The sequence below is a fragment of the Esox lucius genome, chromosome 3 (assembly GCF_011004845.1).
Source record: "Esox lucius isolate fEsoLuc1 chromosome 3, fEsoLuc1.pri, whole genome shotgun sequence".
Classification (NCBI taxonomy): Eukaryota; Metazoa; Chordata; class Actinopteri; order Esociformes; family Esocidae; genus Esox; species Esox lucius.
In genome coordinates this window covers 11,301,766-11,590,123 of record NC_047571.1, presented here as the reverse complement: position 1 = coordinate 11,590,123, position 288,358 = coordinate 11,301,766, and the positions used below count along the sequence as shown (strand labels likewise).

The 288,358-nt window shown below is 41.7% G+C and overlaps 6 protein-coding genes across 12 annotated transcripts; 3 read left to right on the top strand and 3 right to left on the bottom strand.

Annotated features, from left to right (window-relative positions):
• The first annotated feature begins 60,300 nt into the window (after nucleotides 1-60,300).
• On the top strand, nucleotides 60,301-62,579 carry klf17 (Kruppel-like factor 17). The gene is made up of 3 exons (XM_010891355.4): nucleotides 60,301-60,505; nucleotides 60,656-61,691; nucleotides 61,822-62,579. The coding sequence occupies exons 1-3, from the start codon at nucleotides 60,419-60,421 to the stop codon at nucleotides 61,995-61,997; spliced, it is 1,299 nt and encodes a 432-aa protein (XP_010889657.2). The 5' UTR covers nucleotides 60,301-60,418; the 3' UTR covers nucleotides 61,998-62,579.
• Nucleotides 62,580-67,843: 5,264 nt separating this feature from the next.
• slc6a9 (solute carrier family 6 member 9) lies at nucleotides 67,844-132,874 on the top strand. 6 transcript variants are annotated; one of them, XM_020045343.2, is made up of 15 exons: nucleotides 67,844-68,216; nucleotides 85,767-85,835; nucleotides 87,121-87,390; nucleotides 116,900-117,056; nucleotides 119,304-119,435; nucleotides 119,605-119,890; nucleotides 121,126-121,258; nucleotides 121,703-121,837; nucleotides 122,134-122,237; nucleotides 123,541-123,778; nucleotides 124,040-124,174; nucleotides 125,771-125,870; nucleotides 125,984-126,084; nucleotides 126,432-126,602; nucleotides 127,620-132,874. In XM_020045343.2, exons 3-15 carry the CDS (start codon nucleotides 87,361-87,363, stop codon nucleotides 127,836-127,838), a joined length of 1,941 nt encoding a protein of 646 aa, XP_019900902.1. In that variant the 5' UTR covers nucleotides 67,844-68,216; nucleotides 85,767-85,835; nucleotides 87,121-87,360; the 3' UTR covers nucleotides 127,839-132,874. The 6 variants fall into 6 exon arrangements, with proteins under 6 accessions (XP_019900902.1, XP_034145854.1, XP_019900905.1 ...); XM_034289963.1 differs by lacking the exon at nucleotides 85,767-85,835; XM_020045346.2 differs by lacking the exons at nucleotides 85,767-85,835; nucleotides 87,121-87,390.
• On the bottom strand, nucleotides 132,746-152,221 carry ccdc24 (coiled-coil domain containing 24). 2 transcript variants are annotated; one of them, XM_010891349.3, is made up of 9 exons: nucleotides 152,133-152,221; nucleotides 151,742-151,903; nucleotides 147,065-147,234; nucleotides 142,196-142,312; nucleotides 141,960-142,058; nucleotides 141,040-141,094; nucleotides 137,661-137,727; nucleotides 134,224-134,332; nucleotides 132,746-133,956 (listed from the first exon to the last, which is right to left on the bottom strand). In XM_010891349.3, exons 1-9 carry the CDS (start codon nucleotides 152,160-152,162, stop codon nucleotides 133,326-133,328), a joined length of 1,440 nt encoding a protein of 479 aa, XP_010889651.2. In that variant the 5' UTR covers nucleotides 152,163-152,221; the 3' UTR covers nucleotides 132,746-133,325. The 2 variants fall into 2 exon arrangements, with proteins under 2 accessions (XP_010889651.2, XP_010889652.2); XM_010891350.3 differs by having other exon boundaries at nucleotides 151,742-151,888; nucleotides 152,133-152,153.
• A 458-nt stretch (nucleotides 152,222-152,679) lies between these two features.
• zgc:113531 (VWC domain-containing protein) lies at nucleotides 152,680-158,127 on the top strand. Its single transcript, XM_010891348.3, has 3 exons — nucleotides 152,680-153,252; nucleotides 154,969-155,098; nucleotides 156,658-158,127. The coding sequence occupies exons 1-3, from the start codon at nucleotides 152,905-152,907 to the stop codon at nucleotides 156,843-156,845; spliced, it is 666 nt and encodes a 221-aa protein (XP_010889650.2). The 5' UTR covers nucleotides 152,680-152,904; the 3' UTR covers nucleotides 156,846-158,127.
• Nucleotides 158,128-159,600: 1,473 nt separating this feature from the next.
• b4galt2 (UDP-Gal:betaGlcNAc beta 1,4- galactosyltransferase, polypeptide 2) lies at nucleotides 159,601-247,419 on the bottom strand. Its single transcript, XM_010891346.4, has 7 exons — nucleotides 247,017-247,419; nucleotides 236,788-237,222; nucleotides 198,759-198,994; nucleotides 177,059-177,246; nucleotides 174,526-174,648; nucleotides 166,888-166,992; nucleotides 159,601-163,164 (listed from the first exon to the last, which is right to left on the bottom strand). Exons 1-7 carry the CDS (start codon nucleotides 247,090-247,092, stop codon nucleotides 163,014-163,016), a joined length of 1,314 nt encoding a protein of 437 aa, XP_010889648.1. The 5' UTR covers nucleotides 247,093-247,419; the 3' UTR covers nucleotides 159,601-163,013.
• A 543-nt stretch (nucleotides 247,420-247,962) lies between these two features.
• On the bottom strand, nucleotides 247,963-256,949 carry atp6v0b (ATPase H+ transporting V0 subunit b). The gene is made up of 8 exons (XM_010891345.3): nucleotides 256,665-256,949; nucleotides 255,798-255,846; nucleotides 255,538-255,621; nucleotides 255,133-255,210; nucleotides 250,737-250,806; nucleotides 250,553-250,604; nucleotides 250,227-250,417; nucleotides 247,963-250,080 (listed from the first exon to the last, which is right to left on the bottom strand). The coding sequence occupies exons 1-8, from the start codon at nucleotides 256,729-256,731 to the stop codon at nucleotides 250,054-250,056; spliced, it is 618 nt and encodes a 205-aa protein (XP_010889647.1). The 5' UTR covers nucleotides 256,732-256,949; the 3' UTR covers nucleotides 247,963-250,053.
• Nucleotides 256,950-288,358: the final 31,409 nt, after the last annotated feature.

Here is a 288,358-nt window from a genome sequence, read left to right as displayed (position 1 = left end):
TGTATATAATCTGTTTAATCTACATACAGCTTTAAAAAAATATTCCCCATAGACACTTATTGTCAATCAATATTTATCATAAACACCATTTGCATGTCTTTACAACAAATCCCCTTTTTTTGTATAAACTGAAATGCCTTATACCCCAACCTATATGTTTTTTACTATTTTTTTTACTTCCTGTCTGTACCTATCTGTCTGTTAGTGTGTCTGTCTCCATGGCTGAATGTGTTTTCCCTTGTCTTTCTCCCTGCCTGCTGGCATGCTGTAGCTCAGTCTGCTGTCGGGGGATAAATGGGGGGCGGGGGTGTCTTTCCTGTCTCTTCTTCCTGCTCTTTCTCACATTAAAAAGGACCGAGCTGGTTGCCTGGGGCACACCTGGATAGTACTGTGTTCACCTGTGCAAACAGTATGGAGAGACCGGTTTTAAATCCGCCATGGACGGTATCCCTCATCAGTTACACTTGATCATGTCTGATCTGACTCATCTGCACCAAGAAATAGGGATGGACGTTTAGCCTCCCAAAAATATTGTAGCTTTCCTTTTTTTAAAAGCTTAAAAACTCCCATTCTTGCTTTTGATTAATGAACTTCGGTTCTAAAATCACATTTTGGTGGTTGTAGTGTCACACATTTTTGTAGAGAGAAGCCCAAAAGCTAACAATATGAGAGAGGGATATAGGATGTGTGTTTTGTTCCCAATGCTATACAATGTATGTTTAAGGGTTTATTGTACACTGGGGTTTATTGACATGTAACAAACATAACATTAAAACTCATTATGCGGTCACAGAAAATCAACAAAAGTATGGTGTGTAAATAGTATGACAAGACAAACTTTGAGAATCTTTAACATGGTTTTTGTTTGCTTTTTGAGATGATTTTCCTTTTATTTTCCTTGACTCCAGGATGTGGCTCTCAATTCTCCCATGACAGTTACGGTCAAACTAATAGGCAGGTGTACAGGACATGTAAGAACAGACAAGCAACTAAACAAAAGTTTTTATTACATTTCTTTAGAGACAATTTTTACTCATATATCCACTTTCAAGGTGGCTTAAAGATGCATTGTGAAATGTTCAATACCTTATGGTTTGGATTATTAATATGTTATATAAACTGCAAAATAAGAAACGTCATACAAAATAGGTGACAAAGAAAACGACTGGATACAAAGAAATGGGACCTGTTTGGACTAATGAGCACCACTTTAACCACTACTAGCTGAAGTTATACAAGAACCCATAAAACTTAATATTTTTTTCACATGACATTGAAAATGCTGCGCAAGATTGATTTCAATGAATAGATTTAAAGCCTCCAAATCTTCATCCTAAAGGATAATGTTCCACAAAGTCAGTCTAATTTTAGTGTCTCTATCGTCTTCCCTTCCCCCAGCTCTTTCTTGTCATGGTGAAAAAGGGATTTGATGTAGCCGGACAATGACGATATAGAGATTTCCTGTTTGAGAGTGTCATATGATTTGTCCGGAGGCAATGCTGTTTCAGAAGCTTTTGTGTCACGGTTGGAAGAGTGAAAACCAGACTTCCCAAAGGTTCTTTATGTCACCTGTTGAATACAGGGATGCAAAGCCATTGTGGTTTGATTTATACAGGTACTGTTGGCTCCTATGACCTCTGCCTGACGTGTGCAATGTGAATAATCTATTTGATATGGCTCCCCCATTCTTCCACGCAAGATCTCTGGAAGGAAAAGTGCACATTGAAGCAGACAATAGCTTTTGTTGGGTTTGATAATGGTGAGGTTTTCAAAACAGCTATTCATGTTTCCACCGATATTTTAGACAACTTAATGTTAAGTTTCATCTGGCTGATATTTACCCTAAATCTTGCTTAAATGTCTTGTGCTGGAAATGGAACGTTTTGTTTGTTTGTGAAAAGTGGCGCCACAGAAACTAAGCTATTGAAAATGGAATGAAACATGAACCGCTGACATGTTCTGTGAAGTTTTCCTCTTTCACACAGTTTGCATGGAGGAAGAGTACATTGCTGATAGATTGCCTTTCCGGTGGCCCTAGCGTTATAATATTGAACTCAGGCATTCTGTTGACTTCCTCCCTGTCAAACCAGAGACTTCAGCTTGAGGAGTTCTGACATGGCAGCAGTTAAACATAGGTGACAGACAGTAGAGGATCCCTACCAGGAAATGTCACTGATAAATCCTGGGCTGCTATCTGTCCAATCATGCCTGTAAACAGGTATGATTTTACACCTGGGATATTAAACCGTACATTATGCTGTGCGTTGGAATGCATTCTTGCTGATCGAGTCTGTGTGTGTGCATGTGCCAGCCATTAACCGCCAAACCACAAATCCCATTAGATCTCTAAATATCTTTAAAGACCACTGTATTGTATCTTCAGGCGTGGTATGCACAGAGATGAAAGGTCTGTCAATCGGTGGACTTCATCAATTTGCATCCTTCACATCTTTACACAGCCATTCAGGCAGGGTGCAGTGGAACGAGAATGCCTGTTATTAGAGAAACATCAAAAAGGAACGAACAAGGCCAGTGTGACAACCATCCTGTTTGACTGGTTCAGCCAGCCTAACACTTCACCTGACTTAGGCTGAACACCAGGTTACAGGTGTTAGTCTGTCACAGTGTCCCGTGCATGGAGCTTTTTTCTGTTTTGTCTAAGTTTCCCCAGTTTGCCATTCTGTTCTTATCGAGGGGACAACAGCAACAGCCTTATAAGCACAAGACGTTGAAAAGGCGTTGAAAAGACGTCTGCTGAATGATTCTGCTCATTTGGGGATAACATGGTTTCTTAGAGAAACCTACAATGGAAACCTAACATATGGAAATCCCGACCGAACTGTGAAAGGCACGGCTTTGTTCCTGGCTTTGTCTTCCAGCTTGGCCCTGTTCTTTGGATCAGTGTTGTCCAAATCTTGTCTACAAGGCCCTGATGGGGAGGGGGACTCCCCTGGAAGACTGAGCTATCTGCAGGTCGTCTACAAATGATCTTGTTTCGCAGGGCAGCACAAGGAGTTTTACCTGCCTCTCTGAGCCGCCATCTGCCAGATGTGTTGGACGGAAATCTTCCGGTTATGATACAGCTGATCGGGAAATAATGGACATTTGATGTTAAAAGTGCAAACAGCAATATCAGATCAAGTTCTGGGTAAAGGAACCAAGTGTAATCAGAGCTCAAACGGTTAAATACTTTTAGTTCTGTAGCCTACTTCACTGTGTTCACTGACACAATGATGTGACACCACCCAAACACCAGTCCCCTAATGCCAGTTAACCCTTGGTCAGATTGAATTAAGGCCACTTGATTGTCCTATTGTGTGCTGTCTCTAGCTTCTACGAAAGCGAATGCAAGCAGCGACAGATGGATGAAAAAGAACTGGCCTATACAGCATTTAGTCAGAGGGTCACAGGTAGGCAACCCCTCTGGTTTTTCACCCTCTCCTGCTATTCAGGGGACTCCATGACCAGACAGCTAACTAGCTGTTAGAATAAAAAAAAACATTTTTGGCCCTGCAGGAGTGAAGTTTCCTTACTCTGTCATGGGGATTAAGAGAAATCCCTTGGTTTAATATATGTAAATACAGTATTAGCTGGAGGGAACACTTGGAAAATGCCATCACAGACATGAGCCTCCTCTCTCAATGACTCTGGCATGTAGAAGAACAGTAATGTCTCCAGGCCCTACTTGGACACTGTTTTTTCCTTAGAAGTAGAGTGTATTTACAATATTTATTTGGTTCTGGCAATCTAATTATCTTGACTGACCTCCATAGTTTTAAGAATCTACAGATCAACTTGACACGTTTTATGCAGTGACCGTCAATGACAATAGATTGAAGATGAGCGTGATGCTGTTATGGTGTATAAATGCAAACAGTAACATATAATAATTGTTCTAGGAAATATGTCACTTCAGTGATCTACTAAAGCAAATTTGATTGGTCTGGAGGCTTGCCTATGAACGATGAGTTACATAACTGTTTCCAAAAATCTTTCTGGGTTAAATATTAGTCTATATATTTCAGAGGAGGCAACTGCTCAGTAAGTATGACATTTTGTAACACCTAGTTTCAGAAGACATTCTCCTCTTACCCCGGACAACTTATGCAACATCACCCCCAAAATAGTAGCACCTATCAACTGGCATCATCTTTTATTGCTTTTACATAATCAGAGTTCTGACCTTAATGAAGACTTGAGGTTTCTCAGCACAGGATGAAGGCTTTTTATTTCAAATAATCTATGATGTAATAGGAAAGCCTGTTCTGCTTGCATGTTGCTAAGACTTTCAAATACAGGTGCCTTTACACTGTTAAACTATTAAAACTATTCAGTCCATTATTATTTTGTTTATTCCAAATGGCCATTTATTCTGTCCAGCCTACAAAGCAGCCATGCATGCCCCGATGGCTTCTACAACACTGAGATGAGTGAGCCGTTATAGGGCGAACAGGTTCAACTGTTGACAGGGAGAGGGACAGGCGAAGAGCTGGATGTTAAGGACCCTATAGCAGAGCTTGTGCCAGAATGACCCATCCATGCAGTTCTCTGAGGAACACCACAACCTTATAAGGAGCATCATCAATGTCAAAGAGACATGTGAACTTACTCCGGGAAAGTTGAAATTCTACTGTACAACTATACGTGGCCACACCTCTACCGCCACTTCATTTCCATGTCTAATGATGCAAGAGGTTTGACATGAAACAGAATTTAGTATGTTCCTAGCAGGTTGTAGTAATTTGGTTTAGAGGTGCGTCAAGGCAAGCATGACTGGCAGCGTGTTGGACTGGTGACTGTGAGAAGAATGATAAAAAAAACAAAGCTGATGTTTACTTAAAGGGATAGTTACTCGAATTACAAAGTAATGGATATCGGTTCCCTTACCTTACAATCGTATGCCGTGAAAAATGCTAACATCCTTATCAAGAACATTTTAAACGTAAGCATTTGGAAACTAAACTAAAGCATGGATTGCTGTGTCAAATCCATTCCATAGACTGCTTACAGGCTAAGGATACCAATGTCATGTTTAATAATTGAGGGGAACTTTCCCTTTAACTGCTACAGGCTCAGATCAAACAGTGCAACGAATTTGAGACAATCGTAGCTGGTACAATGTCCCATCCTATAAGGCCAAACCACTCAAACATCTGTCCTCTGTGCAAAAACGTAGGACACATTCTGGTAGGTAGGACAGGAACTTTTTCCTGACTGGTGACCTGAGTGTGAATGGTTTCATATGTGAAATCATTCCCATTATCTTTCAAACTCATCCACCTGTCAAAGGGATATGGAACAATTACCCTCAGAAAGAAAATGTTGACATAGAATGCTATTGGGAAATCCATGCAAGCAACGGGCCTTCCGTTATTTTGTTCAGTTACCCGTGAATGTCAGTCATATTTGCTTGCCACATGGAGTAATGTCATCCTATCATAACCAAACAGCCATGGTAAGATCCTGGTGAAACATATCAGAACAAAAATGGATTTGGAGGTGTGTGATGCTGAACAGGACACCAGTAAACCAGTTGGTGTGTCAGGTTATGTTCATACAGTATAATTTACTAACAGTTGTATTACTGTCTCTGGAGCATTTTGTGTCCTTTTGGGGTTATTTGGTGTACTTTTTGGGACATTCTGGGAGTAACCAGCAACTTGAGAAAAATGTTCTACTGAAAAATTCCACTGGGAGGCAGTATTATTCACATTCTTTCAAGCAAAACGTAGGCCATAATAGACCTTATCTGGCCTTAGTCAACAATATAATCCATGGTACAATTAACACATTTAACGAGAAAATGTATTTTTGACATTGGCATGCTGTTATGCACCAACTGAATACAAATGCCAAACAGTAATATTGTTGTACTTTATAGTATCATTGCTCCGTTATCATAAGACACCTTGTTTGCATAAGTGTCTCCCATCTGTTGACTATAGGACTGTTGGAATAAAACAGCCGGCCGGATGTCTGACACAAAATCAGGTTGTCAAACTATCCTTAGACATTAGAGCATGAGTCATAAAATAAATAAGCACTTTCCCAGGTTTCCAATAACTTCGTGTCACTCTAAAGTCAACTTGAGCTTTTGTTATTTTTGTTACATTTTGCTATGCCAAACCAAACAGATGGTGGATGGTGGTTACTGTCCACAATATAGGACCTGCAATGGAAATTAATGCTGTAAATTGCACAAGGGTAAATTGTTATTTTTAATGAAAGATTATCTCCCATCTCCTTTCTCACTATGTTTCCTGATCATTCTTCCTAAATGTCCTGATCACATGTTGCCTGGCATTTGCAGTTATTAATCATTCCGAAATGAAATGACAGTGACAGCAAGAGGCAAGAGGACAGTTTGTTTGGAACCCAGTGTTGTTTATTATGTTTATTATGTTGTGACATTTCCTCTGTGTGTGTGTGTGTGTGTGTGTGTGTGTGTCTGTCTGTGTATGTGTGTGTGTGTGTGTGTGTTTGTGGTGTGTTTGCATGCATGCAAGTGTACGTGTGTGTGAGTGCGCATGTGTATGTGTGTGTGTGTGTGTGTGTGTGTGTGTGTGTTTGTTTGTGGTATGTGTGCATGCGTGCGTGTGAGTGTGTGTGTGTGTGTGATACCACTCCCTGGGGACGCGTTGTCACGTCTACAGGTCCTTATCACATCATGTTGTTTATGAGCTATTGGATCAGTCACTGGCAATAATGAGATTATGGTATCCGCTTCAGTCGCCACGGAGACTCCGCCTGATGGAATCCAACACTCACACACACACAGGCACACTCCTTCAACTGTGCTTAGACAGAAAGAGAGGGAGAGATAGGAAGGAAAAGACATGAAAAAGACAGAAAAAGAAGCTGAGATCAGAATCTCACATTTGTAAAATCTATTTTCATGTTCGTGTGTCATTTTACTTTCATGAGTCATTTGACAGGCATGTTCGGATGGTGTAGCATAATTTTCCCAGCTGAACACAACTTTGAAAGATCTGCGATGACAGAAATGGTACAGAAATTTAAATACATGGCAGAGAGAGACTGGGATAAAAAATAAAAAAAAGTATCCCATGCAAATTGCCGTTCCATCTCGGAGCTTTGAAGTTGTTCAGTAGCGAAACCCTGAATTTCCTCTTTTCATTTTGGTGGTAGTGTCCCTGGGGGGGCGTCCGATACGTGCTGTGGCCCATGCCGGAGCAACCCTGGAGAGATGCCATATAGCTCCATGGTTCCTGGGTTTAGAGGCCCCTTTCTCCTTCGTTCTTACTGCGCACAGACGTGCACACTAACAGATACACACACTTAAGCAAACACAAACACACAAACACACACGCAAGCAGATGCAAGCATACACGTCCGATGTAAAAAAAAATCAGTGTCCTTCCAATCACGTGTTCTATCGTGCATTAAATGTAGCTTGACTTGTTTGTCCAACCTGATAAGGGAGTCAACTTAATGAGTAACATGGTGAGAACACATCATTAACATTCCTGATAATTCAGAGTTAATTTGACTCACAAAGCATATCGGGATAGTCTTAACATGACAGTATAATATAGGGAAAGAGAATGGATCTGCCACCATTCCGTGTACAGAAAACAGATATATCACACATGCTACATCAGGTCCAATTTTGGCAAACATTGGGTAAATGGTGGTCATGACATTCAGAACATACGTCCTTCTTCCCACTGGGAACACATTTGAATTTAGGCCACCAATCAAAATTACCAACAGCTCAATTTGACCCTGCCAGAAAAGAATGAAAATACCAGGACCCTTGACCTACAAATAAACATTATTGTGGGCTGACACATCTCTGCAAACAAATCAGTTGTGGATATTCGTATGGTAACAACAAGTTGAATGCAATTTGGGACATTCGATCAGGAATATGACTCTAGTTAATCCATGCAATATCTCAGACACCACAGGGCCACTTTTCACCAAAAAAAGGTGAATAAATGGTATGTTGACATAAAGTTGGGTTTATGGTTATGGCTAGGGGTTTGGGTGAGTCATTGTGTGGACCTGAAGCTAGGGTTATGGGTTAGGTTAAGTTAACCCAAGGGTTGATGTTATCAAAACCCCTATCACCTTTGCAAGTCACTTTTCTTATGCCAGTCCTATAGGTTCTAGCTCCTTGCAGTGTCTTAGCTAGTTTGATTGTGCAAACTTTTGTCAGGATTACAACATATCCATCTTGTGCTACTGTTTTTTGTATTTTAGTTATGGTTGATAATGATCAGGTTTCACCTACATGAGAAATAAAGTGTACAGTAGGCTGCTGTAGAATCTTAGCTCCAACAAAATTCAACATGCAATTATCTATCGATCAATTCTGGTCTTCTTTACTGCAGATTACATCACAAATTGCATGATAAATGCATTCTGAACCCATTTTATATGACTTAATTGGATATTCCTCTGGTTTCACTACCATAAGTTATAACAGTGGTAGCAAGAATTTGCTGCATTGTCACATTTCAGTCACATTAGAATTAACTCTCAATGTGCTCCGCCCTCCTTCGCCAAGTTAGAGAATTTAAAAGGATGAGTTTTGAGCAACTCTGCTCTTGTCCTATCCATGTTCACTAGTGTGTCACAATGCCTTGGTTATTAGTAGCTGTCTATCACTGTCATACATATATGTCTGAGAGGAAAGAGGAACCAATAACTGCTGTATTATAATTAAACATACTGTCACGTCCTCCATCGCTTGAGGTGCCTTGTTGTGCTCCTCCCGGTTGTCGGGGCAACGTCTTAGGGGGCGTGGCGTCACTCCTTGGAGTAGAGCTGGCACCAGCTGGCACCCAATCGGCTGTCACTCACCTGTTCCTTCTTGGCTCATCACCGGCTGTATTTCTGAGGAGCCTTGACGACCCGTCCCTGCCGGATCACTGGTCCACAGGACACCAGAATGACCACCGCCAGCTTGTGTACTGACCTCCTGCCTGTCTACGACTACTCTGCCTGCTCCCTACCTGTACCTCTGCCGCCAGCTTGTGTACCGACCTCCTCGTCTGGTCTGCGTTTGGGTTCCTACCAGTGCTGACACGTACCGTGAATTCCAAATTACCGATTTGTTAAGTGACATGTATTCTAGTACTTTAAATTATACTAATTGGTTTATGAGGTAAAAAAAAGTTTGGATTCATATTAGATTAACTATTTGGAAATAACAGCCCCGTTTGTGCATTATGCCCCCTTTTAAGTGTTTAGGCGGGTGGCTTTACAGGTGATTTTAGGACCAGTTTGTGATTCTTTTTTTGACTAGGACTGCTTGAACAGGATTTAACGTTTATTTCTTCATTTTAGGCTTTGCATTTGCATTTGCGGTTTGTTGCTGGAATCTGTCAACATGATGCCCAAGGAAATGTCAAGTTGGCCATTATGAGGCAGATAAATCTGAATAAATCAATCAGGGACATAGCAATAAACATTAGGCGTTCCAAAGCAACTATATATAACATTCAGATGAAAACAACCTCATCATTTGCAAATGAGCTGGCGAGCCAAGGAAGACCTCTGCAGTGGCAATTAACAACCGGCAGACCAGACAAAGCTTTAAGATACCTGACGTCACGTGGTGTCTATAGGTTGCAGATGCCATGCAGTCATGGCATGCAAAAGATATGCAACCAAGTGCTGAACATGATGTTAAACATGATGTTAAACATGATGTTATTCTGTCCGTAAACTCAGAAAACATGTTGCTAGTTGCATGTGGTTATTCTCAAATTCACTGTACGTTATGATACTCATCTAATCTCAGACAGCCCAACCCCAAATGTTGTCTGTATGTTATATATGGCATGCATCCAGTATTAGCCAGGGATAATGTGTCTTCTCAGTCAACATTTAATAGATTTAATTGTGATAATCAGAAGTAATAGATACATTCTAAATGTTCTCCATTTCTCCGTAGCAAAGTCAGATAAAGACTGAGTTATAACTTGAAGTGTTTTGGCATAAAACCTTTGATCTCACCTCAGTAAGACCTTCTGGGGCCCATGTGACAAATGTAGTAACTGAAATAGCACCGGAATCTGCCCCAATCAAATGGAAATGCTGTTTTAGGGTGATTGATACTCTGATGTGTGAATAAGTGTTTTGTTTCTTAATCCTCTGTTTACAGTCAAAGTTCACTTTGCTTAGGGGGAATGGAGTGATGATTCAGAGGCTGATTGTGACAGGTTTGCACAGCTGTGAACATGTACATGTAGCTGTTGGAGGCTCCAGCATGCTGGTTGAGTAAGGTTGGGCTCACGACATGCCCTGCTCAGGCTACTCGATTGCTTCGCTTTACTATTTTAAAAAATTTACTAATTAGTAAGTTATAAAAACAAGAGTTTCATCATGCCAACAAGAACTGTAGGTCGAATGCTATTTGGAGATATTGTGTTGGTTTGGGGAAACCAAATGCACTCCCTTTGTCCAACAAGACAAGCAAGGCATGTGATTACCACAGCATGACTCAGACTTGTAATGATTAAAGGAAGTGGAACCAAGCACTTTATTAATCATAGCCATCCACTCCTAGAAAAAGCAATGAGTTATTCGCACACGTCTTTCAACATATAACCAATGAGTCGACAGAAATGCCTTGACAGAAATCGACAGAAATCTCTGGTAGAATTAAATATTATTTCAAAGCTCTGACAAGAGAAAGCATCAAGGAAGACAATGAACAACACGCTGGACGATGGGGGCCTGATAAATACCCAGTGAGATCGTTACAGATTTTGGAGGGGATTGTCAATGTTATTCCACTCTGTGCTGAATAGGCTCATGACTGGGCCACTTGGTCCCTTTTAAAAGCAAGACATTTGATTCAAGAATGTTCCATTGGCGTCACTGACCTATCAAACCATGGTGCTCTCTATTTATCTGGAGAGAACAAGTGCATTGCCTAAGGGAATCACTAGAGCATGATAAGATCAGGAAATCCCTACTGACGATGCCTCCGCGCTCCCTGAGTGATGCTAGACAATTTGCATTTTCCCTGGGGCTGACCAGTCACTTGTCAGGCTAGCAGCACAGTCAAGTCCCGAACCTAGACAGTGGTGGTCAGCTTAGTGCTACAAACAGCACTTTTAGACCGCTGCGCCACCTGGAAGGTCTGGACATTTTTATGTAAGTGAACATGAACTCAGGCCCTTTAACTGCCCATTCCTTTTCAGTGTGCGCCAATATTTGTCTACTTAGCTGCACCTTGTACAAAAGGTCAAAGTAGAGGCCTGCACACAATGAAGTGTCAATCTGTCATCCGTGAAACAACCGACTCGGAGCTAGAGGAGGAAACCTGTGGGCTTGTACGGAGTGGCGTGGGGGTCATGACTCACGGAGAGCTCCACCTAGGGCGGCCGACGTGCGCTTTTCAGATCCTGACCCGCCGCGTAGCCACGTAGTTGGCCTCAGCCACGCTAAGCCCCGCTCTCCTATCCAATCTCTGCCCTGCACTTTTCTTCCATCCGACCAGCCTATGACAGGACACTATTGTACAAGTACGTGTGAGCGATGAACAATGAGGTTTGAAAACCTTTTCGAATGGTCCTTGTCCATAACACTGGGTTGAGACTGAGAAATGCACCACCCTGTTAGACTTTACCAAGTGACGTAACGGAATGCAGTGTTTTATTGCAGGGCTTCTCATTCTGGGGAATCTGAGCGCTGCTCGTTTTCTATTCGCCTGGTGTCTGGCGATAAATTAAGCTAGGAGATGACCATCCTATAGGCAGACGGTGGTGAGGTACCAGGCTGCTCAGCTTACAATTCAACACATGGGTTAATGGTGCCACATCTATTAAAAGGAGAACTGTCATACTCAACAACATTCCGTCTTTCAGGTTATGCCTTGCAATCATACACACATATCAGTACAACTAACTATTAAGTGACTAATAGTACAGCACATGCATAGAGTGCCATTGTCAGACATCCAAGAGAACCCCACCTCGGCACAGTGCCAAAGAAGGAACTCCCACAAAGCTGGCTCGACTCCAAGCTTAAAGGTGTACTCTGCTAACTCCAATTTCTTCTCCGTTCTCATTCAGCGAATTCATGCAAAAGGCATGCATCTGATGGCCAGAAGACATGGTCCTGCATTGGCACTCGGGGCAAATCTGGAACCCGATCTCCATACCAGCTCAATTGAATAATTTACGACCACTCTGTGTTTGACTTGGTTCCTTTATCCAAATACCATCATCAAATATGAACCCAACAATTACTTAACTGCATGTTATTTAGGAGAACTGAGTCGGAAGTGCAGACAGAGACGTTTTCCATACAGTTACCGGTATATAGAGGGCAGTTACCGGTATATATAGGGCTGTTACCGGTATATAGAGGGCTGTTACCGGTATATAGAGGGCCGTCACCGGTATATAGAGGGCAGTTACCGGTATATAGAGGGCAGTCACCGGTATATAGAGGGCAGTCATCGGTATATAGAGGGCAGTCACCGGTATATAGAGGGCAGTCACCGGTATATAGAGGGCAGTCACCGGTATATAGAGGGTTGTTACCGGTATATAGAGGGTTGTTACCGGTATATAGAGGGCTGTTACAGGCATATAGAGGGCAGTTACAGGTATATAGAGGGCCGTTACCGATATATAGAGGGCCATTACAGGTATATAGAGGGCCGTTACTGGTATATAGAGGGCCATCACAGGTATATAGAGGGCCGTTACCGGTATATAGAGGGCTGTTACAGGTATGGAGGGTAGTTCGGGTAACATGTCTGGATGGATCTGTCATTTCCTACATGCTGTACTTTCAGCTCCAGTCACTTAGCTTCGCAAACCAGCCTGCTCCCCTCATCTGACACTAATGCTTCACAGCGCGCGTACCCAACGGATGGCCATAGACATTCTAGTATGATACGGAGCGGTCTGTGTGAGGACAGACGAGGTGGCGGAAGTGGTGGATCATCACGTTCCCGGCTGTAGTTCATGCAGTCCTAATGGGCCACCAGCTAATGGGCTCCAGAACAGAGGCATTTCCTTTCATGCCTGCCTGCCGCTAGGGGACTTGTTTTCTTTCTGTTAGCCTGCATGTCTCCATCAGTTAACTTCAGATCTTTAACTGAGTGAAGCAGGGCAACAGGGGGCTACTTAGTGGTCGTTTCTGCTCGACCTCTGCATCAAGCGTTTATAAGCCACCCAAAGGGAACAGGAAACAAGGGGTTTCCCCATTTTTCGACCTCCCCTTGTTGAGGTTGAAAAGGGTTGTGAAATCCCATGACAATTAATAGCCATATTTCCTCCTGCTTGTAAATTAATTTGAGTTACTATAGCAACTAATATTAACTGTGCTGGTAATAGACAGAAGTTGACATGTCATAATCCCCTTAAAACAATATGTGATACTGGTTCTTTTCAAATTTCACCATTCAATTATCTCATAAGGAATTTTAGAATGAATTCAAAGAAGGTGGGTGTTTCGTTTAGGCTCACCCCGTCTCGTCTTCTTGATAGCAATGTAACCCTCGTCAGGAAAAGCTAGTGTTTGTCAACATAATTGCTTCAAATAGCTCTACAAAAAATATCTACACTTACAATTAAGCATTTTTTGTTAGTTTGTCATAGATATTTACATATTTATCAAACCACATGGTTTTATGGGGATTTTGACTCATCCCATTTCAGTCAGTGTGGAAGTAATCAACACGGAATCAACACGGAATCAACACAGAATCAACACAGAATCCGTGTTTTTATCAGTTTTTGCCAGTACATTCCCCTGGTGAAAGTCGCTCCACATGTTACACTCATTTCTGTATGTAACTCATAAATACATATTTGACAGTCATCTGGGATTTAGAAGAAGAGGTATACTAATTGTGCAGCAGTACAGAACTTCACATCATCATGAAATGGGTGAGGCTCTTTCTGGCATAGTGCGGAACGATTCACTACATGGAAACACAAGTCCCTTTTCCGTCTCAGCAGCGACCTTTGGACCCGATTAACTCTTTAACAACGAACTGGTCCTCCAGCTGATGTCCATGCAGCCAAACCCCACTTGCCCACTTCCACCTTATCCTGTCCACAGTGAACTGTCCAAGCTGAGTGTCAGGCTGTCAGCTTGGCTGACCAACAGACATCCAGGCCTTTTAATAACATCAAAGGGGAATTTTTGTCTTGGTGATCATTCAAGAAAATAATTTAGCTGAGCTGTGATATTTTTGTGAATATAGTTCTGGCTAATGGACAGGTCCATGCAGTTGCGAATGATTGATTTACATGTGAGTACATTTGCTTTCATGAGTAAACTGACAGATGGCTTTCCAGAATGGGTAATGTGGCTGTGGCAAGTGGCAATATGAAAGGGGCAACATGTAAGACTTTGACTGGATGTCCACCATAAAAACCAACAAGAAATTACACAAGAAAATAAGCCAAAAATATTTTTCTACAAAACGAATCAGGGTGACTGACGTATTCCTGTAATGTTTGATGTGGCAGGAGGGAGAACAGAGGACATTTAATAAAAGAACTTAACCAAAACAAAAGAAACACTACACAACTAGACAAAACAACCGAAACATAGGGTTGGCACCAAACAAAGACTTACAAGATTCACTAGGAAAGGAGGAACTTGAATAGGGACAGTAATCAGGAACACAGGTGAGGGCAATAACAACAAACAGGTGTCCATGATCCAAATGAAGGAGAAAGGATGTTGGATCACGAGACATTATCCCATTTACACTTTCTTGTTTGGTAAGGGAAGACAAGGAGGAGACACAATGCTCCTTTAATGCACTGTGGTTTTCTTAAAGAGGTTATGTCACTTTTGGCACATACCATGAAGTCATAGTCATATCTGTTTAAAATAGACCAACTACTTTTCTTCTTGGTAAGGTGGTGGGCTATTTCAAACAGTCAGGGAAGTCTATTGCAGGGATGAAAGGCTGTATGGTCTAGTACGGCATCCCAGGAAACGAAATAGTCAGGGTACATCATACCGGTACATCATCCAGGTACATCATACCGGTACATCATCCAGGTACATCATACCGGTACATCATACCGGTACATCATCCAGGTACATCATACCGGTACATCATCCAGGTACATCATACCGGTACATCATCCAGGTACATCATACCGGTACATCATACCGGTACATCATACCATTACATCATACCGGTACATCATCCAGGTACATCATACCGGTACATCATACCATTACATCATACCGGTACATCATACAGGTACATCATACGTTACATCATACCGATACATCAAACCGATACATCACACAGGTACATCATACCGATACATCATACAGGTACATCATACCATTACATCATACCGGTACATAATACCGGTACATCATCCAGGTACATCATACCGGTACATCATCCAGGTACATCATACCGATACATCATACAGGTACATCATACCGGTACATCATACCATTACATCATACCGGTACATCATACAGGTACATCATACGTTACATCATACCGATACATCAAACCGATACATCATACAGGTACATCATACCGGTACATCATACCATTACATCATACCGGTACATCATACAGGTACATCATACGTTACATCATACCGATACATCAAACCGATACATCATACAGGTACATCATACCATTACATCATACAGGTACATCATCCAGGTACATCATACCGATACATCATACAGGTACATCATACCATTACATCATACCGGTACATCATACCGGTACATCATACAGGTACATCATACCGGTACATCATACAGGTACATCATACCGGTACATCATACGGATACATCACACAGGTACATCATACCGATACATCATACAGGTACATCATACCATTACATCATACTGGTACATCATACCATTAAATCATACCGGTACATCATCCAGGTACATCATACCGGTACATCATACCATTACATCATACCGGTACATCATACAGGTACATCATACCGGTACATCATACAGGTACATCATACCGGTACATCATACGGATACATCACACAGGTACATCATACCGATACATCATACAGGTACATCATACCATTACATCATACTGGTACATCATACCATTAAATCATACCGGTACATCATCCAGGTACATCATACCGGTACATCATACCATTACATCATACCGGTACATCATACAGGTACATCATACCATTACATCATACAGGTACATCATCCAGGTACATCATACAGGTACATCATACCGGTACATCATACAGGTACATCATACCGGTACATCATACGGATACATCACACAGGTACATCATACCGATACATCATACCGGTACATCATACCATTACATCATACCGGTACATCATCCAGGTACATCATACCGATACATCATACAGGTACATCATGCAGGTACATCATACGTTACATCATACCGATACATCATACAGGTACATCATACCGTTACATCATACCGGTACATCATACCGGTACATCATACCGTTACATCATACCGGTACATCATACCGGTACATCATACCGGTACATCATACCGGTACATCATAGAGGTACATCATAGAGGTACATCATACCGGTACATCATACCGGTAAAACACAAGTCATTAATAATGGTTCATTTGAGCCATATCTTGCCAGAACAGGATCCGGCACGTCTCAGGTTTGATTAAAATTGTTCTGGCACCTATATCCCATGGATCAGGTTTCTGTCGTGATTTGTCTTTTCCCATCTCTGTGTGCTCTTTGTTCTGTAAACATTAGGATGAAAGCAATTAGAGCTCATGAAGTAGTCTATTTCTAAAGCCTTTGTTGTTGCTTCAGCACCTGACAAGATTGTGAATGTTTTTTTTTGCTAGCTGTGTGCTTCATTAGCGCTGATTTGCTCCACTCGCAAGCTACCAGAGCAGGTGTACACCCCCACCTGCCTTCCAGTACCTCTATGGCCACTGGATCAGTCTCTCTCTCATCCCCCAATGTGTTCTGGGACCTCCCAATTTACAAATTAGGCACTAGTCATTCATAATAATTTAAACGTAATGCCAAAGAAACACTTGGGAATTTTGCCTTTTTTTATATGGTCACATATCAGCTAGATGGAAAGGAGCAACATGTCCTAACACCAGACTGAACACTGTGCACTTGGAAATAAATGACACAAAATATAGGTCAGAATGATCTTTATTTGACACTGAATATTTGAATGTAAACCTATAAAGACTGCATTGGGCCCTAAAGCGGTATGTGGTAGCTGAGGAGTGTTAAATAGGGGTCAGACAGATTGACAGACAGGGCACAGAGGTCAGGCTTCACTCCCTCTGAAGTGTTGACACCAAAGCTACCCTGCTCAACTCACCCGCTTGCCTGCTTCATCCCTCTCTACTGTATAATTACTACTGTCACTACTGCATGACAGACCCTGAGTGTCTCAGAAAGGGAAGAGATGAGAGAGCAGATGAGAACCATAACTCCCCTTGGAGGAGGTTGACCATTACTGTATCTGAAGGTATTCTGCTGTAGGAATCCATGTAAACTGACACATTACAGAAGAACAAAGACCATAATGAATCCTTATAACTGTGTACTACTACCAAACAAGTGATTCTGTCCTAATACTTTAAAAAGGTGATGGGATACATTTACTTATTTTGTCCCATTTCTGTTGTTGTTGTTGTTGGATGGTTACAGGTGCAACATTTAATTTTATAGAGTTTCATAAAAGTGTATTTACTTCATATCACATTCCATTAAATCATTTTCCATGTATCTATTTATGTTTTATTTGTGGGCTGTTACTCACAAGTAAAAGAGTAAAGAAAAGAATGTAATGTAATGTTCATTTTGCTCATATTACAGAAGTTACAGTGCATTTAGTATGCAAAAACTAAATGTGCTTTATTTCAAATTATTTTACATATGGATAAACAGCGCCCTTCAGAATTATTGATACCCTATAGAAATATAAAAAGAAAAGGCTTTAAAAAAATTGCATTGCTGTTTATCAGCTTAATCTTAGACTCAAACAATCTTATAAATCTAACCTTTAATTAAGTGGACATTCAAAAAAATATTATTTTTAGAACTTTGTGCACCCTCCCAAGGTAAAGATACCAACTCTGAGTCTCCTGTAATGTTTGATGAGGTGGGAGAACACATAGCAATGGATTTAAGTCCATTCCTGGGGTGTCAGCTCATATTTAAACCTCAGTGAATCAGCATCTTATGGATTACCACTTAAGAGTTCCCAACAACTCAGATGCACTTCAAAATATGTAAAATCTTAATTTCTGCGTGCATGTTTCTTTTTAGTTTAGGTTGAAAATGCTAGAGTTACAGAGCCAAATGTAAAATTGTAGCATCACTGTCTAAATCAATAGACTGGAATGTATTTTGGAGGGTACATAAACTATTACTCTATTACTCTAAGCTACACCAAATCTCCACCTCAATGCTACAGCCATTTTTCACCATGAACAAACACAGAGGTACTGTTGCCCAATTTCAGAGTTTATGAAGACTTTACTGTAACAAGGTAGTTTTACCAGACTCCCAACCAGTTTAAGGTTGAGGTGTTTTTCCTCCACCATGGCAGCCCCAGGCCCTGATTGTCTGTTACTGGCTACCCTGCAGCTGAGGTATCCAGACTGAGTTTGATCCTGTCCTGATTTATTTACCTCACCGGGCCGCACCGCAGAAGCCTGCGGGGATCCCTGGAACTGTCTGCATCCTCCGTCTCCACACAGCACCTTTTACTGGCCACACGGGCTGCCCTGGGACATAAAAACCTCCACGTCTACCTGTGTCTATTTGAAAAGTGCTTGTGTTAACACTGTGTTAACATTTGATCATGTAAGTCCGATGACATTACTTCAAAAGGGCATTATCAAACAGCTGACTGTCGGCAGTCGTTAATGCCTGTCCTACAGTGTGGAAGCCTGGGCTGGGCTGTTCCAGCCAGTAGTTTTTCTGGTGTTGATGGAGAAAGTGTTCTCGGTCTTTATTGCTAGCCAGTTTCCTTGCCAGAACCAAATCCAGGTACTGTTAGCCTAGTAGGGACTGCCCAGTACCTCTCTCTGGGGGGCCTGATCTAGTCAGTTCGTGACGTGGAAACGGGGCAGGCAGGGCATCCCGTCTTCCCCATCCAGGATGACGACGGTACACCTCGGCCTGAAGCAACCACCGTCAGTCAACCAGCTGTGAAAACACCGGGAAGAGCCAACAGAGGAAAACAAGTTCAAACTTTAGATCACCTTTGATAGTTTATATCACTGACTAGTGAAGCCTTGTTAGTGAAGCCTTTAAAAAAACATACAATTTGAATAGAATGTATAGAATGTCAAATGTATTTCACCATTAGATCATCTGAATGTAAAGCATGTTCTTTAATTTTGTTATTATATCCACCACATTACACGCTAAAATGTGCATGTTCGTGCTATGAAAGTCTTGAAGAAATGTGCACTGTTAAATTCATGAAAATGCAGTTGTATAAGATATAGGTATATTAAAAAGTATTTCTTATGTGTTATGTGTGTGTTGAGATTTATTTAAGAACAGCTCTTAGTCAAGGTATAACTGTCCATAATCCATGTGCTCTCAAGGTGCCTTATTGGTATTATAGACCGGTTACCAGTAGGAGCACTAAAAATAAATGTCTTGTCATACCCAGGGTTCAAACCACCTGGTTTAGAAAACAAAACACAACAAATTGACTGTGATAAACAGGTTTCTACCAGCCTGCCAGTCCTCCACTCGTTCAGACACGTTTGTGCAAACTTAACTAAGCTATAGATGTTTGCATATCTTGAATTATAAAAAAATATATCATTAAATCATTAAAAAAATATATATTGAATACTTCCTGGCTACCCAAACACCTTGCTCCAACTAAACGCTATTCTACTCCCATGGATGTCTGTTTTTACTCTGCATGACCCTCTGAATACGTTCCAGGTGATTTCTAGATCACAAAAACAATCTAACTGTTTTGATTGGTCCCAGACACTGATTGATCACTGAAAACAGAGCCGGAACACACAAAGCTGAGGTAATAATTTGAACATTCCTCACTGGTTTTGATATTACGATTGGTTAGCTAGCAATCACTGATTGTCAGTTTTAGAATATCTTAAAGGACAAAAATGGAAAGAGTCTCAGACTGAAATATGTCAAAACAAGAATGAAGTTTCAGTCATCAGGCAATAAATTCTAGGTTTTTGTTACATGACCAGCAGTGCATCACCTCTTTACTTCTTTCTCAAGCCTGTGTCAAATGGCTCGTGATAGACATTTGAGATGTTCACTGTCCGTCTGCTAAGCTAAGCTCTTAACATCGGGGACCCAACCCTTTTATGTATACAGTGCAGAACTCTTAGACCCTCTGTCTGTCATTTTAGCACATCCTTTATTCGCAGTGGGATTATTCAGAGTTGTTGCAGTTGCTTTTTGCTGTTTTGGTTACTGCTGAAGAGATGACATTTCACCTCCTTGTTGTCACTGGTGGTGAGGAGATGCGTTTTTGTTCCTCTTAAGAGAAGGGTTGTCAAAGTTTGTAAAAGTCTTTCCTTGGGTTACAGTTAGAGGTTACTCTCCTGACTTTCAGATAAACTCTACCTAACACATTATTCAAATATAAGCATATTTTATGTGTGTAATGTTAATGCTTTCTGAACATCTCAAAAGGAGAACCATTGAAATTGACAAGGAATTTATTTGGTAAGAACTGCTTTTCAGGCTCCTATTGTCAGGTAATTTCATTGTGCAGGAACGTATAATGAGTCATTATGACTCATTTCGTCATCTTGTCTGGTTCTTAGTCTCACTTGCTGACACGACTGGTTCGCAAAACTCTATTCACCCCCAGTGTACAGTAAAATTAACAAAACCCCACAATATAATATGAAGAGGCAGTTTATTTTGATCGAATGTCTTTTCACCAGACCGCAAAGCCATTTAGTGCAATGTACAAGACCAAACAAGCATAGAGTACTTGGAATCCAGAGATGTGTGTTTGGGGATGGAGCAAGGCCACAGTTGTGTTTGATAGGCTCCCCTGCTGTGCCCTCTTTAGCTCCCGGCAGAGCAGGCCAAAGGCTAGGGCTGGCCTGTGATTGTAGCCCCCTGTGGAGACCGAATGAGGGCCTGCCTTCCTTCAATTACCTGCCCAGCCCCATGAAACACAAGGGTTTACAGCTCCAATCCAATTGAATCCCCGGGCAATAGAAGCCGGTGAGAAAGGCAGCTAGCAGGTAGTAATGGCCGCTTAAATGGCAACAACATTCCTCAGTGTGCAGCCTCTCCCGACTCCTGTTCCAGGGGGGAGATCTAGGAAGACATGCTGGCACACTGCTGGGAAGGAGACAGAGCAGACAAGTGGCATCAGTCCCCAACCCAGTGGCCATCAATCATTAGGATTCAATCAGCCTCCTGGTCAGAAACAGCTTGATAGCTATCATGTAGTTCTGCTACTGTAAGTCCATGTATGCTCCATAATGGTAATATAAACCTACTTCTACTGTGTAGTAAAATATGGTACATGTTCTACATTAGCCATGTTACCTGAAACAACTATGTGCGTCCACCTTATTCATAAAGGCGAAGCTGGAACAGATCACTGGGACAGGGAAAGTATCCAAAACCAGACAAAATCAAAAGTTATGGGAAATCCAGCAAGAAGCTTGGAAGGAATACCACAAGACTAGTTGAAAGAATTACACAACAGTGTACCAAAGCAAACTGCTTCAGGGAACGCATTCTTATAATACTGACTTGTTTTTAAAAAAGAGGTTTTTTTTCTCTTCATTGTATTAATGTTGCTTTGTTTTTACCTTCATGTAATCTAGGTTCTTAGACCTCTGAGCCACCCGGGATGCCCAGATTGTCCTAAAATGAATGTGACATAAAAAAAAAACTACTGGCTGAAAATATAGAAAAACTCGACACTTTAAATTACTAATAAGGTACACATTCATCCATGGATTTGTCAATGGCAAAGTGGTTGAGTGGTTGATCATCAAACACCTTTTATTCTGTTTTTCTGGGCTTAACCTCTATGATTCAGTCATCAACTAGCTCATGTAGAGTCAATAACCAGCTGGCCGCACCCAGATGTCAAGGCCTCAGACAGGGTACAGTCTATACAGCAAATCTTGAAACTCTTCCTCAGCTGGCATATGACAGAGAAACTTGTTCAAACCAGACACCACTTTGCACCATGGTTCTCTCCTCCCTGTACAACAGGATCTCAAATCCCTTTCATAAATCTGCAGACAGTCCTGTACAAGCAGCATAAGGATGAATTAAAACTAGAAAGGCTCAAAACTCCACGATCCTGTAATAAAACCATGAGAATTAGTGCACCTAACATGACATCTGGTTTTTGGAAGGTGTTTGAATGTAAAAGTGCTACGATACATAGAAATGGAGGGACACCGAGACGTATTGGTGCGGCCAGCTGGTTATTGACTCAAATCCTTTTAGACAGATTAGGAAAAGCAAGTGAAAATGTGAAAATGGCAGAAGTAGGAATTATACACCTAACAGTTTCTTCTTTTTGCTCTCTATTTTTTTTTTTAAAGGAAACAATTACTGTGATGATAAAGTATGGATCTCAGCTTTTTAAAGTTTTGCGTACACAGTAGTTTTCCTATTTAGAAATGACAACACTTTATTACACTCCCTATGTTTCAGTTTTTCAGGCATGCCAACAACAATGTCCAGTTTTTGGTCTGATATCATTAGCATTTCCAGACGCTTGTTGCGGTCCCTGTTGATGCTCTGATAGGCCTGGAATAAAGGTAAGATCAGTGGTTGTTTGCGCTGTTGTTATATTGCTTAGCAACCTCTGTAGTTCTGCTGATGAAGTCTTCTGCTGATAGTAGTGCCTGACACATCCATGCCTACCTCCTGTACAGTCTTTCTGAGCTGTTGAATTGCTCTTCATTCATTATGGACCACATTGTTCAATCATCCTCTGTAAAGATCTTCCTTGTTCTTCTTAGTGACTGCTGAGCTGACCAATTATTTCCTTTTTAATGATGGTCAAACTGTTGTTTTTGATAAGCCTAAGGTTTTGGCTTACTTTCAGTCTCATAATGAGTACTTGATTTTACTTGACGTCTTTTAAGTACTCATGTTAAAATACAGCAGTTCTCCCAATTGAAATACCAGTTTAGAAACAAGACTAGACATTGACGGTTTTCTTATAGCTGCACAAATTATGTGACAGAGAGCAGCTGGCTAACCAGAAACACCTGTCAATCCAATTATCCCAATGCTTTTAATATTGGGACAATTAAATAGAGGGGATAGTGTTGCCATTTCTAAATGGTAAAACAAATATGTACAAAAATACACTCAAATAAAATTGACATATAAAAAAACACAAAATGTATATAAAGGTAAAAAAAAATATATTGTGTGAATAGTTGTAATAGATCAAGATGAACTGAAATATCAAAACTGTCAGGCATATTGATGTTCAATGTTAAGAGACATTCCAACATATTCACATTTTAATGCAAAAGGCAAAAGGCAATATCATGTATTTCTGCTAAACAGAAACACCAAAATGGTGGTTTTAAATGTTGTCCAGTAGTGCTCCTAGTTCCTGGTTTAAAGGTGTTAAAACAAACTATGGGATGTTCAAAAAATTCAACAGTTTAGGTTTTGTATGCTTACATTTGGTGGCAGCTCAGTAGTAGTTCTGGTATATCAAAGGACTTAATTTTTCACTGTGTGTTGTTAATACATAGTTACATTGCATCCTATTTCCAAACATGTACATAGTATTAGTAAAATCTTAGTAGACTGCATTGAATTCTTAACTACCCAATCTATATTTGGCATTTGCGTATGTTTATGTCGCTACCTGTTTCCCTTTTAGTTTAGTGGTAGTAACATCAAAGAAACGTTCCTGCAGCCCTTTTGGTTGTAAAACTCCCTGTTGTTTTTGGCTTCAACTTTTCCATCTGATCAACTGGAACATTGACCGTTCCGTTATTTCGGTACTTTCAACACGTTAGGTTACATTTGAAGCTCAGTCATGGAAACATTTTCTCCCTACCAGGAATGCTGCCGGAACCTGGGACAACTGTAATTAACTGATTTATTTTTCTTTGAACTCTTATCACAAAAGCAAAGCGTTAACTGTGTCTGCATGTCACTGTTGACAGCATGTTATTTATTTAAAAGGAAAATACGTTATTTTAGCTGCCCACAAAGAACATCTGAGATCTGTACGATTACGCAGCAATTAAAAACAGAAACTAAAAAAGGCTTAACAGTTAACATTGAGCAGTAATACAACACCAGTTTGCTTTTCTAACACATTCCATGCTGTAATGGCAAAACGGGTAGTGGTAATAACAACATGTTGTTAAACACATTTTAAATCAACAAAACCGATTCAGGCATGTTTAATTTAATTGAAAAGGAAACATTATAATAGCTGTCTTAATTGACATATTTCTGGAAATCAAAACAGTGTCACATTTAATAACACTCGGCTTAACTTTATTTTCTCAAGCCCTTTCTCAGGATTTGATATTAAAAATGTGTGTGCTGAATTTCGGTGAGCTTCAGTTTCCCTTTTAGATGGGTATTAATGAGTGCTTTTGGCTGTGGTGATAAGCACCTGGAGAGACTCACCTGCGTGCGTTTGCTGAGGCATCCAGGCTGGTCTGAGGGTCTGCAGGGGGTCGCCACGCTAGCAAGGGACCCTGCAGAGAGGGGAGGGGGGCTCCTTATGACCCCCAGCGGGGCTGCTCCCCTCCCGGCCCTGCCTCTCCTGAGCCCCGGGCCGGAGCTCACGCCGCCGCACGCCCCATCTGGTGTGACCGGTACGCCCGACCTGTGGACAGACAGCAGGCCCTCGCGGCCTTCAGCCACGTCAAATGCCCCGGCTTTCCTATTTACTCAGACCCCCGAATTACCCAAGATGACCGGGGCTGCCACAAGCGACGGGGATCACTCAAGTTAGACGACTGTACATCCGATTCCTGTTTGATTCAACACAAAATGTGGTAACACGTGTGAGTGTGATCCGTACGGTATAGCTCTTTGGTCAGACGTTTACGACAGTAGTTTCACATTAAAAGCTCGGTTTGCCTTGTCAATTGGAAATACTGTAAGTTGATGTATGGACACAATCAACTGGGGTTGTACCAACTCAGACAGTTTATTGGTGCTATAATGTGGTGTATAAACAGCTGTATTCTTTTTTTTTTTTTTTACCAGATTCCAGTGGGGGCATTAGGTTAGAGAACCATAAACTGTTTCAACAGAGAGAGGGAAAGACCTGGGCATGTCCCTGTGAGCTCCACAGGAGGTCCATGGATTGCAGCAGGCTGGACAGACCAGGCAAAGGAAGAGGAAGGTTCACCTTTGAAGAGAGGGCAGGGACTGTAGAAGAAGGCCACACCAAGGAAGAAACCTATCATTTTCCTGCAGCTCAGATGAGACTCCTACTGGTATTTCTGCCTTCCTGGGAAGAACTGAAGATGCTTTAGGGTGTATTTGGGCGTTTTCTTTCAGTTAAGAATTTGACAATAGATGTACACTCGTATACATGCTTAAAATGTCATAAATGTTGTTTTGTTTCACCAGTAGATGGTTTGTCCGTCCTCATTGAAACTAACCATGGTAAACGATTTAGATTTTCTGAAAGGCTGAGGAATGTTCATCATTCTGACACGCCTAAGGTAAAAAAAAGTAACACAAAAAGCACATCCCAGAACATTAGTTATACTTCAGCATGACTCACACATCTGCCTTTTAATCTGGGCAAGCCCACACACTGTACCAGAGGTTCTAGCCATAACAATCAACTTAGTATTCAATATAATGATTCTAGAAATTCAGGAAGGTCCTGCCACACCATATAACAGATAGGGCCCAACAAATTCCCTGAGTTGGATCTGGCAGATCTGAATATAAAGTCAAGTGCGTTTTGTGGGGTTAAAAAAAACAATCCAGCACACTCTAAATGTCATGTTTTATTAACTGCCCTTTTCTGGCCTGCACATATATTTAGAAAAACAAAAAAGAAATCATGCCCCATGTCATAATAGATTCTGTTTTGACCTGTCAATAAAAACACTGGAAATATGACTGTTATGGCTTGTTCCTGAATAGGTGCTTTATCACAGAAGAACATGTTGAATGTCTATTCTGCTTTTGCGTCTATTCTGGGATGCAGTGTGCATGTGCATTCTGACCTATGACAGGTGTAATAACCACAGTTCACTGGTAGGCCCTTAACCACATGGAAAGGTTAGATGACCCCTTCCATAGGGGCAAGGCGAGGGGGGGCTTCCTGTTTCCATCGGGCAGAAGAGAAGCCTGTTTGATTTGAAGGTGCTAGACATCAAGTTCCATTGCTCCCTCAAACTTATGGAAATATTAAATTGGCTGTTATAGGGATTTTTTTATGTTATGCGGTGCATGTACAATTTTAGACAGAATATATATAGATAACTCCAGAAGTATTTGGATAGTACATGTGTTCTTCTTCTCTGTATTCCAGCACCTGACAATATAATATAACTATGGGGTTACAGTGGTGACTTCAGTTTCTCCATGTTCAAGTGCAGGCAAAGCTCCATAGCATTTGAGACAGTAAAATTCCAGTTCTTATCTACTACCGTGTGTTTATTTGTATTTATTGTGTTTATTTAAACTAGCACGGTAGTTCGCCTAGTTGCGTTGCTTAGTTTTGCTTACAAACAGTTCCTTCGGAAAGTATTCAGTCCCCTTCACTTTGTCCACATATTGTTGTGTTATAGATTTAATATTTTTTCCATGAATGTATACTAAATTCCCCATAATAAGAAACTTTTAATAATGTTTAAAAAACTTTTAATAATGTTTGTGCCAATTTATTAAAAATGTAAAATGGAAATATCTCTTGCACATAAGTAATGAGACCCAGTTTTATGACAATCAAATTGAGATCAGAAACATCATGTGTTTTCATCATCTTTAGATGTTTTTAGAACTTAATTGGAGTCCACCCATGGTATAGTTAATTGACTGGACATGACTATCAGAGCAAATCCAAGTCCAAGGAATATCTTGACCTCTGAGATAGAATAGTGTTGAGGCATAGATCTGGGGAAGCTCATTAAGAAATTATTATAGAATTGAAAGTTCCCAGGAACACACTTGGCTTCATCATTGTGAAATAGAAGGAGTCTGGAACCACAAAGAATCTTACTAGAGCTGGCCTTTCAGCAAAACTAAGTAAATGGTCAAGAAGGACCTTGGTCAGGGAGGTGACCAAGAATTGAATGGCCACTCTAACAGAGCTTCAGAGTTTCTCTGCAAAAGGGAGAACCTGCCAGAAGGGCAATCATCTCTACAACCCTCTTATCAATCAGGCCTTTAATGGTAGAGTGGGTAGACAGAAGCCACTTCTGAGTAAAAGGCATTTGACCGCCTGAAGGACTCTGAAAGCATGAGGACAAAGATTATTTTGGGTCTGATGAGACCAAAATCGAACTATTAGGCTTGAATGCCAACGCTTCATCTGGCAGAAACAAGGTACAGCCAATCCCCTGGCTAGTACCACCCCTACAATGCAGCAAGGTGATGCAAGCATCATGAAATGGACATCCTTCTCCACTGCAGGGATGGGAGACTGGTCAGGATTGAGGGAAAGATGAATGGCGTAAAATAGAAATAGGTGCTTTTGCAAACAGGACTTTTGACTGGGCTGAAGATTCATCTTTTAGCACAACTCAAAGCACATAGCCAAGACAATGGTAAATTGCTTTGGGACAAATCTGTGAATGCCCTTGAGTGGCCAAGCCCAGGCATGAACCTCACTGAACATCTGTGGGGAGACTTGAAAATTTCAGTTCACAGATGCTCCACATCCAATCTGACAGAGCTTGAGAGGATATACAAAGAATGGGAGAAACTGCCAAATCAATATCAGAATAAGGGTTAATTGAAAAGCTTGTCTTGAACGTAGCATTGTTTTAAAATAGAAATGGACCCATTTACCAGTGTTTTTAGAATTAATCTCATTTTTTTTACAAGTCCAAAGTGGGGGATAAAGCCGTATAGCCTCTGGGATGCTGTTTTTATACATTTTACACTGCAAACATTTAATATAATTTTTCAGTTCTGGCAAATACACTGCTCATAAAACATCGGTTCTCGATGAAGGAAATATACTAAAGATTAAAATCTTTACTGTACATTGTGTAATTAGTTGAGAACAAAATGATGTCGCAACGGTCAGTAGAAATCAAAATCACCAACCGATTGAGGGCTGGATTCAAACTCACACCAAAAATCAAAGGAAACAATTAAAATCACAGGCTGTTCCAACTTGTGTGAATTTCATCACGGCAACTCCTAATGTGACTCAGTAGTGTGTATGGCCCCACGTGCCAGTATGCACTCTCAACAACGTCTGGGCATGCTCCGGATGAGACGGTGGATGGTGTCCTGGGGGTTCTCTTCTCAGACCTGGATCAGGGCATCAGTGAGCTCCTGGACAGTCTGTGGCGCTACTTGGCGGTGTTGGATGCACCAATACATAACATCGCAGAGGTTTTCAAATGGATTCAGGTCTGGGGAACAAGAGGGCCAGTCAATGGCATCAACGCCTTCGTCATCCAGGAACTGGATGACAATGCCTACACACTGTGGCCACATGAGGCCGGGCATTGTTTTGCACCAGGAGGAACCCAGGGCCTACTGCACCAGAGGAATTTGGCACGGTACCTTCCAGCAGTCAGGGTTCTGTTGGCTAGCACATGGACGTCTGTGTGACCCTCCAAGGATGTGCCTCCTCTGGCCATCACTGATGATGTTGCAGGCAGCATAACATTCACCACAGCGTTTCCAGACTCTTTCACATCTGTCACATGTGCTCAGCGCTAATCTTCTCTCAGAGAAGAGAACGGGGCACCAATGGCAGACCTGCCAATTGAGCTGCATTGTCAGTTTGGTCAGAAACGCCAGTAGCCCGCTGGAGGTCATTTTGTAGGGCTCTGGCAGTGCTCCTCCTGTTCCTCCTTGCACATAGTAGCATACACTGGTCCTGCTGTTGGGTTGATGCCCGTCTACGGCTCTGTCCAACTCTCCTCATGTAACGGCCTGTCTCCTGGTATCTCCTCCATGCTCTTGAGACTGTACTGGGAGACACAGCAAACCTTTTTGCAACGGCACATATGGATGTGCCGTCCTGGAGGAGCTGGACTACGTGTGCAACCTGAATGGGCTGCGGGTAAGGCTTTGTGCTTACAGTAGTGACAAGGTCACTCGCAAAACTAGAGGAGAATCAGTCAGGAAGGATAAGGAGAAAGCAATTGTCTGTGGTCACCGCATGCAAAACCATTCACTTTTTGGGGGTTGTCTTGCTTTTGCCTCTCCAGGGTACCTGTTGATACTTTCATTTGCACCAAACAGGTGACATTGATTCACAATCGCTTATGCTTCCTAACTGGACAGACTGATATCCCTGAAGTTAAATACTGGGATGATTACATGGTCCCTTAATTTTGAGCAGTGTATATATATATATATATAGAGAGAGAGAGAGCGAGAGAGAGCGAGAGAGAGCGAGAGAGAGCGCGAGAGAGAGCGAGAGAGAGCGAGAGAGAGCGAGAGAGAGAGAGAGATCAGCCATAACATTATGACCACTAGCAGATGACGTAACTAACATTGATAATCTCGTTATCATGGCACCTGTCAGTGGGTGGGATATATTAGGCAGCAAGGGAACATTCTGTCCTCAAAGTTGATGTGTTAGAAGCAGGAAAAATGGGCAAACATAAGGATCTGAGCGACTTTGACAAGGGCCAAATTGTGATGGCTAGACGATTGGGTCAGAGCATCTCCAAAACTGCAGCCCTTGTGGGGTGTTCCTGCTCTGTAGTGGTCAATAACTATCAAAAGTGGTCCAAGGAAGGAAAAGCAGTGAATCGGCAAAAAGGCCCACTGATGCACTTGGGGAGCAAAGGCTGGCCTGTGTGGTCCGATCCAACAGACGAGCTACTGTAACTCAAATTGCTGAAAAAGTTAATGATGGTACCAATCGAAAGGTGTCAGAGCGTTTCTTTTTACATGACATGGATGGCCAGGCGCGTGTTCATCGCATACCTGGAGAATACATGCAAGCAAGTATATTTATATAGCAGAATTCATACATTCAATGTGCTTTACAAAGAAAAAGAAAACATTTAACAATACAAGAGCATAAAAACAAATACTCAAATGAAAACATCAAAACAACATTATAATAACAAAACATAGAATAAGAAAATAGAAGTAAAATAAAAACATAGGAAGCTATGAAAGCTGTAAGGCTAAACTTAAATTTAAGTGCTCAGTGTGTGAAAAAGTGTTTTTAATCTGGATTAAAACATTTATACATTTGGGACACGTCTAAGATTTTCTGGTAGTTTATTCCAGTTGTGTGCAGCATAACTGCTAAACGCAGCTTCTCCATATTTGGTTTGGACTCTGGGCTCTACTAGCAGATCTAAGAGCCCTGCTTGGTTTATATTCTTCAAACATATCAGAAATGCTTAAACCATTCTGTGATTTATGAACTAAAAGCACCACTTTAAAATCTATTCTGTAACTGACTGGAAGCTAGTGCAATTAAGAACCGGAGTGATGTGCTCTGTTCTTTTGCTCCTGTTTAACATTCTAGCAGCAGGATTCTGAATGAGCTACAGCTGTTTTACAGTTTTTTGGGGAGTCCAGTTGAGAGAACATTATAGTAGTCAACCCTACTAGAGATAAAAGCATGGATGAGCTTCTCTTGGTCTTTTTCGGACACCAAGCCCTTGATTCTGGCTTTATTTTTAAGATGGTAGAATGCTGTTTTGGTGACCGCTTTGATATGACTGTTAAATGAGAGGTCGGAGTCTATCAGAACACCAAGATTACGTACTCGGTCCCTGGTTTTTAGGGCCAGAGAATCCAGCTCTTTATTAATACTAGTTCTTATTTTTGTTGCCAGACACAATAATCTCTGTTTAATTTGGTTTCATTGTAGACAATTCTGGTTCATCCAGGTATTTATGTGCTTTATACAGTGACACAGAGAGTCTATTGAGCTGCTGTCATACAGTTCGAGAGCCAAATATATTTGAGTATCGTGGGCATTGCTATGGCAGTTAATGTTGTTGTTCTGTAGAAGCTGGCCCAGAGGTAGCATATAGAGATTGAACAGAAGCGGTCCAAGAACTGATCCCTGTGGAACTCTGCATGTCATAGCCACCATCAGATTCATGATCACCAATGGTGACAATGGCACCAGGATGCACTATGGGAAAGAGGCAAGCCGGCGGAGGCGGTGTGATGCTTTGGGCAATGTTCTGCTGGGAAACCTTGGGTCCTGCCATTCAAGGGGATGTTACTTTGACACGTACCACCTACCTAAGCATTGTTGCAGACCATGTGCACCCTTTCATGGCAACGGTATTCCCTGATGGCATTGGCCTCTTTCAGCAGTATCCCAGTCATTTCTGATTTCAGTCATGTGAGGTAAACTAAACAAAATAGCAAGTAAAAATGTGTGTGCGATATAAATATTTTGACATTCCTGTAGCCTAATAATTCTAGCACACAAAGTACTGTTTTGCTGTTAATCTCCCACAAGCACACACATACCAAAATCCTCAACAACCTAATTAATATGAGGGGAAAAAACACACAGAAAATAATAAATAGAGCAAATGATGGTGGTTGTGACGACTCCCCCTTCCTCTGCACCCCTCCCTGGGGTGTGGTGCTTCGGCAGGTCGACGTCACCGGCCCTACTAGCTGCCACTGCCCTGTGTACTCCATGTCTGGTCTTAGTTTTCTCCTTTGGATCATGCGGCACACACCTGTCCCATTATTCGTTACCTGTATATATACTCCTTCAGTTCTGGGTTCGGTGTCCTTTGTTAAATTACTGTACGTTTCGTATCACAGCAGAAGAGACTCATTTTGAGGCATTTCGGTGTGTTCCCTTTTGGTCAAAGAGCGGTGCTCATTAAAACCCTCCGGTTTCTCTCCACCTGCGTTTTTGGGTCTCTTCCTTTTCGGAACGTTACAGTGGTATGACATTTTCTCTGGAATAAACATTGGATCTCATTCAAATATTAAGTTGTAAACTGTGATATAGTTATAAAAATGTTTCACTAACCTTGAAATGTTTGTCAGTTTCATATATACAATCAACATCCAGATTGCTACCTACAATATAATATACTTACAGTGAAACATGTTAAACACAAGAATAGTTCATATAGTGTATTTGAATAGAACATTTTGAATGCATGTTCATAATGAGTGATAATGACAGCTTGTAAAGGAGGGCGCTGTGGGTTTTGTCATGCTGTTATTGGGGTCCATTATAACTGGGATTCAGGTATAATGGAGCAATCTCGCATAGTCATTTCCCTGAAGGCCACTGATGAGTGCTTGTGTGTTGTGCGTCTATCTGATTCAAACCAATATATTCAGGCTTGTACTTGGCTTTACAATTATTTAGAAATAGTACAAACCTTTGGGTTTTGTCCCTGAAAAACAATAATAACCCATCTTTATCAAGTGGGTTTATTAATGTTTAAAATGAAAGCCGCCTTTAAAAAAAAATGTTTTATTGTTTGTCTGGTATTGTAATACAATACTGAATAAACCTTCTTTGTAGTAGTGGCAGAACTAGACACACTGTGCCTAGCTGTGTCAATATTACAGTAGGAACCCTACACAGTATTACAAGATAAACATGATTTTTTTAAATCATGATAAAGCAATGTAGGAATCTTGTAATTTGGGGATTTTTAATTACAATAATTTGTTTGTCACAAAGCCCCTGGTTTTAAATCAGATAAAATGTGACCAGAACAGCATGTATCATCAGTCTTGACTCACAGGCCCATGAAACATCTCCAGCCTCTTCAAAGACCAATCCAGGCCGCCCAATGCTTTAGAATTTCACCACTTCCTAACAAAACATAAACTAGAGACGTTGCTGTTTGATCTGCTCCTCCCCTGGGAACCGTGCTGCTTTAAAGACGATGCCTCTGACGGGGAGACAGGGCTAGACAGAAAGAGAGGGAGGGAAGTAGAGGTAGAATTTCTGAAGAACCTACAATTTCACAGAATACAATGTGTCAAGAACCCAAAAGAAAAGAACCAACATTTTTGGAGCAGTGTCACTCTAGAAAAGTGACAGTTGAGAGAGGTTATAGTCAGAAGCCATGTACACATGTTAGGAGAAGGCAACACCTCTGAAAGGCACCGTAACAAATTGCTGTATGTCTTCGGGGCACTTATGTTGTTCTAAGGTCAAAGATCAAAGCTATTTGTCAAGGGTTTGTGAAGCCAATTGCATCAGGGGTATATTCTTTGTGTTATTTGACTATGATTCCCAAGTGTCTCAAGTACTTTTAAACAATCTATCTTTAAGCTGCAGATTCTTGGTGTAGAGTTAATTGAAATGTTTGTATTCAAATTATGTATTTAACCTGTGTCCAGTTTAATACATGGTAAGGTAAGCAAAGACTGTTCAGAACCAGAAAATAGTTGTTGTTGAAGTCCAAGAGTGTTTCTATGATACTGTAGCTGGAGGAAATGTCTCTAAACATCTTTAAAATAGACATTAAGTACAAACAAAGAGTTATGCGGTGACATTGTTGAATTCTCGTTTCTGATTGGCTAAAAGGTATTTATACAAGAGAATGGCTGTTAATAGCAAACGTGAGACAGATGGGAAGGATGGATAAATCTCAAGTGCAGCAGTTTCAACAATAGGCACATTTCCATCCTTCTAAAACACTACACCTCTGCTGTTTTCCTCCGCTATTGTCCAATCAAATCTTACTATAGCTTCCGGCCCCTACTGGACTGTAATGAACAGGAATTACCAGGGTTTGTGTGTGGAGAGGTTAGTACCAGTATTTACCCTAGAAGGAATGGACCCTAGCTGACTATCTCAAAACTGACTACCCAGGGTTTTTAAACACACATTGTCAACAAACAAGGATATGGTAATAGTATCCTAGGATTCTTAATGCGGTCCCATACTCCCATTCACTCAAAAGGAGATTCATAGCCTGTGAAAAAAGCCATGGGCCATGGAAGTAAGGCAACCGTCCTCAGAGGGAATAAGACCCTGTGAAGAGACACGTTGTAATGTGAGGGACACTTTCTCACAGCCGCAGAAACCAGCCATACCTGGTTATCCCGCCCCAAGGGCCATGTGGAAGCCTCTAAAACCTCCCCACAGCATGGTCAGACAACCTCAGTGTCAGGTTACCATTGGACTGAAGTAACCAAACAACAATAGAGGATAGAAAGGAAAGGACTTGCGTTACAGTTTGCGTGTCCATGTGTTTGCTGTTAATTACCGTTTGTTTTTAAGGGCCTATATGGTTTCAGGCATCAGGGAACAGGCTGCTGTTCTCATTGAAAACGTCTATTTTTCTTTTTCTTTTCCAGTGCCCTGGGCTGGTGGTCACAATGAACCAGCGCTTGAGCAGTGCCCTGGATACCTGGGCCCCCAGGGACCCTACACCAGGTCGGACTACAGTAGCCCCCAGCAGGCATCTCTGCTTCCCGGTATTAGATATGCTGCTCTGAAAAGAGAGGCCGGTTTGGGATCGGAGTAGATTGTCATGACATATCACGGCACACGGAAACCCAAGAATGGCGGCGGAGACATTGCCCTGCGTCCCATTTGTCACCCTATTCTGCCCACACTCTCCTATATGGGACCCCATTTGGGATGCAGACATTGTCATGAGAGAACATGGTTATCTGATGAGATATTGCTGGTTGCAGATCATTCTTACAGAGCAAAACAAATAGGATATGTTTCAGCATGCTAACTATTGTTGGTTTCAAATTAGTGTTTAGCTAAATGCTACATTTGGTTCAACAACACTGTATGGACTGAGTCCTAGACTGGCCCAGCGGTAGTTCTGGCCGAATGCTATTCAACACTGTATGGACTGAGTCCTAGACTGGCCCAGCGGTAGTTCTGGCCGAATGCTATTCAACACTGTATGGACTGAGTCCTAGACTGGCCCAGCGGTAGTTCTGGCCGAATGCTATTCAACACTGTATGGACTGAGTCCTAGACTGGCCCAGTGGTGGTTCTGGCCCAGTGCTATTCAACACTGTATGGACTGAGTCCTAGACTGGCCCAGTGGTGGTTCTGGCCCAGTGCTATTCAACACTGTATGGACTGAGTCCTAGACTGGCCCAGTTGTGGTTCTGGCCCAGTGCTATTCAACCAAGGGAATTGTTGATCTATTGTGACTAGTTTTATTCTAACAAGCTCAAATAAATAGACAGAAATATGGGCATAGCCATTGATAGCTTTTCCAGAGCCCTAGTTGAGATTTGCTTGGGATGGCTCCAACCACATGGCAAATATTTTACATGCTCCCCACTCTTGACTTCTGACATTTTTCCTGGAATTCTACATATTTTGCCATGGGACTAAGATAAATGTAAATGTTTTAAAACAAGTGTTTTGCAATTGTATATATTTTGGCATGGGTTATGGCATGTTTATAACATATCTTAGCTATAATTACTAACAAACACATAACAAAAGAAAAGCATCCAATGCATATTTTACACTGCTATATTATTGTGCCAGGAGAGTAAGTTAGTATGGTTTCTAACTTTCCTTGTGTCCGTTTAAACTTAGGATATAAGCCCATGGACCACCCCTCTGGACTACAAGGCCCAAATGACTCATAGCTGTCCCTGTCCAACATCCTCCTGGTTGTTTTGCAGATCAGGTAGCTGATGATACCTGACAATTCCAGCTGTCACTCCACTGACCATTCCTCCACCTGGATTGTCCCTGTCCTTGTCCATCTGGTCATTCTTCTGACCTGAATTGTGTTTTATAGACTCTAGACACAGCCCACATACATTTATTAATTATTACAATTTGTACTCTACTGTTCAGCCGGCACAGCTGGAAGAGGACTGCTTTAAAATGTTTTTAAAAGCAGTTTCACCTTAAACAAAACAAAATGCCATGTACCACAGATATTACAGTTTTTAACAATCGCTATGACAGTTTTTTCAATACATTTAACAAGTTTCCTAAACTCTTAACACGGCTAGCACAACATCCATCTTTGTAGGCTATACATTTAACACATTTCTTGTTGCTTTGACACAAAATGCATACAGTTAACACAAATTTAAAATGCTTGAACTTATTTTACACACAAGCTCAACCAAAACCAAAACAATGTAATTTTACAGTCAAATTTACAAATGCTTTCACACTGTATGTCAGAACAGATAACACCATGTTCTAAACCTAACCTTACAGGCTAAAGTCAAGGTAAACAGCTGTGTATATTGTGAATTGAAACACAAATATATTCCCTGTATCTAATTCCATTGCTAATGAGAAACAGCTTATTGAAGTTATGCAAATATATAAATCACAGCTGATTCCCATCTAGGAAGCACACTCAGGTGTTGAGGTACCTTCAATCGCATGATCATATGTTCTAAAAGAGTACTCTTTGGGCTGATATTGTGTGGAAAAGGAACAATATGGAGCAACACAAAGAAAGAAAGAAAGAAAGAAAGAAAGAAAGAAAAAAATGCCTGCACGACGGAGAGGAAGACGAGTACCAGGACAAGGGAGAGGAGTGGGACAAGGACAAGGGAGAGGAGTGGGACAAGGACAAGGACAAGGGAGAGGAGTGGGACAAGGACAAGGGAGAGGAGTGGGACAAGGACAAGGGAGAGGAGTGGGACAAGGACAAGGACAAGGGAGAGGAGTGGGACAAGGACAAGGGAGAGGAGTGGGACAAGGACAAGGACAAGGGAGAGGAGTGGGGCAAGGACAAGGGAGAGGAGTGGGGCAAGGACAAGGGAGAGGAGTGGGGCAAGGACAAGGGAGAGGAGTGGGGCAAGGACAAGGGAGAGGAGTGGGGCAAGGACAAGGGAGAGGAGTGGGGCAAGGACAAGGACAAGGGAGAGGAGTGGGGCAAGGACAAGGGAGAGGAGTGGGGCAAGGACAAGGGAGAGGAGTGGGGCAAGGACAAGGGAGAGGAGTGGGGCAAGGACAAGGACAAGGGAGAGGAGTGGGGCAAGGACAAGGGAGAGGAGTGGGGCAAGGACAAGGGAGAGGAGTGGGGCAAGGACAAGGGAGAGGAGTGGGGCAAGGACAAGGGAGAGGAGTGGGGCAAGGACAAGGGAGAGGAGTGGGGCAAGGACAAGGACAAGGGAGAGGAGTGGGGCAAGGACAAGGACAAGGGAGAGGAGTGGGGCAAGGACAAGGGAGAGGAGTGGGGCAAGGACAAGGACAAGGGAGAGGAGTGGGGCAAGGACAAGGGAGAGGAGTGGGGCAAGGTAGAGGATGAGAACATGTGGCCAAATGCAGAAGACCGGGCAGATTAGAAGATTACTTTGTTTTTGTTATTATTATTCCAGTGCTTTTTCTGTTTGTATATCTTGCAGCAATGTCCTTTTACAAATAAAGTCTTTACTGCAGCAATTCTGTCTCTGTCTTTTTTTTTTTCATAAACTGTACATTCTATAAAGCTACTCTAAGATGGTCATTCATTTTTTGTATTGAATTTCTGCAGCAAAAGAAACAAAATGCATGCATTTACTAAACCCAACAAAACAAAAATGTAGAGGCATCAAAAGAAACTGCATTGCAAAACACAATCTATGATCAATACAATATACTGTCTATTGTATAAGGGCAGACCTGATACATAAAATAATGCAGTTTCTGTAATTTCAGCTGATGATAGTGTTTTTTTTGTCATTGTGTTATGATTAACTAAATGTTCCTGTTGGAAGAGAACATGTGTTAGTGTTTTGAATAATTATTTGATTTTGAAACATGTTTGCAGTGTTTTGTTAGACATAGTGTATTGTGTTAGTGTATTAATGTATTTTGTAAATTAGTTTTGGAGTTTAGTTTACAATGTGTGATTTTGAGCATGAAATTAACAGTTTTGCCAATTGTGTGTTTTAGGTGTGTTGGTGCGTTAAGAGTTTAGGAAACTTGTTAAATGTATTGAAAAAACTGTCATATCGATTGTAAAAAACTGTAATACTCCCAGGGTTTATGTATACCTGCTTCCATTTATCAATGTCAGTAGGACAACTGAACTGTCTCTTGGGATACATGAACAATGGATTTTTAAACCTGTTCAAGAATGTCATGAAAACATGTAACAATCTTTACTCTTACACACAAAGGTGTACACTCTTGCACTCCCTTTGTCACAGACATCCTCTCACACTAACACACACACGCGCACACACACACACACACACACACACACATCTTGCATATGCAGCCACCTTGGATATTTCTTTGATTAGCCAAGATACCCCTTTTTCAATTATGTTTATTTAACGCAAATGTGTATCAAATAGTAAGTGTTCAGCTTTTTTACTAAAATGACCTAATCAGCATTATTAGCAAAATATTGTTGTTTGAAATAAATATTTAACTTGCATCTAGTTTAAAATGGACAATATGAAATGTCCACAAATCCACAAGAGAAAGGAAAAGCATAGCCTTTGAATGGTTTTGAATAGGCACATGTAGTAACCCAAAAAGTTTGAAACAAACCAAAATACATTTATATTTTTCAAATTAGCAACCCTTTGCATTAATAACAGCTTTGCACACTCTTGGCATTCTCTCAATCAGCTTCATGAGGTTATCAACTGGAATGCTTTTCCAACAGTTATGGAGGAGTTCCCATATGCTGAGCACTTGTTGGCTGCTTTTCCTTCACACTAGGGTCCAAATCAACCCAAACCATTTGAACTGGGTTGATGTCAGGTGATTGTGGAGGCCAGGTCATCTGATGCTGCACCATCACCCTCCTTCTTGGTGAAATAGCCCTTATATTAAACAGCCTGGGGGTGTGTTTTGGGTCATTGTCCTGTTGAAAACAATTGATAGTCCCACTGAGCGCAAACCAGATGTGATGGTGCAGAATGCTGTGGTAGACAAGCCCGTTGTGTGTACCTTGAATTCCAAAGATATCATAGACAGCGTCACCAGCATAGCAACTTTGTGAAGCATTTATTTGGGATTCAATCTGAGGTGCAGTTAATTCCGATTTGTTTTGATGGTCTTTGGGACATTCAGAAATAAATTTTGGTTCTGAAAATGTTACAGATTAAGTTAAAGATTAATTAAGGATAGACTGATTTCTATTTGCTTGTTTGAGCTGTTCCAGATCCATGTATAAAAAGTCGCTGGGAAGCAACTAAAAATATCTCACCATCAACAGCACCTGTTGGATGGAGAGCACCATATTTGTCACCAGGTGAACAAAATAGTCAGTGAGTGCAGATCAGAGGTCTGGCCAAAAGGCTGCAGCATGTGTCACACATTACACCGTACTTCTGGTGCCGCAGGAGTTCACGTTGCTAGTGTGAATAGAAACATTCATTCAAAAATTATGTTAATGTTATTTATATAAAATTGTTGTCACGACAATTGTTATGGTCTAAATAGGCTCTTACTCTTCTTCATTGCTTTTCAACGTGAATCTCAAAGAAACAACTTCACAGGATGTGGGCCCCTCAAGTCAGAACCTTAATCTCCAGTGTTTGCCCGATAAAATACACCATGTTTGGCCAGTGGCTGTGAACATTTACATTCGTTACATTATCTCGCCCCCTGTCCCCTTCAGCCTAAATTGGATAATTAGATGTTGTGTTTTTCTCTTCATGTGGTTATGGTACAATCTTATCATAGGCGCCATTTCTAGATGAGGAACTCATTGATTATGCTGCCAAATTGTGTGGTCTGTGGTGCACTATGGGAACTGGCATGGGGGTGCTGGGTCTGTGTTGTTGTAAGGGCTTAGTTAAGGTCCCAGTTGTGCCATAAGTCTGTCACATCTCATTTCCACATCACCGGGGACAGCAAGAAGCCTCAGATCTGGATTTGAACAAGGCAGAGACGGGGTAAAGGGCTGGTTACTGTGCAAGGCTGAGACTGGTTACCGTTTTCCCCCAAAACAACAACATGCTTTAGCAGGAAATATGGACCTTTAGTTTGGCATGGTCTGCAGATTAGTAGGGGGGAATTTCTTTGCTCTATAATCTTTGAAGGTGCCTGGGGGAAACATTTAGGTTTCTATCACCACAAAAGTTCCCCTCTAAAAAGGGTCTCAGAGAAAACCCTGTGTAAAAGTTCAAACCTGAACCAATTATTATGTATTTTTATCTAAATATATCTTAGACATTTTATTTGTAGCCATTTCTATCTACCGTTATGCTTATGGCCAAAAACTCCACAAACATTATGGAGAGTTGGAGAGTCCTGCAAGCTGTCCTTCCCAACTTATTCTGCTCATCAAACTGCTCTTTCAAGCATAAAGTCACATCTGTGGATGGCATGTAACTTGAATTAGGTCCTAGACACCTGAGGGAGTCGCTAAAGTTTAACAAGATCAATAAATGCCTGTTGACAATGCCTACCCACTCACTGGATGATGCAGGTCAATTTGTCACATCCATGAGTCTTCCCAGCCTCAGATTACCTACCGTTTGCCACTATTGGCACCACAAGGATCCAACCTAGATTGTAGTGGTCAGCTTGGTGTTGAGAAAGAGGACCTTGCGTATTGGCTTTAGGGGAGCTCATTCACCTTTGTGACAGTAACTCACTGAAATGACTAGAATATCAGTGATCAACTTTTACAGGGACTAAACAGCAAAAAAGATAAAGGGGAATGATACAGAAGTTCTACTTGATAACTGCTCCCCTACAAAGACATTACTCTGGTATATGTGTGTGTTTGTCTGTGTTTGTTTGTGTGCACATGTAGATATCCATGTATGTAAATCTGGATATTGGTGTATATGTACAGTACCCGTGAAAAGTTTGGACACACCTACTTATTCAAGATTATTTTTCAATTTTTTCTATTTTCCACATAGTACAATAATAGTGAAGACATCTAAACTAAGAAATAAAACATTTGGAATCATGTAGTAGCCAAAAAAGTGTTAAATAAATCAAAATTAATTTATATTTTAGATTCTTCAATGTACCCACACTTTGCCTTGATGGCACTTGCCATTCTCTCGACCAGCTTCATGAGGTAGACACCCGGAACGCTTTTCGTCATTCAAGCAGTATCATCTGAATGGTTGATGTCAAGATGTGTCTGCTACTTGAACTCTTTGAAGCATTTATTTGGGCTGCCGTCTGAGGTACAGTTAATTGCCCATTCCGGAGGATGGTAACTCTAAGATATCATCTGCAGCAGAGGTTACTCTGGGGCTTCCGTTCCTGTGGCGGTCCTCATGAGTGACAGTTTTATCACTGTGCTTGGTTTTAGCGACACCACTGGAAGAAACCTTTGAAGCTCTTGTCCGGATAGATTGCCTTTCATGTCTAAGGTTAATGATGTACTGTCATTTCTCTTTTCTTATATCAGCTGATCTTGCCAGAAATTCCACATGTGTTTAACAAGGCTCACCTGTTAATTTAAATGTATTCCAAGTAACTACCTCATGAAGCTGGTTGAGAGAAAGCAAAGAGTGTGCAAAGCTGTCATCAAGTCAGAGGGTGGCTCCTTTGAAGAATCTACAATATGAAATGTATTTTGATTTGTTCAACACTTTATTGGTACAGGTTTATTTATGTAGACGTATGTAGACCTTTAGCCTGGCATGTCACCAATTTGCAGCCTAATATTTGTCCATGGTTGTGGGTCCTATTAGCTACTGTGGATTGCAGTGCAGTGGTCGGCGCTGGCCCTGATTGTTTGTGGGTATGTTTCTGTGGTATGTGTGTGTGTGGAGGGGTGTAGGCATAAAAATTATATGAAAAATAAATAAACAGAGTTGGAATTATGCTAATACAGATTGGTTTGAAAATTGATAATGTCTGCTCAGTTGTGGCTGATCTATTCCATTACTCTGGTCCAAATTGGCAGATCGAAAGCCATTCCTCTGGTCCAGTGTTCCACCAAGAACCCTTTGCTAAATTGAAACTTTGAAAGGGGTAATTTAAGTTAGCCCAGTTTGGAATGGCGATGGCATAGTAAGTAAATGCACAAAAACAGTGAGAAAGGAGTGTCCATCTGAAATCAAACAGTAATCCGCATTGATCAGAATTATACTGCCTTCTGTATGAATAATTGTCACTGTTGGTGTACGATGATCAGGATTTTAAAAAATTCAGATTTTTTTTGTTGGAAAGGCAGATTTTTTTTATTATAAGCAGACGCTTTTGCATTCATGCAAATGCTTCATTAAATGAGTTTCATTTTGAGCTGACTATGCCTTGGGCTTTGAACAGGTCACATGGCTCAGATCACTGGGGTTCAAATAAAGGGGTTGAGGTCAAATACTGTTTTGCCAGAGTGATGCAGATGGGAAGCCAGGCCAATACTTTTCCATTAATTACTATCACTACCAGCCACAGATAACATTTTTCAATGGTTAGTGAGTCTTATCAAGAAGAACTGAAATGTGCACAAATCCAAAAGAGAAAGGATAAGCATAGCCTTTGAATGGTTTTGAATAGGCACATGTAGTAACCCAAAAAGTTTGAAACAAACCAAAATACATTTATATTTTTCAAATTAGCAACCCTTTGCATTAATAACAGCTTTGCACACTCTTGGCATTCTCTCAATCAGCTTCATGAGGTTATCAACTGGAATGCTTTTCCAACAGTTATGGAGGAGTTCCCATATGCTGAGCACTTGTTGGCTGCTTTTCCTTCACACTAGGGTCCAAATCAACCCAAACCATTTAAACTAGGTTGATGTTGGGTGATTGTGGAGGCCAGGTCATCTGATGCTGCACCATCACCCTCCTTCTTGGTGAAATAGCCCTTATATTAAACAGCCTGGGGGTGTGTTTTGGGTCATTGTCCTGTTGAAAACAATTGATAGTCTCACTGAGCGCAAACCAGATGGGATGGTGCAGAATGCTGTGGTAGACATGCTCGTTGTGTGTACCTTGAATTCCAAAGATATCATAGACAGCGTCACCAGCATAGCAACTTTGTGAAGCATTTATTTGGGATGCAATCTGAGGTGCAGTTAATTCCAATTTGTTTTGATGGTCTTTGGGACATTCAGAAATAAATTTTGGTTCTGAAAATGTTACAGATTAAGTTAAAGATTAATTAAGGATAAGTTAAATTAAGGATAGACTGTCATTTCTATTTGCTTGTTTGAGCTGTTCCAGATCCATGTATAAAAATATCTCACCATCAACAGCACTTGTTGGATGGAGAGCGCCATATTAGGCAGATCTTTTTTATTATAAGCAGACGCTTTTGCATTTCTGCAAATGCTTCATTAAATGAGTTTCATTTTGAGCTGACTATGCCTTGGGCTTTGAACAGGTCACATGGCTCAGATCACTGGGGTTCAAATAAAGGGGTTGAGGTCAAATCCTGTTTTGCCAGAGTAATGCAGATGGGAAGCCAGGCCAATACTTTTCTATTAATTACTATCACTACCAGCCACAGATAAAATTTGGCAATGGTTAGTGAGTCTTATCTAGAAGAACTGTCAAAAAATAAAAAAAAGGCAATAAATGACCAAGTGAACAAATTCAAGTCAACATTCAAACTAAATTGGTTAAATGTACACAATGTTATTCATGGGTTACATGAAGTAATACAATATTGACAGTATAATAGTCATCATCATCAGGCCAGAGGTCTTGGAGAGGATTTATTTACATTAGTTAAATAGTTTAAAGTAACCATTTATGATATTGCATTTCTCAATCTCAAGTCTCCAAATTACGTTTCTCGCCATCAAAAAGCACATGCCATCTAATTTCACTCCCATGTATAGTCCTAACCTTGCATGACTTAGTAAAGAACAGACATGTGCCAGCCTGATATTATGTAAGTTGGACATGATTTTCATCCCCAGGCATTAGTTTTTGGACAAGTCTTCACATGTTAAATCTTCAAATTCTCTTTCTCACCATCAACAAGTATTCCGCATCAACTTTTGCTCACAAAAATAGTCCTGCATGGCTTTTGGAATTAAGTTCACATGTTGCCAAGAGATAATTTTTTCAATACGTGCTACTCGTCACTATATATTTTGTCTCTGCTCTACCTTTAATAACATCACAGTTATGGAAATATCCACTGCATTCCTCTCTATCGTGGCAATGAGCCATTTTATACATCAACAGCTGTGCTCCCTTTTGACCCCATCTCTACCTCCCATATCTGCAAAGAGGATCTATGCTCAGTGCACATATTCCTGACACAGACAAAGTTGAAGAAGTTAAGCCAGGATTTGAGTCTTTTTTCTGTCGAGACTAACAATCTACTCTCTGATCGCTTGTGCTGCTCAATTGTTTTGTATTATCTAGTCATCTATCCAATTGTTGTACGACTACAGAGATGTCTGGCATTCTGATGGGCCTAAGGCATCTTTTGAATGGCATCCAGTAATCCGTGCAGGTGAAGGAATTTGTCACCTGACCATACTCAAGTCGGTCTTGTCTCTTGAGAAGTTGTTTTGGTGAGCTCAATCATTTGGTATGCGACCACATGAAGATGCATGAGCTATGATAAACAGGATGTCCATGTTAGTGGGTGATGTTGTTACTGATAGTTATTTCTGTCCGGGAGTCAGCTGGTCAGTTGAAAGCCGATTTACAATCCAAACTGTCCCAACCGAAAGCCGACGAGATAAAGAGTGGAACACTTTAAAAACAGATTTTTTCTAGGAGATTGTTCCACTGCGGTAAAAACCGTTGGAACCAACGAGCTGGAACTGACCAGCCTGACTAGGTTTTACCACTGCCACTGTGTTGGATCCTATGATATCAAAAGAGGTCATCTGCGTGGTCAACAAACTGCTTATCTGCTTTCAGTAGACATCTTCGTATGTTTTAAAAGCTTTTCCGAAATAAATGGCATAAACAGATGTCTGAAATATCAATTGTCAATGGCTGGGGAGGAGAAAGCAGCACCCTCAGCATTGGCCAAACTCTCTTCTAAGTCTGAAATGACTTATTGACCCTCTCTTCTCAGTGCTGCCTTTCTAGGAAGCACAGCAGGCCTCGTTGATGGGAGACTGACTTCAGAAGAACACCTTGTGTCTAACCGGACGGCGTGGCTCCTCCTGGTAAACGACAGTAAAGTAATCACTCATTCACAGGCCAGTCAGTCCTAAAGCAGGTGGAGATAGCACACCAACACCAACGGAAACGCAAGAGGGACTTGGCGATAAGGGACTAGGAGTCCTCTCCTTACGCTTTAAGCCCATGTGACAGGCAAAAGAAATTCTCAGAATGAATGACACTGCACACAGTAGCGCTTTGGGCCAAAACCTATTTCACTTGCCCTTTATAGACTAATGCAAAACCAACTATGGTGGAGATACAACATATACCAGGGAGGTTTGATAATTGGTGTATCTAGCACTCCAGAAATACTGAGGTCATGAGTGGCAGCACTAAAAGAGCAAAAACTGAGTATTATAATCAATTTGAATGTATGTAAGTTGAATACATGATCTTTCGTTGAAACATGATCTGTAATTGCTTTTAAGACTTTATTATTGAAAAGTTATTATTATTATAGAAAATTTAAAGCCAGAGAAAAACGCTGTCTGCTATTTGTTCACTTGAATTAATACAAAAACTCCCAAGGTCAAAAGTTCATCACAATAGGTTGATGTACTGGTAGGCCTAAAATAAATTACATATAAACAAGATTTGAGATTGTAATACTTTCTAAACTTAGAAATGTGTCAAGAGGAGCATCTACATTTATGTAATTAACATATGTCCTATAAAACTATAAGCATTTTCAAAATGCCTAAAAGCTGTGAACACACAAGTATACTGATATTTCACACCTATGGCACACTTCGTCAATTAAGTCCTTTCCCACAAATTCCCACACTATCTAACCTCTTAATTAATACATAAACACAGTGTCTACAAAACAAGATAATTGTATTGGCTAAACGTAGTCGTCCTTTAGGTTTCTACTGATCTTCTTTGACAATATCTGCTATTTCTCTGTCCTCCGTCACCTTACCTTTTTTTCTGTCTCTCTCCTGTGTCTGTTGATTTCCCAAGGTTTAGGTGTATCTTCCAATATTCTTCTGTGTCAGGAAAGGAAATTGAGGAGCTGTAATCATTGTAATGATATACAGGAAATTATTTCGTATCATTCTACCATTGTAATTTATTGTCACTTCACAACCCACAATCATCACGATGGCAAGCAGGCTGTGATCTTGAATTCTACAAAATATTAGCTTTCGATGTTTTTTTATTCAGTGTGTAAAAACATGCATACATGATCACGTTGTCCTCAATGGTCGATACGGGCCTGGAGGAGATTCACTGGATTTGATGAAGAAACGAATTCACTAACAATATGCTACTTTTCCCTCTTCCCCAAGGAACTCTCTCCAAACTGACAGGTTTTGGGGGAGGGGGGAGTGAAACTCCAGCCATCAGAAACTCCCACCTCCAGATGGCCTTTACACTTGTATGTCTGTATTTGTATTTTGGAATAAATAATGTTGCTACGGATTTCATAATACTTGAAAAAAATAGATAATGTTGTCCACATCAATCCAGCATGTCTGAACTTCGGAAATTTTCAAGCAAATCTGGAAGGACTGGAGATGTTTTGCAGACTGTTTAAAGGAGGCTGGAGACAGAGAGACCAGGGGAAATATCTTCTGATTCCCTTGTGCTCAGGCTGCTGATATTCCTTTCTGTACTACTCCCAATCACATCAAGGCTTTTCGCGTCAGATATCTTTCAGAGCTCATTGGTAAAAAAAAAAGTGAATTTACGGGCCGATAATGACATAGAAGCAAAGGAAGGATATTTTTTTTAAACAGGAAGCTACATTCAAATAATTTTTATATTAATCCTTTTTAATTCATTAAATCATGTTGTCACTAAGAATCTATAGCCTATCAGTGGGTTTATGTCACATTGTTAAATGGCTTTGCCACATTTGTCTTACCTTAGGTGACAAGCTTTCGTCTTTAAATTTGCGTAGAATCTGGGAGATGCCATTTATATTGTATGGAGATAAAGATAGCTGCGAGTTGCACTGTAATTCTGTTAATCTACCCCTGGGCCAGACCTGTTCTGTTCATCATTCCAATCAAGGGTTTCATTAACTGCTTCTAATGATAGACTGGTGACCTCTGTGTTCACGTGAAACTAGATTCGGCAATTGGAAAGCTATTTCCCTGGAATCCTAGTTGCTCTTGGTTATATTGCTTTGCCCCACCAAACACATTCTAATGTAAAAGGCTTGTACTAGCCTTACCACTTGTGTCAAGTGTTGGTCTGTTGTCTATTAATTGCATAATATAGGAGTAACATGCCGCGCAATGGAAATTCCTTTTTACATTACATGCGAGGTAATGTAAAAAGCTCCTTGTTAATCAAACGCAAATTGACTTGTCAAATATAATCAGTTAACTTTCATTACAATTTTAGCATTATCTCAAACACCTTATTTGCAGCTTCAATGCACAGCTCAGGGACTTAATTCTGTTCGACAAAAATGAATCTAAATATCTTTTTTTATAAAGGCTGCTTTTTATGGGATACTCTGTAAAGCAGCAAAAAGTGAATAAATGAAAGGATATTACTGATATAAATTACCAACAACAATAATGTCTAACCAATTCCAGCTCTAATTCCTGGATTGAATGTGAGGGAGGAACTTGTGTGTGACAGGTAACCCTAAGCACTTGCACTTTCAAAGGCCTTCAGGCATTCAGGTCTAAATCGGATAATGGGTTATATAACAGCCTCATCTTCCTGTCAGAATTTCAAAGGCCAACACATTGAGTGTACAGTAGACCTGGTGAAAAGGGGAGGCATCATGTATTAACATAATGGAACCTTTTACCTTAGCATTGCTATGCACAACTTTCAAACAATGCTTCAAAAACATCCAAAAACGTGTGACAGACGAACACATTCATGATTGAAGAATGCCAACCCTTCAATGTACATGTTTGTTGAGCATGTAGAATTGGTATACAAAGTCTCGGCTTTACAACATGGATATAATCAATCAATAAAAACGGTCCACCATTTCCCTCCTATTTAACCAACCACCACGTAGCCACTCAAGTGTGTGTATGTTTTCTACTGATAAGCACTCAACATACCAATTCACGGGGGAGTGTTGATAACTGTCATTCCCCTTCAGCAGGTTAAATGACTCATGTGCATTCCAGGGGCCTGGATAACTTGGCCCGTATCAGTGTTGTATTCACCTGAGTTGGCTCTTGGAGCTGGTTCTTCTCCTCACAGCTGCTCAGCCCTGTCACATTCACAAGTAAACACGCCAGAGTACGGGCATTCACACGCTCTTTTACAAATACAACGTGGATAGGACTTGTTTTATTCTTAGGTAAAAATACTGCGGTAAAACGTAAACCCCTATAGGCAAAGCCTGGCACTGTTCATACTCTCTTGTGGCTTTTGATTTGTCAGGAGTCCTATCCACGTTGTATTTGTAAAAGAGCGTGTGAATGCCCGTACTCTGGCGTGTTTACTTGTGAATGTGTAGCTGTGAGGAGAAGAACCAGCTCCAAGAGCCAACTCAGGTGAACACAGAGGCTTTTTTTTCAGTTTGTTCCTTTGACAATGACACTGGTCCCCATACCATACACACAAAATAACGTTCCTCAAGTGTTCTCTACGAATGGTGGTGGTTGTATGTGGAAGCATAATGAATCAAAGAACCCTTTCAGTTCTTCCAGGGTTCTTCTTCCATGCAGTTCTCATAAGGGACCCTTTCCTCTTTAATTAAAATGCTCAATGGTGAGCTGGTTGATTAGAATATTTTGGTTAGTTAGTCGCTTATCTAATGCTTTCAGTTGTGCCTTTATTTATTACACAGCTATGGGCTGGGATTTTATCTTGTAAGTCTCTCGTGTACGACTCTGAGTCAATTGAGAATGGTTGACTGAATCAGTCAGTGGGTCTTAATTCTGTCCTCAGGGAGTCAGCTGTTCCAGAGGTAGCTCACTTGATTCAACTTGTCAGTTAACAAAATAACACCTGTGGCATTTTTTAAGTTGAATATGGCTGACCAGTATATAAAAAAAACATTTTAATTAATGAAGGGAACTATTGTCAGAAAGGTTTTTTATAGAAGCATTCTAAAAAAAGATCCAATAAAGATTCACACATGGGGGTTCTACTGTATACAGCCCCAACAAGGGTTGTAACCATAGACGTTTTTTAATGGAGCTGTTAAGACTGGTTGGAAAGCGTTAATTTATATCAACATCATGGACTTGCATAACCGCAGCTCTTTTTTTAACTTTCAAAACAGGTTCTATATGGCACCATAAAAAGGTTCCGCTATGTTTACAAGCTAAAAAACCTGTCTGGTCTGATTTCCATTTTTTTTGTGTTTGCAGAGTAGCAAAACTCTGCAACCACGATGATCATTTGAGTATCTAAACCAAAATGTGCTATTAACAATTGTGATGTTAAAAGGCTCTTTTCACCGAATGGTCACTCTCTCGAGATTGTTAGGAATAATGGTAAGGCAATGACACACACATTTGATAAAATAGACATCCCACTTTGAGGTTAGAGCCTGTTCTGTGGATAAGGACCTTGCTTTGTCCTGTGACACTTAACATGACAATGGCAACCCCAGCAACAACTAAGTATACACATTGGTTTCACTGGGAACCATATCAAATAAGTGAGATGTTTTGTCGACAAGGGGAGGTAGAGCACTTCAACTTACACCTGGTAATAATTAGAAGAGTCATGAGTATCACTGCAATTAACCACACAGACACTGCAAACATATTGGACAAAATAAACAACTGTCAATATATTGATAACACTGGAAATGGAATAGGAATTATGAAAAAATAAAAGATTTGGGGTCAGAATGTCAGAATATCCTTGCATTAGCATGTGCTATACTATCAAGAGATTTCAGCTCAGTCAATTCATGTGTAAATGGTAAAGAGTTTACTACTGCAGAGAACCAAACCGTCAGCTATCCCAGAAATTATGGGCGTCTGCCTATCAGCAGCCCAAAGGGCTCCATGGCAACCTATAGGATTGAAGGATGGACCTGTTCCACCAGTTTGGTTCAGGAGCTCTGATGATCTTCTCAGGATACCTAGGGCCAACCGTCAACTGGTTTTTCCCAGCTAAAGACAGCAAGGATATTCCATAATGTTTAGACATCAATCGACTTTATCCAACAGACCGGGGGAAACTTTAGTAGTAAAGTGTAGTTTATTTGAAAATGCCAACACGTTTTGACAAAAGAAATTGATTGTGTTTACATCCGCAAGTAAATTGAAAATACATTTATATTCTATATTTCAATGCCAGGAAAGTCAATCCAAGGATCTTTCTCAACAGACTGTTGAGTGTCCCATATATTTAATAGTATATAATTATGTTTTCAGTAAAGAATATGGCGACTTCACTATAATTCCAACACTGCCCTAAATGATTATTATCATGTGGTTTGGAGGTCTATCAGAGAGTCTAATATACAGTCTATAACTACTGTAGATATGTGGAGTAGAGGGTATCATAACAGTATTACAGTAGACCACCTTTGCAGTTTCAAATAGATTTACCAATAATCAATTGGTTACTCATTACACATAATGAGTAAGTCAAGGTAATAGAGATACAGTTGACTTATGTTCTCAAACATGTGTACTGACTGATAGCAACATTGTTGTTTGCTTTATAATGGCAAAATAACAGTGTAATGAGTACATGAGTGGAATAAAAGAGTAATTCAGCTTGTGCACAGTGCTAACAAATACATTTAGCTCATTGCAATGGAATGAAAATGTAATAAAAAAAGTATTATGAAACAACAGTTTTCTCAATCACGTATAAGCTTTTGTCTTGTGTTCTGTGTATACAGCAGAGCAATACAAAACGTATATATAATACATTTTTAGATTGTCTGATGATTTGTTGGCTGGATTGCTCATTTAGACCCACTTTACCATAGCACTATTTTACATACAGTCATTACCAAGAAAAATTAAAAAAACCTTATCTCACTAAAATCTTCACTAAAAACTGGCATGCCAGCACACCGTTCCAAGTGATAAAGTTATGTCTAAGAACCCCTCTCAAAACAATGTATATATAAATATTGATCTGTATTTATATAGGTTTATAGTCCAAACTCAAACCATGTTGTGATGGGTGGGGTAATACTATATTTGGTACAGTAGGTACTTTTTCACAGTATGATTTATTGGACGTGTGGCTTTCAGAAATACATTTATGGCCACCTTTTAGTGAACACTTATGCCTTTTTCTGTTAAGCTTATTAAAGGGGCACTGTGTAGAATCCTGCCTCTAAACAACAACACGACTTGTCTCCTCCTTGTCTTCCCTTACTGAACGAGACAGGTGTAGTACTAGCTAGTCCAGGGTGGGAAAGCATTGCAAGTGTTTACAACGAGTAAAATGAGATTACAAGTCAATGAAAACGGATAGATGGACCGACAAGAAAGTTTAAATGGGGATACGTAAATCACTCCGATTACATTTGTAGAAAAATATTTTTTGAAACATTAACTTGAAACATTAACTGCAGATGTTCATTGATGTTGTTGCTTATTTGTATGCTTGGAGTACACAGAAAGTCTTACATGTCTTTAAGTTGGTAAATGACACATTCTTTAATATATTGACACTGTTGATGATTGTGATAATGATGTAATAATCTGGTAACTATTCCAACTTCGGTATAAGCATAGGCGCTTGAGCTACACAGACTCCAAACTACAAAACTTTCATCTTTAACATATAAAATGTAAATATATTGAAACAGAATATATGTCAAAAAACATACAAAGCAGCTCTACTTAAGGATGTATTTTTATTCCAAGGTTCCTCTATGAATCTGTAGCTACATGAACTAATAAAGGCACTACAAAAAAAATAGAAAAAAGCTGCAAATATGAACCACTGCCTAGCAATGATCTCCAGTGTCCCCAGAGTCTTTGAGCAGACCACGTGTTTCATCCAATTTTCTTTTGGATAAGGAATATTTGATTTGTTGAGTAAATTGAAATTCTTTGGTAAAATATTTCTAAAGAAGAATCATTCCCCATAATTCTGCATATTTTCTAGTTATGTTAATTATTTCATAGACAGACTTACTTTGTTTTTTTCTTGCTTGCATTCAAGACATTTAAGTCTTTGCCAATTTCTTTGCACACAGTCAGTGTTTGTAAAAGATTGAGAACAACCTTTAATTACATTTTGCTCCAAAATACATCTGTGTCTTTACAGAGGCCCATTAACAGTTGTTTCAAAGAATAATATTAGTAACAAAATGTTGCAACAACTAATACATTAGAAAGAAACTTAATTCACACGACAATGACCATCATACTATTTTGACCATCATACTATAATTGTTTTACCAGAAAGCAATCCCTTTAAAGAGGATACAGTGTGTGTATGAAATATCTTTTTTTTTGTGTCTTTTAAAATGTCCAGAAATAGGTAACAGAAATGTATTTGGAGTTTGGTCATGCTTTTACACTTTCAGTTTAGTTCTTCAAATGTAGTCAGTCCTGCGAACGTTAGCAAATCAGAACAAAGGCAAATGTAGCCTACACAGAGCAGCTGGCCAGATAAAAACAAATGCACCAAATAAATTCCAGTAATGACTAAAACCGACCTTTCTGGTTCAGTCCAAGTGAATATTTTAACAAACGGACTATGCACAGCATTCATGGCCGCTGAGCTGGTTAATAAGGCTGTCGTGGGATTTCCCAACTAGACTGGTGTTTAAAAAAAAAAAAAAGGAATTCCAGTAGCTGAACATTGAGGCTACGGTGACACTTTGGAATGCTAGAACCAAAGGTTCAGTGTGCTAGAACCAGAACAGTGCTGGAATCAGAACTTCTGTCATTAAGAGATCAGGGTACAAATCCAACATGTGGTTGAGCCCAGGGGTCCTGTGAAGGGTGGTAGAACTGGTCATCGCAATCTTTTTTTGGGGTCAGTTGCCTTTCCTTATTACAATAGACCTGTTGTCCAGAGTTATAGCAGACAGATGTAAATAAAATGACTAAAAAGCTGCCAAAATTAACACTGGATAGCATTCACATTAAAGTAAAAGAGTTTAAAACATAAACAAAGTGTATGAAATCGAGAGCATGATGACATGAAACACGTAAAAGGTGCTTTTGTAGCTCGGACCTTTTTATGAAAACAAAAACAGTTCAAAGTTCTCATTTCTTTAACAAAGTGGTCACATTTGTCATTCAACATAATCCGTTAAATGACAAATGTGACCACGCTGATCTTGGCAGTTCTAGGCTACATAATTACATTACTATGGATGAGAACACTAATGTAAAGTGCCTTCAAAAACATTCAGACTTCATCACATCCTCCACATTTGTTGTGTTATGGACTTCATTTAGAATTGGTTAAATTAAGTAAAAATACCATAAAATACCAACAATCTGCACACAATACCTCAAAACAACATTTCTGTCAATTTAATGAAAAGAAAAATGAAATCTACATATGTATTCAGACTATATTCAATACATTGTAGAAGCTCCTTTGGCAGCAATTGAGTTTTTGAGAGACCTAGATTTGGACTGTTTCTCCCATTCTTCTTTGCAGATCCTCTCAATCTCTGTCAGACTTGATGGAGAGTGTTGGTTGACTGGGATCTTCAGGTCTCACTACAGTTGTTCAATGTCCAGGCAGAAGCTGAGCCACTCAAGGACATTCACAGACTTGTCCAGAAGCCACTCCAGCATTGTCTTGGCTGTGTGCTTCGGGTCGAAAGATTAAACTTCGCCTCTGTCAGATGTCCTGTGAAATCTGGATCAGGTTTTCTTCACGGACCTCCCTATCCTTTGCTCTGTTCACCCTTCTCTCAATCCTGACCAGTCTCCCAGTCCTTGCCGCTGAGAAGCATCTCCATAGCATCATGCTCCCACCACCATGCTTTACCATAGTGATTATATTAGCCAGTTGATAGGGTTATCTTGTTCTTGGTATTCAGGCCAAATAGTTCTCCTCAGACCATATCATCCTTTTCCTCATACTCTCAGGGTCAATTGCATGCTGTTTGGGTAGCTCCAGTCAGCTTGTCATATGCTTTTTACTCAGAAGTGGCTTACACCTAGCCACTACAATAAAGCCTTGATTAATGGAGCACTGCAGAGATGGTTGACCTTCTGGCAAGTTCTTCCATGTTTGCAGAGAAATTCTGAAGTTCTGTTAGAGTAGCCGTTACCTCAATGACTATGGCCAGTTAGTTTGGTCAGACAGCCAGCTCTAAGAAGAGTCTTGTGGTATTCAATGCTTTAGAAATTTGTTATACTGTATTTCAAGCACCATTATAATTTTCAATTACCCAAGACAATGACAAAATGTTGTTGTGTTGCTGTCTAAGGAATGAAAACTTGGCTGTTATGACATAAACATTATTTTAAAAAGATTTAATGATGTCAGATGGTGCAATTTTTAGAATGATGTAATTGATGACTATCCTCACTTCTCTGTGAACCTGTGTTGAAAAGGTCATGGAATGATGCACTGCAAGTTCCTAAAACTGAATCTGACATGTTGTCAGTGGGTGTAGAAGGAGAAATGACAATAACTTTGACTTGGAAATGTTCTTGAAAAGAAAAATAAGCAGCTAGTTTCAAAGAGACAGCCCAGGTCTGTTTTTCACTTCCTTCACTGAAGAACCCAGCCCCAATGACATGAAACCCAACACCAACTCTGCGGCTGGAGAAATAAGCCAACCAGGTATTATATGAAGTGTCATACGTGTTTTTATCCAGGTGTATGTTAAATGGACAAATCTAACAGGAAACAGTCAGGCCTTTTCATGGAGCTAAGAGACCGACTCCAATCCAAAAGCAAATACTCTGAGGCTTTCAAAGACCCATGGGGCCGCATTGTGTGATTTTCACAGCGCTTATTACATTTTGTGGTGTCTTTGTTGCTGTCCACACGATGCACTTCCATGCATCCTTTGTTAAAACAACATTATGCTATCTAGCCACTTGTCTGTGTTAAGACCCACATACAACTTGTAATGCAAAGAAAGCAATTCATGGTGTCAATATGCAGGTGGGCAGATGTTGTGGAATTGACTATTATTTACATTTATTGTCAGGACATTAGGGCTTCACACACAAATTAGTATTAAACCTGTTTCCTTGTATATTCTACATTTAAGTGACTGAAGTTTTAGAAAGTCTCTTGTATAATGGCATTTAAACAGGCACATAACCGTACATTTCCCATAAGTGACACAGTCTTTGGATAAACTAAATTCTGACTGCAGCAGTAGAATATGAAAGGCTGCAGAACAGTTAGGAGAGCAAATAATTGCTTTTCCCAGGTATTTTTGCCATTGTTAGTCTGCAGGAGAGTGAGGAGGGCTGAAACAGCTCCTCTTGGCCTGTCCTTTTGACCCCAGACAGATGCAGACACACAGAGAGACGGTTTTGTGTCCCCAGACAAGGGTTCCTCCTGAGTCGGCAAGGGCAATTACATCCCAGGACAAAGGGCCCAAGAGGGGGATGAGTGACTGAGAACAGGACCCAAGCTGGGTCAGGGGCCACCAGGAGCCAGTGAGCCAGCAGACTGTTTAAGTCTGTGGAAAGAGAAGGACATCCCTGCAAAATCCCCATGCAAAGAGAGGGAGAGACATCTCAGCTATAGTAGAATCAGATATCATCATGGTGCCATTAAACCCCCGTACCAACCAGCCCCATCCACCTCACAAACAATCTCAGGGTGAAACTACCAGCCAAGAGAGCAAACACCACTACTTCTCACCCTGCTCTGCATCAGTCGAGCAGTGTTCCTGTTTCTCATCATATTCCGTGGTCATTGTTATATTGGTAAACAGCTGGAAGCTGTTAAGTAGCTGTGATCCTGATCTCATTAAGTGTGAAGTAGAAGTTAATTAGAGAAGAATGCTACAAAACCGCTTTTCACAAGTTGGGTAGTAAATTCAAGTTACAACCTTGTTGCTGAAACAACATATTTAGAAATAAATATTTAGCAGTGCAAAACAAAGAATCATAGCAGATATGTCCTGCATCCAAAATATGCTACCCCTTTAAAAAAGAGAAATTCCTCATGTCACTTTCAAAAGTTAGAAAGTGCATCTCTGGGATTAGAAAAAAACCAAAAAGAATTATATACAGGCGAACAGGTTCCCTCACAGACCTCCAGACAGCAGACCATTTAATATAGCAGGCGTGCTCTCAGGAAGAGCTGAATTACTGATTACTAAACCAGCCAGCCACTACCCAGCAAGTGTTGTGGCTTTTATTTTCCCATGATTATCCCAAGACTGTGTATTTGTTCCTACTTCCTGGCTCTTTGACCAATGGCATAATCTCCTTTGATATATTAGAAAAGGTACGGCTTCTGTGTTTCTTTTTCATGTCATGCAAGGCAGCGTATTTATACTAGATAGCGGTGGGTTTCCCCTCCAGTTCTGTGATGGAGGATAATTACTAGTGACTGGAGTCACCAGATTAGATTGGAATTGATTTGTTGAAGTGCCGGAGTGAAACTCCAGTCGGACAGGAAGACAAACAGATCACTGGGAAAAGTGGGGGAAGAATAATTACGGACTGCAGCATGTCCAAACCACGTCTGGTTATTATTTTTGTGAAAAGAGAACGATGTAGGATGGACAAATGACCAACACAACACACGATAAACCTCATTCATTCATATTTTTTGTGAACAATCAGTGAAAATCTTGCCTTGTCCTGAGACAGTTTTGGTTTGGGATATCTAAGCAGGCTACTCTGCTTTGTTTACACACACACACACACACACACACACACACACACACACACACACACACACACACACACACACACACACACACACACACACACACACACACACACACACACACACACACACACACACACACACACACACAGACACTCTCAACCTGTGTCTGTTCGTCTCATTCAAGCAGGTCTGCTGGCTCCTGGCAGGGACATTCAACTAGTCATGTGGTGATTGAGGTCTTGTCTCCAGCCTCTTCTCTCCTCTGGGCTTTGTTGTTATCCAGCCTTTTTCAAGAGACAGAGAAAAGCCTTCTAGACTTGTTCAGACAGATAACATGGTCAGCAGACTAGAAGAAGTTTGAAATGGAATGAGGCAGTCATGGTGGCCACAAATATTTACTTGGTCACACTAACATAATTTGGTCTTAATAGATAGGTGTCTATCTATGAACCAAGTAACAGACACCCGATGTATCCCAAATGGAGAGGAGTGATCAGGCCTGCCTTGGAAAATAACCTAAATTACTGATTTACAAAGGAATTATCATGTGATTTATCCTTTGGAGAGGACATGATCCACCTGTCTTAGTTTGTGATGCAGCATGATGAATGATCAGTGGAGAATCTGGTAGAGTCAAGACCAAACTACAACATATATTTAATAAAGCCGTGATATTTAGTCTCGACATCCAGACAGTTCTCTTTGGGTATTCCATTAATGCTGTGAGCTGCCTATTCTTAATTGTCCCTTGTGAAACACATTAATCTGTAACAGGTAATGTAGGATTAAAGAATATTTTCATATAGAACCTAGTAACATTACATCTGTAGTTGAAAAGGTCCATAAGCCCATTGAAACAGACCTTTTTAAATTGTCTGCATAAACTATTCTTATTTGGTAAACACGTTATCATGCAAGTATACACGGCAAGGGAGGGAACCACCGCAGTGTCTAAAAAATGAATCACACTTTTCAGCCACCTGGGCTGGACTGGCAATCTGGTATTTCTGGTAATTGTCAGATGCCTACTCCATTTTTTGCCAAGTGCGGCTGTCTAACCTGATCAGAATATATATATATTTATATATTTTCTGAATATTAAGAAGGGTGTCAAGGGATAAAAAGGTGTCATAAATGATTGAGCTATTTTCTGGACCCAGTTCAGTCCTGCTGTTACCTCTGTTCTTTTCTTTTGCAAATTATGCTACAGCACCAACTTCGTTTGGAAGATATTTGCATGTTAAATATGCAAGCTTAAATGTATGCTAGTAATATTAAATAATTGTAATAAAGTTCAGGTGTGGGGTATTAAAAAGAAACTCATAGTCCAGCTACTGTAGAAGGAAAGGTTTTTTGATTAAGCTAGCAAAATCATTAATCAAATCTTGACATTGGTTACTGTAGATTTGCTTGTATACAGGCAGGAAGATAGAGCATGGCAGTATCTGCCAAAATGCAAACTTCTTAATTGTGTTTAGAAAACAAGAGCACTTCCTCTCTTTCAACATAGAGAAATACAAAAGGGGAAACGTGACCCAACCAGCTATCCCTCTGTACTTGTCATAAAGGTCTTGGCCAGATAGCAATTAGCTTTCTTTTTACGTACTAGCCTACTCGTTCCATGTCTTTCTCGACTTAGAGCATGTAAGCTAGCCTGCGCTGTAATTTTAATGGTGACGGTTTTATTTTCGTTGAAAAAAATATATACTGACTATTAGTGAAAATTATATAATTCCATATGTGCTTTCGTTTTGAGCAACACTGCGCCAAAATCGAAGAACAAAACAGGAAGCTAGGATGAAGTGGACACAGCCAAATAGTCTGGTTGAGTGTGTATGACACTAAAAGACGCGTGCGAGCATGTGTAGTAGGCCTGTGCAGCAGAGGAGTGAAAGTGGAAGAAAAAGTCCTCAGGAAAACTAACTCCTCGCCCTCAGGAAACTACCTCCATTTCCATTTACAAAACCAACGGAATCTACGTAGTAGGTTTAAAAATAACGTGGTATAAAGCTATGGACACATTAAGTGAATTTCCTTTTGCAGTGCAGTCCACTCAGCATTATGAGCTCTATGGGCTAGGATCTCTAAGTTTATAGTAACGTCGACTATAGAGATGATTCAGTAATATAAATTATCATGTTTTCTTGAAATTAGTAAGGCATTACTATACTGTCTACCAAAGTTTAAAAAAAGCAAATGGTCATATTATGTTGAACTTAAAATAATAATAATTTCATTTAAATGTAAAAATGTACTATTCTTAACCCAGCAAATATATAGGCCTAGTTATATATATATATATATATACACACACACACACACACACACACACACACACACACACACACACACACACACACACAAATACACACAAATATATTAGTCCAACAACATAAACTCTTAACTCATCTTTAATCAGATGAATTGCAACAAACTACCCAATGCCGTACGCGCAGATGACCTTCATTTGCATAGGCGAATAATCTGTTGACTAATGGGTTTGTTTAGGCTACGTAAAGATCATTAACGAACATGTCTTCAACTGCTGTGTGTACCGTCTAGATTAACACGTGGTTTCGATGGCCATGAGAATGGCACAAGTTCGCACATTTATATTTGTTTAAATGTTAAATAACTAGAGGATCACGTTGAGACAAATTAATGAAATTGCCGATTGCGATTAGGCTCATTTACAGATTGTCAAATCGTCCAAGAAAACAATTGGCAGTTAAAAGGTGTGAAACGAAACTGTAGAAGTAGATATTTGAATTCACGGATATATTGAACTTGCAAAGTAAGGCATTTATCTGTTACACGTAATTTATTAGTAGGTATTAGGCCGTGGCTTGCTAGGATTGCTAAAGCCACGGAAGAGATACATATACATATAGGATATATATACATATAGGATATAAGTACTCTAATTTAAAGGTAATTACTGTCACAACAATTTAAAGCTATGATATTATTTCCGATAAAATACATTTTTACAATTGTTTAACTAATTGCAGACTTTGCGCAAGGTGAGTGTCGCCCCCTTCGGTCATATACGTAGGCCTATAATGAAGGCATCTGATTAAGGCAGTCGTGTTCCTTTCAACAGGGTCCTAAATCCTTGGTTTTGAGTGCGATGCAAAAGGGACAAGGATTCAATAAATTACATGATTTGCAATTTTACAATAGCTACAACTCTATAACTGATGACCACATAAAACATAATGCCATATTCAAATGGGATAATTAAATAAAATATCATGGAAGCTCAAAAAGCAGAGTAGGAGTTGTACATCTTATTTTTTTTTACATTGAAGGTAAACATCAATTACATTTTCTAATATATGATTAAGACATTTTGCTAGAATGAAACCAGCCTAATTATTTTCACGTATATTGGCTTTTGTGGACGTTTAAGGACATGTAAAATAGTAATAGCCCATACATCAACACTTCACCCTATTGGTTGACAGGTATGCCACGCCTCCAGAAACTCTCAGTACAGGGCTATAACAAGCTGCAACGACAGTCGTCCGTCATAAGAGTTTGACTGGGACCTGCACGTCTTATCGTTCTATGGTTAATCTGTCAGTTTGTGTCCAGTATTGAATTGAACAGGTGAAAAGGGTTAAATATAATAACTTTTTGCAATGGCTCTCGCTGATGCGATGCTGCCATCAATTACTACCTTTTCCACCAGCCAGACTATGGAAGAGAGACAGTCTGCAATTGTCCATGTAAGTGAACTTTTTAATGTCATTTCCTCTTTAACTACAATTAGTGGATAATACAGTGTTGATAATTGCATGTTTTTTTCTGATGCTAGCGTTTTTGGAAAGTAATTTTGTTAAAAAAAAAAAAACTAATTTCGTTGTATTTACATATAGGACTGGAAAGTTGCTGGCTGCAATACAAGCGCAACAGGTGACAACCTGAGAGCCCAGATCGAAGTGGAGTTCAGTATCGTTGAATCACCTGCGGTGACCAGAGATGAAGACCTGGGGGAATTCTTGGATTTAGAGTTCATTTTATCCAACACCATTGGATCTGAAAGTGGAGCCACCACTAACAACAACGTATCATCTCAACAGTTGTGTTCCTTCTCACTGCCTGAGTCGCCGGAAAGCTGCAGCACAGGGCATGATAGTGACGGCTGTCAACTCACACCCAACGCTTATGCCAGCTATAACTTCAACACAAGTCCTGGACATAGTCTTGTAGCCGAGTTGCTGACCCCCGAGATGAACTATCAGAGCGACACACTGTCAGACTACAGCCTGAAGCAGCCTTCCACGGACAGGCGGGAGTATACGGAACTGCGAGCCTTGAACACAACCACTACAGCCCACTTACAGGTGACCAACTCTCATCCCACCGGATATAAAATAAAGACCGAAACCACTGAACAGTCTTGCATGATGGCAGGTGACTTCATGGGAAACATGTACGAACAGAAACACATGCGTTCCATGCACACAGCGTATGCGCACCATCAACCTCCTGTTCAGGGGTTTGTACCGCACTGCATGCAACAGAATGGTTCCCGAAACGGAATGGGGCGCAAGGACTGTCACTTGGCGGACATAAACTCTCATCACCAGCATTCTAATTCGGCACACCCGCAACATTACGTGCAATATCCACCGCAGTACGTGCATCACCAGGGCGGCCAGCAATACCATGGACAGTACGGGATGTTCAGGGAACCCATGCGGGTGCACCACCCGTCCATGCCCGGGGTGATACTGACCCCACCATCATCGCCACTTTTGGAGTTCTACGCACCAGAAGACAGCAAACCAAAACGGGGACGACGATCTTGGGCGAGAAAGCGCACAGCAACACACAGCTGTGAATTTCCTGGATGTGGGAAGACTTACACGAAGAGTTCCCATCTTAAGGCTCATATGCGAACACACACAGGTAATACCCATTTTATTATGTAGCCTGTACATATTTATACTATGACATTCCAGTTTTGTGAAGTTTTATAGACATGCACTAGTCCATTTTAAGCACGAAGATATAATTGTTTTTTCCTTTTAATCCACAGGTGAGAAACCATATCATTGCAATTGGGAAGGCTGCGGTTGGAAATTCGCGAGGTCTGACGAGCTGACCCGTCATTATAGGAAGCACACTGGTCACAGGCCTTTCCAGTGCCACCTGTGCGAGAGGGCCTTCTCGCGTTCCGATCACCTCGCGCTGCATATGAAGAGGCACATGTAAACAGTCTTTCAACGTTCTATTTTTGTATCATAGCGTTGGACACATGTAAATACTTGTACATACATATGATAATTTTCTTCTAAATTATGGTTGTGCAGTATTTAAGGAAAAGGATAGCCTTTCTCGCTTACTCTTCCATTTAAATTATTGAGTGTTGGTGATTGGTTGTTATTTTGGCTTTTGAAATAAAACACTGAACAAGGGCAGGACCCATTATTTTTGTACATAGGCCTACCTTTTAATGGTCATTGGTTTTCTATCACTTATAATGATGGCATGCATCATGTTGAAACTTTAGCATCAGGTCAGGGTTTTTTATATTTTGCTGCTGTTTATGACATCAGACTTTTTACAATAAAATGCTGTATATTTGGAAATTGATATTTTTGTCTTAACATTGTTTAGATGGCTCATTATGCTTCTTAAAGTGCTCTTAATTAAATCAGGTACTAAACTCTGCCTTTCAATGTTTCATATGTTTTGTTTCAATAATGATGCTAAAGGAAATGTTCTCCCAAAACTGTACTTGAAGCTCTGGAAAAATTATTTAGAGTATAAGGGCAAGGTATTTTCATTCTTGGACAGCAACACATTGAATTTCATCCTGTAAGTGCAATAAGTCCATGAATTCTGAACTGCATCAAAGCAAATATAGTTAATGTAATATCACCAGGACAAAGTGTTAAATGAGCTCTGTGTATTATGAAAATAAAATTGTATGGAAATGCATTATTTTACTTCAATATTCATCAATATTCAAATTAGCCTCCAATATAAGGCATGAAATACAATACAAATTATCCCTTAATCGGCCCCATACTGTGGATACAAAAAAAAAAACATTTACACCTGTACAGACAGAAGTATACTTGTGGCATACATAATGGCCCAAGGCATTTTATGTATCCCTCCTTTTGATTTGAAAGAGATATAAATCAATGGCCATGTATGTCTCCTGTTGACTAATATCACTCCGAGCCATGCTGATTCAGGCTTGTCTTTCTGTCAAATGTTAGAAAAAAAGGACACCAGAATGTGTGGCTCCATTGTCTTTACATGGGTATCCTATCAGCTTACTATAAGTTTAAGTCAGGTGCACATATTCTCAGAGCAATAATCATAATATTAAAACATGTTTATACTACATATGAGAAAGTTAAAGTTAAACTTCAATTAATTAACATACCACCAAAGTGTTATGTTGCCTCACAAGAATGACCAAAACATTACACACTGTAAAATTTATCATCTGTTTATTTAAATGCCCTCCCCATAAGCTAGGCAACTAAACATCACTCTACACAGCAAAAGTTCTGAGCAGTGGTAACACAATAATTAGGTTTAAAAAAATACCTCTCTAAGTCCTTTCATTGTATTTCAAAACCAACTACAAAAGATGCCATGGCAATAGGCATGGCATGGCTTTTACTGTCTTATAAATTGTGATTGGTTGAACAAAGGCAAATGTTGCCCTCTCCTGTGCATTTGACTAAATGGCATTCGTCAGACTACATGTTAAATTCTACGATCTACCTCCTGAGGGCAGACTTGCACCAGTGCACAGATGTAACAAAGTTCACCTGCTTGTTGGAATGACTCTTTTTAAAACCAAGCATATCACACCATAAGGCATTAGTAGTCATAAGGAGACTAAAACGTTCAATTTGCAGTGGTCTCTTAATTTTAACCCTTCTGTTCCTCACTCAAAATATTCCTTGAAAAATGTTTTGGATAGGAAAGTAAAAGGTAAGGTTACACAAAAGGTTACACATTAAGAAATATTTAACTCTTATTAATAATATTCTATGTATAATCAATGTTTATATTAGTTTCATTTTCTTCACATCTGCTATCAACAAGTTTGGAGCAAGCATTCTCTACACAGCTGCATTGGACAATCTAACCACCTGAAAGGTTTGGCATGTCAAGAAATATATTAAACAGCATGAAAATCACACAGGTGCCCCTTGCGCTGTTTTGACAAACAACACTGTCACAGATTTCAGAGCTTTTGTCATATCTCAACCATTCTGCTACATTGTTTTAGAGAAATGTCCAAGCGGCCTGACAGCTGCAGGCAACGTTTAACTACACCAGCCCAAACGTACACATCTGGCTTCTTCTCCTTCGGGATCAACTAGGACCCTCTACCCAGCCAATGAAAGTGTGGGTTTCCACAACCAAAGTATATCTGCCCAAACTGTCAGAAACCATCTCAGGGAAGCTCATCTATGTGCTCCTCATCCTCACCAGGATCTAGACCTGAATGTAGTTCAATGTTTTCACAAACATCAGTGGGCAAATGCTCACCTTCGATGACCACTGACCAGGCTTGGAATTTCATCATCTTAGGGGAAAGTGGCCATCGCTGTCACAAAAATGTTTGGGGCACAACAGCCACATGCCAGGGCATACTGGCATGAGTGAATTAATAGGCCAATGAGTGAAATAATAGGATTTGTAGTTTACAAATAACTTGAATTGCTGATAAGAAAAAACAAGCATGAAATAAAAACACACATTACGGTATTCACTTTTTTAATATCATACTTTGAATAATAACTGATATGTTTTTTCCACACAAAAAGTTCAATTATCATGTATTAATCCTTGAAATAACATCTACTCCTCCCTAAAAATGTATAGATTCTGGAATGTGTTTCATTTCAGAAGTTTTAGTTGGAAGCGTTCACATTACGACAACAAACAGTTAAGTAAGGTTAAGGCTAGCTAGCCAGAAGGCTAACATTACCTCAGTTACACAAAAGTAAACCGCGAAGTATCCCTGAACATCACAATCACCTGCACTACTGAGTACGACCTAAATAAACAAAGATAGTGACTCATTTTGTAATCTTTCACCACAAACGCTGCCATGTCGAGTGATATCAAACCTAACGTTACTTTAAAAAAGCTTTCATATATATTCTCCCACTCGGAGGTCGGAACTTACCCATCTCCCAGTCGCTCATGAACGCACCTTCCAAAACAGAGGTTTGATTCAGGTAAGCACTAAATAAGTCAGCTATCTACCGATCGATAACTAGCTAGCTTGTTTAAAACCTTGGAAACTGTTGCATGTTGTGGCTAAGGGTGATGCAGTGGTCTGAGTTGCTGCCTCACTTACACGTGTACTGATACAGCATGGGTTTGAATCTGACTTATTACATCAGTAAAAATACTATCCTCTCTTTTTACCACACTCATAATCCATCAAGCAAGAAAATGCCTGGATATATATTTTTGAAATGTCATGCATTTTGCATTTATATTTTCAGAACCATAAAGCAGGTCTAATCAACTTGTGTCCTGAAGGGTTGAAACACTTCTGGGTTTCATCTTCTCTGTTCTCTTTTTCGCTTTGTTGAGAGACTGATTCAGATCTGGAATGAACTTCTACTGTTGGTATAATCAAAAGGTTTCGCCCCTCTAGAACTGTAGTCAAATAGCCCTACCATACAGGTATACACAATTTTATTGAGCGGAATTTTGCTCTGGCGATAAAACACAGCAATTTGGCTACTCTCTCATTTCTCCTTCTTTACAATAAATAGTTTAGTGTCACAACTTGCCAATGGAGGTGTCCCAATTTGGCAGTATCAATAAAAAAACATTGTCTCAGGTCAAATTGTGCTAGAAGAAATCAAGCATCCTCTGTTTAGTATTTCTACCTTATTTGTTTTTGATGATGTTGCAGAGGTCTTAAGGTATTTAGAATAGAATCATTTTGGTGGTGAATACAATGGAATGCTTTTGTAAGGCACATTTGTAGATAGTCACATTTTCACTATACTTATTGTACAGAATAACAATGCATCATTTTGAAGCCAAATGACCATATCCAAGCGCATGGCAGATTTTAAAACATTTAAGTACACTTTGGGATTTTGGCTTGTACCTCCAGATTTATAGGGGTTACATTTTGCTTCCACAAATCTAGAGCTCTGTAAATTGAGCAAAACTCAAAAAGTGGGCCTACACTCAAAAGTGATAAAACAACAGGCCATCTAATGAGATTCCAAATTCATTTTGAAATACTTCATATCATATGTTTTTATTACGCACAGAGTTGAATATGTATGGATAATGGTTGTTATTCTACTCTCAGTGGTGAGTGTGCTACTGTAACTGAGGAATACTTTGGATATAGCAGAGTAGTGTGGCTATGTTCTATAAATACACTGCTCAATAAAAAATTAAGGGAACACTGAAATCACAAATCAGGTCTCGATGAAGGAAATATATTAAAGATAAAAATCTTTACTGCACATTGTGTAATTCGTTGAGAACAAAATGATGTAACAATGGTCAATGTAAACCAACATCATCCAATTGAGGGCTGGATTCAAACTCACACTGAAAAGTAAACAATTAAAGTAAACAATTACAATCACAGGTTGTTCCAACTTTTACGGCAACTCATAATGTGACTATGTGTCCCCACGTGCCTGTATGCACTCCCAACAACGTCTGGGCATGCTCCTGATGAGACGGCAGATGGTGTCCTTGGGGATCTCCTCCCAGACCTGGATCAGGCATTAGTGAGCTTCTGGACAGACTGCGTCGCTACTTGGCAGCGCTGGAAGGACCCGATACATAATGTCCCAGAGGTTCTCAGTTGGATTCAGATCTGGGGAATGTGAGGACCAGTCAATGGCATCAATGCCTTCGTCATCCAGGAAGTGCCTATGCACTCTAGCCACATAAGGCCGGCCATTGTCCAGCACCAAGAGGAACCCAGGGCCCACTGCAACAGCGTAAGGTCTGAGGATTTCATCCCGGTACCCAACAGCAGTCAGGGTACCGTTGGCTAGCACATTGAGGTCTGTGCAACCCTCCAAGGAAATGCCTCCCCAGACCATCACTCACCTACCGCTAAACCGGTCATGCTGGATGATGTTGCAGGCGGCATTACATTCACCAGTGTCTCCAGACTCTTTCACCTCTGGAACATGTGCTCAGTGTGAACCTGCTCTCATCTGCAAACAGAACGGGTCGCCAATGGCAGACCTGTCAATTCTGGTGTTCACTGGCAAAGGCCAATCGAGCTGCATGGTTCTGGGCTGTGAGCACAATTCCCACTAGAGGACGTTAGGCCCTCATGTCACCCTCATTGAGTCTGTTTCTGACAGTTTGGTAGCCCGCTAGAGGTCATTTTGTAGGGCTCTGGCAGTGCTCCTCCAGTTCCTCCTCGCACAAAGGAGCAGATACCCATCCTGCTGCTGGGTTGATAAACTGGCCGTAAACCAGGCCATAAACTGAAAACAGAGAAGGAATCAAGCAAGGATCATGCGTTTGAGGATTCACCTGTAATCTCGTAACTGCCCACTACGTGTCGCACTGCCGCCTCAAAGATTCTTGCCGGTCTTAGAAATTAGGTAAAAGCATTATCCCTCTCTCGCACTGAGCTGTGACATTTCATCCTCTCTTTTGTCATGTCATTCTTTTGAACTTTTTTCGGAATCAGATATCTGCCGTTTAATGACATGGGATGACATCTTCATTTCAAAAACACACGTCTCTTCCCAATCACTGACATCGGCAGCCTGCTACTCGTGTGAATGACACCACATCGTTGAATGAGATTGCATTTTAAATTATCCTAATAATATACTATTTTATCCTGTCTACATCATTCTACGATATATAGTAGTTTAGGTAGACTATTACGTAGACTAAATTGCATAGAAAATGTATCCATTTATATATAATTTCATCGTCCTAGAGCACATGCACGCATGCCGGTAGAATAGCTTGCTCCATAACCTAAATATTGAGTGTGCCCATCATCAAAGATATCTCACTCATTCAGTCTCATCTTCATGATTAATCATCGTTGTTATTAACGTGTTGGGGGGACAACGTGTCGCAATGAATATACTTTCCCACGTTTCATATCAGCGGTCAAGCCTATGTTATTGCAGTACATTATAGAAAAAGACATCGCATTCTAACAGGTCGAAGGAGAACGCGGTACCTTACTGGATGCGGAGACTTGGATGGAACTAGGATCAAACAGGTTGTCACGGCTGGATTAGTACACGCCGCATATTACAGACAACGCCAAAACTCGGTGACCACGCTTAGTAAAAAGGGGCGGGGCATGTTTTGAGAAAGGAGGTGCAGAGGCTTCGCGAAAAGGAAGGCTCAAGAAAAGGTGATGCAAGTTCGAGAATTGATAGAAAACCTGCCAGCAGATGTAAACCCCATCACCTTATGGTAAGCAACACATGCAATAAAACAGTAAAATAAGATGTTTCAATATTGCATTGCTAGTTTACTTGTCCGGTTCAGCTTGAATAGGCATCAGTGAACAGCATTACTCTCTCAAAGGACAAGGCTGGCAATGACTGCCAAGTAGGCTAGCCAGAGCCATGCAGGGGCCATGTACTTAAGCCATGACTGGATGCTGAACTGTTCATGTTTCTGTGTTGGCTTTACTAAGCTACTTGAAATGTGGTTAATATATAGTAAATTGTTTACTCCGACAATAATAGATGTTATGTTAAAATTTATTAAATGGGCTCAACCATGTCAACGCTAAGCCGTTACATTGTTTAAATGTTTATAATAGCTTTAATTAGCTAGCCAGCTAACTTTAGCTAAAACAACCAGTCATTTGTCTCTCACTATTAACATACTAGTTCTCTATTTTTTTGCCCATCACTTTGTGTAACAGTAACCGGCAGTAGTGCAGTTTGTTACGGAATACAACACCAATTCCAACATTACGCTTCACCACGTGGCGGTGTCAGCTTTGTAGCCACTTCCTCAGTTGTTGCGCTTCTGTTTTGTGAGTTCTGAAAAACATTCCATGATGCTTTGTTTCACTATTATTACTACCATGGACATTCCACAAAGTTTGTCTACAAACATTAAAGGCGTTTACATTGGTCAGCTGAGGGATGGGACTGAGTCAGTCCCAGCATAGTGCAGGTCACTTATCATCTCACTGCTTTAGAGCTGCTGTGGATACCTTAGTTTTATTATACTTACGTAGAACCTTGTTTAAAAGAAAAAGACAGGGAAGTCATTAAACATGTATTAATATTTAATTAGATCTAGGGTTATTACGGTTAAAACAGCCGATATAAGCATCATGGATAATTAATAATAAAATTTAAACAATCTAGTTAATTTATAATGAATGCATATGCATTTTTTAAATGGGCACTGGACAGCAGGCAATTTTGGAGGCGGTTGCATTAAATTGTTACACATGGATTAGCATGATAATATTTTAGTATTATTTTTTTTTAGTTGTGTAAAAGTTATGAAATGTCAATTTCATAAAGTCAATTTCATATATTAATTACATGCCGCCTCACCCTCCTTCACATCAGGGCATCTTTTTCTCCCAATCTGCTGTTTGCTTGTTTACAAACCGTTAGTGGGACCACTATAATGTCCTATGTGAGAATGTTGAGATGGCAAAAATATTTTTGTATTCTAGTTCAACTTTTATTGTAATCTGGTGGCAGTGGAATTTTCCAGTAGCCTAGGACTGTTTCTGCACTGCTGCTGTGAAATGACACTACCCCCAGAGCTCAATGCTGCCATTGTAAACGTGGGGTCAAATGTTCTTCAGAACTTTGTTAATGATTCACAGCAATTTCTTATACCAAAACCATCAGATGTTTTGATATCTCTAATGGATAGGTTGGAAAAATGAGATGTGTTAGAAATGCACTTTTGTAAATGAAGTCAATAACTCCCTAGATAGAAACCATCATGAAACCTAGGGAGGAGCCTGAGTTGCAGGGCTGCCGGTTGCAGATAAGAGTTCACAATCTAATTCCAGAAATATCTGTAAAAATGTCCATTTACTGGTACCATGGGCCAATTGAAAATTTAGTACATCTTCTGAAACTTATCCAATATCACAAAATACCTAATAATACTACAAAAGTTGAGACAGTCAATGTCGAGATGTGTTCTCTAAAGTATATCCAATGCTGTTCTGGTTTCGATCACGCTGCTCACTTAAACAATAAATCTAGACAGTAACCTAATTCTTAAGCACCAGGAGAAACACATTCGCCAGCCTTCACCCTCGATTGAGGTCTAAGGCACCCAAGCCGGAAGAGGATGTGAATCTTGGTCTCCAAATTATGCACATAAGTGAGAGGCAGTGTTGATGCAATTTCAAGTGGAAGCAAGAGGAGTGAGGGCAAGAAAGGGGTGATATGGGAGAACCTAGGAAGGTAGGACACCAAATGGGCCACAGCATTCTTGGATTTGGTGTTACAGACGGGTTTGGTTTTACAGGCAGGGAACCTTACTGAACAGTGGACTCCTAGGGGGAAAACCGGGATGGAGAGGTCTTGTAATGGACAGGCCTTCCCCTGGAGGAAGAGCAGCTCCGTTTTGTCCAGGTTGAGCTTGAATAGGTGGGCCAACAACCAAACGGAGCTCTCGGCTAGGCACGCGGAAATGTGTCACCATCTGGTTGTCAGAATGTGGAGAAGGCAAAAAATACACAGATCCTCTCCATATCGCTTAGGAGTGGCCTGCAAGGAAGGATGCAATCAAAGAGTTGGGTTAGCCTGAGAAGCCCAGCTCTGAGAGGGTGGATGGGAGGATCTGTCGGTTCAGTGTTGAAGGCAGTGGACAGACAAAGGAGGATGAGAGGAGAATCAGCTTGTGTGGTGCAAAGTGTCTGTGACACGGTGGCGAACAGTCTCTGTTGGCTGGTCTGTCTTGAATTCTGAGAGACAATGGTGTCTATTTAAAAACAACATTGACATCACTGTGGTGCATTGCGAATAGCAGCAACATCTGAAACTGAATTCACTTCACTTCAGGGTAAAAAAGGTACTTTTTTGACAGAGACCAAGGGTTATATTCCTGCCTTTTAGAGAACATTTTGTCTGTTTTGAAAATACTGGCTTTTGAATGTTGTCAAGACCCCTGGCCTGTTATTTTTTTCAAATTAGAGTGACATTTGCACAGACTGATGATTTATAGGCTACTTGTGTCATCACTTGCAGTAGGAACTCCAGTAGCTGCCCACACGACTTGAATTATGAAGTCAATCAATAAAAGATCTGTAACACAGATCTGTATCTAAGTGTTTGTTTTATGTATGCCTGTACAGTCCTTTCCAAAGCCTTTACTAATAACAGTCTTCCGTTGATTCCGGTTGATTGGAACATGCAGGCCTATACTATGTGTGTCCCAGGCAACTCATGTCCACTTGCTACTATTTAGCTAAGAGTTAGGCCTAGCTTTTACTGCATTAATATGTCCTTACATTAGACTCAGCAAAATGACATTACCACAAGCATCATTGCATGTATTGGTCATGCATCTTGCGCAACGCGATCTCTTGCACGGTATCTTGCACATCTGTAATGGTTTATGCCTCACATTGTCACAACATGATACAAGACCCAAACAGCTGAGAAGTTCACCTTCTTATCAACGCGTCTAGTTAATGCGTAAATGTACCCGCCAGGCTGTTGACTCTGCGGGTCAGTGTGATATCCATGAGCTGCTTGTTGTTCTCAGTGGATTGGAACCCGCGTGGTTGAGTGCTACAGTAGCCCATCTGGCGACATGTGCCTTCCAGGAGGCTGTTCTTTTCACTGCTGTTGTTGTAGTAATGTGCTGTTCTTTTGGTTCATTTGTTGTTGACTGGGTGGTTTTGGATTGTTTCACCATTCTCTCTAAATCCTGAACAATTAACTGCATCATGCACGAAGAGCTCAGGAGCATGGCCGTTTCTGAGGTACCGGAACCAGCACGTTTGTTACTGCTGTTTTGACCACACTCAAAGTCACTCATTTAACCAATTTTAACTAATCAGTCGAACAAATTAATGCCTCGATGCCGGTCTGTAGGAGCGATCCATTTTTATGAACAGGGTGGTGTACTTATTTAACTGGCCACTAAGTGTCGGCTATTGCATCGCCAAGACCTATACAGTGTATTTTCAGCAACAGTTTTCTAATGACTTGTCATGAATCTGAATGTCAATTGACCCTGGCCAAAAAGCCAGGTGGCAGTACTCATCTTTTTGCTTAATGCTAGTCCATAAGATGAATTTGGCGTAATATTTGGGCATTGAAAAATAAATGTAGGTTAGAACTATGGATTGAAATACCATTTCATTGAATGTTAATGTTTGAATAACAACAAATTTTTGTACAGGTGAAATCAAGCAGGAGCTTTCATTAAAATTGTAAATTTAAAACCACTAAAAGTATTGAAAAGGGAGAACACAGATTAACAGACCTTGATGTGATGCAAACTTTTTTTTGCTGTTTTATTTGCTCCAATCCAAACGGGAAAGGGACACTCAAGCTTTTATTTTTGTCTTCAGTGGGTATATTCATAAGTAAAGGTTATTTGACCAAAAGTTTATATACACAACTCAAAAGAACCCTTTTTTCTAAGAGTGTACTAGGATGTAGGCCTTAGGTCAGTGCCTAGACATCCCAGTTGTGAATAAGGTCTTGACCAGGTTCATAGAGTGTGAGCTGATACCTTTGGCCGGCTGCCGCCTGGCTCTGCACTGGCATTCCAAGGACAGAAATAACCCCATTCCATTTAGGCTCATATGTTTTCACAAAGCTCTGTGAAAGCGCAATTAGGCTTAGGCAAATATTTTTGCACTAAAATAATACATGGTTTATAACAAAGCACAGGTAAATGTTGTAGAGCTGCTGACTAATGGAAGATAAGCTGTTTAAAAATAAATGAAGTCACACTAAATATCTTGGATGAAATTATTTTACTATTGGAATAATATCAGGATTTTTTTAAAAATGTAAATTGGTAACGTGAGCTCAGTCACTGATGGGATTGAAGCTTGCAATTCCTTCTGGCACCGGTTGGGGCCGCATGAACACGGTTGCCAGGTCAGGTCTGGCACGTAAACAGTAACTTGCAGCAGGGACAGTATTAATCACTTTGTAACAGTACCTGTCTGGAATTAGGTATCCTATGTCTAGCTAGGCTAATTGGCTAAATGTACATACTTTCTCAACAACTTTATTCAGATTAAACAACAGCTAGGTTATATTGTGTAGCTTATTCCTTTTTTTGCCAACTTTTGTTAGCAAAAAAAAGCCTATATTTTTGTCATGTTTTTCCATCATTGCTTTAGTGAACACATTCTACTTGCCCTCTTTGATTGTAACATTAGTGCTGATTGCACGGATTATCAAAGATCAAAGCCACCCAGGCTATGGTGTGTTCACACTGCTGCCGTCTGGTAGACACTACCGGAGCGCATACTTCCCGACTCAAAAACGTTTTTCCCCCTCAGGCCATAAGGCTCCTCAACCAGCAAAACTGATCCATGAACATACTGATCACACAAACATTCCAGATGCTCCGATTGCCTTTTCAGGTACAGTTGTGTTCAGAAGTTTGCATGGCTGGCAGAAATTGTGAAAGTTTGGCATTGATTTAGAAAATATGACTGCTTTTTTTTTTTTTTTTAAAGATAGTGATCATTAGTGAGACATTTATTATCGCAGTTGTTTGGCTCCTTTTTTAAATCATAATGATAACAAATCTCCCAAATGGCCCTGATCAAAAGTTTACATACTCTTGAATGTTTGGCCTTGTTATAGACACACAAGGTGACACACAGGTGTAAATGGCAATTAATGATGAATTTCCCGCACCTGTGGCTTTTTAAATTGCAATTAGTGTCTGTGTATAAATAGTCAATGAGTTTGTTAGCTCTCACATGGATGCACTGAGCAGGCTAGATACTGAGCCATGGGGAACAGAAAATAATTGTCAAATGACCTGCGCAACAAGGTAATGGAACTTTATAAATATGGAAGAGGATATAAAAAGATATCCAAAGCCTTGCAAATGCCAGTCAGTACTGTTCAATCACTTTTTAAGAAGTGGAAAATTCAGGGGATTTCTTGATACCAAGCCAATGTCAGGTTGACCAAGAAAGATTTCAGCCAAAGCTGCCAGAGGACTTGTTCGGGATATGAAGAAAAACCCACAGGTAACCTCCGGAGAAATATAGGCTGCTCTGGAAAAAGACGGTATGGTTGTTTCAAGGAGCACAATATGATGATACTTGAAACAAAAATGAGCTGCATGGTTGAGTTGATACTTGTAACAAAAATGAGGCTTTACTGCACCAATGCCACAAAAAAGCCTGGTTACAATATGCCCGACAACACCTTGATACGCCTCACAGCCTCTGGCACACTAATTTGGAGTGACAAGACAAAAATAGAGCTTTAAGGTCACAACCATAAGGGCTATGTTTGGAGAGGGGTCAACAAAGGCATATAGTGAAAAGAATACCATCCCCACTGTGAAGCATGGTGGTGGCTCACTGATATTTTGGGGGGGGTGTGAACCCTAAAGGCAAGATGACCAAAGACTTTGTATGACCTGGAAGCATTTTGCCAAGACGAATGGGCAGCTATACCACCTGCAACAATTTGGGGCTTCATACAGTAGATAACCATTACAAAAGACTGCATGCTGTCATTGATGCTAGAAGGGGGAATACACATTATTAAGAACTAAGGGTATGCAGAACAGGGGTCAGTAAAATGTTTTCTTTGTTGGCATGTTTTGTAATATGATTGTGCCATTCTGTTATGACCTACAGTTGAATGTGAATCCCATATGAAATAAAACATGTGTTTTGCCTGCTCACTAGTCTTCTTTACAAATGAGCACAACTACTTTAATATACATTAGAATATTTAAAATCAATGCTAGTAAACATTTTTTTTTACTGTGTATTACTGTCATATTTACCATTTCTACAGTATTCAATACTACTACCAATATTGCTGCTAATCTACAGTGTTCTTTTTAAACTGATGCTATGAATTGTGTTATGTACAATGAGGGATAAAATTAGTGAGAGATAGAATAACATCAAAAAATCCAAAAAAACACAACATTTTTTCAATTAATGAGGCTGATCCCTCACCTTCCTCATGATCATTGATGCCCCACAAGGTGAGATCTTGCATGGAACCCCAGGCCGAGGGAGATTGAACGTCATCTTGAATTTCTTCCATTTTCTAATAATTGCGCCAACAGTTGTTGCCTTCTCACCAAGCTGCTTACCTATTGTCCTGTAGCCCATCCCAGCCTTGTGCAGGTCTACAATTTTATCCCTGACATCCTTACACAGCTCTCTGGTCTTGGCCATTGTGGAGAGGTTGGAGTCTGTTTGAGTGTGTGGACAGGTGTCTTTTATACAGGTAACGAGTTCAAACAGGTGCAGTTAATACAGGTAATGAGTGGAGAACAGGAGGGCTTCTTAAAGAAAAACTGACAGGTCTATGAGAGCCAGAGTTCTAACTGATTGATAGGTGATCAAATACTTATGTCAGGCAATAAAATGCAAATTAATTACTTAAAAATCATACAATGTAATTTTCTGGATTTTTGTTTTAGATTCCGTCACAGTTGAAGAGTACCTATGATAAAATATTACAGACTTGTACATGCTTTGTAAGTAGGAAAACCTGCAAATTCGGTGTTGTATCAAATACTTGTTCTCCCCACTGTATATACTCTCCTTTTTAACTCCACTACGTAGTTTAATGTCATAAGATTAATGTCATAAGACATACGTTGTGCAGGATGACGCTGTGTTCGGTGCATTTGACAAGTAAACCTTGAAACATTTTGATTGATATTCGGATAACGGGGCACATCCTGATTGATTTGTACAAACAATGTAAAGTTAAAAAAAACTTTTACAGTGCCTCCTTCATACGTTTGAGCAAATTAACCACAAAGTGGCAGAACACTGGTTGTCCACTAAATAGTTTTTCAGTATTTTCATCTTAAAAAAAAAAGTGTTCCTACATGTTACTGGAAACAGTCACTGTTGTTATGCCCATTTTAACAAGATGTGGGAGATCTCCCCGAGGCCCTAGTGTTTAAGTGTCGGAAGCCTCTTGTCACAGGTTGTTAGAAAAACGCTTTGTTGTGGCCACAGTTAATTCGATGCTGTTTGGCTTAACTGCTATTTAGAGGTGTGGAAGTATGTCGAACACGTTCCATGTGGTTATGTCTGGATGTGCCAAACCTGTTGGATGAAGGATAATTCACCACCCAGAGATTTTGTGGTCACATATCAGCTGGGAGAGGGATCGTCTGTCTCGTATTCGGATTGACTCTGGACCAACAGATATGACAGGCCTAGTACATGAAACATTTGGCCTTATGTTTTAAGTGAAAGTATTCTCATTAAGTTATTTCATAATAGTTTGGACTGATTATATTTTTGTCATACAAACCGGTGTCCTGTCAGTGTGACACGTTTCTGGCTGTCGGCCATATAACCCTGGAACTTCAGCTATTCTTAATTAGACTTTGTGGGAGTGACTTACTGCATAAAGTAGCCTTTTTTGTAAAGTATTTGTGAAAATTAGAAATCTCAGCATGTTAACTTGCAAGTCAACATAACTCAATTCAGTAATTAGTAAGGTTCTATGAGGAGGTCTTATACAATTGTGCATCTGGTTAAGGAACTGACTGCCTGATGGAGTAGTATCTGTGACATTTGATAATGTACTCAAACACCTATCCTTTACACGACATCTCTAATGAGCCAGCCTCCTTATTAAATGTTTCTTCAGTGAGCTTGCTAGTCACTGTAGTAACATCATTTTATGACCATGATTTAATGAAGTAGTAACTTCCTTATATTCTCACATGGGTCAGTGCATTATCAAGTCAACTCTGCCGCATCTGCACTGTATGCTCTGGTGCCCTACAATGTAGTGATTTGTGCTTGACGTACAAGACGTGTGGAAAGGGGTTGTGGGAGAGAACTGCTTGTAAATCCAATGCCAATCTCCCTAGGAATTTATCTTGGCTTTCTTATTGACTAACAAAGGCCAAGTTTGAAAGATTTCTCAGCAAGACATTCCAAATAATCAGAATAATGTACTTAATTTCATTTGCTTTAAAAAGAGAAAAATCTTCAGGTGTTTCAAGAGCATAAAAAAAAAAGGTCTACATTTTTGAAAACTGCATCTCCTTAAGAGAAATCTGGGCCTGGCAGCCAATTAACACCAGAAAATGTCCAGACACATTAAACATTTTTAAAACCTTAGTCAGAAAAGCTAGCTATAATGTAGCTAGTCAAGCCTAACAATTTTAACTTGTCTGTAAATGTATGCACATCTATGAATCATAAACATAAGATATATAAAAGTTGATATAACCATTCATTTATGTAAGATTGCATCAGTCCTGCGGTGCTTGAACCGAAAATTTTTGGATGGATATGTAACTATGACTCACATTTAGATATAAATCACCTGTGGTCCAAAAATTTAAACCTTTTTTTTTCCTTTCTCTTATTGATTCTTCATGAATAGGCTGAAAATCCTAGCTGGCAATGTTACCACAGCCCATGGGGCTGTAACATTGCCAGCTAGATATTCTAGCTGTTTTTATCTGCTGTAGAATCCAGCCTCTAACATTTACAAGACTGAAACAATAACATGACCACGTCCCTTGGTAACGTGACCACTAGGGTTTCAATGATTGATCAGGGAAGGGTACCCTAGGTTGGCCTATGTAAACATTTAACAACAATTTTACAACTATAAGCCAGGCAACAGTGTCCGCAGAGGCCCTGCGATGATCCATGATCATCTGACATTGGATGGAAGAGGGGAACGACACGTTACTCCCCGTTTGGTGTTGCGTGCTTTGGTGCTCTTTCAATTGTACTCTTGTATTACGTTTATTGTCTAAATACCAAATGTGTGTTAAACATTTAGGCCATGGCAAATAGGGAATAGGACAGGGCATAAATTGGTCAAGACCGACCACCAAAGCCTGCTCACCATAACATGTTGGGAAGACTAACAGTGGTTGAGAGAAAGACAGAAACGGCACTGCATGGACATTTCCCTGAAGCTCTATGATTGAACTGCAGGGAGACTGCAGTGTGCACTGTGTTCTGTGGCCACATATTTGGTTGTTGTTTGTGGGAGAGGGATGCAATCTCCAAACTAACCAGACTGGTATGAGAGGGACTCTCAGAAAGAAACAGTAGTGAAAACAATCCAAATCAGACATTAATGTGTATGCATCAGTGTTTGGCTCCTGGAAAATGTTGCCATTTTTGTTTATCATCTTTTACACTTTAATTCCAGAATATGTAATCAACCCTGCCTATTCTGTTTTGAATAGTATTATACAGTTCTGTATGGCAATATTAATTCCTATGTTTTTGAATATAGGAATTGAATCCCTTAGGCTGCAGCAGCCACAGGAGGCAGTCGTGACTAAGTTTGGACCCTACCGAGGTGGGTTGTAAAACCTGCATCTGCCACTCACAGACGCAGTTCCCAGTGGCCTGAACAATAGTCTGTAGCCTTTACTGGGCCAAGGCCTTATTCTGCTAATCCAGTTAAAAGATTAGCTGGACGGCCTGGCGCGTGTGTCTGTGCGTATTTGTGTAAGTGCGTGTTACATGCATGGACGCTCTGCAGTAATTGTTTCATGAGTTTGGATCCATCCTGATGCTGTTAGTCAATGCTGATGTGTAGGAGAGGAGGGGCATTCAGCAGGGTTTGGCGGTTAATAATGACATATAATGGGGTAATCAGATGACCAATATGAAGTCATTGTAACCTGTTGGAATTTCTTCAATACAGATTACGGTTACATTCTTACCTTTGTGATTGTCTGTTTTAATATGTCAAGGAAAATCTCATAAAACATTGTTAGTTTTGTCACCATGGAGACATCTCACATGCTCTATGAAGTTCTGCTGTCCTGCTGATCGCCCATTAATGAATGTGGTGTGCTTTTTTTGTTTTCAAACTTGTTAGGTAACACTTTGAAAATATTTTTCTTGCCCTCTGGTCAATCCGACTGCCATATGTACTCAATTTCTTGCGTGCTGATTTGTAGTGTGTTTTTTCTCTTTCCTCTCCTTTGTGTGTGCAGAGGAGTGTTATTATTATTATTTTTACAATTCCACTAATGTTCTATTCCGCTAATGAGTGAAATAGATTTTAAAAATCTGCCTTTTTTGAGCCTCGGAGCCATCCATAATCAGTGCTGGACTTGAGCACTGACCGTTCTTTTTTGGATCAGCATACATGTACCTCTTTAGGTGCTGGTCCGGTTTGGGAGCTGTCCCCTGTACTCTTTACTAGCCACTTGTCTCATAATCCTGACTAACTGCATTATTACACATCAAGTAGAACACAGGAGTGTCCAAGATTTTGGAAACTGGGAATCTCTTTCATCACATCCCCATCTCCTTCCAGAACTCCGGAATGTATCTCTCTTCTGACTGCTATCGCCCACCGAAAATACCTCCCCTCTGACCCTCTTCTCAAATTGGGAAAGATACGCTGTGTGTGTGTGTGTGTGTGATTACACCTGTGTGTTGTAAGCAAGGACACAAGTGTTGTTGCTAATGGAGAATGATAGAGCGTACAGTATCAGGTAGGACTCTAGCCTACAACAGAATGATAGACAACAGCTAGATATTCAATTCAAACACGTAGCTTGTAGTATGATAAGTTAAAATGTTATGCTTTTGCTAGCCTATGCTAAATATTGTTGTCGTTGTCAGTTGGTTTTCCACCTGAACATATTCCAATAATGGAATTAGCCTAACAAACAACTTCCGTGCTCTGCATAAATTAGGCTACAGATCTCCCCTGATTAATGTTCTAGGTAAACATTTAAAGTCACCCTAGATTATGCCTTTGCCTTTTATAAGTGGTCTACCTTATGTATTTGGTCCACTGTTCATTTCATTAAAAACATGTTTTTGTAAAGACATGCATTTCTCTAAACAGGAAAGCTACCCTTTGCAGGCCCCCAAACCCCATTTTGACAAATGTAAGTGTAACCATCTGCTTATAGACTGTACCTTGAAAAGGTTGCAATCACATGACCGGAACACTCAGTAGGTCTTCAGTTTAAGATGCTGATTTGTGCTTTATATTGTATCCTAACATAGCAGTTTTTGTACTTGATCAAGAGCCCATTGCAGAAGATGGTAGAACTATGGCATTAGAGACCAGCAACCTTCTATTTAGATTAACTGGAGCTAGAAATAGACACTGCTAGTTATTGTAGTTATTTGAGGGGTGACATTTAAGGGCCATGACACCCTGGTCTTATGGACCGACTTGAAAAAATATAGCTCCTGCACTAATTTAATTCTGAATCGAGCATGGTTCCTAGATTACAATAAAACACAGAATATCTTGAAAATAATTCACTGCCTTTTGAGAAGAAAATTGTTTATTTAATGCCACATTTAAACTTAATCTATTGTTTTTATACTTGGACATGTTATTAGCTAGATAAACTAATTCTTCTAAGTGTCCATTTAAGTATTCTGATACACTTTACAAGTTAAATGCCTTTATAATTGAGCTACATATTTTTGTATTGCATCCAACCACATTTTTGTGTGATCAGGGTCAGAAGCTACTGAAAGCCTTTATGCTCTCACATCAGGCCATATGCTAAAGATATCTTTTCACATTTATACTGAAGATATCTTTTCACATTTTTTTCAATTTTTTTTTAGTGGCTGTTCAACGTATTCACCCTTTTGAACTTTTCCACATTTTGTGTTACAGCATGAAATCAACATAGATTTAATCAGGAGATTTTGTCACTGATCAACCGAAAAAGTCTGTAATTTAAAATTCTGCAACTTGTTTAAAATGAGTTTAAAATATAAGTCAGAAAATAATTTTGTATAAACATTCAACCCTTTTCTGTGACATCTGAATGAGCTGTGGCGCAAACAATTGTCTTTAGGAGTCACGTTGAATTGACTTCAGAAGTCTGTAATCAAGGTGCTTCACATGATTTCAGTCCGACAGTTGGTTAGTACAATTCCCCAACAAAGAAAACTACTTTATGAAGACAAAGGGACATTCATAGCAAATTCTGTATAAGCTTCTTCACAAACACCAATTAAGAGTAAGATATAGGAACATTTCCAAGGCTTTGAAAATCCAGAGGAGCACAGCAAAGTCCATTATTTAAAAATGGAGAGAATATGGCACAACATTTAATCTTTCTAGAACAGGTCATCCTCAAAAACTGAGTATATGGGCGAGAAGGGCAGCGGTCAAAGAGGCCACCTAGAGGCTTATGGCAGCTCTGAAGGAATTACTGTTTTCCACCACTGAGCTGGGAGATACTGTGCATACTGCAACAATACCGCATAGCGGAAAAAACTCACGCTCCATCTCAGCTACAGTTTGCTAGGAGGTATGTTGGAGAATGAGATCAAGTGGAAGTAGATTCTATTGTCTAGAGACTTTTGGCCTCAATGCTAAACGATATGTTTGGCGCAAGCCACATCATCAAGAAAACATCAACCCCACTGTGAAGTGGCAGCATAATGCTATGGGGATGCTTCTCTTTGTTAGGGCCTGGGAAGTTTGTGAAGATAGAAGGCAAAATGAATGCCGCAAAGTACAGAGAAACCCAGGAAGAAATCTGCTGAAGTCTGCAAGAGACCTGGGACTTGGGAGAAGATGAATCTTCATGCAGGACAATGACCCCAAACATACAACCAAAGCACCGCTGGAGTGTCCCAAAAACATGTGGAAAGAGTTGAAAATCAAATCTAACTTGGCTTCGGTGGTTAGCCTCCTCAAAGGTTACAGAACTTCAGAAGTCGGTTTGGTTCACTCAAGGAGCTGTGATGCAGTAAATTCAAACTGACTTCCTCCTCATCAAAGCATTAGCTCTTCCATCTGTTCAGCCCTCTTGGCCAACATTTAGTGTATAGATTTCTTTTACACTTAATTATAATATATTATTGGTATTGCTAGTTGGACAGACATGTTCTTACCTAGTAAGGAAACAGGACAGGTTTGCCTAGTGGTCAAGATCATTGGGCCAGTAAACAGTTGCTTGTTCTAATCGAGCTAGGTAAAAAACCCTGTTGTTCAGTCCTCGAGTGATTAAGACTGTACTCTAATTTCTCCCAGGTCATGTACATGGTATAATAACATAATAACAGTGAAAAAAAAGAATGATGTTTAGACATATTTGTTGATATTATTGCAGGAAGCAAGTTTGCATTAAATGCAGTGTATATCAAAACCAGCTGTGATATCACTCATCTGTGTCAGAAACAGGAAACCCCAGTGTAGTGAAATTCTGTACTTTGTTCATCTCCACTGACAGAAAGCTGACACTCGGTGTTCCTTGTACTGTATTACCCCTTCTGACAACCGTGGGTATTAAGGGGAACATTTGAATTGAACTAGGATGATATTAACACTTGGATAAATGCTACAATTAGAATTTTAGAAAGTTCTTCTAGAACGCAGTTGCTTATTGAAAGTTGTTTTAATGAAAGCAAACAGCAGTGTGTAGTGTGAGCCCCAACTGCTATCTGTGGTGTGGTGGGCGGAGGGCAGGGAAGGTGTAGTATCATGTAGCTACAGAAAGGCCAATCATACCATAGCAGATTTTCATTACTGCCTCTCCTGCCATTGCTTGTGATAGGAGTAGTGAGATTGGCTGAGTTCAGTTTCACTGCCACTCAGCCTATACTTGTCTACTAAGGAAGTAGAGGCTATATAGGTCAAGAGGCAAGTTAATTTCAGGAATTACCCATTTGGCAAGGCAATGGAATGAATTAATTGCAGTCACCAGCTTTGTGGTATTCATTCTTGTTGACTATGCCAACAATGGCTATAGCCTGTATTAATTCCATTGTTTGTGTAACAACATTCCCAGATTTCTGTATGTCAGCAGGTTTGGATGAATATCTAGCCTATTTTGACTGAGTATATTAGAGCTGTCAAACAATTGATTGTATAATCTTCTGTAGTTAATGGTGAATATGTTCAGATTTTGTCCTAAATACACACCTTTCTTTTTAAAAGCAATCCTTACTGTATTATTTTGTAAACGATATGGACAGTGCTTGACTTAAGTCCAGGAGCTATCTTTTTCCTAGTATATGTGTGTGTGTGTGTGTGTGTGTGTGTGTGTGTATATATATATATATATATATATATATATATATATATATATATATATATATTTAGAGTGGGGAGAACAAGTATTTCATACACTGCCGATTTTGCAGGTTTTCCCACTTACAAAGCATGTAGAAGTCTGTAATTTTTATCATAGGTACTCTTCAACTGTGAGTGACGGAATCTTAAACAAAAATCCATAAAATAACATTGTATGATTTTTTTAAAGTAATTAATTAGCATTTTATTGCATGACACAAGTATTTGATCACCTATCAACCAGTAAGAATTCCGGCTCTCACAGACCTGTTATTTTTTCTTTAAGAAGCCCTCCTGTTCTCCACTCACTACCTGTATTAACTGCACCTGTTTGAACTTGTTACCTGTATAAAAGACACCTGTCCACACACTCAATCAAACAGACTCCAACCTCTCCACAATGGCCAAGACCAGAGAGCTGTGTAAGGACATCAGGGATAAAATTGTAGACCTGCACACATTTTGCAATTTTGTATATTTTGTTGAAAATAATGTACAGGCTTATCAAAGGTCCAGAGTTTGATCAATGCTACTTCAAAGAGCCACTATGATCACATATTAATATCACGTTTAAGTTGCTAATCTTCTCCAAAACAATTGTTAATTTGTAAGGTAAGACTTTTCAGATGGAAGAAGGTTTCAGATGGATAAACATGGAGAAAACCTTTAAAGTTCTGATCCAATTTGTAAGCATTACTTACAGATTCTGTGAATTTCAAACCAGCCCCAACCAACTTGCTCTCCTTTGTTGCTGATAAAACTCTGAAGGTGCCTTGCAGGGATTATCGACGGGATCAATAAACCCATTAACTTTAAGACCTTCTTTGACTTGAATGATGCAATTCAAGTTCTACTTTTAAATAACAAAACAAGCTTATATTCAAATGAACAAATTCCCTTCTGTCCTTTTCGAAAATACAAATCTCAGTTAAATGTGAACGTTTTGAGATATTTCATATTTCACATATTCTTGATGTCAGACAAAGCAATGCATGTGTCATACAATATATTGGATAAGGCATGCTTATCCAGGATGTTGTGTGAAAATATGTTAGCTCCAAAATAATGTGGTGCCTTATGGAATTGCACTTGGAGGCTCCATCATTGCACACTTACTGGAAGGGTTAATTGGAGAGCCTTTTAAGCCCCTACACCCGTACACTTTCACTCAGAGGCGCATGTGAACATGCAAATGGAGGGCCAAGGACTGAGTCAAGGAGTTAGTTTGAGATTGAGACAGTGAATGCTAAATATCATGTTTTTCAATATTCATCGTTTTTATATTAATATATGAAGGCAAAAGTATTTTATATGTTCTAACAGAACACTAGTCGTCTTATAGAGATTGCTGTAATGCTTCAAACCAGTTATTACTGTGTACCTCCTCAGATGATCATAAGAATCAAAATATATAATAATTATAATGTTTTTTATTATATTTTAATCAAGATTTTAGGAAATACAAGACAAATAAGAAACAGGAAAACCTGGTAGTGTGTACAATGGCACTGCATCATATAGCTAGCTTTAACCAGCCAAGCAAAATCATAACCTTTGACCCAAACTCATCAGATGCAGAATATGCAATAAAACTCAATGTTACAACAAAAAATTAAAAAAATTAATAAAAAAAACATTAATTTAAAAACATTAGCTAACTAAATGTGTACAAATCTGAAAGCAGTCTGAAAAGGAGGTCAGGTGTGTTTGGCCACGCAAATGTTTATGTTAACCTTTATTTAAACATAAGTCAATTGGGGCTCCCTGGTGGCCCAGCGGTCTGAGGCGGTCTTTTGTGGTGCCTTGCAGACTACTGCAGTCTACATAATCTCAGCCTTGACTGTACCTCTGGTGGACGTGTGGCTGGGAGCTCCATGGGGCTCCATCAATGAATGTCTCTGTCCCAATATAGGGCTAACGGCTTTACTACTGCAGTAAATGCAACTTAACAATTTATATGCTTAAAAGTTTACACTTTCTAGTTATTGAATTGCTTGCTTTTAGCATCACAAGCTTTTTAACTGGGCACTTTGGTATTTTAGCAGCTGTCCTCTTGCCGTTTTACAGCTACAACCTGCAGTTCTACATGTTGTTACCTAGGGCAGAGAAACTCAAAACTAAGGTAAAACATTTGAATGTATATACATTAGATGTAGGAATGCTCCTGTAAGAATGTTAAGATAATTACTGGTCTATACAGGGAGCCAGTATTGATGTACCAGAATCAACCTATACCGATGTTTTTTCATTTCTGTACTAGGGTACCTGACATAAATTAGCCTGGTGTAAACCACAGTACTAGAGTGACCGCAGTGACTAGTGCAACACTTACAAACGACAACTAAAAAGTACTGACTGTCCTGAGAATAATATTTTATTTCCAATATTCTAATAATAACTAACTAGTTAATGTCGGCATGAACCTTTCTACATGAATGCAGGCTGTCATTGAAATGCATAGATTAATGCAACATGGTGCTGTGCTCATTCTGCCTCCTACCAGGCTATGGCCACTGAGACCATAGACTGAGGATACAGACAAGGGATGGAGAAGAGGCCTGTACTTTTCCATCCAGTAACTCTCTCACTCCTCTCAGAGGTGTCCAATGGCTGTGGCGCAACACTCATATTATGTACATAACACCACAGCAGCCCTGAAGGAAATGAACAGGGCTTAGAGAGTGGAGCTTGTGGGATAGTTATCGGTTGGACCATTCTGCACACCAGTTTGTTCTTCACTGCCGAGCCCGTGTTCCTATCTTATCTACAGTGGTAGCTCCTTTCAGTAGCCGACGGAGCCTGGTCAAACCCACAGCCTGTCCTGCTTACTTCTGTGATGGTAAGACTCTTTCTGTCCCTGGTAGCTTTTGCCTTTTTTCTGCCGTCAGGTCCCCCATTTGGCCCCAGCATGTTTGATTAATCTGTGTGTTCCATTGAAATAGGAGTTATATTTGGCAAACCTTTTTTACAGACCTCTTCGCCGTGTTTGTTGAGACACTTTGTTCGCGGTTCTGAGAAAAGTCACTTGGCTGAATTTCTGTGGATCTGATTTTTATTTGATGTATTTTGTCACCCAGCAAAAGAAAGATTCCTACAACTTATGTAATTAGTTGAAGTAGCTTAAAGAAATTATCAAGTTTGCAGGCTAAATATAGGTAAAAACAGTAAAATAGATATAGCCTACTAGGTCAGTGTGAAGTAGTGGTCAGTCGGTCAGACAGAGGGTTAGGCTGAGGACAAGAGTAACTGTAAATAGCCCTGGCATCTGAACAGAGTGGATTTTTAGGTCAACCATCTTCTAGAGCAGTGATGCCGTAAAGGATCGTTAGACCTGGCCATTTTAGCCGGCAGGCATAAGGTGACCTGTAAGATGTGGGACTGGGGAGGCTACAACAGACTAAGCTGTAATGTTTAACCCCATGTAATGGGTTAGTAATATTATTAATATTATCATATTATTTTGTTTTGCCATGTTGATGTCTGTTTTCTGAATGATGTAATTTGGATACTCCAGGTCTAATTAAAAAAATTGTATAGCATATTTCAAATAGAACTTGAAAAAAGACAAAAAAATAGAAACAGCCTAAATGTGTAAACAGCTGTACTTAGTTTTTGTGTATTTTTAGGTATGGACTTAAAATGCCTATAGAATAAACTAAAACAATGTAATTGATTTAGTTCTCCAAAAACAACTACGTTTGACAATTGTCACATAATTTAACAAAAGACAAAAATGAAAAAACCAAATTCCAATTCCATTGAACACTAAGACGTATATTTATATTTACTTTTCATTTCACCCATATTCTTCGGTTCATTTCGATTACTGCTATGTCCTCAACTGTTGTGCAATGTGCAGTCAGTGAAAAGTCTTACAGTAGCTTTTTCACCAACAGTAGACTAATCTGCTTGTTACAGTAGCACATTGTTTAATATCTTAGAATCTTAATATTATTGCCTCAGATCAGCTAAAGGCATATCTCAAACATTTACAATAAGCGTTGTAGAATAGTGAAACTTTTCAGAAAATTTTTACAGTGATGAAATAATTGTTAGATATTGGAGAAGTAATCAAAAGTATTGCCTCCACCCCCTCTTTGTCACATGTCCCCTTCACCACATAGAAAAGTTCCTGGATTAGGGGAGAATTAACACAAAGCAGAGACGCCACTTCAGCTACAGTCTGAAACTGAAAAGGAATCAAGGAAGCTACGGGGCCAAGCTGCACGCGAGCCTCGGCACTGCAACACCCTTGTCCCGACAAAGACAAGTCCTAAAGAGAGACAGGCAGAGCGGCGCAGACATAGACCACATCCTCGCGGAAAAGAGAGGCCCGTCCGCTTGAAAGAGCTCCTGACTGAAGCATGGCGGAAAAACAGTTTTCAAGCATTCTGGTGAGTTTTTGTTGTGCTTCTATTCATTCGTACCCCCACTCCATCTCATACTCATCTCCTCATGCGCACCCCCCACAGAAACAGCAGAGGATGACGCCACTCAAGTGTCTGGTGGGAAGACTAGAGGATTCTGTTTTTAGAACTGGTAGGACTTGTCAAGGCTACTTTTCTTTGAAAGATGCCAATTACGCTTGAGCTGTAGTATTGGTTGTCAGTGATGAGCGAACATAGGTTGACCCAATGCTGGTGATCATTGTGTCCCCTCAATACAAACAGCCAGTAGTCTAGCGCCATGGTTCAGGCATCAGTTAATAGGATGAGAAATAGATAGACCTAATTATTGGCCCGTCTAGCTAAATTAAATGCATATACTGACTTTACTGTTTTTGGTGTTATTTGTTTGGTTTGTTAGATACAGTTGCAGTTAGAATTCTACATATTCACAAAATATGTAGAGTTATTTCTGTGGTGTAATGAGGTTTCGACACATGGTGAATTAGTTGGTGTTTGAATTAGTATGTTTTCACATCTCAAGCACACTCAAATATGGCCAAAAAATTTTTTTGCTTCATTTTTGTTAATTCTTTCCCCTGAAATATGCTGTAGTTCTGATGGTAATTACTATGGGTTATTGTGTCAAATCAGTGCTATTGGAAATGCCTAAATGTCTATAAATTATGTCCCCTAAGGGTGTTTGTTTTATTAAAATTAAGAAGGATTTCATATCAACCAAATATCTGGTTAGTGGCTTGAAAGGTCCTTCACATAATATTTACGACTCTTTAAATAGTACTATGATATGAATGCTTTTGTAGTCTTTTTTGTATGAATATCAATTTTGGATTAGATTACCATTTGAAAGCATTGGCATGTACAATGTATCACCATGTGCTCAAGGTGTTACACAACCTTTATTTGAGTTTATTTATTTGTCAAGCAGGTAAACTGTACAGTAGGCTGATTGCTAGCCTTGGCCGGGGTGAATTTTTCAGCCACCACTTCTGTGATTGTTTGGACAGTAGCCCTGGCCAACGGCCACCAGGAAATACTGCAATTCAAATGACACATATTCACCCTGTTAACAGCTGTAACTGAAATACATTAGACATTATGGCTGAATTGAGTCAAATGAAGATTATAAGTAGTGCCACACATTATTTTTGTTTTATTTCACAAGTGTGGCCCACTTCCTCAAACCACTCTGTGAATCTCCACAGGCCAGTTGTCAGTGAAAACATCAGCTGGGCGGCAGGTCTGCCTAGTGGTTAAAGCATTGTGCCAGTAACCAAAAGGTTGCCAGTTCAATGGCATGTCCAATATCCCCTTGAATAAGGCACTTTGTCATTATTTATTGGGTACATCGCACTGGTTAAGAGCATTTGTTAAATGAATATAAAAACTTATATTTATATGTTAAATGAATATAAAAATGTGGTGATGCAGGTAACCTTGAAAATATTTTTGTCTGTTCCAAAATGTCCCACTGCTGAAAGTGAAACACGGAGACAGGCAGAGGTAGAAAATATAACCTCTCTTATCTGGAGAGTAGGGGGAAAAAACAGATGAGGAAGGTCATACCTTGAGTTTCAAACTTGAAGTCAAAAATAGATAAGAGCCAAAGATCCTCCCGTTCAGCTTCCATCTCCTGTGATTGGTTCCCTCATGCTCCGCCCCCCACGACTTGGTCTGTTGTCTTTCACGTACAGACAGTGGTGCTAGTGATTACACTGGGCCGAGCCCTTCTCCCGCCGGTACTGTCACTGTTTGTTTTCTCACTACTCTCCTACTCACTAGAGCGCAGTTGCTTAGAAGACATCTTCCACTTCATGACATGATTTCTAAGTGTTACCTCCAATTTCTGTTAATATACATCTCTTAATAAACTTTTTGAATTTGAATTTACCTGATTATTCTTTCACTTACTGCAACCAGTGGTTCTGGGTTTCTATGTATTCAAACATAGTCCCCATGTACTGTCTGATATCATTGTGCTTGAAGTTGTGCTTTAGAAACCCCAAGTCTGCATTTTCCCAACCTTTCCTGGAGGCCTTCTTTTTTCTGTATTTTTTCTGAATCTGAAACCCAGCGTCTTTTACAGTGTTTGGACTGACTTTCCCTGAATTGGCAGCCGGATGTTATTTTGGCGTACGTTTTTTACGAGACGGCTAGCTGTCTTTTCTGCGTTTTGTGAGGATGTGTTGGGGGAAGTGAGCGGGGTGAGGGATTTGAACATTTGTCTGTGGAGCACCTCATTTAGATGTCGTAGGACAATAGGTAGCAGGGTGTCTGGCCGCTGCCCTCCTCCTGCTCATTTCTTCCGAACAGCCAAGTGGAGTCAACACAACAGAGTAAGCGCCAGTATCAAGAGCACGTCAAACTGTTAAATACTTTTAAAGGAGTTATTTAAAGATATATTTTGTAGACGTCAGCAAAATACAATGGCAATTTTTTACTTTTGAAGGAATCTGACACGCGTCACATGTCGCTAGGGCCTCTCTTCTGTGGTTGTCTGAGGGAGAGGAGAATGTAATCCCAACAGTCATTGAAAACATATTTTTGCCCTGTAATGAGGTAAAAATGACAGGGGGGTATTTATGCTTGGCCTGGCAGAGACTAAAGACCAATAGGCAGTAGCAGAGCTGTTAACTGCAATGACTTCTCACTCCCTCCTCCCTTTGGTAGTGTAGTGTGTTGTATCTCCCATGGGCTGCCTGCTAATGTGGGCTGCATTCTGTGAAGCAGAAAAGAAAGGGAAACAAATACTGGGTCCCTTGGCCTGTCTACAGGGTCCCGTAGGTCAGGAGCCATTGCTCCCATTTCTGGAGCATTCCGCCATGAAATGGTCTATAGGATGCCTGTTGCTGTTAAATGACTTGAGTTCTGCCGCGTTTGTTTGTAGCACTGAAAATAAGAAGCATATCTCATGTTGTAGGGTTACTCATTTACGTTAGCTTTTTAACATTCTTGAATTGGAATTCTGCTGATGTAGTCACTGTAGTATAAAGACGTTTATGAGTGGTTGATTTTGACCACCTGCTTCTTGTAAATAGTCTTCCCGCTTTGGGGGGTTTGCTTAAGGACAATATATTCAGGTAGCAAGTCGAGTTGGTTTTGCTCTGGTCTGCCTTTCTTACTTACTTAAGGCAGACCATATTGAACTGTCACTCCATCGAGTTAGCTTGAGCATTCACATCTTTGAAGCTGTGTAACCGCACTGCCTTCGGGGGCATGGGAACAGATGTGAGGGAGCAAAGGGGTAAGTCAAATGTGATTTCTGTTTATGTTTGAGCGTCTGACTGTACAGTGCGCTGCACCGTGCGGACGAGCAGGGAAAATGCAGCCACTGTGGCGAAGGTACAATGAGGGGACAAGGGCCACCAAATGCCAAACACGTCCACTGCTGCGCTTCCTTTTAAAAAGTTCCCCCAACCAAAGAGCCCATTGAGTTTCGGCCTTTAGATTTCATTTGAAGAAACCACTCAGGCTGAAAATGTAGTTTTTCGTTTCCCCTCCCCTTTCCTTTGTGTTTAATGGCAGCAATCCTCTAAATAAAGGATAAACAAAGTAAAAAAAAGAAGAGGGAAATCCACTTTCATCTGCTGGCTAGTTCTTGAAATTATGGACAGCAGTTGAGCATTGTGTTCTCTCAACAGGCACTCCTAAATCTTTTTTTTGTATTATTATTATTTTCAACGGTCCAATAGAGGTCCTTCAAAGGCTTTTCACCCCATATTTAGGTAATTTGTTGCGCTTGAACTCAACCTCCTCTGTCCGTTCTTTAGTGAATGGGAGATATAGGCATGGGATGAAGCAGGGTCTGCCGTTCTCATGGCTTTCACAGGAACACCGCCTTCACATTATTTATCACTTTGATTACTTCCATGTCCAAGGCTCCCCTAAAAACCTCTAATCAACCCACTCTTTAAAATCATCTTTTGTTTTAAAAATAAAATCGTGATTATCTGCCTACTTTAAAAGGTTACATTTATCTTTCTCTTGCAGACCTTCCGTTGAACAAAATTTGCTGAAGCAATTATGTGAATTAAATAGCTTATTAGACAAAATTGTTGCCTAAGACCATGTTACATTTTGCAGAATTAACTAATTTTGTGTTAAATGATTAACATTACTTTGGCTAAGTTATTTCTTCATGTAACACAAAACAGTTAATTAAAAAAGTTATGAAATTAAATAAACATTATCAATATTTTTTTATTCACATTTTCGCTGAACTATTGTTCCCTTTTCATCTGCCAGTTAGTGGAATCTGACATAATACTAAATAGTTTCTAGAATTCTACAACAACCCTGGAACAGTTCTGTTTACATTGCTAAAGGCCTTTTACAATTGTTTTACACAAATACTCACACACGTCTTTTTCCCCCTCTTTTATATTTTATTATTATATTATTATTTATTTATTTAAAAATATAAAAATAATGAAATTTCATTACACATCTGCAGGATTATTGATTACATACTACTATTCAAATGTTACATTTTCAGTCAGAATTTAGGACTGCCCCCTTATTTCATCCCATGTTCTCATACTATTTAATCTCGACAATGATTGCTCCTGCTCGTCCAATTTTCTCCTTGTTGAATCCACGTGAGGTGAGCTAGAGTCACATGTACCTCACTTTCATCCACAGCAATGGTCCCATATGTTTGTCAAAATGTGTGTGTGTTTTTTTTGTGTGCTTTTTCCAGCCCGATTTGTTCCCAAGCTACTCCACTGAGCCCCATTCTCCCTGGAGGGGAGCCGAGCTATACTCTATTTATAAAGAATTAACAGCTGGGGCCCTTCCAGCAAAATTACAGAGGGGCAAAATTATCATGGAAACTTCAGGTTAACCCAACCGTGAATAGATTGCTCTCCTGTGTCCCTGAAAGCTGCTAGGCTAAGCAGACGTCACTCTCCAAACTGGCAGAAATACTCAGGAAGTGTTTTTGTTTTTTTACGACCATAGCTAAATTAATTTGTCCTTTTGTTGCACTGACAAGGGCTGTCAGGCATTCCCTGAAAAAAGTGTGTTTTTGACCTCTTCAGTTTATGTCCTTGTCTGTCCAGGCAAGATATTCTCCAGAGATTAGTTTTCTTCTGAACTGTCGAGAAAATGAAAGGTTATCGAAGTTGTCCCTCTACCAAGCCATTGCACACCCCATCACTTACTAGGCAACCTAATCAGAGGTGATGAGCGATTAAGTTAATTGGAATAACAGACAGAGATCTAGATGCAGGGGGATTTAATAGGACCAAACATGATTGCCATTACTATAGGAGATCTGGATGTCTTTGAGCTCCAGTGGATTATTAGATTTATTTCTAACCTACTGATGCACCTCTACTATAAAAAACCACCATGAAACTAGTGGTTTCAGATACCCATACACACTCTGGGAGCAGGACAAACAATAGCAACACGAATAATGGAGTGAAGTTATGTTGGTTTGAGCTTACTTTATGTATTATTTATCAGTGTTTGTTTATGTGTCTTGCATTTTAGTCTGCAAGCCATCTGATTCAGAGTACAACCTGGAAACATCAAAGTAGGCATGAAGTTGTGAAGGTGACATGATTGGTTAGCAGTAGCAAATGTAGCCAACACTGAAGTCCCTTGTTTGGGTTGTCAATAGCCAGGGGACTCTGAATAGGAGGCCCGATAAGGTGCCTTATTTCATGAAGACCATTCTTAACCACTTTAGTCATCGTTTTATGGTTATTTATTCGATTGAGCGTTCAGTAAATATTGAGATTTTCTTCATTTAACCTGACCTTACAGTGACCAAATGGTGTCCAGATTTGATGAGCTTGCTCACATAAACTCAAATGCGGTCATCAAAATTCGGTGGTGGTTCTATTTACTCTGATAGAAGCGTAGTAGAAAATAAAAGGTGCAAGTTTATATTTGAAATGGAACACTGTGTAAATCCACATTTCCCTCCCCTTACTCTCTCTGTCTCTCTCTCTGTCTCTCTCTCTCTGTCTCTCTCTCTCTGTCTCTCTCTCTCTGTCTCTCTCTCTCTGGCTCTGTTAGCTCTCTGGCCTGCCCCGCTCTCTATAGCAACTGGACTTTTCTCAGGCTGTTGGGCTGCCTCATTGATGGTCTATGTACAGCCAGATGACCCTTTCTAAATTCTTGCATGCTTAAGTCGGAAGTTGTCCCGTCCCAATGGCTCCGCTCTGCACCTCACCCTACCCCCTTCACCACGACCAGGAGTGTGTGGTAGTGGTGGCGTTGCATCTCAAGGAGGTCCCCGTCTCCCTGTCTTGTTTGGGGGTTAGGCTGTGTATTCTAAGCAGCAGGGGGGAATGCCTTGGATCTATTGGTTTTTAAGGGACAATTCCAGTCCAAGATCAGATTTTAAAAAGTCATAATAGAAATGCCATTTTCATCAATTTGCACTCAATTTAAAGGGATGGGAGTGTTGTTATAAGATTTAGCAAATCCGGGCAATTAGAAACAATACCATCTGTGAGGCTTAATTGGAGGTAAACAGCAGATATAACAGGGCAATTAAGAAAACAAGTTCCCCAACATGTCAACTGGCTGTAATAGTAATCCCTTCTCTTTTCATGGTCATAGTTTCCCTTCTCCACAGTGCTGCGCCTTTCAACTATTGATAGACGGCAGGCAAAAAAAAAAAAAAAAACGCTATGCAAAATCCTCATTAAATCTGACCTGATCTGTGGTGTACAGGCTCTCTGGTGGCTGACTAATAGGAGTTGGCTGCAGCCCCTGTGGAGCTTCTAATGACCTACAGTGTTGGAGTCCCCCACCGCCAGGCTCGTGGCGACCCGGGCCTCCTATGGAAGCCCAGAGGAGCCCTGCGTGTGTATAATTCATTACGCTATCCCAAACACATCACACGCTGGCTCGTCTGCAGACGCTTACTACTAAAGAGCAGGCAGAAAGTGTGCCAAGCTATGCCATTTCCATCACGTCTGCAGCCTTTCCACCAAATCACATGGTGGGTAAATCTACTTAGTGAATTGTGGTGACTGTGAAGGTGTGTCAGTACAGCAGTTGCTAATACTGTATAATCATTATTAGCCCACTTTTTGGGATATTTTCTAAATGTACCATCTACAACATTTTATGTTGCCTGTATCACTGGTCAGTTATTTAAAACAGAAAGAAAAAACATGAGAAAAAATCTACATCATACCTTGCAAAAGTTTACAGACTCTCATATTACTGTATTACAAGTGACTAATTTACATTTATATACTTTATTTTTAAACGGTGAAACTCAAAATGTATTATTGCTAGGTAGTATTTGCTGTATGTAGGGTAATATTTGTAAGAACTTTTTAAAAATAGAAATGTGTTTCTTACTTATGTATTTAACCCCTGTACTTTGGAACTCCCAGTTTACACAGATTAGAGAAATTGCTCCAAAATTGAGTTGCTGGCATATTTTCTGAATATACCTTACTGTTGAAGGATCGTTCAACAGGTTGTGAATCTGAAATAAAATGGAGACCTAAGAGCATTCTACAGAAGTTAGAAATAAAGTAATACAAATGCATATTCCATTGGAAGTGGATGCCGGAAGTGGATAATCAGGAAGTGGATGCAGCAACAAACTACCAAGGAAGTGAAAAGAAAGGTCTGCCCCTCAAAAGTCAGTGCTATAACAAGGAGACTTGTTAGCTAAGCCACCAAGATGCCAACAATCACTTTGAACAAGCTATACAGGCAGTGGCTGGTTAGTGATTCACCAGTCAACAATATCAATAGGGCTACACAACACTTGCCTGTATGGATAGGTGGCAAGAAAGAAGGCGTTACTAAACAGGAAGTTGAAAGCACATCTGGAGCCATGAAAGTGACCCAGATGCGATGTGGTCAGATGAGATCAAGATTGACCCAAAATTCAATGTGCTATTTGTCACTCAAACCTAACACTGCATCAAGACATACCATCTGTACAGTGTATTATGGTGGTGGTATATTCATGCTTTGGGGATGTTTTAGAGTAAAATAAAGGGAAATACTGGAAGAGAAATTGCTTCAGTCCAGATTTTTCTTTTTGTTTGGACGAAAAGGTACCTTTACGCCAGACAATGTTTCCAATCTTTAGGAGGCTAAATTGACATTGGAATGGCTGAAGAATGAAAAAACAAATGTCTTACAGTGGCCTAGTCAAAGTCCGGATCTCAATCCCTTTGAGAATCTGTGGCAATCTGAATAACCTGGAGCAAATCTGCCAAGAAGAATTGGCCAGAATCACTCTGACATTGTGTGCCAAGCTGGTACGGACCCTTAGAAGACCTAATGCAATTACTGCAATGGTGGCTCTATCAAATTGTAGCATGCAGGGATTAAATACTTATGCAGGCAATTTTTCTGACAAATATTTCAGAAAACCAGTGTCACCTTAATTTATTTTGAGTTTCAGTGTGTAAATATCAAATACAACAATTTCAGTGTAATTCAGTAATATGACAGTATTGATCAATGAACCATAATGCAATTAATAGAAACAAGCATTATTGTGTTGCCTATAAGGTAATTGACACCTTCTGAAGAGCTTGAAGAAATATCTTAAAGAAATTTGAAGGAACTGGGCAAGCTGAAGACAGTAAATGAGGTGGAATGGACCAAAATCTGTCTGCATGTGATTAACAGTTCTTAAAGGTCACTTCCTTGACAGACAGAAGTCCAGTGAAGTGCTGTCTCCATCTCTGGGGGACTGATCTGGTACCTACGTACACACTTCTTTGAAATTGACATTTAGGACTGATTGGCAAAAAAAAAAAAAGATATCTAATAATTTCCTCAAACACTCGGAACTGCTTGCGTTTTGCTTTTGTAGGTAAAAAAAAATAAAAATGTGAAAAAGTATCATCCTAACATCTATGACATAAGGTCTTATTTTTTTGTTTTACAATAATGTTATACTATTCGGTTTGGTTATGTAAAACGCTTTAACATTGTGATCGGCAGACATTGGTTAATTTTTGATATTTATTCAAAGTTTATCAAACAAGCATCAATCGGCAAAGTCATAGAACGTATACATATACAGCTGGTTCTCTACGAGTAGAGCAGAATCCGTAAGTAAAGTAGAAGGTTTGGAGCAGGGTTGGGGACATTTTCTAATTATTTTGGTGAGGGTATTGTAAATGTCCACATGCAACCGCATAATGAAAAACAAAGTAATGTTCCAACACCGCTAGTGGAATCAGTACCTTCCATTTGCGTCCTACCACAGATCATCACGTTAAGTCATGGGGTCTGTCCACCCATTCTGCCCCCATTATCAAACGCCCATTAGACCGCACGCCAAGCGTCTGTCAGCTTTTGACACCACTGACGGAATACTCGGCTGAGGACTTGGCCGAGTGTGGAGTTTAGAAAGCCCTCCTTTGTGGGACGTTTTGGCATTTGGTTGATCTTTCCCCATACATTGGGATGCAATTCTGGTTCTCTGTCTTAATGCAGTTTTTTGTCACAAGTCGGTTGGCCATACGTTGTCCAGGGACGCAAATAATTGTGACATCTTTGGACCGCCGCACAAAGAAAGAGGAAAGAGCATGAATGAAAACGGTGTGGGATGGGGGGGTGTGTGCAAGCATGTTGCAGGCAGTGAGAAGGGTATATACCCTATGACTTTTGCACCGCATACAGGGAGGAATTGGCAATGTCAAGGGACAAGGATTTGAGAGTCAAGTGTTCATGAATGGGAGTGTTGGTGGTCTGATCGCAGCTGCCTTGAAAACAAGTGGAAGAAATGGATGGACAGCCAGGGTAGTGAGTCCAGTGTAAGCGCACGGCTCCTCACTTCTTCTTTCATCTCCTGAGGAAGGCTTGGCAGGAGCCCTGACTCCAGGACACTAAACTAGCAGACCACCTCGCTCAGTATGCAGCCAAGGTGCTGGAATGACAACGGCCCATTCATTGTGGAGGTGGAGGCAAAGGCTGTGGATCTCTCCTGTCTTTTTCGGGAATGGGAGGGGGGGGGCATTTTGCTGAAATTGTGAAGTAGAACAGAAATGGGACACAAGTGAGGGAGAGCAACTAAATGTGGAGGGAGGGAGTGAGCGGGAGGAAGGGAGGGAGGGAGGGAGGGAGAGGGCTACCATGCCGAATGATTGAGAGAGGCGGAGAGGAAACAGAACTCCATCAGATGAAATGAGGTGAAAATAATTCAGGCATTAATCAACCCAGTGCAAAAGGAGGCTGTTCTTTTTTTCCCCCACTCTTTCTGCGGAACCGAAAGGAAAGGTGTGAATGAAGAACTCAGGAGTGGAAACGAGAGAACCACTGGGCACTATCAAATCATGTCCGAGTCCAATAGCAATGTCGCCTGTACAGCCGATCAGGTCAGTTTTTTTTTTTCTCATTCTCTTCATCTCGTGTCTTATTTGATGCTACAGAAGTGCCACCAATGATCTCAAGCGATGTGTTGTCATTTTGCTTCCCGGCTAGTCGAAACAAACTTCCGACATTTACTGAAGGGGGAGGGGTAGGGGTAGGGGGGGATTCAATCAAAAGAATTTTGGATTTTTCCGATTAGAGGAAGAAAGTGAGTTTATCCGAACTATCAAAGCGGCAATTGTGTGGAGCTGCCCGGACGACGGTACAAGGTCTTGAAAGAATTGAATTAATCAAGACGACCTATTGTCTGGACCGCCTTATTTTTCGGCGATCATTCAGGGGGTCTGTGACGACTCAATAGCCCCCATACCACGTGAGAAGGGGGCTACAGCTCTTTAAAAACCAGACCACGTGTGGCCTTGACTGAAAAGTTTTTATAACTAATTGCAGTGGGAAGTTCTGGTGCTTCTGGCAGAGGGGTGTGTGATAAAGTCTCTAAGGAAGTAGGCAGGGTAACTGTGAAAGACTGAGGGAGTGAAGGGAAAAGGGTCCTAAAAAAAGGGTGGGGGGGGGGTTGGCTCATTTATATATTTTTTTTCTCTCTCTCTTCCTTTTCCCTTTTTTAATGGCAAAGGAACTTGTCAGTTAAACAATTACACCAAAAGATTTGTATAAAATATATAGATATCCGTTATGGCACTTTGTTCCTTGCAGAGTTATGCGGTGCACCAAGTCTTGTCACATCCTTTGGCTGGACGCTGAGCTAGTCTCCCAACATTTAGTAGCAAACACAAAGAAACGGGCTGCTGAGATCATTGTACATACTTTTAAAGAAACATTTCTATGAAGAGAGAAAATGGGGTTGCTTGCGGTATGTAAAGCTTATAGCTTTTATTTTTGTAGTGTGTGTTTGTGTGCATGTGTAAAATAAATGACATTTATGTTAATCTGTTACATATGTGCATCTAGATGAATACTTGCTCTGTCCTTGTATCTCTGGTGTTTTAGTGGGTTAGGGGATACATAGTCGCTTTATCAGCTTTGTAATAAGGGTTGACTAGTAGTCCCCTAGTTTTGTGGTTATGTAGCAGTTTAGTAGTGCTCTAGGTTTTTTTGTGGAACATTCATTCATTTAGAACAGTATGCTGTTTTGCTGTTACACAACAGAAAAAGGTTGTCAAGTCAATATGGATTGGTGTGTATCTCAAAACTCTGGGTTGTTAAATATAGTGTGTCTGTTGGTCTAACCTGGGGCGTAGCTTTACCTTTTCCTCATGTATGTTTGTACTTCTTTCTTGCCTGATCTAATATATACAAAACACGAAATGCATGTTCTAGAGCAGTGGTGTTTAAATCTGGATCTCGAATCCAGTTCCACTAAATTTTTTCGTTGCAACCTCCCAATCAGGGACTTATTTAGACCTGGGACACCAGGTGGGTGCTATTAAAGATGAGGTAAAACAGAACAGCTGGTTCCGGCCCTCGTAAGGGTAAGATTTGAATAATCCTGTCCACAAACATTCTGATATGACCTTTGAGTTTCCTGTGTCCTGTTTGCGGATTCACTTTCTGTTGCCCCTTAAAAAGAAAGTATTCTTATCTTTGTAGGGCGAAAGAGGGTTTATTTACAACTCAGCGGAAGGGATGACCCCTGATGCATGGGAAAATGTATGTGCGTACCGTTATATCCGTGAATTATGCAATGTCCGTTTGATTTAGTCATGGTATTGGACATGTCTATGAGAATCCATATGACATTCTGGGCCAAGGAAAGTTGATGTTTCAGGTAGCATTAACCCCAGCGAGTACATGTTAGCAATTTACAATGTGTCATTATGATTTAGAAATATCACTAAAGGTTTATATACGTCCCACACGATATGCCAGGATAATTGTATAGGAAGACGCTTGATGTTATTAAAGTTATACAGTATATAGAAGTATATCAAAGTGAGAAGTCTGATTGAAGAAAGTACTCTCGATTTATTTGACAAGACAAGGGGTCACAGAGAGTGCACTAGGATCAGGTGCGTCCGACACTACAAACCCTTCCGGCAGGCAGGCAGAGAGACAGGCGGGAAGACAGAGCCATGTCGCTTTGTGAAGGACAGCTGCCAACCTACTGTACAGCCACACACGGATGCAGTGTCCGGATGGGATTTTCTTTTATTGCTGTTCATATTTTTTTCCCAGCTTATATTTTTGGTCTTCTATACAGTGGGGAGAACAAGTATTTGATACACTGCCGATTTTGCAGGTTTTCCCACTTACAAAGCATGTAGAAGTCTATGATACCTATGATACATTTTTTTATCATAGGTACTCCTCAACTGTGAGTGACGGAATCTAAAACAAAAATTCAGAAAATCACATTGTATCATATTTAAGTAATTAATTTGCATTTTTATTGCATGACATAAGTATTTGATACATCAGAAAAGCAGAACTTAATATTTGGTACAGAAACCTTTGTTTGCAATTACAGAGATCATATGTTTTCTGTAGTTCTTGACCAGGTTTGCACACACTGCAGCAGGGATTTTGGCCCACTCCTCCATACAGACCTTCTCCAGATCCTTCAGGTTGTGGGGCTGTTGCTGGGCAATAAGGACTTTCAGCTCCCTCCACAGATTTTCTATTGGGTTCAGGTCTGGAGACTGGCTAGGCCAATCCAGGACCTTGAGATGCTTCTTACGGAGCCACTCCTTAGTTGCCCTGGCTTTGTGTTTCGGGTCGTTGTCATGCTGGAAGACCCAACCATGACCCGTCTTCAATGCTTTTACTGAGGGAAGGAGGTTGTTGGCCAAGATCTCGCGATACATGGCTCCATCCATCCTCCCCTCAATACGGTGCAGTCGACCTGTCCCCTTTGCAGAAAAGTATCCCCAAAGAATGATGTTTCCACCTCCATGCTTCACGGTTGGGATGGTGTTCTTGGGGTTATACTCATCCTTCTTCCTCCAAACACAGTGAGTGGAGTTTAGACCAAAAAGCTATTTTTGTCTCATCAGACCACATTACCTTCTCCCATTCCTCCTCTGGATCATCCAGATGGTCACTGGCAAACTTCAGACGGGCCTGGACATGCGCTGGCTTGAGCAGGGGGACCTTGCGTGCGCTGCAGGATTTTAATCCATAACAGCGTAGTGTGTTACTACTGGTTTTCTTTGAGACTGTGGTCCCAGCTCTCTTCAGGTCATTGACCAGGTCCTGCCGTGTAGTTCTGGACTGATCCCTCACCTTCCTCATGATCATTGATGCCTCACAATTTGAGATCTTGCATGGAACCCCAGACCGAGGTAGATTGAACGTCATCTTGAACTTCTTCCATTTTCTAATAATTGCGCCAACAGTTGTTGCCTTCTCACCAAGCTGCTTGCCTATTGTCCTGTAGCCCATCCCAGTCTTGTGCAGGTCTACAATTTTATCCCTGATGTCCTTACACAGCTCTCTGGTCTTGGCCATTGTGGAGAGGTTGGAGTCTGTTTGATTGTGTGGACAGGTGTCTTTTATACAGGTAACAAGTTCAAACAGGTGCAGTTAATACAGGTAATGAGTGGAGAACAGGAGGGCTTCTTAAAGAAAAACTAACAGGTCTGTGAGAGCCGGAATTCTTACTGGTTGGTAGGTGATCAAATACTTTTGTCATGCAATAAAATGCAAATTAATACTTAAAAATCATACAATTTGATTTTCTGGAATTCTTTTTTAGATTCCATCACTCACAGTTGAAGAGTACCTATGATAACAATTATTGACCTCTACATGCTTTGCAAGTAGGAATACCTGCAAAATCGGTAGTGTATCAAATACTTGTTCTCTCCACTGTATGTATTTTCTGTCGAAATGAAGTCCCATATTCTTGTTTATAAAAGACTACCTGAGTTTTACCGTGATAACCACCTACTGTTAGGATCACGGGTGTCCAAGTTGTCTGTGATTGGGAGGCATGCTTGAGTGATAATTGAAGTAATAAGGACTTCAGAAGGACGTGGTAATTGCTTCGTAGGGTAGTGTTTGCATCTCTTACTTAGTCCGACATCCCGACATCTTAATCTGATAATGAGGAAAAATTTTATGGCACTCCAAAAAAAAAAAAAAAAAAAAAACGTTTCTTGGGATCTTAGCCTAAGTTGATGGTGATATTGCTTGAAATGTGCTTCAGTTGGTTGCTGGGGTCTGGAGCCATAATACATTGTAGTTTTGGCGTAGGGTTCAAGCTTGCAAGATTTTATATATGCAGTTTGTTGTAAAGATTTTATCTGGAAATTGTTTTGTTTATACATACTTGTTTTTTTCTTTGCTGAATTGTAATGGGGTTATTTTGTGCCTCATTAAAGTGTCCAGGTTTTGCATTTGCTATCACTGACGGAAGTGTGTTTATTTTGCCCTTGCAGATTTCATTTGAAAAACGTAGCTTTGAATTGTTGACCCAAATGATTTCGCTGTAAATACACAGATTTGCTAGATCTTGACAGGCCTCTGCGGAAAGCTAATGAGGGTTGCCGTGTTAAAAAGCAGAATAGATTTCCCTGTGGTGGCTTTGACGTGCATTAATGATTTCCCTTAGTCAGGGTACGGCTCCAGTGTATTATCATACTGCATGTTTGACTTCAGTACCCTGCAGAAACTGTTGGTTGCAATGTCTCCTATACTGTAATAAGGTGGTTATCGCCTATGGAAATAACCCTCATTCAAACATGTTCTTTCACCGACAGATTATTACAGAGAATTAATTACTACCTATTATAATGGATATACATGGATCGAGAGGACTTTGAAATTATGGGATAGATTCAAAATTCCAGCGTAACAGGGTGTTCTGGATGCTGTAAACATGTAATCATGTTTTGTAAGCAATATCTGGTTGCCTAAATGATTTCCACTAGCGGAAACATGGGTGAAGTGCCATAGTGAGGCTATCCAACTCTGGCCCATCCGGTTTTTTTCTGGCCTATTTTTCAGCACTTCCATCTGGGTGCAGGTGGTGCTGGGAGGGACAGTATATGGAGCGGAAGTCCGTGGTGGGAGTGTTTATGCGCTGGGCGAGAGCAAGGGGCAGGCTGCAAAGGAGCGAGTGCACAGACATATGTGTGCTCAGGGCCTCTGGCTCTCCCAGTGCTGTGGCTCTGTCTCCTGCCATGATGTGCTTCTGGACCCACAGCTGGCAGCTAGAAGAGGACAGCTATTTCCATACTGCAGTACAACACATTCTGGCTGGCTGGCTGTTCCCTCACTGTAATACAACACATCCTGTCTGGCTGGCTGGCCATTCCTTTACTGAAATACAACACATTCTGTCTGTCTGGCTGGCTCTTCCCTGACTGCAGTACAACACATGCTGGCTGGCTGGCTATTCCCATACTGGTATACAACACATCTTGTCTGGCTGGCTCTTCCCTCACTGTAATACAATACATCCTGTTTGGCTGGCTGGCTATTCCCTTACTGTAATATAACACATCCTGGTTGGCTGGCTATTCCCTTACCTTAATACAACACATACTGGCTAGCTGTTCCCTTACTGTAATACAACACATTCTGGCTGGCTAGTCCCTTGCTGTAATACAACACATCCTACTCAGGTTAGCCACACACAAAAGGCACACTATTATATTTTAAGTGCGCTAGGCTTTTATTAGGGAATTTGGTGCCATTTGTGATGATCAGTTTTTAGCCTGGTTACGCTTTGCTAGGAGACAAACTTCACATGAAACTGAATTAACTGAAAGCGGACTGACCACAGGGAGGTTTGCTTTGTCTTACTATCTGACAACTATAATTGGTTCAGGACATTTGAATCACAACTTCCTCTACTCAAATGGTCATGTGTTATGGATGTGACAGTTGCCACATAGCATGACTATGATAAACATGGTACAAGTATGGAAATGTAAATACTACTGTAAGCTGAACTGGATGAGAGTATCTGCTAAATGTCAAGGTTAAATGTAGGGGGAAAAAAACGATAGCAGAGACTGATCGGTCTACAGGACAGTGTTAAATGGTACGTACAGCTCCAACTTGACATGCAGGACTAGATCTTGAGATGGTCACAACATTCCTGAACTATTTTCACTGTCACGTCACATTCTGCCAGAAACATAGACCCTTGTAAAGAGGAAGCACACATAATACCACCTATATGCCCATCCATTCTAACAGACAAGGACTTATAAGTGGGATGTGTCAGAGTCTGTTTGAAAAGGCCACCTGGGGCCATGGTCTGTACTCGAAGTTGTGGAGTGGATTCAGTTACTGGTTTGAGTGTCATTTAATTTCTAGCATTGATCATGTAAGTGGTTGATTAGCCTGGATGTCAGCAAGTCCATTTCTGCTGGATATCTCTGCTGCCTGGCAGGGGTCTGCCCTGAAATTCTATGGCTGCTGAGAACAGCTGTGTGATAACAGTGGATGTATCCCACTACTGAGTTTAACTCTGAGGAACTTCAAAATAGATTAGATGGTATTGAAATCCCCTGTTTGGTACAAACATTAAAGAGCAACATTTAATTGGTTTAGTAGGTGCGTGTCCGTACATGTGTTGAGTGCGGGTGGGAGGACATTGAAGACTCATGCGTCCCGATTGGCTTCCTATTCCCTATGTAGAGCACAAATGTTGGCGTATGGCCAGGAAGAGGCATGTTAGCCACATTTGGGACTGTCACAGATGGAAGGCCCTCGCAGCAAACCCTGCTTTTTGAGTTAAATGCTAATCTCTTCTCAGATTGTGCCAAACACCTTGGATGTATTTGGCTAAAAATATATTTAGAAAAGTCATTGGTGCGAATCTTGGTGGGTCTGTTTAGAAGGAAGAATGCATAGAGTACAGTCACAGGAAGCCCAGTGAGAATACCATTAAGTAGATGTAATTGGCCACGTTGCTTTTCTTTATTGAGCGTTATTGTCTGTTGGGTACTGGCTGGACGATAAAATAAGGTAATCTTATGTCTGTGGTGGATTTCTTCAAAAGGATGAACAGACCCCCCTGATTCTGACCATTACACTGAGAACCAGACCTCCGACCATTGGCTTGATGCTGGGAGGGTTTAGGGCCTGATGTGAACCTCCTTTGAAGATGTGTGTGTTACAATCCATCTGACGGTTAAACGTGACTTTGTGTCTTTTCTTGTTAGAAGAGAGACAAAACTGGGTCTATTCATTAATCCTGACATTCTTAAAGGTACCCTCATAGTAAGGAACTCTCTCTTAAACTGTTATTCTATCGCCTCACCTTTTGAATTGGTGAGGTCAACCTGTTCATTTTTGTCAGGAATTTCCATACATTGAGTGTGGCTTGTCTAAAATGTACCAGGTCAGTATTCTGGAACAACTCCGGATGTCTGTTTTGAAGTGCACTGTAGCTCAAAACTACACAGTCAAACTTAAACTAAAGAACAATGCTCATTCATGGTTGAGCAGTGTGGCCAATTGCCTGTCGATAACCTCTCTGCCAACTGGGATTGAGTTCAGCGGTATTGCTGGCTGAATTGTCAAACAAAAAAAAAGTTCTGTATATTTTGTCAGGGAGTGAGAGGAATGTACCTGGGGATGAGATCGGATAAGGAACGAGGCGTGTGTTTGTTTGTTTGTTGTCTGTTTTAGTGTGCGAGTAATTGTGTGTGTGCAGAAGGTTTTCTGTGTGTGACCGGGGGAGCGAGGTGCAGGTGAACAGCTTGCGCTGGCCAATAGAGCCGCGGGCTTATCTTCCGCCTCACTTCACGGCTATGCCCAGTGCACATGAAGGAAATGATCTAGTTAAGTGAACCGCGTGTCTGAAGCTAGACCTGGTTGTCTGCACTAATCAGCACTGACTGTTGTTTTTTTTTAGCCATGCTATCCATTGTTTTATTAGTCAAAAACATCCAGTTGTTGAATTGATACATGATCCCATTGAAAATCTACTGATGTGTTATGATGAACATATAGGACGCTGCAGAGACTGGCTCTCTAAAGAACTCTTAAGTCAGCAGTAAATGAAGGCCTTGCCTAATGCAAATCCACACTTAGCCTATACACTGAAAATATTTTATTGGTTTTGCCTGTATGGGTTTCATTTTGAATAAAAACAGCACTTTGAGATATTTGTTTGAACATGATTTGTATTTAATTTCCTGGAAAAAAGAGGCACATTTGCGTTCAACATCTAGTATTGTTCCGATCCCAAGTGTTGCAGCAAACAGGTTGTAGTTGCTAGTCACTGGTTGTTCCCTTGGTCTTCTAAACCACTCCCACTGCACCTCAAACTCCACCTCACCCTCAGGCGAGGGTAGCGGGATGCAGTGAGGAGCTCTGTTAGAGCCTACATATCAGTCAGATCTTCAAGTCGCTGAGCCACTGACTGACCCCAGTGGCTATTGCATCAGTGCTTGGAAGTCTACTGGGGTGTATGGGGTAACCGACATATACCATGGACATCTTAAAGGTAAGGCGATTGCTGCGTTTTGGGGTATATTTTGCTGCCTCAAACTTCAGATTAAATGTGGATATTTTTTTTTTTATCCATTTAGTTGGTATTGTCTAGGCCTCCGACTGCTGCCGTTAGGTTTGTGTTTTATGTTATGCTGATGGGATTGACTTGTATGATTTTTACTATAGTACTACTAGCAGGATATTAAGCTTTTATCATTATTATTATTATTTAATGATGCCTTTAGGAGAAAAAAGGACAAACTTTCGAATTAGGAAAGTAATGAATGTGTTTCTATGAGATTACACAAGATTTATAGATACAATTCCAAATTCAATGTGTGTTCAATGTGACCAAGAGACCGTACAACTTGAACCACTCCGACATTCTAACCATGGGCCTATTTTAACGATTGAAAGGTCCATGATGCGGTAGTAGGATCATGTCATTCAGAGCCCGCCAGGAAACTTGGTGTGACTGTAAGCAGTGTTTGAGTGATGTAACCCTGAGATGACCCCTGCTTTTGGGAGGCCATCAGAGCCTTCTGTCTGCCGTGATCGGGCCCACACATTCCTCCTTCCTTCCTGACAACTCACCATTACACTTAATTAATCAACCATGGAAAGGCATTCACGCTATGCCCAATAGGGTCTGGAGGAACGTGGCCCTCTGCTAGCTGGGTGATAAGCCACAGTCTCGCTGTCTTTAGTGGAATTACTTTCACCTCACAGACATTTCATAATGCAGATTCTGAGGACAATGTGAATCCGGGTCTGTTTCATCACAGTTCAGTAGAACTGAACCCCACTTTGGTTACTCCCCACATGGTGATGATGTGGGTTAGCTAGCGTATCAACTTGTAATACTTTAAACAACTGGTACTTAAACGACTCTATTGGTTTATGATTATCACCTGGAACGTAGATGTAATCACTCTGGATTGAGTTGGATTTGAAGTTGCATGACTTAACATGGCTACATCAGTTTGTTATTTTCTAATGACATTCAGACCGTGATTAAATGGTTTGTGGAAGGGTATTAGGCTACATAGCTTACATTGTTAGAAAATGGTTTGGTGGGTGTTTTTAGGTTGAAAGCTAGGCAATAGTGGAAACAAGTTTGCCTATGTTTTTATTTTACGAAAGTATGTAAATTATAAACCTCTCTCGCGGGGGTCAATTCATGTGTTCCAGCAACTTTTTTAATCCTTCACTGTTAAAATATAATATAACTAGTAAAAAAAAATAAAGAATTAAGGAAAATAAAGAAAGCACAATAAATATGAAACATTATTGAGTTGTCAGCTAATAGTGACTGACCTTTTAGAGTTGGCTTAGTTGTACAAGTTACTGTAGCTACTCGATGACATTAGTTGACTAGATAATGGGTATTGAGCATGTACTCCAGAGTTTGTTGTTGCCCATTAATTTTACTTAACAAGCTGTCGGCACACATTAGGAACATTAAGTTGTGTTTGTACATGGTCTGTTCATACAGTTAACTTTTAAAATGACATCCTAATTGGCTTGAATGTGAGCAACAGTACTAGCTAGGTACTGGCTTATGGTAGTTGCATAATTAAAGGGTACATGTGACTTAACTGCTTAGTGAGTAGAAATGCTGCTTCATTTTCATGTTAATGTTTATACTAATAAGTCAGAACATTATTATGTGAATCAGGTGGTAACTATAGTGATAAGTTTAAGTTATTCAACTAAATGTTTTTTTCAGCTATGGTTTCATCACAATCCAAAATCTATTTAAATGCATTTTTCACCACCCTCTGCAAATACATAGCTGCTTTGGTTCTGTTTGTTGCAATCTGACCCTGGCTAGGGTCAGGTCAGGTTAGGTCGGTGTCAAAGGTGACTGAAAGATGACCGCTGTAAACATTGTTTGAACAGTTGCCTTCTGGGCCTTTTACAAGTACTAACAGATTCTTTCTTCTTACCGTTTATTTACGAATGGGGTCAGTGAAATGCTATTTGTCGTATGCTATTGTTGTGTCCAGTAAGCAGCTAAAAGTCAGCCTTTTCATTAGACAGACACAAGGTCATTTAAGACATGTGAGATGAAATGAAAAATGAAGCATCTACATATTAATGTTTTTTGTCCAAACTCACAATGAATTGGGCTTCCTAAACATTGGTCATTGTTTGCTTGGTCAATGTAAAACTGGTATTCTGGTTGGTCAAGTCCCATCTCACTTAACTGGCAGGTTGGATCCCACTCAGTTTAGAGCCACGCTGAGAATTTCAATCCTTTAGCATGTCAGTCTGTATATCCACACTGCTTAACCTTCCAAACAGGTCAACTGCTACCAAGCTCAATGTAGTAGCCTCATAGTACTACGCACACAGAACCGCAGACAGATGAGCACTGAACAGTTTAAATGTGACTAAGAGATTTGTTAGATGATGTGCACCTTTTAACGTTTCCAACACCACTGCATTACTCGGTCTCTAGGGCAGCCAGCAACTACAAGATCTACTTAATTATATGTACAGAGTCTAGGCCTCAAAGCTCAATAAGAATACATAACACTGTCTACTGTACAGTGTGTTGTCAGCATGAACCTGCAGGCAGGAGGATTTGTCGGTCATTTTCATTCAGGTATCGTCAGGATTCTACGGTCCCCGGTACCGCTGTAATTAACGGTGTATATCAGGTGTTTGGGTACAGGTGCTGATGTGTGTTAAGGTCCCCTGTGTCGTGGGTCGTGGGTGTGTGTACTCAGCTATGATAAGCGAATACACATCTCCTCCCATGTGTACAGTGCAATGGGAAATTGTGCAGGGCAAAAAAATTCAAATCCCTCATAAATACAGTAGATAGGTTCAGTTTTCTTTCCCTTACATCTTTCTTTTTCTCTCGTGCTCTTCTTTCTCAGTCTCCTTTCATTCATTTTTCCTGATCTTAAACGAAGATCATTCAAATGAGGTGTATCTGTTTTTTGAATGTTCTGGCACATCACTCATATTGGCCTGTCCTAGGCATAGCTGTTGATACCGTGAACAAAACGTTGGGCTAAATATTTCATGCATCATTCTGAGGGAGTGTTTAGGAATAGTGCTGAATAATGACTTCAGAGGGCTTCAGAGGGCTAGATCTGTGGGTAGCCTAAATGTCAAGGCTGATGGCCTTGCAGACATCAAGACGGCACACATTGACGATTGGCCACAGGTAGAGTTTCAAAATGTGGCTATTCCCTGTCTGTCAAGTTGTCAACAGGGTTTTCTGGAAAAGCTGGAATATTTGGGAAAGTTACCAACCTTTTACAATTTTTACCACAGGCAGCTAGTAATCCTATTATGTTGCTGTAATAGCAGAATTCCTGGTTTTCCCTGTTTGTCTCAGTCCATTATTCTGCCTTTTCCTGTTAGCTATTTAGCATGCAAATCCTGCTTCAATGGGCAGTGTTTACTGTAGTAGAAGGCTGCTTTTTTGGGACTTGGGGCCCCAGGTTAGGTTTCCCCTCAACTGGAGATAGAGCAAGTCTATCACCATGACAGGGCAACAGCTGTCAGAGGCCATGCCTTGTTATGTGTATGCTGCTGTCCGTCAAATTATTTGGAACGGAGGAGTGTGTTGGTCTGTTTTAGTCAGATGTGAACCTAGCCGGCTTTCACAAAACAGATTTGGCAATCTTTAGCTAGAACCTGAAACCATGCAGAAGCGTGATAAGTCAATAAGCTGTGCGTGCACTACCCATATTCACACTGTCCCATTTGGGAGTCAGCCACTTCAAGACCTTTCACCAGAGTATACATTTGTTTAAGCGTTGCCACCGGAGTGGTGAATTTGAAACGTCTTTACATAGGAGGCTTTTAACAAACTCACCCTTTCTACCTTTGCACTATTAAAAATATATGTGTCTACCTCTAATCTGCCCCGTCTGTCCATCTCTCCATCATCTACCTCTAATATGCCCCGTCTGTCCTTCTCAACATCATCTACCTCTAATCTGCCCCGTCTGTCCTTCTCAACATCATCTCCCTTTAATCTGCCCCGTCTGTCCATCTCTCCATCATCTACCTCTAATCTGTCCCGTCTGTCCATCTCTCCATCATCTACCTCTAATCTGCCCCGTCTGTCCATCTCTCCATCATCTACCTTTAATCTGCCCCGTCTGTCCATCTCTCCATCATCCACCTCTAATCTGCCCCGTCTGTCCATCTCTCCATCATCTACCTTTAATCTGCCCCGTCTGTCCATCTCTCCATCATCTACCTCTAATCTGCCCCGTCTGTCCATCTCTCCATCATTTACCTCTAATCTGCCCCGTCTGTCCATCTCTCCATCATCTCTCTAATCTGCCCCGTCTGTCGATCTCTCCATCATCTCCCTTTAATCTGCCCCATCTGTCCATCTCTCTAATCTACCTCTAATCTGCCCCGTATGTCATTGTCGCCATCATCTCCCTCTAATCTGCCCCGTCTGTCCATCTCTCCATCATCTACCTCTAATCTGCCCCGTCTGTCCTTCTCTCCATCATTTACCTCTAATCTTTTTTCCTGTCTGTCCATCTCTCCATCATCTCCCTTTAGAGTGCCCCTGTGCGGTGCGCTGGAATGAGGCAGGGCTACAGCGTTGGGAGTTAGGCTTGGGCCGCACCCACTGATTTGGAAAGGCCCCAAAGAGGGAGAGAGCAGGAGATAGGAGAGCTGTGTCCCAGGCATGTGTTCAGCTTACGTAAAGGGCAGATGGGCCCAGCTGGATGGAAGGGGCTGAGAGTGTGGCTCTGCAGGGGACGGGCTATCTGCTCAGTGCGGCTCACTACAGTGACGGACCAGGCAGGATGCTCCAGGGAGAAGCCCTACAGATCACACAGCAAAGCACCTAGACAGACACTGCAACAGATTAAAGGGCCCTTAATTCCCCACTGTATTCAGGAGGTGCAGCCATGCTGACGAGACAGCCTCGAGATAAGAGTGGGAACAGATAGTTGGAATGGAGTGAATCCAAAGTGACACGATGCCATGAGACACACACACACACAGAATTCAACATGTCATGAACGTTATCAAGATAAATAATCCATTATTTTTTCCCCCAATCTCTACCACATGGAGAAAGGTTTTTCTGCTTGAATATGGGGAAACCATTGCATACAGTGTATACTGAATGTGTATAACATTATTACTATTATTTCTATTTACACTATAATATATACAGTGTGTACAGTTTGTGTATGTGTCTTAGAATATTGTCTATCTAAAATGGTCTGTAAACACTGGTTTAAGGGAAACGCCTGATACCACAGTTCATCTGATAGACCCAGGCAGAATGCTCCATGTCCCAACTCCGGAAGACACTGCAAGATGAGCCTGAGCTGCCTCATAGTTCATGTGGTTAACAGCACCATGTGTTGACAGACCTGGCCCCTCACAGGTGGGAGGTCTGTCTGTCTATCAGTCTGCTGCTGATTTCACCCTGGGCCCTTCTCAGCTTTACAGCTGGCCTCCCTTCGCACTGAGCAGGTGTGCTCCTTCTCAGACACACACACACACACAGGCTGAGAAGAGCCGCATCCATACACACTTTCTCACACACGCACACAGGTGTGTGTCTCTCACCCTGCCTAAGATAACTAGAAGGACATTTTGGCTGCATTAATACTATTTATTTATATATGTATATATCGTTTATATCCCCTCTTTAGTATACACTCCAACACAGAAGGTTTGGAACTTCTTGTGAAAGGGTGTTTTGAAATGCAACATCTAAGCGCAGTTAGACTCCAAAGACAACTACCGAGCAATCATAAAAATCTGTGATTCTTCCTGCTGATAAAAAAGTCCCCTGCCTGTGTGAGGCCGGCTCTCTGCTGGAGGCCCAGGGATCTCAGCAAGCACATTGATAGGACAGATAAGGACTTTGTGTTCATGTCCCTTTTATCCTCCAAAGTGCACTCCAGGTCACCCTAACAAAAAACATAAGAAACTAAAAAAGAGGACAGTTCAAACCTGTTTTCACATTAAGAATTGCTACAACACAACATTAAGGAGCTGTATTGAAGTATTTTGTGATTTCAAATGGTTTTAATGAGAGATGGTTTATGATTTATTTGAGCAGGAGAATCAGAAGCCAAGGAATATGCTGCCTTAATAGCTAGACTACATTATATCAACTTTGTTCAGGCTTTTAGGGTCTGACTTGAGATGCAGATAGTCAACACCATGCTTCAACTTATTCAGTTGTTTTTGTCGGTTGAAAATAGCATTAGAAGCATTATAAAGCCGTATTACATGTAGGCCATCATGTATCACCATCATTTTACTTCCCAATGTCCTTTTAGATAATAACCAAAACAGAGCTAGCCAGCTCTTCTACATAAAAAATATTCTGGGTAGGTCCCCTGACCCCAAATGCAACAGACCCCCCCCACCCCGTGACCTTTCCCCCATGCCAACACATTTTTCCAGAAAAAACACTGCTGCACTGTGTTAGAAGCAGAAACACGAACCGGGCCTCTTATCAAGTCCTGGGGCAGAGGATGAGGTCAGGTCAGAATGAGGAGCATCTGACACTGACAGATGGAGGGAAGCAATTTAAGGACGACAACACCAAAGGTTGATTTGGAGCACACAACAAATGGTTATTTCAGTTTGAATCAAGTTCGCTCTAGTGTGCGTCCCTCAGTTTCAGAGTACTAACATCCAGTCAAATGTAAAAATTTAATTCAGTGATTAAAGTAAAATATTTTGGTTGTCAGTTTTACCATAAGGTTCAATCGAAATGAAACCCACACAAATTTAAGAGATGCCAGATATGCACACATTTAGCAACGAGGGTGCAATTCAGAGTGAATTGTCCTTCTCAAGGACTGAAAAAACTGTATTATTTTCACCATGCCAGGTCTGAGATTCGACCTAGCAACTTTTGTTACCACTCAGGAGCTCTAACCTCTAGGCTATATGGCACCCCAGAACCTGACAAAAAGGAAGTATGTACTGTTTAATTATAATTATATACATTTTGTCACGCACTGTTTTAGCCTTGATTAGGCACCAACAACGTTAGGATGAAACAGTCAGAGGTTACGAAGCAGAACATAGCATCAGCGTGTAAACTAGCTAGAAAGATGTGTCGGCATCAAGTAAATGTCTCTGGCCCCCTCCCAGCTAGGGGTGGTGACGAGCTCTACAGCAGACTTGCGCAACTCAATCGCTGGCTGAAAACGGAGTTCTGCCCGTCGCAGGAGGTAGAGTTTGTTGATAACTGGCTTTCTTTTTGGGACTCTCCCAGAAATAGGGCCAGGCCTGATCTGCTGAGGTGCGATGGACTCCATCCTAGGTGGAGTGGTGCTCTTCTTTTATCTAGGAACATTGACAGGAGTCTCACTCCTATAGCCTCACCATGAGATAGGGTGCAGGTCAGGCTGCAGGCTGTTAGCCAGCCTGCTAGCATAGTGGAGTCTGTCGATAGCATAGCCAGAGTAGTTAGTACAGCTTTACCTATTGCCACTGTGACTCGTTCCAGGCTGAGAATAGTTAAACAAGGTAGTGCTAACAAAAACAACCTTATTAAGATAAAGCCTTCCTCCACCTCGGTCACAAATTAAAAATAATTGACTGTATCACCTCGCATCTCAAAATGGGACTCCTAAATGTTAGATCCCTTGCTCCAAAGGCAGTTGCCGTAAATGAATTGATCTCTGACCATAAACTAGATGTTATTGGTTTATGTGAAACGTGGCTAAAGCCTAATGAATTCACTGCCTTAAATGAGGCCTCTCCTCCTGGTTATACTATTGATCATATCCCTCGTGCATCCCAAAAAGGAGGGGGTGCCGCTAATATTTATGACAGTAAATATAAATTTACTCTCAAACATATCACTGAGTTTCATTCTTTTGAAGTTTTACTAATGAATGTTAACCAGGCCAATAAATCATTTTACATAGCTACTATTTATAGGCCCCCTGGGCCATACACAATGTCCCCCTGGGCCCCCTGGGCCATATCCAACATGTCTCAGGTCCAACACATTGCCACAGTCACACCTTCGATAGTCCTGTCACGAGAAATAGATATTGTAGATCTAATAATTTCCCCCCAAAATCCTGGATTATCGGATCACTGTCTTATTACATTTACCATTTAAACAAGAAATCCACTTACTCCGCAAACAATGAGTTTCAAAAGCCGTACTATAAATTCTCGGACTACAAATAAAATCCTTGATATTCTTACAAGTTCGCTGATTAGCGACAGAGTAAATACATCTGTAAACGATCAAATCGAGGATCTAAACTCAACACTGAAATACATTAGACACAGTTGCACCACTAAAGACTAAAGAAATATGCAACAAGAAACCCCTGGTACACAGCATAGTACTGAGACTGCACTCGTGAAGGTAACAAATGACCTTCTAATGCCCAGATCCCATCATAGTACTGAGACTGCACTCGTGAAGGTAACAAATGACCTTCTAATGCCCAGATCCCATCATAGTACTGAGACTGCACTCGTGAAGGTAACAAATGACCTTCTAATGGCCAGATCCCATCATAGTACTGAGACTGCACTCGTGAAGGTAACAAATGACCTTCTAATGGCCAGATCCCATCATAGTACTGAGACTGCACTCGTGAAGGTAACAAATGACCTTCTAATGCCCAGATCCCATCATAGTACTGAGACTGCACTCGTGAAGGTAACAAATTACCTTCTAATGGCCAGATCCCATCATAGTACTGAGACTGCACTCGTGAAGGTAACAAATGACCTTCTAATGGCCAGATCCCATCATAGTACTGAGACTGCACTCGTGAAGGTAACAAATGATCTTCTAATGGCCAGATCCCGTCATAGTACTGAGACTGCACTCATGAAGGTAACAAATGACCTTCTAATGGCCAGATCCCATCATAGTACTGAGACTGCACTCGTGAAGGTAACAAATGATCTTCTAATGCCCAGATCCCATCATAGTACTGAGACTGCACTCGTGAAGGTAACAAATTACCTTCTAATGGCCTCAGACAAAGGTTCCGCATCCGTCCTGTTGCTTCTTGATCTTAGTGCTGCTTTTGACACTATTGATCACTCCCTTCTCTTAGAGAGACTGGAAACCCATATTGGGCTACTTGGACATGTTCTAGCCTGGTTTAAATCTTATTTATCTAAAAGATATCAGTTTGTTAGTGTGGATGGCATATCCTCTGACAAGTCAAAGGTATGCTTTGGTGTTCCTCAAGGCTCGGTTCTGGGCCCATTATTGTTCTCACTATATATGCTCCCTCTGAGCGATGTAATCCGAAATCACAATGTAAACTTTCACTTTTATGCTGATGACACACAGTTATATATTTCAATGAAGCATGGAGAAGCTCCTAAATTAGCTACTTTGGAAGCATGCGTTTCAGATATTAGGAAGTGGATGACAGAGAATTTCTTGCTCTTAAACGCAAGGAAAACAGAAATGCTCGTTTTAGGACCCAAGAAACAAATAGCGTTGTTAGCCGATCTCACTGTGAACCTCGACGGCTGCATGGTTGTATCCCAAATTTTTTTTAAAAACCTTGGCGTTACCCTTGACCCTGACCTATCCTTTGAAGAACATATAAAATATGTCTGAAGAGTTGCTTATTTTCATCTTCGAAAGATTGCAAAAATTAGAAACTTTATATAAAAAACTGAAAATTAATCCATGCTTTCGTTACTTCTAGTTTTACTTTCAAGTGTCTACTAAAAACTCATCTCTACAGCACGGTTTATAATAAGGTGTAGCCTGGCCCGGGGGCGTGAAGGTGAGCAGTAGGCTTGATACTGTCCACCGTTGCTGTCTTGCCAGGTGGGCTCTCGTCGCCACTGGGATACCCTCCATCCAATGCCTTTCGGGGGAAGAGTCACTGGCTTGTTGTTGTCTCTCTGTTGCGCACTTGTGCAATTGGGCTGTACGCTGCTGGCAATACTCTGCCCTCTTTCAGGGGGGTTGCGGTTGGTGGGTGTCCCTTTGGTTGATGCCTGGGAATGTGGGTGGATTGATTTCCTGCCTGTTGGACCCTGTCCAGGGCCTCCCCCGGGTAGGGCCACAGTGTCGCCGGACCCCCCCTTCTCAGTTCCAAGGTGTTACGCTGCTATATTATTGTGCTGGGGGATATGCACTTTCTAACTTTTCTCAGTCTCCTCCAGTTTAAAATTTTAGGAGGAAATGGGGTCCTGGTCCACACCTGCGGAGTACCTGGTTTGGGGGGCCCGTTGCTGTCCCTGTCCTTGTCCACCTGGTCATACTTTTGACCTAGTCTAGAATCAAATAGACTCTGGATTTAGCCCAGAGAAATGTATTTATTATTCTAATTGAACTCTTAATATCTCACCCGGCACAGCAAGAAGAGGACTGGTCAGCCAGACTCTGAGCCTGGGTCCTCTCTAGGTTTCTTCCTAAAATTCTGCCTTCTTAGGGAGTTTTTCCTAGCCACTGAAATCCAACACCACTGTTGTTTGCTCCTTGGGGTTTAAGGCCGGGTGCCTCTGTAAAGCACTTTGTGACAACTGCTGTTGTAAAAGGGCTTTAGAAATACATTTGATTGATTGATTTGATTGGACATTAAAAATCTTTGTCGACTAACTAACACAGAGGCCTTGTGCACTTAAAAAATCCACCTTCTGAATCATACATTCAGGCCAACAGCACGTGCCCGGTATTCATCGAGACATGTTGATATAAGTGGAATTACTAATTGACTAAACCACCTACCCGTTCCAACCAGGTGGCAGTTGCAAGTCTGTTCTAATGTTCTCATCTTTTTTTGTGTTCTAGAATGGAGCTGTTCTTGGGGAACCTGTGAAGATGGATAAAAACTCCAGGAGAGGGAACTGGGGCAATCAAATCGAATTCATCCTCACCAGCGTGGGGTATGCCGTGGGCCTGGGAAATGTGTGGAGGTTCCCGTACCTCTGTTACAGAAATGGAGGAGGTTGGTATTCTGCTCAGAGCAACCTGATTAATGATAGCAATGCACTCCAGTTTATCCAAAATACACTTTGCAGTGCTTTGAAAAGCAATCAAAGTAGCATGAGTTTTCAAGTTATGTTCAAGTTTACGTCATTCCCCTTCAAATCCAATATTTTCACTTCTCAGCTTTGCTTTAATCTGCTATATGTTCTGTGACCTGGATTTGTGCTCCCGGTGATACAGCAGAGCAGGGCATGCAAAAGATCAGGGAATCACGTAGCTGGGTCTGGAGCCAAGGGGACTGGTGGAGCTCAATGCGCTGCAATAGTAACACTGTAGACTTTATCAGCTGGCTGTGGCCTGGGCACATAGGTTTCAAACCAAGTGGCGAAACATAACACCTCTAGGAACACCTGGGATTCAGATTAAACTGACCAGGCCAGGCATTTGGAGTTTCACAACTCAGTGGAAGAAGTGAACAATATCTCCCAGAGGAGCAGTCATTACTCCCCAGTCCCTCCACTGGCCCACGATGCCAGGCTAGACTCCCAGAGGAGCAGTCATTACTCCCCAGTCCCTCCTCTGGCCTACGATGCCAGGCTAGACTCCCAGAGGAGCAGTCATTACTCCCCAGTCCCTCCTCTGGCCCACGATGCCAGGCTAGACTCCCAGAGGAGCAGTCACTACTCCCCAGTCCCTCCTCTGGCCCATGATGCCAGGCTAGACTCCCAGAGGAGCAGTCATTACTCCCCAGTCCCTCCTCTGGCCTATGATGCCAGGCTAGACTCCCAGAGGAGCAGTCACTACTCCCCAGTCCCTCCTCTGGCCCACGATGCCAGGCTAGACTCCCAGAGGAGCAGTCATTACTCCCCAGACCCTCCTCTGGCCTACGATGCCAGGCTAGACTCCCAGAGGAGCAGTCACTACTCCCCAGTCCCTCCTCTGGCCCACGATGCCAGGCTAGACTCCCAGAGGAGCAGTCATTACTCCCCAGTCCCTCCTCTGGCCTATGATGCCAGGCTAGACTCCCAGAGGAGCAGTCATTACTCCCCAGTCCCTCCTCTGGCCTATGATGCCAGGTTAGACTCCCAGAGGAGCAGTCATTACTCCCCAGTCCCTCCTCTGGCCCACGATGCCAGGCTAGACTCCCAGAGGAGCAGTCATTACTCCCCAGTCCCTCCTCTGGCCCATGATGCCAGGCTAGACTCCCAGAGGAGCAGTCATTACTACCCAAGATCTTTAGTCCCAGTGGCACCCTGTTAAACCCGCCAAGCAGGTCAAGGATCGCTGCTTCGCTTCACATTACTTTGTCTGTGATGCTGCTTTTGGCTGGGCTCCTCTGGCTTGATGACACTTTCTCACCTCTGGCGGGCTGTTAGTAAACTGAAACATCATAGAACATGCAATATGACCACCACTCCCCTTTATCTGGCATTGCTGAAATTGGATATTGTCCTGTGATGCCAACTTAGTGTATATACAGCTCAGGAAACAATTAAGAGACCATTGCACCTTTTTCTTTCCTTTCCAAAAAAGTAGAAAAGGAAGGTTTTGAGTGAGGAACAGAAGAGTTAAAATTAAGAGACCACTGCAAATTGAATGCTTCTGTTCCTCACTCAAAACTTTCCTTTTTAACTTTTTTGGAAAGGAAAGAAAAAGGTGCAGTGGTCTCTTCATTTTTTCCGTAGCTGTATACATATATCTATATATAACCTCTTTGTCCGTACATGACCTTACAGTTTGATTGCTCACTCACAAGACATTGCATAGCAGAAGTGATATCGTCATGGGACGATTGTGTTTAGAGGGGCGAGCTGTTTTTCGATGCCAGACACAAAGATGACCGTAGAATCTGTCAACTCACTGAGCCTTAAAAACCCAAAGGAGAATGCCATGTTGTAGAGCTTTTCTGTATATTTACGGATTTATTTTCATTTGTTTAACAATAAGCAAGCCATCGTTTGGGAGGAATAATACCAATATACTATCTAATGTTGATTAGAGTGGTCCAGCTACTGCCTCTGGTGCTCATGTACTGCTTCAACGTGGGTTTGGACACGGCCCACTGCTCTGTCAGCAAGAAACTCCCCTCTGTCCTTGCCCGATTTCTTGTTTAATGAAGCGCAAGAAATGCCAGAAAAAATGCAATTTTTAAAACATACACCTACTTGCAGTAAGAAGTGAAACAACACAACGGCGAATTGTAAAACATGTAATGGAAGTGTTTCTTTCTGTAGAGTTAACTGACTGTGGTGGTGGTGTCCCACAGGAGCCTTTATGTTTCCCTACTTCATTATGCTGGTGTTCTGCGGGATCCCCCTCTTCTTCCTGGAGCTTTCCTTCGGACAGTTCGCCAGCCAGGGATGCCTGGGAGTCTGGAGGATCAGCCCCATGTTCAAAGGTGAGCCTGTTAACAGCCACTTCTGCCACTGATCACATAGTTCAAAGGTGAGTCTGTTAACAGCCACTGCTGCCATTGATCAGCTAGTTCAAGGGTGAGCTGACAGCCAATCCCATTGTTGATTGGCAGCCCAGTCATTGTTCTCCCCCTCCCCCCACTCTGTCTTCAGGTGTGGGCTACGGGATGATGGTAGTGTCCACGTACATCGGCATCTATTACAACGTGGTGATCTGCATCGCCTTCTACTACTTCTTCTCGTCCATGACCAACCTGCTGCCCTGGACCTACTGCAACAACCCCTGGAATACGGCCAGCTGCAACGGCGTGGTGACCCCCAAGGGCATCAACAGCACCCTGGCCAACGCCACCCGCAGCCTGGTCACCGGAGCCGCCCAGGCGGCCGTGGAGGTGGTCAATAAGACCAAGAGGACCAGCCCCAGCGAGGAGTACTGGAAGTAAGGCCCACCTCAGACTTGGGGTTTTCTAGATTTATCCTGGAGAGCTTGTTCCCAATTTGTTGAAAACCGTGACCTGAGTGTACTGTAGGGTCGCACAATTCTGGTTACTTTCCCCAAACTTTCAGAAGTCCTGGTTGGAAAATTCTGGATTTCCCTATGGTTCCTTTCTATTTCCAGAAATCTTCCAACCCTCATTTCTGGAAAACTTGTGGAATTATCCATATTCTGCGACATTACGTTATTTAAGTACTGCCTAGTGGTTTGAGGTTTGGGCAATTCACCAAAAGGTTTGATTTACAGAAATCTGTCATTGTGCCCGTGAGCAAGGTGCTTCACCCAAATCAGCCTAGTGTCTTCAGATAAGAGTCTACTAAATGACAGACATTTATTTTTGGGAAATTATGTGGGAAGGAGTGGGCACAGCTGGCTATGAGTCAGCTCCAGCCGATGAAAGAGACAGGATTAGATGCTGCATACGACTGCTTTGAGATATCTATAAAAAAAAGTAGCCCCTGACATCTGTAAGCCCATCAAATATGTCAGACTGTGGGATGAGTAAACAGGAGTGTGTTTGTGTCTTTTTAAGGCAATGTTGTTTGAGACGCTCACTGCTTCAGTGAAGAAAACCAGTCCTGTCAGAAGGCAGGGCTGTTTGTTCTTCTAATCCTGGCCGGCGATTAATCATCCGGCGTTCAACAAGCATCGCTCACACTGGGTCTGAAATACACACATTTAGATGTTAGTGTATTGATAGTAGAACTTACTAGACAATAATATTATCTGGATGTCGTGTGAATGGAGAGCGGTGTAGCCGTTTTACGGCCCTGGCAGAGAGAACAGGGCCCATTCAAACGGGCCCATTAATGGCTTTCTAAATGGATTGTGCATAGCTTTCCTCTTGGGTGGTGTGTATCCTCACTATACCATGAAAGAAGTGGTTGTTCCTGCCAACTGTCAGCAAAGATAATCCATTGCGTTGGCGCAGGGATTTTTTGTTTTTTTGGGGTCGTGCTAACGCGCTAGAATATGGGCTTTGCTCGCTGCAGTGCAAGGGTACAACCGAACAATTGTCCTCCTATATCTCCCGTGAACCCACGTCAAGGCTAGCCATTGTTCGGCCCTGTGGTCCTGCCTCTATGTTCCACAGTACTCCGTCCAGGCCTGCCGACGACGACGTCGTGGTGGTAGTGGTGAATAGAGGCGTTTGATCAATGTCGTCCCCTCTCCCGCAGACATTATGTGCTCAACATCTCAGATGACATTGGGAATTTCGGGGATGTTCGCCTCCCTATCCTGGGGTGTCTGGCGGTGTCGTGGGTGGTGGTCTTCCTGTGTCTCATTCGGGGGGTCAAGTCCTCAGGCAAGGTGAGAAGCCCTGTCCATCTCTCCCTCATCTCTCCGTTTACAGTCTCCTTCTGTCATCCCTCTTTGTTCTGTCGTCTCACCCTCCATTTATGATGTCCATCTCTAGCCGTCTCTCTCTCTGTTTAAGGTATCTCTCCATTTCTCTTGTCCTGTCTCACTTTTGCTGTCTTGTTCGCTGTGTTTCTCTTTGTCTGTCTCATAATTCAATTCAACAACTGCTTCATTGGCGCGGATGGTGTGTAGTCTTGCTGTGACAACAGTTAGAAAAATAATAAACATATAAGCAAGACCGGAAAAAAACAATCAAACAAGCAACAACTGAGACCTGAAATATATTCTACTGTATCCCTCTCTCCTACACCTGGCCAAAGTTTTAGTCAATAAAAACAACATGTAAAACAACCTAGTCCTTTTTACTCATCGTGGTGTTGTTGTTGGCCTCAGGTGGTGTACTTCACAGCCACCTTCCCCTACGTGGTCCTGACCATCCTCTTTATCCGAGGCATTACATTAGAGGGAGCTGTCACCGGTATCAAGTACTACCTGACCCCGCAGTGGCACAAGATCCTTGACGCCAAGGTACGAACACTCATGCAGGAAGTAGAAACACTATAGGAATTTGTCATATGAATCCACAGATGTTGCACGTTTATTATGCCGTGCTGGAAACCTCTAGTCTGCTTCAGAACATGTTTCCCGGCCTTCTTGACAAACTTGTCAGGCTCATTAGGTTGTATTCCGCTGGTCTCAGATTTTCACATCTCTTTTTCTGAGCGGAAGGGGAAATATCTGAACTGGGCTGTCAGTTTAAACACATAGACCACATATCAGTATGTTTAGTTTTGTATTTCAGGTGTGTCTCTCTCTCTGTCCAGGTGTGGGGAGATGCTGCCTCTCAGATCTTCTACTCTCTTGGCTGTGCCTGGGGAGGACTCATCACCATGGCCTCCTACAACAAATTCCATAACAACTGTTACAGGTACGCCACTCATCCATCCTTCTTCCAACACCAATCAAAAGCTGGATGGTTTCAGACCTGAATACTGATTGGACAAAAGTTAGGGTTAGGCTGTATCAGATTGTGTATCATGGTTAGGAGCTAAACAATAATTTGTGTCCTTCATTAGTAAAGGGTTTAATATCAATCAGGCACCTCAGGGGTTTGTGGAATATAGCCAAAACACCACAGGTAAAGCCTGCATCCAGACACTCTGTGTTGCAAAAAAAAAAGAAGCTGTTAGTCGTTAGTGTAGTGGTCCACACCCCCTGCTCAAAGTGCACTTTAATGGCCCCTGTGTCACAACCGCTGTCTGTGAGTTGTGCAAGTGTGGGTCATGTAGGTTTGCTGCTGCAGTGCTTTCTTTGTGCCCGGCCGGAGCGAACAGGGAAATGTCTGTGGACTCTGGGCGCAATCACGCTGCAGCGCCAGAAGAGATTAACCTGAAGGCTGCCGAATGTTAGCGGGACGCCTTTAAATTGCAGGAATTGACTGTGCGTGGCGTGACAGCGGGCGCCGCGCTCCACTGTTCCGTGGCCGGTGGCCAGCGCGCTGAGAGAACGCTGTAGACAACAGGACAGAGCCTGTGGCGGTGTTGTTCATTGTGGTTTACAGTGGTGGGACTCAAAGCTTCCCTGGAAACTGAACGAGTCTTTCTCCTCTCTATAGCACCACCCGGTGGTAAATGCAGTGCGGCGACGGACGGTGTAGTATGAAGCGGTGCCAGTACACTGCGGCTGGTTTACCCACCAGTTGTGAAAGCAGGAAACCCATCTGACATAACTCTCCTACGTAGAATGTTCATGCTTTTTGATCCTGTATTTAGGAGTCAGTCAGTGGCATGAATCTGCGCTGGAAGTACGATCAATGGTGAAATGCACAAATGGGCACAGTTTAATTGTTGAATTGGCAGTAAATAATTGAATAAATGCACATTTATGTTACTGGTATTTGTGATATAGTATTCAATATTAGAGGAACGCTGCATAGCTAGCATATAGCAGCTGTTGTGGTCCTAGTCGGCCTAGTAGGAAGACAGTTCAGTTTTTTTACTGGGGCAGACCTGGCACCGACGAGGCCTCTCGGCAGAGGCAGCCATATGCTGTAATTCTTGGATGTTGCTACCTTCTGGGCAAAGGATGTGCAGCCAAGCTCCCACTTTGTTCAAGCCCAAACCAGCGTATGCTAAATTGTGGGAGACGGGGCCAATGTTGCTTTGGCCCCCGTGTTCTAAACTAATATGGCTCCATCCTGTTTTCTCTCATTCCGTTGGTCACCCAAACAGAGACAGCATCATCATCAGTATCACCAACTGTGCGACCAGCGTGTACGCCGGCTTCGTGATCTTCTCCATCCTGGGCTTCATGGCCCACCACCTGAACGTGGACGTGTCCGAGGTGGCTGACCATGGCCCGGGCCTGGCCTTCGTGGCCTACCCAGAAGCCCTCACTCTGCTGCCCATCTCCCCTCTGTGGTCCCTGCTGTTCTTCTTCATGCTCATCCTGCTGGGCCTGGGGACACAGGTGAGCCTTACGGCGCCAGGACCTCCTGGCCGTGACCCAAAATAGAGCTTGGGGAGTAGGGCACGGACTGGGACGGGAGCCCCGGCGGGGCTGGGAGGATGCAGCGTTAACGCGGATCGGTGGGGCTCCACTTCACACATGGTGATCTTCTGTGAACCTCATGTCTTTTATCAGACGCTCCGAGAACAAACTTAGAACAGAGAGTGCAGGCATTGTCGTGCCAAGTGTCAACCAGTCAGTGTTTGTCCCCCTCGGGTGTAGTTCTGCCTGCTGGAGACCCTGGTGACGGCCATCGTGGACGAGATCGGCACAGACTGGATCATGAAGAACAAGACGGTGGTCACCGGTGGAGTGGCTGTAGTGGGGTTCCTCCTGGGGGTGCCGCTCACCACACAGGTAACGGACCGGCGTTCAAACACACTGACCTGCGCATGCATAAGCACACACACACACACAGACACACACACCACATTCCAAAACTGATGCGATGACCGGGCAGTCTGCGTCAGTACAGAGGGAAGGGAGGGGGGCTGTTGGAATAGCTGTTATATTGAAACACAACCACTATTATTTTCAAAATGTTGTAATGTTTCAACCAGCAAAAACAAGTTCTGAACTGTTTGAAACCCCCCATAATTCAAATTGATGTTGATATATATTTTTTTAAATGTTTACATTTGAAATGATCACAGATTTTCTTCACACAGCTGAATTATTTACTCCAATCAATGTGGAAGGAGTGGCATGCTATGGAATGGGTAGACAGGCTGACATCAGTTTTTTATATGTTTGATTGACAGTGCAGAGCACCAGATCCGTTTGACATTTTTCAGAGAGGGGAGTAGGGGAATGTGAAAAAGACTTGGCTTGAATCACAGGGAATTATGATATGTTTATATTGTGTTGAGGCTATTAATATAGTATATATGACTTGAATGACAAAACAATATTCCAATTTAGAGGAGTAGCTGCTATGGAGGGACTTTGAATGCCCATTAAACGTCTGAGAATTAAATCAAAGCCCAACTCATGTGGGCAAAACTGAATCAAAAACACCTTAAAGGGGCAATATGTAAGATTTTGACAGTACTACTAGCATAAATACAAGCAAAAGTGACGAGAAGACATCTGCAGTTAATGTTTTATGTAAATCCTTCAAATGATATTTTTCTTCAAAATCCGAATGTCTGAGCTATTCCACATTTACACTTTCTCAACGGTCTGTCTATCAGTTTACATTGACTTTTAGTCTCCTTATACTCACTTTAGACACTCAGTACTATCCTTCCCCCCCAAACCACCTTGGACTAGTGTTATTCCAGTCTTGTCCTGTAAGAGAAGACAAGGAGGAGACAAGTTGTGTTGTTGTTTAGAGGCAGGATTCTACACAGTAGTACCTTAACGTTTTTGGTGGTAAATAAATATATTGCAAAACGTGATGGCAGTAGTATCCTTGACAAGCCTGGAGGAAGTCTGTCCGTTCTATTAAAATTCTCCACCTATCTTTAAATCAGACAATAACAGACATTAGCACTATTCATTACAAGGGCAGATGGGCAACACACACACAGACTCATGCTGGTGTTTATATTCAGCTGGCTGGGCATACGCTGTGTGAAAGAGAGGGTGCTTGTCGCTGGCACTTTGTTCATTCTTTTTTGTGACAGTAGGATAAAATAAAAGTCAAAACATTGTTATACAGATGCCTCACGCTTTTGAAATAAGTTATTTATAAGTTTAAAAAAATGGTTGCGTTACCTGGTTCTAACCGTGTTTGGATGCTGTTTTGGGCTGCTTTGCATTTTATTTGGTGGGAAAAAGAGTTCATGTTTTGGGGTATGACAGCCAAACAAAGCTCCCGAGGCATTTGCCTGTCAAGAATCAAGGGTTACATATATCAACAATTAAATTTGATTGTTCCATTCATGACGCAGGCCCAGACATGCAGGATGTACTCTGACGCTGCTTTCCCCTGTCATGTCACATTTCTAGGCTGGCATCTACTGGCTGCTGCTCATGGATAACTACGCTGCCAGCTTCTCCCTGGTTATCATCTCCTGTATAATGTGTATCTGCATCATGTACGTCTACGGTGAGTCCAACTGTCCCTTGGTTATACGTGTCCACAGTGACGTTGCAATCGGAGAAATCCGATCAAACCCAGTGACGCTAAAGGGCTGACGACATATACTGCTTTGTGTTTAGGACACAAGAAATACTTTAAGGACGTTGAGATGATGCTGGGTTTCCCGCCTCCGATCTTCTTCCGGGTCTGCTGGAGATTCGTGTCGCCCATCATCATATCTGTAAGAGCGTGTCCTCCGCCTTTTGCCCTGTTGCCACTGCTGCATCTCAAAGGCTTCAGGCCATGGGCTGTTTACTGGGCACAGATTAAGAATAATCCTGGAATAAAAAGCCAGTGTAATGAAGAATCTACCTCCGTACTACCGCAAAAGTGTTCCCTTCGTGTTTTAGAGGCTCAACCTGCCTTGCGTTGCACTATTAATCTGTAATGTATACTGGGACTAACTGTTGATTGTTAGAAAAATACCTAGGGCACTGGTGATTCATTAAGTTCCATTATGTTCTGTTTGTTGGTTCCCATACAATGCATTCTGACTTTTCACTAATGATCTCCTCTCTGTATTCCTAGTTCATCCTGATCTTCACGGTGATCCAGTACAAGCCCATCACCTACAATGATTACGTTTACCCTGGCTGGTCTCTAGCCATTGGCTTCGCTATGGCCCTTTCCTCAGTCATCTGTATACCCATCTACGCTCTCTACAAGATTGCCAAGTCAGAGGGGAACACCTTTTTAGAGGTAACCTTTCTGTTTAAAGGAGATCTGTATGGGTTCCAGTTTTGGAAGCATTCTAGGACAGGTGAAAGATGTTTCCAATGTTTTTGGTGAAATGGCAATTGTGTCCTTAATTGGATATTAGGTTTTCAACTGAGTTTGAAGTGAAGGGTTCTTGACATCTCTGACCTGTACAGTGCCTTGGGAAAGTATTCAGAACCCTTCCTTTCCCCAACATTTATAATTGATTACCATTTGTTTTGGCCATCAACCTTCACACATTACCCCGTAATGACAATGCAAAAATATGGGTGCCAATTTATCAAAATGTACAATAAAATACGGAAATATATCCTGTATCAAAGTATTCAGACCCTTTATTCTTAGATTTGCCTTCATCAGCTTTGCACACCTGGATTTGGGCAATTTTGCCAGCTCCAGGGTGGGTTTTGGTGGTTCCAAAGTTCTTCCATACCACAAAGATAGATTCCAGGAGCACCGTAAGTTCCTTCAGTGCTATAGAAATAGAATAAATTATAAATCAAGCTTATAACACAGCAATGTGTGAAGAAAGTGACTGGGTGTGAATACTCCCCGAAGGATCTATAGCCCACCTGATTCAAGCAGTTAAGAGCTTGACAATTAGTTGACAAGTTATTTCAGGTGTGCTAGATCTGGAATACATGTAACACATGGAACAGCTGGGGCTCCCCAGGAGGTTTAAGAACCACTGCTTTAAATGCCAAACGGTGCACAAACTGAAACTACTCTAGGGTTGTAGAGAAGCCAATGTGTGTGAACATGTAAGCTCTATTAAATAACTTTCTGAAATGCTTTACCTACATCTGTACATTATAGTCATTTAGCAGACACTTTTACCCAGAGCCGCGTTTTTATTCTGGCCCACTGTGGGAATCAAACCCGACTGGGTTGACAGCACCATGCCCCGCCAAGAGACCTACGTAGGATTGATAGTTCACCACAAATAATAAACTGTCTCTCCCATCACGTTGACCTGTGAATCTCTAACCCGTCCTGCAGCGGTTGAAGAAATCCTGCAGGCCAGACATAAAGTGGGGGCCGGCCCTGAGCGAGGACCGGATAGGCCGCTATGCCGCCCCGGGCTCGGAGGCAGATGTGGAGGTTCGTCCCCTGAAAGAGGAGCTGAAGGAGAAGGAGGAGGAGAAGAGGGATGAGATCAGCCTCTCCATCCAGGGAAGCAACGGCTCCACAGCACACAACACTACCCCTAGCGCATAGAGGGCCCCTCCATCCCCGTCCCCACCCAGCCACCCTCACCCTTTCCCACAGCACACCGCACCGCACAGTGGGGGAGATCCCGCTCGTTGGAGACCTTTACATATTGTAAGGGCTTATTATTTCTAACCTCTAGAGAAATTGGTCGTCATTCAGAAGAATTGTACTTCTTGTTTCACCATAATTTAACGATGCAGTTTTTATTTTCTTTTTTTTGTAAACATTTTGTTTTCTTCACTTTTTTCATATTATGCAGGAGTTGAAGTAGAAATGTCGAATTGCAAACACACTGTTTGTACAATGCACAAAAGGGAGGGGAACGCCCTTTGTTTTCCCTTCATCTGCAAGGAAACCCACTTGGATTTGGCTACTTTCTTAGCAACAGTGCTGGCAGTTATAAAGCTGGAGACCAAATGTTCTTTGGGCCGGTGCTGTCAAAACACATACAAATGGCGATTCTAGGGACTGGTCCTTCCCCTATGTTTTATACGGTATAGCTTTTGGAAACCGAGCCCTCAGTTATGCTATAGTCTTCACTTAGACACATCATGTTACACATGATGCTTTAGCAGCCAACATTGAAGTATGCCAGTGGCTGTTTAGCTGCTCATAAAAGTGTCCCATATATCATTTGATTAACCACACAGTTACACCCCTTGTATTTCTGATGTTAACAAACCGCTAACATTAACTACAGCACTAAATCTCCACACACGCACAGAGAATGTTGGTCTCCAGCTTTCTGAACATTTACCCTGACTGAAGCACAGGACTTACCAATGCCCATTCTCAGGGTCCCAAAACAATTTAACAACTTACTGAACACGGTCAAAACCTGAGGGAAGGTTTCTTTATCTCTGGCTTTACATAAGAGGGGGAACTGCAAAAAGACAACCGTAATGTTCACATAAGAAAATGAATGGGTGGATGGATGTATCTCTCGGCACAATAATGTGCCATTTCTCTTAGTCTTCCAAGTATTTCCATGTGAAATGCGTCTTGAGATATGGCCTCTCACTTGTGAAGGAGGCATTCCGGTTGATGACAGAAGCAGCTAGCATAACAAGGCAGCGTTGCGCCTTAGTCTCTGTTATTCACACGTAGGTGTCTGCCCCAACAAGGCATGTTACCAAAAACATGTTGAAACATGCATGAACTTTAATATCTCGGTGGCATAGCTGGAGTATGTCTTTGTTAACTTTTTTCCCAAAACTGACAGACTTGCATCTGCAGGTGTCTTTGCAACGGAAAATTCATGTATTTACAGGCATTTTGAAGCTCAGAGCCAAGTAGTGGTGTGATTGGATGAGGCAACAGGAAGGAGAGAGGCCATTGGTTGGCCTGGAGATGGAGCTTGTCTCCAGAAGAAAAAAAAAAACATCAGTGATCTTTACTGAATTATGTAGTTTATATGTAGATGTATAGTATCGTTCTCGCAATAGAATTGTCTTATTTTATCTTTATTATTGTAAAGTAACATAGTAAATAATTACGAGGCAAACATGTTTATTTTGTAAAGAAGCTACAGTATCTTAAGAAATAACAGTAATGTTTACCATTCCTCATTCATGACTTGATTTTTATGGGTAATTGTTTTATTTTTGAGTGTGTGGGGCGGGGGGGGGGGTTATTTCAGTCACTTTGACTGGATGCTGTGGGGTTTTTGGGTGCGGGTGGGAGTAGTGCTCTCACGGGTTGCTGGAATTGGCAATTGCCAGGAAGTCCCGTCTCTCCATCCAATACAATGCATCCTAACCCCATCTGTAAGGTTGCAGTTGTGTTGCAGTGGGGCGACGGCCCGTCTGTGGTCGTCAGACCACCGGGTCTTCGCCCGACATTCACTGCTGGAGAGAGGTAGTCTGGCAAGGCAGCTGCTAAAGTGCTAGAGCAGGCATCTGGGCGAATCTTCTGATTCCAACTGTTTTCTTTTCTTTAACCGTCAATGTATATACTATTGAACATCTTGATCCGACTGCATCGCCCCAGTTTCCGCTGTGGTGTATATGACTGAGTTTTACCTACAGTGTTACTTCAGTTTCTCTTTAAAGTGTCAGGATGGTTCGCTATCCAGACCTTATCCGAAATAGAAACACAACCTTGCAGTCCAACTGGAGGCATATCTGACACTCAGGGTGTAGGGAGGTAGTTGGTTACTTGGTCCCAAATTGTCTCCGATTGCTAAAGTGGTGTGCTACTTTTGAGCAGCGACAACAGGGTTAATGTCAAACGTTGATCACCATGAAGGGAATTGGGAGTCATTTGGGAGTACTCATAGTATTTGGTCAATTGAACAAAAACACAAAAAAAGCACAAAAGTAGGTTATATTCAGGTCAAAAGACTCCAGCTTTACTTCAGATGATAACAGACTAGTGGGTTCACCCATGACGCTGACAGAAGCACAGTTCGGCCACTCCAATCAACCTCTTATAAAGTCCTAGAACGCTAATAGCACAGGATGTTTTTAATTAACTCGTTTTTTAATTGATCTTGAAAGGTTATGTACACAATAGAGATCTCTATCATTAAGGCGATCCGTAACTTCACAGTTGATGTAAACGGTCGCGCTAAAGAGTTTCTTCTACTATAACAGCCCCAACGACAGACTTCGGTAACAGAATGAAAGGATGTATGATTATTCTCCGTGTCGGCTCAGGCCAGGTTGCCTCTGGATACTGCGAGGGACTTCTCTAGGACGTTAGTGTCTTCTTATCCTGTTACTGTGAACTGTTGACTTGTAGTCCTCTACTTAATGACAGTAGAAGTCATGGACAACCGCCATGCTATTACAAACCTTTGGTCTGCTGTCCCTGCAACTCTTCCTTCCTCTCAGATTCTTGTACAGTCATGTAAAAAAGTATCGGAACTGGTGTGTACGTGATATTTTGTTTTTATTTGATGCTAGGCGGGGGTATTTTATTTTATTACTTGTAGCGCAAGTAGCCGATGTTAGGTGTAATATGTATTTCTGTGTAGTGAATACCCTGCTGCTTTGTCTATTCTTAGATCAGGATAGTATCAGTATTGATGTCATGTAATTCTAATCAATCAGTAACTATCCATGTTGTCATTTTAACAAAACACAATCTACCTTCTACAAGATCTTTTTGTTTTTGTACTAAAAAAAATAATAATGTATTTCATTATCAAGATTTAAATCATCCATGTTCAGTGACACTACCTTTATGTTGTTCTAAAAGCCAGCTGATATCAAAAGTATTGCCAAACAAAAGCTTGGGTTGAAACTTGAAATACAGTATTCTGTTGGAGGTATATGACCAGTCTGCAGCTATGTGACTTTTTGGGAAAGTATAATAAGTGTTAGGACTGCATTCAATCTGTATCGCTGAAGTTCAGGGTGAGAATGTTGAAATTTAAAGGCAGTTTTCTTGCGTTAGCGGTGACCGCGTTGGCTGTACATGCTGCGCATAGCGGCTTCATCGGAAATTAACTTTACATTTTCCAACGCACAGTCTGTAATGCTTCAGCGACACAGTGAATAGAGCCCGTCATCTATCACACACATGGATTATGCCAACAGTATTCAGCCAACATCATGGTACTGTACTACAGTGATATCCGTTTACAATATAGCGACTGAGCTGTAAATGGCCTTTCCGATTTGGAGTATTTTAAATTTTTGTGCATAACAACTGAACATAAATCAAACACCAAAATCAGTAACGTTGTAACTGCAATAAATGTTACAATAGGTCAAGATATCAATGTATTTCAGAATTTAAACTAATTCAATAAGGAAGGGGTTTGGCCAAATTTCTCATAACCAGAGTGAGAATAGGTGACCATGCTTTCATCTTATTCGCCCTTTTCACTGGTAACATTTCCTAATTTGGTGAGATCCTTCCTTTAAAATTAGATGCATGAGCAGGTAGTGGGAAATGTGTACTCAGCGACCCTGCTTATACCTGGTTCTAACATGCGTCTTTCTAATCTTGTCCACATTTTGATTGAACCCACATTTTCAAACAGGTGTAGATGATAAGGAGATGCATTGTGATCAGATCTTCTCAGACACCTCCAGAGGTAACTAGACAGGCATTGTGTCTCTGTAGCTTTATAGCATATCAAATGTAAATCATCCTCCTGCCTTTTAAAATAATTCACAGTTAATTCAACAGTTTGACTTAAACTCAAATATGATTTTGAAACAGTAGCTGTCAAAACAAAGAAATCTGATCACAAGGTAGACACAGGGCACAGATATGAGATGTGGGTAGACATATTTCTGAAAATGTGGGTATAGTCCTCAAACAAAATCAAGACTTGATGCATGTTAGCAGCAGGTGCTAATGAGACGCTAGGTGAACTGTAACATCTCTGACACTGTAGAGAAACTCATTGTTCATCACCTCATATTGAAAACACTGTAATAAGTATTCTATATTTGGAATGTAAGTAATGAATACATGTTCATAGTAGTCCTCTACTGTACTAAAACTGTGATTTCTGTTCTGTGATTGGCTACGATCACAGATCTCTGAATTTCGTACTCATACGAAGGTTTTTACAAGTTGTTTCAGCACTTTAAAGCAAGTAATTTGTGTTTATAAGCAAAATATTTAATAATACATAACCTCCATTTTTAAATAATGCCTTTGAAATTGTTTGTTCAAACTGTTGTCAAAAGCTCTGCTTATACCGGCCTTTTGTCCTGATCTTGTTCGGATACTGTCTTGTTTACACTTGTAAGATCGTGTCTCAATCAGATAATGTCTTGATCGTTGGAACGAGTCTGAAAACGTGGGCACAATCAGGACGAAGGAAACGTTAGAAGCAGGTATAAGCAGGGCCCCCTTGTCAGCAGAGAGAAGGCAATGTTATAGTATGTCAATGTAAAGTATATCATAGGGGAGAATAAAGCACAAATGAACGGAAACACAGTACTGGTATCTTATCACTTATATCTAACCACGTTTCTTGAACCTTAGGGCCAAAATCCATTGAATTGTTTTAGTCATGTCAGCTGTATATCGTAAAATGTCCAATTACAAATGGTAAATAAAATCTATTTTAAAGATCACGCCGGCGTGTTTGAAGTTCAATCTTTTGTTACACAACACTCAGTTTTCTATTTCTGAATAGGTTACTTCTAGGTTATATTTATAAAAAGCAGATCAGAATTATTAAAACCTGCGTTACAGGCATACAAACATTTGCTCAAATCCATTTACTACATGGTTGAAGTAGGTAGATGAAATGTGAATGATTGCTAAGGCATCAAGACGTGTACTATACTATGAGGCTCAGGAAAATGACCGTACATATGACATCCCTGTGTTTCCATGTCGAAGACGTTATCTAACCACTGTATACACTCACAATTCTTCCCAACATTCCGGAAGTGTCTCACCAGTTAAGCTCTGGTGAGACACTGGTTTGCAAAATGTCCCCTTTCAGGAGTAACATGCATGTATCTGACAGCAGCAGGTCACAGTATCAGAGTACCCTCTTTTGTAGTAACACATTCAGGTTCACAAGGTGCTAACCATGCTGTCTCCCTGCGGCGAACTCAGGCGCCTGGCCACACTCCGCCCCCTGCTGGCTGGCCTCTGCACTGCTGGGGGCGCAGGGAGGAACATGTTGGCAGGGCACACCTGCACATGGCGCCCTTCGGTCCACAGTCGCTGTAAGGAGGGGCCTAGAGGACGGTGCCCGCTAGGGAACAAAAAAGTCTGGATGATCGCAGAGTCTGAGTCATCAAGTTTCAAATATCCCTCAGTGACGGGCTGAACAGAAGTCTTGCTGGTTCTGGCCTTGATGCCCGCGGCACCCGAGGCAGGGCTGGGGTTGAGTCCAACTGTGGGCAGTGTACTAAAGGAGCGGACAAGACCCGGTAGGTGTCGGAACCCATCCTGGGCGGTGAGTCCTCTGTCGCAGGGACTGGAAGCCTCGGTGCTCCGTCTGGGAGTCCGTGGACGTTCACGTTCAGAGCTTTGCAGAGGGCTGTGTTCACGGGGGTGGGATGAGCAGCGCGGCTGGCCTCGAGCCCTGTTCAGTGGAGGAGTTCCGCCTGTCGCTTCCACTAGCGGCGGACTTGGCCGGTACTGTGGAGGAGGTGGTTCACAGTGTCGCTCCGTCTCCTCTGCAGTGAAATCCGTCAACCTGAGAACAGCCACAACAATGAACTGAACACCTTTCATGACAGCTCAGGTAAACCAGTTAGCCATTAGCTCGATCTTTCCACTACATAAGCGATGTCCTTGTCAAGGAAGCGAGCAGTTCTTACTAGTCCTACTGATCTGGCTAACATCAATTAAGCTTTTTCTAAAAAATCAGGAAGCCCCAGGACGTCTGTGACATGCATAAAAACATTGGGTGGTAAAAAATGAGGTATTTAGAAAAAAAATATTTAGCAAAACGGAGCCCAACCTGGAGGTTCTAGAAAAGCTGGTTTCCACAGGGCACGGGGGATGGTAGATGGGACTGAGACAGTGCCTTTTCAGATCCATCTGGATGGCTCTCCTGGCCTCCTTCAGCTCTGCCAAACAACCCACACAGTAGAAAATCAGCCATCCGTTTGTACAGCGGTCAGGCAGGCACTGCCTTGTCCCAACCCACACTTTGGCGGTCAGACAGCAGGCAGACAGACATGCCAAACACCACAGAGGCCCTTGGCAATTTCATTTTGCTGAGGAAAAATGTTAGAAATCTATTAAAGAGTGACACTAAGCCTTGGATACTGGTGTAGAGGATTGTTTTTTCTAGGAAGAGGAGATCAGATTGCCCCTATAGATGGCTGCTCTGCTCTGCTGTGGCCTGGCTACAGTGGCTTGGGACCCATCCAGTGACAGGACTCTGGTTAAAGCGCATTAGGCATCAAATAATGTCCTGGCAGAATGACAGCTAGTTCCACGCCCTGCTCGCCCAGCTCTGAGACACCCGGGGATTAATTCTCCTCGTGTCACAGAGAAACAAACCACAGGCTCAGCTCTGCATCAAGTGATTTAGATGGAGAAACAAAGACACAGGATTGACAAGTTTAAACAACACCTGGCAATCCGATTGGAAAGCGTGAGATGAATGACAGCCGGGGTTGGCATGTTGGAAATGAGCTCCAGTACCTGCAGCTGCAGATAACGGGACATTAAGGGACATGGGTTCAATTAGCACTGTTAAGTGACATCCTTGGACCATTTTTCACCAGAACAGCTTTGTGTTTGGATCACTGTTTCTATAATCCAATAGTGTTGCAATACAATATACGTATACAGAATGTATTTTGCCACAGTGAACCACTAGATGGTAGTGAGGCTCAACGCATCTGATGTTTCGGATATTGTTTTCAGGCATTTTATGCTTTATTGGACAGGAAAGTAGTGTAAGATAGAGAGGAGAGTATTTGCTGAAAGGTGGGTAGGTCTAGTTAAAACCAATGCTGTACAGCAGTATGTGTTTGCTGGAGACAGCAGCTTAGGCTGTGGGAACACCCCAGACCACATCCGATGTCTTCCAACAAAAAATGTCCGGAGTCCGTCATTTATGTCAGGTTTAATGTAAAGACACTGGCCCCTATGGAGGCCCTAAGCAGGATGACTGCATCGAATGTTAAAGTTCTGTGGACGCTTGAAAAGCAGTCTTTGTCAGGACAATGCGACAGACTGGTTCAGACCGGCCAGATCAGTACCAGACGGCTCAATCTTTGGTTGGGTTTTAGTGTGTTTATTTGCACCACAGATAACAAGTGAGAAAAAAAAGGTTTTGGCTTGATAGAAGCACATAAGGGCTTATGTACTAAAAAAAGTAGAAATACAAATGTACAAAAACAGTATGTTCGAACAATTTGGCTAAACATGCAAATTGCAAATGAAACACTGTAGTAGCAATTTGGATCAATAGGCTGATCCCCTGTCTACACTTGGTTATTCATGGATGACGATGTTTGGGAAATGTAGACATACAGTATCTCCCATTTTTGTAAATATTTGATTATATCTTTTCATGTGACAACACTGAAGAAATTACACTTTGCTACAATGGGAAGTAGTGAGTGTACAGCTTGTATAAGTGTACGTTTGCTGTCCCCTCAAAATAACACAACACATAGCCATTAATGTCTAAACCGCTGGCAACAAAAGTGAGTACAACCCTAAGTGAAAATGTCCATATTGGGCTCAAAGTGTCAATATTTTGTGTGGCCACCTTATTTTCCAGCATGCCCTCTTGGGCATGGAGTTCACCAGAGCTTCACAGTCCACTTCCACTCCTCCATGACGACATCACGGAGCTGGTGGATGCTAGAGACCTTGCGCTCCTCCACCTTCCGTTTGAGGATGCCCCACAGATGCTCAATAGGGTTTAGGTCTGGAGACATGCTTGGCCAGTCCATCACCTTTACCCTTAGCTTCTTTAGCAAGGCAGTGGTCGTCTTGGAGGTGTGCTTGGGTCGTTATCATGTTGGAATACTGCCCTGCGGCCCAGTCTCCGAAGGGAGGGGATCATGCTCTGCTTCAGTATGTCACAGTACATGTTGGCATTCATGGTTCTCTCAATGAACTGTAGCTCCCCAGTGCCGGCAGCACTCACGCAGCCCCAGACCATGACACTCCCACCACCATGCTTGACTGTAGGCAAGACACATTTGTCTTTGTAATCGTCACCTGGTTACTGCCACACAAGTTTGACACCATCTGAACCAAATACGTTTATCTTGGTCTCATCAGACCACAAGACATGGTTCCAGTAATCCATGTCCTTAGTCCGCTTGTCATTCGCAAACTGTTTGCAGGCTTTCTTGTGCATCATCTTTAGAAGAGGCTTCCTTCTGGGACGACAGCCATGATAGACCAATTTGATGCAATGAGTGGCGTATGGTCTGAGCACTGACAGGCTGACCCCCCACCCCTTCAACCTCTGCAGCAATGCTGGCAGCACTCATACATCTATTTCCCAAAGACAACCTCTGGATATGACGCTGAGCATGTGCACTCAACTTCTTTGGTCGACCACGGCGAGGCCTGTTCTGAGTGGAACCTGTCCTGTTAAACCGCTGTATGGGCTTGGCCACCGTGCTGCAGCTCAGTTTCAGGGTCCTGACAATCTTCTTATAGCCTAGGCCATCTTTATGTAGAGCAACAATTCTTTTTTTCAGAACCTCAGAGAGTTCTTTGCCATGAGGTGCCATGTGGAACTTCCTGTAACCAGTATGAGGGAGTGTGAGAGTGATAACACCAAATTAACACACTTGCTCCCCATTCACACCTGAGAACTTGTAACACTAACGAGTCACATGACACCAGGGAGGGAAAATGGCTAATTGGGCCCAATTTGGACATTTTCATTTAGGGGTGTACTCACTTTTATTGCCAGCGGTTTAGACATTAATGGCTGTGTGTTGAGATATTTTGAGGGGACAGCAAAAATATACTGTTATACAAGCTGTACACTCACTACTTTCCATTGTAGCTAAGTGTCATTTCTTCAGTGTTGTCACATAAAAAGATATAATCAAATATTAGCAAAAATGTGAAGGGTGTACTCACTTTTGTGAGATATTGTAGGAATAAGAGTATATGAAAGACATTTGACTGTGATGCAGCTGTGGGCTGGCTGAAGGCTATTGCAGTGTTTTGTTTGTTCGTAGATAGCAAGCAAAAGTGCTGGCCCAGACAGTATTACAGTAAATAAGATGTGAATATAAGAAGCTGTTTTACAGGGTTATGAAGCAGGTGTGATGAGCGAAAGCACCCACAGTTCTGATAATACTAAAAGACTTCATCACTATGTGCCAAATTGAATGTGTTCTTTCCAGAGTTTAGCTTATCTGAGTCTGATCATTTGGCAATCTCAGGATGCTGTTATTCTCTCACCCGTAACAGAGGGCTCCGGAGTCTCCGAGACATCACGCTGTGTCTGGCGCTCTTGTTCCACACACTCCTGCAAACAACACAAACAACACAAACAAGAACACCATGAAACAGGTCAAATACTTGAACCGACTATTAGTGAGTAACATAAAACCAAGGACCCAGCTGACTAACGAGAAATAAGAAAAAAGAGGGGGGTTGGGCTGTTCCACCCCGACTGAGCCACTAAACGATCCAGCAAAAGTAGAGTCCGTTCCATAAGGACTTGGACTCACTACTCACATCTAAATCCAGAGACGGTACGAGCCGCAGCTCTAACCAAGAGCCTGTTTTCTCTGCAGGCAGCTGGGTCAAATCCATCCTCATTTTATAATACCAGAGGTAATGGATGACCATTTGCTAGGAGATCCGACCACCAGCCTCCCGCCCTCCTGCTTGCCAGCCCTGATATTTGCTTTGAGGTATTGACCTGAAGTCCTGATGTCTACCACTGACGGTCGTGGTGACCTCCTTCTTTCCCACTGTCTAGCTAACTGAGGGGTGTCGAGTGCCTAGAGTTGCCGACTGGCCGTCTCGGTTTTTCTGAAAAGCAAACAAAACAGCAGTGGAGAGTGACCTAGACCCAGAGGAGGGTGTGGGTTTGAAGCCAGTGTGGTTAGACGAGCCCGGCTCAGGCTGCTGCCGAGGCAGGTGGTGTAGCAGCCCAAGAGCATGAACCAAACAGCAACCAATCACCTCGTCCGGGGGTCTCCAACCAAGAGGTACTGAGACCCTTGAAGGGAAAAATGGCTTACTGGTGAAATAAGGGGGGGTACTTCAGGGCCACTCCGGGCAGAGCTAAATACACTTGGTTGGGAACCACCGGACACTACTTCTGACCAGGGAACATGGCGCCATGTTGAATGCTGATTGAGAACTACTGTACACAGCCAGCATTTTCTATATGGAGTGTCAATTCTAAAAGAATAGCCTGTTTTGTGGAAAGTCACCTGCAGTCACCTGGTAAAACATTAACTACCCACAGCTACTGAACAGTCCATTCGTTCTCTAACTTTCACCAGTGTCATGTGGACTCTAGGTGGATCCATGTGTATGTACCTTTCAAGATGAATGGTCATGAGATATTGGGATCATTTAGTAATTACCTCAGACTGCTAAAATTCAACCAACTCCCACTGGAGGAAGTTGGACCTTGTATGTATTTTTGTACATGCTGCTGATTGACTGCAACATGCTAATGTGTGAATGAGTGCACACAGAACAAACAGCATTTTAGGCGCCGTTTCTGGCTGTAATGGAAAACAAGTTGATTCATTCTTTTCCGGTGTTTGAGTCCTTAATTACATGTTGTTCCTGGGGTTCCTAGCTTTGACCTGCTTAACTGCCAGGATCAAATGTCAGCCAGTGTTTAATGTTCTGGTTAAAGTTTGATGGCGGAGGTGGGTTGAAGCCACAGTGATATTTTTGTGAGGTCAGTGAAGAACCACACATTATTGACTAGACAATTGCATTCAATTGTCATAAGTTTCCCAAAATCAAGTATGTTACCGTAGAGGTAGGTTAATGGCAACTACTGACAGATTAAATCTTTTTTGTGTGAATTTTTGAGTACATACTAATCCAGAGGTGTCAAACCAGTTCCATGGAGGGCAGAGCGTCTGCAAGTTTTCACTCTCACCTTCTACTTGATTGATTGATTAGGTCAATAATTGGTTAGTTTCTACCATCACCTGGTTGTTTAGGTCTGAACTGGGAAACAAGTTAAAGAAAAAAACTAAAACCTGCAGACACTCGGCCCTCAGTTGAGCCAGTTTGACACCCCTGTACTAATCCTTTCAACAAACATGACTTTCTGGAGGAGAGTAGTCACCGGAGAATTCTGACTTCATGAATGTGGAAATATTTTTATTTTCCCCTTATTTTAACAGGTGGGGGTTAACTAACACAACATTCGGTTTTACAGCAACAACCTGGGGGATAGTTCCAGGGAGGAGGGGGGGGTGGAGGATCCAGCTGGAAGCTAGGGGTGATTAGGCAGCCATGTTGGTACGACATCCAAATCGTAAATTAAAACAGGACATCGGAGTTAAGTGCAATGGGATCTTCAGTGACCACAGAGAGTCAGGACACCCATTTAACGTTCCATCTGATAAACGGCACTCTAAGCAGGGCAATGTCCCCTTCACTGCCCCGGGACATTGAGATCTTTGCCATATTTTAACCATTCCTTAACAAAGGGGATGAATACCTATGCAACATTTTCTGTTATTCATTTCTGACTTATTTGTAAACATTTTGAGAATTGTATTTTCACTATGAAATTACATTATATTTTGTGTTGAATGTGGTAATGAATACTGCAATGAATAATGTAATCCACTGCATATAGCACAATCTGTATTTGGAAGCCAATTACAGGGCACTAAGATCACTGTTGTTCCTGCTCCCAGCAGCAAGGAACCCTCCCTTAGCCCCGTCTAACCTGTGGTTAGTGACTGTTTTGGGAAAAGGGGGATGTGTTAGAGGGGTGTTTTTGTTAGGATTTATGATGTCTGCACTTTGTTTCTGGATGTCTCTATTGTCTATCTTGTTTGTTTGCTTATACGTTAAAATAAAGCACATTCTCTGTTTACATTTGTAATTATTTACTTTGTAGCTTCAAATACAACATTTCTGATTGGATGTTTTGTTGACACACTAGTCTCAGGATGGTGGTTACAGAACATTTGTTTCTGTCTGATGGGCATACAGTAGAAGAGCCTTTTGCACAGAAAGGCTGTTGAAAATTGCCTTTGCTTCTGCTCTCGAGGTGTTGCCCCTGAAATCTGCTAATAAAGTAAAAACTGAGTGAAACTGTTCCATCACGTTCAAATCCCAACCTCTTAAGAGATTTGTCCTGCGTGTGATTGTGGCTTGTAAATGTGTTGCAGCCCAGAAGGAGATGGTTTCTCCATCTGCTAGGCAGGGAACAGCTACATCTGCGTTCAGTTGTCCCACCAGATGAGCAGAACAGAGGGGCAGCCAGCCCAGGCCTCCATCTGAAGACTCCAGAAGTACAGCGGAGTGTGTTCCGAACTTGGACTGATCAGTGGATCTGCAGGAAGATCAATCTTCTGCAGAAGTGCGTTTGGCCTGATCACTGGAACAAATGTAGCACTTCTGGCCTCTGCTTCAGCAGTAACCTTAGATTGAGGCATTGCAGGCCGGGTGTAATATAATAACATTCAGACTGTCCACAGAATGTTAAGGTAATTACTTCCATGGGGGGGCATCGACAGGTCACATGTCGTCACTGTGTGTCCAAAATGAAACCCTATACCTGAACGCAGGGCACTACTTTTGACTAGAGGGACTGGAAATGACTGGAATCAAGCATCTTTACCTGGAGAAATTGCACATGGCTTTTCAGTGCCTCGCATTCCTCTGTCAGGACTGATCTGTAGGTGAGGTAAGAACACAACTGTTATGCAGAACTGTAAAGCTGTAGCATTTTTATAACCCTTTAAACAAATTCAAATGTGTTCCTAAGCGCATCTTCTCAAGAACAGTTTTACTGGATATGGGGTTGAATCGCAGAGGCAGCAGAGGCAGCCTGCAGAACATTTTGTATGTTATAGTACACTAAACAACCGCTACGTCCACAAAGACCATGAGAGTTTTCTTATGGTATCGAGGGAGCAGAGCCCGCTCTTTCTCTCTCTGCTGCTATTTAACTATTGTAAATGTAATTTGCTTCTTTCTTCGTTAGAAGCAAAGGAATCTTCTGCATGCTGAGGTCTGGTATTCATTTTCTTACAATGGGGGCTTTTGTTCTGTGTGGGGATGGAGAGAGAAGAGGGTTGGCAGGCCCCCAGCCTCCGTCCCTTTTCTCCCTCTCTTAGCTCCCCTCCAGAGTAAACCTTCCAGGCCCGGTGGGTGGAGGCTGCCACAAGGCCAGAGGAGGGGGGAGTCAGGGTGGAGGGGTGGCAGACAGGGGGACAGGGGAGACTGGGCCCAGGACAGAGGGGACGGTGAGCAAGGTGAAACATTTAAACCAGAATGGAAAGACCTGTCCCTGTATCGTATCACTAGCACCTCAAATCATAACACTGTGTTTGTACAATGACGAGGAAACGTCTAGTCTTTCCAAAGATGGCGTACTTAGAGAGGGCTGGAGTTAGATGACTGCGGATAACACGGTCTGTAGAGGAATGCGTTGGCCTGGCATGACGCTGCTTTACACCAGGTTATTTCATAGGGTTCCTTAACTCAGACATTTTATCTGTGATAGATGTTTTTTGGACACGTTGCTAAATGACTTACCTCAGGCGGGCGACGACGTCATCTATGTGGGTGACATTCAGCTCGTGTCTCACGGCGTCGACGCTGCCCTGGCCCGTAGTGGAGCTCAGCGAACAGGGCCTGCGGGACCAACGGGCGCGCGTCCAAGGTCCAGCCCGGAGACAGACGACAGGAAACACGCAATGACAAGGGCTGTTTGTGACCGCGTCGTATCAGACGATTAACAGTCGATTCCCGCTTTTCAGCGTGGGACTAACCTGTCTGGCGGCTGGCTCCGGATCAAATGGGTCCCAGAGTCACTGCGGTAGCCAGGGGCATCCAAGGCGTAATTCACCACAGCAGGGCTGTACCGGAACAGGTCAGCGTCTCCATCCCTGACAAGAAATAGAGCCACACGAATGACCCCTGAAATAGTGCGGGGGGGGGGGGGCAAAATGACAAAGTAAGGAGTAGGGGCACCACAAATCTGGCAATAACACCCCCCCCCCCACCCTCCCAATGCAACACAAAGTGAGTTTTGTGTGTCTGACGACCCCAGCGGGCGGGCAGCACGCCAGCCTTGACTCTCTGAAATCCCCCCAAAGTAATCTTCAGACTCCTATGATAGAAAGACCAAAGCATTGGTGCAGAGAAAGAAAGAGAGAAATGGAGACAGGGAGAGAAAGACAAAAGAGTTAAGAGAAGGTATAGAAAGAGAAAGACAGAGACAGGCAGAAAATTAAGAAAAACCTTGACTATGTGTGCATAGTCTTGCTATGGGGAGAGGCTGCCACAGCCAGACCTGGATTTCTAAAGAAGACTGTGCACACTGCCCATAAAAAGGGGTGGAAACTGAACTGCACTTCCAAACCTCCTGCTACATATGTGGCCACATTAGAGGCACATACAGTATATCCCTCAGATCAGACATACCCAAGACTATAATGTATAATCACAAATATCACAACATTTGTTACATGTTTCCATGAGGAAAAGGCAAACGGTGGTGCACAAACAACATATTCATGTACCAAACAACATATTCATGTACCAAACTCACAATGTACCAAACAACATATTCATGTACCAAACAACATATTCATGTACCAAACTCACAATGTACCAAACAACATATTCATGTACCAAACAACATATTCATGTACCAAACTCATAATGTACCAAACAACATATTCATGTACCAAACAACATATTCATGTACCAAACTCATAATGTACCAAACAACATATTCATGTACCAAACAACATATTCATGTACCAAACTCATAATGTACCAAACAACATATTCATGTACCAAACAACATATTCATGTACCAAACTCACAATGTACCAAACAACATATTCATGTACCAAACTCATAATGTACCAAACAACATATTCATGTACTAAACAACATATTCATGTACCAAACTCATAATGTACCAAACAACATATTCATGTACCAAACAACATATTCATGTACCAAACAACATATTCATGTACCAAACTCATAATGTACCAAACAACATATTCATGTACCAAACAACATATTCATGTACCAAACTCATAATGTACCAAACAACATATTCATGTACCAAACAACATATTCATGTCTTTATTTTCACTTGTCATTCTCACTTGTCACAATTTGCACATTGTTTACAAGGCTGTACATAGCCAATAATACAGCACTGAAATGCCTTCATCCTTTATAAACATGTGTAATGTTGAGAGAGAAAGAGAGAGAAAGAGAGAAAGAGAGAGAGAGAGAGAGAGAGGGCAATGATACAACAGCAGGAGGGCTGCAGACTTTCATCTCCTTCCAATAGTCACCAGCCATGGAACACTGTTAGATTGGGGGGAACTCCAGCTGTGTCAAAGTCAGGATGTTATATTTAGGAGGATTTTTACACTACAGTAGTTTAGGAGGATTTTTACACTACAGTAGTTAAGGAGGATTTTTACACTACTGTCGTTGTATTTAGATGAACAAGACTTTGTCAGATCTGTGTCGGCGAGTGACTGTAAATTTAAAATTGTATTTAAGATTTATGTTAATGCTACTTAAATGCTACTCTCAGATTTCCAGTGAAATGGCGGTTTCAGATGTTGCCAATTATACCCTCATTTTTTAATATGAATGGAACACCAAAAAAAAATTTATTGAAGGATTTTTAGATTTTCTTTTGCACAATTATATAGAAAACCCCCAGAAATAATCACATTTACATAAGTATTCAGATCCTTTGCTATGGATTTCGAAATTCAGTTCAGGTGCATCCTGGCTGTTTACACTGAACACCCTTGAGATGTTCATTTAATTGGTTATGATTTTAATGGAGTAGCCTAGAGTAGCTAGAGTAGCTAGTTCTAGCTAAACTAGACATTTCTCACAGTTTCACTAAAGTGCATGTATCCATTGCAGTCTTCAATCGTTATATATTTATTCACTAATATTAATACCTTTACACAACATCATTTCTTCAACAGCAGTCATCAAATGCAAAGGATTTGCCACCAAGTACAAGATGGGAACACTTTATTCAAGATTGTGAATTAGGCCAGTTACTTTGGGTCCCATTAAATGGAGGGACTATGTATAAAAAGGGCTGTAATTCATACAAGGTTTACGGTTTATGGATGTGTATAAACTCCGATTAAAGCTGACAGTCTGCACTTTATCCTCTTAATAACACCCTCCAATAAAAGGTGACATTCTGTAATTACCCTTCACACTCACCATTTCAACTCAAATCAAAAACTCTAGAATATAGGGCCATATGTACACATTTAACCTCACCTCAAACAAATACAGAAGTCAATGACTCAGTCTGTCACTACAGTACACAACCTCTGGGGAACAACAGTGTGTGACGAGGGAGTGGATGTAAAGAAGAATCCATTTTCAGCCCTAGCCGCTCTGCAACGGCAGGAACGGAGACTACACAGTGAAGCAGTGTATTACAGGTCACTGAGCAGATTATTCCCTGCATAGAGGAGGAGTCCTGATCTCAATTAACAGATGGGCGCAGATGCCCAACGCAACATAAAAACACACCACGCAATACATTAGAAAAAAAGACCATTCAAATCTGCCACAGCCCAGAAAGATTGATCAAATACGGATGTAAAGTAAGTTATAGCACAGCCATAGCTTCTTTTAACGCTCCCACTTCCTAGCCATGCCTGCTCCCATTGTTATGCTTGTTCCGTTCACAGATTTAGAACCTCCTCGGGTTCGCTTTCAGAAAACAAACTGCCGTTTTCAGCCTATTTGTTCTGAGCAGGGGCTTTACTCAATAGGCATTCAGCATCCACCCTCTCTCTCTTTATAATGGGACAGGTGCTGCTGCACTGAGGACGCCGACCACAAATCCCAAAGACAATGGCATTGAGGGACGACTGCAAGGGGGGAAGCGTCGACCCGAAAGGTTGCCAACCAGCTCCATTAAACCAGTTCATTTTCAAACCAAGATGAATCTTAGCTGCTCAGCACAGACACGTTGTTCAGTAAAAACCCTCGTCTGTAGGGTACTGAGTCAACTCAACAGTTTCCTGCTTCAGTTAAAGAAGGATTGGGCATGGAGAATGAGAAAGCCCCAAAACTGGAACCATATAAAAGGGGAAATGATCCAGCAGCTTTGGGCCGAAAGCAGATCAGTAGATTTACAGTGAGGGTCTAAATTAGCCGATCAAAGGAAGTGGAATAAAGGGGGATTTACACACAAGCTGCAAACCAAATGACACCCTATTTCCTAACTAGTGCAGCTACTACTTAAGACCTGAGCCCACTATGAAGGGGACAGTTTGTTATTAGTCTGTTATTAGGGTCGCAGTCTCACCCAGGGTAGAGGGAGACCAACTGGCCCAGCAGTCTGGTTGGCACTGGGCTTTAATTCATGAGGTAAAATCAGGGTTAACATGGTTAATGTGGATTCATACACAGGATGTGTGGACTTTTAGCCAGGTTAAGTTTCAAGTAGGTTTAAGTTTAAATGATTCTCGGGGAGGGGGTTGGGGGGGGATTTAAACTGAGCAAAGCTATGAATGACATGTCTGTGACACGGCCACTGCCAATGAAAGTAAATTGGAAACAATCCTCAGTTATTTGTGTCACTCCTAAATGGCAACAAATAAACCAATAGGCAGAGAATTTAGGTGAAGCAACATTCTTCAGGGTCTCCTATCAGTTGCTGTGAGAGGTAGCCAGGCATAAATAACAGTGTTACCTGTAAATTACTGAATTACATCCATCCGGGTGGACGCCCATTATTGAGTGGGCTTTATAGAATAAGGGGCTCCCATTTGGCTTACAAAGTCCAGTCAAACTTGAGTGACTTCTGGCTTTAGGCAGCACAGTACCAAACAATAATTTATTACAGCCTATCAAACCTCAAATTCAGACTTGTTCTTTTACTATGAGGCCCATAGCAATTACACACATTTTGTCCCTTTGCAATTCTCTTTGTTGTAATTACCAAACCATTTGTAACTCAGTTAACATTTAATGTTCTCATTGTTGAAATGAACTGGCACCAAGGCCCGACATATGAAACAAGGGCCCTGACCCCGAGGTCCAATCCTTTTCCTGTGGAAATAAAAGCCACAATGATTCTACTGGGGTCAGAACATTTATCACCAACAACTAACAAAGACAGACAGGCAGGCAGGCAGGGAGAGCCAGAAAAGATGCTTAGCCTGGGAAACGAGATTGACCAAAATCCCAACAATGTCACGCTGTCCTTGGTCTTCTGTCCGGTCAATGAAAATGTTAATATCTTATCTTTTCAAAATTCAACCCCTGAGGAAATACAATATATGACCACCTACACAAACTCAGGCACGTATTCACCCAAACAAACAGACACGAATACTCACTCAGTGTAAATATTTGCATAAACACTACGCTAACTGCAGACTTTTCGTCATTATTGAGTGGGAACCTGCCTGTAAGAATTCCATCACATAGTTTGCCTCGTGCAGCCTACGCACATGACCGTTCAATCTCCAACATATGTCCCTGCAAACACTTTTGACCTTTTTGCTAAAGGCCCTGGTCAAAAGCAGTGCGCTGTGTAGGGATTGGCCGCCGTTTGGGATGTAGGCAAGGATTGGAGTATTTTGGCCATGGGGCGGGTGTCAGGCCCTCACCTGCCCTCCTGTTCTGCTCTCAGTCTCACGGTGCTCAGCAGCAGCTGGATCTCAGCTTTCAGCAGCTCCTTGACGGCAGGAGGGTCAGCCAGGGGGGACCGAGGGGGCCTCGGGCTGTTGACCTGTTTACTGCCTCGCGCCGTCTGCCGAATCTCCTGCCACATGGTCACCTGGTATGAAGAGATGGGGGATGTCAGGGCGCAAGTGGGCCTGGAAGCGTACACATCTCACGTGACTTTTTAGTCCAGACACTTGGGTCCGGAGCGACTTAAAAGGGAATTTCGGCGTGAGCGCCTTGCTCAAAGGCATGAAGACAGATGTTTCACACGGTCTGCTCTGGGATTACAGGAGCCTTTGAGACCTTGGAGTTACCGGAAGCCAGAAACCACAAGGCTCTCTGCTGCCCCTTTTAACGAGCGTTGAGTCATTATGAAATGAAAAAGACCATTGAAATAAACATGATGTTAATACTAAGGCGCTGATTTATGTTTGTTTTCTGACCACTGTCGGACATAGAGCCGATGTATGTGTCCGTGTGTTTTTCCCCCCGACAAATCTTTGAAAACACAACATTCAGGGGAAAATCAGGCTACTGCTAAACAATATATAATAATAATAATTAATAATAATAACAATAATAATAATAATAATAATAATAAGTGTTGTTAAACTTTATCCAGACAGAAAGAAATAAGTGTAAGTGGAGTAGCAAATAGTGTGGGTAATAGAAGAGCAGTGGAGACATAGCACTGGTGTACAGTCTGGAGTCTGTAAAACCTTTCTGCACCTGGTCTCTGACACTCATTTCAGTAGCTCCTGGGAAGGCCAGCTTCAAAGCACCACTGCCGTCCAGAGAACTTTTAAACACACTTGTGTTCTGATCTGGCTGTGATTTCACACACGCCACACAGAGACACACACAAAGCATGTAAATACTATGCCACTGTCCAGCTGAACACGGGTCAGGCACACAGATTCTAATTATGGCTCAGCTAGTCATTATCTCTACTAGTGTTTATGGTGTTAGCCTCCATAAACATGCTAACAAAGACCCAGCTATTTGTTGGTTTTATGAGTAGTGGGACAGAGGGAAGGAACTAGTGTCTAGTTAACCTGGGTCAGTGACTCATCATTTTTGTAACTTCACACATTCCACATTCATTCATTCTCTTTAAACATTTGAAACATGCTACATCTAATGTACAGTGCCTTGCAAAAGTATTCAGGCCACTGACCAATTCTCAAATTTTACTGAATTACAAAAGGAAAGTGTTGTTACATTTTGCAAGTTGACATGGCTTTATGTTGACAAATATTTGTAGGGGAAGGACAATAAAGAAATAGGTTGCTTGCATAAGTTCAACCCCACTCATTAATATTTTGGAGAGCCACCTTTAACTGCAATAAACCTCTTGGGGTAAATATGTAACAGCTTTGCAGACAGAGTTGGAGTGATTTTGGCCGATACTTTCTGGTTAGTTATTCAGTTATTCAGGTTGATTGGACAACAATTTACAAAGTGCTTCAAATTCTCATTGGGATTGAGATCAAGACTTTGACAGGGCCACTGTAGGACATCACTTTTTTTGTTTTAGTAGACTGAAGCAGGTTTTCTTTCAGTATTTCCCTGTATTTTGCGCCATCCAGTCTTCCTTTAATTTAAACAAGATAGCCAGTCCTTGCTGATGAGGCATTCCAACAACATGAGTCATGTTAGGTTGGCCCCACATACTTAGAATTTTGTCCATAAAGCTTTATCGTAGTCTTAGCTGACCTGAATTCGCTCTTGTGCTTTCTGGCAAATTCCAGGCATTGGTTTCAGATGGTACTTTTTCAGAAGTGGCTGCCTCCCTCCCATACTGTCCAGTGTTATGGATGACTGATGCACCTCTACTCCCAGCCTCTGAACTCTGCAGCTCCTTCAAAGTAATTGTTGGCACCTCTGTGGTTTCTCTGGATGGGACAAGTTCTTTCATCTGTGTAAACTGGAAGCTAAGAAATATTTCCCAACACAAACCGATTTCACCTTACACTAAAATAATATCAAATATTATAATAAAATACCAAACAGAACTGTATAATTCAGTCAGGGGTCCGAATACTTTTGCAAGGCACATATTCATATACATACATATACACACAGTCACACACAGACACATACATCATAATATTCTTATTTGTCATGCTATCTATCCACAAACCAAAAAGTATCCTATATGACCGAGGCATTACTAAAATATGAAGTTCAAACGGTATGGCAGAGATCCAAGAAAAGGGCCCCTGGCCTCCTCATATCCTGTGTTAAATCTAAAAGGAGCGGTGCATTTTCTCTGAACTTCTGCAGACAATGGTGACCTTGATGGAGAAAAGGCCAGGCTGGCTCCTATTACTATGACTTGTCGTCTAAAGATGGGAGGCGTTCATGACTGCAAGGTTAGAGAGCTAAATAAAAAAGATTGGGAGAAATGCAATGGTGGCTGACTGAACAGGGCTCTGTGCTTTGTTCTAATACTTACTGGGAATTTTAAATCCTTCCGGAATATCTGAAGTCTGAAACCCGTCAAAGTATAGAAGTATGTCAGTGTGACCCTTTAAGTTGGGCAATATGTTCATACTGTTCTTATCAACAAGACAGGATTAGCTCCTTGAAATTCTAATGGCCCCCTGACTTGCTAAGCTAATTTAAGGACCTGTGTAATTTTGTTTTATTCACTGAACCACTCCTGGGGTGACTTTCAATTATCAGTTTTGGCCTGTAGCCTGACTGTATTGAACTAATCTAATATGGATATTCAAAAGATTGCCCAAAGAGCATCAATGTATAAGGACATAAATGGGGAGAATTAAGACTGGAGACCCAGTAAGGAAACTGATGGTTTCATACATGATGTGTTTTTCCCTCTTGAATATGGACCATACATTATGCATTTCATTAGAATGTATTCCTTCATTCTTAACAGAGTAGTAATTCTCTAGCCAGCCTGAGATAATATTATGGAAATTACATATAGCCTGTTTATCTGCTAACAGGCTTTCTGTTTTTTGACCTTGTGTATGGTACTATTCTAGTTGATAACATCTTTAGACAGATAAGTTGGCATTGGAACAAACAGTGTTAAGAAATACTCAAGGGCCAAAGTGGGCTGATTTTTTTGACCATCTGAAGATCTAAGGATCAAGACATGAATAACTGCATTTATATTGTACATTATGTACAGTGCTGTGAAAATGTATATTTCCCTTTCGGATTTTCTCTTTTTTTACATTATATATTTTAGCCACTGAATGTTTTTAGCTCTTCAATGAAAACATAATATTAAATAAAACTGAGCTAACAGATAACAACATTTGCATACATTCCTTTCATTTATTCATGGTCAAAGCTATACAACACCGAATGCCCCCCCCCACCCCCGTGAAAATGTGATTGCTCCCTTACACTCAATATTTTTTTCTGCACAATGGCTGCAAACGAAAGCGGAGTTCTTCCACATTGAAGAATGTTGGCACACTCTTTCATGTAGAACTGTTTTAACTCAGCGACGCAAGTAGATTGTTTAAAAAGTCAACTCAAGTTTGCCAAAACACACCTTGAAGCAGCTGTCCAGACTTGTCAAAACTCCGGGAAGAATGTCAGGCTACATCAACAGATGCTTTTTGGTGGCCTGGGATGGTCCGGCGGTTTAAGCTGCTACCTCATGTACTGCTGCAGTGTGGGTTTGAATCCAACCTACTGCTCTGTCAGCAAAAACTCTATCTCACATCACTTTCCAGTCCAATAGAACATTTTTTTTTTTTTTGGGGACATTACCTGTTAAGTCTGGCAAAATCCAAACACTGTATCCTACAAAATGTTCATATCCAAGGACCACCATATTTTGGTAGTAATAATGTGATGTTTTGGGAATGCCTTGCTGAAAAAAGGACTGGGAAAGCTTGCCATCATTGAAGGAACCCAAACATCTGTTCTTTATCAGAGAATTAAAAAAAAAGAACATCAGCCATGAGCTGAATCTGAAGGGTACCTTGGTTAGACATCAAGACAATAATCCAAAACACACAAGCAAGTCTACATCAAAATAGCTGAAAGGCAATACAATTAAAGTTTTGGAATGACCTAGTCTATGGGTATTCAAACCTTACCCGACAAGGTCCAAAGCCTGCTTTTTGTTCTACCTCATCATTAATCGCACCCACTTGGTGTCCCAGTTCTAATTAAGTCCCTGATTATAGGGTTGAAATGAAAATGGGGTGGAACTGGCTTCAAGGTCCAGAGTTCAATACCTAGTCCAGAGCCAGACCTGGACTGGGCCTGGAGTATAATTGAGATGTGAGGAACGTCCTGAAAGTGTTGCTGAATTAAAGCAGTTCTGCATGGAAGAGTGAGACAAAATTACTCCACAGTGATGTGAGGGACTGATGCCGTCATAGCAAAGTTTAAGGGGGCAATCACATTTTCAGTGAGGAACAAAGGGTGTTACATATCTTTGTTCATTAAATAAATAAAAAGTATACAATATTATGTATAGAAACATTTCCAGTCAAGTTGCCTCGATACCTGAGTTTAGAGCAGATTATATACTGGTAATGAGGCAATTGCTACCGAGAAAGACACATTTGGGACAATGAAGGATAAAAAAATAAATATATATATATATAAGGCTGCTCTGTCCTTACCTCAGAATACATCTCTTTGTATGTGTCAATCAAAGCATCTCCAAGCAAGCCACGGATTTCTGGGAGTTCTGACTCTGGGACATACTGCACGATAAGATTCCACACCGACTGTGGACCCTCGGACTCTTCCATGAATGTAGTGGTTACCTGGGAGTTAAATCGCTCGAAAAGTGGACAATTGAAGCTTGTCGGTAAAATAGGTCTGGTATGGAACTAATTAGCTTGCTAAAATTAATTTACTGGTTAGCAACGATTACTAACGACATTATTTTGTTAGCCAATTTACATATATACATTTACGGAAAAGTCCTGCTTCTCAGTAATCCCCTAGTAATTTATTACGTTACATTTCAGTAAAATTGCTCAGAGTATAGCTAACCTGCTAACTTACCTTGTCGCTTCCTGTATCCAGGGTAAACATTCTTGTCTCCAAGGCAGAAATATCGTGAGATCAGTCAGGAACGCCCACATTCAGTTACGCCAACGATATGCGATTTGTCCCTTATCTCCTCTTAGAATAATGTACATTGTATGTTAAAACGTTTCAAAACCAAGGGAATATTACGAGTTTAATATTATATATTTCAGTATTAGAAATAGATTTGTAGTTTCAGTCACCCGTTAATGAAACTACAAAATGTTATATTTAATCGTGTAGGCTATATACGTTACTATTTAAAGTGTCAAAGGGTAGGTTGAGAGAAGAAAATCATGTAATGTTATATTAACTGCTCTTTAATTAGGCGTGTCTAGCTAGTCATAATGCAAGCAAGCGTAACCTTGTTATTTATAAATGGTAATTTCACCAAAAGAGTACTAATTATTGCCCAAAGACCTTTGACAATGGGACGGACCAGAGTTTGAGCACTGACTAGTCACGTGCACATTGAAACATAACCCGGATAGGGGCGTAATAACTTTCCCTCTCCTTGCAAGTTTATGTCTCGGACCGGGTAGTCGAGAACGTTGCCATTCAGAAAAGCCAAAGCCTAGACAATATAGCTGGATATTTGGGCGTAAACAATATTTTTCGTTCTGCAACAATGTGTCAGAAACGGCTCTATGATCGTATAAACACTGAAGCACATTTTTGAATCTTTTAATACTGGACATTGGAACATACACCTTATTTGTTTTTTGTATTTTTGAGAGAAAGAAGTATTATGAAAATGGTTTCCAATGAACGTTATTCGATGTGGATTACGCCTTTTGTATTGACTCTTCTTTTATATGCCCCGTTCGGTCTAGCTTTCACTGTGGCGGGACAAGAGAACACCTGTGATGCGAACGGCAGCGTCTACTATGTGGGAGAATGGTACTTTCTAGACTCCGACCACTGCACGCAGTGTGAATGCACCACAGAGGGGTCGTCTTGTGCACGGACGGAGTGCACTTCTTTGCCGGCCGCTTGCATCCACGTCAGCCACTATCCCACTGACTGCTGCCCAAGATGTGAGAAAATAGGCTGCGAGTACCGGGGAGAAGTTTACGAACTGGGACAAAACTTCCAGGTAGGCTACATTGATTTCCTTTACTTGGCACGAGATGTGCTTGGAATGTATTAATATTACATTTCTGTGATGTTATTTACACAGGTCAGTTGCGTTGTCTGATGTATATCACGCTGGTCGTTTTGTTACCCTATAACGTCGGCGCTCCAAATAGTCGTTGTGCGCAATTACGCACCTTGAGAAGCTAATAGGGTCCTCCGGCTTCCTATGATATATCCATACTGTCGCAGATGGCTGTGAAGTTGTACAAACAGCGGATGATCTGAGTGCTGCTTATGATTTGATTTGCATCTTTGATTAGACGATTTGCATTTCTGATTGTGCAATTTGCACCTTAATGCTGGCGGCCCACCACAAGGCCGGAAGCTCGTTGCTGTGTATTTTCAAAAGTAACGTTTTTATTTCTTTGTTTCTATAGCTACATAAGAATATGACAGAGAATAACTAATGAGAAGTGGCCCTACATTTGATTTATTTTTCCAAAGATCTCTGACTGTTTCTGGCGCAAGTCCTACAAGATGATGCATTTTCGAAAATGACTAAATTGCGCCACCCTGTGGTTCGTTCTTTAACTACTAATATAGCAACGGAGACCTATTATGTCGCGAATATAGCTAATGAAGACTTTTACTGACAGAGAGTGTAACAGAGATATTGCCGCACGGAGGCAGTATGCCGCTGTCTAATATTACATCTTGGAGCACATAGTCTATTTAACGTGACTGTGCGAATTTAATTTGAGAGAACAAATCACCCACTTGATTTTAAGTTTCTTCTGGAGGTGCATTGTAAATGTTTTGATCTCCTTCATAATTCTCATCCATACTGAATGACTTCTTCAGCCATGTTTGCTGTTTGTTTCTAATTAAGCCTGTTTCTTGCTCCTGATTGCCTTGCTGTGCTATTGATTACGTACAGTGCTTTGTTGTTTGTTGCTGTAATCAGTAGAATAATTAGCCACAGTTCAACATCCTTGAAGAATGAACTCAGCCCGCTGATTTGTTTCCCTTGCATTCAAAGGAAGGCGGAAAGCAGAGCCGACTGAGCCAAGCAGTATTTTAATACATTGTCAGTCAATGAATTAGTATAAAACGACTCTGGCAACAGAAAAACAAGTAGTGAGATTTACTTGTGGGGCATTGTCCTCTTGATGAGGTTACTCTAGTTAAAGAGAGGTCCTCTAGGGGATAATCAGGGCCCTCTGAAACATTCTTGGAGACTGGATACATTTAGCCAAAAGCCTTAAAGTGTTTTGTCCTTCCACTTCATTTAAGCCACCATCTGTATTACATGCTCATGTGAAGTTGGTGGTAAACATCATGACAGATAAAACATCTGGTAACACTTTATATTTAACGTTTTACCATGAAGCAGACATTACATATTATAAGCGCATCATAAATGTGGCATGCAAAATACATCTGGAAATGGGATATTTCTAGCATCTACACTAAAGCTCCTAGCTCATGTAGACCCACATGCTGTCACGAAGTAAGACCTAAAGCCCATGTAGAACAGTCTGATCGGGGGAATTCGCCCCCCCCCCCCCACCCCCGTCTGAATGTACAGGAACTAACACCACTGTTTTACAGTGGTATCTGTCAGTGGCAGACCTAAAGAATACCGGTAGGCCTATGTTTCTCCTAGCATCTGAAATAGCGCCCTTTGAGTTGCCATCCCTGACAGGCTGGGTGTCCTGTTCTGTGTGAATGGCAGCCCAGTGAGTGTGAGCAGTGTACCTGCGACGGTGACGGCATCGCCCGCTGCCTGGTGGCAGACTGTGCCCCCCCGCCCTGCGTCAACCCTGTCTACACCACAGGGAAGTGCTGCCCACAGTGCCCCCAGGGTAAGTGACCCCCCCAGTTACATCTCGTGGTTCTGCATGACGTGGAACCTGCGAACGTGAGACCTCCGTTTGAACAACAGCAGAGGTAGATATGGGTGATCCGCCGTTGTGTAAGATAAACAGTCGTAGAAAGCCAAGCTACGACCATTTCCTGAATTACAGCGAGCAAAAATGCATCCGGATGTTGTCTTCTTTTGCATCTTTACAAGTGGCCACATATTTCAGGGAACTTAATTGTTTTGGACGAGAGCCTCTCCTAAACGCTTTTTACAGTTTTTAAAGCATTTGCACTTCAAATGTTGGTAATTTAGCTGATGTTTACAACTATAGCGACATACTGTTCATCCATGCAATCATCTTAAGATAACGAAGTGGGACAACCATTAGAATCAATTGTACAGTACAGGATACAAACATTGTATTCCAGCTAAACAATGGAATACTTTGCCAAATATCATAATATTAAAAATATTAAAAATATTAAAAATAAAGGTACCCATAAACAATGATTCCAGTGGAAACAACACACGTGAACAATGGATTGATATAGTATTTTAGAAAGAAACTCTTTAATATTTACCATGGATTATTGACATGGGTATTTTGTTCCATTCTATTTGATGTAAAGGGAGATAAGAGGGTTAAATGCCAGGAAGATGATGTTCTGAGTCCCTCTGTTGTTTATTCTCTGTGCAAAATCAATTCTTCATAATTTACCCCTTAGTGTGATGCATGCCTTTAGTTTTGTCACATTACTGTTGTCAGCACCACAAGCTACAATATATGATGGTGATTATTTATCCAAACAAAATGGCAGAAGTAGTAGAGGGGGCAGAAAAAGCCAAATCAGCATGAAATAATCCGCTTCATGCACCATTAACAATGACTGATCCTCTCTCTCGTGTTGAACGGAGACTCACAGTGGCTTTTAAAAGGACCTTTACTGAGTTGGAAAATAGCCATTTGAGGAGGCATTCCTGGTTTGATTATAGGAGGTGTACTTTACTGCAATGTCATTTAGAGTATATATATATATATATATATATATATTCTTTTAGTTACTGCACTTCAGAGTTAAGTAAGTTATTGTCTGTGGTTGATTTCTTCTGATTATAAACAATACCCTCTCTGGTCGAGAGCAATTTCTCCTCATGAAAAGAGACGACCAATAGAAAACATCTAAAGAAAATGGCAAGTTAAAAGGGCCCTCCAGTCACATGACCATCCATCAAAATGGTATTTCCAGCTGAAAAGTCCTACCTCGCAAACAAATCGGACTATTATTTATTGTCAAAAAGATGAGAAATAATAGCGGCAACCGATTCTAGCCGATTAAAGCAGAGCAGCGCATCCCCCTTCCAAACAACATGTTGCCCACCTGAACCTCATTCCGATTGGTGGGGGGGTGTCCGAGTCAGGGCGAGGTCACTATTAGACACTGAGATCCCTTTTTGTCTAAACACTGTGTTTTTGGAGGAGCGTGTCCGTTTCGACTGAGTGATAATGTGACCCGAGTGCTCCTTTAACAGAAAGGTGAAGGTGTGTGTCTTCTCCCAAAGGGCCCAACTGCTATGTGGATTCCACTCGGAGCCAGGTAATCCCCGGAGGGGAGGCGGTGTGGGTGAACTCCTGCACCAAGTGTCGTTGTCATGACTCTGGCGATGCCGGCTACTGGGAGGGTAACCGCTTGGCCACCTGTGCCCGGCTACGCAACTGCACCGCGGAAGAGCCTGGCAAGAAAAACTAATCATGTAGAACAAGTCCTGTTCGCGGGTTTAGGGTGAAGTTGCCACCGGGCACCGATCTGGGAGGCTGATCCTAGTGGAAACGTCATGTGACCCTGAAGGTGTTTTAGTTATCAACAGCAACACGAACGGAAAACACAAACGAACATCTACGTACCTGTGCTGTTAACGTGCTATATAGCATGTAGCACCAACACGATATCCCACTAGAGCTACTATGTTAATGGATTAGTGTTCCCTTGTAAAAAAAAAAACGTTTCCAAATAGACTGAAGTTGTTTCTTTGGGATTATACTGCAATATTTACGTTCATGTATTATAAATGAATGGACTTGTGTAGTGACATGTTCACTATCAAATCAAAGTTTGTCTTAAGGGTTTTTTAAGTGGTCCAATGTCAAGATTAGTTCACGTCCCAAAACATCTGCCATCTAGTTAAAAAAATAAGCCTCCTACTTAAAAAGGCATGGTCTGTTTCATATTCCGTAATGCATTGGGGATGGAGGCATATAGCTAGATGTTTTGTACAGATGATATTGGGGCATCTCATGTTTCTAACTTTGATATTAAAGCGCTGCTGAGATCCGACAACACATCACTAAAGTGGCTTACTTTGATTTTGTAGTGAACTATCAATTTGACATCAATTTCTCAAAATGTTTTCTGAAATAGTTGAAGGAGGGTCAGTTTGACCCAAGTGGCTGTGTGTGAACTCTGCCTCTATGTGTACCCTACATAAGAATTAAGCAGGAGACGTAGACACGTATCCCAACACTAGCAATAATCTGTCGATATAGGACTTTTCCTAAGCTTTAGGAAGTTACAATTGTCTATTAGTGTATTTGACAATGATTCTTTGGCAATCTGTTGGATTATTAACTGAGGTATACTGTTAATTAATGAAATATAGAAAAGGTCAAAAGCTACAGCTAGTATTTGCAACATTACGTTTTGTTCAAATGCATATGACAGACTCAGACCGAAAAACGGAGACACTGTTCTTCTGTGTGTGAGTGTTTGTTTGTTTGTGCGTGCGTGTGTGTTTGTGTGCAAGCAGCATATTGCTCCATGCTGGCATGGATAGAAATGATGCCAACATCCAAGTCTTTTGTGGAAAGAGTCCTTTCACCTCTCCAGGCGACTGTCCTGATGTGGTGTCTCCTCACTGTTATTGAAAATGTATGTTGCCTATTATCCATGCCTTCATTAACTCCCTCTTTTATGTAAACTTACAGGATGTGAGAATAAATTGTTTCTGTTTGTCTATAAACTAAACTGTCTGGTACATTGTTTCACCATTGTCGTGTGTGAGGATGTTTATCACTTCCTCGATGTCTGCTCAGCAGTAGAATGCCAACCGTTCAATGTCGGATTTCTCCAAATCCATATTTTTGACAGTCTGGGGACAGAGCGCGCACCTCAACAATGTATTTTTTTTTGGTCAACTACGTTATGGCAGAGATTTATCTCTGGGACAATATGAACATATTTCTAGCACAACCTAGATTCCATGTAGATCACCTGGTATAGCAAGGTTTTGGGTTCAATTCCCAAGGGTCGCCAGTATATAAATACACCGATCAGCCATAACATTATGACCACTGACAGGTGAAGTGAATAACACCTTGTTATCATGGCACCTGTCAGTGGGTGGGATATATTAGGCAGCAAGTAAACATTCTGTCCTCAAAGTTGATGTGTTAAAAGCAGGAAACATGGGCAAGGGTACCATGTGCCCCTTTCATGGCAAGGTTATTCCCTGATGGCATTGGCCTCTTTCAGCAGGATAATGTACCCTGCCACAAAGCAAAAATGGTTCAGAAATGGTTTGAGGAACACAACAACGAGTTCAAGGTGTTGACTTGTTCTCCAAATCCCCCAGATCACAATCCAATCAAGCATCTGTGGGATGTGCTGGACAAACAAGTCAGATCCATGTAGGTCCCACCTCGCAACTTATAGGACTTAAAGGATCTGCCGCTAACGGCTAGGTGCCAGATACCACAGCACACCTTCAGAGGTCTAGTGGAGTCCATGCCTCGACGGGTCAGGGCTGTTTCGGTAGCAAAAGGGGGACCTACACAATATTAGGCAGGTGGTCATAATTGTATGTCTGATCGGGGTTTATACACTTACTAAAATAAATATCTTTGTATTTCAGCGTCTGATTGTCAACACCACTGTTAGATTTTTTATCATTGATAACAATTCACAAAATGTGCTCCACACCACCATAACCTGAGGAGATGCTGCTAATCTCCATCCAAGGCAGAGCAGGATCAAAATCTATCAATCTGAGCTGTATCACAATGCGATGCTATTTCTCAACCTTGATCGGACTTTTATACTAATTAGCTCGAGGAACAGAAGTGGCTCAACCATTGTAATCAGTCATTTGTGAAATTGTGTTTTATTTTCCATGGATTTGTCCTGACCTCCCAGTTCCACTTTGTCTTTGAAAGCTGAAGTTATTTCAACAGCATTTTCTCTTTGTTCTCAGCACATTTTCTGCTTTTTATTACTCCCCTTGGAGATGGTGAATAAGAATGTATTGCAGGTTTCTTTGAATGCTGTGGTAGGAAGAAAAGGCGGACAAACAAAACAATGATCAGCCCCTTTGCTAGGACAACCGCGTCCCAATGGCACCTTATGATTTACATGGTACTTAGAAAGTAGGTCTCGATATTGGACTATGTTGACATTTGGGATGCAGCTGACAACACAAATGAAAAAGAAAAACCAACCAGTCACACGGGGGTGTATCTCATTAACCAGCGGATTTATTGATTGTATAGAAAAAGTGGGTTTGATATGACATTATGCATTCTATATAAGATATAACATTTTCAACATTCAATGTACAAAACCTAGATAGATACAGTAAATCTTTAAAAATGCACTCAGGCTTGAAGGCCCAAGGCAGTCAGTAGTGATGTTGTCTCCAATGCCCTAATCCCATCATGTTCCTCTTCCTGTTATCCACCATATCCTTTAAATGACTGCTCTGACATTGAGCCAAGAAATTGCTCAATGGGCATCAGGCTGAAACGTATGAGAAGGGGTAAGCCGTGCAAAGTGTCTGCCAACAGGAGAAGGATGAAGACAGAACTTCAGACGTTCTCCAAAGGGTGGTCACTGGCAGCAGGGGGGGCACCTCAAGGGCTGCCTCGTAAAAATGAACACGGAAAAAAATATATTTGCCCGCAATTATCCATTACCAGGACCAAAGTGAAGACGGCGATACTCGACTGCGAGGAGGACGGCCTGTGGTCCAAACGGCACCCTATCGCCTGCAGTGCACAACTTTGGATCAGGGCCTATAGAACTCGGTGGTTTCTCATTGGTTTGTAGCTGACCAGTAGTGAAAGGAGGACACTTGCAGTCAGGTTGTCTCAGCTTGTGCTAAAAGGTCCCCCTGCCAATATGCATCATATCAATTCTGTATTACTTACTACCCGCAGCGTGAAGCAGTGTGACTATACGTGGGTTACCAGGTTCCAAAACCTCCAGCAGGCCAAACAGGATATCATTATGGACACACCAACAGGATTCCCGACTAGACAGACAAAGTCGGGTTGATCTTGGAGACGTCCTCATGGGCAGAGGGCCGTTGGACTAGTTCCCCTGTTCACTACACAAATGTCTGTTCATGCACCTGCCACACACGATGACTAGTTGTCGGCTGAATCTACAAGTCGGATATGTACAGAAATCGTATCCCGTGGTCTACCTTGCAGTTAACCAATCCCGTGGTCTACCTTGCAGTTAACCAATCCCGTGGTCTACCTTGCAGTTAACCAAGCACCCATCGACTGTACAGCGCCATCATTGACTGATTTAACTATGATTAAAATAAAAAAGCCCAGGCTCTCGATATAAACAGCACATTTGACCACCACTTGGAAAATACCACCCATAAAAGTGGAAAGAGAATTTCATTTAATGAAAGCGGTGAATCAAACGGGTGTGTTTTAGGGTTGTGTGCTACGCCATCCGTATTGACCTCGTCCTCCTAAACAGATTTTAGGCAATGATAATACAAGCTAGATAGAAAAGCTCCTTACCACAGGCCAACTAATATATTTAGCCTTTTTGGAGCATTATTTCCTCAACATAGAACATAAAAGCAGAAGCTTGTCAGCCTGATGAATCATACGGTGCCGGAACCATAGGCAAGAATATAAAAAGAAAAACTCCATGAACAAAATCTTGCGGGGCACAGTCATAGCACTGTATATTGCACCCATTTGACAGAGGCAACGGCACACAAAATACAGTAGTGTAAAAGTCCATTGGTCTCCAACGTAGAACAGGGAGAAGAGTATTTACTTTCCAAGGGCACAGCAAGTCAAAACCAGTAATGCACTCAAAATGAAAAGGCAGCAGAATGAAAGATGATTGTTGAAGTCCTCCTGATATTTCTATGGAGGATCAGTGTGCTTGAAACACAGCTGTCTGTGTATTCATCAGATGGCAGAGTACAGAAACACGTTGTGTGTTTCGTTCATACAGTACACACACACACGCACACATACATACACACATACACACGAGAGAAGACAGCTGAAGCAGGAAGAGAAATAAAAAGCAGTGGAGGGTGTTGTCAGGGGAAAAAAAGGGAAATGCACTCAAATATTAAAAGGCTCTTAAAATAAACAGAGGGTTAAAAGGTTGCTCCGGGCATCTCTAAATACTCACTGTCTCAAGCCTAGCCCAGAAAACCGTTGGTAGTACAAAAGAGATGTTCACGTCACTACACACAACAGGAATGTCAATAAAAAAATCCCAGAATGCAGCATTCCTTATCATTGCCCCTACAAATTCTGAAGGCATCCATTTGGTGTTTAGGCAGTACAAAAAAAGAAAGGAGAAAAAAGTGAAAGAAGAAAAATGCTAACTTACTTAAGACATTAAAAGGCTTTCATACACTGGTGGTGTTAATAGTTAAATTATATTTGATATTTTCTCACTATTTGTGGGCTATATATTCAAAGGGGAATCATTCAACCTGAAGAAATAACCAACTTCAGTTCTGTTCTTATCACCTCAGTGCAGTGTGCTTCGGCCTTGGATGGAATGAATGCTACAATGCAAATATTCACCATACTAGACTCTCCTTATCAACAATATTCTCAATTTCCACCACTAGCATATCAATGCCTAATATATATTTTTTTCTCCCAAAATGTGGATGGCATTTTAAGAAAAGGAAAAAAATTGAGCAAAAAGTCTTGTTTCGAAACAGAGACGAGCCTATTCTAAAACTGTCAGGGCTCCATTGTCATACAGCAGAGGTTTACGTGTCCATCTACCCAAACCTTCTCTGTGAGCAAGACACATCAACAAGCAAGTCTCTGGCCATCACCCATCAGAACGTGCTGGAATGTCATCTTCTGTTCCATCTACTGTGCCTCTTGTCTCCACAGAAAGGTCAGAAACGGTCCCTTGGATAGTCAGGTCCTTCCACTAGTGGGTGGGTCTATACTGGCTGGATGTCTCTCAACCTTGTTTCCATCTGCAGAGAGTGACAATTCTATGTCTTTAAAAAAAAAAAAGAACCCCCCCCCAAGACAAACTGGAGTCGGTGCACTTTGTTGCTCTCCTCTATCGCAGTTTCTCAGTGTCAGAGACATGGGAGGTGGGCGGGAGCGCCTGCATTGGATGCAAGCAAAGACAATACACATTCATTTTGCGCCCATACAGTACGTCCTGTTGACAGAAAGATTCTCAGAGAGATCAGGGCTGATGGATTCTCAGAGACATAGGGCTGATGGATTCTCAGAGAGATCGGGGCTGATGGATCATCCGAGAGAACCGGGCCGTTCTCAGTTCCGCTGCAGTACCTCCGGACCCCAGGCCCAACCCCGGACGTGTCAACCATCAAGCCTGACGTGTCTCCTCTTGAACCCTGTTGCTTTGTGTTGTTAGGGCACAGACACAGCATAACCCCTCAACCCCCACCCCGCCCCCTCCACGACAGCTAGTCAGTCAGAATCCCAGCCGCCTTAGTGGCTCGCTGCAACTGCTGAGCTGTCGGCGGGGCGGGGTCTGGGCCGAAGGGGGGGGGCGGGGGTTGTCCGGGATTGGGTCAGGCTGAGGGAGGCGGATATGGAGGCTGTCTTCTGTGCAATTATGGATCTGCCCCCAATTATCTCCCCTCAACCAATCTGTTTAACCCCTGAATGGCCGGGGCGGGGGCTTGCCGATCTCCACGGAAATGTTAGTGTAGAGGGGGTACTTCTTGAAGTGGACCACCCGGTATGTCAATGTGCTGATGCCGTCCCTCTTCATGGTGTTCTTGGTGTTTTGGATCTTGTTGAACCTGGAGACGGGAAGAAACGTGTCAGCACTGTCAAACGGTTACCACGGTCACTGTCAACAATCATTTCATTGTATGTTTTGCATGCTTTAAACTTCTACAATTAAGGCAAATGTTGTTTTCCGGGTTTCCTTTTATTCACATTTCAGCCAACAGGTGGCGCTATGGGCATATACTATAACACCCGGGAAAAAGGAATCATCCATCATCAAATGCTAAGGCTGCAATGCCCCGTGGTTTCCCGAGATTTACTTTTACTGTTCGAGAATAGGCAGGGAATCAGACAGGGATTCCGACTACATAAACTGCTTGGGCAGCTGTGTGCAGGCAGAGAGCGCCAGCAGTGCAAATCCAATCTTAAAAGACCAGGGAACAACTCAAACAAGATGTCTTTTATTTGCTTGTACATAAACCCACTAAGACACACTGCAGGTCAACCCACGGAGAACCCAACAGCAGTTGCCGTCACCGAACATACACACAAATCTAGTCAAGAATCTAAATTAAAGCGAAATTACTTTCAGGCTACGAGCCCTTTAAATGATGGGGGGAAGGGAAAGATTTATCTATAAATCTATTGAGAAGATTAAAGGCAATAGTCTGTCTGTGCACTACTACTGTCCTTAGTCACAGTCACTCAGAGATCTCACCATAAAGCCTGCGTTGGGAAGTTCAGAGGTAATCTCGCAAATCACTTCAAAACAATAATGCCATGTGAAATGCCCAACTCCCAGAGAAACCAAATACTTTCAAATCATCCGAAATGAAAAGCCATTGAACCCATGTGTTAACGTGAGATGATGATTCATGAATGGAGGTTTAATGATGACGCCGCCACTTCGTGGGAAGGAGTGGGTCTTGCATCCGTTGAGTTAATATGCAGGAGCTCCAGTGTGTGGCTGTGCTAACTAATCTTTCAGACTTGGTGATGAATGGTATCCTTTCTTCTTTAGGCAAGCTTAATGTCTCATTACCATTCCTGAATCACATCACACACCTCCGACTGACCAAACGGAGCGTGGCCGGTGGCACTAACAGAGCTGTAGCGGTGGTCAACATTAATCAACAAAAACATCCGCTTTGGTAAACAGTGGCCGCCGCAGCCTGCGATAAGAAGCACTCTCTCCTGGATAGGCTGAAGGAGGCCCGGGAATATCTGGTTGGAGAGATTGGGTTTGCAACAGAACCTGCATAATTATCATGAACCAGGCTTATTTGTTGACCCGAGAACCAATTCTGAGTCATAATGCCTTTTCATGGGATGACAGGTACTACGTAATCACTTCGGGAAATATCATGGGCTTTTCAGACCGTGACTTGGAACTGTTGTCTCTTCTCATGCAGTTTTCATCTATAAGCGACACACATCATGAGCATCAGGTGAATGGACTGAATATTATTATTTTTTAACTTCGGAGAACTCCAAACTACACCGAAACTGCGCTAAAGGCTCTAACTATAACGATCAGAACTCCTCCACTACATGTTGAGTCTGGAGAGACGTCATGGCACCAGGTTAGTCAATATGCTGTCAGAATGTCGAGCAGTGCTTTCTCTAAAATCTCTGACTTTAAAAGCCCATACACTTTCAAGGCCTTTCTGCTTTCCATTTTCCATTTGAAAACCTAAATCTTTTATCTTACAAATCAAAACACTTTAAATCTTCCCCAAAGCATTTTAATGAGACAAAAAAAAACGTGAGGATATATCCCTAATGGGGCTTACTCTGCCTCTCATTCCTCTTCCAAGACATTTATGAATAATTTATTGGCCCCAAATAAATTGTGTCCATGACACCTTTCCTTAAAACCAAATCTGATTGATCAAAATCAAGTCCGGCTGGATGATAAAGAGAGATTTGTGTTGAAAATGCCAGTTTGTGGATGAAGGGACATCTATTCCTCCATCTGGTTGTCTTTCTGTCCATCCAGAACAGCTTCAAAGCGGTCCTTAATTTGCACAGATCCAACACGTTTCTGAAACTCTGTGATGCAACACTATTCCTCCATAAGAAGTTGCATATTTCGCTGTTTCGATGAGGGCGGGTGGAAAACGCTGTTTCAGGCATCTCTTCGGGGTCTCCCTTAAGTGTTCATTTGGGTTGAGATCTGGTGACTGAGGTCTCAGCTCATCGTTTGACTCAGTCGTGGCTGTCACAGTCAAACAACGAGCAGCAAGACCTGCTCAGCATTTCTCCACAGGACCTCAAGCAATATGGGTGGTTAATCTATCTATCTACCCAGACACAGAATGTCAGAGACAGATCCTTCCAACTTAGTCTCTGCGGTGTCCGTTGACCTGAAGCCATCGTGACCGACACTGACCCCTCTCTTATTGTCTCGACCACTGGTGTCAATTACGTAAGCAATTACTTAGACCCATATAAGGTCAGAGGTTCCCTTTAACATGGCAAACACCTTGTAGTTCATGCATGTCCTGTATAACATGGCACGAGGAAGAACATCTGTCGCCCGTGCTGCTTCGTGTTCGTGATGTTATTAGCTTCATGACAGTGTCTACGTATGGGGCCCGGTCAAACATGGCCCACTATTCACGGAATAGGGTGCGGTTGGGGAAGCGTTTGTGTTGATTGGGACTTCCTGCTAAGTGCTTGGATCAGTACCTATCAACTCATCCACCTGCCACACGGCCCAGAGCCAACGAGACAACAGCACGCTTCCACGGCCTCTGTCAGCACAGCAAACCTCTCTTACATAAACATGTTTCAATTCATTAGGCGCGGTAACAACAACTAATTCATTTACATTCAGCCATTCTCTCGTCTCCGGTAGAAATGAGTTTGTCATGCTCTCGAGCTAGCTATGCGAGTGCTCCGCGCCGGTTCATTATTAGTGCCGTCGGAGGTGTTCATCAGGATGACTGTTGTTTTTTCCGCGACTTTTTCATCTTCACCCACTGGGAGTCACAGGGAGAGGGAGCTCATGGAAAACGAATAGGAAGCAAGAGCAGAGGATTAAATGGCTGCCCCGTGGCGTTTCTTCCCCCTCTCCTTCACGGTAAGAGCCGATAAGGGGCTCGAACGTGATCAATGCAAGTCTGTATAACTTCTAGAGTGAACGCACTCATACAATGCAATAACTGTTTTGCAAATTTCAGTTCAGCTCCGCAGGGTTCTAGGCTTTGGCAACAATCACCGCTAACCGCGCCACGTACAGTTGTGTAGCTATCGATCCGCTCTTTTTAGAGTAATTGATGGGTCGGCCACTCATGCATGAAAGAGCCCTCTTAGCAGGGACGAAACAATGATAATCCATTTTCTACGAGGGGTGTTGGGAGGTGTTATTTTCCTGCCGAATCCATCGAAAACATGACCGGGGGTCCCATGTAGCTCACTCAGAACAGCACGGCGCGTTCGATTCCAACGAGGGACCTGGTCAGACATTTGGGCACTGACTACTAACGCTCTGGATAAGGGCGTCAACTAAACACAATGTAAAATTGCTAAACTAAGCCAGAACCAGCGCTCATTCAGAACACCAACCCAGGAGTCCAAATGAAGAGGGAGCATGTTGTGGGAGTTGATAGGTCGGTAGATTCATCCGACTGGGCCAATGACTAAACGGCAGTTTCTTAATTGATCTTCCTATTGACTAACAAAGGCCACCTCCGACTCCGGCTGTGCATTTGGGTGGAAGTGTCTGGGAACAAGATTTCAAAGGAGGAAAAAGCAACAACAAAAAAAATCTAATCAAATCAAAGGCAAACCTCTGTGGGTTGGGTTCATTGTGCTTGTCTCTCTCGTGTTTGATCATCCTGTAGCGGCCGATGCGGACATCAGGTCGAGACACCTTCATCCCGTTCAGTGTGATCCTACAACAGAGGAGTCTCACTTTAGAAAGGATCAGTTAGAGGGTCCGTGTTCCAAACGACACCCTATCCCCTTGACAGTGCACTCCTTTTGACTGGAGCCCTCAAAAGTAGTGCACTTCATGAGACACAGGGTGCCATTTTGGAAAGCCACTACAATCACGCTAACAGCACTAGAAATGTAAGTCATTAGCACACCAGAATGGCTACAGCGCTGTCAGACATGACCAGCAGACACTATAATAGCATATGTGAAGTTACATTATAGCTGTAACAAAAACAGAGTGAAGCAAGACACTGACCGTACACAACCAATCTGTAAATACGACGTCCTATCTTAGACGGAGGGAAATAAGAAATGATATTCATTTACCCGGCAATATAGAACAGTGTGTGTGTGTGTGTGTGTTTGAGTATTTACAATGTTTGGTCCCCAAGATGAAATGGTTTGATTTCTTTCTGTAATGCTCTGATTCATGCTGAACCTCCAGAGTTATAGGGTGCGGCCAAGCCTGATATTACAGTTTGAGACCCGCTTGCTCTCACAGACTGACGAACAAACAGCGATACACGTCGCTCCTGCAGCCCCCCATCAAAGCCTCATTAGCCCAGATGAGAATAAAATGTCACAACACAAAAAAACCAATATAAAAACATTTATGAAAAACTAATTCAGTAGAACAGACTGAGGGATACACGGGCTCTTTCCATTAAGTGACTCGGAGAATTCCGGAAGAGGCCAGCCTAAACACTCATGCTTACTGTCATAGAAAACAATGCCATTTGTTTGAGTAAAAGGGTGCTTCCAGCTGCTTGATTGCTTGAACAATAGGGTCCATTATAGTCTCTCTCGGGCTCTGTTTCCACATGGGGCCCCAGGAGGACCAAACCCCAGACCCCCCCCAGACCCCCCCCACCCCACCCCCCAGCATGTTTATCATGTGAACATCACGTTGCTCCAGCTGAGACGCTAGGCTAGCTGCATCACTCTACATCTGGACAACCTGTTCTCCAGAGTAACTGATGGAGATCAATAACATAAACAGTGTGTGTGCGTGCGTGTCTGTCCACGTGTATGTGTGTGTGTGTGCCTGTGCATGTAAGGATGTTTGGTTTGTGTTAGGACTTGTGTGTTTTTTCTTCCAATAACTCCAGTGAGTAGGCTTGGTGATACATAATGCATAGAGTGGATTTAAAATAATCTCCTTGTGTATTCTTGACCCAGAAACAATGTGCAACATACAGAGACAGCACCAAGGATTAGGGGCGGGAAATGGAGGGGGAAACTTAGGGCACATCACAAATGGCATCCCAAAGTAGTACAGACTTCAGCTGTGTATGGTACACTACCTTTGACCTGGCGCTGGTCAAAAACAGGGCGCTCACTTTACATTTGAGTTGCTTATCCAGAGCAACATAAAGTCAGTTAGGTCAGCTTAAGACAGCTAGGTGAGACAACCACACAACTCAGTCATAGTAAGTAATATTTCCTCAGAGAAGTAGCCATCAGCACAGTTCTTGAAAAAGGAAAATGCAAACATTAGTTCATTAAAGGCAGCAGTGTTCATTTTTTAGCAGATACTCCGCTGTCCTAGTTTCAAGCAGAAACAAATTCCACCATTGGAAAGCCCAGACAAAGAACAGTTTGGACTCGGCTGAGAGGGGGTGGACCAGGGAGGGCGAGCTGCCCTCCGTATGGATGAGACATCCAAGAGACCAGAGGTGGCATGACAACATGTCAGTTAAATAGCTAATTCATCCAACATTACACAAACACAGCATGTTTTTCTAGACAATTTCAGTCATTCAGCTTTTGGACATTTTCACCTGTTACTAAGGTGGCTTTTCCAGTTGATATGATTTAGGGAGTCTCAATAGTCAATCCTCAGTGGCGTAGAGTGGTCCAATGTGGATCTGCAGCATGGGTTGTCCCACCCAAGGCTCTTTCAGCATGAACTCCTCTCCATCATTCCCTTCTCTCTTTCTAATAAAGCCTTCAATGGCCTGAAAACACTTAGTCTTTATAGAATTGTTTTAAACAAATACAAAAATAATCTTCTCTTTCATTGTCAAAGACAGTTGTGGAGTTTGATTAAAAGTTCCAATAATTAGGTATCTTCAGTCCGGCTGGATTCCAATAGGAATTACTCATCAGTTTGCCAGCCAACATTGAGGCTGATTCAATGTACCAGCTGCAATGGGATTTTGCATTTGCACAACAAAATGGCCTAGAGGTTGATTCAAAATACAGTTAAGGCAATTGCTATTCAGCAAACTCACAATCTGCAGCTGTTTGCCTTCCATTTGTATGTTGAACTGCCTTTACGGTGTAGGCAGCAGCTGAGTCTCAGATCTCCTTATTAGCGGTTAGCCTTGTGGGGTTTATCTAGGTATTAGTTAATCAATAACATGCTACATACTGTAATTAGCTAAGGAAAATAGGGCCCTGGAGCATCTCGATGCACTTTCAAATTCATGCCTTTCACATGACTTGTAACAAAAGGAAGACAATGAACAGACGTCTGGAGGTTTGGCCAACAGTAAACCCTTAGTTCAATGTCCTCACTGTGGGAGTAGCGAGAATGCTAACATTTCCTGGGAACAGCCTTCACCAGATACATTGGAAGCAATGTAAAATGAGTTCGTATCGTCAGATCCATGACATGTACTGTGTGAGACATGCGTCGACAACCTCGGCGGTCTGACAGGTTTGTTGTCATCATTTACCGTTTGACCAAAAGCCACTGGAATCCATGTCCTGCTATTGCCCCCTTTGACTCATTAGCTTGACTTCTCTCCATGTTTCCACAAGCGGCCGTCTCAGCCCAGCGAGCACACCAAATTGGCTCAATGGTATCGGACGTCGCAGTGTGCCAAGGAACCGTAGGCGCTTTCATACTGAACCAGATTCCTTGAACACCATCAAACCTTTCAAAAAGTCTCTGAGGAGGCATGATAAAGAGCAAGTATTGAGCAACATAATATAATAACATAATCCAAAGCCATTTTAGCCGAAAATAAAAAGAGAGGAAAAATAACCTGCTTTGACCGAAAACGCTGTGTTTTCCCTGTTCATATCTGTTCTTTATTCCCGTTCCAGGGATCAGTGATGACATCAGATTGTCTCTGACGAGAAGGAAGGTATCGTTTTTTGTTCTAGATTTACAGTGCCCTTGAGGAAAGATATTATTCAGGCTCAGGGACGACGGATCACTGAAGTATAATTGTGGTTTTATGCACGGTTGTTGTACGGTATACATTACTGCAAAATGCTCGCTCTACTGACACCCTTTGTATTCTCACAGTGCCACTAAAACCTGTTAAATATTACGACAAAACAATTAACAAGAAATCTATCTTCTTCCTGAGCCACACTGGTAATGTTGATATATTACAGCGGCCCGGGTGCTTAATGTGGCCTTGTGTGCCCTTTAGATTGGAAATAATGACAAATTTGCCCAGCCAGTTTTAAATTGCAGTAGAGTGGAGTTGAGATCTGTGGTATCACCTCATTTCCCTCTGTCAGAGCCAAAATGAGAGTTCTGCTGAGAAGGAAGCCAGTGGGAAGAGACGAGTAGATGAGCGGGATGTAGCTGAAATCGTTCATGCTGGATTGTGTGTGTGTGTGTGTGTGTGTGCGATGGTCTTGCTGACTGTGGTGCTTCAATCTCTCTGCTCCTGCAAGCCCCCTCACTGCCCACTCCTTGTCTCTCTCTCTAATTAGAAATAGCCGCACGATGGCAATCAGGAAATGAGAGTCATCCCAGATCTGGAAGCTTCCACCCCCCTCTCCCGTCTCCCGGCCGACCAGTACATTCACGCTGTGTCCGAACCATTGGTGTGTGTTAGGGACCGTCTGTTGGTGGGTGTTCCTCTGTATATTTCCTCCGTACTCCTCTCTGAGAACCGACTCTCTCTGTCAGCTGGCCTCAGTATCAGCCAAGACGGAGCACCTGCCACCAGACAAGGCCTGTCCGTCACCCGACCCAGACTAAGCTCTGACAGACAGTCACCTAGCAGAAGAAAATATGAGGGAACTAAAAGTCCCTCCAGGACCTTGGGTTGCATTCCACACAGACGTTGACAGCAAAGGAGTTGCCCGTCCAGGACACAGCACGGATCGTCTGCACTTCAGCCATACGTCCTCGCCCGGGAGGGGTGGCAGTGACAGGGTTTTGAAGTTTTCTTCCTTTCCTGTTTCTGTTCTCAGATTGAACGGGTTCTACTGGAAGCAGGGAAAAAACACTGTCATCTGTCCTTATCTCCACCTAGCGCCAACGTCACTTCCAGCTATCTTGGTCTCTCCTTCCCATCGTCTGTCAGAGTGTGAAGCGACGACGACCTTCTAGAAAGCACCAGACAGCTCTTTGAAAAAGGCTAGAAAGTCATCCCTTTTCTCCCTCTCCATAAGGGAAGGGGTAAATCATCCCTTTTCTCCCTCTCCATAAGGGTAGGGGAAAATCATCCCTTTTCTCCCTCTCCATAAGGGTAGGGGGAAATCATCCCTTTTCCCCTCTCCATAAGGGTAGGGGAAAATCATCCCTTTTCTCCCTCTCCATAAGGGTAGGGGAAAATCAACCCTTTTCTCCCTCTCCATAAGGGTAGGGGAAAATCATCCCTTTTCTCCCTCTCCATAAGGGTAGGGGAAATCATCCCTTTTCTCCCTCTCCATAAGGGTAGGGGAAAATCATCAATTTTCTCCCTCTCCATAAGGGTAGGGGTAAATCATCCCCTTTCTCCCTCTCCATAAGGGTAGGGGTAAATCATCCCTTTTCTCCCTCTCCATAAGGGTAGGGGTAAATCATCCCTTTTCTCCCTCTCCATATGGGTAGGGGTAAATCATCCCTTTTCTCCCTCTCCATAAGGGTAGGGGTAAATCATCCCTTTTCTCCCTCTCCATAAGGGTAGGGGAAATCATCCCTTTTCTCCCTCTCCATAAGGGTAGGGGGAAATCATCCATTTTCTCCCTCTCCATAAGGGTAGGGGTAAATCATCCCTTTTCTCCCTCTCCATAAGGGTAGGGGTAAATCATCCCTTTTCTCCCTCTCCATAAGGGTAGGGGTAAATCATCCCTTTTCTCCCTCTCCATATGGGTAGGGGTAAATCATCCCTTTTCTCCCTCTCCATAAGGGTAGGGGTAAATCATCCATTTTCTCCCTCTCCATAAGGGTAGGGGTAAATCATCCCTTTTCTCCCTCTCCATAAGGGTAGGGGAAAATCATCCCTTTTCTCCCTCTCCATAAGGGTAGGGGTAAATCATCCCTTTTCTCCCTCTCCATAAGGGTAGGGGTAAATCATCTCTTCTATATCTTCTACAGTCTTTTCTGAAGACATACGACGGTTAGAAAGGGTCATCATTGCTAAGTTGGATAAGCTGGCACAGAGTGCAATGTGAGTTATTACCTCCAAGAAAAACATAAGGGATTTTCCCTGGCAGGTTCTGGCAGCGTGGCACTGTTCCAAAAGAACTACAATAAACAAGGAACTCTCCACAACATTTTCTCGTCCTGCTGGCAACTGTGAATTGAATGGTACAGTTCGCGCGGGGCCCACTGCTAGCGGCGCTGAGCTTGCACCGGAGTCACGGCGCAAGGATTATCAGCGCCCGTCCTCCTCTGTCCTCTCGTGAACTGAAGTGCGTCGGCCGACTTCTCCCCTCCATCGCTCTAATCCGAGTTAGCCGCCCTCTCATTGCCGGAAGATCGGCCGTCACATCGGAGTGTGTGTGAGGCGTCAGATTTAATTACTATCTGCCCGGGATTATGGGTCAGTCTGCCAGTGCCTCATGCTGCACTCTAGGCAGACGCAAGTCCCTGCTTTAGGACCGGTGAGCTCACTGAATAGTACGGACACGAACGGGAGCACCTCCTCTCTCTGCGAGTCACGGGCTAGCCTTCACAGAGGATTGGCCGTCTGAGGGGAAAGACCCTTCCCTGGCATTCCTTTTCTCCGGCAGCCACGGACCACCGATGAACAGGCAGTGGGCGTGGGTGCCGGGACACGGACTGTCCCCGAGCTGTGACAACGCCACTATGGGCACCAATTTGGACCATGTGCTGTTACGACAGACCCAGGGGAGGTAAGAGCCACCCCATTGAGACTGTAGAAGTGGGGGAGCTGCTAGTGAAACGGGAGAGACCACCAACAAACACACACACATCATCCCTCCGGGTGCCTGGGGGACAGACGTCCACAACGACAACCAATCACAGCCCGGTCTTGAGGACGCATTCCAAACGGCACCCTATTCCTTATATAGCACACCACCTTCGTATGACCAGAGCCATATGGGCCCTGACAGAAAGTAGGGCACTAGCCGACAAAACATCGGGAACAGACTGACATTTAGGAGGTCATCTGAATCTATTCCCTTTGTTGAGCGCAAGCAGAAAACCAACCCCATCACTCCCCGTCTGGCCATGAGATCACTTGTATATTCAAGGGCATTTCAAATTGCTTTATATCAAAACGGCTTTAAAACAAGTGAGCCTTGAAAAAGGTTCTGGATTACGCTTAAACACAACCTTCATGCTCTATTTTCTAGGCTTATTTTGGTGTCTACAACGTTGACTGGAGCCTATAACGCTGGTGTGTTGGCATAAGCTGCAGCATGGGGGAGCGCAAGACACCAGTGGATCCCACATCCACTGCAACAAAAATAGCCCACTTAAAGGAGGCATCTTGGGGGAGATCTTGATGCATTAATGGATCTCATCTGTTCCAGCTATCATGTACTATGAGCGTTTTTTTGGTTGTTTTCATTTGGTCGCCGACATCGCCCCTCAACTCATCTCTTTTCTACCTCTGTAGACGTGAGGTCTCAAGGCAGATGCTCGCACAAAGAGAGAGTCCTTTTATCACATAATGCGCGCCCTGCCAGCTAGAAACTGGGACACAATAACCGCCCAAATGCCGTCTCACGGAAGGGCGGGCCAATTCGAAGCACTCGAATTACCCATTCCGTGTTTTGTGTTTATCACTTTAGGTAATGGTGGATGTCGCACGCAAGCCGGGCTGGATGAAAGGGAAGATGAAATAGGACATGAACGAGCGATCTAAAACAAGTGCCAGTGGAATGACAACTGCTGCTCGTCGTCCTCCACCGTCCTCCACCGTCTGACACAAACGCTCACTTTGAAATCTGGAGAGCCCGCGAGCGGCTCTGACAAAGAGTTTGATCGGGAGGAACGGTGACATCATATCAGGACCCTGATGAAAAGAAGTAGTCCAATGATAAAGTAAAGTGACAGGCCAGGGATACAATTCGCATTTAACTGTAACTGTGTCTACACCACTCATTTAATACATCATCTGTGCCTTCAAATTGTTATCAGCGTAAAATAACTCAAAGCTGGTGCCGACACTTCGTCGCGATGACTGATACTGTAGCAACTCCATTTCGAAATAAGAGCTATTCTGTCAAAACGCAAACTAGTGTTTTAGCTATTATTTATGTCTGATAAAAGGCTAGTATAGTTTGTTTTCAGTTTTGGTGCAACAATTGATGGGTACTCTGGTTCTGCTCTTCAGTCTTACCTGTTATAAATGTCATCATCTTCTCCTCCCCAGCCCCAGTACTCATTGGGGAAGCCATTGATCTTGAGGAACTGTTTTTTGCTCAACCCAGAAACCCCGCCAAAGTATCCAGCGTACGGAAGCCTGGAAGAAGAAGGGAACCGTCAAAGCACGGAGGCATTTGTCGGCTTTGAGTCTGACAGTAATCCCGTCAGATATGGATGCTCTACAGTATTGCATTCAAGCCAACTGAAAAGAACAACAAAGATTTATTCAGGCATTTCATGCATGCATACTTTTACAATTGAAGCAGCAGTAAAACATTCAAATACATGAATTAACAATGTTTCCCCCCCCACTGCTTCAGTATTTAGGAACTATTATCAATGTACACTACATAACTTAATGAGTAGCTAAACCTGAAAAGCAACATCTCTAGTCAGAACATTCATTTTAGTGCAATTTTTTTTTTTGTTAAGTATAAAGATCATAATGTCAGCACCTTCCAAAACTGAGAATTAGGGGATATGACTAACTCGAGGTCTTCAACTTGGAATGGGTTTAGATTTAAATCCTTCCCACACAGGAACGCTGGCAGGGAGGCCTGGCAGTATTTAAAACGAGTAAGTAAATCATTGTGGAACCAATGTTATGTTTAAAAAACAGTGCACGTTTCTTCCAAACAGTGCACGTTCCTATAAAACAGTGCACATTTCTCCCAACTCTAAAATCTTCACATTAGTGAGCATCACAAACTCAACTCTCATCCAAGTCTAGTAAACAGTGAACACACTTGACGCCCTCGGTGTGAGATTAAACCAGGATGCCTCACAACGAACGGCACATCTAACCACAACACCGAGACACACATCTCCTTGTTCTTAATAAGTACTGCGAGGAAAAAAAAAACGCCCAGGCGGAAACTGAGTTCAGACCCGCCTTTAAACATATGCAGGAGGTTTGCGCGTTGGAGAGAGGGCCAATCCACCAACTCTTGCAGAAATGTTGCAGCGTTCAAGGTCAGGAAAGTGCAATGGCAGGTGTCTGTAGTCCGCCCTAGGACAGTCAGGAAAGCGGTGTGTGTGTGACGTCAGAGCCGGCCCAGCGACAGGCAGCTTTATGTTTAAACATGACAAGCACAACACTAATGAGGCCATCTGCTGTAGCAGCAGTCTTCAAACAAACAGTGTGGAGATGGAATCCTTCGGCAAGCACTTTGAGTGTGTGTGTGTGTGAGTGTGAACAGTTTTTCCTATATAAGTGGGGACATAAAACTGTCCCCAAACTGGTTCAACCAGGAAAATGTCATTTGGGACATTTCCCATTTTGAAAAGGCTGTTTAGATATTTTTTGCTTAATTTTAGGGTAAAAGTTATAATTGATGTATAGATTAAAATTGGGGATAGATTTGAGGGCTTACGTTTTAGATTAAGACTTAGGTAAGGTTAGGTAAACGGTTAGGATCTGTAAAAACAGTAATTTTAATGGGAATTGATCTTGATGTTCTCATTACTACAGCCAAGTTATTAGAAACAACCATCTATCTTCTATGCCCCAAGTGTGAATTCTATACGTGCAGAAATGGGATTAGTATCACGGTTTATTCATTAGCAGTCACACTGGTGCTGAGAGACTTGCATAAGCCATCCAGCAAATAGGCTGCTTAGTCCACATACACTTGATACAATGCTACACATTGAGGAACTGCGTTCAATCAATCTGTCGCAAATTACACAGCAATTTGCATTCTAGTGTATATCCAAGTAGGTGAAACGGCATTCACTGAATTAGCTTGAGGGCTTTTTTTGCAATAATAGTACATTGCTACATTAACTAAATAAATGATGGGGATAGAGTCATAGCTACCTTCAGCTTTTCAAGCTGTTCACTGCCACTAGAATGAAGCAGTGGGTTTTAGTGAAGGGGCAGGAAAAGTTCACTGGGGAATGTTGCGCATACGGTATTCAGTTTGACTTTGAAATGTTTCTGTCATCAAGAGTGTAAAGGTGTTTATAAGTGCTTTGTGTTTTATGTTGGGATTTCTTCTGGAACTTTGTTTGCTGGTATTTTTGGCCAGGTCACTCATAAAAAGGGAATGTTATTCTCAGTAAGACCAACATGGTTAAATAAAAGGGAAATACATTACAAAATTATACCACATAACATTTCTTGACTGCTAACGATGATATATAATAGAAGAAGTGTTAGGATTAGGTTGAACTTTGGTCCCATACCCAAAGAAAGGAAATTAAAAATCACATGGTTCGGGCAGAACTCCATTATACTGAGGAATCCATTATACTGTAAGGCTCTGTAAAAGTTCCTCGTAAACTCAAACAAAAGTACTAAAAAATGAGTCTTAGACAGTGCTGTTCTGCCAACCATAAAGTTACTTCCTGATGCTCACATTCCATATAGACTTTATATGTAGAGATGTACACAACAGCCTCCTTTGTTATTGCTTGTTATCTGGTGCTTTGAGGGTGATATGTTATGGTGTTTTTAACAGATAACAGTAAAAAAACATGGGTACATTAATTTACAGATGACATACCTGAAACCAAACTTGTCCATTGCAATGGCAAAGTGTCGTGGCTGGTCATAACAGTGGTAGAGGTTGCGGTCGTCCATCGGGATGAGGTCCACATCGCTGAAGATGAAACAATCGTACTCTGCATCTTTCAGGGCCTCAGTATAGCCAACATTCAAGAGCTTGGCTCGGTTGAAGGTGTCCTCACCCAGCTACAACACAACACAGACAAAACACTGTTAAGAAACTGGATTACAGTTTTGCCATAATTCATGATAAACAAATATTGATGGACATATCATAAAAGGTTCCCTCCAGCTAGCATGCGTGGCTGCAGCTATTTTCTAAAAATGTAAATTCACATGAGTATAGCCTCATTGCTTGTTGTAATTGTATGCCAAAAGTTGAACAGAACATCCATGACTTTCCATTAAGTTTCCACTCAGGAGACCAGATATTTTGTCAGTAACCCAAAACATTAGAGGGACTATTTATTGTGCTAACTGATGTACCTGTGAGAATGTTGTGCATGAAGACGGAATTTTGACAAAGACCAGTGTACATCATAAAGATATGACTACATTAGATGTGTGGCAACTGAAAACAAACTATGTCATGTCAGACAAGAGGTGCAAAGTACCATCACAGGTAACATTGCATATACATTTTAACATTTGAACTCATAATCTAGTTCCACATATAAGCCCTTGTAATCCTGTAATAATACCTGGTGTTGGACCAAATAATCATCAGGTAAAATCTGTTGTTGCAAATCCATTGACAATGGCAGTCCAAACATCAACTCTATTTGAGGACACCGGGCTGTGTAAGCACATTAACTTGTTACAAACAAATGAATGAAGAGATTAACAAAATGAGACACACAGTCATTACACCAGAACATACATTTCTGCTTAAAGTCAGGTTCTCACGTGTGTTTTTATTAAAGCTGTAGGTTCACAAAACATCAAACTTATTTTCAGCCATATCTGAAAAACACTGTACATCATTAAAAAGTAAGATGCTAAAATATTCTGTTTAAAAAAGTTTATCCCTCCACGTCCTGCCAGCAGAAGATTCTCGAATGACCACAGAAATAGAATTATTTTCTGCCGCAGCCTCTGGTTCCAATCAATACTTATGTTCATTTTAATCTTTTCAAAGGCACAAAGAAAAGAACGTTAGAGACTTCCATATGCAGCTTTATCAGACAGGCGAAGACAGATAAGGTAATATATCTTTAAAAAGCCAAATTGCCTTTTTTTATCTCCAGTTGGCGAGCTCATTAAACATTATTGGAGTCATTTTTATTGCTTTAATAAGACGCGTTCCCCCTGAACCATCAGGCATTGCTAGCAAATGGAGCTGTACATCTTGTGCAATCACACAGCTGTGAGGAAAGTTCACATCTATAATAGAGACGATATGTCGTTGACTGCACACCAACCGTTCTGTCACCTCAGAAGAAAGGAGCTAGAGTTAGTGGGATATAGTCAGGTGACATGGATTTCAAACAGATGGTTAGACCATGTGAATGAGACCTGCTAATTAAAGTCTCATCAGTCAGTTCAACAACAGACCTTTCCTGAAAATTCTTTCAGGATAATTCTGAAATGAGAATTCCTGAATATGTATTTCGGCTTCAGATGCAACTTCAGGTTTGGAAAAGGTTTTGATGTAAATTGTTGCTTTTAAACATCAACCAGCAATCTTTCTGTCTGGTCCATTTACTGAACAACAGAAACATTCCCGGGATGGAAAGAGACAGGATTTAGCCTAAAGGTGAGGGGAAATCATTCAAAATGTACATACTTTAGTAAAAGAAAATAAGCAGAAAATACATCCCAAACAAAAATCTAAATGTAAACCATAGTTCACCTAGCTGAGTGTTGTTGTGGAGTCACTAAACCGTGAGTCCAGGTAAAATCACAAGTCTCTTATGCCTGGGTTTATGTCGAGTCACGAAGGCCTAAGGTGAAATCTGAGTGAAGTCCAAGTCCCAGCCACCAGGGTCTCCGTGCATGAATCCTGGTCCTTCTGCTCAAATTTGCGTCAGGGAGTCCACATTAACAAAGTTTTGTTTATGCCTGTGTAGCACAGTAATCAAACCTCCACATTAGGCTTCATATGTACATTTAAAATGTCTCCCAGCATTGTACTACAGAAAGAAAAAAGGTAGGGCAGATGAAGGGTTGGATCTTATTAACCGGAAAGTAAATAATCAAGCCATTTTCGTTGACTTAAACTGAGAAACTTGACAGAATTACTTGGCAGTGGAATGCAGTGTGGAAAGTGATAGTTGTGCTAGACGACAAAATCTGTAGGGTGACTGCAGTTGTGCTATTGAACTCAATGCTTACTAATTTCATATATCAGTTTGTTAATCTCAACCGGGCAAAGGGTAGGGTAGTGAATGTCTGGTACTACCTAGCTACAAGGAGATTTGCTTTTGCGATGTGTATGATCGAACCTGGAGTGGAACCTGCCTGTGTGTCTGCCCAAACTCCCCCGCAGTTCACAAGCGGATGTGGGCTGTGTGGCACGAAATTCTCCCCGCCACACAGAACCCATCTGAGCATCAAGCGCGGCCAGTAGGCTACTACATCTCCAAATCACAGCTTACCCATTCAGAATCATTTCCTACAAGTTGTCCATTCAAATACGACATCAAGCCTGAGTCAACGGTGGTCGAGTCCAAGTCGAGTCACGACTCCTGGAAATCGTGACTCGAGTCAGAGTCGAGTCAGAGTCTTGGACTCCTGTAATACTTGTACTGTCCAAAATTCCATTTAGTTGATTCACAAGACCTCCATCAAAACGCAACAAAGTCCAAGGAGAGAGAGAGGTAACCTTCCATGTCACAGCGTATTGTCCTGCCTCCGAGGTGTTATCACAGCTTGGCCAATCTCCTTAAATGACCTGTGAAAGCCAATTAACCCTATTATCTCTATCAACCAATCACCAGGAGAATTAATCAACGCTCTCTCACTCGGTCACCGTAGCGCCACTGTGTTGCCATGCCAACGCTGTCAGCAGCCAATCTCCCCCAGCAGGCTGACCGACCACCTTCGCTGTCGGACGTGTACCTAGGCCGTTGCTATGCTGACGGATTAGGCCTGGCTCTCAGACCCGTGGCGGCCGGGCCCATCCGGAGTGATTGCATTCAGCGTTGTGGGATGGATGGACGGATGCTGCGCACTGGGTTTATCAGTCCCGGGCAGACTGACCCTATCAACCACCCCTGATATCAAAGCAAGGTGAGGGAGGCCGCAGGTCACAGCTGAACTAAATCGAGGCCTGTCAGCTACTGACTGCATCTGTATGTGTGTGCACTGCGTTTGTGCGTGTGAATATGGGTGTGTATAGTGTGTGTGTGTGTGTGTGTGTGCGTAAGGGAACAAGTGCCATAATAAGGTGAATCATGAGACTAACAGATGATAGCTTCTGAAGATATAGTACCCAGTAGTTGCTTTCTAATGGTCTCTACAGTATCTCTGTTTAATGTACACTACAGTCTCTCTGTTTAATGAACACTACATTATCTCTGTTTAATGTACAATACAATATCTCTGTTTAATGTACACTACAGTATCTCTTTTTAATGTACACTACAGTATCTCTGTTTAATGTACACTACAGTATCTCTGTTTAATGAACACTACAGTATCTCTTTTTAATGAACACTACAGTATCTCTTTTTAATGAACACTACAGTATCTCTGTTTAATGTACAATACAATATCTCTGTTTAATGTACACTACAGTATCTCTGTTTAATGTACACTACAGTATCTCTGTTTAATGTACACTGCAGTATCTCTGTTTAACATACAATACAGTATCTCTGTTTAACATACAATACAGTATCTCTGTTTAATGTACACGACAGTATTTCTGTTTAATGTAAACTACAGTATCTCTGTTGTAGCACATTCATTAAAGAAGAATTAGCTGCTACTTTCACACTAGCCATATTCCACCTCACGAAAGGCTCTTATAGGGTACAGTGTCTGGATGGCATAGCGCCAGAATAACTAACTACCTATAATGAATCAGGGCTATCGAAGCACAGAGGATTCCAATCATAATAAAGCCTAGCACCGCTCACAGAATTCAATTGGAGGGTCTCTTTGTCTCTCCAATAGCTTTACATCACACCAGAAGAAAAGGACCACTGTGTGAAAGTCATATGGACAAGAAAGTGGTTATAGCAACGGGCCACAGAACAGGACGTACCCACTGGGATCCCGCAGTGTGATCTGTTCTGATGTTGTGCTGCAGCCTGCACCCTCAGAAAAAAGAAAAAAAACTGTTCCAAACGGCAGTTTGGCTGTCCCCATAGGAGGGGAGCGTTCTGTGTAAAACATTTGTGGAACTTGGTTCTAAAGAGTACGATTGGGTAAAAAAAAAAGGACTTTCTGATTAATTGGAAACGATCTGCAATCGTTTCTTCAAATCCAGAAATCAAATGTATAAATCTGTGCATTTTCTCTTAGAAGGTGGTAAAAGAATGGGAGGTAAAAGGGATAAAACAGCCATTGTGACGGCCAGTGCTGCTAATATGATACGTGTGGGGGCATTGATGGAGCTGCTTCACGCTGGCTGTTTTGCACACTCACTAAACTTAACGTCTCACGCTGCTCTCAAACTTCCAGCGATCGCACACTTGCTTGGTCGGGTGAGGCGCATTGCAACCTTTTTTCTGCCAGCCATGTGTTTAAAGAGAAGCAGAATTTGCTGGACCTGCCTTTAAACAAGCTGCTGATTGATGTGGTACCCGGTGGAACAGTGGGCTGGAGATCCTTAAAAGGTTCCTGGAGCAGCAGCCAGCAGTCTCAGCAGCTCTACTGTCACTAGCGTTGTACAGTTTGCAAATGATTCGTTATTTTTGATAGACTTCATCTTGACTAGAGAGTAACCAGTCCTTTTTTTTCTCGACTCGTTCAACTGTATCGTTCAGACAAGCGGTTTGCGGTGGATTTCTAAAACATTATTGGTTTCAAATTTACGTCTGTAGAGAAAAATAGAACAATCTAGGCAGAATTATAAATGCATGGTCTTTCAATTAGATTTTTCATTTGAACAGATGGAAGCAGAGTCACTTGCAGGATTCATAAGAAATATGAATATAAGAGCACTTTTCTGGAACGATTTGCATTATTTTGAAAGACAAGTCGGAGCCTTTGCTAATTTGCCATTATTTAATGTTTACTTTAATTTTTACAATTATTGCTATTTGTAAAAGCTATTAAATGTAATGTTTTGGGCCTGGTCATCCATGTTTAACATTCATCTTTACTAATCATGTCAAACAAGCTATAGGATTCCCTGTGCAGTTCCTAGCCTTCATTCTAAGAAAATCTCTTTTATGAGCAATATTGGTATTTTAATTATCACTATATGCAAATTAAATAAAAATAAAATCGGTATTGAATTAAAATAAAATCATATAAGTGTAGATACCCAGCCCTACTACAAGGAACCCAAAAGTGTCTAATTTGAAAACAAAATTCCTATCAGAAACCAAAAGGTTTATACCCGGTACCTGAAAAGGGTTATATACTGGAAGTAACGTTGAGTCATTCTGAGAGCTGATAACAAATGTCTTGATGTACTGTAACGTTCAAACCTCCCACAAGGATTGAAGTGTTCCTCTTACAAAGCACAAAAACACAGTTCATGCATTAAAAAGACTTTGGCTGTGAACTGTTAGACTGTGCATACACTGATAAACAAGTTCACTGTAGCATTTAGACTGTTGTGCCATGACAGCATCGGTCAACGTTGCCTTGAAGGACTTTAGATTGCATGTGTCACTCAGTGCACATCAGCACACATCATCAGTCCTCCAGGCCGCGGGGGCGACTGTCCATCACTCCCTGTGTGGTTCTCAAACGACTTATGCCAGAGGTCTTCAAACTGGGGGCCGGACCCCCGGGGGCGTGCAGGGAAAAGCCAGGGGTTCTGCAGAAAAATTGGAGAAGGAATAGAAAAGCCCTCAGGCTTCTTTTTCACTAAATTAAATATAGAATTTATTATAGGCTTACTTGCAGAACACGAGAGTGGTAGTATAGTCAATATTTTTCTCTCATATCCACCCCTGCAGACAATCCTATTTTTCCTATCCATTCATTTAATTTACGATCAGGTTTTGAGCTTTTGTTTGTTTCCTGCTGTTTCAATTGACGGGTGCTGTGCTCTTCTGTTTTGCATAATTACCATATGAGGACGTGCAATACTGACTTCTCCTACAAACTACAGTATACAGTACATCTCAAAGTATCAGGAGGTGATAAACTACAGTGTACAGTACATCTCAAAAGTATCAGGAGGCGATAAACTGCAGTATACAGTACATCTCAAAGTATCAGGAGGTGATAAACTACAGTGTACAGTACATCTCAAAGTATCAGGAGGCGATAAATGTCATGTCATCTTCTTCCGCTTATCCGGGGCCGGGTCGCGGGGGCAGCAGTCTAAGCAGGGATGCCCAGACTTCCCTCTCCCCAGACACTTCCTCTAGCTCTTCCGGGGGGACACCGAGGCGTTCCCAGCCCAGCCGGGAGACATAAATGTAATCAACTTTATTATGAAGCTTGTTTCACAAACCGAGAACAAAGACCATTCATGTACCCACTCTACTAAAGGCAATGCCCTTAACATTTTGACACTTCAGAATGAAATAATCATTGGAATGCCACTTAATGATGCCCTATAAAGCCGGGAGGGCTATAAAGTATAATATTCTTTAATGACTAACTTATTTTCTCTTCACCTTTTGGGATACTGTTTTGGAGGGATGTTTTCTTTTAGGTCAACAACAATATACAATTGATGTCCTTGACTAATAAAATGATTTACTTGAAAGTGCTTGAATTTGACTTCCCACTGTCTGCATGATCCATGTATTATTTACTACTTTATATAATACATGATTATTTACTTAGTAATATTATACAGACCGACACTTGTGCAGGTACAGCGCACAGCAGGGTGAAGGGGGCTCCTTCACTGGGGGTTCAACATATTCGGGCGCTCTTGATGCGAATAACACGGAAAACCCCTGGCTTACGTCAACATGCCCCAGAATAGTAATGAGGCGAGCAGAAGTCCAGCGGGCCACGGGAGCAGAACTGTCACACGGCGAAGCGGGAGTCAAAGGAGCCCAGTGATGAAGGAGGTGGGGGAAGAGAATCTGCTGTACGGCTCAGAGCAGGTTGACAGGCTGAGCCAAGATGTTCTAACTGGTTGCATCGTTAGAATGATGTCCCAGTCCAGAGCCAGGTGTTGGTGTCTGAATCTCTGAGTGGGTGATGCATAGCTTAGTCACGAATACTGTCGATGGCTTCAAATCACTTCTTATTAGAAGCAATCGGGCGCTAGCCGCCTTCCAATAATACTGCCTGAGGCTCCTCCAATCCCCCTGTCACTGTTCGTTATCGCCTAAATGCTGCCCTATTCCCTATGTAATGCACTACTTTGTATCGGAGTATTATCGGGCACGAGGAACCAATCGGGACACGCACTCAAAATGATTTCCATAAACAGGCCTCTGCGAGCACCAACAAGCACAGCTAATTTGATTCCAGCTTTCTCTTATCTGTCCATCGGGCATGCGTTGCATGCTAAGAGCGCTTATCCTGCCATCTACTTTTAGGGCCATCCTCCAACTGCAACAAACTAGGTGTCACGCAATGGAAAACCTGCAGAGAATGATCCGAAATTCTGATGTTGTATTAGTATAAAAGAGAGATGTTGAATGTACCGAACAACCAGCCATATGGTTCACTTTCGCAAATCTACAAAATGCAATTCATTGCTCGGTTGTAGGTCAGTATGAAAACCTGATACGAGCCTAACATAAATGTCCCCTGACACCCGAATGAACAGGAAGCAGAATCCACGTTGGAAAAACATATTTTGCCCTTAAACGTCTACTAAGCTAACATATTTGTTTAAAGATAGTCATATCAATATTGTACAGCTATATTATACATACGATCTTAAGTTTCAGGACCTAGGAACGGATTAGCGAAAAAAATATTTATGATTACAATAATATTTGAGTTTTACTATGGGGCATACAAATGCATTAAAGAAAACATAGGTACCATCCTTAACAAAACCAAAGCCCACCCCAAAAAAATCTATCGGCCCCCTGCCAACTCATCTGTGGACGGATAGCTGGAGATGTGTTACATCAGCACACGTGGACCAGCTAAAGGCTTCAGCGTGAGAAGAATCGGACCGGCTTGGCAAAACATGCTGAGAGAAAGCATGTGTTGATCTTCGACTATCCCGCACTTCCTGTAAAGTCAATTCAACGAGGCAAGGCCATAATTGGGAATTGGACATCACGAAATGGGGAGGGGAGAAAAACGAAGAAACCGTCTATTTCACTAGACACTCAACCTTTAAACCGTTTAACGTTATGTTCAGGATAGATTAGAAATGTGTAGCTCAAACAGTCTGGGTTTTAGTAATGATTTATCGTGACTTTTGCGGAGTATCTTCTCTGATAAAGAGCAGAATTTCCCAAGCCCTATGTAATTTAACAGATGAATGGCTTATACTGGTGGATGCTGAAGAGCTCAATGGATACATAAAAGAAAACAGGAGATCTCTTCTATAAAACCCACGCACAGATATTTAAACACACGCAAAGCACACTGACTCAGGGAAGAGACATTTGACCTCAAGGTTTTAAAGTAGCTTATACTGCACAGTAGATGTAACAATAATGTAATAATTTGCTGTATCATATCCCCTTTCTGGCTACAAATTAAAGGCTCAGCAGATGTTACAGCACTAGACAAGTATATGTACAGTTGATGGTTCGAATTCCTCAGGAAACAAGGAGAATAATCTGTTGTGGTCTTGAGCAAGGCACTTCATCATAATTGCTCCTGCAAATCACTGGATAAGTGCTACGGCAAAATAACTGATTGTAATTCAAGACCATGTTGTATTATAAGGGGATGAGTAAAATTAGAGCGAGGGGAGAGATAGAGTGAAGAGCCTCATTAGATAAAATGGGTTTTTCATGGCATCATTTTATGATAAAGTATCTCATAGAAAAAACTGGAAACTGGGAAAAATTGTAAAGCAACATACTCTTGAAAGGTCCACAGCATGAGAGTCTTCCAATCAAACGGATTTGGGTTAAATGCGTAGGAATCCAAACGAATTAAACATATAGGTTAATATACAAGGCTTACTGTGGGTTTACAAGTGTTTTACAATGCATCATTACTGCAACGCCTGATGTACCGTGCATTTCCCGAAATCCCACGCAAAGAGAACATTTCCTATGTTATTTGTTTGTCCTTCATACAAACTAATTAAAAACACTAAAAGGATCTAAACAAAGCGAACGCTGAGCTGAGATCAGCTTTCTCCTTTGAAATGTCACCTTAAGATTATACATAATTATTCCACAACAACTGTCGATGGATCAGCTCCTAAATACACAGTACATGTTCACCTAATGTCTGCCGATCCTACAGGAAATGCTGTGCTTTTAGTCACTGTGAAGTTATTGGTGTTCACAGCAACAGATAATCTATAGGTGTTTATGTATATATATAGGTATACTTTCTGTGATTATATTGAGGGCAAAAAAGCACTTAATGACGTACTTAGCTGCTGATAGCTGCTCTGTGGTCGTTAAATAATTTTTTCCCCAAAGAGGTTTTGGGATACGTCTTGGAGAAATAATAGAGCACGGTCCACGCTTCTAATGATGAACTCTGCCTTAAGACACTTCTGAGAAACTGGGCCCAAGGTTTAATATCGTTACAGACATCAGCGGCTTTGAACAGGATGTATAGCTTGGTCTCCAACTCATCGGCTGTACCGTGATTAATACACCATAGCCATTATTTTCCCTGTGTCCACAATGAAACCCTATTCCCACCATAGTGCACTACATTCAGTGTGGGCTCACAGGTGTGGGGTCAAACGGAGGGCACCACATAGGGGACGGAGGGCCATTCTTTGGGTAACGGCGGTTATCAACGGGTGCAGCAGGATACCGATAAGGCTTTTACTGGGTGCGTTGAATATAAATTAGCCGTTTTTGAAATAAACGTGCTGGAGATATAACATTAAGAGATAGTGCCTGCATGATGTATGAGGGACTTGAAAGCTGTTGTTTATTCATGACCACACATGAACCCGGGAGGGGCAATGTATGTTATTGAGACAGCTGTAGACCCACACTGGGGAGTGAGTGGAGGGGAAAACGCTGTATCATTAGGAGATAAACCTAACTCGCCAACACCTCAGACAGAAGTAGGAGCTGTGTGTGTGTGTGTGTGTGTGTGTGTGTAGAACTACACTAGTGTGCATCCTGTCCAGACACTTGGTAGGACTCGGAGCATGCAGTTTAAAAAAGAAGATGCCCTTGCCAGTAGCACGGTTTAACCTACATACAGTAAAGTTTTCTCTGTTAACTTGTGAAGGAAGCGGAGCCATATGGCGAGTTTGAGGAAATCCCTGCTGTGGCCATTCAGCTTGCCTGGTGGATGGTATCACAGGGCTGGATTGGTGAAGCGTGGATCACTGCTGCTCACTGCTGCTCCCTCTGAACACATGACTGACTTTTACTGGGCCCAGACACAACATCAACGGGGCAGTCCCAAATGACAACCTGTTTTCTATAAAGTGCACTACTTTTTACCAGGGCCTGGGTTGAAAAGTGTGTGGGGGGAGGGGGGGGATTCAAGGATGCACTACATCTCTTAGGATACATCATAGATTGGACTTCATCTCTACCTATTTATAATCATCATACATGGGGCTTCATCTCTACCAATATAACACCATCATAGATGGGGCTTCATCTCTACCTATATAAAACTATCAAAGATGGGGCTTCATCTCTACCTATATAAAATTATCATAGATGGGGCTTCATCTCTACCAATATAACACCATTATAGATGGGGCTTCTTCTCAACCTATATAACACCATCATAGGCGGTTCTTCATCACTACCAATATAATGTAAAACTATTACATATGGGGCTTCATCTTTACCATGATAACACCATCATCCATGGGGCATATGATTTGTTTCTCTTCCAGACAGCTATGTGACAAGGCTCCTCCTTCTGTGGTGGATGGATGGCTTGTTGTCTAACCAGAAGAGTGTTGTCAGTCAACAAAGACGTCCCCTGAGCTCTCTAGCATGAAGATATGCTTCTGATAACATGCCATTATCTCTCCTCTGTCTCTCCGTCTGATGAAGATTCCTCCAAAGGGATGTCCTTCGCCTCAGCTCTCTGCATCCACTCCATCATAGAACATCCTGTGGTGTGATATGCACTGCTTTCAACCTGCTTGAAATGTTCCACATGTTACTGTGTTAAGAGACGGATTTTAAAATGGAATCCGTTTAGATTTAGTGTCACTAAGTGAGAAATAAATGTGCTTAAAAATAGAAAACGACCAAGTTGATGTTTATGAAGAGCTTGAAGAATTCAAAAGACTAACAGTCACGTATTTTACAGCCCGGATGGGTGAAACTCTGAGAGATTAATCCCAAGTCCAGCTGCTCTTAGTGATGATTTTTGATTCTGCCTGATGACTCCCGCTCTTGCTGCCCACAACCTACCTCCCAACAACATGACTTGCTAAATGTCTCTAACCTCATAACACTCATTAAAAATGTCAGTTTTATTTTACCTGAGGAAAGTGAAATTAAACTGATGTTACTTTCCCTCAACTCTGACCTTACAAAAATGGCACATTTGAATCCCACTTTGCCATGCAACTAAACATCAGCAGGGTTGAATCCTTTCCATTAGAAACAACAGCGTCACCTCCTCATTAGACCTGCACATGTTTCTCAGTTAGTGCAGCTCACATTTTGAATCCCTCCAACAGAAGTACTGCATTATATCTGGTGAAGAGAACACCTTCCATAATTCCTGCAGCCCATTCACTTACCTTCACATATAGTAGATAGTACAAATCGAAAAGGGCTGCTGCACTCTAAGATTAACCACTTAACTGTAGGTTAACTGGAAAAAAGGATGTCACCACCCTTCTCATTCAGTCTGGTAATAACTGCAGCACTCTTTTACCTTCAGTGAACCGCAGACATGATCTTACGAATGAACTATGGTTGGAAGAGTAGCAGTTTTGCTCCTATTCCCTTTTATGTACAGTAACGGAAATTTAGTCGAAAATCATCACCTGAATCAAGACGAGCAAGTCTACACCTGGTGAGCACTTGTACCGTCAGAATTATATGAATGTAAATGAGTGCTGAACTTCAACTTGGTCCCGGGTGGCAAACGTTGGAATGTGATCAAGAGCCTTCAGTACTCTCTTTCATTAGTCCAAGAGCATCTGCCTCATCAATCACATCTCGTGTTGAGAATCACTGAAATAGAAAATGATCATTCCATTAAGGACCCAAGAGAACACTGTAAAGAATCATGTCCCTCAGCAGGATATCACGATGTGTTCCATTAAAAAAGGAGAAGCGCAACTCGATCTGGTAAAATGATGTGCAGGTAAATACATCACAAAATATTTGTTCAACGACTGAATCTAAAAATTGCTGTACTCTGAAAAAAAAAAAATCTGCTTTTTATTGATTGTGTGAGAGGGTGCACAGTACGTTTCTTTTAGTTTATGGATTAACTCTGACCTCCAACATTTGTTTTGGCAAGGTTATCAGTTATATAAACCAGAAACGTACTGAATCGATAGTTTCTCTCTTGGTTCAACCGTCATAAAATATTGAAAACAAGAACATGATGCCGGGGGAAGCTTGCTTTGCAGAAAGGGAAAGGGAAACTTGCTTGGCAGGATTTCATTCCATTTCAATTCGCCGGAAATAAGTCCTGGCCAACAGTGGTATTGGATGGGGGTTGCCTAAATCCTCGAATACATTCATTTTAGGCAACTTTCCGGATAATCTAACACGGGTCAGTCTATAATTAAAGCACAACAAAAGCTGACCTCAGTTTACCACTGCCTTAAAGGTAAAGCTCTACAGAGAACAAACGCATCCTATTCTCTTTAAAGTGCACTACTTTCAACTGTAACCCTATCGATTTGTGTTTCACAATTAACGTGAAGGCGCACTTGTTGCCTAAGTCAAGTTGGTAGTGTGCTGTGAGAACCTCGGCAGCATTTTGGCATGCAGAGCGTCTCCTGCTGTGACCCCACCTGAGCCTTCAACGGTGACCTGCCAGGCCAACCCCCCCCACCCCACCCCCCCCTCCCCAGGTCCAGAGTATCATCTGGAGACCCGTCCGCCGCCTGTTTTTACAATGAGTGTCTGTCCGACAGTAGACAAGCTCATGGTCAGAACGGTTGTATCCCAACCTATTCCACTACCAGTACAGCAGGTGGCCAGTATGGAGAAACACTGTCCGTACAGGGGAGGACACTACACTATGGACACTAGTACCCAGAGTGGAAGGAGATCCGTGGTTACTGTTACTGGCTGGCAGGATTCTACTGAACTGTTTGACCATGGTGCTATGTTTCTGGTTCAGCAGAACGCAGACATTTTTAAAAGGTTAATCTTTATGTCACTTTTTTTTTTCTTTTTCTTTTTTTTTTTTTACATAAATTACATTTGACATTATTAACAACATGAGTACATTTTTAATGAATAAATAAACATGCAAGTAAAGAAGGCTGTCTCCCAAAATCCCAAAAGAAGCAACTTGCTCAACTCCACCTAATTGCTGTCAAACAAATAACTAAAGAGGAGTGGAGGAATTAAGCAATTAAGGAATGTGTCCTTAATTTCTTAAATGCACCTCATCCTGCTCCAGCCATCAGTAATAGGCTTGTGTACTTAAAACCTGGGGTGTGTGTGGATTCCGTTAGATGGGGCTTTTACCAAACTTTGATTACCTACCCAATTACACAGAATAAAATGCAATAAATTACACAGACGGAAGCGCACACACTCACACATACACACACAGAAACAAACAAGTGTTCAATTAAATAAATGGATGACATGACTCCACCTTTGTCAGAGATTTTCAAGCACACCAATCCATAAATTACACGGGATTCAAGTATAACAAATGTCATTAGAATAATTTAACAACGAGGCGCAGAGGAGTACTTAGATGATAGATGATAGGATATGCATTAGTAACACTAGAATTGAACCAAAAGAAATAGAGACGTTTTATTATTTTCCTTTCGAGCTGGTAAAATGGATCCTGTTTTGTAAAACAGATCAGTATCATGGGTCCTTAAGACCTGACTTTGGCTATTTGTCTGATGTTTAAAATATTTGGATTACACACAGCTACTTGATGAAATCAACCCATGGCTCCAGTTGGCTTAGTGCTGTGGTCCCAGATAATACTACCTGCTTTTCAAATGGAACCATTCGCAATGTGAGGGTGAGGAATCTTTCACCAAATAACCCCAAGAAACCTGTGTGATTAATGCAGCTCTAGACAAGGCTCTTGAGAAAAAATAAATGGACTCAGTTGTTGCTCCACCTGTAGAAGTTGTCAGTGTTAACTTGTATTAGCAATACAGTGATTCCTTGTAGCTGCTTTAGTGTAATTGTCTTTGATCCCCTTGATAGAGAGGCTGTGTGATGTGAATACAAGCAGACGCTATGTGAGGACATGCAACGGTTCGTTAAATGCAGAAGGTTCATGTCGGTATTTAAAAAGAGATTTTGCCGTAAAACAAAAGAGAGAGTACAATGAACTGCCAAACCACGCAGTCAAAAGCAAGGGTGGCGAATGTTTCAGTCGTAAAACGGTTTTGGGGGTTATCGTCATCGCCGTGATCGTCAATATTCACGGCCCGACAGACGCCGTAGAATCTCAGACAGCCACGGCTCATCTTTAAGTACTGCCTAATGCCTGTGTTATCAGGTCCAGGCAATCTAGTACCTACCGACCAACACCACAACAGATCCAGCTCTCAAATGGCACCCTATTCCCTGGGCAGTACTTCTGACCAGAGCCCCATTCCACATCAGAGTCCCAGAGAGGTTGATGAGTCAGGAGAAAGGAGTAAAAAGCTATCATCTCTTGTCCTGTGTTCTCCTCCTGACCTCGCATTTCCATGATCTCCCCTCTTATCCTGTCTTCTCGTTTCCTCTCCCCCCCATCCTCTCTTCTCTTGTCCTCCTCTCTCTCCTCATCTACTCTCCTCGTGCATGATGGATGACGGAGGCCGTGTTGGATCAAGGGCGCGACGAGGCCTGACCGTCCCTGACCGTCCCTCCACTTGGAGAGGCTGCTGATGGGAATGAGGAAGGGGAGAGAGAGAACAGGGGAAGGAGACCCATAACCCATTGTCAGGGCTGAGTGCTGCCCCCCACCGGACAGACAGCGCTGGGATTGTGCTGACGCCCACAGCTCATAGTTCAGCTCACGGCGCAGCGTGGGGTGGCGCTGGAGCGCAGCAGCTGATACGAAGGGCTTCAGAGGGGTCAAGCAGCTCTGCGATTAGTCTTGTTCCATTCCGGTGGCTTGTAATGGCAGAGTCCGGTTTCATTGGGTTTGCAGGAAGCAGGCTCTCTATCCTCAGGTGGTGAAACCTCTCGGGTTGTGTGTTAGTACGGGCTTCGGCCTGCCACTCCCCCCATAATAAGAACCCGTTATGGAAAAGGATCTCTGAGAGAAAATTCAACACGCCGCTAGGTACCAAGCTGTTATAATATTTTTTTTTTAATGTAAGTTTGTATACTAATGTAATCAATGAGATGTAGAGGTTGTCCACTGTTTCTCTCTCATGTTGATAAGATGTAGATTTTCGAGGCCAAAAACAAGATGTGTTGTGTCATATTAGGAGACTAGAGAAGCTGCTCAGTTCAGAGAGTAGACAGCTAAGATTGAAGGACGTGTCAGACGTCTTGACAAGATGCATTTCGCGGCGGTCTGTTAAATCTTTCATAAGAGGCGGATGGAACTTCATCCCGGAAAGCAAAATCTCTGGGCCAAAGAGTCCTTGAGAAGAACTATATCTGAAACTACACCAATCAATAAAATGAATTATTTTAGCTGAGTACTGAGCTCTAGTGAGAGAAGAGATTTTTCTTAGATTAGATATGGAGGAAATATTTTCCGAACTCTACCAAGATTTTGATTTGGTCTCTAACTCCACAGTTATACAGTGTATCATAGCAAAAGACAGTCATCAGAGCGGACAGTTTTTGATACTTTACATATGGCCTTATTTATTCAATAGTGTTTAACATATTGTATGGGTACTTCATCATTGACCTCACTGAGATTCTAGTGTCCTGAAGCTTTAGAAGTGGTTCAGAAACACAATTCTGTACCACAGCAGAAAAATAAAAGAAAGAAAGAGCATTCTGTGCATGTGATCAGCCTAGACCTTCACAGACAGAGAAAGGAAGAGAGGGAGAGAGTGATAGAAGGAGAGAAAGGCAAAAAGAACAACAATAGAATACAACAGCAATAACAAAGGGATTACCAACAAGTATGCAGTGTTTAATCTTGCCAATCCTTGGAATTAAACTTCACAATCATAGGTATAACAGGAACGCAACATAATACTTCCTTTCATTCTGTTTTGTTGACGTCTAAATATTCACAAATGTTTAATCAACAGAAAATAATAATATTAGAAAAATAAGAAAAATAAAAAATAAGGAAAAAAATGTAACAATTGAGGAAGTATTCCTGGCCTTGTTGTTGAAAGAGTAAAGAGAACTGTTAAAAGGTTTACTTCAGAATCCTTTCAGTTTACCCCCGGCTTACACAAAGCCCTAGTACCTTGAACATGCTATGGTTTCCTGTCAGTCTGACTGGCACTTATCCTGCCCCTGATAAGGCCGTAGACTTCGTGGAGAACAACAGGCCAGCCAAATGACATTAACTTGAGAAATTGGAGGCAGGAAAAATCAATCACCTTGGAATATGAATGACATTTTCACCAAGTTTTACTGTGATTTGTCAATGTCACGGAAATTAGGCTGGATTTCTCTTCGCTCTTCGCAGTAGTTGGGCTGTCAGACACAGAAAGAGAGGCAAGACTGAATATAAAAACACGGCCACTAAATACCATGAAATTTCAACAATGTGCAAAAGAGAGAACCCAAAATTCACACAGGAAATGTGACAGGAATCCTGAATTACAGTAGTTAGTAGGAAGTGAAAAGCATATCGAATGACTTAGGCTACAACATAATCCCTCGAACATAATTTACATTTTAGCCTGTTTCTTGCTCCACTACGGCATTTAAAAAGTGACACAAGGACATTGTTGCCTGGAGATTATCGCTTTATGACCATCCACTGTCTTTCTTAGGTTTTGTGTATATTTATTAGACGGTTGTGAACTAAACCTTGTGGACTGTGTTGAAGTGGTAAAACAACACACTCTGCTTCTGCACTTAAAACCGCTGAATAGATACCGACGTGCAGTGCATTATCATCATCATCATCACTGCCTGACACATCCAGTGATTGAAGCAGGAATACCGTGCCAGAATGACAACGTCTGCTTTATCCGGAGCACCTCGGTTAGGAAAAGTCAAGTTCAGTCAGACTTCTGCGACAGGAAACAGACTGATCACTCCCTCGTATTAAGTCCGCTCCGGAAGTGCCTCGGTGATGTCCGGCAGCGTGGGGGTGGCACTGACGTCACCCCCCTGTGCCCCTCCGGGCAATGTCAGTGGCTGTGCGGGGAAAACGGGCAGAAGTTTGCAACTCAAACCTTCATTAATATTTCATTGCACAGTGCCAGTGCGATCTCAGCACCACTTTGCAACCGGGATCTAATGGCTGCCTGCTCGCTTTGTCAGTGCGCGTGACGCAAGTACCGGCTGCTTTATACTGTGGGCTCCGCAGAACAGTAGAGTTGTTTTTCAGTAGAGCGCACACAGGGAGGCACAGCCACAGAGGGCAGAAGGACGGTCGTTCAGAAGATGGATATCTTAATCCTTGGTCAATTGCGCAAACCAATTATTACATATTTCTTTTACAAATAAAACCTACAAATGTATATATACTGTACTTTTTTATTTTTTTTACTCATACCAGTGAAGATAAAAAAAAGTGTGCCACAATGAATACCGTATCACAGTCACATTCTGGATTATCCGACCTAATGAGGAGAAAGGCCCAATAAAGAGAAGGAGCTAGATTTCATTAGTCTGAGCGGTTACTAGGAGAAATTCTTAACTGCCTGCCAACCGTTCCTTGCAGATAAGAAAATGATGATTACCTTTTCCAGGGTGCTTGACTTTCTACACTACTTGGGAAAGAACCTTAAATGCTCCAACAAAGCATTTAAAAATAATTCAGACTTTTTGCCAGAAGCTTCCATTCTTTTTGAACATGCTAAAAGTTGAAAGGCCCATTCCACTAGGTAAACGTTATCAAGTTGAAGTCCTCTGCTTTTGGGGACCTCACTGTGTCGGGGAGGAGAGATCCCAATGGCATGTGCTGCAAATCCTGACGGGTTCAGCCTTGTTGCAGTTAACAAACAGGGAAGCATTCACAAAACCCAAAGACAATGGCGCTACCTGTGGTTAAGCTACAAACCATCACATGTACACCATGCAGTTAGGTAACACAGAACGAGTGATGCAGCAGGCAACCAGAATATTTCTCAAGCTGAGCAAATCAAATTATATTGTTTAGGTATTCAAACTGTATCTCACGAGGCCTCTGGCTGAGGCTCCGAGCCATCTACATGTCACCATAATGACAGAGCGCATCGTCTGTGTCTGTAGGATTTACTCTGTCTCCTGTCTAATGACCCCTTATGGGTCATCGGGGTCTAGGACAATCAGACTGCCGCGGGCATCGCGGTAAAGCATGGTAATTTCTTTGTCGATTAAGCCGTGGCTCATCGCGATTCAAACTGCCCAACCCTGACCCTTGGTTAAACAGGAAACTAATACGAGAGGAAAGAAAAACAGGGCTAAAGTAATCCGCACTCATCTCATCCCGCTCTCCTGCGAGGGTTAGCAGTGTGGAGGATTTGTCCTGCTGGGAGGCCAGACTGAGGGGTCGTGATGACAGAAGGGCCAAAGGTCGTCTGGGAATCAGAGCTCAGCGCTGTCCTCTAACACTCTCTCTGTCATTTACACGCCAGCTAGCTAGCGCTGCTTACAGGTCTGCAGGAATCGATCACTAAACCGCTACATTATAGGCCAACTGTCACAGTGTAACCACGACGATGATCCTAGGAGATTAGGATAAATACTAAAATGCTGTCATTATTATTATTGTGATTTTATTAAAACGATAATACCAGTGGAATATGAGCACTAACATTTTGTCATTTACATCCAATGATCCTATATATCATTTGGTTGATACCTAGCCTCTTCTCCACTCCAAATCGTATCTCACTTTCCACTTTTTCCACAGTGTGTTAACAGCACAACCGTTCTCCCAGCCTCCCAGTCTGGGCCTTCATCCAGTTTACATGATGGGGGCGACAGGCAAACATTGGCGTCGGTTCCTGGCAGGTACCACAGCTCTGCATCAGAGACACCCAGTCCTCCTACAGCCCCGTGGACAGCCGCGTCCGGCCGCCCACGCTTAACATGACACACTGTAGGACCCGTGGCCATGTTCGCCTTATGGCTGGCTGTCTTTGGAGCATTGTGAACACACTGCCCGGGTCTACCTGCGATCAGGCTGGGGCCTGTGGGGTGAAAAGGGTGGGACGTGTATCCGTGCGCCAGCTGCCGCTTCTCAAGGTTTTTGCGTGTGAAGCCGTCGCGCCAACCCAGTCCAAAGGACATGGCACCGTTACAGCGTTGAGACTTGTCGCCATGGCAGGCTAACCCCAGGGGGATTTAACCTGTGTCGGTGCGTTGACACGTCAGAATCAGATTAGGGACAGAGCATGGAGGACCGTTTCTCTCCTGCAGACTGACAGAGCCATGATGCTGTTGGCCTGGGGTGCGGTGGATGGGGGAAAAAGGTTTCCTTTCGCCAGCGCATTTCACTCAAGTGGCTGTTTTGACATGGCAGCCATTATCTGCAAGCATGAATGATCTTGGGAAATTATCACGTTTTCCTCCCCGCTGCTCGGAGTAAAAGGCTCCGACTCGCAATCGTTTAACACTCTGGTGAGCATGCTATATAAAGTGCTCCCAAGTGCCATCCTTTCCAGAAGGGAGTGGAGGGTGACATATTTGAAATGGCAGCGGCATAGCGGCCTGGACGGGACTTCTGCATCCAAACCTCTTCAACCGTAGTCTCCGCGGTATCTGGTTGCCTTGTGATCATGACAACGTCCTCCTCCTCCGCCTCTCCTTGGGTTCTCGTGCGAGGGAGCAGACCCCATTCGAGACACCCTGCGAAGGCCTTCATTTGTTAACAACAATGTTAACAACAAAAAGGAACCGTCACTGTCGAAACACATGGAGAGAGTTAACCTGGAAAATGCCACTAAATAATAGCAACGTGCGGAGGGCGAGTGCTGACGGACACAGTGTTTCCAACAGTATCTCACTCTCAGCGTTCAACTTAGCCACAGCGTTTAAGGTGCTCCTCCAAAACCAGATCCGTCACTGAACACTCATTTGGAGAGGCATGGTAGGTAAAAGGTTTCAAAAAACACCACCCAGAGATGCAACTGCCAACAAGAGAGTCTGCGAAATGTTAATTAAAATTAATAAAATGAAACCAATCAAAGCTTTTCCCCGAGGCTACAGGCTGGTATCTTGGTAAGTGAGTCCTCTGAGAGGGAGAGACCTTTTCACTGTTTCGTATGAAAATGAAATCTACATGAAACTGATTACATTTAATATAAAAACGCTGCTGGGATAACATTATGTGTCTCCCATTGCCTGACAGTTCCAATGGCGATCTGTGAACTCCATTTATTAGGTTAGATAGGATTTTATTCCCACGACGCCTAAAACGTTCAAAACCGAAACATGAGAGGCATCCTAATTACAATCAATACAGAAATGTGATAATGCATGAAAATAAAATAAAAAATGCATCAGACAAACTTTTGCATAGCCTGAACAACTGCCTTTATTTTCAGAGAACCACATCTAAACCACTGTACATGCTAAAGGGGAAGTCACTGGAAGGAAATCAAAATGGGAAAGAAAAGCTTTGCACACACGCACACTCGCTCGCACGCAGTCTGCCTCTCACTTCTCAGTCCAGCAGAAAAAGAACCAGCGCAGCTTTAAAGACAGAGAAGAAAAGCCCTCTGACATGGACAATAATGACGGCTAGGGCAGCCCTGGAGGAGATATGAAACATCAAGAGACACGTTGGACTGAGCTGAACAGGCGGAACCAAACCCGCCTGTTCAGCGGAGAGAGTGATTAGGGGCATCGCGCCGCACCCACAGGAAGGACTGACAGAGGACATCGGCGCTCATTACCCAGCACGCTCCCTCAGCGGAGTCGTACGACACTTCCATTTTCTAGCGGTAAACGGGGGCCGGACCACTAAAAGTGTCAGCGTGTCTCCGGCTAGCTAAACTACCCCGGCCGGCCGCTAAATTAATAAGCTGTTCCTCTGACCTCCCTCAAATTGTTTCGGAAATGGAATGTGTCTGTCACTAGACAGGCAAGGACGAAATGGCAACACACATTAGCTAATAATGTACCTCAGAAGCTAGTGAGTGCCCGGCACTAACATTCTAGAAAATCTGTGGTTGAAGGGCCCGCTTGGTTGCGTCCATAATAGCTGTTTGCTGTTAAAGTTAGGTCCAGGGTTGATGAAGATGATCCGGAGTCCATGGACGGTAAAACACTGACCTGTGTGATGATATAGATCCCGTAGTCGATCTTCTGTCTCCTCAGGATGGGATGCAGGTAGTGCAGCCAGTACTTGAGGTGGTTGTCCCTGTGTCTGAACGGGATAATGATGGCCACTTTCTGTTTGGCACGGCAGTCCTTCGGGGTGTATCTTCCGCCCTCCGTCACATTGGGGTTCTCCTTCTGCACCCGCTCCATCGTCAACTGGGAGGCAAACTCGATGAGGAGGCGCCCCACTGCGGAGAGAAAGGAGGGACACATGCAATGTCAGAGAAAAACCAAGGTGTGCGGGGGAACAGTCGAGGAGGAAGTGAAGAATATGGTTAAGTCTCATACAGCTGCGGGATCCACAGCTTTTACATTATAACACCTAAGACTTTGGTTTAATATAGTGTCTCACAGGTAATAAAGGCATTACTTTTGACCAACGCTTGGGACTGGGTGCCATTGAAGAAGCAGACAGGAAAAGCAATTATGAAGCTGCCGCAGTCGCCTAAAGCGACGATAAAAACAAACACTGAACTACTTCCTTATCATGGGAACGAACAAAACAACAAAACCATTGCATCACCCCCCCCCGGCCACCAGAGGGAGTGCTGCCGACCAACAACTCCCCTGCATCAACGGGTAATCCACTTATAATTGATCCAGCTAATATTTGCTGTTTGCTGAAAAAGACCAATCAATGGAGAACGGCTCGAGAGGACGATGGAATCAAACTGAATTACGCAAGTTCGTAGCGGCAGACACTCCATATGTTAGCTGAGTCATCGACTCAGTGAGTCACATACCAACGTGCACCAAAACAGACCGTCGCGACTGAATCCACGGGCGTGCAGGAGCGTGTCCAATTGCACCGTGTCACCGTATTCCCCGTAGGTGGAAAGTAGTGAACTGCAAAGGGAACAGGGTGCCATTTTAAACACGGCTCATACTGCACTCACTCCTCCAGGACTCCTTGTTATTGTTTGAGAAAGACTCCAAGACATGTGAACGCTGTACATGGTATGAGATGAGCTTAACCCCACTAATGGGATGTTAATTGGAACACGATGCATACAAAAACACACACACACACACTTCTTCCCTGCTAGCTAGGGGACTATTAAAAACCGGCCTCAGAGAAAACAAACCGTAAATACAGAGAGATACACATCGTCATCCAGCTCATCTGACAAAGTAGGCTGTTTATGTCGGCGATGCTGTTGTTGTTGTTGATGATGATGAGGATGATACCTCAGCGGTTACTCCGTGTTGACATTTGGATCCTCGTCAGTGCTGTTATTACAGAACCACGGAGGACAATAATGGTATGATCCAACAAAATACGTCACAATAATGAACAGACCTACATTCCACTGTTACACAAGGCAGGCCTCATAAATAATCCAGCCCGGTGAATAAAGAGATGTCTCCACATCTCCAGTGAGAGGCAGTAGTTTGCTACTGGGACCCGCGATGATACCACTTGCTAATGATATGATTAAAGGGGGACTTCTGTAAAATATAATCACACTACGTTCTTAGTCCATCTGGGACGTGGCTTGTACACTGACATATCACTTGATCTCAGCCTAATAAGGCAGTAGTAGCCTCGAGATGACACACTTGGCAAGTATCAGAACAGATCCAGAGTTGCTAGCAAACAGGTATGCTATTGTTAGCCGCTGAAGCCCATATATACATTTTTGATGAAGTGCCATTAAGATGCATGCTCTGCACAAACTGGACTTTGTAATTACACAGAAATGAGAGCGAGATTGTTTGAGGGGGTTGGGTAGCATCTATTTGTAGCAACAGTGTTTTTCCTCAGACACAGGCCTGTGTTAGTAAAATAACAAAATACGCAGCCTTGGGTCAGTTGGTGGGAAGCATAGTTTGTCTGTAATTGAGTTTTCTGCCAAGCCTTAGGATGATAAACATCTGAGGCGAGGAGAGCTCTTATTTCTCAAGCCGCGCTCGTTTCTCTTCCTCTCTTTATCTCACTCTGTTCACATCTGTAGAGCTCCGGCCTCCAAGATGATATGTACACATGCAGATGTTCGAATCGTATGGTGTTACTCTTTGAAAATCCCACTTGCAGTGCCCCCCCCCCCCCCCCCCTCAGAGAGCTTTCAGGCACGGCGTCCTGTAATTGCCTTTTCTTCAGACAGAGAGCGGGGCAGTAGCAGCGAGGCAAAGGGCGCGCGTGTGTCCACTACTTTATGAGATGCAGCGGTCAGCCACCTAATTACTAAGGCTCTCTGCCTTTTCCAGAAATTCCCCCCCCCGGCGCTGTCCTCTGCTGCTCTCGCCAGCGCCTTTCTTCTCTATCACTCTAGCCGACGGCCACTTGGAAGAGATTCTCCCCGTGGTTGTTGTTACATATTACCGCAATGTAAGGTCAAAATAACACTCTGATGTCGTGAAGATTATGATAAGGCCGGTTTTGGGTAAGGGCTGTTTGCAAAAAGACAAAAAAAAACGGAACGGTCCTTTTGGCCCACTTTGTGACATCACAAACGTACTATAACAGACCGATGGCCACCAGGGCTAAAACAGGTATGCGGAAATCAATGGTACAAAGTACATTAAATAAGCACACACTGATTTATTAGACACCCTGCGACGATAAGAAAAACATAATTCCAAAGACAGCACCGTACCTTTAAGGCTTTACACAGTAGCACTGGATAGGAGGTGGCTGCAGCCCGCAGCCTAATAAACCTCCACGAGGCCCTACCGACGCAGATGCACGACACAGATACGCATTGGTTTTGAGTGAATGCAGCCTGGAGACAGCCAGCTCCATGCATATCTCCTGAAAGCCAGCCAGGCAATAAGCAAAAGCGTTATGCCTGTTCTGTTGTTGCAGCTCTAAATAAAGGGGGCTGATAGATTCGCCGGGGCTCTCTCTCGGACAGGGGAAGCGGCAGATGATAATATCAGCTCTCAGCCACCTGGGGAAAAGCCTCAACCCCGATGAAACGGATATCATGACTTCAACCCAGGCCTTTGTTTTTCATCGTGCTCCCTTTGTCCGCATTAGTACAAGGAGAGGTTAACAGTGTTACAGTGGTCAGGACTGTGTTGCACTGTATAGCATATTACACTGTGTTTAGGAGCACAATATTCAAGTGCACTGGACTGTGTTGTTTTCTACAACCCTGTTTCCAAAGAAGTTGGGACGCTGCGTAAAATGCTAATAGAAACTGAATGCAACGGGGTGCAAATCATTTATGGCTAACTGTACATAGTACAAAGACAACATGTCGAATGTTGAAACTGAGGAATTGTATTGTTTTCGGGAAAAGGTTGTGCAATGTTAAGGAACTGACCTTTTGGAATATCACACAGCTACTGTAATTAGGTTAATTGGTGACAGGTCAGTAACATGATTGGGTATTAAAAGACCATTGAAGAGAGGATGGGTCTGTCAGAACTGAGGACAGGGAGGGGTTCACTACTCCGTGAGAGACTGTGTGGGCAAATAGTGCCACAATTCAAGAATAACATTTGTTATGTTAAACTGCAAAGTGTGTGGGGATCTCATCAATTTCTGTTTTCTATTGAATATAGTGTTCGAAAGATTTGCCCATCATTGCATTCTGTTTTTATTTTCATTTAATGTAGTGTCACAATATTTTTGGAAACGGGGTTGTACTAAAGTCACTGGCCACTTTATTAGGTACATCTGCTGGTTAACGGAATCAGACCAACTGCGCATCATTAAAATGAGAACCATTAGAACGGGGAAGATGCGTGATCCAAGTGACTAAGTGCCAGACGTGGCAGCTCCAAGCCTCTCATAAACAGCGGACCTCCTGGGATTTTGCCTCACAACAGTCTCTTGAGTTTACAGAGAATAGAGTGATAAACAAAAAACATCCAGTGAGCTGCAGTTTCTACGGGCAAAAACGACTTGTTAATGAGAGACGTCACAGGAGCATGGTTAGACTTGTTCAGGCAAGCCGAAAGGCCAGGAATAAAACCTTGTTAGAACAGTGGTGTACAGAAAGGCATCCCTGAACGCACAGCGTGTCCAGCCTCGACATGGATGTAAAAGGGGCTCCTTCCCGACACTAAACAGGTGTACCTAATAAAGTGTCCGGGAATCTCTGCTGCGGTGGACAGTAAAGTACAGCACTACACTGTGTTTCACAGCCATGGAAATGAATGCGTTTAGCTGTATTGCAACTTCGCCAACACATCTCCCTCCTCCCTCCTGTTCTTCTCCCGCTGTACCGGGGGTTGTGGTTGTCTGTTAGCCTGGAGCCGTGCTGTTATAACACCCACACAAATAATGCAGCGTAACAAACAACACGCCGCATGAGCAGAGGGAGACAAATGCTGCCTGAACGCCACAGCTCTGCCGCCGTGCGGCATCCGCGGATGAGGGACTGAGAATGAGACGGGGCCTCTCTCTGGGAGTTCAGTCAAATGGGACAATCTCCTCCTCACCGGATGGGGGCCGGAGGCGGGACAAAACATGATAGCGGCCGGAGACAGAAACACTGAATGACCAAGAGAAACGCTCAGGGTGATGAAGGGGTGATGAAGGGGTAACGCGGGGCGCCAGGGCGGTCCCGGCGGTGTAAGTCGCTGTCTCCGGTGCACATGGTTTGAATCAAACCCGCTGCTCTGTCTCTGGCACCACTGTCCTGTCCAACCAAGCATCAAGTACTGGACTAAATATCTTTAAAGAGAAGACATTCATTTGTGGCTGTGTATGCGTGTTGTTAGTACAGAGAATGTGTGTGTGTCTGTCTGTCTGTCTGTCTGTCTGTCTGTCTCTACACTGGTGACTGGGAAAATCTGGGAAAATGAAGAAATAGGGGCACTGTGTGTCCTGGATCCGAAAGGTTTATTGACGGGCTTACGTTTCAGCACAGTATGCATTCATCAGAGCCTTGAGTAGAACGAGGGTGGGTGGGGTCCCACTTATCATTGTGTCAGTCAAACATGTCAACAATGAATGGTAGAGTCTGCTAGACAGGTTCATCAAACATCTCACCTGGGCAACAAGAGAAAAGAAAATCATATTTACAAAAGATTGTTTGAGAGTGAGCTGTCTGGACAGGAGGTAGCCTAGCTTTTAGAGCACCAGACCAGCAACCAAACAGTTGTTACTGGATTTGAAGAAAGTCAACGCGAACTGCTCCTCAAAGTCACTGTGGATAAGTGTGTCTGCTAAATGCATAAGAAAAATATAAATAACTTTTTTTCTTTTACGAAAAGCTTCTCATTCAGGACTTTTGGCTCAAAACCATCCAAGCAGTTGATCCAAAAAGCCTATACGTCCAAACAATTTCCTGGAAGAAAGAAGAAAAAAAATCTCAACTTCAAACAGAAAGTCAAGGGTTGACCATGGCTGCCACTAAGCGCTGCTCGACAGAGTAGTCCATGCTTTCCCTGCGAGTAGCTGTTCAGTATATGGCCATTCTTAATGAGCCCACGTTTGGTCTGACCAATATAGAAGAACCCACACAGGCGTTTGAGCATGTAAACAACAGTTAGTCCCACAATGTTGGAAGTCTTTTATCTTTTAGAAAATGTGGGTGGCAGAATCCTTCAGTGTCCCAGGAGTTCCATCGTCGTGTGCGATGAAGGCACGGGTAAAACCAGTTGGGAAGACACGGTGAGCCTGTTACACGGAGCAGGTGGAGCACTCGAGAGGACACCGCGTGTGGCGTGGACACTGACATCACCAACCTGTCTAAAGCCTATCAGGGGAGGATTGGACACACACGTAGAGTGAGGGGTCACTGTGAAGAGCCGCGCCAGGGTTTGAGGATCGGACCCCTGGCAGGTTTCCGGGGGGTTGATCTCTCTTGGTGAGGGGGGAGGCTCTGTCAGTCTCTCAGGAAGCCTCTTTTCATTATTTCCGCTTTATTCTCAGAGTCCTGTAATTTACTGCACTTTCACCTCAGGCTAAGGAATTGACCAGTGGGGATATTGCGTTTTAGAAGTTCAGGATGATTACTAGCATACCGTTTGAGCGTGTTCCTACTAAGAGGTTTTCAGAAAGCCTTTCAAGCAGACCACTGTCGCCTTTAAACATAGTGAAATCTAGGAACTTGACAGAAGTGTGATGCTTTTCAGTAAATAACTAATAAGGAATGGTAGAATTGGCATACGCCATATATCTACTCAGGTCCTCCTCTGTGCCGCCCCAGCCAAGCAGAACATCATCCATATAATACCAATATCGCCACAGCACCAGATTCAAACTGAAAGGGTCACAGACAGCATTGGTAGTGGATTGCTTTTAATGAGCATTATAAAGCTGCTCCCTGACTTTGGAGGTAAAAATAGCCAGCATAGTAAAAAAAATTAAAAACGCCATGTCAGAATAAGGTCATGCCTGTTGAGTAAAAGTTACTTGTCCACATTTGTAATCAATAACGTAAGTTTTAGATTACTCAAAATCTGATTACTTTGAATTACTTTTGGCTTACTTTCATAAAGGCATTAGAAAACAAATAGGAAGTTGAACACACTTTGCGGGATCAGTCAGTTAGAGTTTACATAGCTGAGCAAAAAACAGAATTAAAAGTTTTGTACAGCGCCTTTGGAAAGGGTTTCTAAACCATTGCTTTCTACATCAATATGATTGGGCTACATCTCTACATTCCACGCTAAAGGTCTGTCAGACATTCAGTCATTCCAATTAATCCAATAACCCTCGATCTTCCAGAATCTGTCTGTTTATCTGAACATAACCCAAAATCGAAGGATGTGTTAACCTTTTCTGTTATTTGTTTTATTCATGTTTGTAATTGCTTCAAAACATTGGTGAAAAATAAATGGCAATTTCCCCAAAAGGGTTGTGACATTGTTGTATATAAAAATCAAGATATCCTTAGCTTTTCCAAGCATGCAGCCTGCCATAATTATTTCGTGCACCTATTATTTTTCAAATGAAGTATTCCAAAGGTAATCACATGTTTTTTTCAGAAGTATTTGTAATATTTTAGTTGGTAACGTAACGGATTACAGTTACTGTTTTATTGTAAAGTTACATGTAACTGATTACTTGTAATCCATTAAGCCCCAACTCTGTTTACAAGTATGTCATTCGATTCAACTTTGACCTCCTCAAGAATGTTCAGAACATCATCTGCTACCCAGGCATGCTGGGAAGCAGAAAATCTAAAATCTACCATTGGTGGCCTTGAATAGTCCTGTGGTTTGGCCTGCTTCCTCCTGGTTAACTTCTACTTCTACAGAACATCTGAATCCGCCTTATTGCTATTTCAGCAAAAAAAACTCTCATGTCTCTTTTTCACTGACCATTTCATTAAAGAATGCACACCTGAGAATACAATGTATCTTCTAAACAAATATAGAATAAAATCTGACTGGTCAGTAAACTGCAATCTGACAGGTAAGCAGTGGCCATTTGGCCCTGCTGGGAAAAGTGCTGGCCTGTCACTTGGCTAGACCAGTGTTGTGAACAGGGCTAGGTTTGGTGCAGCGGGGAACAGATGAAGCACGGCAGAGCCTGGGAGGGACGTTCTGGAACAAGGAGAAGCAGATGGAGTAAGGGTGTTGACCAACGGCTGGGGAGCCGGAGAATAGACAGTTTGAGAGAGAGAGAGAGAGAGAGAGAGAGGGAGTGTGACAAATGTTTTTCTTTTGGCTACGCGTGATTAGAGGGCCGAACTCTGACCTGTGTCGGGCAAAACTGGCAGTGCCAGCAAGCTCCCCCGCCTCCCCCCGGGACGGGTTTTTCATGTTCCAATCTGCCCTCATCCACAGGGCCTGTCAGGGCCATTCACAGGCGGGCAGCTATGCACAGCGGCCAGCGCGGCTCCCCATCCCACCTCCCCCAACAGTCGCTGCCCTATTAACACGACTCCAGCTTAGACTACAGCGGGGAACCGCATGTCAAGGGAACTGGAGCTGTCGTCTGGACAGGCGAGTCTCTCCACCCGAACGGTCCTCGACCGTCAGCACCAACAACAAAACAACCGCCATCCGAGACCGTGACTTTTTCCCCCCCGAGTGCTCGACCGGGTTCAAAGCATGAACTACAGACTTGTCTTGTCCCCAGACGACTGACTATTTCAAAGGCTCCGCGTTTAGATGCCAACGCCAGTGGTTTGCCCGGAGGTGTCGGGTTACGGCGACATCGCTTTGCACCGTTCGACCGAGCCCCTGTTTGAAGGTGGCTGCGAGGTGGAGGGCCACGCAGCTCGGCCTGGGCAGGGTATCTGATCCGTGTAGGATTTCACTGAGCGCCTTTCCTCGCCGGCGGACCGGAGGACAGTGGTCGCGATTGCTCCGGACGCGCCATATCGGAAAACAGGGTGTCATTTCAAGACACTGTTTCGGGACAGCACCCGCATCTATCCGAGAGGCCAGATGACATTCGTCGGTGTCAGGGGCCCCCCCCATGCTGTGCGTGGCCACTGGGATGGTGGAAATGAGGCGAGGTTACAGCCTTCGTAATCTTCAGCAGCCTGACTGAAACCCATCGTAGCCACAGCCTCCAGTGAGGTGGGCGCCACGGCCCCAGCCAACGCGGTGTCGGCCTAAAGGCCATCGCCATTCACTTTAAAAGCGCGTGACGGCGCCTATTCTTAGCTCGGTGTGGGATGCTGTGAAAGAGCAGGACAAAGCACTCTACCAGAAAATCAGTTTATGATGAGTGAAAGAACAGCTGATCCCGTTGGCCATGGAAAGAGCGAGGGAGAAAGAAAAACGTGTCACCCAGTGTCTCTGGTCGGCGTTGCCCCTATCTAATTCCTTTTATAGAGGTTATTTTTTCTTTTTACTGTGATGCTCCTGGGATTTTGAGCGTTGCACTGAAATTGGTATTTCTTTTTTTATAGACTTCATGAGGAAGATGCAGAGTGAAATTCTGTGAATAGGAAAGGGAGAAAGGTGGCTCGATGACTCCCAAACACTCGCAAGTGGCAGACATGAGGTGATATCCACCTGCTCACCGGGGGGGTTAACTGGCAGAACGCCTTTCCATGAGGGAGTGTGCTGCACCTGGGTTTCACCACCACTACCCACTCTCTCTCCTTCTCTCTCCCTTTCTCACTCTTTCGTGTCCCTATAGTCTGCTCTACATCCCAAATGTCACCCTCGCCGCTGTACAGGTCATTGCTTTAAACAAGTGCTTGTAGGAGGTCAAAGGTAGTGCAGTACAAAGTAAACCGGGGCGCCAGTTGAGATTTAACCCTGCACCTCCCGCTCAGGTCGCCACCCTCGAAGCACTCTAACTCTGCAACGGTGATTTCATCCCGACAGGCCATAAATGTGTCCTGCTGTTATCTACTATGGAATATTTATCTTGTATGAACGGATTGCGCTAACTATTGAGTAAAGCGCTGGCGTGTCAGGTTTCTGTCAGTGTTTCTGTGACGTGCCACTGCTGCCAATGTGCCGAGGCATTATTTTCTTCTCGGGAACAATCTCGGAAAAAGGGACTTGTGAGGAAAAAACATCCGCTAAGTGTCTGCTTGAATCCAAATGTGTAGGCGTACATCGGTGTTATGGAATACTGGATCGTTAGCCTGGATTTGAGAATTCTCAGCGCTGCTAAAGCTATTTCTCCAGCTGTCAAAGCATTATAACACATGGAGGGCACGGACCGGACTCCCAGTGGTCCGGTGGAGTGGGAATGTGTGTATATAGACTGGGAGTAGCAATGTCACATTTGAAGGCCCAAGTATGGCATCTAAGCGCATGTGGACAATGATTTAGGATTCATGTCATTTACTAAAAGAGAACGGAAGTCAGAATGATGGCTGACTGGGCAGTAACAGTCATTAATAGCAAACTAACTCATGTTGTTCCACGGTGAATTGATGTATATCTTGACTAACGCAAACAGACACCAAGTCGTGATTCACTACTATTCTGAGACAGCGCTCACTCTCGCAAAAGACTTCATACGGTGAATACACAATCTCATGAAAACACGGCCTTTCGGGAAAGACGGCTATTCACCTACAGAACTCAAATCCGGGTATTAGTTTCAGGAGAAGCATTGCTATCATTAATACCATGATGCAACTTTGTATGAAACCTAAATAAAGCATGGAAGAAAAATAGTGTTTCTCGCGGTTTACGGTTTCTATGAAAACAACTGTTTTTGTTGCACACATTATAGTTGGTATGGATGAGGGTGGCGGAGGTGATGGTAATGACAATGGTGATATCATCATGATGACAACAATGATGACAACGGTGTCAATGGACAAAATATAGAAAACCAAATCAGATTACAGTGAGAATTCTGTACACTTTGACAGAGAATGAACGCATCAGTAACAAAAATACACTGCTATTACAAATAAGTAATTTTCATGATAGATCCTTGTGTGCCATAATTTACAACAACGCACATCAAAATAGACTGTAAGAAATGTATATGTTGATTAGGCTGGAGAGGCCGGAGAGGGATGTTAGCTCAGGTGCATTCTGGGACTGAACCTTCAGCATTGGGCCTTGATTCAACTCCATCCTGGCTTAATTGAGTTTTTTTATTTCTCTACCATAAAACCCAGGCAACCGGATTCCATCTTCTGTATGGCCAGCGAGACAGATTTGATTTCCAAACAGGCCGGAGTCCGGGCTATAAAAGAGCCAGCTGAAAGGAAGACTGAGGGGAGATAGAAGGCTCGTTTTGTTTCAGACAGCCAGCTGCCCTCTCCCCGGTCAGCTTGCTCTTTCATGTGGAGCCACAGAGAGAGGAAGAGAGAACGTGTGATCGAGGATTGACAGAGAGACATGGATGCGGAGCGACCAGGCCCCAGAGAGAGTTTCATCCACCTCTGTAGGTAACCTGACCACATCACAGCAACAAAACATCCCCTTTATCCACTGTACTGTCCAGTGGTACAAAGCCATTCATTCGTCTTTGTTTAGCAGGCTGTCGAAAAGTGTTGTATTTTTTTCCTACCTGAAAGAAGAGACTCATGTTGGGAAAAACCTCAGAATAAGGTTGTTTCTGGTTTTAATAATGCTGGTGTCTTGTGTTGCTGGAAGGATTTCTGCATGTATCTGGGATGAAGATCTGTTTCTTAGTATGTGATAAAATAATATATTAAAAAAAAACTCTTATTAAAATTTTCTTAAGACATTAAACTAGGTTTAGGAATTCCGTGGAATCTCACACCATGAGATTGTTTTTGATTCTTAAGTGCTTAAATTAAATGCAATGTTCCCCCATATTACTACATTACACATGGAGATACCACTGTGTCTACGGTAAGAATGAAAACGTTGAGATTTAGATGCTGTGTTACCTTGGTAAATAAGTCCCAAACTTGATCTTACTGGCTCATAATGAAATTCAGAAAGGAAATACTGACTCAGGTAATGTAAAACAGATTTAAATAGCATCTCATGCAATAGTCATGGAAATTATTAGAGTTGAATGTAAGGTGCAGACATTGATAAGGGAAAATATTTAAAAAGTAGGGTAACATGGGGCAAATAAAATAAAATATGAAAGGGGCATTTTTTCCAGCTACTGGGGTAAGATGCCACCCCAGGGACTCTTATCCCAGTAGAAGATAATGCCAAAGGGTTTTAAAGAATTGGCCCTGTTTTTTTATACCACTTACATTTTTCCTTACACGCCATTTCATACAGTTAAACTAAACTTATCATTGTTTAAATAATACAATGTTTTAAATCCCAGCAGTCCTTAAAATGAGATACAGAAGAAAATGTTTTTAATAGTTGGCTGAGAAGGTGTGATGATACAGAGGACATTTTTGTTGATTAAGACTAGTGGCAGCCAGATGAGGTGTTGAAAAGAAGAATGTTGACATTGTGTTTTTTGTTACATGGGTGGGCATTTTACCCCAGGGGGCGTCTTGCCCCATGTTACTCTGTAAGAAAGTATAAAAAAACAACAAAAAGTTGGAACGCTGTGTTGAATGGAAATAAAACCAGAAATCAATGATGTGCAAATCATTTAAAACCTATATCCAATAGAAAATAGCTGAAAACCAATATCGGATGGCCGTGATCTTCAGGCCCTCAGGCAGCACTGGATTAAAAACAGACATGATTCTGTAGTGGACATCAATGCATAGGCTCAGGAACAGGTCCGAAGACCAATGTATGGGAACACAGTACTTCGCAGCATCCACAAATGCAAGTGAAATCTCTACCATGCAAAGAAGTAAAGTGACCATCTAGCCTGTTATCAGTGCACAGTTCAGAAGCCAACATCCGTGATGGTATGGGGGTGCATTAGTGCCCATGGCATGTGTTGTGGAAATTCTTGAACTGATGTATACTTGATCCTTTACATGTATAAATGGGTTACTAGTTAAAGATGCAGAGCCCCCATGTTGGGATGAGAAAAGGAATGTAGTTGGAGAGGGAGCTGGTGTTTGCCTAAGGGGCATCCTTGACCAGCACCAGCAGATTAGAGGGTTACTCATAAATCAGTAAATCTGTATAACCCTTTAGTGTCTATCTGTTGTTTGTCCAGACATTGTGACTCCTCAAGAGTTGATAAGGTTACCCATGTGAGGGAGGACAGCCTGTCCCTTTGTTTGAAGCCCAGGATATGTGATGGAACAGGGGAAATGGGTTTTTTTTGACAAGACAGTTGGGCAGCAACTTACCACACCCTTTTTAACTGTAAAAAATATGACGCTGTTCATGTATTAAGTTAGAAACTCCTCGGATGATTATGTTTGTAAGCGTTTGACGCGTCTCTCTTATTTGCTAATAATTAATAAAACTGTTACATTGTGCCAAGAGACTTTCGTCTCGGTACTTCCTCATTAAAGAGTTCTGATCAATAAAATTGCCATCAGCATTAGTGCACATGGCACATCTGTGAAGGCACCATTAACGCTAAACAATATATAGGGCTACAGGTTTGGAGCAACCATGGTGCTACCCAGACAATGTATTTTTTCAGGGAAGGCCTTGCTTATTTCAGCAAAACAATGCCAAACCACATTCTGCACATATTACAACAGCATGGCTCCGTAGTAAAAGAGTCCAGGTGCTTAACTGGCCTGTCTGTGGTCCAGACCTGTCATGGTTTGGCGTAGTGGTGGTGAGGAAGGAACCAGGCGCAAGCAGATATTGATATAGAAAATAACACAGAGCACTGATAATACTAAACAAAACAAAAGGGCTGGCTATGCAGCAAAACGATAGCAACCACTGACGTGTACAAACGTAGACATGCAACAATGACAGACAAGTGAGGGGAGCAAAGGAGAAACATTTAAACACTTACTAATGACTTGATTGGAACCTGGTGTGAACGAAAATTGGAGACAAGACAAATGAAGGGGTCCGGGGTGAGTTCATGAACAACAGGAATCCGGGAAGAGCGGGAGATGACGGAGCTGTCCGTCACCTCACCGTCACAAGACCTGTCTCCCATTAAAAGAAATCGGCACATTATGAAATGAGAAATATGACAAAGCAAACTGTTCAGCAGTTGAAATCCTATTTCAAGCAAGAACGGGAAACAATTCCGAAAAATGTACAGAGTGTTGTTAAAAGAAAAGGAGATGCAAAACTGTAAAAAACATGCCCCTGTCGCAACGTTTTTGAAACATGTTGCTAACATCAAATTCAAAATGGCCATATATTTTTCCCCAATTTTATTTTTTGATCTGGTTCAACATTTGAAAGACAACATGTTGTCTTTGTACTATTTTCAATTAAATATAGGGATCAAATGATTTGCACATCATTGCATTCTGTTGTTATTTGTATTTTATGCAGCGTCCCAACTGAAACAGGGTTGTAGAACTAGTTAGGCGATGTTGAGACTATTAGGATTACATTCTTTGAATCAAAAAGCATCTTGGGTCGGGGTACTAGCAGTAAAAGGTTCCTTCCAAGCCCAGAAAACAAACTCTCACAATGCTTATATCAGCATAACCGAAATGTTTATGTGGCCCACATAGTGGAGTCGCAGCAGTGTGTAGATTGATACGCAGCAGGAAAAGTCAGTGATGGATTGACACAAAATCAGAGCAGCAGACTAGAAAGACGAAGTAGAAAAAAACCCAACAGGAAGTGATGAAGTGGTCCCTAGCGTTAGCTCACTCATCTCCTGAGCAGCACTGCCTCTACGCTACCTGTGTACTCACTCTCTCACGGCTGCCTGTGAAACTGCACAGCCTCTCTCTTGTGATCTCTCAGCTACTTCCCCTCCATCTGTAGCCAGCCAGGAGTAAACCTGTGTGAAATCATACTGTAGCTTTCCTTTCACTGAATATGGAGCAGCACAGAGTGAGAGCTATAGAATCAGTGAAAAAAACTAGTATTAATTATTAATTAAAGTTAATTACACTTAACAAAATTATAAATGCAACACTTTTGTTTTTGCCCTCATTTATCATGAGCTGAACTCAAAGATCTAAGATTGTATAGGTTGATTATGTACACAAAAGGCCTATTTCTCTCAAATATTGTTCACAAATCTGTCTAAATCTGTGTTAGTGAGCACTTCTCCTTTGTCAAGATAATCCCTCCACCTCACAGGTGTGGCATATCAAGATGATGATTAGACAGCATGATTATTGCACAGGTGTGCCTTAGGCTGGCCACAATAAAAGGCCACTCTAAAATGTGCAGTTTCATCACAATGCCACAGATGTTACAAGTTTTGAGGGAGCGTGCAATTGGAATGCTGACTGCAGGAATGTCCAACAGAGCTGTTGCCCGTTAATTGAATGTTAATTTCTCTACCATAAGCCGTCTCCAAAGGCGTTAATATATGGGGGCAAAAACAAAAGTGTTGCATTTATAATTTTGTTCAGTGAACAATCGCAAGAACAGGAATGACTCAATGGAGGGCCGGCAAACCTTATTAAAACTAGTCTGTTTGATACTTCGACAAAGTCTAACATAGATGTAGCTGATGGGCAGTATTGTCTAAATACACTCACCTAAAGGATTATTAGGAAGACCATACTAATACTGTGTTTGACCCCCTTTCGCCTTCAGAACTGCCTTAATTCTACGTGGCATTGATTCAACAAGGTGCTGAAAGCATTCTTTAGAAATGTTGGCCCATTTTGATAGGAGAGCATCTTGCAGTTGATGGAGATTTGTGGGATGCACATCCAGGGCACAAAGCTCCCGTTCCACCACATCCCAAAGATGCTCTATTGGGTTGAGATCTAGTGACTGTGGGGGCCATTTCAGTACAGTGAACTCATTGTCATGTTTAAGAAACCAATTTGAAATTATTCAAGCTTTGTGACATGGTGCATTATCCTGCTGGAAGTAGCCATCAGAGGATGGGTACATAGTGGTCATAAAGGGATGGACATGGTCAGAAACAATGCTCAGGTAGGCAGTGGCATTTAAACAACGCCCAATTGGCACAACGGGGCCTAAAGTGTGCCAAGAAAACACCCCCCACACCATGACACCACCACCACCAGCCTGCACAGTGGTAACAAGGCATGATGGATCCATGTTCTCATTCTGTTTACGCCAAATTCTGACTCTACCATCTGAATGTCTCAACAAAAATCGAGACTCATCAGACCAGGCAACATTCTTCCAGTCTTCAACTGTCCAATTTTGGTGAGCTCTTGCAAATTGTAGCCTCTTTTTCCTATTTGTAGTGGAGATGAGTGGTACCCGGTGGGGTCTTCTGCTGTTGTAGCCCATCCGCCTCAAGGTTGTGCGTGTTGTGGCTTCACAAATGCTTTGCTGCATACCTCGGTTGTAACGAGTGGTTATTTCAGTCAAAGTTGCTCGTCTATCAGCTTGAATCAGTCGGCCCATTCTCCTCTGACCTCTAGCATCAACAAGGCATTTTCGCCCACAGGACTGCCGCATACTGGATGTTTTCCCCTTTTCACACCATTCTTTGTAAACCCTAGAAATGGTTGTGCGTGAAAATCCCAGTAACTGAGCAGATTGTGAAATACTCAGACCGGCCCGTCTGGCACCAACAACCATGCCACGCTCAAAATTGTTTAAATCATTTTTTTTAGATAATTGCAATAATGAGAAATTGAACAGGTGTTCGTAATAATCCTTTAGGTGAGTGTATGTATGCCATTAAATACACAAAACTGTAATGGGGTAGAAAACAGGTTAGAAACAATGTTTGTCTAAATCCTTGAGACAGACCCTCATATTTGGGCCTTCAGACTCACTTGTAATGTCTTTGTAGTGTATTATTTTCAAAGTCAATGTCCCTACAAATGAAAATAAAATGTTAAAGCTGAGCAACAATGGTTGTGTTCTGTGTTATCAGTCTTTCCTTCATCCCCCATCCCATTCATTTGGGACCTTATCTTAAGTCAATGTCAGTGTACAACAAGGTGTTTATCATTAAACCATTTCATGAAATATTAGTGGGAAGCTTAGGTTCACAGATATCCCTTCAACACATTTTCAAAATGTTCAGGTCAGCCATAGTTGACCCCTTTGGATATTTGTAGAAAGACATGTAGAAAGGTTTTTAAGGGGGCTCTGAATGGTACAGCGGTAAAGACAGAGCTTCACACTACAGCTGCATTGCCACAAATTGGCTTCAACACCATCGGAGATTGGTGGGGCAGATGTCAGACTAGGCTGCCTTGCCTCCAAGCACTCTAGTGACTACTTGTGGTAGGTCAGATGAGGTGCTTTTAGGAATTTGTCTCTTCCTTCAACTCCCCCTAGCCTTCAGTGGGCAACTGCGATCAGTCAAGGCCATAATTGTCTTGCATGAAATTTCTGAGGTTGATGAAAGAATTGGGTACAAATGCTTTAGAGGAAACCCCATTTTAAACTTTGACAAGTGGTTCTGAAAGGTCATTACATTATCTTTGCAATGGTATATAGTTTGACCAACTACAACTTCTTTTTAAAATTGCCTGTGTTGTAGGGGAAGCTATGTTTTATATTGATACTTTGGTGACAGAGGCAACTTGCTCACATATTGCTAGAACAGGTATTTAAAAAGATGTGTAAATACAGAGGTATCAGAGATTTCAGACATTAACACCACAGAAGACAATATGGCCAACAATGGAGTGTTGCTGGGAGATTTTCAAACAATAGCTGTAGCTAGTGCATCATACTGTATATCATTTAATAAGTCAATGTATGTTGTTATTTTTCTCTCTATTCTAATTTATTAACAATTTTGTGATTATATGATTATAATTTGGCAAAACTCTGTTGTATACAGATATTGTCATAAGATAAATCCTCTTTGGGAAACACAAATATATAATGGGGGGATGTGAAAGAGACCCACAGAAAGCTACCATTTCTGCAACGCTGTCATGTCTAACAACACCAGAAGGCAAATCCCTATGACACACCACTGGCATAAGTAAGCCTGACCGACCCCCCCCTCAATTCATTTGAAGTTTCCTTCAAATGAATTGTCCTCCAGTAGTGTGTTTTGTAATGTTTGTACAGTACAGTCTTTACATTTCCTCTAAAATCCTCAATGGTATCTGAGCCGTCGTTGATCATTTCAGTCTCTCTCTCCACTGTTCTGAGGATGAGCTCTCTCATAGGAGGCACTGCACTCAGATGGTAAACTGGCACCAGAGGTAGAGTGTAAGACACGATATTGGCCACGCTCCCAACTTCATCAGCTCATTGGGGTTTATCACATCTCCTCCCAACCTTGATTACGAATGACAAAAAAAAACTGGAGGCCAACAGACAGTTTTCTTTCGGAAGAGGTTTTGTAATTAGAGGCAAGATTGGACGCGAGTAACAGAACATTGGCTATTAAAGTATGTTCTACTGTATCAGTCCTTCCAGAATATTCCAAGCCAGGCTGCCATGCCCGTGAGCTAAAGCTCCAGGGCATTGCTAATTAATATTTAGTGAGGCATCATTTGGCAACGTTTTTTAACATAATCCAAATTCCTCCGAGAAGGAAGTGGCTCAGAGACGAGCCTGAAAAAAAGCTACCATTAGAACTACAGTCCCCAAGCCAACCAAGAAAAAAAAATACTTCTACTGCCTTCTTATAGCAGACTTGTTCCATGGGAAGCAGACCGCTTCACTGTTTGGTACTTTAGTCAACAATACATCCTACTTTTGTTGCGTGCTTATGCTATGTGGATGCTGCAGGATCATTGGAAAATGTGATTCAGCCTCTATCCAATGACAGGTAACAAGGATTTTTGCACGCTTAAAATATTTAACCAGCTTCAGAGCAGAAACCCCAAATACAAAGTGAGTAAGTCTAGAGACAACATGGAACATTGTACCATTTGTCCTCTAAGAACCAGGCCTGCTAGCACATAACATTCAAAGAAACATATTTCTAAGAGTTGGTGAAAGCTTTGTTGCCCTATGGTAATTCTGCATAAAACCTTCATCTTATCTTAACGAATGCTTGTTTCCTTTGAAATGGGGTCAGTTTTAAAAGACTAAAATGAATAGCTTTGTATATGAAAAGAAAATTGGCATGCTAGTTCCTTCCTGGTGGCGGAGTGGACAAATTCTGTGGAACAGAAGATCATAGCATTGAATCCCTCTGATGCTGTGTCTCAATAAAAAAATGTAATTGCATGATTAATGCTTAAGAAAATTAATTGCCATGTCCTAGCTGTGCTTAGAGTAAAAAAAAGCTAAAATAATAATGCAGAACTATTGTAAGCCTTATTAAAACATTCTGTGAAGGTTTTCAAGGAAGTAATAAAAGAAAATCCAAATGGCCTATAATTTCTGTGTTAATAAAAACTCCAAGAGAAACTTTCCCATAACCAGTTCAGCCAGAAAATGCCATGTTTTAGTTTAACCATTTACTGGAAACATGCACAACAGTAATTTTTACAGGTCTTGGCGTTCTGCTTCTCTGTGGTAACTCACTGCCATCACATGATCATGTATATGATACTACTGATAACGATATCAACACCATAATATCATCAATAGCAATCCCCATAGACAATGAGAAAGGTACACAGTACCAATCCCCCCATGAAAAGGAAACACAGAACCAAAAAGGTGGAGGCTGGGGTAGTGGCTGGGTAACAGGTGGAGGCTGGGGTGGTGGGTGGGTAACAGGTGGTGGCATGTTAGTAAGACCAGTGCACATCAGACTGAGTGAGTAACCTGCAGTGGTGGAACTGATTTGTTGTTTACCATACTGTTGCATTTTTTGTGCTTCAATAAATCGCCAACACATAGACTATTTGTAAAGCTCCAGTCCAATCAAAGCAATACGCACAGTCTTGATTAACTTCAACTTTTTGTCATTACAATGTCTCAGTAGTCTAAACACTAGCTCATAGCTCCAACGAATGATCCGTTGCTCAACAAGAGTCAAACATTTACATTCAAAAAAAGTTCAATACAGTCTACGTGAGGAAGAAAAAAACAACAGAGAATGAGAGTAAGACAAAGCGAGGCGGAGAGGAAGCAAGTAAATAAAAACGTGAGGAAATGAGAGACAAAATGCAGCAAATAGAGAGAGAATGCTGGATGTCCCCAGATACGGGTGCTGACAGTGACTGAGAAGACTGCGGTCCCTTCCTGAGATGGGTGACCGGACCAACCAGCCAGTCTCAGTCTAATTGGGGCAGGGGACATACGGTTCGAGCCCTCGGCGGACTAGTCACAATCAGCCCAGGGCCACAGCAAGCAGGCAGGCAGCGCCGGAGGTTCAACTGGACCACATACATCCCCTCTACCTTGCCAGCTGGATGGCCATCTGAGCAGAAGGACCCATCTCGACAAATAACTTGACTGCAGGCGCCAAACTGGACCTCTGGTACCAGCAGCAAATCTGGAAATCAATCTTCTACCAAACGGCACGTCTTGCTTAGAGGATCACGGGGAGAGTCGGCGGTTCGTTACGGAGTCTGGATTAAAAAGAAGGGGATTTTCTTTGTGTGTGACTGAAGTAGACATTCCTAATTCCAAAGATTGCATTTGCAGTAGAGTAATATAGCATAGTAGTACTAACAAGAACAGTGCTATTCTTTGGTCTGACACATCACCTTCCCTGTCAGATATTCTAATCTTTAATACCTGTCACTCAGTGCATTCAGATGAATTAGATGGAAGATGTCAGACGCACTGAATAACATTTCATGATTACAAGCAGCAAGATTAGGGAACCTTAACTCAAACTTTTTTCATTTGGTAAGTGACCAGACGCTACGTCCTTTTTATTTATTTATATCTAGTTTTTTTCAGGCACCTGCCAGCAGGAATTCTCTAACTAGTGCATCACTGCAGGAAGACAGGCCCAGTCATTCGTGTGAAAGCACAGGCTGCCAGTGGCAGTTTAGTCAGTACAGCATTTGCACCTTGCGATCATTAATGTTTATTCATGATAACAGAACTCTGACTTCAAAACCAATACTTGGTTTAGTATCGCTATGATCTGTACCATAATTACACTCGGCCATAACACAATACCAAGTCGCAACAGAGCGTTTCATTCTTTTGTTGCATGCAAAACAACACTTTGTTTTGACCAGAGAAACAATACGATTGGATGTTTGAAGTCACAACAATGCTTAACACACACAACCTTTGAGGTCTTCGAAAGCTTCAAGACATATGTATTTTTCAAAGCGGTTACCATGTAAATTAAGCAAGCATGCACTTAGCGCTTGTGTTCGGTTAGTGGTGTTTCTGTAGTTTGTGATGATTTGCCCAACAAACAGAAACTGGTTTTAAGCAAATAACCATCACAGCACACAGTGGACGTCCTGAGGACATCCAGAAGGCCTTGAGACAACCTTCAGATGTTCTGAAATTGTCGTAACAACCACTTCTGTTTCCAGTGATGATTCATCAATTTTTGTACGTAACTTTTGAAGAATTCCGTTTGGTTACACAAAACGGAAGACAGTCTCGCACCCACCTCATATGGGCGAGTCTTGGTTTAGGACATTTGCCCTCTGATCCATATTGGCTAGCCATTCTTCTTCCGATTACATTGCACCACCCGAAGGTTTTGCCAGAACACAGATGGCGAAGGGGAACACACAGTCTAATACCTACGACAAGGAGTCTGCAAAGGCACAACGGGACACGGCAGCCTTTTCCAACATCCACCCGTCCATTTCCGGTGTTGCTAAGCCAATATTCGCTGCCCTCGGCTCTAGCATGGGGCACACCTCCACTATCCCGTGTCAGGCAGTAAATGCTAAAATACTGAATCTGTCAAGACCTGGCAATGGGATATATTTAGTAACAGCCTCCCAAATATTGACCTCCAAGCAGGAGGTACAGAAAGCACTTTGCATGGAGGCACAGAAGACATGCGAAGTGGTGACACGTCACTTGAGATTCCCCTGCTACACAATAGACCAGGGAAAACCGAGAGTGCGAATGGGGGGATGGGGGCAGCATATTTCTGTCGCTAATGAGAGGGTAAGAAAAGAAGTCAAGCCAGCTATCTGACATATGCAGCCAAGACGAATGGCTATGCGCTCTACAATGCAACACCAACTGGAATTCCACAATACATTGTCCCATGTCGGGAAGAAATCTTGCGAATGATGATAAAGAAAAAATCCTTCAGCATTCATATCAGTTTGTTACAAAGTAGCATTTCCGAGGGGATCATAACGTTTTTGGGAATTTACCATTATAGAGCCAAAGCAATGTTTTCAGAGATAATGTACATCAATAGATATTGGGCATATAACTTAAATAGAGTTTTATCTCCATGTATTTACATAACATCCTTGATCCATTAACTTGCCACAGCCATGTACAGTATAAAATATATTAGACCTATGGTCTGCATACTCCAACTGAGATCTTGCTTTTTTTGTCTTGGGTTTTTCCCCCCTTTTTTACCAATTTGTCCACATTCTGTAGGGCTGTTCTGACTGACCTTCTCAGCCTGTATCGAAGTCTACCCAACTCCTAATGATGGATGAGCTGGCTGGTTAACTGCAGGATAATTTTCGCTAGACTCTCTGAATTCAACTAGGAAATGACATTTACTGAAGTAAATATGGTGTACTTGCTAGTCTTAAAGCATTTATGGTTGTGATAAATTGTATTAGTGGTTGGTGCTACAGTGGTAATAGGGTTTTCACAGGCTGTGTGTTACTTATTGTGAGCTATTTCAGGGTGGTTTATAGATATTACAGTGGGTAATGGGGGCTACTATAGTAAGCTACAGCAGAGCGGGAGGTTTATTATTTATTTATTATTGAACTGGTTTCACAAATAAAAATGAAAACAAATAATTTCTCAGGCTATTTTTCACAAAATAAAATAATGGTTTTATAATAGGACTACCTGCACGAGAAACATTCTGGTACTAATATCAATATTTCTGTCTCTCCAATTCTTATGATCAGGTTGGTGTGAGATAACCAATATTTATTTATTTTTTTACCTGCTGCTTCTATGAAAGGTACAGGTGCTCTTTTACTGTGCTTGCTGCAGCAAAACCACCATGAATTTGATGTGCCAAAGTATTACTTTATGTAGACCTAGGTCAAACTATATAGACCTACACGTGTCTAACACATATAGGGTAAACATACATAATCATTACCATAGACTCAACAAATGTGTGGGTCTATGACATTAACATTTTTAGAAATATTTTTAAGTCATATATTGGGTTTTTTCTCCTATGTTTACTGACATATCTACAATTTTCAAGAGATACAACAAGCTGTGTGGCAGCAAAAACCTTTGTTGAAGCCATCAAAATTACATCTGGCTGCAAGTCAACACTGGTTTTGGGTCCATACTGTAGCTTTATTGCTTTTATAGCAGTGGCAACATAAATATTTAACATTTAAGCCTATGAAGCCATGTGTAAAATAAAACAGTGTCTATGGCCACTGCTTTTTAAATTTCATTAACATGTTTTAGCATTTCAGTGATGATTCAGTGCAAAAGATAATTATTAGAAGTATGAACATCTAAAGTTGTTCTTAGCTTTTAGTAAGCATATCAAACAGCTGAATCCAATATTAACAGGCCCCGGCAATATCGAAGCCTGAGCACCCAGAGCAAATGAAGCGGACGTCAGTGTGCTGCTACTAACATTTAAGCTTCAGTTCAGATCCGCCTGCCCCACAGAGCCTGACCACCCTCCTTGAAAATGTTCTAACCTTTAAACAAACGGTACCACATGAATAGCGCCACCTGTGGTATTTCACTCTAGCCTTAAAGTGAGTTAGTGAAAGGTTCTTTACTGCAACTGAAATGTCCCACCTTGGAAACTGCATCAAGAAATCATTAGAAGACAAAGCTGTAGTGACAGATAATTCTTAACTATTGAACGATATGGAGTAATGCACTCCCTCAGCCAAACAACCTGCCACAAAACTGAGCCTCATTTTTATTGGGATTGGTAGTTGGTGGTCAAATGTGTAAGAGTTAAAAAATAACTTGGATAGTTTGTGATAACTTTTGTCTTTAGAGGAGCTCCATTTAAATGGAGTGATCATGTGACAGCTGTTGCTCCCTTGACAACACCTCCGTCTTCATCAGAAATAAATAGTTCCCACTCACAAAATGTACTTAAAAGGTAATTTGTTGTTGCACTTCAAAAGGACCTACATCCTAATCCATTCTAAAGTTGTTATTGAGAGATGCTGTTGTAACCATGCTGGATTATGATTGTCTTTAAGCAGCTAATGAAGTGTTGTTACATGTTTTAAGCTGCAGTAATTCCAATCAAAGTAATGCTCCAGAGCGTTTCAAATGTCAACACCATCTGTCAAACATACTAAGGACTAATTTCCAGATTAAACAATGTTCCAAATGCCAAAGGAAACTGTCAAGCAACTGTCAGTGATTATCCGTTGTCAACATTGTTGGTTTATGATGGATTAACCAAGACATAAGGCACAGCAGGAGTGCAGCAGGAGTGCAGCAGGAGTTTGGCATCCATGAGATACAGACAATTTGGGCCAGTTGTACAGAATGCATGTCTGGCTCATTCGTTACCTTTTCACCTGTTCACATAGGTCCAGCGGTGTACATACATAAACACGCATGCACATTATGGTTAAAGCAAGAGGAATCAGCAATGATGAAAATTTATGACAGATCTGATACTGGATGATTTGCAATATTACAGACACAAACTAGCATCAGTACATAAACTTTTATGACGCAAACTGTTAGATCCTCATGTCTACACTGTCTAATGTATTCTGTGCATCTAAAATAGATACAGTACATGGTTCTTCACTATAACATGGCCAATTGGGATATCTTTAAAGAACAAACAACCACAATTCAATCAGTACTAACTACTTAAAAGTAAGCTGCAGTTTGTACACCAAAATACACCAAATAGAAATACCCCAAAGTATTTATTTTTAACTATTAATCAAGCTGCACATTTCTAGAAAGAACTAGAACACAACCTCCTTGTAAAAGAATTGCTGAGCTGTACTACATTTTTTGGGACACACGTCTATGGCATATATATTAAAGAAATAAAACTTACCTTGTCTAAGTACCTTATTAAAAATGTTTTGGAGCTACAAGCGCTAGCTGATGAGTAACTATAAACATTGGTTGCTCTGGTCTCCTGATATAACACCACTGAGGTATGTTCTTATTAGTGTCTCACGATGAACATGTCAGAACGTAATTGCAGGAGCTGACGAGTTGTTATTGAGACTAAAAACCTGAGTAAAATCTCAGGTGGGTCTGTGATTGACACACCATAGATTGAATGGCTCCACTGTGGTTCAACCACTGATGGTCCTGTAAATGAGACTGTCCTCCAGTGAGGTTTGTTTGAGAGACTGTTCTAAAGCCTACCGTATAGAAATACAGCACTGATATTTTATTTAGACGTGCAGATAGAATTATGACATTATCCAATCTGTAGTACTGTAGCACCCTACCACTCTAGACACATAACCTTATCAATTCATTTTAATTCAAAGGGAAATACTGTTTACATTTCAGCTGGAACTCCAAGTAGAACATAACATACTGAAAACTCATAACAGTTTAAAATCAGCAGAGTTCTGACCTAACAGATCACGTCTCATGAGCCCAGCATGGGAAATCTTTGTTACGGAGACAACTTTCTTCAGTGACGAACACAGACAACCACATAAATGAAAGGTGTCTATGAATTAACTACAGAACACAGATACTAGAGAGATAATTTACTTTAAAGCAGAAACTAGAGAGATAACATACTTTAAAGCAGATACCACAGAAATAATGTACTTTAAAGCTGATAATAGAGAGATAATGTTCTATAAAAGCAGATACTACAGAGATAATGTACTTTGAAGCAAATACAGAGATCATATATTTAAAAGCCACGCGCACACAGGTTGGACCATTCTAGGTGATCATTACAGTCCATATAGGCCTACCGCAACAACATAAAGAACTACGCAGCATGGAGGTTGATTCTAGCTGATAAAGGTAACCTGGCTACATGTGATATAGGTTTGGATGTCTACCCTGATCTAACTGGAACAAATGAAAGTTTTACCCGAAATTGAGAGGCCAGCCCTGAACTGGATTAATAATAAACATCATAAACTTGGTGTTTTAAAGCAAAAGTATTCTGCTGTCAAAATGTTGTTGTTGCCTAAATAAACTAGCAAAAAGCTACAAAACAGTTAATCTACTTCTGTTCCTGATAAAGCGCCGCAAATTAACGCACAATTTAGAGAAGTCCAATGCGTGTGACGTGCTTCACGCAACTCTCCCTAGTGCTGCAGAAGAGCCGCAGCAATTCGGATTGCTCTCCCTTGAAACGCCTGGCGGAAACCAAACAGCAACCTAAGTCCACGTGGCTTATGTTCTCTAACACACTCCACTCCCCGGCTCGGTCAGGCCCTGTCTCTGCATTGCTTCACATGACCTTCCATTTGCTCTCCCCGTAGGGCCCGGAAAGTCTTCATGTACATACGATCATTCTCATCTCCGTCGCTCAAGTCAATCTCCTTACCAGAAATGTCCCCATATGAACTGGCTTGGCCAGTGGGTGGGTCAGAAGTAGCACTATAAAGGGAACAGCTTCCTATTTGGGATGCACATAGCCTCTGTCTAAATCGCCACACCCTGCTGGTGAAAGCCAGCTTGACTCCTCCCAAGAAGACCATCTCTAGCACACATGCACATTTAATTTGTCAGAGTAGGAGGGATGAGAAGGGAGCAGAGGTCTGCAGGGTGACAGCTTAGTGTGTGTGTTTGTGTGAGTTTGTGTTTATGTGTTTGTATGAGTATGTGTTTATGTGTTTGTATGAGTTTGTGTGTGGGTGTTTGTGTGTGTTTGTGCGTGTGTATGTGTGTGTGTATGTGTTTCTGTGTTTGTATGAGTTTGTGTGTGGGTGTTTGTGTGTGTATGTGTGTGTGTTTGTGTGTGTTTGTATGTGTTTATGTGTTTGTATGAGTTTGTGTGTGGGTGTTTGTGTGTGTTTGTGTGTGTGTGTTTGTGTGTGTGTGTGTTTGAATGTGTTGGTGTGTGTGTTGGTTTGTGTGTTTGAATGTGTTGGTGTGTGTGTGTGTGTATATTTGTGTGTGTTTGTGTGTATGTGTGTATGTGTTTCTGTGTGTGTGTGTATGTGTTTCTGTGTGTGTGTGTGTGTGTTTGTGTGTGTGTATGTGTTTCTGTATGTGTTTCTGTGTGTGTGTGTTTGTGTGTGTGTGTGTATGTGTTTCTGTGTCTGTGTGTGTGTGTGTTTCTGTGTGTGTGTGTGTATGTGTTTCTGTGTGTGTGTGTATGTGTTTCTGTGTGTGTGTGTGTGTGTGTGTGTGTGTTTGTGTGTGTGTGTATGTGTTTCTGTGTGTGTGTGTGTGTGTGTGTGTGTTTCTGTGTGTGTGTGTGTGTGTGTTTCTGTGTGTGTGTATGTGTTTCTGTGTGTGTGTGTGTGTGTGTGTATGTGTTTCTGTGTTTCTGTGTGTGTATGTGTTTCTGTGTGTGTGTATGTGTTTCTGTGTGTGTGTGTATGGGCGTCTGCATGGGCACACTGCGGGTCCAAAAAACTAACCCCTATCCATCAGAGAACAAACTCAGCGGCCCAGTAACAGAAGTAATCCTTTTAACTAATCCATATTAAATATCTCAGAATGGTAATCCGCTAGACATGATGTCCAATGGCACTTATCGGCAAACATTTCAGTTATACACCCTTATCACATAAATAATGGAATCCAATGGAAAATCATTGCTTTGTTCGGGGATAATGACTATTAACTATTCATGTGGTACTGTAGCAACACCTAGTTACTAGACAGTACAGGAAGCATTGATTAGAAAACGTTAAAAATAAACATATCGCATGGTTCTTCATGCTGCAGTGAGAGTTCACACTCAGAAAATGATCATATCATATTGCATATGTCTTAAAAGGATACTTCGGATTTTGGTAATTATGCCCTTTATCTACTTCTCCTTGGAGTCAGATGAACTTGTAGATGGCATTGTGAGGTAATTTGCCTCCAGTTATAAAGGGAATAACTGGTACAGAGGTACTTTCTCAAGCCAATACTAACTTGCTTCAGCACAATAACTGGACGTCTACAAGACCAGCCAGCATGCTAGCTGTTCCCAAATACATTCAGTATTTGCACTAACATGACTTAACAATTGCACACATTTGTAAGAGGACGGAGGGTGTTTTCGAACTGCACACAGGTAGTGAAAATCGGTATTGACGATTTAATTTCACTCTCAATAAGTAGGAACATGTCATCATTGCCAAAAAGCTCAAAGTCTCCCTTTAAAAAAGTCAGTCCTGTATGTCTAGCCTACCCCTTGACTGTCCTGTCTGCATCTATAACACACTGATGCAGACTGTAACACAAAGAATTCTGTCCTGTCTGCATCTATAACACACTGATGCAGACTGTAACACAAAGAATTCTGTCCTGTCTGCATCTATAACACACTGATGCAGACTGTAACACAAAGAATTCTGTCCTGTCTGCATCTATAACACACTGATGCAGACTGTAACACAAAGAATTCTGTCCTGTCTGCATCTATAACACACTGATGCAGACTGTAACACAAAGAATTCTGTCCTGTCTGCATCTATAACACACTGATGCAGACTGTAACACAAAGAATTCTGTCCTGTCTGCATCTATAACACACTGATGCAGACTGTAACACAAAGAATTCTGTCCTGTCTGCATCTATAACACACTGATGCAGACTGTAACACAAAGAATTCTGTCCTGTCTGCATCTATAACACACTGATGCAGACTGTAACACAAAGAATTCTGTCCTGTCTGCATCTATAACACACTGATGCAGACTGTAACACAAAGAATTCAAAAAATGTGAAATGTGAAAACTTTTTTTTAGCTGGTTTGTCTGACAACTTGTTGGAAGTCTAACAAGACCATTTAACTGGAGAGGGAATACCTGCTATTGCTTGATGAGCACAGAAATGACTGATTACTGTGTGTAACTGGTCTCTTAAAGCCATCTTGTTTTGACAGTGTGTGACATGGATGACACAGTGATATGACATTTTGTTATGACTCTCAACCTTTTTCCCCACCACCTTGACAGTTTGTATGCTTGTTAAAAGGATACTAATCACAAAGTTGTCAGTTTGTGGAAGAACTGTGTCAATGAGAATTCATCAGAGTTGTCACTCTGTCAAAACATATCCTGTGGCATTTTTCCAGTAAGGAATGCTACAGCCAATCTGACTGACTGAGTTTTATTCCCAGACCAGTAGTATTTTAATAAAATAGAATGAAATGGTCTATCATAACCAACAGATTAGTATTAAAAGATTATGAAGCAAAGATATCGTTCCCAAAATAGCCCACAGTATTTAACATATGCATTAAAACAATATTTAAATCATATTCTCGTTTTTTTTATTATTGTCTAAATATGAATGGGTCACGAGTGAACCATTTAAATGGACCATGATCAAAATAACAGCAGGACAAGATTTGGAATACTAAAATGTCAATGCAGCAACTAACTGCAATTAATCATTTCGTCTGTAGAGTAGTAGCCAAACCACACTCATTCATCCTATTATTCATCTTCCTTGACCATACAGCTATAAGCTTATTGCATTAATGGGTCTTGGGCTAATCCAGCAGGGGTGTTTCAAATCCTCTGATCTCTTCAAGGCTCCTATGTGCAATTTAAGAACATACTGTGCAGTGCCTATAGAAAATACAGCGCCCCTTTTAACTTTAAAGAAAAATGAATATCAGTGCCTCAGTGTTACATTTTAATTAGGATTTTCTTCCCACCAATCTACACACATTAATAAGAAATACAATTACAGTGCCCTGAAAAAGTATTCATACACCTGACCAATTCACTCATATTACAGAATTACTAAGTGTACATTTACAAAATTAAATAAATTCATTTAAAAAATTGAAACTCATAACCAATTAGTGTAAAGGGACATTGGTTTTATGTTGCGTAATATTTGGGAAAATATAAAAAATACTTAAAAGGTATTCAGCTCCCATACATTAATATTTGGTAGATCCACCCTTTTTGGGGTTATGTATGTACTAGCTTTGCACATGGTGTAGGAATGATTTTGGTCCATTCTTTAGATTGTTCAGGTTGGTTGGATGACATTCATGGACTGCAATTTTCAAATAGTGACACAGTTTCTCACTGGGATTGAGATCTGGACTTGGAATGTAGGACATTCATATTTCTGTTCTTGAGCCAATGTGGCTTTAGTATTGGGCTTGAGATCATTGTAAAACTGAAATGCTAATTTCCTCTCAAGCGTCAGTTTTTTTGCAGACTGAAGCAGGTTCTCTTGTAGTTTTTCCCTGTATTTTGCTCCATCAATCCTTCCTTGAGTTTTAACAAAATTCCCAGTCACGGCTGATGAGAAACCTCTCCAGAGCATGATGCTGCCATCGTCATACTTCACTGTAGGGATGTTGTTTCTTCAGGCTTGGGCATTGTTAATCTTGCACACATGACACTGAGGTTTCCGCCAAAATGTTCCATCTTGGTGTCATCAGGCCAAAAAACCTTTTCACACATGGCAGCTGGGTCACTCTCATGCTTTCTGGTGAACTCCAGATATGCTTGCAAGCATTACCTTTTGAGTAACAGCTTCTTCCTTTCCAGCCACTGTATTTCCTGTGTACAATGAGCAGTAAAAAAACTAACAGAGTTTAAGTTATGGAAAGATACAGATCTGTGGTTGTGTGTAAATATATTGTAACATAGGGAAAGGCCAATTAACTAGTGTGAATTTAATGGTAATTGGTTATACCTGAGAAATCATTTATATACATAGCTGTTCATTTTATTATTTAAATTGCATTATTCCATTCAGACGGAGGGTGGAGACTTTTATTTTAGTTTTCTCTTGAGTCATCTATCAACATGGAGAAAGTCTGAGAACACACAAATGAAATGAGACAAAAGATTGTTAACTTTCATAAATTAAGCTAGGAGCAACAATGACACTTGAAGATACCCATCTCCAATATTAGGGTAATAACTAAGAAGTTAAACTGGAATTTTGATGAACCTGCCTGAAAGAGGATGCAGTATTTTGCCCCGACCCACAGTGAGGAATTATGGTTCAAGGGGTAACAGATTGATCATAGTTGGAGACCTGCAGAAGGGGTCTGAATATTTTTGTCCCCAAAACAAGAATTAATCAAGTATATCTTCAAAATTAGAATTTGATACAACAAGTTATTTGGATCTCTTGCCAGAAGAATGCCTCTAATCAAGACATAAAGGTCATGTCTGGAGTTTGCTAAACATCAGTTGAACCTATAATAGAACTCTGCTAAGTGAGACAAAAATAGAAAAGGGGATGGCAAAACAAAAAACAACCTATCCCCATTTGAGGTGGTGGATATGTGATGTTGTGGGGCGTTTTGCTTCCAAAGGCCCTGGGAACTTTGTTAGGATACATGGGACCCTGGGCTAAAACTGGGTCATCATAGGATCTTCCAGCAGGACAATGTTCCAAAACATTCCTCCAGATCCACACAAAAACACTTGATTGACCACAGACTGAAGCATTTACTATGCCCATTCTGTTCCTCTAAACTAAATCCCATTGAAAACCTGTGGGGTGAACTGAAGAGGAGAGTCCACATGTGAGGACACAGATCCCTTGCTATGTGTTCTCATTAAACATTATAGAAGACTCAGTATTGTAATATTGGTGGAGGGTGCTGAATGTAGTAAATGCAGGGGTGCAAATATGTGCATTAGAGACAAGGAATCATATATGAATTGAACAATTATAAAGGCCAAACATGGATCTACAATTCCTCACATTCAAAACAATCCACATGTAGTACTCTATATAAAGTAATGGATATAACAAGATGCTAAGAGTACTTGAAATATGTTAACCTTTGTAACCTTGGTTCTAATTTAAAACTGTTCCAACACTGCCTTTTTCTTTCTGTGGCTGTGTCTCAGCAAAAGAGAGAAAGAGTGAAAGATGAGAGACAAAGATGACAGAAGGAGAACGAGAGAAACTATTCTGTAGCCTTTCAGATGACAATATCACAGCACATCATGTCACTTAGGCTATCATTTGGAAAGCTAGCCATTCATCCATTTAGGCCAGGCACTAATCTTAATGGCTGCCTGGTGTGGAGGAGGAACCGTAGAGACTAAAGCAATTTTCACAAACACAGCACCTCGCCTTGGCATTCATTGATCCTTTGTCCACTATTCTCCCTGAGAAGCTGACCTGATGTGACAGGCTTAATACTGACGCCCCATTACACATCTGGAAATGTATATATTAACAGAATCCACAAAGCATCTGGGCAGGCCAAAGGTTCACCACAACAACGTTGGCTTTTGGAAGTGACAGGACAAGGATAGGAAACTGTCACGTTTATATGCAGTTAAACCACCTATTATGCTATTATGGTGTCCAGAGCACTTACGTGTCATTGTCAGGCTTATTTTGTACGTCTGGCTGGGTAATTGAAGCTGGTAGTTTTTATCTGAAAGGGAACAGCCCCGGTATTATTGAACACAGTGCAGAGTTTTGAAGATAATTAACTGTTCCTTTTGGGAGAGCGGTCGTTTCTCTTACAAATGTCATATGTCTACTTCCTAATTCACCTAGCAGAGATCGATGACGGCCTTAGTCTGCTCCAGGAAGCCCTTACAAAATGTTGCAGTATTTACTCCAAGGTAATGTGACTGGATGGAACAGCAGAACTGATGTAACACAGAGTTCATCTCTCTGGTTGAAGGCATAATAGCCCCACACATCCACTATTTTCTGTTCTGGGAAGAGAGAGCACCCTAAATTGAGACTGCAGCACAAAAGAGACTGCACTCCTGCGGTCCTGCACTCCGGCGAACACAAGTGTTCCTCATAGCCTTCCAGCACATGAAGACGTTCACAAACGTGCATCTCCCTTTGACAGGACCGTATTAAACTTGTAGGAGGACGGTCATGAAGTATACTGTACGATGAACTAAATATTCACTGAGCAATGGAATGTGGAGGGGGCGCGTTAAGGGACGGCGCCAAACCTCCACTGGAAGCTCAGCGCCTATTTCCAAACTCCTTCCTCGCTGAGATATCCCCACCATCATAACAGCTGCCCTGCCCCGGCCAAGTTCCGGCACACATGAATGAATACAAAGGCCCAGGTGTCACGCCACCATTATTCTGGAGAAACGCTGTGAATTAAAACAGTGAGGGGGAAGAGGACGTAAGAATCCGGAGAAGTTGGATGATGAATAAGTAAAGGGTGTTCTCCTGCCTGGTGCCTGGAGCTCAAAGGAACAGTGCATACAGCTGAAAGTCACTTAGTGTATGCATGGCTAGAGGTAAGGCCTCTAATGGAGGAACTACAACCTACACTGAGAGCTTTAGGGGCAAACCTACAGAATAGGTGAATACGTACAGTATATGCACCAAAACCCAAACTAATTCAGTATGACAACCGCTGGCCGACAGCTATATTCAGACCTGATGTATCTGAAAAGGCCGCAGGTATCAGAAAGCCATTACTGTGTAAGTAGAGAAAAGGTCAACAGTCAAATCCAGATATGAAGCCAGGTAGAGACTTAGTTACAATGATTTTTCTTTCTCGCAGGAGTGTAGCAGCCTTGCTCGGCCCGACGTTCCAGTGGGTGTGTAGCCCCTAGGCCTACAGCTCAACCCCAGGCCCGGTAATTATGTGCCAAGCAAACAGCATCCACACCATCAACCCCCCCCCCCGCACTCCTACTTCCTTCAGCAGAAATTGGTGTGATCCCACCAGGAAGTCTTCCAAATGACAAGTCAGGGTGAGGTACTGAAGCTGTCTCCTCAGATAGAGTGAAGTGTTAGTCACCGTAGGCCAAACTAAAGACCCAGCATCAGGCTGTGCTAGGGCTGGTCTGGCGCCTATAACCCAGCATCAGGCTGTGCTAGGGCTGGTCTGGCGCCTATAACCTAGCATCAGGCTGTGCTAGGGATGGCCTGACACCTATAACCCAGCATCAGGCTGTGCTAGGGCTGGTCTGGCGCCTATAACCTAGCATCAGGCTGTGCTAGGGATGGCCTGACACCTATAACCCAGCATCAGGCTGTGCTAGGGCTGGTCTGGCACCTATAACCCAGCATCAGGCTGTGCTAGGGCTGGTCTGACACCTATAACCTAGCATCAGGCTGTGCTAGGGCTGGTCTGACACCTATAACCTAGCATCAGGCTGTGCTAGGGCTGGTCTGGCACCTATAACCTAGCATCAGGCTGTGCTAGGGCTGGTCTGGCGCCTATAACCCAGCATCAGGCTGTGCTAGGGCTGGTCTGACACCTATAACCCAGCATTAGGCTGTGCTAGGGCTCGTCTGACACCTATAACCTAGCATCAGGCTGTGCTAGGGCTGGTCTGGCACCTATAACCCAGCATCAGGCTGTGCTAGGGATGGCCTGACTCCTATAACCCAGCATCAGGCTGTGCTAGGGCTGGTCTGACACCTATAACCTAGCATCAGGCTGTGCTAGGGCTGGTCTGGCAAATATAACCCAGCATCAGGCTGTGCTAGGGCTGGTCTGGCGCCTATAACCTAGCATCAGGCTGTGCTAGTGCTGGTCTGGCGCCTATAACCCAGCATCAGGCTGTGCTAGGGATGGTCTGGCGCCTATAACCTAGCATCAGGCTGTGCTAGGGCTCGTCTGACACCTATAACCTAGCATCAGGCTGTGCTAGGGCTGGTCTGGCACCTATAACCCAGCATCAGGCTGTGCTATGGCTGGTCTGGCGCCTATAACCCAGCATCAGGCTGTGCTAGGGATGGCCTGACTCCTATAACCCAGCATCAGGCTGTGCTAGGGCTGGTCTGACACCTATAATCTAGCATCAGGCTGTGCTAGGGCTGGTCTGGCAAATATAACCCAGCATCAGGCTGTGCTAGGGCTGGTCTGGCGCCTATAACCTAGCATCAGGCTGTGCTAGGGTTGGTCTGGCAAATATAACCCAGCATCAGGCTGAGCTAGGGCTGGTCTGACACCTATAACCTAGCATCAGGCTGTGCTAGTGCTGGTCTGGCGCCTATAACCCAGCATCAGGCTGTGCTAGGGATGGTCTGGCGCCTATAACCTAGCATCAGGCTGTGCTAGGGATGGTCTGACACCTTTAACCCAGCATCAGGCTGTGTTAGGGCTGGTCTGACACCTATAACCCAGAATCAGACTGTGTTAAGGCTAGTCTGACACCTATAACCCAGAATCAGCCTGTGTTAAGGCTGGTCTGACATCTATAACCCAGCATCAGGCTGTGCTAGGGCTGGTCTGGCGCCTATAACCTAGCATCAGGCTGTGCTAGGGCTGGTCTGGCGCCTATAACCCAGCATCAGGCTGTGCTAGGGATGGTCTGACACCTATAACCCAGCATCAGGCTGTGTTAGGGCTGGTCTGACACCTATAACCTAGCATCAGGCCGTGCTAGGGCTAGTCTGGCACCTATAACCCAGCATCAGGCTGTGCTAGGGCTGGTCTGGCACCTATAACCCAGCATCAGGCTGTACTAAGGCTGGTCTGACGCCTATAACCCAGCATCATAGGATTAGTTGTAATATTGCTACACAGGGGGAGAGTGACCTGAGGCCATACAGATCAGTGGGACTGAGCTTCTGAGGACTGAAGGAGCAAACAGACCAGGCAGAAAGTTACCTCAGCACAAAAGCTATTTGAGGACACGTATCTATGTGGTGTAGTTCACTCTCAAATCAGGTTTCAAATCAGGTGTATCTGGGTTTTTTAAGGCCATTACTCAGCAATAAGAGTGACAAATACAAACCTAACAATTGGACAACAACCCGCACGGCTAAACAGTATAATGCATCAGCGTGTTCTGAATGACACCATTTTGTGCCAGGGACAACAGCAACACCGCACAAAGTGGGTAGACTCCAGCATTCAGAAAACACTTTTCTCTCCAGGAACGCTGCGGTGCAAATATTTCAATAAGCCGCCACCATGAGAGAGGTTTAGCCATTACCATTTCTTAATTTGTTTCCTTAAGAGGTTGTGGACCCGCACTGACAGCTGACCGACTGCCATTAATTCCTAGTCGCCAAGAGACAGAGACAAAAGAGATGAGAGCAACAGAAGAGACAGAGCGAGAGGAGTTAGGGATATTTAGAGTGTGAGAGACAGGGGGAGAGAGAGATGGAGAAAGAAAAGAAAGAGTGGACGCCCACCCCCAGTCCCAAAACAGGCAGCACCTGTCAGCTGGGTAGCGTGGTTGGAGCCACCCCATCTACCCCTGGCCAAGCCTCCTCTCCCTGAGGTCTTCCTCTCTCCCTCTCCACCAGCATTTATCTGTCTGCACCTGTCTGTGTCTAACAGACGCATTCTCAGTCTCTGGCTCGGCGTCCAGTTCATTACCACCCCAGGCACCTCCTCCATCACGAGAGGCAGAAACAGAGCATACATCCCCACTGTGTGGCCTCCTCTCCCTTCATTCTGGGGAAAAGAGCACAGTCTCAGAGATGTGTCAAATCCAATTTGATAGAAATAATCAAACCACAGGCCTAGCCGGGTAATACAATGAGGCATGTACTCCATGCACTGTTGATTATGAGTAAACAGGACTATTCATCCCATTTCTGATGTGTTTTCGATATCCGATAATTGGTAGACAGAAGAAACAACACTGTGTACAATGTAACAATGGGGGCTCATTTACTGATATGGAGTGGTTCAATGTGAGTGTGTAGTCCAAATGTATTAATGCCAAGCTCTATCTACTTGGTAACAAAGTGTCCAGTTATTAACACGTGCAATTTTCCAAACAGACCAAGCTCAGCCAGAACCCCAACCCAGAACATAACTTGACAGAATCCAATCATCTTGTCCATTTATTCCACTTCCAGTCTGTCATAGTGGGGTCATTAAAACAGCTCTATCAAGCCACCCAGATGACTGCAATGGCTAAGCCATACTTAAGCCGTACCCCAAGCAGTTTCTTCAGGCTGACATCTCCATAGGACAGTGATTATCTGAGAAGACTCTCCACACAGAGAGAGACGCTGAGGTAATCAGATCAGAAGTACGCAGCACAGCTCGGTGCTTGCATCTATCTAGCTGCAGCTAACGTGATGTAATGAAAGTCAGAGTTGGAGCTGTGTTCTTTGCAATTGGACACAACGCACTTATCGAGGTAAAGCCCTAGCTTTGTAACAGGCTTTGCAGTCAGTCAATCAACCACTCGTTTGAAGGCAGACGGGCTGGCAGGATTGTTTCCGTGTGTCTGTGTGTGTGTGTGTCTGTGTGAAGGCGGGGTTAGCAGTAAACAACCCCTCACAAGTGCTGATGTGGATCCCAAAGACCTGCCAGTCAACAACTGCTAACTCAGTGGAAAACCCGGAGAAATAAAGGCTGATAGGATGCATAAATAGGAGGGTCACTAGTGATCGAGATTCTCCCGTGAAACTCCCTCAAGAGCTCTACTTAAAGCTCATTAGCAAAGCTGGGTGGCAAAGGCCTGGTGCCTGCAGGCATATCTAATGGCATAATGGGCAGAAAAGGTCTCGCAATGACACTGTAGTTAATGAGTGGGTTTTCTGCTGATGAAGGGAATACTTACAAAGGTTACTGGGGTTCCCCCTATTGAAGCAGCTTTACATTGAGTGCTGAAAACCTAAAAGCATAGACATAACTCAGCCACACATTAGGTTAGCGGGTCTCAACTGTTTTTTCCTCACAACACTATGTGAACCAGGTCTACTCATACAGGTCTCAACACATTATGTGCATCACGAATTTGCAAAAGGCTACTGGGAAAATGTTTCCACCTTTTCCATTGTCAATAATTCCACTTGGCTAATATTCTTGTTAGGATGTTGGCAAGCTCACTTGTATGAAAACACACAGTTTGCTAAACAGTGCTAACACTTGTAGCTCTACTAAGAAACTTTTGTGATTGAAGTAAAACATTTATATAGCTGACGTAAAAGTGCAAGTTAAAATACAGTTTATAAACACCTTCTATCCGGTTTTAGTTGTTTAAATTCAGACTGATGTAGTCTTCAATAAAAGATCAAAATCCACAACTGTCAGACACCAACCCATTTAAAACCTCCCAAGACCCAAATTTGGGTTGAGACTAATAGTTGAAAATCCCTGTTTTATATGACTCTATTTTCTTGTATTTTTAAGGAATATTATTGTGTATAGTTTCACTACATTTTGAACTACAGTAGTGTTGCTTCTTTGGATGAAATATTACAGCAGAGAGTGCTGACATTAAATCCATTTTATGTTTCACCCGGGCAGCCCAGAAAAACATATAGAAACACCAGCTTTAACAGTAATTGGAGTAAACATTCCATCCACTATATTTCAGAATAGAAAGAGGTTGCCAAAGAGAGTCAGCTGCTAAAACACATGGCAAGCTCTGTTCCACTGACATCCATTTATTTTAGATTATTACACAATATACTAATTAGAGTAATGAAGTATTACCCCGTGTTCAGGGTTGGTTATGACTAAAATATATATTAGGTCACATATATATGTATGACCAGAGCTGTACTACCTTATCTGGCCTGTTCATGCATCAACAGTAGGACAACGTGAAATTAAGTTACAAAACAAGTCTATATAAAAATACTGAGCAATCCCAATGTGGTTGTGTGAAAACTAAAGCGGTACAATTCCGTTAATGTTTAAGCCAGAGGCAGATCGTCACCTACCGAGGCCTGGGGGTATCTCCGGGCATGGCGGAATGGGCTTGGCAGTGGGTGGGGTGCGGTTGCCCTCGGGTCGCACACTGGGCAACAGCTGGTCCGCGGTGGCCATGTAGCTGGTGAACGTGGCGTTGGGTCGGCTGAGGTTGTAGTAGTAGTGGTGTCCACTGCGGCTGGCGTTGCGGCCGTTGTTGAAGCGGCTGAAGATCTGGTCAAAGCGCTGGCTGTAGACGTCGAAGTACAGGAACATCATGATCAGGAAGTGCACCAGGCAGAGCAGCAGGACAGCCTTGCAGATCCGCTCCAGGGTCCGGCCCAACATCAGCCGGGTCATGGTCGAGCCTGCCGCTCCCGCCGTGCAGCCTAGGGCATCCGCTCGGTCAGTCGCTCCCCGGAGGCCGAGGTCTGGAGGGCTGCTGCCGCGCGCTGACTGACTGTCACCTAGAGGGAAAGGGAGAGAAACATTCTTACAGAAAATGGATATTTTGTCCCCGTCCAAGTTAAGGCATCTTCTTCAAAACAAGATCTACATTTGAATTTGTGCTCATGTTGTGCATTGAGTCAGACCTAGCACAGTAAATGAACAGCAGCAACGTGTTTTAGTCCGTTTCTTTCTACAGTAACTGTACTATTTCCTGCACTGTACAAGTTCCTAAAAACATCAACATATAAACGTAAAGTACATCAATAGCCCACTCAAGCCAAAAAAGTGAGTTAAAAAAAAATAACTTCTAATAAAATGGCTTGACTAGGCATGCAAAGACCTACAAAGAGGAACATTCCCTCTGTAGCCCATCAAAACCTCCACTGTGAGCAATTTCAATGTTGATAGGTTTTTCCAATCAAGCAGAGAGAGAATTGCCTGAGCCAAGCAGAGAGGTGGGGGCGGTGGGGGTTGTATGTAAACAGACAAAACCTTTCGCTGGAGGGCTAACAGTATCGGCTTTGCTTTCTCTCCTGGCAGGATCACAGGTGGAACAGCAAGGGAAAAGCACCTGATATCACAGATGACTTCCAGGATTTGGCTTGGCCTAACACATACACAGAAGCCCCAGGTGCAGTGTGGAGGGATGGCAGCGAAATGGAACTCTCTCACACCGCCTGGCCAATCATTGGTTGTCTCACACACTTGCACACATACAGTACACAATACATCAATGCCATAACAGTTGGCTCACCAATCACTCCCAACCATACAGGCAAATGTGAAATACTGTATCATTATTTGACAAATGTGGAGTTCTAACTTCCATGGTGAATCAGCTACATTTGCAAAGTCTCATAGAGCATGTACAGCCAATAGTCTAGCATTAATGTGTGTGGAATATTCACCGGAGAGACTGACCTCCTTCAGGATTAGGCTAGTTGGTGAAAATATTTGAAGACCATTCATCTTTATTCCAGACTCAACCTGATGAATAGTTCATTTCATAGATATCCTTGGACACCAAATGGATGTTAAGAATAATTTCCTGCCATAAGATCAACTTCATACACCAGAAAAGACAGAGAAATGTGCTGGCAACAAATATGTACACCATGTATATGTTAAAATTTTAATAGCGCATCGGCTCTTGACGTTGTGCCCAGTTAATCCATCAGTGCATAATTCATTATGGGTTAGCTAGTCTCTCCAGCAGGCCCATCTCCCTCTCTGACAGCTATATAAAGACAAAACTAAGCTGTAAACAAAACAACGATACTGGTCATGATACATATTTACCACCTTATTGGCATCCGTAACAGCGGCAGCAATGATGAGTAATATTTTCAATCCCTTTCATTTTTGTTTGTGGTGTCACATGCGCTCTGCACTGATTACTGTTATCAGTCACAGCTGTCTTGAGCCAATGCAGTAATGTTTCAATGAATGTGTTTAAACTCCAGAGCAACCCTCATAACAGAGACAGAGCAGTAGCTTCAAATCATCCGCCTTATTGGGTCAGTCTTCTGAGGTACTTCAGATGCAACGGGAACCAAGGATTTGCGGCTGACTTAGTGAAGAGCTACAGTATATAGATTAAAATGTGGTGACTTACGTAACGTTACATAATTAGATGAAGTAAAAGCAAGTCCTGAGTCAGAGAGATGGTTAAATGGCAGGGCAGATATTTAGAGCATAGCCCCTAAGCAAATGACTGAAATAGTATGAGTCATAATCCTTATGAAACCTTACGGCAAAACTTGAAAAGAGTCTCTTTATTACGCCATTCATTTCTTTCATAGGGTTTTTTAGAACAACTTGGTGGTTCATATATTGTGTGAATCTATACCACAAGGGCACTTCTCAATGTCTTTGCCTAGCCAATAATAATTTAGTAGAGTGAAATTAGGCAAATATGTTGACAAATGTCACCTCGTCCTGACGAGATTAAAACAGTCAAAACGCCTAGCCCAGCATAAGCCTAAACGAAACACAGACCATATTTGAAGCGAATCTAAAATCCCTTATGAGATAATTGAACGGTGTAATGCGAACAGAGACGCTTTCAGGTTTTGCCACTAGGTTTTTTGGGGGATTATGAGGTGTTGTCTGTTCCACAATACTCAAAACCAATCACTTCTGTAACACAGCTGGGGAAATGCTGACTTGTAAGAAGACGAAAACACCTCATATGTGAATAACTATGTTATTTCTGTTCGATGTGTTTTTTGGGAAGTTTCATTATTACTGAACATTTGAACAATAATGAGCAGCTGTCAGACAGGAAAACATCATCATGGCTCAGATGAGGGATTCTGGAAAATGTGGTGTCTCTTTAAAGGAAGAAGGCTTAGTAAGATCCTTGACTCTGCTCTGCACCAAGGCCCCAGGCCCTTGTGCAAACGGACCAACCCAACCCTCATGGCCTCATCAAATATGCATTAGACATGGTACACTTGATAACATTGGGCAAAAAGTGTAGCCTTTGAGTATGTCAAGCACTGGCAATGTAACAAGCACGGGCTCCTTGCTATGGGCAAGTTCATCTTAAAACATCTCTTTAGCTTGACACCTCACTAGCATCGAAACATGCAGTGCTAGTATGTTTTATCAAATGCCGAAATTAGTGTAATCGCAAAAAGTTGTAGTGGTGTGCCTTATATACAACAGAGACAAGTGCATGTGTGGTTGAAGGGCATTATTCACTGTTAACCGATATGCTCAGTGAGGGGAGGAAGTACAATGATTCGCATATTCTGATACTATCGTTATGTCCTGTTTTCCTTGCAGAATTTTCCCGTAAGGTCATTTCTCTTACATGATCAGTGCTGTGAAAGAGGGAGCATGGAATGTGTGTCGTGTGACATTGAGGACTTATTATCATGTTCGTAGCCTAGTAAAGATAGTAATTGCTGTAATCTATTGTATTAATTAGCCTAATGCAGAGTAATTGGGAAAGTAATCGTGTCCACCCTCTCCGAAAGGCACTTTCCACATACTACAATTTCTACAAGCTTCTCATTCAATTTGTGTTAAGGAGTCATGCCTAAACATAGCCCTGGTTATCCAGTGATAATTTGCAGCGATCCGACTCCCCTGATAACCCAGCCGCTGCCGCCCGCGTACGGATGTATTCTGTTTTGGCAACAAAACACACTCGCTGCCGAGGAGATCTGGGTCACCTAAATTAGTTTGACAACAAACCAACACTGGATCTTACATGCCAATGACTAGCGCTGAGCGGAATGTGCACTGACCACATGCTCCTGTTTACCTCTGTATGTATATCTCTTAACAAACTTCATGTCGGAAACGAATGACACCATGCGAAAGGAATTACCACCAGGAAAAGGTGGCGAACGTTCTCACAATGCAAATAGGGCATTTAAATCTAATGAATAAAGTTTCCATGCACTAATACCCCGACCGTGTCGTACATTCAGCGCTCACACGGGCATGAAAAATCAAACAGCAAACACCTGGCCCAGGGACTGATCACACTAAAACCATACATATTCCAGGCCATCTAATGAAGGCTAATGCTTCTATTGGCATGGGTTGGTGTAAAATTGAATATTACACGGTTGGCTCAAGGCGTTTTTCAGTCCCAGGGAGTCCTACACGGGTCAAAGGTGTCGCTTGTCAAATGACTCAGACTAAAGACTAGATCTACAGAGACAGTACGGCGGTGGAGGGCAAACTACGTGTCACTGCCCTCTTGCCCGCAATCTCATTACGTCCACGCCAACCACTCTGGGGAAGGAACAGCCCTCACCCTCAGACTGGCACACATACTCCTCTCCGCCCCTTCCACCGCGAGGAGTCAGGCATACAGTATGGAAGATGTAAACAAACGGCCCGTACTGTGGAAACTAGAAATGTTTCATGAATTGACTGTGTGTACTGTATTCTCGATTGTGTGGATTCTGGCAGCGTTGTTATGGGTTAAGGATGCACAGATGCTATTAGTAGGTCTAACTGATTGTCTTCTTGCCCATAATGGCTAACACCAATACACTGATTTAGAAAAAAAAAACATCTGAAAAATAATAAACCAGAACAAATACAATAGGGCTTCACCAGCGAACTCCTGAAACCCTAATCATGTTTTTTTTTTCTGCTTGCATCCTCACGTCGACGGAGATTATCGAAGAGTGGAAAATGGAGAAAGGAAAGAAGTGTTGATAATGCGTGTTGTGTAACATCCCAAACGGACGCGTTCTCATAGCTGGACGACTGGACAGGATCCCAGATATCAGACTTCACACTCATGCCTGATTATCATCAGCTTTGTGGAGCACAGTGCAGTCTACTGACCCTTGTCAGAGGCACTGTATGTTTCACATTTCGACAAATGAAAATCAGATAGCCGCTCCAATTGTCACGGAAGGTCTATGATTGTTTTACAAGGATTTCTGATGCAGATATGTTACCAAACATTTATATAAACTGTGACAATGTACAATTCACACGATTCACGCTTTGCCATTGTACTACAATTTTCCAATTATGTTCTGCCGTTAATGTTTGCCTATCAAGTTTGGCATTATACTACAGTACAGTACAATAGTAGATATTGCTGCTGAAGGGACAAGATTACATTAATCTACAATGACAGGGTGGACGACAGTAGGATGCAGCTGATCTCTGCTAGCGGGAATTAAATTACCACTGTGCTCGTTTCTGTGCGCTCCACTCAGTACCACACTGATTATGACATGCTTATACAGAAATGTTAAGCATATTCTTCCATCTTTTTTTAAGATTGCAATCTTCACAGGATGTAGCTCCGCCTAGACTATTGCAAATCACACAAAAGGCAGCTGCGGCCATGCTTCAGAGTTGCTAAGCGCTATGTCTCCAATGTCAAATATAGGCTTGCCTTTCCATGCCTCTTTCTGCTTCCTCAAATCCAGCTGCTTATTTGGCTCCGCAGCCAAACAATAAATAAAGTGCATGGGTGGAAGGAAAGCTTTGTTGGGGCAGGGATTCTTCTTAAGGGAAGGGACATTTTGGTCAATATCGGTCAATGATTCTCAGTTTTTGGTTCAACAACCAACGAAAAACCGGTAAAATACTTATGAGGATACAGCTCCGGGAAAAACAGAAGGGTTAAAATTAAGAGACCACTACAAATTGAACGCTTCGGAAAGGAAAGAAAAATGTGCAGTGGTCTCATAATTTTTTCAGTTTTTATGACAAATTTAAAGGGTTTCTTTAAAGTAACTGCTCAGTGCTGACAAATCTCTAAGAAATATGACCTAGAGTAACGTACGAGTGAACATATTTTCCTTTTAGGTCATTGTAATTATGTTCAAACAATTTTTCTGTATTAATGGCACCTGTTTGAACTTGTTATCAGTATAAAAGACACCTGTCCACAACCTCAAACAGTCACACTCCAAACTCCACTAAGCCCAAGACCAAAGAGCTGTCAAAGGACACCAGAAACAAAATTGTAGACCTGCACCAGGCTGGGAAGACTGAATCTGCAATAGGTAAGCTGCATGGTGTGAAGAAATCAACTGTGGGAGCAATTATAAGAAAATGGAAGACATACAAGGCCACTGATAATCTCCCTCGGTCCGGGGCTCCACTCAAGATCTCACCCCATGGGGTCAAAATTATCACAAGAACGGTGAGCAAAAATCCCAGAACCACACAGGAGGACCTAGTGAATGTCCTGCAGAGAGCTGGGACCAAAGTAACAAAGGCTACCATCAGTAACACATTACGCCACCAGGGACTCAACTCCTGCAGTGCCAGACGTGTCCCCCTGCTTAAGCCAGTACATGTCCAGGCCCATCTGAGGTTTGCTAGAGAGCATTTGGATGGTCCAGAAGAGGATTGGGAGAATGTCATATGGTCAGATGAAACCAAAATAGAACTTTTTGATAAAAACTCAACTCGTCGTGTTTGGAGGAGAAAGAATGCTGAGTTGCATCCAAAGAACACCATACCTACTGTGAAGCATGGGGGTGGAAACATCATGCTTTGGGGCTGTTTTTCTGCAAAGGGACCAGGACGACTGATCCGTTTAAAGGAAAGAATGAATGGGGCCATGTATCGTGAGATTTTGAGTGAAAACCTCCTTCCATCAGCAAGGGCATTGAAGATGAAACGTGGCTGGGTCTTTCAGCATGACAATGATCCCAAACACACCGCCCGGGCAATGAAGGAGTGGCTTTGTAAGAAGCATTTCAAGGTCCTGGAGTGGCCTAGCCAGTCACCAGTTCTCAACCCCATAGAAAATCTTTGGAGGGAAAATTGCAGGCCTCTCTCATCTTTTTAAGTGGGAGAACTTGCACAATTGGTGGCTGTCTAAATACTTTTTTGCCCCAATGTATGTTTGAGTTGTTTAAAAAAACTCAATATTATTTAAAATGAATAAAAAACCAGGGAAACAGATTAGAAATTTAAATCTGGGCATTTTTACATCACCTCCAGTAAGAATACCGACCCCTTCACTTTCTCTCCACTTTTTTGTGTTAGACTTTATTTATAATTTAATGCAATTCTTTGCCTTCTACACACAACCCCATAATGACAAAGAGAAAACTTGTTTTTCGAAATGTATAACAAGTTATTGAAAATAAAAGATCTACATATCTCACATAAGATAACAAACCTTTATTTAGTACTTTGCAGAAATGCATTTAGCAGCGATCACAGCTTTGAGTCTTCTTGGGTAGATTCTCTCAAGCTCTGTTAGATTGGATGGGGAGTGTTGATTTTCAAGTGTCCCCACAGATGTTCAATTGGGTTCATGTCCAGACTGTGGCAGGGACACTCAAGTACACTCATATACTTGTCCCAAAGCCACTCCAGTGTTTTCTTGGCTGCGTGCTTTAGTTTGGTGCTGTGCAGAAACATGAATCTTCGCTGCCAGTCTGAGGTCTTGTGTGCTCTGGATCAGGTTTTCTTGAAGGACCTCTCTGAATTTTGCTTTGCTCATCCTTCCCTCAATCCTGACCAGTCTCCCAGTCCCTGCCGCTTAGAAACATCCCCCTAGCATGATGCTCCCACCACCATGCTTCACCATATGGATGATATTAGCCAGATGATGAGCAGTACCTTGCTTCGACCAGACATAGTGTTTGGCATTCATGCATATGTTTGATTTTGAAGATCAGATAATCTTTTTCCACATACTTTCATAGTCCTTTAGGTGGCATGTCTTTCATTCAGGACACTCTTAAGAGTTGTACCAGATATAATCAGGTGTGTGCCATTCAATCAATTGAATTTGCCACAAATGGACTCCAATCAAGTTCTAGAGACAAGTCAAGGATGACCAAAGGACACAGCATGCATCTGAGATCAATTTGGAGAGGCGTGACAAAGGATGTGAATACTTAAGTACATGTGATATTTCCGTTTTTATTTTCAATAAATTGAAACACATTTCTGAAATAGCTTTCAGTTCGTCATTATGGTGTATTGTGTGTAGGTCGATTGGAAAATAAATATATTTAAATAATGGTAAAGGAAGTCTATTACACAACAAAGTGGAGAAAGTGAAGATTTGTAAACTCTCTAAAGACAATGCATGCTTTATTTGATGAAAACAGTGGGGAAAGACAAAAGGCCTGGTGAAAGAGCAGCGGGTCGCATGTTGCAGTATTTACACTGGGCAGTAATGATAACATGAAAAACTGGGTGACAAGATTTGTTTTTTCTCCTTTCACCGGACTGACCCCAGAAAATGCATATGTTCGCATTTACATTTAAGTAACTTAGCAGAAACTCTCTTTCAGGGACACTGACACTGATACTCTTTAATACTTTACTCATAGACTATTAAGTCACTCCAGGGTACAGAAAAACACTGTGTTATTTAGATCACTGCAGGAACATGTTAATAAAATATTGCTTTTTCATGTGTGATTTCCAAATCCCAGTTAGGGATACGCCTCGTCCCAACAACTCCCCAGCAGAGTTTGTCCAATGATGCCCATCTCGCCAAAGCCATTCTGCTTTTCACATTGCTCGTTCGACCAGGAAGTATAGTCCTACGCCAGCACCCACACCTCAGCCAATAACAACAATTGAGCTTGCAGGTGCCCCTGTTTATCATCGTCCATCAGTGCTTAGCCGATTTACGCTGCACTATACAAGGCTTCCAGGCACTTTCAATATGCCGCAAACAGGATTCAGACTTCTGGCCACAATGACCCAGCAGTACTATGAGGCAGTGACCTAACTGGATTTCTGTTTTATAATAATAACAAATATTTGAATAACAATACTGAAAAAATACAGTGCAATGCCATTTTCATTCACACAGCTGTTTTTCTAATGTATATAAATAATCCACAACCGACCCTCATCCGCAACCCACAAGTGGGTCCGGCCCAGAGTTGGAGACCTCAGTTTAAAAAAGTGTTCCTCTAGCTCTCAGACTGTAGATTAATCAATGCATGCAAGGACACATCCTTCGAGATTTTAAATGAAACTCCCAATTTGAACAGCTCTGAATAACAAAATAGCCAGTAGATGCATAAAACCAAGCAGTAGACTACTCTCACTGCCACCTTTGTTGCTTAGGTCCGCTGTTCCCATGACAACAAATCTCAACATTCAAATAAAAGAATGCTCCTTCACTATTAAACTGCCCGGAACAATCATTTCAACTGCAGACATCCTAGGAACAATAAAGCACAGGGTTATTCTCCACAATGAAATGAAAATGAATTCATTTTAAACTGCCTCCTTAAGTATTCTATGGGTCAATCAAACACTGAACCAAATTCTGTGAAGATTTTTGGAACTGTAGCTGGATAAAAATAAACAGTGAATAGAAGAGTTAAGCACAGTCACCTCATTTGATCTGACATCGTGTCACGGTGGACCGTTGGCATCAGATTGATTAGGTTCATGAGTATCTCATGTAAACAACTTGGTGGTGTTGCCCAGCAGCAAACTAATGAATTAAATATGATTTGTGAGCCAAAGAGAACTCGTCCAGAATAATCAATAACGGTGTGTTGGCAGCACAGACTATCGCTATTGTGAATTAACCAAAATCAGGCAGAGTGCTCAACATGATTCGTGATTAGTTTTTCATTTGTTTGTGATCGTGATGGAAATGCATGGTTAACACAAACAAGCCTAGCCCAACTTTGCAACGCATATTTCTATATTGTTATTGTAAGCCTCACAAGAACTCTAAAAAGTTAACGACCCTGTTGTCACTGACTTCTTGTCAGTAAACGACATCCGGACGACATGAACAAACGAGACTTCACTTGAGAAAATGCCTCTACGTTCTGCCCGTCCCATCAAAGCAGAAAAACGACCTTATCAGCATTGTTCTATAAATAATTAGCCTACCTGTATTTGTATGGAGGCAACGTGTTCATGTTGAGCATTGCCTGAACCAAAAATAAAATATGAATAATTCCCTACTTTGTGAATGAGTGATTAGATAGAAAATAATCATCTGAGCGTCTTGACAACATATAAGCAGATATGCAGCGCGAGAGAATCTGCTGCTCTGATAGATGATTAAATTGCTGTTCGGTTGTTGGAATAGTGATGTCGAACGTGTGGATCTTTTGGGTGAGCGGGGGGTACGTTGCAAATGCATGTAGAATGGCGGGTCTAAGGATGCTTCAGCAAAATGTGCATGACAACAAATCAAATTGTTTAATTAAACACCAATAACCTCCGTTAAACATCTACGTATACATACCTGCATATTTAGCCTATACGACAATAAAGAATAATCTAAATGGGGGGGGTAAATAATCACATATATTGCAAACAAAAGAACGCAATATTGAACAACTGAAATAGAAGAAATTCTTACCTTGAGGTAGCAAGCAATCCTCTCCTATGAATGCATGTTCTTTGTTGCAGCAAGCTTTTATATAAAATCGGTACATTTCATTTTTAGAAAACTAAAATATCAAAAAGCTCGCGCAAAAACATGCAGTCTGGCGTTAATTTTCACATAATATCCACATAATAGAGAGCGCGTTTTATTTCTTTTTGATGATAAAATCGCGTCATTTTATTTTTCGTGCAGCCACTGATAAAAACGTTTTGCCAAATAACAAACATTTCAGGCACGAATGCCTCATTTAATTTTATTTGCGGAGGGCAGTATCACAAATAAATGGTAGTAAATCGTCTGTCTTCATAATTCCGTCTGTCCGTTATGTTTTGGTGTAGATATGAAGACTAAAAAGGAGGCTGCAGGTTCCTGTCGCTCTCTTTAGTACGGAGTCCCAGACGGTTCAAACACCCGCGTATTTTGCCACAAGAGGGAGCTTATCATCGAAGGTACGTCCCATCGTGGCACTTCTCATTCGAGATGGACAATACTTCTAAGGTGTCTTAAATTTTGGCAGGCACAATTTGAGGTGTGTAAGCAAATAGCAATAAATGCCCCTACTTTAGTAATGCAATTATTCAAAAAAGCAGAGCGGAAAAATGTGTTGTAGTTCCTCATTAAAAATGACAATGTTTTATTATCTAACGCCATCTAGTGAAAAAGAAGTAGACGAGCAGTTTCTCTTAATGCTAAAACTACAACGACCCAGCAGACAGGACCACAATAACACATACGAATAAATAACTTCAAACTATAACATTTTAGAACTCGGTTGCACTCTACATTTCTTACTTCTAGGACGTTTTATTGAGGCCACTGTGCTTTCTACATTGTTTGTTCTTCTGGGTATCTGTACAACTCAGTAACCACAGCAGATGCAAACAGGGCTGTATAAAACAAAATTCATTTCACCAAACAGTCAGGTTGGAATATTTTATTCTTTCAAGGACAATTATGAAGTCAAGAGGACCCACTTTAACACGTCAAAACAATGGATTCACCACATCAACATATTTTACAGTCACTGAAGTCAGAGGCATGGTCTAGAAATCCTCCTTTATACGAGGAAGGCCTCACCTCCACAATAGAAGTCGTCAACATTGGCCATGTACAATAATAGTAATTTTAAACAGACTGCAGAAATACCAAATGGCCAGATGTTACCATTCAAGGAACCCCTTCGAAGCAGAAGCTGAGACCAGGTGGACCACTCCTGTATTACACCAATGGTCCATTTAGGAATGTTCAAAAGTAATCAGCGAACAGAGTTGAATCAAAGTATGAAAATCACTCAAAATACTATTCCAAATGTTGCTTTTGGGACTTCTGTCATACAGTCAAACATTCACATTAAATTACATATTCAGTAAATTAACTGTTGGTAAGAAAGAGGGAACGCCCAGTTGAATCTCTCCATATGTTAAATGGATTGAAATTGTACACACTTTCCTAACAGTTTCAAGTCAGTGAACTACAGAGGATGTATGGTGCCATTTTGGAAAAGGGGGGTTGTATTAAAATGGATGCGAGTTGATGACAGTTGAGAGACGGTTAACTTTCAAAGGGGTCAAACTAAATATACTTTCATCTGTAAAACTGAGGGACAACAGTTTCACAGCTAATTCATTAGATAAAAAAAAAAAAAATACATAAAAACACAAAGAAAAAGGCTAACTGTTTTGAGGAAGTTATGGATGTTCTGCTCAAGTACCATCGCTCCATTAGAGTAAATGTCAGCCTAACAGATCATTCAAGCTCTAAGTCCCCAAAAAACAGAAAGAAAGCAAAAAAACAAAAAAAAACAAGGAAAGGATAGTTCTGTAGGAAAAATTCAAATTCTCCACACATTTACAGGTGTTCACAGGCCTGAGGAGATAACAGACAACAGATGATCACCTAAAATCCGATATACCACTATGTCATCCACAGTTCACTCACCGTGGAGAAAGACCACTTGCATAAAATAAAACAGACAAAATAAAACATACTATTGTATACAGCAACACCCATGCTTCACAAAGAAACAGACATGTACCCTTTATACACACACACACACACAATTTACTATTCTCATTTTTAACCAATCCCAACTGAAGTTTGTCAACCAAAATGTTATTCATACATTAACAAAAAACTGATAAATGCTGACAGCCGACCAATGTCAAATGACCAACAACAATAATAATTTGTGTAATATCTTCTTTAGATCATTTTTGTATCCTTACATTTTTATTCATTTACAGTGTTTCTGAAGTACTAGTTCCTTATGCCGGCCATCAAAAAATATATAACTGAAATTAATGAAAAACATGGGTCAAATTGGTCACAAACAGAATCATTAGCATTGTTATACCTTATGACGTTGCCATACAAACAGATCAATACTTCAAACATTTTCACAGGCATTCAATACAAATCAAATCTTTGTTGAAATTGCTTACCTCCCCATAATGAAAAGAGCTCTTTACAGTAAAGCAAGCACATTCAAAACATGTTCACCGCCAGAGAAATCATACTTGCCTACCGTAGATCTTATTACACAAGTGCCATTCCATTATTTCATCATTGATAACATTTTCTACTGTACACATGTTAACAGTACTGTTTGATAAAATCTCCTGACTAATGCTTACTGATTATGTCCCTAAACGTCTGAAGGCCATCTAGATTGTGATAGATTTAAAACAGGAACAATTCTGTGAAAAGCCACAGGGTCTGCTAAAGATTAATTAAACGTGCCACTACTGTAATAGGTACATTAATTATATTCGAAAGGGATAGGACATTGTCTTAAACACCTGCAGGTTAATCTAACAATTTGGCTGCATTCCTTTAAGACAAAATGGTGCAAATGTGTCACTCTTCAGCAAATGGTGGTTAAAAACAATTACAGACAAAAAGAAATACATTTAAATAATTTACTATGTATTTACACATCCAGCTAATTCTCCAGTAATGTCTTCCATTGATCTTGTCATCCTGATCTTAAATCGTTCGCGGAAATAATCTTCTAGTCGCCCATTTTTACTTTCGACGTCTACAAGGAAAAAACATTTAATCACACAATTAGCACAAAAATGATAAAATCTGTGCTACTAACTCATGGATACGCCAAAATTAGTATGCTACACAATCAATCTAGAGTAAAGAACCACATCAAAATAACGGAAAAAAAAAAGTTACCTGCAAGATGGCAACAATCACTCCAAATAGCCCAATAGCACTGCCGAAGATTTCCACAATAAGGATTTTGACAAACAGGCTACCATTCTGGGCATCAGCCAGGGCGGCCCCACTCCCGACAATGCCGACACAGATTCCACAGAAGAGGTTAGAGAAGCCCACTGTAAGACCAGCGCCAAACATGGAGTAGCCTGTCAGGGGAGAAGATAATCACAAGAGCAAAGTTTCCTTTCATCTGGTTTTGAAGTAAATTATTAAAGGTGCCTCCTGGTGCAAGTTCATTATACTGCTGTCATTTCACTCAATGCTGTGCATTAGTTCCTTACCTGCTTGGTAGTTCCTGGCTCCAATGGTCTCCGGAGTAGTGCCACTAAAGTTCTACAAAGCAAAGATGGGGCATTAAGACAAACTGGGTCTGAAACGCCATTTATACTGCGGCCTATTACAGTATAACATGTTGATCAATAAGCCCTGATAGTCCCCGAGAGATGAAGCTTCTGTCCTACTTACCTCTGCCATGTTACTTATAACAATTGCCATGATGATGCCATAGATGGCAACAGCCTCACAGAAGATGATGCTGTGGACAGAAGAAAGAGTTTGACAAGAGTATTTAAGTGAGCACTGTGGATAATGCATTCCCCATGTGGAAGCTAGGTACTAGCAGTCCATTCCTCCTTCCCACTAGTGTTTTAGAATGATTGCTTTACATTTAAAAGATATTTCACAGCAATTTGGACACCGCAATGTCAAAGGTCCATTGTGTTGGGGATCTGGTAAAGTCTGATATAGGCTATTTGGAGGTCCCCCGTGTGATGTGTGTAGGGCAAGCCAATAAGGAACTTGGACTTTGTTTACTGACATGTGAAACGAGGTCCAACAGAAATGAAAGCTAAAAGTGGGAGGTGGGATCAGGTGGTTTTGTTTTCCTTCTTGCTTGGGAGAGAGCTAAGAAAAAGGTACAATCATGAACCTGTGACCCAGATTTAAAAGCCAACTGACGAGGCTTTTAAAATCAAGCACTGCGACTATGTCAGAGAAAAAAAAAGTGTCATTGTAGACTTTGGTTGTTCCGCAAAATGTTATCTAGCGCAGCTGTGAGGGTCTGAATAACTCAGTGACATCTCTCTCACGCTAGTTCGCCCCACTGAGTGAGAGGTGTGCACACTTTGACAGACAGACCAACAATGAGTCAGAGGGGATATGGGAAACATTTTGACATTTGAGGTTACTCCCCTATAATAGGACATTAGACCGCCGCGAGCTGCGAGAACGGCTTCAACTTCAACACATCAACAGCTTTTTTGTTTATAAGTTTAAATCAAAGAAACATTTAATGCAACTGGGTAGTTGATGTGACACCCATTCATTCATAACAAGAAAGATAAAATGGATAACATGGTGATTAATAAAAACGTAGCTTAGTTAATGGGGTAAATGTATCAAAACCAATGTTCAGTTGGTGTGACAAGTCTGTGATTGAAAAACAAGGAAGTATATGGCCAGTATTGCAATGGGAGGGTTCTTTTGTAATGAGGAAGTACAAAAGATATTGCTGGAGTACATGGGTTAAACAGAGTGGGAGAAACCTCACATTTATCAGAAAAAGAATGTTGACAATTGTTTAATAAATAAATAAATACCACACCTCCAGCAGTGTGACAGCTTTTGTCCCTGTGTGAAACAAAGGTCAGGAAAAGTGGGTGGGACTTAACCCATTATTAATGAATGGGCATTTAATTGATTTTAACAAATAACAGTTGTAGTAGACCTGTGTGTATCAGATATCAATAATGATCCTTTAAATTTGCCTCGACTACACCTTAGTTACATAGAGGGCACACATCTATTTTTGCGATAATTCACGCTATGTTGTACCCCTACCACACAGTGTACATACCTTTTAATTTTCTAGTTTCCAATTCGTTTTTCAACTCAAACTCATCAATATTCGTGGCAATGTTCTGAGGGAACTGGCAAGCAAACACGTTAATGAATGGTACATGCCTTTTGGATCTCGTTCCTGTGACAATTAAAACTTGAAACGTATGGATCCTAATTTGGAGACAGTTCTCCTGCAAAAACACCCCGGACAGTCCCAGAACAAGTCCCAATTAAGCAGTCGGTGTGTGTCGTTCCTAGCTAGCATTCTGACACCACATGGAGTACCTGGTTGATCCTACCATTAGCCTAAGGGTCACGCCAAACAAAGGATCCCCTTCAGACTGGGACAGAGTCAAGGAAATTGTGATTAGATTAGAATAAGTACATGCCTTTAAGGAGGATCCATTACTGATGTTGGGAAGCATTTCTACAGTGTTAATGGAACATTTTGCCCACCTCTTGGGAATTGTTAATTGGAGTAACAAGGTCCAGTGGGGCGACGGCAACACATCATTAGGAAACAAGACTAGGTAAAGGTATGAGGCAGGTAACACTGTCATGATGCACATGTAAAATGAATGCTTTTAATCTACATTTAGAGAGGTGACTGTAAATCCTAAATGTAATGGCAAGACACAGTGTTGTTTTCAAATTAAAACACCAGATAGTTACCGATTCAAATAATGAGGAAACATATGTGAATGTATATTATTGGCTTTTTGGATTGAAAGAGATTATCCATCCTCAATTTATCCTGCTTAAATGTTGGTCAAGTAAAGCAGATACGTTATAGCTTTGTTCAAATTTATTTCTATCATCATCATCATCATCATTAGCAGGCTTACTAGGTTTTAGACCGTAATTCCCCGTTAATAACCTGCACTGTGTATAATCAGCACCATTAAAATTAGAGCTTTGTGCATATACAAACCTGAGTATTAACCTCATATAAACCACATTTGCCCTGGGAATTATGACTTGTACATACATTGTAGATTACAATTAAACATCTGTCGTTAGGTGCTACCAAAATGTATTTGTTGAAAAATAAAATATAAACCCTTTAACGCCAGTTGTATCTTATTTGCTACATGAGTTTGACACATATGTCCTCAAGCAATCATCTGTGAAAACGTTTGTCGGTGGAAACCTGTGTATTAGATGCACCCATGTATCAACCGCTGCGGTTGGAAATGTTTTTAAAATCCATGTATAAGCCACGGTTTATAAAACGGGAAATTACAGTAATCAGGCCATTCAAAAAAAAACAACTGTCCGAGACAAAGTTGTGAGCCCTAGATGTTCATTTGATGGTTGATCAGGAAATAGCCTAAGGCCAACAAGACATACTCTAAACTAATAATAAAAAAGCAGCACACGTGTCTAATTGCAGCCAGCAATGATCCATAATCACCTGACACTGCAGGAGAAAGAAAACATCTGGAGCTGTTCTGGTGACATACGCTCTTTCTACAGTTTACATTGTTGCTGGGCATTATGTTAATACTCTAACTAACAGATACGTGTCGACCATGTAGGGCCCTCAAACTCAACTCTGGACCTCAGCCACTTCCACTCCTTTTTTACAATGCAACCCTCTAAACAGGGACATAGATTTTGGGACACCTGGTGGATGTAATTAATGAGGTAGAATAGAAAACCAGCAAGAGATGAGTCCCCCTGATGTAGGCCCTGGCAAACAGGGAATATAATGTTTGGCATGTTGCCCTGCCAGACTAAACAGCGGTGAGCATCTTAAATGTACAGATGGAGACAATAGGGAAACACAGGTCTAGAACACTGGTCTTCTTGAGGACCAGGAAAACGTCTGTATCACCCAATGTGGGCCTCTGACATGGGAACGGGAATAGCCTGTTTCTGGGAGGACAGTAGGAGCGCTAGAGTCTGGGGAACAGACGACACAAAGACCATCAAAGCGACATAAATGCACTTCAAATCCTTGTTCCCAATGCATGCAAAACAGATTTTCAGACTGATTTCAGCAAAAAGTGAACAGTAGCTCACAGTAGCAAAAGTGAACTGGTTGCTGCAAACAGTCCTTTACTGTGGTCCGAGAGGGCAGAGTGTCCCCACACAAATGTCTGCACACAGATGCACAAAGTGCTGTAAAGCTCAGACAACAACTCTGTTTGGTAGTTCTGTGGCTCGGTGACTGGTAGTCTGTTTGGTAGTCCTACGGTAGGCTATGGTCGGTCCAACTGGCACGCTTGAGGACTTGTTGGCACAAAAATACCATATTTGCTACATTCAATTCTCCCAGTACATGGGAAAAATTATTTAATGCAGCATGTGCATACAGGAGCCTATTAATCCCTATAAGTTAATGTCTATCCCTATTAATAGGGAGAGACATTAACTTATAATTTAAAGTCTCATTTCCATCATGAATCACAAACTGACATAGCAATAACATTGACCAATAAAACCTACCAGGGACACCAATGAAACCTGCCACCCTTTTACATGTAGCATTTTTTCCACATTCACACAAGTCATAGGTTCTCCAAAAAAAACTAACAACAGGACTCGTTGCTGAAGTTTTTACAGTTTACTTTAACACCTAGACTAATCCCTTAATTGTATATTACAAAGCACAGATGTGGAAGCCACAGATTGCACTATGGAGGCCACCTGGAAAGTGAACAAATGTAAGACTAAATTTGTATCCCCTCTAGTGTTTAGCCTAGGAAATTGTATTTGTTCCCCAGCAGACAGGCCAGATAACCCCTGGTACTGCCAGCTGGGAAACACTGATCTAGAGGTGTAGTCAAGCACAAGTTCCCTTAAATTATTCCCTTATTTACCATCAAATGGTGATATTTTGTTAAAAAAACATAACATAAATTAAACAGAAAAATACATACCCTAATCTCAACTATCAAACAGGAAATGTAGTTAAATAAAAACACACAAGACATTTTAGGGAAAATGTATAGTGTGTGAACAACCCACAAATAGGCATAAGCAAGACAATGGGTATAACCTCCTGTTAATATCCTACCTGACCAAGTTCTTAGTTTTTATCCGAGGTGCTTTTACACCGCCTCCTATGATGCTGGAACCTGTGATGTAAATCCCCCTGGAAAGAATTAGCACAAAAATCACACAATAATATTATGGTCATACAATAGGAATAATTTAGTTTCTTAGATAACGGAAAAGGGAAGAGGGTATGGATAAGGCAAGTTGCCATTTCACTGTTTAAGTCTAACTTCCCCATTCCAACTTCATAAGGGACAATCATTTCTGAAGCAACACTAAAAGATGGAAATGGAGCGTCAGCAGTTCCCTATATTTCATTACAAAAAACAGTTGGGCAAACCAAAAAAAGCAGCACATTGTATTTCCTTAAACACATTTTTTCCACATCATGAAACAAAATGAATGTAGAGGAAACAGTACACACCAAGCCGCTCCAACAACAGACAGCGAGATGGCCAGGCCAATCCCAAGGTTTGCCCACATGAAGGGCGATGTTTCTGTCAAAAACCTGTAAGAGACAAGCTAATATATTTCACCAGGAAAATAAAGAACTAAGCAAAGCCATTTTTTTCTTAATAACACAGTTGGCTAAAATTATTCCAGTATTCAGCACCAGGCCGAGAACATGAGCCACTAATATTAATGCTCTAACATATCAAAGACAAGGGACTGTGTCATATTTACCATGCCACATCAAAGCGAAATCCAAGATCGAAGATTGTATAGCAGATACCTGAAAAACACCACCAATGCAGAATAAAAATTATGGAAACATTTTCATAATTGTCTGCGTGTGTGGGGTGCATTAGAGTACGGCTTAGAACAGTACAAGCCGTTGAGCTATAGAAAAATTTGTCAGAGAACTGAAGAATCAGAAGATACATGTGATGGCTCACAGACACACGACATAAGCTTGAACTGTTTCTGTTCCTATTTTATCATGGAAACAAACAAGTACATTTGGTAGCTGGCTAGTAAACTAGATTATATACACATCGCACAATCAAGGCTGCTACAAATGATTAATTAAGCCTTGTTGTGTAATCGCAAATTGCTGTTTTAACATGATGTGAGTACAATGTCGCCAGCTTCTGTAGTAGGTCATATCTGCTCTGGTTGCAGTGATGTTATAACAGCTAGCTAGCAAGTAACATAGTTAACTTTGAGAGTGTACAATGATCAGTCGTCTAATTCTTACAAATCGCTAGTCTGTTTTCAGACAGCAGTCCCAACTTTGAAAGGTTAAACTATCGGAATTAACAACACCTTGTAATATTTCCAAGAAAGCTATCTAGCCAACTAACATATGACAGCTGGATGTTGTTGGCTAGTTAGCATGTTCAGTAGCAGTAGAATCCACTTAAATAAACGTTAGGCAGCTAGCAGTAGGCTAGCGCGTTAGCTGGTGAGCAGCACGGTATCTGTCAAGCACAACACACATTTACGATCAGTTAATGCAGACTAGTAATATATTCATCAAATAATGAATTCATGGCTTACTTAAAACCAGGATTTGTTACCATAACTAGGAAATATAAAACGATGTCTTACCGACAATGAGAATGGTACTCCAGAAGGCCAAAGTGACCCCAGTGTAGAGAATGGCGTGCCCGTTCATGATCACTCAATCACCCAAACCACGATATTTTGCAGGGCTTCCTCAATATGATACCTTTAGGTTTGTGTTTACAATAGACGCCAAACGGTCTGAATAATCAAAAAATATTATTCAGCCCGAGCTCGTTCAATTGAAGAATGTAATTCTAATCATCAGAAGGGAGAAGCGACAGAGTCAGCTGATCAAGCTTGACTAGAGCATGTGACTTTGTCTACAAACGTCATTAGTGGCGTTTCTTTGCAAAATCCGTAACACCGCCTATTTTAACGACGTGTCTTAAAATGTGATTTTAAATTAAACCCTAACTTTTACATAAAGCTTAACCCACTTTTACCATATGTCTAAAGTTAATTTGATTACATTATTATAATGTAATTTTCAACTAAATATTAACACTAAATATTTTCCTAGAACCATAATGTAATTAAGACGAAAGTGTTATTAGTAGGCTATGCAGTCAATATTTGACTATGATCAGTATAGTTGCGGAGTCTGTAGAATGTCAATAACAATAGCAATGTTGCACAAGCGTGACTGGGGTGCAACTCATTAATAAAACTAAGGTGGTGACAGATGAGCAGTGGTGACCCAGGTGTCGCTGACTCCAGACATATCCAAGAAACATTGCGGTTTGGGTTCTCTTGAACACAACAGTGTAGGTTTGTATTGTATATATTGGAGGTCAGGGTCAATGGATCCCAGGACTTTCACTATTTTCCAGGGGCTTCACATTGACCTGTCAGTAATATTGACCACAGACTCTCCAGGAGCTCACTGATGCCCTGATCCAGGTCTGGGAGGAGATCCCCCAGGACACCATCCACCGTCTCATCAGGAGCATGGCATGCCCAGATGTTGTCAGGAGTGCATACAGGCACATGGGGGCCATACACACTACTGAGTCACATCATGAAATTAATGTAAGTCGGAACAGCCTGTGATTTCGATTGCTTACTTTTCAATGTTTCAATGTTTGAATCCAACCATCAGTCAGTTGGTGATTTTGGTTTCCATTAACCGTTCTTATGTAATTTCATGCTCAACAAATCACACAATGTACAGTAAAGATTTTAATCTTTATTATATTTAGTTCATTGAGACCCTTAATTTTTTTGAGCGATGTATTCATTAGTGTCTGTTGATTGAACTTGAATGCCTTCCAAATGCAGCCATTTTCCTCCTAATCTGAAAAAGTATTTCAGAGCCCAGTTCTTCCTCGCATTTAACTGTAACTTTCTGTGGAAGTAGCCGGTATATGTGTCAGATTCAGAAAGAATGCGTTTGGTTGATGCTGGGCATATGTGGAAGCGCCTACCAACCGTATATCGGCAAATACGCTAGCTTTCTCTCAGTCGATCGAGATGAAGCTTATAGATCCACTCCTGTGGATGCCCAGCAATCGAAAACACTTAGACTGGCAAAGGAGGGGTGACAAATGTCTGAAGTCAGAGTGCGACTTGAGTCGATGTGTGCTATGTATGATGCATTTTGTGCTATGTATGATGTGACGAATATAGATTATAAACGGAATTATCAATGCAGATTAAAGACAAACAGGTTGAAGAGTTATGTAATCATTGGATATGTAAATAACCTTCTTCCCTTAGGGGGAGTTAATGATGCTCATGACTGATGACAAATACAATCACACCTGATAAGGCCTAGCAGGTGTAAAGCAGCCAGGAGACCCACCTCTCAATGTACCAGCTTACACCTGCACAAACTGATTTCAGCACTTGTTTCAGTCACTTTGGGGACCATACACAGGGCCACTAAACCAGAGAGACAGGGCACTGATGTAAGGGGCAAACCCACATGCCCCCAAAATAGGTGCCAGAGAAAAACAGGCCCTTACTGGCAAGTCTAAAGGTGCCAAGCCCGGGTTGGTGACATAAACGCCGTCAGGAACACACAAAGTAATGGGGACATATACCACCCAGGGGTCTGTCAAAATACCACCCAGGGGTCTGTCAAAATACCACCCAGGGGTCTGTCAAAATACCACCCAGGGGTCTGTCAAAATACCACCCAGGGGTCCATCATCCCCCTGATGGAGTGCGAACACACACAGGGAAGCAACACCTGACCCTTGCAACCGTAAGCCATAAAAAAGGCTTCTATGACTCAAAAAGATCACCAGAAGGGAAAAGAAATCACAAAACCTCAGACCCAATAGTACCATGGAACCAAAAGCTACACCCTGCGCCGACCATGACCCAGTGCTGCTACAACAACTCTTATAAGACTTTGCCAAAATGGTTTTCAGATAGTAGCAAGAGTTTGAAAAAAGAACAGCTCGACCCAGAACTCTCTCAGGAAAGCCAGCACATCTGCAGACGAGCTACTGAACGCACAAACGTCCCCATCCAGGCGCCAAGTGTCAAAGGCCTGCCTAATATGCATAGAAGGATCTTGTAGTGGGAGCCCTAGAGTGGCCTGAATCGTAGGAACAATGTTCGGAAGGCTTCTGTCTGAGAGATAAACACACTCAGGGGTGAGAACTTCTAGTCTTTACCCTTGGAATAGAGGCAGCAAACTGCTGGGTAAGGACTGGTTTGGGCATTCTGGACACCCAGAGGGCAAACTGTGGCATCTCATTCACAGGCCTGGCAATGAGCCAAGACCCCCCCCCACCCCCCCCCATTGCCTGTAGCCATGGAAGTAGACAGAGCTGACCAACCGAGTCCCGCAGAGGAGCCGATGACGGACTTCAAACACAGCAGAAAAATCATCAAGCAACAAGGAATCCTGGGCACAGCCGGCGATAAGCATAAACCATAATGGCCTGGAACAGCAGAAACAGGTTCTAAGCCAAACACACTGAACACACCCAGAGGGGATCATTCAATGCGAGGCAAAACCTGCACGAGCGAGGACAATGCAGAGGACACAGCTACAGCAAGCAGAGAAAGGCATAAAGAACATTTCTCCGGACAACTGTGGACCACGGAAACAAAACTTGCAGTGACAAACAACAACACTGTGGGGAATGTATCCCATAATAATATTTAAATGGCTAATAGTAGAGGATAGCCTGACATTTTTTTACGTTCACTATAAAGTTTTAAATGAGCGAGTGGAGTTATATGCTGGCCACTTAAAGTATGGGAGGTGATGCTTCTAGAGGTTTCACACCGGCTGGGCCTTGTCACACGTGATTGCATTTGTTATGACTAATGAGCATTGGTGATGCGAGGAGTGGCACAGAAAATTACCTTCCAAAAGGAAACATCTGTCTTCTGTCTCAACTGAAAATGATGATCATTCGAGGAAGTCCTGATTTTGACATTGTTTCTCTTTACCTGATATAAATTGAACTAAACATGAAACAAGAATAAACTTGAAACTAAATTGTAACATGGTAATATCATTGTTATTGCTTTTTTAATGATCTATGGGAATGTTATGCTATCCTGATTGTTTTTACATTGCCTGGAGATCTTTTTTTTATTTCATTGAATCTTAAATTCCTGAGGGAAAAAATACTTCAATATCAGTGTGGTTAGTGTTAAGAAGTAACAATAGACAATTTAATCCAATATCTCTGTTGTCCTTATGCAAAAACTTCACTTGTTTAATAATAAATGTTCTGGCTAATGTGGACAGATTTTTAGCAGTGTGAACCTTGGTTCACTTCCTCTCTGGTGAAAATAATATTAACCACTTGATGGCGCTACATTACAAGTTGACTGTGCAAATAAATAGTAACCAGATGGGCAGTGGTATAGATTTGGTCCATGTGATGTTTACGGAAATGTGCTTTTAGCATTGAATGTGTAACATGATTGACAAAGATCCACAATGGTAATAAAGTTCTAACCTTTTGTGTTATTCTGGGCATATTTTAAATGCATTGTATCCACATTTGTGATTGCATTGTGTTTTTAATTTGTCAAATATAACAAATCAGTCAATCAAATTGAATGGATGTTTCTCAACCCTACCATGGCATAATTTACACAGAATAGATACATTATTATACGTACATTAAAATTAAGTCTGGAATCTGAAAAATAATTTGAACAATGGATCTTTGTGTGTAGCCCCAGAAGAAAATGTTTTTACTTACCAAATGCTTTTTTCCAGGGTGACCTAAAGTAGTGTGTGCGTTCCTGTTTGTACTGGACCGCTGTGGGAATCAATGTAATGGAAATCCGGGTTGGAGTGAACTGGGAATTTCTTAATTTGATTAAGTCTAACTAATTAATTCAAATTGATAATGAAATAATACTTAAAACTTTTCAAATGAATTAAATTCGAAAGAGCAATTTCCTCTAATCAGATATGACCCTAACCCTTATTGAAAGCTCAGTGCCAGACAAATGTCAGTGACCATCACAGCTAGAAAGAGAAAAAGGTGAACAATTCTGACAAAGATAATACACTTATTAGCAGAACATGAAGGTCTTTCTTTGCTTAGCCTTCTAAACAGTACCTGAGAAAAATCTAGGGATTGTCAAGTTTTATAAATGTTTACCCTAAAACGGCAATTGACCTTACCTTAAATCTGGAGAACGTCTTTTGAAAGCATTATGGAGCAATCAAGGATATTTCATAGTGCAAACAAAAATGTGATTGTATTTCTTAGTGACTACTAGATATAATTATGGTCTAAACATTTTGCATAATTAGTGTCCTTACAGAAAAGATACATTATTTCTCCTGTGAAGAAAATTGTTACAACCCTTCTGGAGCTAAATAGAACCCTTGAGTGAGGAACAGAAGGGTTAAAATTAGGAGACCAACTCTTTTGGAAAGGAAAGAAAAAGGTGCACTCTCTTAATTTTTTTCCGGAGCTGTATATAACTTTTATGGAAAATGGTTCTAAAACAAACGCTGGAGAGGGTTGCCTTGTCATGCTCTATCAACTCCAGTGGTAGGTTGTGCCCCTACAAGTTCTGTCATGAACATCACCACTAAAGGCATACACCATTTGTTGTCTTCCAACTTTATTAGCTCATCCCACCTGATGATGCTGTTGGTCACTGGCTGATCCCACCTGATGACCTCAATGAAATCAAGTAACACCAACTGTGTCGTCATGAGGGATCAGCTAATTAAGTACACAGAAATTGACCACTTTCAATTGCCTTAACCACGCTGGAAACCCTGCTTTATTGGCATAAATAGCGCAGTCCTCTTTCCTTCTCTATGAAATAACTTCTTGTGAACAGTAAAGAATCAATGAAAAATGTGAATCATTATGAAAACATCACACTTCCAAATAGAAACATCACATTTAAAAAAAATACCTTTAACCCCGTTTTATAAAAAAACATATTGCTTACAAAAATGTCTAAGAATCAATGAATCCAATTAAAGGTTCCACTGGAGATTTTATGGGCAATAAGGTAAGTATTTAAACCTACCTCTTTATCTCAAGGAGAGACTCAAATCTATCAATTCTTTTAACTTGGGGAAACCATAATTCCTGATTCTAACCTACCTCTTCATCTCAAGGAGAGACTCAAATCTGTCAATTCTTTTAACATTTCAGATTTTTTAATTTATTTATGAATTCCATTCCATATTCCATGCCATTTTATTGAACATAAAACAGTACTTTTACCAAAAATATACAGGTTGCAAACAACTGAAATACAGAAGTGAAAGTAACAAACATTTTGCACAGCAAGAATCCTCAGACAAACCTCAGAGTGGAATCAGTGCAAGTGAGATCTACTTATTCACAGTACACATTCAGATGTGTAAAGCCAAAAAGAATCTGGCATTTTGCAGATGATAACTAATGAGCCTCATCGTCAGACCAGTTTCATTGACAAAAACATAAACAAGAAAGCTGATTCTACAGAAGAACGTCATGTGATATTTATAAAGAGATGGGAGTCAGATGTACAGAAATGGTAGCTAGGTTAATGACAAGGCCAAAGGCAACTGATGCCAGCTAGCTAACATTATGTTCTGTTTCAAGTCAACACATTATTAGGGTCTTGTTGTGCTCTGTTCTCAGTCGGTGATGTAAGATTAAATCACCGGTGCGTGCATGTGCTCCCATGTGCTACAAACATCAGTAAGTAATTTCCCTATGCGGATGCTAGCCTATGCCTATCACATTACAACGTGTCATTGAGAGAAAATTTCCTTAACCCAGCAACACTTAAATGTTCCTACTCGGGAATGATGTAGCCCAGCACACATATCAATTACAACTGTGAAAGCTTTCAAAAAGGGCAACATGTAAATTAGAAGCATATATTATAGTAGTGTCAAGAAGGTCAGCTCTTTAAAGATCAAATATAGAAAATTATTAGCAATGAATTCTTGTATGAACAACAGCCTACATGAAGGTGTCTGCATTTTTGTGGATTTCTCTATTTTATTTAATTCAGTATTTTAATTGAAGTCTCTACAATTCAATGATGATTACATTGCAGTTCAGTTCCTATATAATTACACTGCTACTACTACATTCATTTACAGTTAAACAGTACAATTCCAAATTAAGCTTCATTCTTACCATACTATTTATTTTAAAATATTTCATTTAGGAAGATAAATGAATTACTTTTAGGTTTTCCCTATTGATCGATTTGTTCCTTTTTATGCTGTTTATGGGAAGAAGGAATACAGTAACAGTAACAAAGTAAATCAAACTGTAAACTAAACTTTTCCTAAGGTTAAAAACCCTGTGAATGGTAGAGTTACTTTTCACTTTTCCTGTGATCATACAGTGGATCATTTCATTTTACAATACACTTTGGCTCCTGAAGTCAGTCACATAATGATGATGTTATTTCACCCTTATTCAAGTTGGCATATTAGGCAATATATATTGTATTGTGCAGTGTTCTAATGGACAGCAGGAAGAGTAAGAGCTGCCTAGACAAGAACTAATGAAGATCCTAATTAAATACAAAAAATCTAAATGCAAAAGCCCCTTAATACACAAAGCAAAGGCTTTTAAAAGCAGACGTTTAACATCATGAATGTATTGATTAATTATTGTGATGACTGATGGTCTTCTTTCATTCTTCCAGCAGTTCCGTCTCCTTTAATGTGTTTTGTTAAAGCCTGGCCTTTAGGAATTGAAAGTAAGTGTTTACTTACACTCACCTAAAGGATTATTAGGAACACCTGTTCAATTTCTCATTAATGCAATTATCTAATCAACCAATCACATGGCAGTTGCTTCAATGCATTTAGGGGTGAGGTCCTGGTCAAGACAATCTCCTGAACTCTAAACTGAATGTCAGAATGGGAAAGAAAAATGATTTAAGCAATTTTGAGCGTGGCATGGTTGTTGGTGCCAGACGGGCTGGTCTGGGTATTTCACAATCTGCTCAGTTACTGGGATTTTCATGCACAACCATTTCTAGGGTTTACAAAGAATGGTGTGAAAAGGGAAAAACATCCAGTATGCGGCAGTCCTGTGGGCGAAAATGCATTGTCGATGCTAGAGGTCAGAGGAGAATGGGCCGACTGATTCAAGCTGATAGAAGAGCAACTTTGACTGAAATTACCACTCGTTACAACCGAGGTATGCAGCAAAGCATTTGTGAAGCTACAACACGCACAACCTTGAGGCGGATGGGCTACAACAGCAGAAGACCCCACCGGGTACCACTCATCTCCACTACAAATAGGAAAAAGAGGCTACAAAAATTGGACAGTTGAAGACTGGAAGAATGATGAGTATCGATTTCTGTTGAGACATTCAGATGGTAAAGTCAGAATTTGGCGTGAACAGAATGAGAACATGGATCCATCATGCCTTGTTACCACTGTGCAGGCTGGTGGTGGTGGTGTAATGGTGTGGGGGATGTTTTCTTGGCACACTTTAGGCCTCTTAGTGCCAATTGGGCATCGTTTAAATGCCACGGCCTACTTGAGCATTGTTTCTGACCATGTCCATCCCTTTATGACCACCATGTACCCATCCTCTGATGGCTACTTCCAGCAGGATAATGCACCATGTCACAAAGTTCGAATCATTTCAAATTGGTTTCTTGAACCTGACAATGAGTTCACTGTACTGAAATTGCCCCCACAGTCACCAGATCTCAACCCAATAGAGCATCTTTGGGATGTGGTGGAACGGGAGCTTCGTGCCCTGGATGTGCATCCCACAAATCTCCATCAACTGCAAGATGCTATCCTATCAATATGGGCCAACATTTCTAAAGAATGCTTTCAGCACCTTGTTGAATCAATGCCACGTAGAATTAAGGCAGTTCTGAAGGCGAAAGGGGGTAAAACACAGTATTAGTATGGTGTTCCTAATAATCCTTTAGGTGAGTGTATATTACACGTCTATATCCAGTTCTTTGATAAACAACTGGGTGGTGTGAAAATGTCAGTAAAGACCAGATGCCATAATAATAATTAAGAATTTGTGTAGAAAATCATCAGAAGAACACAACATTCACATACTATACTGCAGTATTGTTGAATACTTGTTTCTGATTGTCGATGTGCATTAGGTAGGGGATAAACACAAATGTCTTGTTCCGCAATACTGTTGAGTACTTCTGGTCTGTGTTATTCTTTCTAGGTGAAAATGTGTTGTACATTATCAGGGAGGAGTTCATTTCATCGAGATAATATACAGAATGAAGGTGTATCTTCTGCTTTATACCACATATACCAACAAACAAAAACAAACAGAAATCTACCGGTGGATTAAATTTAAAGAACAACTTATTTCTCATATTTCCACCAAATCTGTCATTAGTTCTATACCACAAATGCCAGTTGTTTTTACTATACATCTCTTTGTTGTATATGTATGGTCCATGTCATTCAATGTAAATAAATGGACAATCTGTTTGGTTGACTGGTTTACTCTGCTTGTTCGCAAACGTACTATAAATAACACAATCAAGCCAACCCCTTTATAGCCAGTTAAAGTTGTTTACTTCCATAACAATTAGCTAATGGGCTGATCCTGTACATCCCCATGTGATGTCCACTATTTCCAAGGTAATGTACTGAACATCAGCATTTATCCTTTACATGACCATCTATTTTAACGGATGAGAATCTATTCCTGGCTTTGGATTTTCATCCTTGTTTTGACAAACTGCATTTCTATAAAAAACAATACTTGCCTGTCTCATTTGTTTCAGATTCTCAGGCTTTAGTTTACTGCTGCATTGTGGTAGCTATGGAAGACATTATTTCTTACATAAGCTTGCTGAATAGCAAAGTGCATTAGTAGACAACTCTACGCTAATACCAGCAAGCAGCAATTATAACTGTCTCTTCTAGGTTTTTTGTCACTAATGTAAGTAATGATAAATATGACTGTTTCTTCATACTTAGTATTTTTGGTCTCAGGGCAGTGTTGATGGAGGAGTTAATTATGCCAGTGGGCAGGAGGGAGATGGAAGGAAATGGAAGGCAGGCAGGCTATAATAAAGTTGGCAGGTTGAGGGTCAAGTTGGCAGGTGGATCACTTAGATGAGCAAATTAACTGTGTGACAGATTTCTCAGTAGCCAGGGTGAAGTCAGAGAGACGGGTAATGTTGGTTGGGCCAGTGGTTCTTTGTCATTTCGGCAAGATACATACTGTTTGGGGTACGCACATCCACTGCATGCCCAACCTGAATACAACATTTGAAGGCCAATAAGGGCTTGAGTCGGCCACCGTTGAGGTGCTAAAATCATGACTCCTGCTTAACCACTTGTTAATGCACTGAAAGGTACCAAGCAACTCTTCTATTGCGCCTGTTTTTCATTAGCTAAACTGTCCAGATGGCGAGGCAGGAAGGTGATACGTATCAGTATGGTACTAGGGTGCTTTCTCAGCCAGTGAATGATTAAACTGTCAATTTGATTAATACAACTCCTCCTGTTTTATACAACGTGGACACCTGACTTATCTATTCATGATGGACAGTTTGAGTCACATTTACACTTTTTGGTCTGAACAAAAACATGTGATACCCACAGGAAGGGGGGCCCAAATAAAATGTTGCTTAGGGTCCCCTAAATGCTAGAGCCGGCATTGGGACTATATAAACTGATGAGCCAAAACGTCCTCACCCCTCACAGGTGAAGCAAATAATGTTGATTATCTTCTAACAGGGGCACATGTCAAGATCTGGGTAAATTAGATGGTAAGCAAACAATCAGTCAACGTGTTGGATGCTGGAGAAATGGGCAGGAGTAAAGACCTGAGTGACTTTTGTTAAGAGCCAAATTGTTATGGCCAGACGACTGGGTCACCAACCTTTCTCTGAAACGGAAAGGTTGGTGGGGTGCCCCTGGTCAACAGGGCAGAGTGCCTACTGACAGTGGTCCGAATAGGGACAAACCACAAACCAGTGACAGGGTATTGGGTGCCCAAGGCTCATCAACGTGCAAGAGCAAGCTATCCCTCCCGAACTGATAGAAGGTCTACTGTGGCACAAGTCACGGAAAATGTTAATGATGGATGCAGGAGGAATGTGTCACAACACACACTGAAGGGCTGTGTAGACCAGTCAGAGTGCCCATGATGACTCCTGTCCACCGTTGAAAGCGCCTACAATGGGCACACAAGCATCAGAACTGGATCTTGGAGCAACGGAAGAAGGTTGCCTTGTCCGATGAACCACGTTTTCTTTTACGTCTCATGGACAACCATGTATGTGTGCCCCATTTACATGGGCGAGTGATGGCACCAGGATGCACTGTGAGAAGACAACAAGCCTGTGGAGGGAGTTCAGCAGTGTTCTGCTGGGAAACCCTGAGTCCTGGTTTCCTACGTGCCACCTACCTAAACATCGTTGCAGACCAGGTACACTCTTTCATGGAAATGGTATTCCCAGATGGCAGTGGCCTCTTTCACAGCTTGTTCGGGAATGGTTTGAGAAACCATTCTGTGCAACTCTTCTATTGCGTTTGTTTTTCCAATTGGCGAGATGATGTTTTTGTAGGCACGCGGACGACCAACAGCATTTTAGGCATTTGGTCATAATGTTTTGGCTCATCAGTACCGGCAACACAATGTCATTTCCAAACAGTTCATCGTATATGGATGAAAATACCCTGAAAAATAAATCTCACCATCTGCACTTCCCCCATCTTCCTTGTATAATTTCAAATCCAAAGAGCTAGGGAAAAAAAATACAAAATGTGTTACTGCCCAAATACATTTGGAGTTCACCTGTATATCTCATATTTCCCACTACAAACCAATGCTGGCACTAAGACCAAGGTAGAGCGCCCAGAAGAGACAGAAATCACGTATTTGTCTGCATTCATCGAACTCTTTGTGGAGAAAAAACATGTCTGTCAAAGGGGAGAGCCATGGGAACATACTGATACGTGCCATTTTATGATCAGACACACACACTACTATATAGATGTAGTAGAATCCGTCCGGTGTTGTCAGAGTCAGTTGTGTCATCACATGAACAACTGCAGTGAAGAAATGAGAGAGTCTCTGGGAGACCTCGATATGTTTAGTTATGCTGTAAGACACCCACATGCCATGCTATCAACCAAAATGTAAGCTAGGAGTTCCTGGTCAAAATCCCCTGCACTTATAAATAAAATCCTTAAAAGCTAAAAAAAAATATATAATGTTCTATATCCATTTTATATGCAAAAGAGTCCCTGGAACAAAGAGCTGGTTCTGGTTTTGCTCTAGGATGCTCATAAGCTGATCTACAGTGGTATGCAAGTTATTCAAAATATAACATAAATCATAATATACATCCTTATCTTTTGGAGATTTTGAATGAAAACTAAACTATGAATAACATTAGTTTCGGAAAACTTTGTCCTTTTTGTAGAATCCACTTCTATGTAGAATAACACTAGAGGCACTCTCATTTCAATGTCTTGTAATTTTCCATTATTTGTTTGGGACAATTGCATAGGTCCAACAACTCCATAGCAAAAAACAACATAATCTTTGGAAAATCCATCCTACGTGTGATATATTTGTAATAACCCAAATGTAAAGAAAATTGGCACTGGGACTTGTAATACCAAGGATACCAATACCATGGTTATGCAGACCAGGTATTTAAAAAGTTTGGAAATGTAGCATAGAGAAATCCGATTATATCAGTTGTTCCTAAACTGCTTTGTTTTATTAGAAGCAGAGAAGGATGAAAGGTGAAAACAAACAATGTTAATGTAAATTAACGACACAGATCAACAAGAAGACAACAATATTCCACCAGTTTCCAAAGGCCCTGGATACCTTGTTAGTAGACAAATAAATTTTAGGCCAAAACCTGTCTCCCTCTGCTAGGAGGTCCACACATAAATTGTTCAATGATCCTAAAATGTAAGCTGTGCAATGGCCATCAAAACACGCTGACCAAAATCCCATTGAAAACCTGTGGGGTGAGTTGACAAGGAGAGTTGTTGTGGAAATTTCTTTATACAATGTATTCTCACTGAGTAAAGGACTGAGTCCCACTGTTAAGATAGGTACAGGAATGTGTGGGACCTGGTATTTGCATAGGGGACATCTATTGTCTGTCCAGATGGAGATCAATGGGTTTTAGGTCAGGATAGGAAAAGATACAACAGGGGGAGTAAGGTCAGTTGGCCCCTTTGGGTAAACACTACAGTAAACATTATGGCAGGAAGGATAAGGTGGGGGAAGATAGCATTTGACTTGTGTGATAGAACAAAGGGAAAGGTGTTTGATTGACATGAGACAGATGGCAGCATCTTACCACACCCCTTTTTTCCTATGTAATAAATACTGTCAAAATTATGTTTTTATTTAGAAACTATTCACTGTTACTTTGTAACCTGTATACTTTCTCCTTGCAAGTTTCATTAAAACTGTTTATTGCGCAATTGATTTCACCTGTCTTACCTACCATTTTCATAGAACTATTTGGATTTTAGAAATTGCCATCACAGAGTCCACAAGCGAGGACCAAGAACTCTGAAGGATCTGGAGAGTTTTTGTATGGGGGAATTAAATCCCTTCCTTGTGATGAATAGAAGGTGTTATCTGGGCAAAGGGAAGGTGCACAAAGTACTAAATGCAGAGGTGTCAATAATTGTGGCACTTGTATTTGAATAAAGTAATTATTTATTGTTGATTTTATTTCATTTAAACAGTTTATAATCAGTTAAGGATTACATTTATTCAATGTGTTGAGCATACGATTAACAACAGTTCCACTTTTTCACAACCTTTTTTGTTCATTTTTACTTAGGATGCCAATTGTAATGGTGGTCATTGTATTTTCAGACACTTTTATGCTTAGTTTGACAGGAATGTGCAATTTCACTACCGTTCTACAAACAGTTAGTATTGCTAGGAATGTTCCCTTACGTTCTGTATTAGGTCCTGGTGGGTTGTTTCTAATTTTATACATGGGGATTTCGAAAAAGTGCTTTTTTGTCGGTTCATGTGTAAAGCACTGGTCATGATAATCTTCTGATTCCTTTACATTTGAATACACAGGGTTCCTTTTCATGTTTTCTGAAGGAAGATCCTTCAAAGGAGCTTTTGTAGGAAGGCTAAAAGATTATTCAGTAGTACAAAGAATATGGCCGTAATTCAACTTTTATTAGTCATTCATGCACGTGGTATAAACCCTCCAATTAAATGCTTACTATCAACAATGCACCACAATGAGAAATAATATAAGAGAGGGAAGCGAAAACAAGCATAAAAGGAACAAGCACACATGAAAAAGTATGTTATGACGTAATGAAATAATGTAAAGAAACACGCAGATGTAGGAGGATGTTAATGTGTGCAAATTTGCTACAGCAGAAAAATAATCCTTCAAAGGTATGCGAATAGCACAAAAATTATGGGGAACCTTCCATATTTTCCTGTTATCTACCAGAACTAAGGTTTGTATTTGGGCCACCCTATGTAATCTATTCACCAGACATCGAATGTGGAAGGTATTAAAAACTAAACATTATAATAAGCATTAGTCACATAAACATTACAGCAGAGGTTTTTGCAGGTAGCCAAATGCTTGTGTCTCAGCTTTTAAAACAATGCAGTCAGTTGAATGAAGTAATAGAATCTGGAGATCAGTTGTTTGATTTCTGACAGGCGTAAGCTTCAGTCTCTGTCTTGGTTATGATGCCCCTGTATCGTCTGTCTGCTACATAGACAGACAAACAGCTCATGGCTAGGATTGCTGAGGTCCAGCATAACTTTAGTGGCCTTTCAACTGTACTGGATATTAATGTCACAGAGGACAGGCTCATGGTGATGACCTGAACATCTCCTGCCCTTTGTTTGACCTAATCACAGTTGAATTTATGACATTTAAAAAAATCGAATGACAAAATGTCAAACATTACTTTAGCTGTTGATGTTTAATATGAAGGGTTTCATAATGAAATATCCTCTATATTTATGAATTGCACCTCCGTCACTCAGTCTGGTATTTGATGTGGTTATTAACATTGTAGCTACAGATGCCGCAGTCATACCGCTGACATGAAGATTAATCACTTTAAACGGGCTAATTACAGTTTTGTTTCATTCCACTATAAGGCATGGAAATACGATAAGTTTGCTATCTGGATAATATTATCAAATACACTCACCTAAAGGATTATTAGGAACACCATACTAATACTGTGTTTTACCCCCTTTCGCCTTCAGAACTGCCTTAATTCTACGTGGCATTGATTGAACAAGGTGCTGAAAGCATTCTTTAGAAATGTTGGCCCATATTGATAAGATAGCATCTTGCAGTTGATGGAGATTTGTGGGATGCACATCCAGGGCACGAAGCTCCTGTTCCACCACATCCCAAAGATGCTCTATTGGGTTGAGATCTGGTGACTGTGGGGGCAATTTCAGTACAGTGAACTCATTGTCATGTTCAAGAAACCAATTTTTAAATGATTCGAGCTTTGTGACATGGTGCATTATCCTGCTGGAAGTAGCCATCAGAGGATGGGTACATAGTGGTCATAAAGGGATGGACATGGTCAGAAACAATGCTCAGGTAGGCCGTGGCATTTAAACGATGCCCAATTGGCACTAAGGGGCCTAAATTGTGCCAAGAAAACATCCCCCACACCATGACACCACCACCACCAGCCTGCACAGTGGTAACAAGGCATGATGGATCTATGTTCTCATTCTATTTACGCCAAATTCTGACTCTACCATCTGAATGTCTCAACAGAAATCGAGACTCATCAGACCAGGCAACATTCTTCCAGTCTTCAACTGTGCAATTTTGGTGAGCTCATGCAAATTGTGGCATCTTTTTCCTATTTGTAGTGGAGATGAGTGGTACCCGGTGAGGTCTTCTGCTGTTGTAGCCCATCCGCCTCAAGGTTGTGCGTGTTGTGGCTTCACAAATGCTTTGCTGCATACCTCGGTTATAACAAGAGGTTATTTCAGTCAAAGTTGCTCTTCTATCAGCTTGAATCAGTCGGCCAATTCTCCTCTGACCTCTAGCATCAACAAGGCATTTTCGCCCACAGAACTGCCGCATACTGGATGTTTTTCCCTTTTCACACCATTCTTTGTAGACCCTAGAAATGGTTATGCGTGAAAATCCCAGTAACTGAGCAGATTGTGAAATACTCAGACTGGCCTGTTTGGCACCAACAACCATACCACGCTCAAAATTGCTTTAATCACCTTTCTTTCCCATTCTGACATTCAGTTTAGAGTTCAGGAGATTGTCTTGACCAGGACCACACCCCTAAATGCATTCAAGCAACTGCCATGTGATTGGTTGATTAGATAATTGCTTTAATGAGAAATTGAACAGGTGTTCCTAATAATCCTTTAGGTGAGTGTATAATGTAATGGTACAGTGAGCAGCAGCGCCACCGTTCCGTACATTCTCAGTTTCCATCACCATACGAACGCATCCCGGACTTGTTATGTCACATGTCGTCAATCATCGTTCACACCAGGTCCCCATCTACTAATTTGTATGTGTTTAAATGTTTCCCCTCTGCTCCCCACAGTGTGGATCATTGTTATTGTCATGTTTGCTGTTGTGTGTGTTGCTGGCAATATAAGTACCTTTGGAGCTTTGTGTACTTCCGTTTTGCTGCTGAAGTCAGCCTTTTCTTTTGTTGTTTTGTGCTCGGTGTTTACACCTCTGCCTGCACCTCTGCCTGCACCTGGTTCCTTGCTCTCGCAACACTCCCATTCGTTACAGAATGATCCACCAAACATGGAACCAGCCGGCTACAAAGGAGGACGACAATCTGTGGAATTGCCGCCTCCTTGAGTGCATACTCGGCATGCTTCCGGGAACTAGAGCAGGAAGCTCCCTTTACCAGGGAGCGCATTGAGCATGTGGAGGCATGTAAACAAAGAGCGATCACCGGGACCAAGGATCTTCCCTTCGACCGGGAGGGCCCAGCTGGAACGGGCAGCATTGCAACCAAGGGCGTGTTGCCCAACGCCTGGTCCGTGGTCCCCCCAGAACCGAGGCCTCCCCAGGAAATGTTTAGGGGGGGGGCTATGGGGGTGCCCGAAGGGGGTCTTGATGGCATCCCCTCTATGTCCGGTGCCAGCGCCACGGCGCCGACTGTTCCCTGCTGCCCGGGAACTGCAGCCAGCGCCCCCTGCTGCCCGGGAGCTGCAGCCAGCGCCCCCTATCATTGTTATTGTCATGTTTGCTGTTGTGTGTGTGTGTGTTGCTGTCAATGTAAGTACCTTTGGAGCTTTGTGTACTTCCGTTTTGCTGCTGAAGTCAGCCTTTTCTTTCGTTATTTTGTGCTCAGTGTTTGTTTGTTTGTTTACTTAATTAAAATAACTACACCGACTACCTCTGCCTGCACCTGGTTCCTTGCTCTCGCAACACCCGCATTCGTTACATATACTTTGAAAGATGGTATTGTTGTCTTTGGCTATCAAAGTCATTCAAGAACAGGCTAGTAATGCTAAGGACTCTTCTGAATATTATTTAACTAGTTAACATTATACTGTATCTAAAATCAATTTGGTGACATGAAGATTACTCAACTCTAATTGAGGATACATTAAGTTGGCTTATTTGAACATTAGCTCCAAAACAAACATTCAAAATGTTTTGTGAATTATTTCGATTGAATAATAATAAAAATGCCTGAAGATTTCTGTACTTCTGGTAAATTAACAGTAAATTTACAATTTTAATGTTGCAATAACCAGGAAATAGTAACAATCTTTTCCTACAACTGTAAGGTAGAAGGGCCATTTCATTCATTGTTTTATCCTTTGTTACCATGATAAAGGGTAGTATTACTGGTCTCAATGCTGCTTGCACATTTGTAGTTAATGAGCATTTATTCCCTCAATTTCTTAATCTCAAGTTGACTTCAATTTAAAGCTAAAATGTGTATATATACCGTGGGGAGAACAAGTATTTGATACACTGCCGACTCCAAACTCTCCATAATGGCCAAGACCAGAGAGCTGTGTAAGGACATCAGGGATAAAATTGTAGACCTGGGATGGGCTACAGCACAATAGGCAAGCAGCTTGGTGAGAAGGCAACAACTTTTGGCGCAATTATTAAGAAATGGAAGAAGTTCAAGATGCCGGTCAATCTCCCTCGGTCTGGGGCTCCATGCAAGATCTCACCTTGTGGGGCATCAATGATCATGAGGAAGGTGAGGGATCAGCCCAGAACTACACAGCAGGACCTGTTCAATGACCTGAAGAGAGCTGGGACCACAGTGTCAAAGAAAACCATTAGTAACACACTACGCCGCCATGGATGAAAATCCTGCAGCGCACGCAAGGTCCCCCTGCTCATGCATGTCCAGGCCCGTCTGAAGTTTGCCAGTGACCATCTGGATGATCCAGATGAGGAATGGGAGAAGGTCATGTGGTCTGATGAGACAAAAATAGAGCTTTTTGGTCTAAATTCCACTCGCTGTGTTTGGAGGAAGAAGGATGAGTACAACCCCAAGAACACCATCCCAACCATGAAGCATGGAGGTGGAAACATAATTTTTTGGGGATGCTTTTCTGCAAAGGGGACAGGACGACTGCATTGTATTGAGGGGAGGATGGATGGGGCCATGTATCATGAGATCTTGGCCAACAACCTCCTTCCCTCAGTAAGAGCATTGAAGACGGGTCATGGCTGGGTCTTCCAGCATGACAACGACCCGAAACACACAGCCAGGGCAACTAAGGAGTGGCTCCGTAAGAAGCATCTTAAGGTCCTGGAGTGGCCTAGCCCAATAGAAAATCTTTGGAGGGAGCTAGAAGTCTGTATTGCCCAGCGACAGCCCCCAAACCTGAAGGATCTGGAGAAGGTCTGTATGGAGGAGTGGGCCAAAATCCCTGCTGCAGTGTGTGCAAACCTGGTCAAGAACTACAGGAAACGTATGATCTCTGTAATGGCAAACAAAGGTTTCTGTACCAAATATGAAGTTCTGCTTTTCTGATGTATCAAATACTTATGTCATGCAATAAAATGAAAATTAATTACTTAAAAATCATACAATGTGATTTTCTGGATTTTTGTTTTAGATTCCGTCACTCACAGTTGAAGAATACCTATGATAAAATTACAGACCTCTACATGCTTTGTAAGTGGGAAAACCTGCAAAATCGGCAGTGTATCAAATACTTTGTACATATTATACCAATTCCATCTGTTTCAGAGATGTCTCTGGCAAATGATGTCAGCTAACCAATTATAACAAAACTTCTTCACCTCCAGGATATATTTAAACCCATTAATAATGTGCTGCTTTAATTGCTTGTAATGTCTTCATGCAATTTAACACACTTTCTGTGTTTATCAATCCATTCTCAGCAGACCAAGACCAAGCTGGGATGAAGCTGCATAATAAACAGTTTGAAAAGTTGTTTAAGCCATCATGCAGTCATAGTTATTTCACCCTCCAGAATGAATGGTTCCCTTGGTAAAGGGCTATGAAAAATGAGGTAACATTTTTCAATGAAAATTAATCTCATCTCATCTTCATCCGCTTATCCGGTATTGGGTCGCGGGGGCAGCAGCTCCAGCAGGGGATCCCAAAAGTCCCTTTCCCGAGCCACATATGCCAGCTCTGACAGGGGGATCTCGAGGCGTTCCCAGGCCAGTGTCGAAATATAATCTCTCCACCTAGTCCTGGGCCTACCCCGAGGTCTCCTCCCAACTGGACGTGCCTGGAACACCTCCCTAGGGAGACGTCCTTTGGGGCATCCTTACCAGATGCCCGAACCACCTCAACTGGCTCCTTTCGATGCAAAGGAGCAGCGGCTCTACTCTGAGTTCCTCACAGATGACTGAGCTTCTCACCCTCTCTCTAAGGGAGAAACCAGCCACCTAGCTGAGAAAACCCATTTCAGCCACTTGTACTCGTGATCTAGTTCTTTCGGTCATGACCCAGCCTTCATGACCATAGGTGAGGGTAGGAAGGAAAATTGACCGGTATATCGAGAGCTTTGCCTTCTGGCTCAGCTCTCTTTTCGTCACAACGGTGCGGTAAAGCGAATGCAATAACGCCCCCGCCGCTCCGATTCTCCGGCCAATCTCCCGCTCCATTGTCCCATCACTCGCGAACAAGACCCCGAGATACTTGAACTCCTTAACTTGGGGTAACGCCTCATTCCCTACCTGGAGAAGGCACCCATTGATGACTCATTGGAGTCATTAGAAAGTCTCAAGTAGTCACCTTATGACTAACTGTTTCACAGGGGGAAAAATATGAGGTGATGCACAAACTAAACACTTTATTCATTTTACAACATGAGGAAACTAATAAATGAGGAAAAAAATATATTTCTTTGTTAAAATAAACTGGGGTTGTGATGAACCTGGCTGGAAGAGAATACAAGTACATGCTCAAAAGAATTAAGGGAACACCTAAATCACACATTGGGTCTTGAGGAACAAAATACATCTTAACTGTACATTGTGTCATTCTTTAAGAACAAAATGACATAACAACCGTCAATGGAAACTAAAATCACCAACTGATTGAGGGCTGGATTCAAACTCACACCGAATATCTAACTAAACAACTGAAATCACAGGCTGTTCCAACTTGTGTGAATTTCATCATGGCAACTCCTAATGTAACTCAGTAGTGTGTATGGCCCCCACGTGCCTGTTTGCACTCCCGATTTAATTATGTATTTATGTATTTAATAAATCACTGTGTATGATAATGCTCACCAGTACCAAGGAGACTGCACTAGTGAGGATCATTCTTGTGTTTATGTAATCATCCATTAAAGAAGTTGAAAAATGAAAGAACAAGTCAATCATTATCATGGTTCTACTCTATGGAGATTGCATGTCTGTGTTCTCAGTTGATATCACCTGTCAGAAATGGGTGTGGCTGAAATAGCCAAATCCACTAATTTGAATGGGTGTCCAGATACTTCTGCCCACCCATGTAAAGAATTTGGGATCCAACCGTTATAAGACTAAAAGATAACATTTCCATCAATGTGGCCGGGTCTGTGCGTGCGTGCGTGCACAAGCGCATGTAGTGTTTCTTCATGATTTCTTCCATTATGATGGAGAGAAAAAATGCAAAACATGAATAAATAAAATATATAATTCAATTAGTTAAAACAATAAATTATGACTATGTAAGAAAGGGACATATCAGAAAAGTAAACAATGTCCAGTAGTGTGACAGTAGTGTCCTTTAGTGTGACGATAAAAAATTGTCACACTAGAGGATATACTGTCAGACCAAGGACGATTCATGCAGTTTGGGCAATGTGAAGCCTTGTGGTGATTAGCTAGCATGGCACCACTGTACCAGCTGAAAAAGGTTAGCTTTACTTTGTACAGACTAATGATTTAAATCTTTTTGTCATTTTCATGTAATAAAAAACAGGTTCTAATGTGTGAGGCCCTAAAAGGTTCAATATTTTGATACATTTTTTTTATCAAAAACTCACCCACTGCTCATACCATTTGCTTCAGAGATCTATTCTGCACTTCCTGTTTAAGGAAGGAACCTCTAAACCGCAATGGTGATAATATCCTGTATTCAACAATATTATGTCATACCTGAAGACATTATCAGGTAAAGCAGCAAAAAAAAATTCCAAAGGTCTTACCACATGACAGCAACACAGAGTGATAAAACAATCTAAGAAAAGCAGTATAAATGAATATAAATAAATAATTGCCCCTTCAGTTGATTCATCCGTTCTGTCCTCGTCGCTCTTTCAAAATAAGGGTTCTCTGAATCAATACTTCAAAATAAAATACCTGCACATAATTTACTTATCCAACTACAACGGTTAGTTTGAAACTAATAGGAAAGTCATCAGAAACAACACCCCATCCTGATTCTAAATCTTCGACCAATGGAGATGCCCACGCTTCCACCCATCACCGCAGGTATTGTCACAGTCGTTTGTATTTTTTATGCAATCCAGAATCCAGGCAAATAGGGTATAATGGGCAGGATCGTTAACACATCAAATAATAATAAGCAACTCATTCTACAACACTACAAAATATAGATATTTTGTTGATTGAAAACTGCTTGACCATCCCTGGACTAGATAGAAGTTTATAAACTCTGCCTCAGATTGATAGTAACAGCATGACTCTCCCACCATTTTGGAACACTCCCTTTGCTCACTGTCAATGCTCTGGCACTACTCAATGACTATGACTTTATACAGTATGTTCTTTCTATCACAAAGCTCATCCACAAAGTTGTTTCTGAGCTCTTATTATAGGGAGTAGGCAGTGTGTCTAAAATGTTAAGCTCATTAAAGGAAACTAAGCAAGACAATAATCTGAAAAGAATTAATGAAGAACAATGCAAGGCAAGGCAAACTTATTTGTAAAGTAAATTTTATACACATAGGCAATTCAAAGTGCATTACATTATTTGGCCTTCAAATGAACAAACATCAGAAATATTAGAAATAAAAGATAAAGCATAAAAAGAAAACTGCACTTTTAAAAAACAAAGCATACAAATAAAACATCACATGGCCAGGTGACAATGTAGCCTATTTTATAATGAGTTTTACAATCTGTCTACATTTGGTGCCTTACTTAGTTCCTGGTCAATTTGTTAGAATTTAGAAGAAAATTGCCTTTTGGGAGCCAAAAGGATCCAGCTCTTTCAGGTGAACTGAGACACATGAACTAGCTCACCAAAAAGACTAGAATTGACCATCACTTAAATCTGACAGAAAATTAAAACATTATGTTGTTGGTTCTGACACAGGAGCAAACAAACACCCAATGCAAGGTTAGTTCATTTGGCATTAGTAATGCTAAGCCTAATGTTAGTGTCCTTTGTAACCAGAAACAAACGGTGAAACATTCATAACAGATACTGAAATATTTATGAACAACACAGACATCTAAACATTTATAATCAATCAACAGTACATGGCCAAATTACTTTTTGTTCTTCTTTTCACTTTCATTTCAATAGGAAATCCAGAAAACTTACATTACAGTTATAGTAAATTTAGGGCTCTGTGTCAATGTGATTGCTCATTACTTTGGTAGCATCAGCAAAAAGCTTCTTCTAATATGTAAATATGGGGATGTAAACATAAACTGATGGAAAACTCATCAAATTACATGCTATGTGAAATAGTTGCTGTTCACTCATGCAAAATGGCTTAATTTATTGATTCTCTCATGTTAGGGTCATTGCAGTTCAATCTTTATTTACACTTATTCTAACCATGGACTGGGAGTATAGAAGAGCAGAAGATGAATTTCACATTTTCTGCTATTTTGTGATGACTTGTTGTCCTGAGGTTTGTTGCATTTGTCGACATTCAGGTATTGTTTCTTCATTATTTTGTGTGTTATCATTACACATGACTGTAATGCCCTGAAGGGAAGAATAGCAGTCAAGTGTATGTTAGCACTTTTCAAGTTAATTGTTATTCAAGGACACCGTTGGAGTATAGGTAAGAACAAAACAATGCCTTTGGCATTCATCAAAAGTATTCAACACACCATTTTCCATTTATCAACACACACACCTACTTAAATCGGTTGCTAAGTGACTGCATGAGGCTTCCCACACACATATTTCCCATCACCTTTGCTCCACTGAGACAGTTGCATCACATTGTAATTGTTACTTTATTTGACGCATATTATCACTTCATGACATTGTCATTAACAGGCCATAATAGCAGACAAAACATGTCATAATACTGTCATATCACAAATATTTAGCCGGCTTGTGACATGTAATTTTTTTGTTTGTTATGACCCCTACATTCAGTGTCAAAATAGTTTATTTCATATACAGTATGGTGCAAATATCTTAGGCCACTTGAGAAAACTATTTTATTAACAAAAACTTTGTTTGGAAAAACGAATACAATATAAAATTAAAAATGAATTATTGGTATTTTTAAACAACTCAATATTTTGTGTGACCTCTTGTCAGAGGCACCCAGATATATTTTCCATAGGGGTGGCCAGATGGGGTCACTGAAAATCTTGGGGTGGCACACCAAAACCAAAAGCCATAACACAATTTCAGGAATTCAATTAAACTGTCATATTATGTAGGCTAGTTGTAAACAATAATAGTATGAGAGTTAAGGAATCGCATACTGATATACTTATAAAGTTACTTATTTCATAAAGTTACTTATGTTACAGTTACAAATGATCTGATGTGCATAGAATAATATGATACAGTTAACATTTTATACATTTCTAATCATAATCAATAATGTATATTTTTCATAATAGTTCATGTGAAAGAAAATGTAAGCATAGCCAGGCTGGACAGATGTTCAGACAGAAGATGAGACCAAGTAAGGCCAGCCTGGCAATGCATTTGTCTACAAATGTCTAAAAATTGCATCAAATAGCCTACAGTGGATATAAAAAGTCTACACATCTCTGTTAAAATGCCAGACAAAGATAAATCATGTCAGAACTTTTTCCACCTTTAATGTGACCTATGACGTGTATAATTCAATTGAAAAACAAAAACCTTACAATAACCTGGTTGCATACGTCTGCATATCCTCATAACTGGGGATGTGGCTATGTTCAGAATCACATTCAAATTCATGTTAAACAGAAGTCATAACATACCTGCCATCATTTAAAGTGACTCTGATCAATCAGACATTTTCTTAGTTGCATCTCACAGCAAAAGCCATGGTCCTCTGAGCTTTCCAAGCATCAGAGGGATCTCATTGTTGAAAGATATCAGTCAGAAGGGTATAAAAGAATTTCCAAAGCATTAGATATACCATGGAACACAGTGAAGACAGTCATCATCAAGTGGAAAAAATATGGCACAACAGAGTAATTACCAAGAACTGGACATCCCACCAAAATTGATGAAAAGACAGGAAGAAAATGGGTCAGGGAGACTTCCAAGAGGCCTACAGCAACATTAAAGAAACTGCAGGAATTTCTGCCAAGTACTGGCTGTGTCCTACATGTGACAACAATCTCAGGTATTCTTCATATGAATGGGCTATGGTGTAGAGTGGCAAAACAGAATCCTTTTCTTACATAGAAAAACATCCAAGCCCGGGTGAAGTTTGCAAAAATAAACATCAAGTCCCCCAAAAGCATGTGGAAAAATGTGTTATGGTCTGATGAAACCAAGGTTGAACTTTTTGTCCATAATTCCAAAAGGTATGTTTGGCGCAAAAACTAAACTGCACATCACCCAAAGAAAACCATACCCACAGTGAAGCATTGTGGTGGCAGCATCATGCTTTGGGGCTGTTTTTCTTCTTCAGCTGGAACCGGGGCCTTTGTCAGGGTGGAGGAAATTATGAACAATTCCAAATACCAGGCAAAGGAGGCTCATATTGCCACATCAAGATGTGTCATGCTAACAGGCTCCTACCCAAAAAGACTGAGTACTATAAAATCAAAAGGTGCAAAGTATTAGTATAAGGGTGTGCACACTTATGCAACCAGGTTATTGTGAGTTTTCTATTTTTCCCCCTCATAGATTACAGTTTGTTTTTCAATTGAATTGTTCATATTATAGGTCACATTAAAGGTGGAAAAAGTTCTGACATGATTTATCTTTGTCTCATTCTTTTACCACACATGAACCTGACATTTTAACAGGAGGTGTGCAAACTTTTTATATCCACTATAGGCAATTTGATGAAATTTCTAGACACAGCGAACTGAAAATTAATAGGACCAGCAAAATATAATGGCGACAACACGGATAAGAAAGTTTTTTTTTTTCCTTCAAATTTTCTATAGATACCGTGATAAAACCGTTACAGTGAATTCTTTTTTTTTTTTCTATTCTATTTTTGGCAGTGAATTATTTTGGCCACGATAATCCTGCATTGAAAATCTGATATCGTGAAAGCCCTAGCTGGAACAGGTTTGGCTGCATTGTCTCTACCTGTCACATATTTCCATGAAATAATCCTTCATAACACACATTTAAATGATACCTAATGTAAAATATCAGAAGCATATAATGCAGCGATTGTATCAGGGTAGACTTGGCCACCCCTTGGCGGCACCAGTGCTTCTTGTCCAAAAAAGTTATTTGCTTTAATAGACTGTCATGCTATTATTTCAAGAAGTCCTAAGAGAATATCTTCCAGACCTATTGCAGTATTTGCTACAACCCTTTTGTTATTTTCCCAGTCCAAGTGATGCCAGATAGCTTCAATTACATTGAGGTTGGTGATCTGAGGAGGCCAATTGCATACCCTTTTCCGACAAATAATAACCTCTCAGAAAATTTAAAAAAGTGGAGCATCATAAGATTCTGTACATTTTCAGAGACAGAGAATGCTGCTCCAGGATAGAATGTTCAGTATTATTCATCGGACAATTATAAATGTTCAGGATTGGTTGCATATTGTTTGTATCTATTCATGTTGATGGTATTGTGGCACAATGTGTTTCATTTGTACTAAACATCTTGGTAAGTCACAATAAACCATGATGTACCTTTATAGAAGGGTACATATTTTCTATTTCTTCAACAATCAAGTACATTTCTTCAGCATTTCTTCAATATGTCTGAAAAGAGTATGATACATTATGTTCCATATGAAGACATCCACTTCAAGACGTACTGTAATTGTCTTTTTAGAATTTATTGTGTCACTGAACAATAACGTATTTGTCAGTTAAAGATGGCCATAACATGCATGACTTCTCCTGATGGTAAAAGAGTGTACTTGGTTGCCAGATGACTCTACCAGATTCTGAGCAAGGGATTTCTTTCTATCTCTCAAATAACTGCTCATTAAGTACTGTTCATCACCATCTTCCACTGCATTTTCACTGCAAATTTAATTTAGAAGATATAAACTCACAAATTCTGATATACTGTTTCTACTACCCAGATAAACAGTAAAAAAAGCAATCTCAAGGCGTGTAAGACTTGCACAGAAGACCTGCACAGTACTGTATTGACTGATCTTTTTTTTTTTTACATATTTTGGGTTTTGAGTTTTTTAATGCCCTTTTCCTATTATTATTATTTCCTATTCTTCTGTTTTCATTTGCAAACATGAAATAAAACAAATTATTTCTTTAATAATATGGCAGGTTTTTATGTTGATTTATCAAACAGAACATATTGTTTTCAGGCACCAATTCGATTGCTCAATTGTTTTTTTGAACAGACAGAATGTTCAGATCCAAAATCGTTGCAGTGAAGAAACTAATATTTGCGTGGAATAGGGGTGGAATAGGGCTTGGCTGGAGCAAGGAATTTGGATAAACCGTCAAACTAAACCTATCATGTAACACAAACAATTCCATTTCACAATACTTGTAAATGTTATGTTTGTTGCAAAATCACATTGTGTTATCATTGTAAATGAGTACACACTGATGTCCTAAATGAACAATGCATTATTTCTTGTCTCCTTTCCAATCCTCCATTTTGTTTTTGTTGCATTATCTTCTCCCCATGAAAAACAACACTGGCTTTTAAACCTTCCCTCTTCTGCCCCTCTTTGTCCTTTTCTTCTCCCTTCAGTGATTTACCCACCTGTCCAGTACCCTGAATCCCTTAGTCGTTGACCCAATCCATCTTAAATACAACCTTCCATTGATCACAAATCAACCAATCTTTCAGTCTTTAAATCATGTATTATTTTCCTTTTGCAATATATACCTCCATTATACTGCAGTGTCTCCAAATAGTCTTTAACATCCCCCAGGGTTCCCCATTAATGTTATTTAGCTAGCCCATGTAAAGTAAGACAGGATGGTCCAAAGAGTTTCATACATTTACACTAACATCAGCTGACATAATGTTAAACCATCATTACTGGATGCAGGATAGATCCACACATGCTCTGAATTATGGTCCGTCAATGCATGTTGATCAAGGTCCCCCTGGATCACATTACCTTCACCATCTTGATTACTTAAAAATAAAGTAAATATACATACGTAAGGCTACTAGATCCAAGAAACCTAGCTGTGCCACAGATGTTGTGTGCAAATATTTTAAGCACTGTAAGTAGTGAATACATGTCAACAATACAATACAACAGTACAACAATGCAAAAATAAAAACACAAGGTAAAAATGAAAGATGTTAAACTGCGCACATTGCTGGTAGAGTAATTAAAGAAAGACAAATGGGAGGGAGAGGAGATAAGATGAGGGTGAAGGAGAGATTGAGGGGGAGGAATAGACAAATGGACAGGGAGGTAACAAGACAAGACAGAGGGTGTAAAGAACATAGAGAGAGTGAGATGAAGAGTACAGGGAGAATGGGGGAGAAAGATAATGGGCAGACAAAAGCTTATAATAGTAAACAAAATGAAGAAAAAAAAACTACAAAATAAGATATTAAAGGTTTGTGTTAAAGACTAAACATGAACTAGAGACTGTCAGTTCCTGGCTGGGGGGCTCTAGGTATCTTTATGCACCCGGGGGCTCTGTGCTTGTGGCCTGCCTCCACGACCGTGACAAACATAAGGTCCAAAACTAACTCAAATAAAATACAATTGGGATTTTTTTATTTTTTTATTCAGAATGATTTGAGCATTATGGAAGAGCCCCACTTGTGATTGTAAAAATATATATATTTTTTAAAAGTCTGATAAAAGTGTAGTAAATGGGTAAAAATTTCATGAACAGTGAAGAAGTGACTCTGGGTTGCTGCCCTTCTAGGCGGAGTTGTTCCTCTGTCCAGTGTTCTTTTGTCAGTCTTAGTCTTTTCTTTTTTATTGGTCAGTCTGAGGCCTCCCACTCCTCTTTCTATTCTGGTTAGACCCAGTTTTCACTGTTCTATGAAGGGAGTAGTACATAACGTTTTATGATAGTGCTGGTCCAATACAACGATTCCATGTAAAATCGCGATTCATTTTTTCACAATATTCTATTGATATTCTGATCTCTAGAATCAATGTTTATTTATTATGCTGTGGACAGCCTTCTTTTAAATTACTGTAGCGGTCACTGAACGGGCGTTTCTTTAACAATAATAGTTGTGTATGTATCACAAAATCTGATAAAATTACTGTATTCCCATGGATGTTGTGATTAATAAGAAACCAGAAAAGGGTATGCTGTCATTTGACTTTTTTTTGTTTTATTAATAAATGTTTATCAAAATGCTAGTGCCAAAGCGGCCACGACTTTTTATGTAAGATATTGTTTCTGTGTTGTTTGGTGATACTTGGTTTGAAACGATAATTATGTTTTGTGTTGTTGTGTTGTGTTAGTTTTGTGTTGTCCATTGCTTTACGCTGTGAAATGTTGGTAATATATTGTAGATGACAACAGCAACCCTGTCGTGATAACCTGATAGATAAGCATCAGCTGCGGCGCTCAAATGCGGCGTTGCTTGCTCAGTCTTCAAATGGTTGCTGTAGCTGTGTAGCCGGCCATTGCTAACTACACAACTAATTGTCCAGTTTGTTTTCATCTGTGAGACTGAAATGAAGCAGTCTGCCCCCAAATATTTCCCTTATGCAGCAACAAGCTGTCACTTTCAATAGCTGGCCAAGAAGCAGAAATGTGCTTTTCTGACGACATTGTCACTTGATCGCGATGATCAAAAGATGAATCTGCCAAAAGATGTACGCCTTATCATTTATAAAAGCGTGTAGGTCTTGAAATTTGCCTTGTGCTTACTTTATCATTATCAGATCTTAGCAGTATGGACCTAATTTGACTGCTGCCTCAGTCTCGTCGCAATACATCGTTTTATGCAAACTTAAACATTTGTTTTTCTATTGATTGTTAATGAGAGAAAATAAATTATATTATTCCAAGTTACATTAATGTGTTGTCAAATTAAAGAAGAGTATGTGCTCTTTAAAACAAAGTTAACTTGAAATTTGGTTTTGGTTTTTGTGCTGTCTGTTTGTTTGAAATGTGTGAGAATTTTCTCTCACACATTTGGCCCATATTGATAGGATAGCATCTTGCAGTTGATGGAGATTTGTGGAATGCACATCCAGGGCACGGAGCTCCCGTTCCACCACATCCCAAAGATGCTCTATTGGGTTGAGATCTGGTGACTGTGGGGGCCCTTTCAGTTCAGTGAACTCATTGTCATGTTCAAGAAACCAATATGAAATGATTCGAGCTTTGTGACATGGTGCATTATTCTGCTGGAAGTAGCCATCAGAGGATGTGTACATGGTGGTCATAAAGGGATGGACATGGTCAGAAACAATGCTCAGGTAGGCCGTGGCATTTAAACGATGCCCAATTGGCACTAAGGAGCCTAAAGTGTGCCAAGAAAACATCCCCCACACCATTACACCACCACCACCAGCCTGCACAGTGGTAACAAGGCATGATGGATCCATGTTCTCATTCTGTTCACGCCAAATTCTGACTCTACCATCTGAATGTCTCAACAGAAATCGAGACTCATTAGACCAGGCAACATTCTTCCAGTCTTCAACTGTCCAATTTTGGTGAGCTTGTGCAAATTGTAGCCTCTTTTTCCTATTTGTAGTGGAGATGAGTGGTACCCGGTGAGGTCTTCTGCTGTTGTAGCCCATCCGCCTCAAGGTTGTGCGTGTTGTGGCTTCACAAATGCTTTGCTGCATACCTCGGTTATAACAAGAGGTTATTTCAGTCAAAGTTGCTCTTCTATCAGATTGAATCAGTCGGCCCGTCTGGCACCAACAACCATGCCACGCTCCAAATTGCTTAAATCACCTTTCTTTCCCATTCTGACATTCAGTTTGTAGTTCAGGAGATTGTCTTGACCAGGACCACACCCCTAAATGCATTGAAGCAACTGCCATGTGATTGGTTGATTAGATAATTGCATTAATGAGAAATTGAACAGGTGTTCCTAATAATCCTTTAGGTGAGTGTATATTGTATCGCATGGTACTTTTAAAATGACTTACTTGGATTAGCAAACACAATGTGCCATTGGAATACAGGACTGATGGTTGCTGATAATGGGCCTCTGTACGCCTGTGTAAATATTCTGTAGATAGATGTAGATAATCAGCCATTTCCACATTAACAGTGTCTACACTGTATTTCTGATTGATTTGATGTTATTTTAATGGACAGAAAGTTTGCTTTTGTTTCAAAAACTAGGACATTCTTATCAATCAAAAATGACCACATACTTTTGACTGGCCAAAAAAAGAAAAGACTAAGATGGGCAAAGGGAACTGGACAGAGGAAGATAGGAAAAATGTGTTATGGACAGACAAATCAAAGTTTGAGGTGTTCAGATCACAAAGAAGAACATTTGTGATACGCAGACCAAATAAAAGGAGGAGCAATTGACACCATCGGTCAAATTGCTTTGGTGGTGGTCAGTGGGAGATTTGTGAAGGGTAAAAAGGATCTTGGTAGGCAATCACTCCATTTTGCAATGCCATGCCTTACTCTATGGATGGCGCTTGACTGGAGCCAATTTCCGCTTAAAACAGTACAATGACCTAAAACACAGCTCCAAACTATGCGATAACTATTTTGGGAAAAAGCAGTCAGCTGGTATTCTTTCTATAATGGAGTGACCAGCACAGTCACTAGATCTCAACCCCTATTGAGCTTTTGTGGGAGCAATTTGACCATATGGCAGATAAGAAGTGCCCATTAAGCCAATCCAACTTGTGGGAGGTGCTTCAGGAAGCATGGGGTGCAATCTTTTCAGATTATCCCAACAAACTGACAACTAGAATGCCAAAGGTCTGCATTTAAAGATTCTTTGAAGAAAGCAAAGTTTGAAGGACATAATTATCACTACAATTACAGATAATTATTTCTAATCTTGTCAGTAACTATATTTCCTATTCATTATGCTGTATTTCCAATTAAAACTATTGTCATGTTTGTTTTCATGGAAAACAAATACATTTCTAAGTGACCCCAAACATTTGAACGGTAGTGTTTAAGTATGCTTGTTTTAAGGAGTCTGTTCAGCCACAGAAAGGTCTCATTCTCACTCATCAGTGTGTAATATGATACTGTCAGGACTGGTAACTTTCTAAATGTAATCTGCAAAAGTTACCTGTCAAAAATTGTATTCAGTAAAATAACATATGGGTTACTTTCAGTTGCTTGAAATGTATTTAGGAGACAGAAGAAAAAATCGGTTGGTCTAGGTTGGTCTAAAGGCTCTTGAAAGCACAACGGAGTTGGAGCAAGGTTAGTGCCTACGGAGTGTAGCCAAGTTGCGACTTGTTGTTTTTTGTCAGAAAAGGGGTGTCCTCAGAAATTCTTTGCAATGAAAGCCATGAGACATGGTGTAAAAACAATCACGCCTAACTTTGGGCTGCTAAACTTTGCTGCTACTGCCACTCGTTTTGAAGGTTTTTCAAGCC

Coding starts and splice junctions, on each gene's coding strand:
- klf17 (XM_010891355.4), top strand. CDS start 60,419: ATGGCTCTCGCTGATGCGATGCTGCCATCAATTACTACCTTTTCCACC. Junction 60,506..60,655: donor GACAGTCTGCAATTGTCCAT/GTAAGTGAACTT, acceptor ATTTACATATAG/GACTGGAAAGTTGCTGGCTG. Junction 61,692..61,821: donor TCATATGCGAACACACACAG/GTAATACCCATT, acceptor TTTAATCCACAG/GTGAGAAACCATATCATTGC.
- slc6a9 (XM_034289960.1), top strand. CDS start 97,683: ATGTCCGAGTCCAATAGCAATGTCGCCTGTACAGCCGATCAG. Junction 119,891..121,125: donor CCCAGCGAGGAGTACTGGAA/GTAAGGCCCACC, acceptor CCTCTCCCGCAG/ACATTATGTGCTCAACATCT. Junction 121,838..122,133: donor ACAAGATCCTTGACGCCAAG/GTACGAACACTC, acceptor CTCTCTGTCCAG/GTGTGGGGAGATGCTGCCTC.
- ccdc24 (XM_010891349.3), bottom strand. CDS start 152,162: ATGTTTACCCTGGATACAGGAAGCGACAAG. Junction 141,095..141,959: donor GACGTCGTCGCCCGCCTGAG/GTAAGTCATTTA, acceptor CCTCACCTACAG/ATCAGTCCTGACAGAGGAAT. Junction 133,957..134,223: donor AGCTTTTCTAGAACCTCCAG/GTTGGGCTCCGT, acceptor GGCTGTTCTCAG/GTTGACGGATTTCACTGCAG.
- zgc:113531 (XM_010891348.3), top strand. CDS start 152,905: ATGAAAATGGTTTCCAATGAACGTTATTCGATGTGGATTACGCCTTTT. Junction 153,253..154,968: donor AACTGGGACAAAACTTCCAG/GTAGGCTACATT, acceptor TGTGAATGGCAG/CCCAGTGAGTGTGAGCAGTG. Junction 155,099..156,657: donor CTGCCCACAGTGCCCCCAGG/GTAAGTGACCCC, acceptor CTTCTCCCAAAG/GGCCCAACTGCTATGTGGAT.
- b4galt2 (XM_010891346.4), bottom strand. CDS start 247,092: ATGTACCGATTTTATATAAAAGCTTGCTGCAACAAAGAACATGCATTC. Junction 177,247..198,758: donor GGATCTATATCATCACACAG/GTCAGTGTTTTA, acceptor GTTGTGTTGTAG/CTGGGTGAGGACACCTTCAA. Junction 166,993..174,525: donor GATGATGACATTTATAACAG/GTAAGACTGAAG, acceptor CCTCTGTTGTAG/GATCACACTGAACGGGATGA.
- atp6v0b (XM_010891345.3), bottom strand. CDS start 256,731: ATGAACGGGCACGCCATTCTCTACACTGGGGTCACTTTGGCCTTCTGG. Junction 255,622..255,797: donor TTTCGCTTTGATGTGGCATG/GTAAATATGACA, acceptor TGTCTCTTACAG/GTTTTTGACAGAAACATCGC. Junction 255,211..255,537: donor TCTGTTGTTGGAGCGGCTTG/GTGTGTACTGTT, acceptor AATTCTTTCCAG/GGGGATTTACATCACAGGTT.